The following is a 276,460-nucleotide window of genomic DNA, read 5'->3' as shown; positions in this document are numbered from 1 at the left end:
ACTGAGTGTCTTTTTTTTTTTTTTTTTATGAAAAAGAATAGAAAATGCTAGGACACTGACCAGGGCCTTGGAAGGTGCCTGTGCAGTGAGGAGCCCTGAGATTTAAGGCTCACTGACCTCATAGACAGTACCACCTCTAACTCCTCCCACTAACTAGGCTGGACAAAGGCCAGGTGGAGTGAAGGACAGTGAGAAAGGAGAGTGGTCTTCTGTTTACCAGTGAGTGCTGAGGCTGCTCCCATCCATCCTTTCTACAGGGCCCTGGGCTGCAAGAGGCAGGATGCAGGAAGAAAAGGAGGGAGAAAGCGTTCCAAGCTGTCAACGACAACAGTGCTGGTTAAAAATAGAATCCCAGCTGGTCTGACTTGCTGAAGGCAAGATATTGGGCCTTTCTCTCTCATGCCAACTTTTTCAGAGGGTGGAAATAGGGTTGCTCACAGGCTTTGCCACACTCTCAAGGAGATTGCCTTGATGATGCTGCTCTACTGTCAGCCCCTCCAGCTGGGGCCTGGGCTCCTGATGACCACCAGATGGCAGTGGGAAGCTCCATGGGGTAGGGCTCCAAGTCCAGCCTCAGCCTGGAGTGTGAGCCGAAGCCCCGTGGCCCAGGGCTAGCCTAGAACCTAGCACAAAAGCATGGCCTGAATAACATGATTTCACACACAGTGTGGCCCTTTGGTCTACAGAATACTTACACATCCATCACCTTCCCCGCCCCTCACCCCAGGCCCTGTCTAGTGACCTGATGTGGAATCTCCGGGACTTCCCTTCCATTTTCTATCTCTTGAAATCTGTCAAACATTTCAGATCAATTTAATATCTCTGTCTCTACAAAGTCCTTCTTGGTCATCCTCACAGAGCTGATCTGTTCCTATAGTACTTACTGCTTTCTCTCTTCAATCATTCATTCGTGTTCCTGCCTGGTTTCCGATACTGGGCTGAGAACAGCGTGATGTGGTGGGAAGATGACAGAGCCTGGGCTGGAAGGCGGGGTGACAGAGGGGAGGGTGGGAAATCTAGCGCTTCTCAGGGCCATGTGACAGGCATCTTACATATACCAATTCACTTCATTCTCAGACCTCTCCTACAGAATATTTCTCTTAGACAGAAGAGGAGGGTGAAGCCGAGAAAGCTTAGTGGAGTTACATGAGGTCCTGCACTTGGAATGTGGGCAACACTGAGCTCAGGTGTCTACCTCCAAAACCTTTGCTCTTCCCAGCCATGCTGTGTTGTCTTTGAAGCCTTAAAAGACCTGGGTTCCAATGGGCCTCACCTGCCTTTTAAAAGTTGGGTGAGGGACGCTTGGGTGGCTCAGTTGGTTAAGCGGCTGCCTTCAGCTCAGGTCATGGTCCCGGGGTCCTGGGATCGAGTCCCGCATCGGGCTCCTTGCTTGGCAGGGAGCCTGCTTCTCCCTCTGCCTCTGCCTGCCTCTCTGTCTGCCTGTGCTCACTCTCTCTGACAAATAAATAAATAAAATCTTAAAAAAAAAAAAAAAGTTGGGTGATTTTGTGCAAGTTCTCTCAGTGGCTCAGTCTCAGCTATTAACCAGGGATGATTATATTAACTTCTGTGATATGTGACTTACAGTAAGAAATATACATTCAGTCTTCATCCCCTTTCCTGGCACAGAGCTCCTAAAACCCATGGAATTTCCTAAGTGAGGAGAGCCAAAAAGTGCCTGTTGACAAGTTAATGTGCTGACTTTCCCAAAGGCCCTAGGTCACTTTAAGAATGGGCTGGTTGCAGTGACATATCTGATATAGGGTTAGTCTCCAAAATCTGTAAAGAACTTACCAAACTCAACACCCCAAAAATAAATAATCCAGTTAAGAAATGGGCAGAACATAGTATCCAAAATATATAAAGAACTTATCAAACTCAACACCCAAAGAACAAATAATCCAATCAAGAAATGGGCAGAAGACATGAACAGATATTTCTGCAGAGAAGACATCCAAATGGCCAACAGACACATGAAAAAGTGCTCGGCATCACTCGGCATCAGGGAAATACAAATCAAAACCACAATGAGTTACCACCTCACACCAGTCAGAATGGCTAAAATTAAGAAGTCAGGAAACAACAGGTGTTGGCAAGGATGCGGAGAAAGGGGAATGCTCCTACACTGTTGAAGGGAATGCAAGCTGGTGCGGCCACTCTGGGAAACAGTATGGAGGTTCCCCAAAAAGTTGAAAATAGAGCTACCCTATGACCCAGCAATTGCACTGCTGGGTATTTACCCTAAAGATACAAATATAGTGATCTGAGAGGGTATGTGCACCCCAATGTTTATAGCGGCAATGTCCACAATAACCAAACTATGGAAAGAGTCATGATGTCCATCAACAGATGAATGGATAAAGAAGATATGGTACATATATACAATAGAATATTATGCAGCCATGAAAAAACCCACAAAATCTTTCCATTTGCAATGACATGGATGGAACTAGAGGCTATTATGTTAAGTGAAATACGTCAATCAGAGAAAGATAAATATCATAGGATCTCACTGATATGAGGAATTTGAGAAACAAGACAAAGGATCATAGGGGAAGGGAGGGAAAAATGAAACAAGATGAAACCAGAAAGGGAGACAAACCATAATCCCAGAAAACAAACAGGATTGCTGGAGGGGAGGGCAGTGAGAGGGAGGGGGTGGCTGGGTGATGGACACTGGGATATGGTGAGTGCTGTGAATTGTGTAAGATTGATGAATCACAGACCTGTACCCCTAAAAAAAAAATTCATTATATGTTAATCTAAAAAAATTAAAAATTAAAAATAAAGGGCAGAACACATAAACAGACATTTTTGCAAAGAAGACATACAGATGGCCAACAGACACATGAAAATAAGCTCAATAGCACTCATCATTAGGGAGATACAAAGCAAAACCACAATGAGATAACACCTCACACCTGTCAGAATGGCTAAAATTAACAAGACAGGAAACAACAAATGTTAGTGAAGATATGGAGAAAGGGGAACCCTCTTATGCTGTTGGCGGGAATGCAAGCTGGCACAGCCACTCTGGAAAACAGTATGGAGGCTCCTCAAAAAGTCAAAAATAGAACTACCCTATCACCCAGCAATGCATTACTAGGTATTTATCCAAAGGATACAAAATTCTGATTTGAAGGGGCACACGCACCCTGATGTTTATAACAGTATTATCAACAATAGCTAAATTATGGAAAAAGCCCAAATGTCCATCAACTGATGAATGGATAAAGAAGAGGTATACACACACACACACACACACACACACACTATACACACACACACACATACACGTGTATATACCTATGTGTATATATACATATGTGTATATATGTGTATGTATATATCTGTAACAGAATATTACTCAGCCACCAAAAAGAATAAAATCTTGCCATTTGTAATGATGTAGATAGAACTAGAGGGTATTATGCTAAGTGAAATAAGTCAGTCAGATAAAGACAAACCATATGATCTCATTCATATGTGGAATTTAAGAAACAAAACAGATGAACATAGGGGAAGGAGAAAAAAAGAGAGAGAGAGAGGGAAGCAAACCACAGGAGACTCTTAACTAGAAAACTAATAGAACTGATGGAGGGAGGTGGGTGGGGGATGGGCTAAATGGGTGAGGAGCATTAAGGAGGGCACTTGTGCTGAGCACTGGGTGTATGTAAGTGATGAATATGTAAGTGATGAATCACTAAATTCTATACCTAAAACCAATTTTACCACGTATGTTAACTAACTAGAAGTTAAAACATGGGGGAAAAAAAAAGATTGGACTGGTTATCAAAAGAACCAATCAGGTGATTGGAGGTTCCCTATTCTCTGACCTTCAAGGAGGGGAGGTAGGCTGGAAATTCAGTTCCAGCACCAATGGCCAGTGGATTCATCAATTATGCCTACATAATGAGGTCTCCGTAAAACCACAGGACAAGCTTTGGACAGCTTCCAGGCTGGTGAACACATGGAGATAGGGGAGGGCGGCATGGAAGACTTGGAGAGGACATGGAAACTCTGTGCTCTTTGCCCAGACCTTTCCCTATGCATCTCTTTCATCTGGATGTTCCTGGGTTATATTGTTTTACAATAAACTGGTAATCTAAGAAGTAAAATGTCTCTCTTGAGTTCTGTGAATGCTCTAGCAAATTAATTGAACCCAAGGAAGGGATTTTGGAACCTCCAATCTATAGCCAGTTAGTCAAAAGCACAGGGGATAAGTTGGACTTACAATTGGCATCTGAAGTAAGGGGGCCATTGCATGACTAAGCCCTTAATCTGTGGGATCTGACACTATCTCTAGGTAGATAATGTCAGGATTGAGTTAAGCTGTAAATACATCCAGCTGGTATCAGAGCATTGCTTATTGGTGTGGGGAAAAAAATACAAGTTAATTAGTGTCAGAATCGTAACTCACACTGCCATTTACATAATTACATTTATGCCATTTACATAAAACAATGCTCAAAGTGCTTGTCATTGTAGCAAGCATATAGCATAAGAAGGGATAGACTCAAGATTGCTTTAAGACCAACATGCAGGAGTAGCACCAGGAAATAAGATCCTCTACAGAGGCTACCCCCAACTCAGGGGAGCAGAATGCTGCGTCCAACAGGCTTGGGACCTGCTAAGAGATGGTATTAGAATGTGATAGACTCAGAATTTGAATCCTGATCTGCCTGACCCCAAAGCCCATGCTCTTTTCACTACACATCCTGACTCTGATCTCCCAGAGAGGTCATTCAGGGCTGGGGATCTGGGAGCAATTGGGAGCCACTCTGGACTCTTCTTGGGGTTCAAAGTAGAAAAACAGGTAAGTCTGTAATTCTGCAGACCTGGATCCTCCAGCAAGCCCCACTTCTGGAATTACCATCCCTGGAGGAAAGCCCCTGAAGATTCACTTCCCCAAAACAAGAGGGGCAACTTACCCCCTCAAACCTTCCAAGAAAGCAGGTTTCCTGGCTAAGTCTCAGATATGGGGTCAAACCAGAGAAGAGGAAGCATCACAGTGAACATCAACAAAGGAGGACGTTAGGCCAAAAGCTGACCCCTTTCATAGTCAACTCAAGCCAGGGTCTTGGTTAGTCAGGTATGACTAGTGAGAAGCAAGGGATGTTTTATGGAAATACTTTGTTCCTTCAAATTATTTCTGGGAGAGGACAAGTGAGAGGGGAGGAAAGCAAATATAAAGGTTGAGGAAGAAAGTGGGTTCCAGCTGGGATCAAAACTTTGTTGCTGGGATATAATGCCTAAAAGAGGGACCTCCTGGAAATGGTACCTCTTATTGTAGATTCTAGCAGTGTTCCTTTAGCTGTGTACTGTTCTCTGAGGTTTATTCCCTATTCGTCAACCTAAGGAGGCACTTGGTCAGCCAGATTCTTTGTCCATTGTTAGCACCATACACAAAGATCAACACCTTCCACTTGGTAGGGCCCTGTCTTTTGGAAACAGAATCTAGCCCAGCCACATAGCCACAATTTGAGGGAAGGACATAGTTTACCAATTAGGCCCACTGGAGGAGTACTTTGTCTTAACCAAACAGTTTTGAGCCCCAGAACCCTCCTAGGCATATAAACAATAAGAGATAAGACATGGAAGGGCTCTTGAGAAAGACATTTGAAAGATAAGGCTGGCTTGAGTGATAAGGCTGTCCAATTTCTCAGCATGAAACAAGCTCTAAGCAACATAAGGCAGAAACACAAGATTCTCAGTCAGATACACAATCCCATCTAGGTTTCAAGAAACAGGACCACAACATCATGTGTGGGCAGGGAGAGGCAGGTGCAAAGACCCCACCTGGACAAGGGTAGAGCCTTCAAGGTGGGACTCAGTTGGTGGACAGGGGAAAAACCCCTTTTCTCGAACCAGAAGCAACTCCCTAATCCCTCCAAATTTAGCAGTATTGGTCATCCCTGGAGCAACACTCCCCCAAGCTGCCTAGATGTGTGGACCTCTATCTAGTTCAGCCCAGAAAAGGCAAGAGCAAGAGCAATGGGGGTTGGGGGTTGTGGCAGAAAAGTCTGGCTTTACGCATGGAATGTTTAGTTATGGCAGCTGGAGAGATGGAGGCACCTCCGCACATGTCAGGGAAGAGCTGCACCCATCAACTTGGAATGGTGATGCAGGCCCAACCAGAACTAGACAGCAAAAGTGGGGATCTGGTCAGAGGAGACCAAAAAGCAACTACAGTGTAGGGAGCTAATGCCAGTTTCCTTGTGAAAACTGGTCTCCCTGGAAGGATCTGGTACCCAGTCTACTTCAATGCCCCTTACTAACTACAGAAAGATTAGTGCTGACTGGTTACTTTCCCTTTCTGAGCCTCAGTTTCCCTCATCTGCCAGTATCCTTGACCTGGGGGTATTTCATGTCTTGCTATGTAGTTGTGAGGGTCACATTAGAAGGAGCAGCTATTTACCCTGGAAAATGTACCCAGGAGGATTGTTAGAGGCCCTGAAGCTCTGAGACAACTGTAGCACCCATTTCATCTAACCCAAAGTAAGAATAATACTGAATCATAACATCATGTGATAAAGTCTAATAAACCTCTGCCTTCCCCGTGATAAGAACTTCAGAGACTGTTAAGTGTCAAACCCTGATTTACCTATAATTTTTTATTAGTAATATATGTAACACTAGTTCTACAACATTAAGATAAATAGCAGTCCCCAGCCCCCTGCCCTTGACCGTCTCCATTTTTCCTTCTCCAGAAGGAATCATTCTCAAATCTTTTAGCAGTCTTTTTAGTATTTATCTGTATCTTTTAATAAAATGCTAACATTACTTCTCAGTTCTCCTTTTTGGCAGTATTATCTACTGACTATCCACCAGGGAAGATAAGAGTTTAATTCCCATTTCTACTACCAGCCCACCTGACATACATACTCCCCCAATAAAGTCATAACTGTTGTTATCCTGATAACTAGCCTCCAGAGTGATCTCCAGTGATGCTCACCTCCTTGTGTTCATGTCCCTATGTAGTCCTGTCCCACATAAAGTAGGGTTGACTTGTATAACCAACAAAATATCAAAATGTTTAATAAAGACAGGCCACATACCTGCATTTGTGTGACTTGGCCTCACTCCCCTCATCATAATCCCAGCTCTGTTGGGTCCTATCTTTATTTTATATTCTTGATATTTCATTCATCATGGATTTATTTTTGCATTCATTGTTTTCTTAATATTGCATTAAAATATTCCTTATCCTAATCAGTAAATTTTCTGGTGCCTCTTTAAATTTTGCACCCAAGGCAAAAAAAAGTACTTCACTTACTTTACCTTAGTCCCAGCCATAATATATTGTAATAGCTTCTAGAGAAACAATGCATGGAAGGCAAATTTTTTTTAATTTTTATTTATTTTTTTAATTTCTTTTCAGTGTTCCAGAATTCATTGTTTATGCACCAAACTCAGTGCTCCGTGCAATACGTGCCTTCCACAATAACCACCACCAGGCTCACCCAACCCTCCATTCCCCTCCCCTCCAAAACCCTCAGTTAGTTCCTCAGAGTCCACATTCTCTCATGGTTCGTCTCCCCCTCCGATTTCCCCTAACTCCCTTCTCCTCTCCATCTCCCCATGTCAGAAAGTAAATTCTTGAAAACTTGCTTGTCTATATATGCCTAATTCTACCTCATGCTGGATTCATAGTTTGGTCGGGATTTTTTAAAAGATTTTATTTATTGGGGACGCCTGGGTGGCTCTGTGGGTTAAAGCCTCTGCCTTCTGCTCTGGTCATGATCCCAGGGTCCTGGGATGGAGCCCTGCATTGGGCTCTCTGCTCAGCAGGGAGCCTGCTTCCTCCTCTCTCTCCCTGCCTGCCTCTCTGCCTACTTGTGATCTCTGTCTGTCAAATAAATAAATAAATCTTTAAAAAAAAAAAAAAGATTGTATGTATTTATTTATTTATTTATTTATGTATCAGAGAGAGCACAAGCAGGGGGAGCAGCAGACAGAGGGAGAAGTAGGCTCCTTGCTGAGCAAGGATCCCAGTGTGGGACTCAATCCCAGGACGCTGGCATCATGACCTGAGCCAAAGGCAGAAGTGTAACAGTCTGAGCCACCCAGGCACCCTTAGGTCAGTATATTTTTACCAACATTTTGAAGATGGTGTTCTTTTTTTTTCTAATTATTTTTATTTACATATAATTATTACTTGCCCCAGGGGTACAGGTCTGTGAATCATCAGGCTTACACATTTCACAGCACTCACCATAGCACATAACCTCCCCAATGTCCATCACCCAACCACCCGAAGATGGTGTTTTTATGAAGCTCCAAGTCACTTGACTTCTGATCTTTTGCTTTACATAGTGGCTGTCAGTTTTGGAATTTTGTTGGCTATCCATGTCAGTCCTATTCACAGAAGCACAAGATTTAATTTAATAGTGGAGGACTAATAGCCAATGGTAAGTTATGAGCAGTAGATGGAGCTTGGCAAGCTGGAGCTACATTGTAGAGTGATTTGCTTGGACTGTTGGAGAATCCAGATGCTGGGATCTATAAGTCTTTCTTTTGGTGCTGATCAGATCTCCTAGAGAAAACTTTTCCTATTTCCTGGATAGAGAATAAAGGCATGGATCCCATCACCTAGGGAGCCAGTAGGAGAAGACTGCAGGGTGGAGTGGGGTGGGCTACTAGGCTTTTAGTAAACCTAAGTGTCCCTGTCCTTCAACTGTGCCTGAAGGACCTTCAGTTTTATCCTCTCCAGACAGATCTGCTGCTTCTGTCTGGTAAAAAGAGCAGTGCCATCTTCTCAATAGCTTTCAACCAATCTTCTTTTATTTTCCCTCTATTCCATTTCCAGAGATACCTTGAACATCAGTTCCTAGGCCTTTTGAGAGTTCTATCATTTAGTTGTGGCACTTCTTTGCTTACCCTCCACGGTTACAGGTTCTATTAAGTCATTAGACACCTGTCCACCTATTTTTCAGGTTCCAAAATGTCATCTCCTCTTTTTCTTACCATCTCTGAGGATTTATGCCTTTAAAAATCCCTTTAAAGTCGGTTAAAGGATCAGGACAATGCTCAGCATGGTGCCCGAGGGTAGCAGAGCATAGGAGATGGGGATGTGTTCTACATCTTGGCCGAGGATAGATGAGGGAATCCTGTTTCCTAGCTTGCTCTCACTTTCATTCATATTGCAAATAATGCATTAGGAGAAAAAAAAAATCCCTTTACAGTAGTTTTAGTGGGCTTTAAAAGGAGAGTAAAATTGTATGTCTGTGTTCAAAGTGTAATCTTCTCTGGGAGGTACCGAAGCCTCCGCTTAGTTTGTCTATGGAATTACCCAGCTTGAATGGGCTGCTTCTGGAGGTGAATTTGGGCCTCCAAAGGAGCAAATACTGCTGGTGCTTATAGAGGTACAATTTCATTATCAGCATATTTAGTGTGTTCCTCAAATAATCACTTTAATTTTAACATTTATGATTTAACAGGAAAGCAACGACCAAATCTGTTATTTTATCCGGCCCCCACGGGTGGGTACCGGGTCCCACTGGTCTGGTCTTCGGCTCCCAGTAAGACTATCTCAAGGGCAGGCCCTGAAGGACAGACTGACCCAAGCCAGTTCGGGAGGAACCGCAGAGATACGAGGTGTGTTCAGGGGAAGTGATTCGGTGCCAGGCCCTGCCACACACCTTCGAGTCCCCGTTGGTATCGACCTGCGGGTCACCTGCCCTTGGCCAACGCTATGGATAAGGCTTTACGCGCGTTTCCCGGCCGCGGCCGCCCCGCCCCATGGGCCCCCACCCACCCGCGGGCGCCTGAAAGCGTTGAACTTCCAACGTCTGGTGGTGAGAACCCGAACCACGCGCGGTGAAACGGCTGAGGTCAGGACGGTTGAAACGAGAGGGAGAGAGGCTGGTGCACAGAAGGGTCGCTGGCTGAAATGGGCGTTCGGGACAGGGAAGCTGCAGAGAGGGGAGGAGGGTGAGCTCCGGGGAGGCTCGGAAGCGCTGGGACCCCAGGAGGGGAAGGGAGAGGAACGGGGAGGAAAGGCAGAAGGCAGTTTGAGCGAGTGATCCTTAGGAAGGAGGGACAGATGGGCAAGCCGCAGAGGAATGGAAAGTTCTCCTGCGGGGGGCGGGGGGGGGGCGGGGGGGGCGGTGTTGGGGTAAGAAGGGGGATTTAGGAGAAGAGCCAGCGTGCTCACTTAAGCCGGGAGGGGGGTGGGGGCTCTCACCAGGGACAGGAAAAACACATGTTGCTGTGGAGTCCAGAAGTAGCTGCCTGCGTAAGCCTTGATTCTAACATGTTTTGATGACTGGCAGGCCTCTCACTCAGCAGGACTTGGAAGACACTGGTGTAACTATTGGGTTAGGTTGTGATTGTGAGCTGACAAAATGCAGATAGCTGTGATCATAATCCTACCTCCTTATCACATTATGTCTCATTAACCCTTCCAAAGTGCTTTCCCCTATTCTAATCCCCTCCCTGCAACAATCCTGGTAATATCAGGAGATGGTTTTGCCTTATCCCCCTTTTTACAAAGAAGTTCACAGGTGAAATGATTTGCCCAGAGTCTTAGATCAAGTAAAAGACTGAGTACAAACAACAGATTGGTTGAGATTTTAGTGACGCCAGAATTGGACAGTGTGGAATAAAGATAAGTATGGCAGGATCTGATTCCAAGACAAAAGGTCACAGAGGTGATAGCTTGATGAGCCTACAAAATAAAGTCCCCAGACTCCAAAATTATTCCCTCCTCATTGGTAAAGTCCAGGAAGCAGATGCTCTTCACCCTGGGCCTAAAGTCTCTAGGTCCCTCTACGGCATCCCGGACACCTCTCTGCGGGCCCTACCTTGGCTCAGACTAATAGTCAATTTAGAAATTGGGAGCCTCACTCTGGACTGCTCTACTAGAATATGGTAGACTGGGTGGCTTATATAAATAACAGAAATTTATTTCTTACAGTTCTGGAGGCTGGGAAGTCCAAGACCAAGGTGCTAGCAGGTTTAGTAACTGGTGAGAGCCTGCTTCCTCGATGGCCATCTTTTTCTGTAATGTCACATGCTGGAAGGGGCAATGGAACTTCCTCCGGCTTCTTTTTAGGGGCACTGCCCTTTTATGAGGGGTCTGCCCAAATTATCTAATCACCCCCAAAGACTCCTATCTCCTAATACCATCACCTTGGGGGTTAGGTTTCAGCTTATGAATTTTGGGAAACACAACATTCAGACCACAGCAGGGTTAGAAAGGACTTGCTTTGCTCAGTGGAATTAAATAAGCACAGGCAAAAAAAAACGGTCTCTCCATTGTTTTCAGGAGCGAGGCAGTGCCTTCTAGTGTCTTAGACTGGCTTGCCTGCCCTCCCTGTTGTTTCATAACGTGCTTAACCTTTCTTCTGATCGGTGTGCAGGATCTACATAACTCCGGTGTTCATTTAATCTGTGGATGCTGAACCCAAGAGAGGATTCAGGGACTTTGGGGTGGTGGGTAGGAGTCAGTTACAGGAAGGTCTAGAGAAAGAGCTTTCCAGGCAGACTGAATAGAGAGGGAAAAGCTCTAGGGCAGAATGACTTTGGTGAGTTCAGGAAACAGAGGGCCCAGGAAGCTGGAACACAATAACCAGTGGAGAAAGTGACATGAAATGAAGTCAGGGAGTAAAGTAGGGATCCAACTGCGGGTTTAGGGAAGGGAACTGGGGATCTAGGGTATTAAACCTGGGCAAGGGTGGGCTCCTAGAAGAGACAGGAATGTCCCCCTCAAGGCTGCAAGGGGATGAAACAAGGAAACCCAGGCCAACCTGGCTGAGCCTCCTAAATGAAGGTGATGTGGGATGAATGGAAGGAAACACAAAGACCGGTAGTTTGCGACACAGTGCCAGGGACCTAAAGAACCATATTAAGAACAACACCAACTTCTCAAACCTAGAAAATGAAGGGTGAGAGAATATTTAGGCCACAAACCCAATTCAAAGCAGCAGACTGTCTTAAGTGACTGCTTCCTGGAGAGGACTCTGTGGGACATCCACCTCTGAGGCTGGAGAGCTACCTCCCCACCGTACTCTCTCTAGAAAAATGGAAACCCTTTTATATTGTTGCTGCAAATTATAGATAGACTCTACAGAGAGAGTTTTAAACTGGCTGTCTGATGGTAGGTATGGTTGCAGGGGAGCTGAAGGGTAAACAAATACTGAAACATAACACCACCTGGTAGAGTCCAGAGTCCTAATGAGCTTCTATACAGCCCTCGCCTTAACTGTTACACTTGAAAGAAAATGAAGACATAACCCCCTTAAATGTCTTTAAATGTTTGTGTTATCCTTCTTCCTGTTGCCACCTTATACCAAGACACCATCATCTCATGTGGATTTCTAAAATAACTACTTTATCTTTCTGCTTCCACACTTGCGTCCTTACAGACTATTCCTCAAACGGCAGTCTGAATGGATCTTCTAAACACTAAATCAGGACTTCTTTTTCCCAGTAATGGTGGGTTAGGTTATTTGGATCAACCCTCTGGCTGAAAACAACACGAGAGAGAAAAGCTGGACAAAATATAAGACACATTTTCTTAAGATCAATGAAGAGATGACAAAACAATAAGGAATTATCATCCCCAAAAGTGAAGGGAAGACTTAAGAGCCCTAAGAAGGCATGGGAACTGCTTTTGCCCTAAAGGCACTTGCACATTCCCCAATTTAAAATGTTTTGACTGCATTGTGAGTCCCGGTGTACAAAAAGCCAAAGCAGGGAGCCTAATAATAGACTGTGGTGGACAGGCTCTAAGACTTTCTTCCACGCCACCCCCAAGCATAGGGGAAGGGACTTCCGACTTTAATCTTTACAAGAGAATATGGCAAAGTGAAGCAAAGTCATTTCCATGATTGTTATGAAAGTCTCAGTCTTGTTAGTAGACACATGACAGAGAACTTAGGGCAGTTTCTAGCAAAGAAACTAAAGCCACAGATTAAAAAAACAAAACAAAACAAAAACCTGTGAATCCCGACAAATACAAAGGGAATCAACGAGTGTCATCACACTCAAACTAGGAAACCAAAGAAAAAGAGAAAAGCTTAAAAGACGCTAGGAAAAAGGACAGATTATGTTCAAGAAAGGTGCCTTGAACATGGGATCCTATAAGTAGTTGTTAAATGAATACACAATCACACATAATTTGGGAGCTTTTATGCTTACTAGTTGTGTGATTTTAGTCATTTGACCTCTTTGAAACTCAGTCTCCTAATCAGCAAAACATAGATAAAACCTACTTTATAAGGATAACTGTGAGGATTACATTTCTGGTATAATTAGGTACTCCTGTTCTGCTCAAACTCTCTCCCAGATTGGATTTCTGGTCTAATCTATGCAAATTTACTCTCTAATCTAGGTTTCCAGTCCAGGCTCCTTTCCCAGTTCCAAACATCCATCTTGAAACACTTCTATATCTAAAACATATTTCCTTCCTTCCTTTTTAAAGGGCTGGAGGCTTCAGAAAAACAAGTCCTATTGTGACAACATCTGTTCAGCTACACGGGAGTGGTGGGAGGTGGGAAGGCGAGTGAACAAACATTTAGTTTAGGGTGCACCTGATAATTCTCTGACCTAAATAATACTCAGTAGCATTTTCCCAAATTCTGTCATGACAAGAACAACCTGAGGCAGTTGTTGGTAATACAATTTTTGGTTCTCTTGCCCCTGAACAATATAACTCTTTAGGTTTAGGGTAGAATTCAGAATCTGATTTTTTAACAAGCACCCAGTTGACTCTCACCCTCAGAAAGTAGTAGGAATATATAGCGAGGAGGTGGGGGTTTAAAAATTGGCCAAGCTACTGATTAATCTGAGTGAACAAATACTTCCTGCTGTAGGAAAGGAGAGAAGAAAGCACAAACAAGAGGCTGGGCCTACAAGGTATGGATATAATACGGCTCATGTCTGGACAGGCTCACTACATTTTGGAAGACCTAGGTGTGCATAAAATGTTGTAAGGCAAACAGACTATGCTATCTTGGGACGGGCAGTAATGGACAACATAGGAGCTCTGATTGTAGGGACCTGGGAAAGCTTTGTGAAGGAAGTAGAAGTACACTGTGAACTAGACTACTGCCTAGACTTCCAGAATTTTTTCAGGTGAATATATATATATATATGAAATGGAATTTCAGGAAAGAAAAATAGTTTTCAGTAAAGGAATAGGCAGAAAATGCCCAAGCTGGTTCTAGTAAAGGCAAGAAAACTGAGCTATTTCTTCCAGATGTACATGGGAAATGCCTGGATGGGGAGGCAGAAAAGGGCCAGGTGGGAAATGAACAAATAGTTTGAAAACCTAGTGCAGAAGGTCTGCCAGATTAAGGGTGAGAGAGTGGGTGAGAAGAGGGAGCAGAAACCTGAAGAGGTTTAATGAGACTAGGAGCCTCTGAGACAAGGAAAGCCCAAGATTAGTTCCTACCTCAGGACCTCTGATCATCGCACCTTCAGAGACCACTTTCTGACCCATAACTGACTGGCAAATCCTGAAACTTTAGCCCCCAAATGCCAAAACTCTCACTAATCTACCCCAGTCGTGGGTAGAGACCCTGTGATCCCCTCCTGAGACTTTAAACATGCCCCTACCTATTCCACTCCCTACCCACCTGCCCCGCATCTTTCCTTTGTTGAAAGTTCTTGGAATACTTGATTTCACCAGCAATTTCCTCTGCCCAAAATGTTTTCCCTCACTTCATTTGACTAACTTACTCATGTGTCAGGTGTCTGTTTAGACACTTCTTACTCAGAGAAGCCTTTCCTACTCCTTTGGTCTAAACCGTCCTCCATCCCTTATCTTTTGTAGACACCCTTCAAATTTTTCTTCATAGTTCACACAAATATTGAAGATGACATTGTTATTTGTGTTTGAGGCTCTCTTCCTTCACACAATAGGCTCTGTGCCTACCCACCCCCCACCCCCCGCCGTTTCCCTCAGCCCTCTCTGCTCAGTTGCTACCCTAGGTCAATCTCCCATCTTTAATATTTGTTTTAAAGAGAGGGGGAAAGGGATTGTGGCCTTTTCCAAGATCCTCTGCATTCTCAAGATCCTAATATCTTTCCTGCTTCCTTCTCCAGAGCTTAGTGCCTGGGTTCAGATCCTGATGTCAGTATTCAGCTGGGGTACACTGCACAAGTGGTCTACACTGCTTAAATCTGTTTCCTTTTCCTGTAAATTTGAAATGATGATGGTTTCTACCTCACAGGGTCATAAGGCGCATCCGAGCTTTCATGTAAAATATCTAAAAGGGTATCTGGAAAATAGTGGTTGATAAAGGTTAGTTGCTATCATTATTGTTGATAATAACTAATTGCCTTTAAGATTCAAGCTATCAGGCTTTTTTCCACAAGAAAGTTCTCATTTTATTAATATGCTTAAAGAGATCTTATAAATCAAGAAAATGCAATAGAAAAGTGGGTTCTAAGGATGAAAATTCACAGAAAGCTGTTTAAAATCTTTAAAAATATATATATTAGTAGAGAGGAGGAGAGAAAGGGGCACAGTCTGAGTCTCAGGTATTCCCACATCTTAAAAGTTCTTCCCTCTAGTGTTGGGGAAGAAGGAAAAGCAAACAGGCAAGTGCCTCCTTCTTTGGAGGAGGAGGGAGCTGGGGTTGGGGGAGGTGAGGCTGGGCCCCCTTCTCTGTGGGAGGTTTCTGCTTCTCTGGCCAACACAGTCTGCCCTGCTGCCCTCATGAACACTAGCCCTTACAGAGCACACGTGTGGTTCTTTGGAGGTCACAAATTTCTCTCTCTCTCTCTCTCATTATGCCCCTTGCAAGCCCCCTCACCAGAAATTTATTTCTGGTTTTTGACAGTGATGCCTCATGCAGGCAATCCATGAATTCTTGTGTGGCTCTTGCCATCGTTTCCTCCATTCCTGGAGTACTTCCGCTGTCCTAGGACACTGCTGTCGCTGCTGCTAGGGTTTTGCTACCTGGGAGCCATGAAAATTTCCTTCCAACTGTAGGGGGGACCCCCTACTCCCAACTCCATGTCACACAGATCCAAGATAAGTAAGGTGGTACTGTTCCCACGCAGGGATTCAGCAATGGGGTCCTCCAAGGAGATTTAGCTGCGGAAGAATCTAAAGGGCCTCCCCGCCCCCTCAAAGGGGTCTCAGAGCACGCCCAGAGGTGAGTATTGGGCTTAGGATCCTCTATTCCTCTATTCCTCTATTCTATCTCTTCAATTTATTCCCTTCTTAAGGTGTCGGCATCCCCTGGAAAGTTGTTAGAAATGAAGACTCTCAGACTCATCCCCAGACCTTCTAAATCAGAACCTGCATTTTTAACAAAATCCCCGGTCAATTACTCTACACACTAAAGTTTGAGAAATACTGATACATAGGACACAATGTTTGAATTCTCCCTCTCTAGTTATTCAGATCCAAGTTCCTTTTTAGCCAAAGGAGCTGCATTTCCCCCTTTCTGTGTATGCTATCGTACAGGCATTCCTTGGCTGCTGAACTGGTCAGCCCACAGAATCTGCCACAGTCATTCTACAGGGATTCCACGTAAGCAGCGCCACATCTGTTCTTTAGAGATAAACTAGCAATTAAAAACATCACCCAGCCCAGTACAATAGGTTATCATACGCAGGTAAATGATAGATCCTGAAGGAATGTTGAGATCATCAGCACCTATAACTCCATAATACCTTCTTCTTCACATATGTTTTAACATACTTCAACATATTACGGAGGGGAAAATGACTGTAAGGCACCTATTTTGTTAGTAAATGCACACATTCACTGTGCTTAGAAATAAACAGCACAGCTTACACTGAAATTGTACATGCACATGATCCTTGAAGCTAATGCCCTCCTCAGCCCATAACTTGTATCAGAGATTGGTTTGAGGACATTACTGCTCTCAGGAGGGAGGTTGAAAAGGCTAGCTGGTGTCCCCCTGCCACTCCAAGGTGCAGTGTTTCTAGAATTCACCCAAAGATTCTTTGGCATGCTTCCTAGGATACAAGTCTCACAAAATGCAAAGAACTGCCTCGTGAATGAGTTCTTACAACCTGTTGCATCCTCTGGTTTGAATTCTCCACGGTTCTAACTAACTGAATGAGCCAGCATTGTTGTTGTTTTTCCTCCTCTGATAAACCTAGCTCTAGAGCTTTCTGTCTGAGGAATCTCATAGAGTATTCAAAACAAGAAGACTCCACAAAAGATATGAAATCATGCTATTATTTTCCTGCCTGCCTCCTGTGTCCTATGTGGTTGACCAGTTTCTTACAGCCTACACGTCTTTTTCTGGTTTGGATATGCTGGGGATGGAAACCATTTTGAAGTCCTGTGGGACTGTTTTAGGGCGATAGTGATCGGCTTACTAGAGGTTGGGAAAGAGGCTGTCTTCTTTGGAGCAAACTGGTATAGCCATTATGTTAAGAAGGATAGCCTTGATAGGATGTGATCATAAAGCGACTTCATTTTTATCTCTGCTCCCTCTGCTCAGAGGCTGCTTTCTCAGGAGGGTCCCTGTAGTTTTTCTAGACACACTTAGAAAAAAAGTCCTCCAGTCAATTTTAGTCATAAAGCAGTCTCATTTCAGTCGAAAATGCCCAACCCCATGTCATAGTTAAAACTCTGAATTTCATGTAAGGCAAATATTTCTCCTTTCTCCACTTACCCACTCCAGGCTGATTCAGGCTGGAAGCCTGACGTGAAGGTAAGGGAGGTGGGGCCCAGAGGAGCCGGATGGCACAGCTGGCTTCTTTGCTTTCCCACCTAATGCTTCTCCTGCTCCTCCCTCTCCCTCTAGGGTATGAGTCTTACAGGGCTTGGGGTGGAGGCGGAAGGAGGAAGGAGAGGGAGGAGGAAGGGCCTTCCTTTAGGGGAACTGAAGCACTGGGAGGAGGTGAGGACCTCCGTGGATGTTCACTATGGACTCCTCCTCTTATGTGGCACTGAGCTGGGGTGGGGAGCTTAGGGATGGCTCCACTGAAAACAACGGACAACAGCACATCCTGGGCAGGCCACTTGCTCCACTGGCTTCTGCATTTGATTCCAGCCCCCTGTTGCCTAGCAGCCTCTGGCCGGAAGCCCACTCGTGCAGGCACTCCTTCACAACAACCCTCCCGCTTGTTCTCGCCCTTCCCCCATGTGACCCACAGGGCGCATGCTCTTTTCTGTTCTGCCTTTAGTGGTGTACACGGTGGTCCTCGTACCCCGACTCCAGCCGTGGCCTTCTGCTGTTTTCTCTGGCATGTGTCCAATACCAGTCGCTTTGGGCCTCTCAATTCTAAGGGGCACGGTTTTCCAACTAATCTCTGAAAGCCCCTTCTGAGACTTCTGAGCCGAAGAGGAGCTCAACCTCCCCAAGGGGAAGAGACAGGAGGGGAAAGGCCAGGGTGCTTCAACTATTTCTCCCAAAGTCTCTCTTCAAATTCCTCAAACCTCAGAACTTGGGGGGTTGAGGAATGGTATTAATCTCAGGATCACAAGATTATCTTCAGCTAGGTCCTTAGCAGGCCCTTGTGGGTGGTCTCACAACCCACCTAGAAGTAAAGGGAACTGTCACTGTTTTCTCCTTTTCCTCTGGACCTCCGCTGCATCCAAGACATCTCTCATTTTAACATGTGCTTTCTAGAAAGCTCCATGCTGCGCCCGTGGGATTTCATTTTACAGCCGCTGGAGGAGAAGGAAGCATCTCTTTTTTGAGCATTATTTTAAACACGAATGGCAGGTTGCCTTCTTTTTTGTCTATCTGTCCTTACTAACAGTTTATTACAGTATACTTTTGTGAATATTCCTTTTTTTTTTTTAGTCATTTAGAAATGAGATTGGACAATTTCTTTTTTTTTTTTTTAATTTATTTATTTGTTAGAGAGAGAGAGAGCACGGGAGCGAGCACAGGCAGACAGAGTGGTAGGCAGAGGCAGAGGGAGAAGCAGGCTCCCTGCCGAGCAAGGAGCCCGATGTGGGACTCGATCCCAGGACGCTGGAATCATGACCTGAGCCGAAGGCAGCCGCTTAACCAACTGAGCCACCCAGGCGTCCCAAGATTGGACAATTTCATCATGACTCTGAATTGGGCTTCAGAGAAGTAAGGGAATCCTTCTGTTTAGGTTGAAACATGGGAGAAAAGTTTATTTTTTCCCCCCCATATAGGTGGCCAGGCTGGGGATAATGTGGATGCTAGGTGGGAGGGCCTGGCCTAATTGGATGAAAGCTGTGGGGTATGCTCCTTGGGCTTGGGCGGGGGCTGGTAAACATATTCCTGGAGCCATGAAGCAGGCCATGGGGGTGGCTGAATTATAGGCAGGTCCAGTAGGACCATATCTTTCTATCACAGGGAGTGGCATCAGAATCTCAACCTTAATGACAACCTTACATAGGAAAAATTTTGAACTTCAATATACTATGTATTGTCTATAATACACCCTCCCCATTATCTGATTCTGATTCTATTGGAGCTATTTTACAGCTCAGAGTTGGGAGGTAACATCAGTGCAAAACACCTGACTCTGACACCACTCCTCATTACCCCCCACCCCACACACACACAACAAATCAATTTAGGCTCCATAATGCATGTGCATTTCAGTATACCTAATCCATAAACGTGTCTGTTCTTTGGATTCCCCTTTAAACTGATTATAATACCTCATCTGCTTCCTCATTAGTGAGTTAAATCTTTAATATGTATTTATATGTGCAGGAGAGTCACACTTTTTTCTTATTTTGAAAACGACCTTTTTACAGTTTTGGAGTTCTTTCCCCAAGACTTACCCAGTGGATTCATCTGACAGAGCCAGGTAAATTTTGCCACCAGAAAAGTGTACCCCCTATGGACTGCTTAAGCCTGGGCACAGCTCTTTGCAGCTCCTGGAGGGGAATCCAAAGTGACAAGGCATCTTTGCTATTCTTCTAATTTTAATTTTCCTCTCTGCTAATTTCATGTTTTGGTTTTGGTTCATTTATAGCCAGTACTCATTAGTCGCAGCAATGATGGAGAATTTGGTTTTATGGTCTGACCATTTGGTAGTCTTTAGGAATGAATTAATAGATTATAGAGATCTACTCTCTGTTGGGTGAGAAACAACAGAGAATCTGGATTGTTAGTCCTTTTTCTTTGTCTGTTTTGAGTTCTGTCCCCATTGGGAAGGCAACTTTCATACCAGGACTGGTAGAATTTGGGGTTTCTGGACTTACTCTTGACTGAAATTTCAGAATTGAAGCTATAAGCTCTTTTTATCTCTCTGCATGTCTATGTGCCTGTAGTTTAGAAAGGCTTTCAAATCTTCATTGTGTGACTAGATAATACTTTCCTACTACCAGAGGCTATTAATATATTTGATTACAAAGAATTCTTCTGATTGGCTAATAGAGATAAATAAGTGCTTATATAAGGCAAATATTCCTAAAGTTCCCAGAAAGCAGTGAAATTGAACTTCTAATACTTTAAATGAGCTATATTTTTAAAAAATATTCTTATAGAAATTTCTTATAAGAAAATATTCTTATAGAAACTCAATATTTTTAGACTTCAAGTACACAAATTTCAATACATCTTCAGAAAATATGACTAGTTTAATATTTGGGGTTTAATAATAACAGCTATATTTTCTCTGAGTTACTAGTGTTAAGTATAATTCCTAATAATATTCTACTTGGATATTCCTTTTTTTACAGATTTTTACTGATCAAATTAATTTAGCATTACTCATTATGTTTAAGATAAAACATTAAACATGAAAAAAGTGGAAATTGTGTTTACTAAATTGAAAACTTCTTCTTTCAATGGTAATTGTATTTTATACTATGTCAGCTTAAAAGATAATTTCCAAGAGCTTTAGGTAACTTAAAACTTTTGTGTATGTGTATATTGGAAAAAGCGGGGTGGAGTGGGGGGTCTTAACTATCACATTTACCATATTAGAAACTGAAATTGAGAAATGTTTATGGTTCAATAGATATATTCTATATATTCAATAGATATATATATATATATTCAATAGATAAGCTATTGAATCACTTGAAGATAGCAACAATGAATGCTCTGCAAATTAATAACATCTTAAGAATACTGGACAACTAGTTATGACATTGCAGATGCCCCAAGATGTGTCTTAAAATAACATCTGAGTTCATTCCAGTATATACAATAAAGGACAAAACTTGAAAATAATTTATCATTTGAATGTACACAGTTCAGTAGCATTAAGTATACCCCTGTTGTGGTGCCACCATCACTACCATCCAGCCCCAGAGTGTTTGATCCTCCCAAGCTGAAACTCTGTACCCATTAAACAGTAACTCCCCAATCCTCCCAGCCCCTAAGACCCTAGCAGCCACCATTCCACTTTGTCTGGAAATACATTTTATTTGCCTTGGTTTATAAATAAGCCTGAGTCTGAAAAACTATGAAACGTGTTAAGGTCTTTGCAAAGTTTGCTCAGTTTTGATGGTCTCGTTTCCTTGGCTTACTGTTAATGCTTTTTCCTATAATATGAAGTTCCTTCTTCTGTGTAAACTGCCAAGATTACAAAATATCATTTTGCCAGAATAATTTTCTGTGCTTTATGTTAACTTTATTATGTTCTTATTTTTCAAAAGCAAACAATGTTTCTTATGAAAGAACTAAGGTTCTTTGCACTCATGCCTATTTTTAGAGGTTTTCTTGTCACTTTAAAATTGAGCCAACCATTGTTTCTTAGGTACCCATGATACTATCTTAACCATTCAAATCTCTTGACGACTTTTGGGTTTTGCCTCCCTAAAATCCAAAGATTTGGTCTTTTACCCTATAAAAGAGAGGTGTTAAAACAAATTAGGTTTCATTTATTATGTTACTATTGATGAGTTTCATGGAAAGAGTCATTCAAATCAGAAAAGATACTCAGCCTTCCCTAGGTTAAATTTATATAGGTAAAATATTATAAGTGTGAATATTTTAGAGCCTAAATGCTTTATGGGAAGTCCCTGAAGATTTTTCAGTGTTTCTATCTATCAGTGTCCTGATGTGCTTTGCCTCATGTTAGCAACAAGAATGCAATGTAACCAATCATAATTTCAGTTATTTTTAATGTTTACTTGGTTGGAACCTTACTTCTTTCATTTGGACCATACATCTTCTAAAACACTGGTTTTCATCTGGGGATAAACACCAGACTTATTTGTAGGGTTTTATTAAAAAACTGATGTTTAAGACCTACTCTGAATCTCTTTACTTGATATTGTTGATATATTTTTGGTATATTCTTAGTGTATTGCGTATATGTTATGCCTTGGGAATTTTGTATATCTCAAGAATACTTCCTCTGTAAAAAGGGTGCTCATCCATTATTACAAATCAGATATCATATTCACTATCTTCTTTGAAAATGGGAGAAGAGTTGATCATTATATGTATAGACACGTTGACTAAAGCTTTATTTTTTTTTTGAATCACCTTTGTTTTGCATGACACAGAAATAACCAAAATTCTCTGTCAGTTGCATCAGTCTTGTTATGAACACTCTTCAGTAATTGCCACAGTCATTTTGAGTCTCTGGCATCTACAGACAGTGTTGGTATTACTTGGATGGTTCCCCAAAGGCTCTGCAATCAACCGCGGGCCAGAGTTCACATCTTCAACAAAGAAGCGTGATCTCAGAGCCCATGGGAGAGGACTCCACCAGGTAATTTAAACTTAATAGACTTGGGTACAGGCTTCTAACATCCCTGCCTGAACAACGTTAAGACTGTACAGTGGGCTAAGTCAAGATTTCCAGGACTTTTTTTAATCAAGAAGCCAGTGGGTTCATGATACTGCCAACCTAGGATCCAGCAAACAAGCTCGATTACACAGGACTGAATGCACTGATGAGAGATGACTATAGCTATTTGTTTGGAATGTTGCTGACATTATTTTAATGTTCTATTTTCTGGGTATTAAAAGGAAGCCCTTTCTTGTTCTTATTAAGGTACCTATAACCCGTAACAATTTAGTGGATTCTGATTATGTGAACTGAAATGGAATATTCTTTTTTTTTTTTAAGAGTTTATTCACTTATTTGACAGACAGACAGATCACAATTAAGCAGAGAGGAAGGCAGAGAGAGAGGAAGGGAAGCAGGCTCTCCGCTCAGCAGAGAGCCCGATGCGAGGCTTGATCCCAGGACCCTGGGATCATGACCTGAGCCGAAGGCAGAGGCTTTAACCCACTGAGCCACCCAGGCTCCCCTGAAATGAAATATTCTTAAGTGATATTCTCCCTACTTCTCCCTAGTCCCCATCCCAAATTCAGAAACTTTTATTACATATTTTTACTTCTAAATGGTAATAGAGTTATTTGCATAGGTTCAATAAGAATTTATCTTTTTACTAGATATAATTGGAAAAATTGGTGTGCAACCAAGGCCTTGTTTGGAATGTCGTACTTGAGAATGATGTTTACTTAATTGGGTACTACAGGCCACTATTTTTTCCCCAAGAGACTATTTTAAAACAATGCTTTCAACTGTTCAACCTGAATTATGGGTATGAACTAGCCATTTATACTTTTACCTTTGTAAAATGTCTCTCCCTACAAAATATTTTTCTTAAGAATATTGTCAACAGGTTACTCATTTCTTGTACTTCAGACACAACATTCAAGATGTTTTCCATCTCTTGATTCTTTTGAATTTCCCCAACTTTCCTCCATGCATCTTACATAGGAAGCAAAAAAAAACTGTTACCAAAATACTTTTTTACATTTCAATTAGTCTGTTATTTATGAAGATTAGCTGTTCAAAGCAGTACTATTACTTCTGTCTCCTTTCTTAATATCCTTCATTATAGACACAAAGCCAATTTCTAAATAAAAATTCTTCCCCATCTCTGCAAACTACATCCCAGAATGGACAAGCTGGACCAAGTAGAGTAGCGATTTGTGATACAGTATGAAGATCTAGACTATCAAGTGTATGCCTGGCTTAAGACCATCATAAAACCTGATAATGAAGAAACAGTTTGAAGAGACTGTCCTCAAAGCATACTTTAGATGTTCAATATCTTGCTGTAATCTGCACAGAAAAAGGCCAACTAGCATGGCTTATTCATGAAATTTCCAAATACAGTGAAGGCAACTGTCTCTTCCAAATTGAGAAAGGGCACTGCCTCAGTGAAGGGCATCCCTTGGACATAACCAACATCAGGTCTGTAACATAAATATATTAAGATATTATATAAAACATCATGATTTGGACCATCTTTGTGAAGAGGTAGAGATGGAAATGCATAGGATATGTCTAGCTTAATTCCAGATGGACATTTGGATCATCAAGAGATATACCTTCTGTATCATGTTTGGAGAGAATATGTTTCACCGAAGCCTTTCCACTGTTCCTTTCCTCTGGAGAAAAATATTTCATAAAGTTCAGGGGCAATATCTGGATCACTTCCTCCAGCTAGACTCTGAGTTTTTAACTATGAAGAGTGGGGGCAATTCTCATACCCAAACTCCCAAACTTTTCTGTTACTATGCATTACTTCCCAACTGGTGCAGTATTTCACTGATCCAAATTACCCCTGGATTTGTAATATGTTTTTTCTGCTTAAATTGTTCTTTTTTCTTTTTTCCTAATGTACTACTTTAATTTCTCAATTTTGAGACTCAACCCAATAGTCTAATGTTCTTGTCAGTGAGGTAAACTTACCTCCCTCTACAGATTTGACAAGAAGATTTTCCCCGGAGTATGCAAAAATTTCCTAAACAGGACACAAAAGCAATCCTCAATCACATAATGGCCCGTACTCAAGAATCAGAATGGTGGTAAAAAGTGGCTCAAATTCAAAATTCTCATATCCTAATGACTGAAGTGGCAGTTTACAGGTCCTCTCTGTTCGTGTTTCATACTCCTGCTGAATGGTTTTTGGAAGTTTTTTGAAGATTTTCTTTGGGAGGGACTTTACCTCATAATATCCATGAGGAGCACTATGGACAACTGATCTGAGCTCCTTTTGTCCTTTTTGGAAAAAGTTTCAACCAGGGGCAGATGGAGGGGCGCTCTGTCTGGGGACCCTCCTCAGACCCTGGGGGGCCAAATTTTCACTGCTCCAAGTCTATGTTTTTAGTGTCCATAGCCACCAGGCAGCAGCTCTATGGAGGACAGGCTGCCTACGCCATCAGCCACCCCATTGCCAAGCCTGTCCCTGTGGACATGGCTACATGGACAAAGGATGAGAGATTCCCTGCTGACCTGAGGAAGTTGTTGCCTACTCCTGACCAGTCACTTTTATGGAACTAAGGTTGACTTTATGGAAACTGGTTTACAAGTTCCAGCCTTAGAGCTTGGTAAGGAAAGTCAACTTTCACGGCAGGCAAAGAGCCTGCAGATTCTTTGAGGACTTTAAGAGAAAAGAAGTCACCCAGAATGGATAGCTACTGCAGATGTAATCTGGGGGATAAATTTCTTGGACTTGGCCTCCTAGCTTTAGGATACCAAGTAATGGAGACTTTTAGAAGTCCAACCTGAGATTCCTTATGGAAACCTCCAGCACAACCAAGTGTAAAAAGGCCTTTTGGTTAACATTCTTTCTGCGCCTATGTAAATAATCAGGCCAAGATTAATGAGGCCAGATTCACTCTGTGATCAAGAATCTTTGAGATTCTTTTTGATCAGAAGTAGGGAAACCATAGGGAAAAATTTGAGCTTAGATGGAAAATTGTGTTGTCATTCCAAAGTACACCTGGGTTGTTTGATTCTGAATCTGTAAACTGTAGATAACTAACAGCAATGCTAAAGAATTCTTGTCCATAGACATGAAAACAAATTCTGTTCAGGAAAGAAAGAACTATAAAATTTTGGCTCTGTTTGCACATCCCTTGCAATATTTCTGACCTATACCTATGTCTGTTCTTGGGATTCTCCTTTGACCTGGTTATAACACATCACCAGTTTCTTCATGAATGAGTTGAATAAAATTTTCATGTTTTTTTTCCTTAACAGCTGTATGAGAGTCATAATTTTACCTGCTTTTAAAAATTAACTTTTAATGTGTACTTGAAACTAAATCAACATTTAATTGTTGATCACGTGTGCCTGAGTCTCTGCTTCAGCCACAAAGGGCCTAGAGACTTTCTGGGAAGTGTCAAGAGACTTTTGAGGCAACCCAGTTTGGTGACCTTGCAAGCAACCTAGCACAGTAACTTTCTAAGAAGCTTTATGGTGGCAGTCCTATTCAGAAGCCGCTTGCTGTTTTTTCTGTTCCACTTAAGGTGGTCTGAGACTTCTTAGCAGTTATTGTCCTGGCCATTCAGCTCTTCTTCAAGGGTTGCTCACACTGAAGAGTATACTTCAGGGGGAAAACACAAATTAAAGATCCTCATATTCTAACTCTCAAAGACAAGAGCAAGAGAGTGCTGAAGCAACTGCCACATGGGGATTTGTAAGCTTGTTTAAATCAAAATCGTGTAAAACTTCATTCTTGTGGGTTGCCTGGGTGGCTCAGTTAAGTGTCTGCCTTTGGCTTGAGTCATGATCCCAGAGTCTCAGGATTGAGCCCCACATCAGGCTCCCTGCTCAGCAGGGAGTCCACTTCTCCCTCTGGCCCTCACCCCGCTCATGCACTCTCTCTCTCTCTCTTAAAATCTTTTTAAAAAATAACTCCATTCTCGTGTCCAGATAGCAGATAGAAGTATGGTCATATTTTCCTCAAAGATGACTGACATATTCTTTACTACTATTTGATGACAGAGTGTCTGGTACCACTTCCCTGCACACTTTGTTAGACGCTGGCCAAAACTCTCCTGACCTAGGGCGCAGCAAAACTCAGCAGGGCCCTGGGAAACCCTCACCCATTCAGTTATCTCTTGATCATAAGGACAAATGTCATATTTTCCATTTTACTTTTTTTTTTTTTTTTTTTTTTTAGAGAAAGAGAGTGGGAAGGAGCAGAGGGAGACAGAATCCCAAGCATCTCTACACTTAGCATGGAGCCCCATGCAAGGCTCGATCTCACAACCCTAGGATCATGAGCTGAGCCAAAATCAAGAGTCGGACACTTAACTGAGCCAACCAGGCAATGCTCCATTTTTTTTAAATCAACTCTTGCTCTCTCTAAAACACAAGCCTGGTGTATCGAAAGAGAAATATTTTCCTTCAGCAAGTGAGGACAATCTTTAAGAGCCACAAGTAACACATAGTAAGGATTTTTGTTGTCACAGGGATGGTTTTATAAATAATTCTAGTAGGTCCAAGTTCCTGTACTACAGGGCTTGACAGCAGAGTCCTGGAATCTTATACCCTTCATGCTTCCCTGAGTAGATGAGATGTGTGTAGCTTATAAAGCATTGGTATAAGACTGATTCTCGGGCAATGCCTGACAGGGGAGGAATTTTTAAGCCAACTAAAAGGATACTTTGTAGGGGTTCTTAGTGGTATTACATTTCCAGAAAAAAAAAAAATGACAGAACGGAGGTATATCTATTGAGCCAACATGGTTATCACGGTAATTGTTTACAAGAACTACTGAGAATTCACATTTATGATATGGTTTCTCTTTCCCTGGCAGACACATTTTGAACAATGTTTACAGAATCCTTTAGGATTCTGGAATTCTGGACATTCTGGACATGGAAAGCATTGTTCAATTATACTCTTGTCATAGGCTCTGTCCATTACACACCCACTACTCATATGTTCACAACCCATAGGAATCAGTTCTTCATATAATTTTCCATAGCCATTTTCTAATTTGGACATTAGGTAAACTGCATTGTACTCCCTGAACAATGACTCCCAGAAGTGAACACTTCCAAGTACAGTTTTATAAAGAAACTTTGAAATATTGAGATATTAGAAGGTCCAATAAATGACCTCTCTTTTCCCTGCCTGACTTCTGAATCAGTAAGGCAAATAGAGATGAAAATCCACTTTCACTAACAAAGCTTGGAAGTACATGGCTTATGTGTGGCAAAAGTAGACTTCCCAATCCCAAACTCTGGAATTAGATTTATCTAGTTACAGTCCATCCTGAAAATCATGGGGTTGGGATGTGGGTGAGAGATGAGCTAGATGGGTGATGGGTATTAAAGAGGTCACTTGTGATGAGCACTGGGTGCTGTATGAATTCCTAAATCTTACTCCAGAAACCAATATTGCACTGTTAACTAAAATCAACAACAAAGCCCATGGAGTCAAGTACAATCAGCAGGGCTCCTACTGTCTACCAACAGGCAGGCTAGGAAAAAATTCCTTCTTATGAATACCAGAGGCATGGGAAAGACATCTTCCCTCCACAACAATGTCTTTTCTTAATTCTCTGGAAATTTATTTTTCTACCATGAAACAGCTTTGTCTCAAATTAGATGATCCAGAAACAAAGGACTCAGTCATGATAGGTTGTATGCCAAACTGTTAATGACATTCTTGCAGTACAACTTCTCATTTTTTTCCCCACTTATTTTGACTCACCTATTAGAGAAGCCTTGTACAAAACACAGAAGCTTCAGGGGGTTTCTGCCCTGTGCTATAATTAAAGTCTTCCAAATTGTCAAGATTGTGCCAGCATGCCCTTAGCCTTGACGATGGACTTGCCAACTGCTGACCTGGGGCTTTGTAACGATCCACCTTTACATGTTCCCAAGGTAGCACTCACTTCTGGGTTTGCTTGGTAATACCCTAATACTTAAGGACATATTAGGAGGACCCCAGAGAGTCCAACTCTCTACTGTTAGGAATGCATGTCTTGGTAATGACAATGTTCACACAGGTCCTGAAAATCCAGGAAGGCACATACTGTAGTTAAATCAGTGTGTGAAGGTGCAGGTGGTCTGTACAGGTATTCTTTGCATCCTAACAAAAGCCACTATCACATCATCTATGAACTGACATAAGTCATTACCCATCTTTAAAAGTGGATGCACACATTTCAGGTGTGGCTTGGGTCAGCCTATATTAATTTCTATTTTGCAAATGTGTTTATTAGTGTAATAGAATGTTTTTATAATTTGTAAATATACAGATACTGAGGTCCCATGTCCGGCATTTTTCTTTTTTTTCTTTTAATTTATTTATTTGACAGAGATCCAAGTAGGCAGAGAGGCAGGCAGAAAGAGAGGAGGAAGCAGGCTCCCTGCTGAGCAGAGAGCCCGACGCAGGGCTTGATCGCAGAACACCGGGATCATGACCCAAGCCAAAGGCAGAGGCTTTAACCCACTGAGCCACCCAGGCACCCCCAACATTTTTCTTTTTTTTTTTTTTTTAAGATTTTATTTATTTGACACACAGAGAGATCACAAGTAGGCAGAGAGGCAGGCAGAGAGAGAGGGGGAAGCAGGCTCTCCGCTGAGCAGAGAGCCCGATGGGGAGCTCGATCCCAGGACCCTGAGATCACGACCTGAGCCAAAGGCAGAGGCTTTAACCCACTGAGCCACCCAGGCACCCCCCCAACATTTTTCTTAATAAGATGCACAATCAAGATTAGAAAATAGGGGCACCTGGGTGGCTCTGTGGGTTAAAGCCTCTGCCTTCGGCTCAGGTCTTGATCTCAGGGTCCTGGGATCGAGCTCCGCATCGGGCTCTCTGCTCAGCGGAGAGCCTGCTTCCCCCTGTCTCTCTGCCTGCCTCTCTGCCTACTTGTGATCTCTGTCAAATAAACAAAATCTTAAAAAAAAAAAAAAGATTAGAAAATAGTAGGATATATCATCAAAACATGAAAACATCTTGCTAATGGGTTTCCAGGCATCCTCACCAAATTGGTATTGGGAAGGGTTGGCCATTATGTTCATTTATCCCATAATTCATTCAGAAAATGCATGCCAACGTGCCTCAGATTATATTCCTGAAAATTTGTTCTCTGAAAGGATTTTTTTCTGTTTTTTATTTCTAATACTCAGAAAAGTGCTTGACACATGGTAGGTACTCAATATTTGTTGAATGACTCTCATAGTGGTTTAATTCAATATCCTATTTTAAGCAATCATTGCTCACAAGATAGCCCTGCACAGTTTAGCCCTTCATGGGTTGCTGATGAGCATATTCACCTAGAGTTATATGGAAGTTTCTTTAAAATGCTAGCATACATAATGGAATGCTACTCAGCCATCAAAAAGAATGAAATCTTGGCATTTGCAATAACATGGATGGAGCTAGAGGGTATTATGCTAAGCAAAGTAAATCCAAGAAAGACATATGATTTCACTCATATGTGGAATTTAAGAAACAAAACATGAACATAGGGGAAGGGAAAGAAAAATAAGACGAAAACAGGGAGACAAACCTAAGAGACTCTTAACTGTAGGAAACTGAGGGTTGCTGGAGGAGAGATGGGTGGGAGAATGGGGTAACTGGGTGATGGGCATTAAGGAGGGCACTTGATGGCATGGGCACTGGGTGTTTTTTGCAACTGATGAGTCACTAAATGTTACCTCTGAAACTAATAATACACTATGTGTTAATTAAATTGAATTTAAATTTTGTTTTTTAAAAGATTTTATTTATTTGATAGAGAGCACAAGCAGAGGGAGTGGCAGGCAGAGGTAGAAGCAGACACTCCACTGAGCAGGAAGCCCAATGCAGGACTTGATCCCAGGACCCTGGGAATATGACCTGAACCGAAGGCAGCTGTTTAACCAACTGAGCCATCCAGGCACCCGAATTCAAATTTAAAAAGTTTAAAAAATGCTAGACTTCATAAATCTCGTTAGTCCCATACACTTTGACCAGAGCTGTATTCGGATCTGTTTATTCAGGATGGGTAACTGACTATCCTGATTTGCCTGAGACTGAAGAGTTTCCTGGGTCAAGAATTTTAGTGTTAAAATAAGCACAGTCTTGGGCAGACCAGGATGAATCAGTCACTCCAGTTCCACTGGACACAAAGCCTCTGTAAGGACTGCTACTTTTTCCATACAATGGACAAGACAGAAGCAGGAGCATGTGAATATCAGTTTTCTATGCATCCTAGAAAGCAGGTCAAGGCAAAACAGCCCCAGGGTGGGGGTACACTTACACTTTCCTCAATCCAAAATAATATTGCTTAAAATCAACACCATCAACCAATTTTCACGACCCGCTATCATCTTATTCACAGGGATACAGACTTGTGAAGACATGACTGTTTATCCTCTCCCCAAACTGTGAAACAAAGCATAGATTAAGGACATGTTTACGACAACCCTCCAACAAAAGAGCATCCCAAGGGTTCCTGAGGCAATGGGCAAACAGCATACCCAAAAAAGAACTGAAACTGGCATTGTCCCTTCTTGGTTATTTTTTTGTAACAGGTGACACCCAAATGAACAGTATACTAGAAACCTGAGGCTGTCCACATGGCAGAACTAACTAAAGGTCCATTGCGATGTTGCTCAAAGGTGATTTGTTTCACGAGGTTGTGGTTTCCTATGGCCATAAGGGGCTGGGAGAGAACAACCACCACTGATTCCAAAGGCAACCCAGTTCCTGCGATCATGGCAAAGCCATCCAGGAAGTAGTGCCTAACAAGACCCTTGGCAGGCATGGCATGTTCAATAACTCCTCAACTGTGGGCCAAAAAAGCATAGTCTTTGGTGGAAGAGGAGTGGCAATGAGGGGGATGATAGAAGAGCTATTTTTCTGCTTTAAAAGCTTATATAGATCCATACATATATACATACCTCTACAAGGGTAGAGCAACATGACACAAAAAAAGGGGTCAGTATCTTATGTTTATTCTCATTAGCTCAGGGCCTTCTTATTGAGAGCTGGCTCAGGATGCACATAATACTGACCCCAACTGTGAGCCAAGCCCCCTTATTCACCTAAAAGGCCTTGGCTTCTGCCACCTTCAGGGAAATTAAAGGGTCATATGCTCCAACAGCTTTCCACCCTGGGTCACATGGTAGCCACCCCTAACCCCCTACCTTGAACACAGGAGGCATTTGGTGTTCACCACCTGACCAGAAAAATGGTTTTATTTGTCCTCTGCTCACCCCATTCTTCCTAACAGTCCCCGCTAAGTCTGAGAACACATCTGTAGCAAGCCCTGAGTTACTCTAACATGTCTGCAATCTGTGCTGGATAAGTTCCTACATGTGGCTCAACTGCTATCCCCACCATGAGAACAATGATTTGTTTGACCCTCTCCAATCTACTGGAGCTGAATGTAATGTTCATGACCTACTGACGTGTGGGTTTGGTTTTAGCTCTACCCCTCTTGGCCATCTCCTGAGAAGTTAAACAGAAAAAAATTGTAGAAATATTCAGTAGATCCAATACGATCCATAAGCCTTTCCAGTGCTTAATGCTTCCCAGAAATATATCTACCTCCAGAAATCACTCTTTGGAGCCCCAGGTACCAGCGAGCTTCCCTGAAGCTCTTCAGTCCTCTCCCATCAGTGAAGCCCTCTCTGTTCCCTCCTGTGGGTCTTGGTTGAGCTGGACAATCCAGCAAACCATGCACTATGACGGTAAAGTGGCTGCTTTGACACGACTATGGTTGAGAGATATATGTGAGAGGCACAAATTTCAAGTGAACATGAGGCTCTGTCTTAAAATCCACCTTGTTACAGGGCGCTTGGGTGCCTCAGTCGGTTAAGCATCTGACTCTTGATTTCAGCTCAAGTCAAGATCTTGGGGGGTCATGAAACTAAGCCCCAACTCGGGCTCCACACTCAGCAGGGAATCTGCTTGAGATTCTCTCTCTCTCTCTTTCTCCTTCTGCCCCACCCCCCCAATATATAAATCTTAAAAAAAAAAAAAAATCCTTGTTACATTGAGACACACCGCTGATAAGCCTGGTCACATACACTGGCCTTAATGCTCTTTTCTGCATCATTAAGCCCCTTTTATCTTCCTGCTGTGATGGTGATGTTTATCTGCACTAGATTCACATTACATCTTTTCTTTTTACTACGTAAAACATTTAAAAATAACTCTTAAATACCTCTGAAAATGCATACATATATACATACTCTTGTCCTTTATTTTCCTAAAAAAAAAAAAAATCACTTCTTGCAAATACTCTTACCTACTTTTGCTTGCTTTTATTTCACTTTGCCGATGGCTTTGATACTGTTTATTCATTGGTGCCTTTTGGTTGAGACAGCCCAGAACCCTGCAGCATTATAACAAAGACTCAAATAGGTGTCTTGATAAGGGGTGCTAGCACTTCTGAAAAGAAAAGGAACAAAGTTCCCCAAATTCCTGTGAAAACACTTGCACACGCACCTGAATTTTTTTTTTTTTGTTGTTGTTGTTGTTGCTGTTGTTGTTGTTAATGTAATATCATTGATGGGGCAAAAGTTTACCCTAAATTAACTTTGCATCTTTTTCCATCATGCACCATAGGCAGAGGAATAGAAAATAGAGTCTTCACAACTGAAAGAGCTGGTTCCGTATGATTGGATGCCAGACTGAGTAAGGGATTCATTATGACAGATAGTAAAGACTGTTCAGCTAATGTTTCAATGCAGTCTCCTATATCGAATGCTATGGAGAAAGAGCCGTAAGATAAATAAATAAATAAATAAACAAAACTCTTTTTCTACGAAAGAGTCTATCTGAATTACGACTTATCTCATTATAATGTTTTTGTGAATTCTAGGCAATGTCTTCTCACTGACTCAAGAATAAGTCAAACTTAAAACTCCCACATCTCACCATCACTACCAGGGAAATATTTTTCATCCAACTTTTTAAAAAGATTTTATTTATATCTTGGTGGGGGGAGTGGAAGAGGGAGAAGGAGAGAGAATCTCAAGCAGACTCCCTGCTGAGCAGGGACACCCCCCCCACAACATGGGGCTTAGGGTCACGACCCTGAGATCACAACTGGAGCCAAAACCAAGACAGACACTTAACCAACTGAGCCATTCAGGTGCCCCTCACCCAACTTTTAATGGTACATATCCAGGTGAGGAACAGTTTGGGTAAGGCTCACTCACACAAGGGATTGATCAATTGTGAGGTTTATTGATCTCAGCACTACTTTGGACAGGGTAATTCCTTATTGTAGGGGGTTGTCATGTGCATTGAAAGATGTTTAGCAGCATCCCTGACCTCTCTACTTGCTAGATGCCAGTTGTGACACTCAAAAGTGTCTCTGCTCTTTGCCAAAGGTCCCCTGGGTCAAAATCACATCTAGTTGAGAACCACAGGTCTAGAGAAAGGACTGTGATTGACATAGCTTAGATGTAATACTTAGTCCTAGGGCATTCAGCTATGACCTGGGGACAGAGGATCGGTAAATTAGAACTTAACTCTAGCTGGATCTATGTGGTTGCCCCTTTAAGGGGTGTTGGAAAATGCAATCACTCAGCACCTACCACACTGCAGAGAGTCCCTCTAGGGTTTGGCTTTTGTAGCTTTGCTCTTTGCAGATGGTGTTAAGCTCTTTAATTTATCATTATACTTATGTTTTACTTTTATCTATAGGTATTGAGATTTCTTGTCTTGTTTTGGAAGCTTTTATTCTGTCTTCAGGTATTTCTATTAGAGTTTTAGTATTCTGCCATCTTCAAATAAGCTTTAAGTTGACTTTTTTTAAATCTAGATCAGAGCTCCATTTTTCCTATTCAACTCCCTCTCATCAGTATAACTTGAAAAGTACTAGGCAAACATATGGGTCTTACTGTGTCTGTCCTCCAAGAAGAAAAAAAAAAGTGGGGAGGGGAGAGGGGAGAGAGGAGGGTCATAACTAAATATCCTACACTTACTTGCTTATATACCTTGGAAGTCTAGGACTATATTAATGGCTAAAAGCAAAGGCTTAGAAGAACAGCCCCCCACACACTATGTTAATGTTTAGTATATTTAATGGTCTGAATAATATGCTTGCAAGTCAAAGAGCCATGAGTCTATTTGAGGTCTCTGTTAAGTCCTACAACTCAATGACCTGGAGAAAAGGTCAAGATCCCAGCCCTTCCCTTGAGAGAAAGGTTGCACTGAGTTTTTCATAGGACAGGAAAATCCTATAACACAGGACATTCCTTCTGAAATAAGAATATTTGAGGGGCACCTGGGTGGTCTCTGACTTCGGCTCAGGTCATGATCTTGGGGTCCTGGGCTTGAGCCTTGCATCGGTCTCCCCACTCAGCGGGGAGTCTGCTTGTCCTTCTCCCCACTTGTGTCTGTGAGCGCAAGCGTGCGCTCTCTCAAATAAATGAAGTCTTTATAAAGTGACAGAGTGAGCTTCCAGGAGCATGGTGAGACCACCCCCAACCATGGCTGGAGCAAGGACAGAGAAGCTCAACTCTATGGCAGAACACTGGTGCACTGGCAATGGCAGAGTGGAAGAGAGCATGAGGAAAAGAGATTCCTAGCAACAGAGCAAAGAGCTTCTAGGAAAGTAAGCAGAGCTTCCTTCATGGTGGTGAGTTTATAAGAGCAGTCAGTCCAGAACTACACACAGTTAAGAACTTGGGTCTATCGAAGTGGAGGAGCAGCGTCTACTTCCTAAGCACCAATCCCCAACAGAGATTGAGGTGCTAACATGTACCAGCAAACAGGCAGTTATGGAAAAGGGATGATAACCTCAGTATTTTGGATGGATTGCACATTAATGTACTACCACCACTGATTGAAGATATGAGAAGAAACAGGTGCTCAGGAAATAGGTTTTTGTTTGTTTGTTTGTTTGTTTAGAGAGGAAGCACTGGCCCATTTCTTTTATCTAAGGCATGATTTTAGAAGGAGCTTCTTGGAATTGAGGTAAGAGAATATGGAAGCTAGGTTAATAATTATATACCAAGGGCCTACTACGTATGAGACAAGAACTGTTATGACTTTAAAATACATGTAGCATTGTGAAGGACTGAAAGATAAGTTCAATATATCCTTGCCCTCAAAATGTTTACACTGTAGTGGGGAATGAAACGATTATACAAACAGAATATAAAAAGTATCATACAAGAATGCAACTTTGGCTAAGAGAAAGAGATCACAAGTTTTTGAGAAAATTAAGAATAGTGTTTTGATCAACTGATTATATCACACAGATTTGAGTAAGGGCATTTAAGAGATGATTTCAAGAGCCCATATGAAAAACAATGAGATTCTAAATGAGGATAATGGCAATGTAACAGAAATGTTTTCTGATTTCATGATTTCTGAAATGTTGCATACCTGGCTCCTTCAAGATTTGTTGACTAACTGAATACAGGAGATGACTGCAGAGGAGACAAAATGTTTGAGCATTAGGAATTGGGACAGTGGAGCACATTAGAGCTTTTTAGAGATTTATTTATTGAGGGGCGCCTGGGTGGCTCAGTGGGTTAAGCCTCTGCCTTCAGCTCAGGTCATGATCTCAGGGTCCTGGGATTGAGCCCACATCAGGCTCTCTGCCGAGCAGGGAGCCTGCTTCCCCACCTCTCTCTCTGCCTGCCTCTCTGCCTACTTGTGATGTCTCTCTGTCAAGTAAATAAATAAAATGTTTTTTTAAAAGCATTTATTTATTTGAGAGAGAGAGGGAGAAAGAGTTGGGGAGTGGGGGCAGAGGAAGAGGAAGAGAATCTCCAGCAGAATCTGCACTGAGCTTGGAGCCCTAGGCAGGGCTGTACATGGTGCTCCCTCCGGGGCCTCACTCGGGGCTCAGACCCTGAGATTCCGACCTGAACAGAAACCGAGTCCCGACACCCAACCAACTACACCACCCAGGTGCCCCAAGCATATTAAAGTTTTTAAGTTTACCTAAGCATTTATCCATTCCAACCAGATAGCACCAAATCAAAAGTGGCTAGGAGCACTCCATGACAGGAGCCAGGACAACGACGTATATAGACAGAGTCTAGAAGCAAAATAACAAAATTATTGATTGGTTATTGCTTAAAGCCTAGCTGTCTGTTTGTGACTAGTTGTCCTTAGGTTTCAACTTTAAAACCTTGAGGAATTTATCGGCTTAGAGTTTGGTTTGCTTAGGTGGGCCACCCCAGTATTAGAGCTACCTCAGTCTAGTGGCCTCCTTATTTACTTATTTTTTTAAAGATGTGAATAAGTTCCTTATATGAGAGAGAGAGGGAGTGAGCACAAGCAGGAGGAGCAGCTGAGGCAAAGGCAGAAGCAGGCTCCTTGCCGAGAAGGGAGCCTGATGTGGGGCTCCATCCCAGGACCCCAAAATCGTGCCCTGACCTGAAGGCAGATGCCTGAGCCACCCAGGGGCCCCTAAGGGCCTCTTTCTCTAACAGAAATAAGGGAGAAAAAAGGAAATGGAATGGATGATGACAAGCTTACTTTTTGAGGTGCGGCTTTAAATGCAGCGTATATAAAAGACTGCTGATCATATAGGGTGTGGCCATCTTTTCTTGGTGTTCCCCAGAGAAGACTCCAGTCTTCCCATGCTGTCTGTTGAGTTACATTCCCAGTCTGTAGATACTCTGTGCACCATAAGTATTTATGTCTTGAAAGCCCTGCTTAGGATCCATGCCATCAACACCCACGTCCACCCTGTCGCCTCTTTATTTAGCTTTCGCTCCCTGTGAGTAACTCAGATGCCTGCAGGTTTATTTTCTTCTACGTTCTGACAAGATGGAGATGAGCCTGCTCAGTCCGACTGCCGGAGTAGAGTGTTCCACGACTGAAGCTCTGTCGGGAGAGGAACGGCTGCCTGCAGAGATTCTGGCTCTAATCACAGACCATCTAGCCTCTGCATGTTTTTGGTTTCTCAGCACAATCTGAAAGTCCCTGATTTGGATGCTGGAAAAAGAAATGCACAGGATCCAGACACTCTTCTCTATAAACCAAACGAGGCCGTCTTACTAAATAGAGTGTCTTCAGCTCTTCGTACTCTCCATGTATCCGCACAGAATTGCCTCTCTCTTCCCACCTCTGCCTCACCCTCACAAATTCCATTCTCATTTCTGTCAGCTTTTACTTACCTGAACCTATATTTTACTTTTGTTCAACATTTTAAAAATATTTACTTGTTCCTATTGACAACACTAAGAGGTAGTTATTCAAAAATAACTTGATTTGGAAACTAAGGAAAAAAGTATAAAGAAGAAAATATGTGACCTGTCCTCTCATCACTGTTAACATTTTGCTCCTGTCTTCCTCTGCCTAGGCACATTTTAATTTTAAGATGTAGCTGGGCTCATAAGGCATAAGTAATTTGGTTTTCTCATATTTTAAATCATTGCATTTTGAAATTTTTCTGGTATTATTAAAATTATTTTAAGCCATCATCTCGATAGCTGCATGAAATTTCATTATTGTGAATGTTGTATTTCCCTTCGAGATATTATCTTCTACGCTGATTGCTTAACTCTTCACAGTGGAATTTTCCTGGGCTATGCATATTCTTATAGTTACAAGAGAAAAAGGAAAGAATAAAAGCCAAAATTTATATAAAGAAAAAAGCTACAGAATTCTTAATTCAAGATTTCTGTTCATACTTCTGCTGTGAAAGATATATACAGCTTGCTTAAGAAATACACGATTTTTTGACAGTGATTGTATGAAGTATTTATATATACTTAAAAGTTAGAAAAACAGAGCTATTTTACTGATGGCCTAAGGACTTTTTTTTTTTTTTTTTTTAGAGAGGGGGTGGGCAGAGGGAGAGAGAGAAAATCTTAAGCAGTCTCCACACCCAGCATGAGGCCCAATGCAGGGCTCAACGTGGGGCTGGACCTCACAACACTGAGGTGATGACCTGACCCCAAATCAAGAGTTGGACAGTTAACCAACTAAGCTACTCAGGCACCCTTAGCCTAAGGACTTCTGAATTGGGTAGAATTTTCCATTTTTTATTATCAAAATTCATACATATTCACAAATGCAAATAATTAGGGAAGAATCGAAAATAAAAAATACTAGCATATATTTCCCCATCCCACTGCCAAAAAGTAAATTGTTTTTGTTAAGATTTATTTATTTAAAAGAGAAAGAAAGAGAGAGCAATGCACCTGTGTGAACTGGACCAGGGACAGAGCGAGAGGGGACAAGCAGACTCTGCCCTGAGCACAGAGCCCAATGCAGGGCTGGATCCCACAACCCTGACATCATGACCTGAGCTAAAACCAAGAGGCAAATGCTTAACCAACTGGGCCACCCGGGTGCCCCAAAAAGTAAATCATTTTCAGTGACATATATATATATATTATACACATATATTTTTAATGGACTCACAAAATTCATATTCTACATTTGCTAAGTTAACATTAATAACACCTTTTCACATTTTATACTTTTTTCTTATTACATAGGGTAGAACTCCCAGAATAATACTGAATCATAGTGGACATCTTTGTATAGATATGCAGAGGGTCCTTTCCATTAGTATGCACTACTAGCAGTTCATCTGTTCACTGAACTAACAGTAGGCTTCCTTGGTAGTAGGAAGCAGTTTCCACCCACCCTCTACAAATATATCTCATGCCTGCCACAGTTTTCACCATGGCCTCTGTTGAGTCTACGTCATCATTTAGGGATCAGCAATTTCCTATTACCAAAGCTTGTTCTTGCATGAGATTGCCAGGTCTTTTACGGGCTTCCCTTGATGGATACTATTTGAGTTTCTTCCCTTTTGCCAATGCCTCATATCCTCTGATCCTCTTGCCTATCCCTGGGCACATCAACTACTTGAAATCCACATAATCTTCTGCAAGTTTTAAAAGCAAATTCTACCAAGGAAGTAATAATCCCTACTTTATGTAACATGCCCCCTACATGTCAACTTTAAAATAGAAAGGAACTGTAAAAATGAAAAATTTTAACTTAACAAAAGAAATTTGACAAGTCAAGACTTTAAATATGAGGGGGGATAACAGTGTAGATATGTATAGTCTCCAAATTCATTGACCCTCTCTAAAGGAATGGCAAAGAAAAGACTGGAAACAAGCTAAAACGTTGAAGTTGTACTTATGAAAAGTACTTATGCCTGTGCTGATTGTAAATTGATGCTTTTAATTCTGACTTATTCTATTTGGAACGTGTATATGTAACCTTTCTGTCTATGGGGGAAAGTAACAGGAGTAGGGAGCAAGGGAGGGTATTCTGATCTTGAAATTTATGTGACAACATTTCCAAAATACATTTGCTTGAATAGATGTTTTCCAAACAAATGTTTAAAAATAGTTAATTTGGAACATTAAATTTCCATTCATAAATATGAGAAACTCCTTTCTGAAACTTATTTTTTGAAGAGTGTGTTTTTGACCAGAATGAATGTGTGATTTATATGTGTGAGAAGTTGAGAAATTGTAAGTCTTATCAGTTCTGGTTAAATGTGTGATTTGCCTGTGAAAACAATTTTTAAAACTGTTAGTTTTATGTATTCCAGAATGATCTACGGTTCTCAACTGTACTGAAGTAAGGAGGAGTCCATTTAAGGGGAGTAAAATGCCATCATGAGTTAAATCATTCCTAAAGTCCTAACTTCTTTTTTTTCAGAATTTTTCATGAATTTTTTCTTTCAGAAATAAGTATGATCTTGATAGACTGAATCAACCAACATATCAGGGAGAAAAATACATGTACTTAAAATATATCTAGACAATTATCAGAATGTTACTCTCATAAAGATTCTAGAAGGAGAAACATGGGGGTGGGGGGGGGCGGTCTTTTGAGCCAGTTAACAATTCTACCTTAAGAGCTATTTCAGAATCAAGAAGGGAAGGGAATCTATCACAACTCCTATTTTAGTAAAATTCCTTTGCACAGTTTCTTAAATTAACTTGTACAATTCCAATTTTGGTAACTTTTATTCTAAATGTTTTATCTTAACCCAAAAATACTATGGCAAAAGTATATAATATAAAGAACTGAAAGGTATATTATCATTCAGTTTGGGTATTTATCTGATGTTGCTAATTAAAACAGAAAAATGTTTATTGGTAAGATATCTATGAATCTTAATTCTTAAAGATGGCCACATATGCTTTATCTCTGTCATAATTATGAAAATTACAGACAATGCATTTTGGGGGATATGGAAAGGGCATATTTTAATTCATAGGATGAATCAGTTATTATTTATGACAAACTGAAGGGCCTGAAATTTTTATGACTTAAGTTTTCTAAATGTTCTCTATTTTCTTTTATATCAAAAAATTATAACATCTGGCTTGATACTTGGGAGAAATAAATGGAAATGATATCATGAGATAAAACTGAAATATCCTTTGTGAATTGATTTTGTGAAAATTAGCTGGACTTACAGACACTGTTTTTTGGTTTTTTGTTTTTTGTTTTTTTACTGTGTTCCTTATTTTTTTTATTATTGAGGTAAAAGTCACATAACATAAAATTCACCATTTTAACCATTTTATTTTTTCTCTTTTTTTTCATTATGCTATGTTAGTCACCATACAGTGCATCCTTAGTTTTTGATGTAGTATTCCATGATTCATTGTTTGCATATACCACCCAGTGCTCCATGTAATATGTGCCATCCTTAATACCCATCACCAGGCTCACACATCCCCCCACCCCCCTTCCTTCTGAAACCCTCAGTTTGTTTCCCGTAGTCCATAGTTTCTCATGGTTCATCTCCCCCTCTGATTTCCCACCCTTCATTTTTCCCTCCCTTCTCCTAATGTCCTCCATGCTACACTGTGTATTTACCCCAAAGATACAGATGTAGCTAAAAGAAGGAGCATTGTACCCCAATATTCATAGCAGCAATGTCCACAATAGCCAAACTGTGGAAGGAGCCAAGATGCCCTTCAACTGACGAATGGATAAAGAAGATGTGGTCCATATACACAATGGAATACTACTCAGCCATCAGAAAGGATGAATACCCACCATTTGCACTGACATGGATGGATCTGGAGGGTATTAGGCTAAGTGAAATAAGTCAAGCTGAGAAAGACAATTATCATATGGTTTCACTTACATGTGAAACATAAGAAATAGCATGGAGGACATTTCAACCATTTTAAAGTGTATAATTCAGTGGCTTTTAGGACTTTCATGACATTGTGCCACCATCACAACTAATTCCAGAACATCTCCATCACCCCAAAAAAGTCTAATAGCCATTAAGTAAACACCACTTATTTTCCCCTCCTCCTTGCTCCTGGCAACCACACATCTGCTTTCTGTGGATTTGCCTTTTCTAGACCTTCATACAATGGAATCTCACAATATATGGCCTCTTGTGACTGGCATCTTTCACTTGGCATAATGTCAAGGCTCATTCATGTTGTAGCATGCCTCCACACTTCATTCCTTTTTAAGGCTGAATCCTGTTCCTATGTGGGTAGACCACAATTTGCTTATCCACCCATCTGTCTGGTGGGTATTTGCGTTGTTCTTTACATTCATGTTTTTATTTCTGTCAATGTCCCATGGGTCTACAGACCAACAAGTCAGTGGCACCGAGTCCTACAATAATGAAGGGCTGTCCTCTGCCCTCTGTTAAAGGGGCCACTCTCAGCCCATTTATCAGTTTCTTTTATTTCCCTCCATGTAAAATGGTCATATTGTTATTTCTTGGTTTTAACTTTATTTTTCCTCTCTACTGTGGAAATGAGGATTTAGCTCTTAACACCACCATGCCTATGCCTCTAACACCACCTTCATGACTCAGTTGCAGACACAGTTCCACACAATCATGCTTATTTAAGTTTTCAGGAATGTAATTTTATTTCTCTATTAATTTTCAGTATTGATTTGGTTACATTTTAATGTTATTTAATTTAGTTGTAACTGGCCATTCTTAACTGTTTCAGGGAATTTATGAAATATAATAAAGTTAAAGAAATATTTATGAAATATTTTCTGAGTTGGAAAATATATGCATGTTTGTATATGTGTGTATATATGTATATACATGTGATATGTAAGTGTATTCGTACATACATATATGAGTATATATGTACATGGGTATATAGATAGATTTTCAAATGTCTTCCAAGAAATTGAATTCAACAAAGGCAAACACTGAAATATTTTAAAATCTTTATGTAGGTATGTCTGTATGAGTGTATAAAAAAGTAAGCAGGTTTTGGGGCGCCTGGGTGGCTCAGTGGGTTAAAGCCTCTGCCTTCGGCTCAGGTCATGATCTCAAGGTCCTGGGATCGAGCTCTGCATCCGTCTCTCTGCTCAACAGGGAGCCTGCTTCCTCCTCTCTCTCTCTCTGCTTGCCTCTCTGCCTACTTGTGATCTCTGTCAAATAAATAAATAAAATCTTGAAAAAAAAAAAAAGCAAGCAGGTTCAAGTTATGACTCTAAGGAAAAACTAAGTCTATAATGCAATCCCCCCAAATTGTAAGTATGGGAAAATTTTAGCTAAAACTCCATCAAGTGTTTGTATGTATTATCTATTAATTACTAGTCTATGTATTATCTATTAATTACTAGTCTCTATTAATTGTATGGGAATGCTGTATGAGAAATTAAGTACTCTAGTTTCTGGAGGAAATAGTAACTCTAGCTTTGTGTTCCCCAGTGTTCCCTGGATGAGGTTATAGTTTTCTTTAATTTTCAGAAATATTTGTATTATGTTCAGAAGATGCTAACACCCTCTTGGGACCTACATTCTATAAAATCAATGTTAAGTTTCTCAAACTGTTCGAGGGAAGGAAATGGTATATACTTATTACACCCCCCCCATATTTGCTCTACCTGTATATTTTTCTCATCATCTTATCATCTTGGAAAAAATCTTAAAGTAGGAAAGAGGAATATAAATGCAAACTCCGTCCATCTTTGATAAAACTAAGATACATGGAATAGCCCAAACCACAAATGGGAAGTGCTGCCAAAGGCGGTGAAGATCAAAGCAAGGATGATCCCAACCGCAAATCACAGAAGACGCACATGTGCAGAGCGGGCAGAACCTACTTCTCCAAGGTGAGTGCGGACATCCTTGCGCAGAAGACACAAAATTTAGTGTATATCCATGAGAATAGAGTCTGTAGGCTGCTGGCCCGAGGAGTTTCCTTAGAAAGAAACTCAGAGTTTCCTTCTAACAGGAGTAGAGCTTGCAGAGCTGAACATGGAATCCAACAGACGATCATCTTACAGCAAGTAATTTCAGGAAGCAGAAGAGAAATTTTGCATTAATTGCTAGAGATAAAAAAAAAAAAAACCTAACACCACCAGCTCTGTGTCATGAGATTTCCTGCTAGCCTGGACAACTGCCCTGGCTCATTCACCACATAGTGAACATCCTCCGTATATAGTCCACAAGAATCACTTCTTCCAATGATAAGCAATAGTTCTCAAAAATTGTACAAAACTTAAAGTTACTCTGAGGGGGGGAAAAGAGAGGGAAGGAACTAGCAAAATAAATGGCAGATGATAAATATTTTTTAAATGTTGCTATAGAGGGTCCCTGGGTGGCTCAGTTGGTTAAGCCTCTGCCTTCAGCTCAGGTCATGATCCCAGAGTCCTGGGATCATCGAGTCCCACATCAGGCTCCCAACTCAATGGGAAGTCTGCTTCTCCCTCTGACCTCCCCTCTCATGCTCTCTCACTCTGTCTCTGTCTATCTCAAATAAATAAATAAAATCTTTTAAAAAATAAATAAATGTTGCTATAGAGAGGATGAAAATTATGATCTAATATTTCTTTATGAATTTTAAAGACTTGGCACTTCAAACTACAGCATAGAAACGCAAAATATGGGTGGACCCATGTGCTGTGGTATACAGCAGGTCCTCCATTACTTTATAGGTTATCAATTATAAACATCTAAAGATCCAGAGGTTCTTGAATTCAGAATTACCTGAACCAACAATCAAATGCAATACTTAATTTGTGACATTAAGCCTGAGTTTCTTTTTTTGTAAAAGTAACATGATAATGATCCCTACTTTATAGGGCTGATAGGAGAATCCAATACAAAAGCTTAGGATAGACCTTGGCATAGAGAAGGTAACCTATTTGTGACAAATTCTTGGAGATTGCAATCTCAGGAAAGTAAGAGTCAGGGGAAAGAAAGAACTGAAACCCTGCCAAAAAAGGAAGTAAGGCAAAGAAGGAAGGAAAACAAACACAAGATGTTGGCTACAGCTTCTCAAAAAATGTTGATTGATGGGCCATTTGGAACCACTTCAACCCGGGAAGAATCCCTTTGGGCAGCTGCTTGGTTGGGTGCTAGAAGTGTGCTGAGTGCTAGAAGTGCTGCAGTTTGCTCCCATAGTGCCTGGTGCAATGGAGCTCAAGCCAAAGCCTGGCCCTTGCCCCCAGACAGCCAGGACAACAGTCAGTCTTAGGAGATGAGACAAATGTGGCAACTACCAGGGCTTTGTCTCTTGATCCAGGAAGCAGGGCTGGTGGCTGAGGACGTGAGGCCAGCATGGGTATGGCTACATGGATCGAGAAAGGACATAAAGCAGACAAGTGCTGAACAGGGTGTGGAGAAAAAGCAATGCTTGGTGGGAATGCAAAATGGTGCAGCCACCGTGGAAACCAGTATGGAAGTTCCTCAAAAAGTTAAAAATAGAACTACCCTATGGTCTAGTAATCACACTACTTGATATTTACCCAAAAACACTAATTCAAAGGGATACATGCACCCCTAAATTTATAGTGACATTATTTACAATAGGCAAACCACGGAAGCAGTCCAGTGCCCATCGATTGATGAATGGATAGAGAAGACGTATCTACATACAATGGAATATTAATCAGCCAATAAAGAAGGATGAAGTCTTGCCATTTGCAATGACCTGGAGAGATCTAGAGAATACAATGCTAAATGAAATAAGGCAGTCAGAGAAAGACAAATGTCACATGATTTCACTCATCTGTGGAATTTAAGAAACAAAACAAAGGAAAATAAAAAGAGACAAATCAAAAAACAAACTCTTCACTATAGAGAACGAACTGATGGTTACCAGAAGGTGAGTGGGTGGGGAGATGGGTGAAATAGGTGAAGGGGATTAAGAATATACTTATTATGATGAGCACTGCATAATAAATAGAACTGTGGAATCACTATAGCATACTCCTGAAACTAATACAACATGGTGTGTTCATTATACTGGAATTAAAATTTAATGTATTGATAGATCAATCAATCAATGAATCAATCTCTCCCTTTCAAAAAAAAAAAAAGGAAATAGGGTGCCTGTCTGGCTCAGTCAGTAGAGTCTACACCTCTTGATCTTGGGGTTCTGATTTTGAGCCCCACACTGGGTGTAGAGAACACATACAAATAAAATTTTTTAGAGAGAGGGGAAACAAATGATAAGAGACTCCTAATGATAGAGAACAAAATGAGGGTTGATGGAGGGAGGTGAGCAGGGGATGGGCTAGATGGTGGGTGACGGGTATTAAGGAGGGCACTTGTTGATGGGCACTGGGTGTTATATGTAAGTGATGAATCACTGTATACTCCTAAAACCAATACTGTATTGTATGTTAACTAACTACAATTTAAATAAAAATTTAAAAAATAATAATAGGGGTGCCTGGGTGGCTCATTCAGTTAAGCCTCCAACTCTTGGTTTTGGCTCAGGTAGTGATCTCAGGGTCGTGAGATTGAGCCTCAAGTCAGGCTCCATGATCAGCATGGAGTCTGCCTGAGATATTCTCCCTCTCCCTCAGCAACCCCAAACCCTTCCCCACTCATATGCCCTCTCCCCCTCTCTCTCATAAATAAATAATTTTTTACAAAATAATAAAATCATTTTAAAAATAAATAAGGACATAAAAGTAGGCCTAGAACATTTTTAACAGAAAATACTTGAGGTTAATTCTAAACAATAGCCCAATGTGTCAGATCAAAGAAAAAATTAGACTCAAACTAAGGGACTGAGTATGTGAGAATGAGTGTGAGAGAAAAAAAAAAAATGATGAAAACTCCAAGGAGAAAGAAGACAAAGGACAGACAAAGGAAACGAGACTACATTGTGGCTTCCAGGGGCTCTAGGTACTTTTGCCCTCATGGACTCCTTCACTATTCAAAAAAAAAAAAAAAATTATAGTTTACAATCATGTTTGTATAAAGGCCAATATAATATTAAAACATTTTTTTTTTACCCAGAAGTTCATTTTTTCTTTGATTAAAAAAAAAGTGAAACATTCTTATGGTTCAGAAAGGATTGTGGGCCCCAGCCACTGTCTCTACCATGCCTTAATTGGCCCTGAGAGGAGACAACAGAGCTCCAAAGAACAATAAACAGGGCTCATCCAAGAGCCAACTCCTTCAGGCAGGTTCTTGTTTATCCTTGTGTTCCCAGCACCTCACTGGAATAAATCTGCATATTCTCCAAATACGCAGTAAATGCCTACTCTGCGCCAGACACTCTGCTAGATGCTAGGGACACAAAAAGGAGTAAGATGTTGCCCTTGCCTTCTGTGTTGGTTCCAGTGTCCATGGGGCTATGTCTGTTAGGAATCTTTCATTTGCACGGGAAAACCAAATACACTAAAAAAGCTAAAACCAGGGCTAAACAAAAAGTATGTTTATTAGTTGACATAAATGAAAATGTCTGTGACAAGTGCTGGGTTCTTGCCTGACTGAAATTAGGGATCAAGTGATCATAACAAAACAACCATGAACAGGGGCACCTGGGTGGCTCAGTCGGTTCAGCATCTGCCTTTGGCTTAGGTCATGATTCCAGGGTCCTGGGATCAAGTCCCAGTCAGGCTCCCTACTCAGCAGGGAGCCTGCTTTTCCCTCTGCCTCTGCCACTCGCCTGCTTGCTCTCCTGCACTCTCAGTCAAATAAATAAATAAAATCTTTTAAAAATTTTTTAAAAAAAGCCATGAACATTAAGCTCTCACAGGCCTAGCATCATCCTGAGCAATTTACACATAATCCACTCATTTAACTCAAAACAAACCTACAAAGGAGGTAGTGGGGATTTTTGCTCTGTTTGTTTTGGTTTGGTTTGATATATAGCTGCATAATGGAATATCATTCAGCAGTAAAAAGTAATGAAGTTCTGATATACTCTACAGTGTGCATGAACTTTGACTTTGAGAAGAGTGGCTAAGTGAAAAACACCTATCACAAAATGGCATATATGTATCATCCACTTTATACGAAATGTCCAGAATAGACAAATCTGTAGAAACACAAAGTAGGGATGCCTGGGTGGCTCAGTGGGATAGAACCTCTGCCTTCGGCTCGGGTCATGGTCCTGGGGTCCTGGGATCGAGCCCCACATCAGGCTCTCTGCGAAGCGGGGAGCCTGCTTCCCTTCCTCTCTCTGCCTGCCTCTCTGCCTGCTTGTGATCTCTGTCTGTCAAATAGATAAATAAAATCTTTTTTAAAAAAAGAGAGAGAGAGAAAAACACAAAGTAGATTAGTGATTGCCAGAGACTTGAGGGAGCAGAAATGGGGTACAGGGTTTCTTTATGAGAATGTTCTAAAAATAAGAATGTTGATGCTTGCACAATTCCGTGAATAGACAAAAATCACTGAACTGTATATTTGAAAAAGGTGGACTTTATGGTACATGCATTATATCTCAATAAAGTTGTTAGTAAGAAAGAAAAATGTCATTCCAACACTCTGTCAGGCTGGTGGCTTCCAGATGGTGAGGAGAGCGATAGGACAAGTGGGTCCTGTGTTCATTTGCCCACAGAAGCACCTCTTTTGCTATAAAGTGTGTTCCTTGATCCTTAACAAAGTAGGAGGTTTTATTAACTCTGTTTTGTCCACAAGCGAAGTATGATATTCAATGTCTCTCCATTTCTCAGCTCTGCCTTTCAGTAGGCAGGGTTTCTTCTCAAGTCTTCACATTGACCCAAATTTATTAGTTATTTATGAGAGAAAAATTCACAAGAATTCTTAGTAGAGAATCAACAGGATTTGGTAACTCATTGCATGTAGGGATTGGGGTCGGGCGGGGGCAAAGGGCCAAGTCTTTGGATGTAATACTTTCTACGGTAAATACAGAAGAGAATCTTGACTTTTGGGAAAAGCAGTACATAGTTTGATATATGTTGGATTTAGTGTTTTGATGAGATACTCAGAGGAGTGTACTTTTTTTTTTTTTTTTTTTTAAACAATATCGCAGGTCCTTCTAAAAAGGAAGGGTCGTGAGACCGAGCCCTGCACTGGGCTCTGGCTCAGCTGTGAGTCTGTTTGATATTCTTTCTCCCTCTCCCCATCTCTCCCCTCCCTCAATAAGTAAATAAATTTTTGAAAATAAATAAACAGAAATCATGTTGGAGGAAAGATCATTTCTCCTCAGGAAACTACCTCTGTAATTACTACTACACCTGTTGGGTTAGAAGCACCATTTGTATGCTCCCATAGCACCTTATATTTTTCTCATCATAGCATTTATTTAAAACTTTATTACAACTGCCAGTTTAATATAAGTTCTATGAGGGTTCTATTACAGTCCTATTATAAACCTGTCCATATAATATACCATCCATCTCCATCACGTAGTACAACAAAGATAAAATGAATGACTAAATAAAAAATCTTATTTAATCCTTCTGAGAGAGCTGGGAAAAGGAAATTATCCTTCACCAGCAATGAAGCTCGGATATCTTTGACTATGAAAGCCATGCTTCTTTCCATGTACCTTGACACATCCCTATTCAAAATGGATATTAGCAAACTAAAACAATCCACAAAAGAATGGCCAAGATTTGATAACAAATCACAAGGAATTGTTGAATAAACCAGCAATATTTGGCCTGAGGAGATAGCGTGGAAGACGTTTTAGACGAGTCAGTCTTGTGTGGCCTGCTGGAATTGGACTCCAAAGACATACACAGCATAGAAATAAAGAAATTTTGTTTAACAGACGTTGCTGAAGGGAAGCCAACCACCAATAGGAGAAACCACAAAAACAGATTTTGATCTCAGTGCAAAGTTTCCTATCAGTCAAAGTTGCCCAAAAATAGAGTTGTTTGAGAGGTAGTGAGTTCCTTGTCACTTGGCATTTTCAAGCATTAAGGATTTATCCTTATTCAGCTAAGGATAGGCAGCAAGATGGTAGTGGATGTTGTGTTGGAAATGCAGGTGGGTTGGATGGCTTTTGGGTTCCCTTCAAAGCTGAGGTTATGTGATTCAATTCTCAATAAAGGAAAGGCAAAAGGATAACCAGTACTTAACAAGAAAAGAAATTTCCTACCCAGAATGTATTTTTACCCATGGAGGAGGAACATCACAGCAGAAAATGGTCATACCAGGTTGGATAATCCTATCAATTATCTCCATCCCATTTCCACCATTATATTTTGTAACACTTACAGATCTTCTGCTTCCCGTGTTGCAGAATGGAAAATGTTCTGACTAGCTAGCTAGAGTATGCTAGTTCACTTAGCATTCGGATTTCTCCGGGAAATTAATGAATCCAGCATTTCTGGGGTCAGTTATTGCAATCAGTGTCTCTCAGCCTAACCACACTGGAACCCCTAATAAATTTGTGCTTCTGGTCTGAAGAACTGAGAACCAAACTCTGAATTTTGGTAATCCACCAGTGTGCCTTCCCTTGCTTAGCCACCTAAGTGCCACATATGCAGGAAGACAAGTAGGTACTCTGGGTCAGTCTCCACTCCCTTTAGTTTATAATATTAATAATCATAGCAAGGTAGAGGTAATGATGGAGCTTGTAATGAAACAAAGAACTACTAAGAAACTAAGCTAGTTTTGTTTTAACTTGACTTTTTATTATTTCTCCTGTAGAAGCATCAGCAAGGACAAAAAAATAACACCAGCTCCCAAATGAGGCAAGAATTTAGGTTCCTAGAGGTCATAGTCCAGTCTATGAGCCTTCACGTGCTTCCCAATGAGCTATCAAGACATCTTATGTAAGAAACGTGCAGTTGAGCTCCTAATTTTGTCTATGAGTTGAAAGGAGGAAATTGGAATTGGGTATATTTCCAAGGATTGGGAAAAATAACAAGAATTTGTTTTTCTTTGGGGATAGAGAACTGAGCCTGCTCAGACCAAACCCCTCTATGATGGCACAATCTTGAAAGGAGTGGCTGCCAGGTACCTGATACAGTCTACATCCTAGGCCTTGGAATCCTACAGGGATGAGCCCTGAATTTCTCCAAAGGAAATGGATCCATGAAGAGCCAGCCTCCGTGGAAGGACCCCTGATTTAGGGGCACAGAGCTGGAAAAGGAGACCTCTGGTGTGTTGAGACATCAACTAGGACACTGGTACCCCAACAGTGGCATCGTGTGGTCATAAGAAGCAATAGCAGCAGAGACATCCAAGGTCTGAGAGACAAGGAGATGGTTGGTGTGAACCTCCTGGTAGACCTGTACAATCTAAGGAAGGAGAGGGGGCCCTAAACTGTTTGATGATAGAATTTCCACCAATCACGGCCAGTGGGGGTTTAGACTGTTCTAATTGAATCCTTAAGAAAAAAAAATTAAGTCACTAATGAATTCTCCCATTTTATTCATTTATTTGAGAGAGAGAGTGCTGGAGCGCAAGGTGGGGGAGCAGAGGGGAGGGAGAAGGAGACTCCCTGCTGAGCAGGGAGCCCTACTACAGGCAGCTCCCCGAACCCCAAGATCATGACCTGTCTGGTCCTATTTTAAATCTCCAAGTTGCTCATCTGAAGTACTCCCCTGCCCCATCATCATCTGTATCCTTACTCTTTTTTTTTTCCTTCAGAGACCATAACCAGAAAGCCCTTCTAGTTCATAAGTTTGCATGTTTTTATCTGTCTCGTAAATATAGTTGTTTATGGCCCAGTCTCCCCCTACATAATCCACAAACGCAGGGATCTTGCCTTTCTTATGTCCCACTGTATCCCCAGTTCTTAAAACAGTGCCTGGCAGAAATTCCAAGTTCAGTAAATACCAGTTGAATAACTGGATGAATGAACCAAACTCTGCTCCAGGCACTGTACTAGACACTTACCTAAATGAACCCTCCCAGCAGCCCAATAGGTGCTATCATTATCCTATTTAATAGATGAAGGAACTGAACCCTCTTGCCACTCACCGTTCCTGTTTTCCATCTCACTATTTACCTTTTCCAAGAACACTGCCTTAAACATTCCTCACTTCTCCTCCTTCAGGTTAGGTTGTATCCCTCTGTCTTTCCTCTCAAAATAACATGTGTAACAGTCACTATACTTACATCATTCATGTTTGTATCTCCCTAAACTCTGTCCTTGAAGGCCTCAGGATTGTCATCTTGCTGTTCACAAGACCTAGGATGGGCCCGGAATACATGAGGTACTCAAAAATGTTTTTTATGACAATAACTGAATGAATGGGCTGATGACCAGCTCCCATCCCCAGCTAATCTCCTCGCACTTCTCTCTTCTGTGATGCTCTTGCTTCACGAGGGCCTACTGTGGGCCACGCATGGTATGTGGTGTGGGGAATGCAGAAATTAATAAAACAATCCCCAGTGCAGAGAAGCCGCAGTCTCTGGATCCGGGTGGGGAGAATAATGGCAGACAATCACTGTCGGCAGTTAGTACTGAGGTGGGGGTGGTGCTGGCGGCAAGGAAGAGACGCACCTCGGCCTGAAACTGGGTTTCCTTGCTGGATTTTGCATTAGAATAGAGATGAGAATGATAGCACATAGCTCAGTGTAATTCAGTTGCAGAATGAAAGGGAGTGGCACGCAGTGAGGCTACAAAAATGGGCAGAAGCCAGATATCACAAAAAGTTATGTTAAAGATGTTGAAGGAATATTCAAGAACTCGCTTTATTCTGAAGGTGATGGGGAGCCAGTGAAGGGTCTGAATCAGGAGGATGATGGGATCAGACTGGCAGTTCAGATGATAGGTGAAAGATAAGGCGCTGGGTCTTTAAAAAGAGGTCAGACTGCGGAGGTCAGAACAATAGGATAACTGTTTCCCAGTGGGAGGGGAGTGCGAGAGAGGGGGAGGAATCCGGGAAGACTCCCGGGTGTCTGTGTGGAGGACGGGTATCTGTGTGGAGGACGGTGCCATTCCTTGGCAACGAAAACACAAGGAGGAGCAATTTCGAATGACTCTAGTAAGTGCCCAGTAATTATCTCTAAAATTGAAATTGGACTTAAGAGGTAGATTGCTTGCTTTGGACACAGTGAGTTGAGGTACATTTCAACCACAGCTCAGGACAGTGTGTGTGGCTGGTGGGAAAGGCCGGGGAGAAAATATTCACAGAGGAGTACCCGGAATGAGAAGGGGGCTGAGGATAAAGGAAAACCCAATCTTTAAAAGGAAGATGAGGGAGAAGAAACTGAGGGGGAAACCACTTGTTGACATTTACTGAGCACCAACAGCAAAAGACCATACTGGCTGCTTCTCCGTGAGTGACGTGCTCTAGATGCAGGTGGCCAACAGGGTATTTCTATGTGCCACTCACCAGAGCCCAAGATTCATTGGGAACCTAAGAAACGACTCCGTGAGCTTTCTGAAATTGAAGCCACATTCCAGGGTCTAACATCTGTCTTAGGCCTTTCAGGCTTTTCCTCCCGCCCCTTTACATGGAGTCCGGATTAGGTGAGATTACTTTTATTGACAGTGAGGGCAAGCAGGTTAGAGTGGCTGCTCCTCTCTCAGAGGACACAGTCTAGCCTGAAGGAACTGGGAGAGGCAAGTCAGAGCGGGGCTGTGGATGCAGGATTCACTCCTTATTTGGGCGTGAAGGCTGCATTCTGAAAGGGGAGATTTATTTTGGGACTGGGCATAGGCACGGGAGAGGCAGGCAGCACCGGCCATTAGGCTGCGCTCTCTATTTGAAGCACTGCGGCTTCCGCTGCCCCAGGTCTCCCGGGATCTTCCTCGGTGTCCTGTGGAGGTTCTGACTCCAGCTTGGGCTCCAACGCGGGCAGGGCGTCCGGCTGGCCATCAGCGCTCCGGCCAGGCCCAAGGCGAGGTGGCTTGACCGGCGTGGCCGCTGGTGCTGCAGGGCCTTTCCGGCCGGACAGGGCTCTTCGCAGGCTCTGTACCTTCTGCAACCCGGTGCGCCGCAGCCGCCGGGCCCTGGACTCCACGGGCTCCTCGTCAGAGCTCTCCTCAACTTCAGCCTCGGGCGGCTCTGGGCCGGGCTCGGACTGGTCGGCTGGGCCTAAGGGCTCTGGCGCCTTCTGGAAGGCGCTGGCTGGGATTTCAGCCTCCTCCTGCATGTGATGAACACAGCTCTGACACTAACAGCCCCCTACCCCGCACAGCGGCATAAGTCTCACTCCATAACTACACCGGGGAACCCGCCCCACCCCTGGTCTCCGCAGCCCGAGTGGCAAAGCAAAGGGAGGCGTGGGGAAGTAGGGGGCAGCAGGGAGAGGGAGGAAGAGCTACTGGACGAACTACTAAAGTTTGGAAAGTACGTGGGACCTGCTTAGACAGGATGGTGGTAGCAGGGGCAAGAATCGGAGGCAGAGAACTGTCGAACTGTCGCGGGATGCACTTCCGCCACCGTTCGGGGATGGGCTGGGACTTGGAGCAAATTCGGTGGACGTGGCCTGAGCTCGAGCTGGGCGAACTCTGGTTGGCCAGGCTGGGTTCAGGGGATGGGGCAGCGTGGTGGGAAGTGGGTGCGGCTCTGGAAGTCCGCTCCGCCGGGTGGGGTCAGGAATGCGGGTGTGGTAGCCAGGCGGGGGACGGGAGGGAAGGAGGCCCCAGATGGTGGTCGGGAGGCGGGGGACGCCTAAGGTCACTGACCTTGAAGAGCAGGACGTGGAGCTTCCCGCGCGCCACCAGCAGCCCGTGGTTGGCCTCCAGCCGCTGCACCTGGGCCGCGCGGCGCACCGCGCGCTCCTGCGCGGCATCCGCGTGCGAGCCCACGCGCTCCGCCTTGGCCAGCAGCTGCGCCAGTGTGTTGCTCGTGGTGTCGTGGCTGCGGCTCAGCGCGCCCAGGCCGCTCTGGATGCGGCGCACAGAACCCGCTAGGCCGCCCTGCCTCCGAGCCAGGCCCCCCTGACGCTCCCGCAGCGCCTCCAGCATGGTGGCCAGCTTCTCCAGCAGCGTCACCACCGTCACGGCGTGCACCGGGCCCCCAGCCGTTGCTGCGGACACAGGCCCCGGCTCCAGCGCGCTCTCCCCCATGATCCCCGACCAGCTCTCCCTTCGGCCGCGGGCTGCACTCTGGGCTGGGGCCTCCTTTCCCCGGCTCCTCCCCAGCTCCAGCAGTGACTCAGGCAGGCGGAGCGGGCCCTCCCGGGAGGCGGGAAGGGGAGCGGGGGGCGGGATGGCGGCGGCGGGGTCCTTCGGAAGCGCTCCCCCTTCTGCTGCTCCGCCCCGGGGGCCTCTGCAGGGAAGCTGGTCGGCCTCGTATCCGCCCCCCTTCCCCAAACTCTCTCCAGTTCGAATTCCCCTCCTTCGCCACAGTTCTCTGGTGTGCCTCTTTCTGGAATGTACTCCCACCACCGCAGAGGGTGAGCCATGGAAAATTCTGTTGTGCACATCGAGTGGGTAGAGAAACTATGTAAGCGCGGCACAAGGATAACCTGAGGGGCTTCCGCAGCCACGGCCTTCGGCCTCCCACGCCCCTGAGGACTGTATTCGTGCCCCCGGGGTTGGGCGCGGTAGGCAGGGAGGCTGTGGGATGCTACATACAGGCTCAAGACTGTTTAGGGTGTTGGCCCCGCTTCCTGACCACACAGGCTGCTCCGTGTGCACGGCAGGCGGGGCATCCTCTGGTATTTTCCAAATAGTCATCGCCAGGGTTTAGCCACAGGCCTCCTTTACTGCCTCTCTAGTTCTTACTGTTGGGTAGCATTGCCCTGTTTTCTTTCTTCTAGTTGTCATACCTCCCTTTCTTTGTGCTTCAGTGGTAAAGCCCCAGCCACACCTAGCTCTTACACCCTAAGCCTGGAGGGCAGGCAAGACACCTCTTCCTTTGAACCCTTAAAAGGGTTATTGTAGGTGCTGGTATGTCTTTGTTTCCGTGCAGGTTGGCTATGGCTCCTGCCTGGGGTTTTGTTTGTTTGTTAGTTTAATTTTCTCTAGATATCTTCGGAGGGTGAAGAAAATTTGAAACTGCTGCTGTAGAGGGAGAGAGTGTGTCCCTAGAGGGTCCAGTTACGTTGGCTCATGAATTTGTAATTCCATCGGCTTGGAAAATCCCCTGTCCTGTCTTTAGCAAAACACGGTAAACTGACTGTAGGCTCAGGAGTCCAAGCAATCCATTGATCCTGACCCCTCTCCTCACCCAATCTGTGAGGGCCACTTGATAACTGTGGAAGAAACCATAACTATCACTGGGCATAGTTAATGCAAGGGACCTGCAGTCTGACACAAAAGTACTCCAGAGGATGGCAGCTATTGCCAGATTTCTGGGGATGCTAAGTTGATGACTGCCTTCTACAAATAGGAGGTTATGGAGCCTGAGCCCTGTGCTTAACACCGAGGAAAGACTCCCTTGGGAGCCTGCTGGGAATCACTGTCTGTACCATTGGACCTTCCATCTGCTCAGACAGACCCATCAGGCTCTGCCAGATAAAATGCTTTCAAACCAGGGGAATAGAAAACCCAGTTTAGTTCTTAGAAACAAGAAACCCAATCTGCACCTAATTGGAAAAGCCCATGGTAGAGTGATGATTAAATGTAGGTCAGTCACAGCTTCAAATCTAGTTCTTTACAGTTCTCTCAACTGTGCAGCTTCATTTCAGGAGTCAGCTTTATTCCCAAACTAGGCATAAGGTGGCTACAGCAGTGTCAGGTCTTATATCAGTACACAAGGTCAGAAGAAAAGAAGAGCCCATTTTAAAATTTAGGACATCTAGGGCACCTGGGTGGCTCAGTGGGTTAAGCCTCTGCGTTCAGCTCAGGTTGTAGTCTCAGGGTCCTGGGGTAGAGCCCCTCTCTCTCTGCTTGCCTCTCTGCCTACTTGTGATCTCTCTCTCTCTCTCTGTCAAATAAATAAATAAAATCTTTAAAAAAAAATAAAATTTAGAACATCTATTTCCCAGAAGCCTCCCAGAATCCACTTGCCTTCTACTGGGTTACATGGCCATTCCAGAAGCAAATTATATGGCTAGGAAAGTATCCTGCGTTGGTAAGCTTTAGCCTGGGTTCCTTCACCCAGTGGTGACAAGAGAGCTGAAAATTACATTTTAACAAATTAGGCCTACTTTTTGCCCTTCCCTAGAAACATGGGTGGTATGGGAGGAAAAGTGGATATCTCAGCACTGCTAGGATTAGTCAATCAAAATAATCCTCTAGAGAAAGGCTGTGAAGGAATCATCAGTCTCGAGGAGTAATGCTAAGGGAGTCCAGTGCATTTAGAAGCAAGACTACATGGGTAGGTATTTTTCAAAAACCTGCTAAATCCCTCTCTGCATATGTAGAGCAAGGAGGAGCTTAAAACTTAGCAATAAAGCTACTGATGATTCTATGGGTCTCTCTAAAACCTTAGGTATAAAAGTCATAGGAACTGACTGATGTTGGAAAAGTGAAGCCCTTAAGGTGGGTAAAAATAACTTGGGGCAACCCAGAAGAATGCTCTGAGTTAACAAAGCCCAGACTGATAGAAATTATGGTAGTGTAACCTTGATCATGGAGTATCCAAGAAGAAACCATATTGCAGTTTCCAATTAGGATAAGGAAAAAAGAAAACAAGGATGCAGAATGAAACCCTCTAAGGTAGTGTGACCTGATCTTAAAGATTTCTGGGGTATGGCTGCAACTACTCCCTCAAACTCCTTGGTGTGGGCTTGAAAAGTGGAAACCCACTGGTGTAGGTTTTTTGTGTCTCCTGAAAAAGGTATTTTCAAGTCCTAACCTTTGATGCCCATGAATATGTTCTTATTTGGAAACAGGGTCTTTGCAGATGTAATCAAGTTAAGATGAGATCATACTAAAGAAACAGAGGACCTTAATTCAATAGGAATGGTGTCCTTATAAGAAGACACGAGGAAAAAAAAAGAAAAAAAGAAGACATGAGGCACATAGAAAGAATGCCATGTAATGACGGAGACAGAGAATGGAGTTATGTTGCCAGAGGCCAAGGAATGCCTGGAGAGACCAGAAGCTGCAAGACACATGGAAAGTTCATTCTTCCCTAGAAGCTTTGGAGGGAGCATGGCCCAGCAATACCTTGATTTCAGACTTACAGCCTCCCGGAACTCTGACAGAATATATTTCTGTTGTTTTAAGCCACAGTTTGTGGTAATTTAATAACCCAGGGAAACTAAGATATCCATTAATTAATCACCATCATTATCACAGTATCCCTTTACATAGGTTGCCCCCCTCAATGGCCTCCCCAGTTAATTCTGTGGGAAGTATGAAATTCTCTGCAGGAAAAGTTAATAGAGCCTGAAGACACCTTGTAGATGTAGACAATTAAATTAACAGTTGCCCAAATATAATGGATCTTGCAAACATTTGTGGAATGGTATGGTGGTAGGGCCAACATGCCCTTTAAAAACCTGAAACAAGGGTACTGCCCACTCTATTTGCCAACGGTTCCTTTTATACACTGGCCCATCCCCTTCCTAGAATTTGGCATACTATGAGGAAACACTGGCTCTATTAAAAAAAAAAACAAAAACAAAAAAAAAAAAAACCACTGTACCTTTCACAGGGCCTAGAATATACTGCCTAACAAAGATCTGCTCACAGACGGCTCTCTGTCTCTGCCAGTATCAAGAACAGTTGGATGTTCCCTTCACTTTCAATGAGATGAGGGTAAAACGAAATCTCTGAGAGCTACAGAACAGGTTATGGTGACTCAGGTGGTATCATTCTGCATCCTTGTTTTTTTTCTTCTTTTCTCAGTGGTCAGGTGCCCTACTATATGATGTTGCAAAAATCCCCTGAAACAAAAGTGCCAGAGGCACTGAGGGGAAGAGTAAGCACCATCAGTTCTGGGGACCAGCTACAAGGAATCTGGCAGACAGGTTAAGAAGTAGTGGCACTTAAGCCTGTGACAGGTAGGGAAGCGTATATAATAATTACCTCCCACAATAACAAAGAACAGCTGCTAATGGGGGTGTTTGGGTTTTAGAGTTGGCATATGCTCCACCTTGGAATTCTTACACATTCCATCTCTTGTATTATCCAAGAAGGCCACATACTTTGAATAGAGTTCAGAGGAGCTTCAGTAACTGGCCCTGGCCAGGTCACAAGTCACAGTCTGGCCAGTTCTACCTCGGGTGCCCTGTAAGTCAGAAAAAAAGATAAGACCTGAAGTCTCTGTAATTTCTGCCTCTCTCACAGATGATTTGGGGCAGGGAGGGAAAGGGGCAGACCCAAGCAGGAAAAATAGAGCAGAAATACTTGGAGTTTTAGATTAAGGCAATGCTTCCAGCCTCTGAGAATTATGTTGTTTTTGAAAAACAACTGATTGTGATTCTACCACAAAAGCTAGTGGAAAGATTCACTGGAGCTTGCAGGGTTGTTTTGTAAATGGGAATGCTCTGTCTCACGTTGCAATACAGACTAACAGTCTTTAATTATTAAATGGGTCGGGGGGATCTAAGAAAGAATGAGGGATGGCTATGTTAGTTAATCGTAGAAGAATCATCTGTGACCCTGATCCTCACCTTCAGCTGCCCAGACAAACTGGGGCATCCTCCAGGGACTTAACCCTTGAATCAAAAGTAACAATGTGCAACACAGGCAGAACCATGCATTTAACAGGGAATGACCCTCAGTGGACAGGCGCTACCTTCCACCCTTTGTCATAGACATCCTGTCTACGGAAGGGGTAAGGCCATTCTACACAATGACGGAGCTCTGTGTCACTGGCAATTAAAAGAGCTATAAGTTTGGGGCAACAGGAAGTAAGAATCTGAATTGAATCCAGAAATCAAAATCCCCAAATGGATGGAAGATCCTGGAATGGTATACTATAACCAAGAGGTCTGGGGATGCCTTTTTATAAAAATCAGGCATGCTATTAAATCAAACCACTATTATTTTCTCATATTTTTTGGTGAGTTGAATAGCATCCCCAAAAAAGATATGTCCAAGTTCTAACCTCTGATATCTGTGAATGTGACCTTATCTGGTAGTAGAGTCTTATCAGAGACCATCCTAGTTTTAAAATGGGTCCTAAATCCAGTGAATGGTGCCCATGTAAGAAAAGGAGAAAATAGAGATACAGAAAAAGAAAAAGGTGTTATGCAGATTGAGACAGAGATCGGAAAGCAGTCACAAAAAAATGAACACTGAGGATCCCCAGCAGTCACCAGAAGCTAGGAGAGCGGCATGGAATGGATTCTCCTTCAGAACCTCCAATGGTGTGTAGCCCTACCAACACTGATTTGTACCTCTGCCCTCCAGAACTAGAAGGGAATAAATTTCTATTGTTTTAAGCCACGAAGTTTGTGGACATTTGTTATGGCAGCCCTAGGAAACCATTACACAGAGAGACGCCTACCAAAAGCATTAGGGGCAGAAAAATGTTAACAATGGGGTAAATCAGTATGCCACGGATGGATGTTTTCGCTGAGGCACATCGGAGTACCACACACCTGGGATGAGACTGAGGTTGGCAGAAGCCCACAGTTCTGGAGTATGTGCCAACGGTCAGGATGTGGGAGTTGAGCTTTTCCTGCAAAAATGTCCTGGGACATTCCAAAAGGCAAAAAGCTTAGAGCACTTACTGAATAGACTCTATTGAACCTCCTGTAATTTGAGGAACTCAGTGGGCTCTGACAGGGAGGGCCTTAGCCTCGCCTGGATTTGAGCTTGCATTCTTCACCAAATAACCACGGAGCCACCAACAAACCACTGCAGCCCTCTACCTTGAGTTCTATGGCCTTTCTCAACTACAGCCTCTGATCCATGACCATATTTTGCCACCCACATAATAAAGGACAGGTCAGATCATTAGAGAATGGTGTGCCCTACCTCTCATAGGGCAGCCCTCTAGACAGAGAGATGCAATGGGGCCTGGAAGACAGGCTGGACTATGATGCCATGGGTAGTGATTCAGACCAGTGGCGACTACCAGGAAACTCTGTATAGCTAGGGTCCTATAGCCACATTTGTCTTAGTACAAAGTACCCCCACCCCACCGAACCCCCGTTTATCTCAGGCTGGGCCCAAGGAAGGAGAAGTCATTATGAGCCACCTAGAATCTATCACAGCTTATATGTGGCTTATAAGATTTAGCACTGCATGAGTTGGTGGTGCTTAGTTGTAAGATTTTGTTTGAAAAATAACTCATTTGTTTGGTGTCTAAAAAAGGAGAGAGTTGCTAATCAGTTCAACTAGGGAAGTGAGAGAAGTAAGCTTTACCCTGGCAGGGAACAGCCTTGGCTCTGTCATCCCATCCCACTCGAAGGCAACTGGCATCGTTTAGCAGTACTGTGCAACACAAAGTACCCTATTAAATATTTCTTATCCTATTCGGATTCAGTGGATTCTAGAAGCAGAAGAGAAAGCTCTCAGAACCACACTGTATGAATAATCATTTACCAACCCAGCCAGGTATGGCAGTGGTGAGGCTCTGAAAAGGGTAACCATGTTTTAATAGGTCTGCAAGCTTACCCATTTACTCCAAGAGTGAGAAGGATCCCTAAGACTGATGAGATTGTCCTTGAGGCTGGTACCCCAGCTTTTTGGTATCACACCCTGTCCTGTCAAATGGGATAGTATCACAGTAATGCACTGAATCTCATGGAGGTAATGTACTATACAAAATGAGTCCACTGCCAGCTAGTTAATTTGCCTGTTTGTGGGAGCTGCAGATTAATCATGACTCTTCCTTATTGTGGGGAGTTGGATGAAGGAAATATTAATTGAACAGTCAGGACCTAAGGGTTAAGACATCCCTGTTGTCACCAAGTTACATCTAAGCCACATCTAAGCTCTCTCACCCCACAGGGGTACACAGGGCTGCTTCAGGCCATGGACTAAGGAGTGAGACCAGGGGGAGGAGGTGGGGCTGGTCTTGGAGGCCAAAGTTCAGTTAGCTTGGAAGCTAATGTAGGTGGGGGAATGCAGAAGGGGACAAGAGCGGTCCTATTGATATGGGCTAGAGATTTATGTTAAAAAAGAAAGAGAGAAAGAGGGAAAGGAAAGAAGGATGGCCATAGGTGGGGCATGGGTGGGGGTTACAAAGAGGAAGGCAGGAAGCGTGGGAGAGGGGAGGGGGAGGGGACAGAGAGGGCAGGAAAAGAGAAAGAAAAAGGAAATATTTACTGATACTTCCACGACTGGAAAATTTGTGCAATATATTGAGGAAACCATATACTTACATGGTTCCAGCTAGAATAAGAAAGTTTATAAAGATAGAGAACTGTAACTTCTGGATGCTACTGTACTTATAAAGGTTGTAGAGTTACAATGTAAATCCTCTAACAAAGAATGGAAATTGCTCCTTGCAATTAAGTTAGGGGTTGAAGGACCCTTGGGAAGTCAGATTAGAGTGCCACCTGGTAAAGCCTAATACCAACAATGTGATCCAAAACCCATTTTCCTAAATTTGTGTCAGGATTTCTCTAGCCTGGCACTGTTCAACATGACAGCTACTAGCCACATGTGGCTCTTTAAATTTAAATTACAAGTAAAGGGAGCACCTGGGGTCCTCAGTCAGCTAAGCATCTGATTCTTAATTTCAACTCAGGTCTTGATCTCAGGGTGGTGAATTCAAGTCCCACTCCCAGTGTGGAGCCTATGTAAAAAAAAATAAATAAATAAAACAAATGACAATGAAAATTAAGTCCCCAATCACACAATGCACACTTCAAAAGCTTAACAGCCACATGTGGCAAGTGGCTACCCTACTGACCTACACACCCTAGTTAATACTGCCCCTAGTGAATTAACTACTCTAGTTAATACTACAGGGGTGAATGAGCCACCCCAAATGCTACCAATAACAATAACACAGGTTTCTCTGAAAGATGACACAAAGAAACTTTTCATTTCACTTGAAAGCCAAATCCTGCAGGAGATGATCAGTGTGAATGAAATCACAAAGCATCAGTGGAGAAGTGATTTCCTCCATCAGCGTTTGGGACCATTTAAAACTGGCAGAGAAGGATACAGGAGAGTACTTTCTGAAATGCTTCAGGACCTGGATCAGCACTGTCAAAACTATACACTTTTCAACATGGTTTACCTTGATGGTGGGAATATTCTTGTTTTAAAGATTTATTTATTTATTTTAGAGAGAGCGTGAGTGGCAAGGCAGAGAGGGAGAGAGACCCTCAAGCAGACTCCATGCTGAGTAAGGAGCCCAACTCAGGGCTTGATCTCACAACCCTGAGGTCATGACCTGAGCTGAAATCAAGACTCGGACACTTAGTGACTGCACCCCTCAGGCATCCCTGTTATTGTTGATCTTATCCTTTTGGGGAAAGTATTGTAAGACCTGTTGAAGTTAACAAGATCCCTTCTTGTAAAAATGCTCAGGATGTTCACTACAAGACTGCCTCACCCTGGAAAAGGGATGTGAGGGTTATGAGAAGGATGAACATGTTTAGATTGGAGCATGCAGTTTTGAGTAAAAAAGTAAATGTGACCTTGCACCTACCCACAACTGGTTACCGCAGATATTTGTGTTCTTAGTTTTAGAACAAATGCTAAGCACCCAAGAGCCCAGAATATGAAGGTGCCCAATACAGATTTGTTAATTGAAGAAAACACAAAATTTGCTTTGCTAAGCAAATAAATTGTGCTTGCAATGACAGCCTTAGGAGTAAATGTGTTCATAAGAATTAAGCCCCTGCTTCTGATTGGCAACCTGGGGAGAGAAAGACGAGTGAGAAGCAATGATAGGAATGGGGGAAACACCGTACATGGGCCGAGTTTGGTCACAGGCCAGGACTACAGTGTTTGGAGTAGTGAACCCTCCTGCTGGTGTCATTGATGCTGCCTGGCTTTACCCTGAAGCCAGCTCACCTGTCCAAGAGGAGTCACCACCATATGCATTGCCAGATGTGCCCACCCTGAAGGAGAGCCTGTAGACTATGGTGATATCTCGGCAACAAAATTTGAGAAAGGAAAGGAAGGAATGCACTGCTTTGCTTTGTGTCCATTCCCTCCCCTTAAATAACCCTTTGCTTAGGCTCCTCATAGGACTTGCTTTGTTTTATCTATGCAATGAGTGAAGGGGAGGCAGAGATAAGCTTTCTCTATGGCTGAACAATTTAAGCCCCTCCCCCCATCACAATTCCAGGTTCAGTCTATGACCTGAGCCTCTATAAGATGCCTCAGGAGGCCAACACATAGTGTCTTGGTTGAAACCAAAAGCAATAACTATTGGGAAACCCTGGCTTCCCCATGTAGTGCACAAACCTTGTGGGACCTGGATCTTGGGGAAGGGGTGTATAGAAAGACCTCCTGACACAACTCTCAGAAAGTGGCCTGTACTAACCGAGTCTTTGACTGAAGCTTGTGATCCTCAGGTGAGGGACTCCCTCTCACATCCTTCCATTCAATCAAGGACCATTAGAATGAGAGGGCAAAATAAATTGGAAAGATTTGAAATGTCAAATGTTATGAGGAAGAGGGAAAGAGAGAGAGAAGTTGGTTACGACTAGAATTAAAAACTCAGAAAACAGATTGAGTTAAACATTACAAGGCCACTTGGGTGGCTCAGTTGGTTAAGCATTGGACTCTTGGTTTTGGCTCAGGTCATAATCTCCAGGTCTTGGGATTGAGCCCAGTGTCAGAAGATCATCAAGCCCAGCATCAGGAAATGAGCCATGCCTCGGTCTCCATGTTCAGCAGGGTGTCTGCTTCCCTTCTCCCTCTCTCTCTGCCACTCCCCCGGCACTCTCTCTCTCAAATACATAAAATCTTAAAAAATATATACAAAATAAAATAAAAATAAGCTAAATTTAAATAAAATCCCATGCCAGTTGGATGAGAAATTGATGGGTTGAATTTTAGAAATAAAACTGATCTTTATTTTGTCTATCCTCTATAGTGCATTTCACGTTGCCTAGGCTCTTAACCAGTACCTACACTGGTTACAGTTTCTTTACTAGGTGAACTGACCCAAATCTTCATACCAGAAGAGTTTGAGCCCTTGGTGAATTAGTCTAGAATTGTGCTAATATTTTAAGTAAGCTTTACTATGCTAATATTTTAAGTAAGCTTTACTACCAGACATGGCAGAACAAGAAGTCATGCCAGGGGCTCCTCACATTCTACCCATAAATCTTCAGGCCTGTATTATATTGGGTGCTACTCAGGTGTCACTTTTTTGCAATAAGCAGAAGCGCACTCAAGCTGGCCAGGCTTCACCACACTGCTCTGCCCAGGACGAAAGAATCTTTGCCACTTGACACCATGCAGCAAAGCTAGAGAGTATCCACATCCTTTGAGGCTCTATTCCTTGCAAACCTACTTGTCAAAACCCCTTTCTCTTCTAGACAAGGGTCAGTTGGTTGCAAGGAACAGACCCTATCTTGGTTAATTTAAATGAAGGTGGGTTTATTATAAAAGAATTGGCAGCTACCCCAGCTCCCAAAGAAGACTACTGAAACAATTTATTGAGTCTGGAGCCCTTCCTGAATTACCAAGAGGGAGGAGCCATTAAAGGATAATATAGCTTATTTATTCTTTCAATAGCTTCCCAGGCAGAGCAGGAAAGAAACCAGACCTCTTTTCTGAACAATAATGGGACCCACTAACTCTGGGAAAAAGGCGAGATGTCCTTCTAATTGAGGAAATATATCCTTTTTCAATATGAGTCTAGATTGTACTCTCTAAAAATTAATGTCTGTTCCTGGGAGCAGTAGATGAGCTAATATAACAATTCTATTAATCAAATGAACTGACATGATTGCTGCTCACACATATAGGAATATGGAAAAGGAAATCTGGCCAGGAAGACCTAAATCCACAACTACTACAGACCCAGAAGTTCTTCTTCCCTCCCCCGCCCCACCTCCTCCCCTATACACACAGTTCTGCAAGACTTGGGTGACAACAGGCATCATTTTGAACTAGCTTAATGTCCTTGATGCTCACCTCAGATTGGCACAGTGAGACTAGGAATGTTGGGCTAGGGTAAGGATGGTGAATTTGGAGAGAGAGAAGACCCAAGAAGTGAGATCCCTTCCTATGACTGGTCTGGAAACTGGTGGGGTTTCAAATGGGACAAATTTTAAAAGGAGGCCCAGGAAGAAAAAGTTGTCCAGCTAAAATCCAAGGAGTCTGAAGGATCTGGATCTGTACATAGCATCCCTTTGAGAACTAAAGAAAAAGTCTCAAAAAAAAAAATTAGGAGCACTTTATCCTTCCCTTCTTTGACGCTGACTCTTCCCTCTGAAATTGCTTCAACTCTTTGGTGAAGAAACCTTCACATAATCACTTAGGCTGCTGGTAATTTGGGAGAGACAAGAGGAAGAGACCTGTGAGAGAAGATCTGCCCCAAACACCTCTTCCTTTGAGGTCGTGGAGAGAGACCTAAGTGAACTGTAATGAGGAGCTCCTGGTGGTGACAGGCTACCTGAGGGCAGGGGGAAATAGCCATGATGATAGGATAGCCTGGCAAAGATGACAAATTTGAGGAGCAATATGACCAAAGCTTTGGGGTCTTTGTGTCGATTACAGGACTCTGCCTTCTAAAAGAGGAAGTGAAGGACGTTCACATCCCAAGTGACCAATATCATCAGGTTACAGTTAGTTCTAAACCTCGATTTCAAGCCTTTCAAGTTCTACACACTCTGATCCACATCTATACACACACACACACACACACACACACACACTCACTCTCAGGGCTCCTATACTCCCTTGGGCTGCCTTCATTCCTCCAAATGAATGAATGCCTTCATTCATTCATTCCTCCAAATGAATCTGGGTGTCAAGCACAATCCTTTCATCAATTTTCGCTAAGAACACTGACAATTTCCTGTTTTAAGAGATCAGAACTCTAAAGTTTCAGAGGGTTGGTCATGGGAAATGTCACACCAACATCACAGACTCTACCCCACACACTCTTACTCTCTTTCTTCCTTTTCTCTCCAGACTAAGCAAATGTTTTTCCTTACTCCAGCCAATGTTTTGTCCATACTCAGATTCCTTGGCTTCTCAGCTTCTACCTCAAGTGAGTCTATGATGTAAGTTCTTCCAGAAAACTAAGAGTGCTGTCTCATCAGCAAGTCCAGTGAGTATAATTCCTTCCATATCATCAACCTAGGAAGAAGTGACTATCTCACTGACTCTAAGATCTAAAAAAAAAGCCTGTGGGACTACAATAAGGAGATCAAAGAGCCCATCTTCTGACTCTGATTCTCAAAGATCTTCTGATCATTTATCTCCCCCCTTCCGTGTGCTTGCTGCATACTCCTTTCCTGAAGCTGAGTCTCTGTGCCTACTTATCAGCAAGGCACAGGGCCAGAAAATGGCTCTCCCAATCCAGCTCAAGCACCTACTATCAAATGATTAAAGTCACTGTGTCTTAGGAGAATTCCTTGAAAGATAAAGAGAGTGAGAGAGTGAGCACCTAACTGACAGCTTTGGGTCAGGCCCAATTAGCTATTGCCCAGGAGTGAGGGAATGAGATGAATACAGTAAATATGGCCAACTCTTTTTTCTTTTTAAGATTTTATTTATTTATTTATTTATTTATTTGAGAGAGAGCAGGCGAGCATGAGTGGGGGTGGTAGTAGGGGCAAAGGGAGAGGGAGAAGCAGACTCCCCAGTGAGCAAGGAGTCCAATGTGGGGTTCCATCTGAGGACCCCAGGATCACGACCTGAGCCAAAGGCAGGTGATTAACCAACTGAGCTACCCAGGTGCCCAATATGGCCAACTCTTAATAGGACCTGTGGACAAGGCAGGCACAGAAGCTTATCTAACACAACTAGCTAGTCCATTTATCCTTGGTGGTTGTTGTAGAGTTTAAAGGCTCCAATAAATAATACCCACCCCATTCTCTGCCTGAGTTCTGAATCAACTGAGAAATAATACAAAGGAATAAGGTAAATGAGAGGTCAAAATAACAACACTACTGATAAGTTGATATTGATAGATGTGGCTTTATCATTTAGTAATTGGGCTTCTTGATCCTGAACCCCAGGATTAGGGAAACTAGCCCACCCATTCATAGATTGTGCAAGAAAACTGTAGCTCTCCCTGCTCCCCACTCCATCCTCTACCCCATCCAGGGAAGACCCCTTTAAATTTTACTTCATGGAGGAGAAGAATAGAACATGTATATCCAGGGGGAATCTGGCTAAAAAGAGCCAGAGGAGCTGTGTTGAGCATACCCAACTCATTCTTTTCAAATTTATCAGAGAAATGACCACTTTGCCCCAAGGGGTCAAATCTGAATCTGATCAAATCTCTAGATCTAACTACTAATTCACCAGCAATATATGAGACAAAGAAACATTTTTCAGTATATCTAAGCAATCTATGCCTACTGTGGGACCTTCTGCAGGATAAATAACTCAGGTTCCTCAGCTAATAAATTTTAAAGAAAAATAAAGGTAGAAGGTAAACGTATAGATAAAAAGAGATATACAAAACATAAACTAATATTAATGATTGTATCTTATTTGGACTCTGATTCCAAAAATAGACTAAAAAATTATGACATAATCTGGGAAATTTGAAGGCTAATTGAATTTTTAAATGCTAACTGAACATTAAATAATACTAAGGAAAAAAGTTTGAGTGTCATACTGGCTTTGTGCTTATGTTGGTGTTTTTTTTTTTTTTTAAGTGTTTTGAATTCCCACACAGTTGTGGGTACTGGAGTCAAAACCTGGTAGAGTTGAACTGGAGTGTTCTTGGCTACTGATCTCAGTAGATAAACTGATAAAGTCAATAGAATATGTTTGGCATACAAAAAAGTAAACTACAACTTTATAATTTGCTCACACTATGATCTCTCGTTTTGAGAAGCTGCCTCTTAATGGTTTCCTAAATTTAGTATCCTTTGAAGGAGTCATTCCAGTCAGCTCTGAAATCTGGACTTTTTTTTTTTTTAATCTCTTTCTAGATTTATTTAAGATCTAATCACTGTTTCTGAGCTAATAAAAATTCAGACATCTTACTCTGTTCTTATACCTTCCTTAAGAGCGATGAGACCTAGATGCATCTCCTTTTCCCATCTTTATTCACCCATCCTGGTCTTCTTAACATGTGGTGAGAGGAGGTTAGTCTTTCCATGGTTCCTTTTCTTGGGTAGGGTAATTTCAAAATGGCATTATTTTGGATCAGGTTGGAGCAGTCTGACCAATAATACAACTGGTAAACAATTGTTCTGCACGCCCCATGTCTAAAAGGCTCATATTAAGAAGCACTCTTTCCTCCAGGAATGAAGCAGGAAGGTTTCAGCTACCCCTGTTTATTAGGACACTGCAGCCCACCAGCATCTCTGTGTGGTCCCTATGTGGCCCATGCACAAATGCTAAGTCTAACAGCTGTGTATTTCAAGGATAAATGGCAGCCATTATACCCAAGGCTCTCGTTTTTACTGTGGCTCTGCATTTTCTGAGAGCAGTGTGGCCAGCAGGTGTTTGCTAGATTCTGTGTAAGCAGGCACCTGCTGAGGCCAGTGTCAGCTGAGCCATCCCCACCTGCCCCAGCCCTCGGACCCTGGCCCAGGGTGGTATCTGTCTCAATCCTGCCCTTATAAATGTTGAGGCCACCTACTTGCGCCGAGCAGACACACTTTGGCTGAAGGCAGGAATGGCCTGCCCCTGCATCCTAAAGCCAGCCTACCACCCTGCTTCTATCAAAACAGATCCTTACCTGTGGATAAAGTCCTGAGAGGCATGGGGACCCACCAAGGGGAAGACCCCACACATCTGGCACCAAAAACCTAAAGTTGTCCATCCAGTTACAACTGATAAAAACCAACTCCCTCCATAAACAAGCCAGCCCCATGGCTCCATGCAAGCGACCACAAGCCACACAGTCACAAACACATGCTTACTAAAGTCCGTACCTCAAGCTGTGGATCCTGGCCTTACCAGAAGCCTCTTCACATGTTAGTTGGATCCCCAAATTCTATTCCCTGTTTATTTAATAAGGCTTCCGATCCAGTGAAATTAGATCTTGAAGTTCTGCGGATCTTTAGTAAATAGCCCCCCACTTTTCCTCTCCCCAGTTCAAAACCAATTAAAAGGTAAAGGTCAACATATTACTTTTTTTAATTGATAAAGCTAATACTGGAGAAGGTGATGTATATAATTGGATGAACTTTCTAATAGCCCCAGAAATAAAGAGAGGCTTGCCTACCCAGTTACAGATTATCCTGGAAAACTAAGGTCTCCCCGCTGGGGCAAGTCCCTTGAAAACGTCCTACAGAACACGTGCTTCTGTAGCCAGTCCGACTGCCAAAGAAAGACATGGAGGAGCTGAACCAGTGTGCTCACTTAGTTCTTCTCAAATTTTCTGATAAGTTACTGACTTCTCTTCTGGGAAGAGAGGCCAAGAGTGTTACTCCAGAGGTGCTCCCTCCATATGAAACAAAACCCTGAGAGGGAGGGCAAACCACTTTTCTCCAATAACAGTATTGAAAAGAAACCACTGGCATACACCACGTGCCTGAAGGCCTCCATCCCATTCACCTGCTCCTTCCACACTATCATCAGTGCTGGTACACTGGGGAGCACCCTCTGCTCAGCCTCTAGCTCACCTTTCCTGCTGGCTGACCAGCTGAGAATGTTCTGTATCTTGACAGAAACACAGGTTACATTAAATGTGTGCATTTGTCAAAACACATTGAACTATACACAAAAGATCACTGTTCATGCGTGGATCATGTTCAGTGACCACTGTGTTGATGTTCACACAATTCTATGGATTTGCCAAAACCTATATAATTGTATACCACAAAGAACAAATATTACTGTAAGTTAGAAGGGGGAAATTAATACCCCAAGTAGTGGGGGGAATGCAAAATAAAATACAAACTATAGCAAATGAGCCTACCTGTTTAACAAATAAATAACGTAACTACAATGAAGGAAGTGAGTAGGAAACCAAAATGACTTTGGAAAACTATATTTGGAACAGAAACTAGAAGACAGAATACAAAAGTACTGTCCATAAATTATTTTGTATTTCTTTTTTTTTTTAATTTTTTTTGAGAGAGAGAAAGAGAGAGCACAAGCGCAGGGATGGGGTGGAGGAGAAGGGGGACAGAGGGAGGGGAAGAAGCAGACTCCCCACTGAGCAGGGAGCCCAACCACGACAGGACGATCACGCCGGACTCAATCCCAGGACCCTGGGAACATGAACTGAGCCGAAGGCAGATGCTCAACCAATGAAGCCACCCAGGGACTCTACTCTGTATTTCAAAGATGTGTTCCTCATAATGATACTGATTACCGGTTCTGAAATGATGTGTATATTATGGTTGATCAACTATGTATATATAATGTAGATAATGAGAGTCCGTTTCCCCTGTCAAAGAAATATGTTACAAACAAGGAAAACGAGAAGGGTGTTCTTTAACACTGTGGAGTTAGATTGGAAAAGGAAAAGAAAAGAAAACCACAGGACGAAAATGGAGTCACTTAAGCCAAGTCACCAAACCAGGTCTTCATAGTAACCTAATTATGTTAACCAGCATGCAACGCAAAGTTACTCAAGTAAGAGGGCTGAAAGCTATCAGCATAAGGGAGGAGAGGAACAGAAAAAAGCAGTTCTATTTTGTTTTACAGAACCTACACCTCCAGCCAAGGAGACGCCCAACTAGGTGTTCACCTGATAGCCCGTAGAAGCTAGTGTGTTTTGCCTGGTTTCTCCTTACTGAGCCAGTCTAAGCAGGACTGGAGCCCTCTGAATTGTCCTGAAGTTACCTTTAGTTCATTATAATACTAAGATCTCCTTCTACGGCAGTTTTCTGCTATTTTTTAAACATACGATGTAGGCACTAGCATGTGGACCTGTTAGGCCTGCCCAGTTGAACCAGAAGTGCCTAAGCTCCCTGCCCCGCCCACTAATACACTAAATCAAAGCTCCCTGTGCTAACCCCACAGAGAGACAGTGCCTTGAGAGCTATCTCCCCGTCTCCTTACTTGTACCACGTAATAAAAAGTTCACTGCCTACAAATTTCCTTGCCTTGTGTTCAATTTGATGCACCCCAAGTGACAACAAACCCTTGGAGTTCAGTTACAATTGCAACTTCCGTCTCCCATAGAAATGTAATCTTAACCAGTCAGTCAGAAATGCCCTGGTCTCCAAAGGAAGATGAGCTAATCTGCTGGATAAGACCCCCCTGCCATTGCCCCCAAGGGAAGGGAAGGTGACTCTGCCTGAAACAAACCTTTCTTTTCTTTGCTAAAAATATCTTGCCACACCCTCCTTCCTATAAAAATCTTGTACTTTTGTACCACTTCTCAGAGCATCTCTCCGCTTGCTAGATGGGGTGCTGCTAGATTCATGAATCGCTTAATAAAGCCAATGAGACCTTCAGATTCACTCAGCAGAACTTTTGTTCTTTAATAACTATCAAGATTCATCATCCTAGACAACACTAGGACACCTTTTGTTCCCTTTCTGTTGTGTGTCATGAGAAATATAAAATGACCAGTTTCCAATATAGTGGAATCATTACTACAGTCCCCTAGGGGAAATGCTCCTGACTCCGGTAGTAAAAGAATCTTGGTGTCAGGAAGCCAACATTTTGAGAATGGTTATTAAAGTATAATTATGAGTAAGGACACTCCCATCTTCCAAAGGACATCTGTGTCTTTTGCAGAGCTTCCTGCAAATCAGGCATTTCTGTTGTTACAAAAAGCTGCAATGGATATCCTCTGTTAGGGCCCCTCTGTCAAAAAGCCCAATAGTCTAGTGGAAGAGACCAATATTGTCAATAGTTATGAAAATAATTACTTAATTATCATCATGGTAAATGTTAGGAAATGCTGGGACAGGACATATCATGCAAAGATCTAACCACGTGAGGTTGAGGGTGAATCACGAAAGACTAAGGAAGTCACAAAGGAAGTGACATTCAAGCTGAGACTTGAAAGATGAGTAGGAGGTGGTCAGGCAACAGGGTAGAGGTAGGTGCAGGAGGCAGAAGGGTCAGAATAGGTGAGGGTTTCGGGGCGGGGGGTGCACCACCAGCTCACCACACATACAAGTGCATACCGGAAGAGAGGTGGGCCCTTTCGGGAGTTAGTCACCAGCAACCCTGTCTGCCTAATCCTTAGAATGGGGCAGGGAAAGGTTGAGGGTGGCAGGGACTGGATAGCCAAGGACTCTATTGTCCTTGGCAACTGGGAAGTGGGAAGTGGGAAGAACTTGGCAACTGGGAAGCGCTCTGACTTTATTTTATTCCCTACACGATAGAGGGCTACTGGAGGGTTTTCAGGAAGGATTTTCAGAAGCTCTAGCTTGTGGCAGTGTGGAGGGTGGTCTGGAGAGGGGTAAGGCCGAAGACAGGAAAGCCAGGTTGGGGACAGAACAAGCTGTGTGACCTTTGGCAAGTTACATAGCCTGGCTGAGCCTCCAGTTTCTGCATCTGAAAATGGGGATGATAATGCCTATTTTATAGAGCACTGTTATGATGGCTGACAAAGTGTTACAGATGTTAAATGCTCAGTAAATATTCATGTTTATTATTTGCCTAAATTCCTCATTCTTCCTTTCACATCTACTTTGCCACAAAATCCTATTCATCCTCCCTCCTAAATACCCCTAAATCTGTTTTCTCCTCCCTAACCCTTTCTTTACTTAACTCTCATAAATCCTAATTTGGTTGTCTATCTGGGTTCCTGCATGCAATCTCCCTCCCCTAAGCCACCCCACACCTTGGCTACTAGCAAACAGAACCCTGAATTTCATCTGCCTACTTGAAAACCCTCCTGATTCTTCATGCATTAAACAGCCATAACCAAATCCCTAAGTATGGGCTATAAGGTTCTTAATGATCCCCCACTCCTCCTGTGTATCTGTCATCCCTACTCCTTACCACTCTCCCAGCCCATCCCCACACTGTTCCTTCTACTGTAGACATCTGGGGTACAAAATGATCCCTCAACACCCATGCTCCTTCCCACCCCACATCTTTATTCACACTTTTGCTTCTACTCCGGGAACCTTCCTCCACTGGTGCCTCACAAACGAAAACCCAGATCATACTTTGAGACCCTGGGTCAGTGTCACCTCTTTCTTCCTTTATGTTCACCAACTCCCCAGATCCTAAATTTCTTCCTTCCCTGGACTTCTACAGCATTGGGTACATCCTTATAGTCCTTATCACATGTATTATAATTATTTTGTTTATGTTAATGTTTCACCTCCAAGATTATGGATTTCACAAGAACAGCAACCTTCTTTAGTCACCCTTGTATCTTCCCTCAGAGCCTAGTACAAACTCGATCAGGTACTAGGCCTGCTGAACAACTGAATGGATGAATGAATCAAATGTAAAAAGTCACACTGCATTTAATCAGCCTGGTGATTAAGAGGACTTGGACTCTAAGTGGCCAGTGTTTAGGAGATCTGCTTGGGCCTTGGTAGCCTGGTTCCTCCCTGCCTCCAGGGAATGTGGTCAGAGGAGCAACTAATTCCCTCTCTCTTTCCTCACCTGCTCGCACCTGGACCCCACCTTGGGACGCAAGCCTGCAGACCTGTCCTGTGTGAAGCTGCAGTGCCATCTACTGGTGACTGGAAGACCTGCAGATCAGGCTGAAGGAGGAAGGGGAGGAGGAATTAAGGGCCCCTCTGGCTTTATCTGGCCATAGAATCTCAGTTATTGGACCCCACACTGGACAGTTTTCCCCACCTATATGGAGGCCTTATTTTTATTTCCTTTGACGAAAGACCTTCAACCATATCTCAGAGGTCAGAGCCATTTCTTCAAACCTCTCAAAGACAGGACCCCCAACTCACACAGTCCCCTCAGAAGGTAGAGACCCTAACTCTGTGAACCAAACATCGTCCTTGGTTCTCTCAGGGAGTACAACCTCTCACTTAGGACCTGTTGACTATACTCGAGAATTTGTGACAGTAGCCTCTCCTTTATGTTTTGGTAACGAGATGGCTCCATCAGGAAGCAGCGCTACTGACAGATGACTTAGTGATGAGGTACATTTCCTCAGGTCCTCAAGGACCGGACCCCACCCTCAGCAGTGTCAGTGACTGGGGACCCTCACTCAGACCTGTGATGACTTCCCAGGTGAACCCCCTCAGTGACCAGGACCCTCACCTAGACCCTCACTCGAGTTACCCAAGCTTTTCCCTCCATTCCTCTAGCCCTGCACTCAGCCTCTCAGTGAGCCAGTTCTCACTCAGGTCTCTGTGACAGGGCCTCTACCTCAGGTCCCTCTTCAGGGATGGCACTGCTGAAGTAGAACCACAAAAACTGAAAAAAAGTTTTTAAAACGAATTTGGTATTTGCAGAAAAGCATCAATGAAACTAACCATCACAGGATAAACCTGAATTGTATTACTGAACTAAACTTATTCTATGGTTTAATTGTTTTACTTTGAATGACATATGAAGATCAGCCAGAACCTTTAACATGTTTAGACCTTTCAAAGTTTTGATTCAGCCCCTTTCCCTCAGGGACCTGGTGCCCATCACTTAGGGCTCAGAGATCAAGGGGACTTCATTAAGGTTTAGTGAGCATAACAAGAGCTAGGCTGTCCCTCCAGACTGCCCATCTCCTTTCTGCTTCCCTCTGGTCCCTGAAGAAGCTGCCAAAGCCCCTTGCCTCCAAGACTTCTGCCTCCTGCTTTGTCCCTGGGCCCCATGTCCAGACAGGGGCCACAGCTGAGCCCAGATCTCATGAGGAAGTGTGAGCCTGCTGGGCTAATTGGTAAATCCCATGGACAATCTCCCAAAAGGCCAGCTTTGGCCACCTCTGGCCCAGCCCACATGCATCAGAAGTGATTAGCAATAACGCTCCTTGAGACATTGCTGCCAAACAGTAATCCACGTGAACAGTATAACAGATAAACAAACCAACTTCTACTTTTACCCCAGATCCCCTGGGAACATAGTACAGGGTCCAAAGTAAATATGATCATGGAAGAAACTGGTGGGATGGATGTAGGAAATTGTGACTCACCATCCCCACTCCCATTCCCAGCCCTCCCAGAACCTTTTGTTCCCTCTATTTTGGCCCAAGCAGGTTCCCCTGCACTTGACCAGACTGCCCATGGAGTCCCCTTAAGCATTAACCACTGCTCTAGGTTGCCAACTGCCCCAAGGCTTGTTTTCCCCTTTCATAAGCAGATCCTTCAGCAATAAGACTTCTTTTCAAAAACAAAATCATCCCCTGCTTATGAAAATTACTGTGAGTCAATCATTCAATTCAATTCATTCATTCATTCATTCATTCATTCCTATCACACGACTTTATTGAACTCTATGTGCGGGGGCCTGTGCTAGATGTTGGGGATACAGCAGTGAATAAAACAGTCAGAATACCTATCCTTGTGGAATTTACCTCCAAATGGGAGACACAGATGTTAGATAAACTACACAGTTACTTATTTAATGAACAGTATGATATAAGCTGCAAAGGAGTGGGCCTAGCATATACATCTAGGCCAGGGCTACATGCTCTGGGTGATTAAAAAGAAGTAGATTAGACATAAGTATACTGTCAAGGAGTCAAAATTGAGGTGGAGAGCCAACCTAGAGCTCCTGCTAGGGGAAGGAGAAGGTTGCAGAAGTGTTATACTCTAAAGAAAGTCCTTGAGAATATCTCAAGGACTCCTGATGACTGGAAAAGACAAAAAATGGGTAAAGGAGCCCAGGAAACGGGCCAACAAGTCAGGGCTGGCATGATAAACTAGTGCCAACAGGCCAAACAAGAAAGCAAACTAAGTTTAGAAAATGTAGCCCCAGAGAGCTGCTGGTAGTACCAGCTGGGTAGGGAGGGAGGCATAAAGGGAAGGCAGGGTTTCTTAGAGACGGGGTAGGGGGCATGCAGGTTTCCCTCACCTGTTCAATCAGTCTGCATGGATAAATGTCAGGCATTGTGCTGGGCACTAGGGATACAACAACTAACAGAAAAGTTTAATGGGGGAAATATACAATTCAATACAATAATCGCTATAAAATATATGCATGAGGCTCAGTGGTGACTTATCCTTATGATAATGTCACCCTCACTAATTCAGAAGAAAAAGGGGTGGTGTCACAGCCAGGACTCAGGAATTGCTTCTCCAAACCTACGCCACACACACAGTAGCCAGGAGTGGGCAGACTGCTAACACGCCAGAATTCGTGCCAATTTCAAGTCATCGTATTGCATTGAGATGTAACAGTTATTTTTACCACCGACTTTCATTTCCTGCAAAAATCCTGTCCAGGTTTAGATAAAATTGGGTTTAACCTTTGAGAGCGTGTATGAATATGGATGCCATCCATCACACGTGGTGGGAGGAGAAAAGATTGAGAATGGCTGATTCACATGGCTGAGAATGAGTCTAGTTCCTTAGACCAGGGAGACAGCTGAGTGGGAGGCCGGCGGAAAGGAGCAGCAAAGGATGAATCAGGGTTTCGTGACCTGGAGACCTCTCCCGTGTGAAGGAACGGAGGGCCCCAGACCTCGCAGGTCTGGAGCAGGGAGGAGAGGAAGCAGCCCAGGGGCCTGAAAGGCCTCGTGGCAGAGCAGCGGCTCCTGACTACGGGACGCGCATGCTGCCCTTGGACATCTGACTGGTAGTGAACTATTTCTGTTTTCTATTTTCTCTTGCTCTCTCCTCTTCATAAAAACTCTCAGAAATGCCAGCTATATTTGTACTTTCTCCCATGAATATGTATTGCCTGCATAATTTTTTAAAGATATTTATTAAAAGTCATATAACAAAAAGACTCTAAAATGATATTGCTAGTTGAGCTCTACTTGGAGGAATTAAAGCAAGTTTTGCCCACCTTCCCAGAAGAGTTGTTAAAAAAAGATGAGCAGTTCAACCTCAGGTAAGAGTTGGGGGTAGGAGTGGGCAAGCAGCTGGTTTTTAGGTCTGAAAACCCCAAGCTTGTGGGAAGGGGGGACAGGGGAGTCAGAGTCCTTAGCTGGCTCCCTACCCTCATGGCCAGAGCATTCTTCCAGAACACCCCTCTGCCAGACCTCCCCAAGCTTCCACGTGGTTTGTCCCCATGAAGAAAAGCTGTTTCCATTACAGATGGATGATGGTGGCTGGAAAGACACTAAGGGGACCATCCAGCTCCAGGCTGCAAAAGCCTTGCAAATTTGGAGGGAAGCGAGGAGAGTCTAGAGAGCAGGAAAGGCCACCCAAATGCGTGTCATCTCTTCCCTCCATCTTGGTCAGTCCATATCTGGGAGAACGAGCCCGCACTCCACCTCCCCTGTGGAATTTTCCCTGACTCCTTTGGCTACCATGAACTTCTTCCTTTAATTATCAAGATCAAGCATCCTTCTGTCTTTTCTCTTTTGGAAACTATCTGCTATATACTCTGCCTGTTTATTCATTGGGGTCTCCGTGTATTCTTTTAAAATAAATTTATGGACGTTCTTGTGGCAGCTGACTGCAAATATTTCCCTGGTTTGTTTGCCTTTTTATTTGGGTTGCCTTTTACTTTTTTTTTTTTTTTAACATGCAAAAGTTTAAAATACTTCTACAGTCCAGTCAGTTTTCTCCTTGCTATCTGCTTCTGTTTCTTCTAAGATGGAAACCTACTTCCTTCCAGAGATGCGATTAATAGTTCAGTGTTTCCAAGGTTTTTAAAGCTCCTCAGTTCATCTGGAAAGTTCATGGTATACAATGTGAGGAAAAGATGTCGATTATTTTTTTCTTTGTTGGTAGCTGGTTTCCCCAGACCATCCACAGACTAAATCTTTTCCTTTACCAGTAATTCCTGATTCCACCTTTATCATCTATTTCTTTTCTCCAAGCAAACTTTCCAGTTCCAAGCAACCATTATTTTGACACTCAACGGTACATTTGGTATTTCTGTTAACTATACTTGAAACTGTTTAAGTAAAGAAATCACATATTTTCCTTCCAATTTTTCATTCAGCAAATATTGGTTAGGTGTCGACGATGGTCCATGAACTTGCTGCATGCTGGAAACTGAGTGGAGCATAAGACAGGCACGGTTTCTGCCATCATTGTTCTCATGATCAAATAAGCAATGATGATGAACAGTGGAAAGCGTTCAGCAGCAACCGGTGTATCTTAGAGGTGATGGAGGGAAGGCACAGAGAAGGCCCCCCTGAGGTTTCCTCCTAACACCCAGGAGATGAGCGGCATGAATGCAGAGTAGGAGGCTGGCAGAATCTGGGATACAAGGGGACCCGGGCCAGAACACCCCTACCAGAACCTTGATTCCAGCTCCTAGTGGAAAAGGAAGAGGTGAAGATGGAAATTGATGACTCTAGCTGGCTGTCCTGAGTGGGAGGTGAGGGGCAGGAGGATGGGGAAGAGCTCTAGCTCCCTAGGGGTGTCATGACAACATTTCCATGTGGTTCTCATTTTGTTCTCAGAACCTTCCCAGAGGTTCTATTATTTACTCCACTGCCTACACTCGGAGACAAATGCTCAAGGTGTTTACATTACCCACCTGCTCCCCAACATATTCAGGATGAAGGGAGGCCCTGAAGCACGGGCACAGCCACCTTGTCCTGGTGTCTTCCTTACTGGGGCGGGGGGGGGGGGGGCATTGCCATCCCTGGAGCTTTGTGTTTCCTGTTCCCCTGTCATATGATCCTACACCTAAGTCTTCCTAACACTGTGAAGACTCACCAGAGTCCACAAACTGGCAGGGGCCTGGGTCAGATCCTAGAATCTCTGGGCCCATACCCATGATTGTCTTTTCAAGTCCTACGTTCTCCACCCAGACACATTTAGAGCTCAGTGAGCTCCCACGTAGTCAGTCCTCACCGCCTGCTGCTTGTTGCAGATATTTACACGGAAGCTTCAGTGCACCCCACACACAAATGCAGAACTGCAGCCTTACCGGGAATCTTTTGGAACTTCTTTCCCAAAAGCTTCCTGCTCCCACCATTTCATTCTGAGCAGGCCATGCCCAAGGCCCACCCATATGGCCACCATCTTCCTTCGTACCCTGTGCTCTAACTTCATGCCAGTCGCCTCCTAGCCCTCTCACTCCCCTGCTGTGCCACTGTAAATATAGTCACTGTTCTTCATACCAGTGTTATTCAAGGTGTGGCCTGAGGACCAGAGCCAGGCCACAAATTCTTTGTATCTGTCCATGATGAGATAAGTTCAGAAATTAAGAGTAAGAGCTTAGACACCTGTATAACGATCTGACAGAATGATTACGTGATTTGAATTCAATAATAAGAAGTGCACTAAATGCAGTCGGTAGAGCACTAGCTTGGATCCTGAAACAGAAAAAAGGACATTAGCGGGAAAACCACTAAAATCTGAAGAGTCCGTAGTTCAATTAATTGTTGTACTATACTGATGTTAATTAGTTAATTTTGATAAATGTACCTTGGTTATCTACAATGGAGATGTTAGGGGAAGCTCGGGGCAGGCTATACAGCATCTCCACTCTCTTGGCAACTTTTCTATAAATCTAAAATTATTCCAAAATGAAACTTGTATTTTTTAAAATATGGACTTCTGTTTTGTATGTTTTTTCTTCAAGTTCATTTTTTGAGCAATTTAACTGAATTTTACAAAAGTGTCTGCAATGGATCCAAAACGGAAATTTTAAAAATAAAACTGGTCTTTCCCCACAGACAGCCAGAAGAGAACTGCTTTATCTGTATCTCCCACAGCACTTGTCACCATGATCAGTATGCTGATCACAAACACTTGCTAGGGGCACCTGGGTGGCTCAATCGGCGAAGCGGCTGCCTTCGGCTCAGGTCGTGATCCTGGGGTCCTGGGCTCAAGCCCCGCTTTGGGCTCCCTGCTCAATGGGGAGTCTGCTTCTCTCTCCCTCTCTCTCTGCCCCTCTCCCCCAGCTTGTGCCCTCTCTCTCTTGTTTGCTCTCTTTCTCTCAAGTAAATAGATAAAATCTTTTAAAAATAAATAAATAAATGGATACTTGCTGATAATGCCCAAACTCACAGGTTCAAGTTTGTGGACCAGTTACTGTACACAGACTGTGGCTACAGTCACAGCCCAGCACTGTATCACTCAAATTCTGGCACATTTTAGGGCTCAGTCATATACCCAGCACTGTCACAGCTCAAGCCCAAGCACAGGCTGTGACAGGACCCTAGGAAGTAGTACAGGACAGGCTCTCGGTTGTTGACAGGGTCCTAGGATGTGCCTTTATTCAAAGAATGACAAGTCCCTCTCTGTGACTGTACAGAGTACAACAGTACAGTACAGAGCACAACTTTGTTGAAGTACAACAAAGCCCTGACATGTGACATGGTTCTAGAATGCGACTGGACCCTGCGATGTGCAGTACTGACTGCTGGGCTGTGCCAAGTTCTGGCTGCAGCAAGGAATGGACTCCATTTCTCTCTGGGTTTCACAGGGTGCTGGATGTTCTGCGAAACAATAGCTCTAATGTTCAGGGCGGATCCTAATTTGTCTTGGATCGGTGGACTGGCACAGCTGAACCAACCCACAGGTGAAAGTGCATCTGGGTGTGTTGGGCCAGATTTCAGGTTCTTGCTCTGTGTTCCAGAACTATTGATCGAGCCTGTCCCCGCTCCTGGGGTAAGGAACAGACACAGGACTCCTAACTCAGCACAGAATTCTCTGCTTCCAGGGGATCAGCCTGGGGCCATCACCCCAGGGAGTTTGGCTGGAGTCCACCTAATGCCCCTCACCCCTCCAGGCCTTGCGGCTCCCAAAGCTGGTGGAGGCTCCCTTGAGCCTGCCTAGCTGAGCTTCACCCCAAGGACTGCTCACCAGCTGCCCCTCTCTGAGTCCCGGCTGCATGGGGTCACAGTGCCATCTGCTGGCTGCTGTGAGCCATGCTGGTCAGACCCAGAACATCCAGTGTGCTGGGCCGCCTGCAGGCACTGGGAGGGCTTCTCCAAGCATCTCAGTTCAGGATTAATGGAGTGCCCTCCCTCTCAAGAACCCAGCTACCAAGGCCTTCACTAAGACTGCAATGATCTGCTCATGTCACTACTAGCCATGGCCCCCAGGTCCCTGGGATCAAGCCCCTCACTCAGCCCCTAATTCCTGTCCCCAGTAACCAGGTCTTTCACTCAGACCCCATAATGACCAGAAACCTTCACCTGGGCTTCAGTGACCAGAACACCTCACTCAGGTCCCACATGGACCAGGGCCTCTCACTTAGGCCCCCTGCATGATGTGGCCTTACACTCAGGCCATTCAATGATCAGATCTATAGCTTATGACTCCCAGAGACCCTCATTCAGGACCCTCTGCACCTCAGTAACTAGAGACCCTTACTCAGAGCCCTGTGAACATATGGAGAGGCATTTTGGGGTGCTCTTGTGTCCCTAAAAGCCAGGCAAGTCCCATCTGGTTCCCCCATCTATCTTCCTCCCTCCCCCGATCTCCAAAGCAGAGGATGCTGGTCCCCAGGACTTTCCATCTTTTTTTGCTGTTGCTCCTGGTCCCTGCTTCAGATGTGGCCACAGCTGTGCCCTGGTCTCATGAGGAGACCTGGCTCTGCAGGGTCAATTAATACCATCCCAGGAGCTCTGGCCTGAGAAGACCAGATTCCATAGCAAGGCTGCCTACCCATTACCGCCTGGAGCTCACTTCTGCTAGCTCCCCAACACCAGGCCACACACATATGTGTCACCTCATATGCACACACAGACCTGTCACAGACAAGCCCTCTGTCATATCACAGTCTGGCCATACAAAGGCCGAGCACTCCCCAGACCCAGCATTCCACCAAGCCCTGGTGCTGATTCTTCCATTCTCCCTTTCTTCCAGACCCCAGCATGAGCCAGCCCTGCCCTCCTTGGTCTTTATCCCATTCATCTATTCATTCAAACAAGCATTAAATGAGCCTCTAGTTGTGTTGAGAATCACCTAAATGGCCGCTTGGGAGTTTGCATGCAGGGACAGCAGCACAGAAGGGGCATTTGGGCTGAGATGCAAAGGATGAGTAGGAGTTTGCCAGAGGTATTATGCCAGAGTATGTTATGTAATAATACCAGAGGTATTATGCCAGGAGTATGCCAGAGGTATGTTCACAACAGAAGCGAACCTCTGCCAGAGGGTCAAAGGATAGGAAGGTATTTGAAAAAGGAACTGATATACACAGTGCCCAGAGGGCCCGGCCGTTGAGAGAACTCCATATCCATCCAGCATGGTGCAACATGAAAAGCAGGCAAGGAGGGAGGGAGAAGGCAGACTTGGACAGAGTCAGCTATGGAAAGTAGACTATGGGACTGGGGACAAGGGTGGATGTGGGGAAACCGGTTAGGATTAACTGGAAGCCATCTACGCAACAGATAACACAGTTTTGGCTAAGAGAGTAGCTGCAGAGGTGATCAGCAGCAGGATTTAGGATACATTTTGGAGGAGAAATAGATGTGAGTTTGTGGTGAATAAAATCTGGAGATAAGCGAGATAAATGCCAAAGATGACTTCAAGTCTCCAGTACAAATAATTACGTAGATTGAGACACCTAATCCCTTGCTGGGAAGACTGGAGCAGTATCAAATTCAGGAAAAAAGATCCCAAATTCCATTTCAGAGATAATTAAGTTAGAGATACCTGTGCTCAGAGGTAGGGACTGGAGATATGAGTCTGGAACTCATCAACACACAAGAAGTATGTGAAGCTGTGGGTGTGGACAAGATCACTGGGCTCTCGGGAGATGTAGGGATGCCTGGTTCTGGGTCAGGCTGACCCCAAAACATTCCCAGAATAGCCAGCAGATCTTCCTTATCATTTTATAGGCAGCTGGATTCCCCTTATCTTATTTTTCCCCCTTGGTCAGAAGTGAATCTCTGCATTCCAATAAGGCCTTTAGACTCCTATAAGCAAGGCCCCTGGTCTGACCCCATGACTCAGGGGATCAAAGTTTTCTGTATCCTGTGGCGCCTTCGAATGGCTGGAGGTGGCAGTGCTGCTGGTGGGTCTGGGTCCGGATCCAGCGGCCATGGTCTCTATTTCCTCCCTTCAGAAGAAGCAAGCACAGGACTTTGGTAAAAGATATCTTGGAGGATGGAAGATCTTTCTAGGTATGTCCCAAACTCATAACCTATAAAGGAAAAGATCAAAATTTTAACAATGGAAAAATTGAGATTCTGCATTGAAAAATCTACCATGAAGGAAAAGACAAACTGGAAAAAAACTGATACTCGTATTAGGGACAAATGCTTAATTTCTCTAACATGGAAAAAATTCCTAGAAATCAATCATAATAATACCAACAGAATAATAATCCAACAGAAAAATGGGCAAAGGAATGGGTTCCAATAAAAGAATATATGGATGGCCCTAAATATGAAATGATCAACTTTACTTATAAAAAGAAAAAGCACAAACTAAAACAACTCTGAAATATCATTTTGTATCTGATCTTATTACCAAATATAATGCTTTGCTACGGTGACACTGTTAGGAGACAGGCAATCCAAGTATTTATTTTTATACGCATAGAAGATCTCTGGAAAGACACCAAAGAAACTGGTAATAATGCTTGCCTCTGAGAAGGGGAGCTCATGGGACAGGAGACAGGGATGGGGCACTGATTTGTTTTCATTTTATAACCTTTTGTATCTTTTGAATTTTGAGCCATGCAAATGTGTTATCTTTTAAAAATTTTTAATAAAGTTCTTTTAATCAGTAAAAGGATATAAATTGAAATAAATGAATGTGCTTATTGCCTGAGCCCAAATCTATGTTTTCAAACTTGCTTGAAATGTGCTGGCCCATCCAAATCCTATACAAATTATAGGACCCACTTCAGGCACTCCATTCCTCTGGAGCCTTTTTTGATCACCCCAGCCCACACTGACCTCTCCCTTCCCTGAAGAGTCATCTCCTACAATCCGAGTCCAGTAAATACGGGTGGTAAAAGAACACCAAACTAAAAATTAGAAAGCCTGAATTCTCATCTGAGCTCTAGCACTAAATCGTTCAACAATTCCACACAGTCTCTGGGCTTCTATGGGTGAAGAAAGTGACAGCACTGAGCAGGTGAGAGAACGCAAGGGGGGAATGTCAAGGTAAGTTTAATTAGCCCTGGCACTGAAGGGTTACACACAGCAACAGAGGCCACAGTGCTCTGCAGGATCCCCGTTCTCCTCTCCTTCTTTGGCCCACAGACTCCACAGGCCTCCTCCTTGCCCCACTTCCTGCCAAGGGAATCTGAGCAGTAGCAGCAGGCACTATTCCAGGCCCAGGATTTCATGAAAACTGCTTCCAAGCCTGGATCACCTCTCTCTCTCTCTCTTCCCACCCACACCCACACCCCGACCTGCTGCCTGGATTTCAACATCCAGGCAATTCCAGGAGCCATGAGCTAATGGAAATACAACCTCTGTCTACCTGTGTCCCTCTCACTTCTCTTTCACCACAGACCCACACTGGACAGTGACAAGAGCCAAAGGTAAATCCATATTGGGTTAAGTCACTGATATTTTAGGACTGTTTCTTAAAGCAGCTGATGTTACTTATCCCGACTAAATATGTAAGTATGGAAATAGAATAATGGTCCTATAAATCCACTATTGTCTCACAATATTAACTGTGTTTCCCTAACCAATTGGCTTTTGTGCTGTCCATAGCACAACTTTCTCATTTTCCTCAAGTCACCAACTTCCCATCCACACTCTTCATGTATGCCTTCATACTACAGTGGTACGGATCTGTGCCAAGGACAGAAAACCAAAGCTCCATTTGTAAGCTAAGGAATCAGACCACCTCTTTAGTCATTTATAACAACTTGAGCTATTTTCTTATCCAGCCAAGGACTACAGAAAAGACCCTTTTTGTTTGCTTGTGTTAACGTTACTCATTATGTTCTTGGTAGACACTGGAATGCCACACACATTTCCCACCTTTTCAATGATGTCCAGTCCCTGGGGCACACTCTCTCAAAGGGTTATGCAGCACCCTGATATCTACTACTATTCCCTAAACTGGAGGAAAGCTTGACATTTTATAGGCCTGTCTCTAGCTGGCAAGACTTTCACAATGGAAGGTGGACAGAAAGAGGCATACACTGGAATTTTGACAGCATGGCCTGGAAGCAAGTCCCAAGTCTCGATTCTACTGATCAGTCATTTAATCTCTCTAAGCCTCAGTTTCCTGGAAACTGAGGATGATAACAGTACCTGTCTCAGGGTCATGTTGTCATAATTTGATTAAATGCTCTACTTCCTGGCTTCCTCCTCCCTTTCTTGGCTGCTAAGATACTAAAGCCCAGCTCCAGATTCTGATTTTACTCCCCACTCCCTCCAGAATGTATGCATTAAATTCTGACCACAGTAAATGAAAATAAGAATTTGAATATTTTCAATCCAAAGAAATGGTGAGAGGGACAAACAAGATTTCAACATAAAGGATACAACAGGTCTGGCAAGTTCTAGAAGGTCACCAGCCCTGCCCATACTCACACCTGCACAGGACTTGGAAAGCAGCCAACTCTCCTGTGCAGTGAGGTGGGACCTACAGACCTCAGCTCCAGTGATTTCCATGCATCTTTGAGTAGCTGAAGTGTCTACTTTAGCACATGAAAATTAAAGCAGGAGGTTTGCTTTGGCTGGAGCTTCGCAGCAGATAAAAAGCAAAAGAAAATCCATTATTGGCTACTGGTAACATTGCATACACTGTCACAAGGGAGGAACAGATAAGAGATATTTTTAAGAGAAAAGCACTAAAAAAGAAGAAAACTGTTGCAGAAAATAATATACTTGCCTTGCCTCTTGGCTTAGATTTAAGCAAGACAAGAAAGATAAGAGAAATAACAAGGTTCTGAGCCAGGCGGGCAGGAGGCCCAGTTATGAGATATGTCCTTATGTTAGACAATGACTTCACATACTTTTAGGTGATAAAGGCTGAAATTAACTGTCTTGGCTAAGAGGAAGCTCCCTCTCCCACCCTCACCAAGGGCAAAATGCAAGTATATTGCAGGTTGCTTATGACAGAGTTGAGTGTTCTAAGGGGAAAGAGCATAAAGCGGGAAGGCCGTCCTAACAAGGGGCAATACTGGGAACTGAGTGTCACAAATAGAATCTAGGGTTTTTGATGCTATTTGAAGCTGAGACCAGAACCATGATTTTGCTTTTCAGCCCAGAGTACCTGCCTTGCATCTTGAACCCTCCACTGATGCTAGGCTGAGTTAGCAGGTAGCTTGTAAAACCAAGGTCCTTCCATCCCTCAATAATATCAGATAATGGGTGAAGAGCACACGTCACCTCATCACCTTGTGTTTGCAGCATCTACAGGAAGTCAACGTTGGGAGGGACTGAGAAGGAACAGAAGGGATGGGGGAGGCAGGAAAGAACAGCCAAAATTGAGGTGTCAGAGAAGCAGAGAGAAGGGAGTGCTGGAAGACAGAGTCATCCAACATGTGCAGACCCAGAAGAGAAAGACCGGAGAAGTGCCCACTAGATCTAGTCATGTGGAGGTCATAAGTACCTTAGCTGTTCTGGTAGACTGGGGGCGTAGAGATGAGATGGGAGTGTTTTGAAGGACAAATAGCTGAGGAAGTGGAGACGGCACACGGGGAGAGTCCTTTCGAGATGCTCCCTGTTTCAGAGAGCAAAGAAATGGGGACTGGAGATCAGATTTGGTCTGGAGAGGGGATTGCATACGTTTTGCCTTGCTTATGTTTACTTCATTTTTAAAAGATGGAATGTCAATTGGATTTTCAAGTTGAAGGTGCCAGAGAGGAGGAGTACACTGAGACAGCTGATTTCCTCCATCAGCCCTTCTCCTTTATTCCATGGTAGTTGAATCTATGAATTTCAGCTGGGTAGAGGGCCTCCTGATGGTGGGGGTAAGGCTGCTCAGCCACTTGATGGTGACCCTGGCATAACAGTTCCTCCCTGTCTGACCTTCTCCTCCAGACTCCCAGCCCACCTCTTACCACCAAGTCCTCACTCTCAGAAGTTCCAAAGGACCTTTTCTAGTTTCTCCAGGGCAAGAAGGGGGGAATTAAATTATCTGCTTTGTTGTTCTCATCACCATAATGACATAAAGCCTATGTCTTGATTCCCCTTTCCTTGTCATTCTCAAAAACTTACTTGAAAATAAACATACATACCAGATACCAACACACCACTCTTAACATTCCTACTATTACAACAATCCTAATTTTCCATGAAATAATATGGCTATTTGCACTGTCTACAGCAGGGCTCAGCAAACATTTCCTGTAAAAGGCTGGATGGCAAACACTTTGGGTTTGAGGGTCAGAGGGTTTCTGTGGTGACAGCTCAGCTCTACCATTCAGGTGTAACAGCAGCCACAGAAAAGAGATAAATAAGGCTGGCTGTGTTCCAATAAAACTTTATGGATACTGAAATTTTAATTTCCTGTAATTTTCATATGTCCTAATATGTCATTCTTCTTTTGTTTTTTTTTAATCATTTAAAAATGTAAAAACTATTCTCAGCTCATATACTGTCGCCAAAAAAAGGCAATAGGCCAGAATTTGCCCACCCCAGTCTAGAGCTGGAACATACAGAAAGGAAAAAAATGGCCACACAAAAATATTTCAATATATCTTATGGTAGTGGAATACTATACTGATTTTAAGTTTTAAAGTAGGAGGAGCTGCTTATCACTTCATTCTTTAAGTTTTCATGGAGAGAAAGGATTCTACTCCACTCTCCAAGAGAACACTCTTCTGGAAGAATACTTCTGGTCTCTTTCACCTCTCATTGAATGAGTAACTCAGGTGCTGAGATGAGACAGTGTTTGCCAAACCACAGCCTGGTCTCCTGGCTCTTGCTCTATCGTAGGACTTGAAGGCCCATGTGAACCACACTCTTCCTCCATTTCTGTTCTTGAGTCAGACCTAGATTCTCCTTCTAGGGCAGCAGAGCACGCACATCGCAGGCAGGGCACAAACCAATCCACTGAGGTACAAGAATAAGACTTTAGAAAATTAGAGCTGCTATTTTTATTTTGTTCTTAAATTTGTATTTTAATAAGTTGTTAAAGAAAAACAGCTATGTTACAGTATGACTGTAAATTTATTATGTAATTTGTAAATGAAGGAACATTTGAGGATGAGTGTTCAAAAGTCATTTATTCATAGGGATTTGTAAAGACAAAATTTGGATATTATTATTTTAGAGATAGTAATGAAACTGTGTTGCTCTCCTCTCCCAGGTAGATGGGCCCCGTGCCAGGCTGTGATCCTGGATGAGGACCCATCCCAGAGTCTAAATCTAACTGAAAGGTTTCACTGTGGCCTCCGGCCCAAGAGTCCTTCTCCAGCACAGTACCAGGTTGAAGCAATCCTCACCTGCCTTTGGGCATTTACCCTCCATTCAGATTCCAGTGAGGAACCCACATGATTCACCGGCTCCCTGGAACTCTCCAGAAGTTAGCTCTCTGCCAGTTGATAGGAAAAGATATTTTGCTAAGCAAAAGAAACAATATACTGTTTTCTCCTTTGTGTATTTTGCATGACAGTCTATAAATACAGATGTAATGGATTTACTTAGTGAACTGAATGCAGAGAAGCACAGATATTCCTCAGCTTTCTTTCCGAACACAGCCTTCACACATGCTGTACTGAGACCCCTTCTCACACCACCCGTCCCATGAAGTCTCAAGCTGATCCCACAGATGGACAGTCACTTTCAGATAGAAAAACGGTTTCAAGTCGATAATTACAACTAAGCTCACTCCTGTGTATTAAAATGGTTCAGTCCTGCCTAAATCAAAATAGAGAAACATTTCCAGTTCAAAATGTCCCCCACCAGCCCTGCACTTCCAGCTCAGGCCAGCTCTGTGGCTTGGGAACTTGTAATAATAAAAGGAGGTGTGAAGAGTGCTTTCATCTTCCATCCACCATCTTCACCTGCAGCACCTAACTCTTTTGGAGCCCACATGGGGTGTTTGGGTATGAGTTTATGTGTGTGTCCCTAGCCTGTTGGAACTGAGCTCTGGATAATATAGACGTATAGAGGTGTCTACATTTGGCTCTCTCCTGGGGACAGGTATGGATCTCAGAGGCCTTGTAGGGATGCATCGTTCGCTGACCTGGAGGCTGGGGAAGCAGCAGACAGGAAGGTGTATACACCCTCCAGCTAATCTCCTGAGTCCGCATCTCCTCAGTTCCTCTCCACTGACATATACTCCATAGTCTCTTATTGCCAGTACCAAGTACCCCCTTGGACAAGGTTCCTTCATATTCAGCTCTCTTCTTTGAGCTTCACTTGACTTGGACATATCATCCTCTGAGCACACAGACTACCCCATCGCTGCCTTCTCTCCTTGCTCTAACACTGAGGGCTACTCCAGCCAGCCTCCGCCTGAAACTTATACAGGTACAAAGGAGGCAGCAGAGTCCTTGTCACATACGAAGCTCTTCCAAGAACTCTCTCACCATACTTTGCTCTGATAGCTATACTGGGATTGTGCTGGGCACACATTTCTGCAAATTCCCAAGTCTTTCTCCACAAGAAAGATACCATATTCCCAAGCACTCTTGGTTTTCTTAGCAGCATGCCCCCTGCACCCTCCCAAACATGTACACAAATGTACACACACTTAGAAAAATCATAGCACTGGCCCCAATGCTTTAAATGTCATAGAATTTGGGGGAACCTGGGTGGCTCAGCGGGTTAAGCCTCTGCCTCCGGCTCAGGTCATGATCTCATGATCTCAGGGTCCTGGGATTTAACCCCACATCGGGCTGTCTGCTCAGCAGGGACCCTGTTTCCCTCTCTCTCTTTCTCTGCCTGCCTCTCTGCCTACATGAGATCTCTGTCTGTCAAATAAATAAAATCTTTAAAAATAAATAAATAAATGTCATAGAATTTTTAGACTTCTTTTATATAGACTGAAGGTGGATGTTAGGATGAGTATCAAAGATCTGTTCAGCCAACTTTTTTTTTTTTTAGTAGACTCCACAACCACCATGGAGTACAACGTGGGGTTTGAACCCATGACCGTGAGGTCAAGACATGAACTGTGATCAAGAGCTGGACACTTAACTGACTGAGCCACCCAGATGCCCCTGTTCAGCCAACTTTTAAGTAATCCTTCAGGTATATATATTGTCTAACCTTAAAGCTTTGGTCAAAACATTGAGGCATCAGAAGTCCCATTCAACACTCTATTACACACACACACACACACACACACACACACAAATAGAAATATTCTAAAAACACACAAAAAAAGAAGTTATGTTTCTCTCCAGAGAAAGGCTCCAGAGTTTGGGGTAGGAAGAAGCATTCTCTATTTAAAGCATACCTTTAGGGGCATCTGGGTGGCTAAGTCAGTGGGCATCTGATTTCTGCTGACTTCGACTCAGGTCGTGATCCCTGGGTCCTGGGATTGAGCCTGCACTGGGCTCGCTACTGGGCGGGGAATCTGCTTCTCCCTCTCTCTCTGCCCCTCCCCCTGCTTGTACCCCCCCCCTCAAATAAATAAAATCTTTAAAAAAAAAGAAAACATACCCTTTAAGTACTTGAAAAAAATTCTTAACATATGCATACACTGCTCTTCTGGTTTTAAGAAAACCAGCTTTTAAAATGAAACACTTTATTGGGGTGTGGTCCTCACACCGATGTAACAAAACAGTGTGGGTGTTATTACTCACATAAAGCAAAGCAAGGGCTTTGTTAAAGCAATTTAGACAAGTTGATTTCAAGCAAGGGTTAAAGTTTTATTTCAAACTTCCCCTCAAGGAAGCTAAGCTTCCAAGAAACATAGCTGAAAAGATTTCTTTGGGGGGGAATGACATTTTACTGAGGGGGAGGGGGTATGTATATAAAAATTAGATTAGATCCAAGAAAACCACTCCTTTATCTTTGAACAAATAAACAGTGGCAGGGAGCCTTTACTTTGCCCCAGGCACCATGCCAGGGAGTGGGGATAAAATAGAGACACTGAAGGTCTTGCCCTCCAGCCCCCACCCCCATCACTCGTGGTCTTGTGGAGAAACCACTGAGTAATTGTCTAGTGTTGAGGGCCAGAGGAGTGTGCTGTAGGTGGAGCACGGGGAGGGTGCCCTGTGTGTGCTGGAGTGGCTAAGCTGAAACTTGATGGACAAGAAGATAAGCAGATGGGGGAGGAAGCAAGTCAGTCACCAGGGCCTGCGCGACCTCGATTCCTGACAGATCACCTGACACTGAAATCATGTTTTCTGTCCTCCTCCTACCCATACCGTCAGCCTCAGAGGAAGCTATATCCCTTTTTTTGTGCCAATCCACCTCTTAACATGTGTGCTCCATTTCTATCAACAAAACCAGAAACCTTGGTGTCTTTAATTCAAGTGTTCCCTCTGTTCATCTGTTTACTTAGAGATCTGAGGTGGCCCCTTGGCAGGTACCAAGAGCCCTTAGATGTGGTTCGTGGGTGTTGCTTTCCTTGTATCTCTTTTGCTTCCCCTGCTTAACAACCTTCTTCAATCCCACTTTTCAGAATTCATCTCTAATGTCACCCATTGCCAGCTGATCTCTCTGGCTCTCCTCACTAAAGGTTTACAGGCTATCAGAACAGACTCCAATAAAATCCTTTAATGACTCAATTGCCCAGATTTGCAAACAAACTCTTCAATACCTAGGTCCTGCCTACTTCCCAGCATCTCTTCTCACAACCAGCCTTCACTTGAGCTTTTGGAAATTTCCCCTTTTGCATAGTGTTTCATGCCTTTGGCCCTTTGCTTATACTCTCACTTCTAATTTATTCAAGCAATCAATCTTACGGAGGCACTGGATTGTGGTGTGTACTGGGGACACAATGGGAGCAAAATCAGACATGGTCCCCACCCTCATGAAGTCTAGAGTCTACTGGAAAGGCAGGCATTAATTGAAATAGCACATAAACAAACACAAAATTATAATTGCAATTAGAACTATGGTGGAGGATGAAGAATAAGGAAGAAGAGTAGGACAGGAGGAGAAAAGGAAGACAAGGAGGGAGAAAGGAGGAGGAGGAGGAGAAAGAGGGGAAGGGGAAAGAGGAAGAAAAAGAAAAAACAGATCAGGAAAAGCATCCCCAAGGAAATCACAACTGAGCTAAAGAATGAATAGCAGCTAATTAAGTGAAAGGAAAGGGAGATCTTTTTAAGTAGAAGGAACAGCAGATGCAAAGGCCTGAGAAAGCTGGGAGCATGTTGTGTAGGCTCTGAAAGAACATTAGTGCATCTCAAGCATTGAAAACAAAGGAGGGGTGCCTGCATGGCTCGGTGGGTTAAGTGTCTCCCTTGAGCTCAGGTCATGATCTGGGAGTCCTGGGATGAGCCCCAGGTTGGGCTCCCTGCTCACTGGGGAGTCTGCTTCTCCCTCTGCCACTCTGTCTGTTCATGCTTGTGTGCTCTCTCTACCTCTCTCTCTCTCTGAAATAAATAAAATCTTAAAACAAAAAACAAAGGAGAAACCCCTTCCCAATCTTGTCCTCTAGGTAAATAACTAATTCATATTTCAAGACTGGCCTCCTGGAAAAATTTTTCTCATTCCCATCAACCTTTACTCTTAGGTCATCAGGAATCAGCCACTTCTTCCCTGGACCCGTTACAGTACCAATTAAACATGTCACTGAAAGCCCTTTCTTGTGGGTCTGTGCTTCATGTCTGTTTCTTCCCACAGGTCCACAAGCTGGCTGAGGGAGGAGCTGGTGCATAGTCATCTCTATGTTTCGGGGTCCACAGCACAACACTTGGCACAGAATAGACTTCTAAGTGTGCGTTACCTGACCAATGGCTGGATGGATAAATGAACAAAATTATTAACAAATGCATCCATTCCTTTGGGGATTAAGATGAAGGTCTGAGTAATCCTCCTACTTCAATGCCACTGCCAGTCTGGTGTCAGCCTTGCACACCCTCCAACTCCCTCCCAGGGCTCGAGTGGTCACACTGTCATCTTCCTCAGTTCCCAAATTTGCCAGGCCTTCCCTGCCACAGGACCGTGCATGCAGTTCCCTCCGCGGGGGCATTAGTCTCACCCTGCCTGAGCATTCTTCAGGCCTGGCATAAAAATAACTCATTTCCTGGGGAAACTGTGTGAAGGCCCTTAGCTCCAGGTGACACGCCTCCTCTCTGCTCCCACAACTCCCCACACATCCTCCATGGAAGCTCTTATCGGACTGATTAAATTTGCTCAGTTACTAGCGTAACAATACAGGGAAACTTCTAAATCATATTCCTCTTAGATGCAAAGTTTCTCTCTCTCCCCTCTGAAGGGAATTGTTGTTACTGAAAGAAGCCTTTCATAAGGAATTTCGGGTGGGGAGAGTGAGGCTGCATGAATAACAGCAGATGACTGTAGGGTTCTTCTAGGGATGCTGAATTCTGTGAGGGTTTTGTTTAGACAAATGTGTGTGTATGTGTGTGTTGAGCAAATAAATGTATGACTGCCTGGCAATAAAAGGAGCCAAGTCACTGTTAAGTCAAGGCTCACCACATCTTCCATGGGTGATGAAGGGAGGTGAGTCAGGGAAAGGATTTTTCAAAGTTTCCCACATTCTTTCCTTTGGCCTTCACCTCACCACAGGGAGTTCCTCTTCCCAGGCAACAGACCCTGTGAATGGGGCATGGGGAGCCAGGAGCCCTGGGAGCTGGACCTCATTAAGTCAGCGATGGTCTATACAGATGGGAGATGCATTTTAAAAGGACGGCATCTGCCTTCCACCCTACATATTGTTCTAAGCACTCTGGATTTCACTGAACCTCACCACGACCTTGTACCATTATCTCCATGTCATCTAGGAAGAAATCAAAGCTCAGAAAGTGACGTGTTTTGTCTAGGTCACACAACTAGTGAGCGGCTGACCCAGAACTCTAACCCAGGAGACTGAATCTGAAGATACTGTCCCTACCACTGAGGGTTCTGGACACACTGTTGGAATTGCCTGTGAGAAGACCATTTCTTCAGGGTCCATGCCCTTAAATTCATAGATTCCTAGCTCTCTGGTACTCCCTTAAAAATCCACAAGAGGGGGACCTCTTCCCACCAGTTCCAGGCTGCTGTGGGAATTATGGATTTAATTAGCAGTTTCACAGGCCGCCAGAGAGTTGGCTGGTTACCTGTATAGAATTTGAACAGGTTTCCTAACACAACGGAGCATACCCTAAGTGGGTGCCTGATCCAATTGGCCCAAATTAATTAGGAAGTTCTCTTTCCCAACCAGGCAGCCCATATTATCCCTCTGCCAATCACTCTCCAAGCTTGGCGCCCAATTTGCTATGGAAGCAGGAGCTGTGTGAGCCTTAGATCTTTAAACACCAGGCTCGTCTCCCCTGCCCCAAGTTTCACCTATTGCCTAGTAGCCTGGGAGCCTCCAAAACAGGTTTCAGAGGTTCTAAGATCCAGAGAAAATGAAGAATAAAATTGTTTTTACCATTCTCACTCCTAGCCCCACAAAGCTCTGCTCATAATAACTCTAAGGCCAGAGGATGTCCAAATTGTATCTATGCTTTTCTTAAGGAACCTGAGAACAGGAGTGTGGTGGACACTGCTAGAGGTCACCCAGGTCCCCCCTCAGGAATGAAAGACAGTCTCTCAGCTGCAGAATACGGCCCTCAATGATGAGCCCACCCAGGAGCCTCCACCTAGGAAAACCACCTCACCCCAGGCCACACCCTCTTCCTGAGGCATATAGGATGCCTATGATTGATCAGTTTGGGATGAACAAAGGCCCAGTCCCCTTGATTCAGCCTGGAACACTTCTGAGAGGTTATCTCAGCTTCAGAATTCACTGTAGGGTCAGCTGAGGCCTCTGTAGGGACTACACCAAGGTTCATCCTCTGCCTCTGCCAAATTCTACTTGCTTCTTTTCCTTCACAGGTAGCGATCCTGACAGTACCTAATAAACCTCAGGCAAGTTCGTCTCCATCTTAGGGTCTGCTATTGGGGTCACCCAACCTGTAGAAGTTGGTGCCAGGATGCTTCAAGAAAGCAGATGGTAAGACAGGATTGTGGAGCTGGATCCTTCGCCACCCAGCCGACAAGGACCCCAGCACTGGTTAGGTGGAGTTGGGAGAGTCCCCAGTGAACTGGGATTGTATGCTGGTGGAAGGAAATGCACAGGCCGGGTCATGAGGGAAACTGTAACTGTACAAGAAACAAGAGGGAAATTGTAACTATAAGAATGAGGGAATTGAGTGTAGATAAGCTCAACTGATGCTCTAGAAAAAAGTAATGAAAGGTTTAAAATAATTAATCAGCAGTTAAAAGCATGGAAAAAGTGATGGCCTGCACCAAGGGAGGCAGAAACATCATCACTGACAGGAAGGATAAAAAGGCTCAGAAGGTGGGTATCAAGAATGGATATATTAGATGAGGTTGGAAAACTTATGAAATAACTGTTCCATGTGTTCCATGGGATACACAATTTTCCAAAGTAATAAGGAATGTTTAGTAGGAGGGGCACCAGCATCACTAAGAAATTCCATAATGGCTCTCCTGTACAGGCCCAGGCTGATGGTAGAAAACACCCCTGCTGAGCTGGGCTCACTGACTGCACTAGAAATGACAGGACTTTCCTCCCAAAACAGAGACTAGGGGGCAGCATATCATCATTAGAAACCTATTACCATAGCCCCAATAGTGTGGGCTCTCACTTACCAAAGCTGATACAGGTTTCTGACACATGTCAAACGTCTAACCCACTAGAAGCAAAACAGAAGCCAAGTCTCCAACATGGCATCATACCTTGAAGAGACCAACTAGTCTCTTAATGGCAAGTTGACGACACTGGATTCCTTCCACTCCAAAAGGTAAAGCAATTTATTTTGTCAGGAATAAATACATATCGCAGGCATGGTTTTGTCTTTACTGCCCACTGAAAATCAACTATCACCATGCTCCAAGAGCTTACAGTGTTTGAACAACAGGCATGGGATCCCATCACATCAGACCAAGGACCCAGTCTTTAGCAAAGGAGGTGTAAAGTGAGCACATGACTAGGAGACCCACTAGTCATATTACATATCACATCACCCAGAAACCACCGGCCTGATACAGTGTTGGAATGGGCTGGTGAAGGCACAGCTAAAGCATAAACTTGAAAGTGACACGTACAGAGGATAGGGTGCCATCTTCCAACGTGCAGTGTCCACTTTAAAATAGCAACCTTTATATAGTGCTATGTGCCCAACAGATAGAATTCATGAGTCCAGAAACAAGGAAGGAAGCAGGAATGGCCTTCTTACCATTAATCTTGTGATCCACCTGGGGAATTTGCACTTCCTGCTCCTACAAGTCTAGGCTCCGCAGGTTTAGAGGTCTTGATTCCCAAAGGGAAAATGTGTCCAACAGGGGACAGGGCATGACTGCTGCCCAGGAACTTGGGGATCCTTTTGTGAAGGGACCAGCAGGCAAAACAAGGCATCACTATCCTGGCCACAGAAAGGGTCCTGATTACAAGAACAGAGGAGGCTGGGCAGCTGCTACATAAAGGAGATGTTGGCTGTCCTGATACCAGCTACAGTACCTGTAATTCCTCCCACTAGCTTTCCTTTTCTAAGTTGCCACCATGAAGGGAGACTCACAAGAATGCTGCAAGAGCTGCTCGCAGACCGGATATGATGAAATGGATCCAAGTGGCACACAAGGTGTATGGACGGTGGTGGATGCTGTCACTGTCACCTGGTCTCCATTCAGGAACGAAGGACTTATTATCCTGGATGTTAGGAGTGCTCTCAACAGAAAACCCTCAGCTATCAGCCCCCTACAGGCGTTTCCCCAAATGAAGCAAGCCCACTCATGCCATTTCAGGACAATTCTGAAGGGTCATCCCAGCTTCAGAACTCCCATAAGGTCCATTGAGGTCTCTACCAAGACAGCATCAAAGCTCAACTTGTCCCTCTCCACAATCCTGCTACCTTTCCTTCCTTCCACAGCTGTAGATTCCAAGAGCACTTCCTAAGAAATCTCTTGTATGTTCATCTCTGTCTCAGAATCTAATTCCTGGAGAACAATGTATCAATGTCAGGGGAAGAGGGGCTTTTGATCACCTACCCAGAAGGGAAAGAGTGTGTGACACACAGCAACGATGGTACCACCAAAAGCAACTCTATGAAATACTGTGAGAAAGAGAACTGGGCAAGTGAGCAAGGAGGGAGTGAGCAAGAAAGATGCTGTAAAGGAGATGCGATGTGAGCAAAGGAAAGGACTTCCTGGGATAAGGTCTTGGAGAACAGAAGGAATTTGGGCCCTAAGGGTCATCGATGTCCTCTCACATAGGAAGGACAGATACTGAGAGCAGTAACAGTTAAGGAGAAATGGTGCTATTTGAAGTCCCCTTCTTGATAACCATCTAAAGATACCCATCCTACTGTCCATCAAGATGGACCTTAACTCTCCCCTTTGTGTCTCCCCCTTCTCTTGTTAATCTAATGTTTTTACTGGCATCTATAAAACCCATGAGGGGAAGCTTAGACAACAAATTTGATAAGACCTCTTGGGCTGGGGCGCCTGAGTGGCTCAGTTGGTTAAGTGACTGCCTTCGGCTCAGGTCATGATCCCAGGGTCCAGGGATCAAGTCCCATATTGGGATCCCGGCTCAGCAGGGAGCCTGCTTCTCCCTCTGACCCTTTCCTCTCTCATGCTGTTTCTCTCTCTCTCTCTCTCTTTCTCTCTCTCAAATAAATAAACAAATAAATAAATAAAATCTTTAAAAAAAAAAAAGACTTATTAGACTGTTGCTTGATTTTGCAGCAGAAAATTTACATGGGGGGGTCCATGCAAAAGTGGCCTGCTTAACCACAGTGTTTACCATGACCTAGGTAATGGGCATATTCAGTGGGTGAGTATAAAGCCAAGGTCATCATAAAGCCAGTCCCACATGGCTTGCATACGAAGCAGATCAGCTGCTTGATGTAGGGCATTCCACTTGGAATTTTTTTTTTTTAATATATATTTTATTATGTTATAGGGTTGGGGTGGTAGGAAGTACTCTCATTTCTTTTTTTTTTTTTTTTAAAGATTTTATTTATTTATTTGTCAGAGAGAGAGAGAGAGAGAGAGAGAGCGAGCACAGGCAGACAGAGTGGCAGAGTGAGAAGCAGGCTCCCTGCGGAGCAAGGAGCCCGATGTGGGACTCGATCCCAGGACGCTGGGATCGTGACCTGAGCCGAAGGCAGCCGCTTAACCAACTGAGCCACCCAGGCGTCCCTCCACTTGGAATTTATAGGGATTGTTAACAGTGTCCCTTGTCAGGGTAAAGAGACCTCACAGTGGCTTTTATCCAACCCAGCAGGCTGGCCATTTCCTCAGGAATAACCCTCTGTGTATCTGGATGGTGTATAGCCATCTGGATCGTTCCACAGTAACCAATGGGTCCTGTAACAACCCAAACATGCTCTTCCATTCTGAAGCATGTAAAAACAAAGATATTGCCCCTAAATTAGTCATGCTCACAGTCCATTTCAGTAAAGGTTCTTCAGGAAGTTGATGATCTTAATCTACAAAATAAAACAACTCTCTCACATTGTACCTCCTGGTTTCAGTAGTTTCTTGGTTTTGCCCTCTCCCATGTGACCAATCTTCTTATGACCAGAGTCTTAGAGGTACTCTGTTTTCCCCATATAATTCTTCCCTTTGGGGGCAGATTTGAGACTAGTGGTAAAAACTCAGACTAGCTAAAATCTGAGCTTGGTCCAGCATCAAGGACTCACCAGCATTCTCCCTTCCTTTCATTTTTGCTATTACAGAGAACAATAACCAAAAGATTATATAGTTTGCTTTTTTCATATTAGTTTCCATCACCTTTAGCATCCAATGAATCAATTCCCCAGGAGTTGGATCTACCTCTAAATTCCATTGGTAAATTTTACCTTTAGTAATTGGTTACAGCACAATTGCTGTTCCACACTTTGGGTAACTATGTGGCCATGGCCACCCTGGAATCAAAGGTTCCTCATCTTTTCCTCCACCATTTCATCCTCTTTACCCAAACCACATGTTTCCATGAGCTAGGGTCTGGCTAGCAAATCCTACTTCTGATACCACTTCTAGTGACACCACACTATTCTCCAGTTCTCCAAAACCAACTGGCTGTTCAACAACTCAATTAAATTCTGACACTACCTGAAGTTAATATCAAATCCCACAAATTAAAGGACTCAGTCCCACAAGATTGTCCAGGTTCAGATGCCAGTGGCAAGCTCCAGGTTGCCACCAGCACTTCTGATCAACCAGTTACAAATTCTGGAGTTCTATGTCACTCTCCTCAGGTTTGCTATTTTGCTGGAACGGCTCACAGAACTCAGAAAACACCTTACTTACATTTACCAGTTTATGACAAAAGGTACAGGTCCGGAATAGCCAAATGGAAGAAATGCACAGGACGAAGTATAAAGGGGAGTGACGTCACGGAGCTGCCAGGTGCTCTCCAGCTGTGACCCGTACTAGCAACCGAGTAAATTCACCAACAGGAAACTCTCAGAGATTGAGAGCTCATTCTGCAGTCCTCCTCCCTTCCCCGCAGGTTGAGGGTGGAGCTGAAGTTTCTCACCCTCTAATCACTTCGTCTTTAAGTCACCAGCCCCATCCTGAGGCTATCTGGGGGCCCACCAGAAGTCACCCCTCATTAGCATAAGTTTAGGTGTGATTGAAAAGGGCACGTATAAATAACAAGGAAATTTAAAAGATTTTAGCTCTGTGCCAGGAACAGACACTGGAGACAAAGATCAAATATATATCTTACTATACCACAATTACTCTGAGATGATGAGGAAGAGTCACTTGGAAGAAATTCTCAAAGAATTGCCAGGACTTGGTAGTTCCGGGCCTCTTGGAGAAGAACTCTAGAATTAAAGAGCTCACAGGTTTTAACTGCTGTTCTGCCAATTAACTTCCTCATGCTTCATTTTCCCCATCTGCAAAATGTAAGTAATAACAGCATTATACTTACTTTTTTTTTAAATATGTTATTTATTTATTTGACAGATGGAGAGCACAAGTAGGCAGAGAGGCAGGCAGAGAGAGAGGAGGAAGCAGGCTCCCCGCCGAGCAGAGAGCCTGATGCGGGGCTGGATCCCCCTGAGATCATGACCTGAGCCAAAGGCAGAGGCTTTAACCCACTGAGCCACCCAGGCGCCCCAGCATTATACTTACTTCTTAGAGTCGTTCCAATTGAAGACAGTATTATAAAGTGTCTGGATCCATGCGAGAACGTGTATCGAGCTCAGTAAATGTTAGCTTTCACCAACATGGATACACGGGGACGGGACACACAAGTTCTAGCCCCTGTTCCTGGCTCTCCTGGCTGTACACTCTGTACCCCTCCTTAGTCACTTCACCATCTCGGGGCCAGTTTTCTCATCTGTAAAGTGAATGTGTGGGTGTCCCCACGAGTTCAGGGCCCCTTCCATCAGGAAAAGTCTGCGTCAAATGTGACTCAAAGATTCTCAGTCAGGGTGATTCAAGGGTGCTGGTGCCCGGGGCAGAACATCAAAGATGGAAGGGAGGCGCTCTCTGGCCAGAAGCAACACACTCGGCGACCTGCTTGGTCGTGCTCTCCCCGCGCCTCCCTTCCCGAGTGGGCGGCCGAGTGGAGTGCCAAGTGGGTCTGGAAGTTAGCTGCCCCAGGAATTTAGTCCAGGTTTGGAAAGTCGAGCCTTTCACCAGCCACATCACACCGCACCCACACACAACAGGTGTGTGGGCGGCTGCAGCGCCCTCCCGTGGTTTAGACCGCAGGCAGCTTCCCTCCGCCCAGCGGCCTGCGCAGGCGCAGTCGCAGTTGGAGGCGGGGCGGGGGCGGGGCGGGGGCGGGGCGGGGCGGGGGCGGGTCCCGGGAGCGCTCGGTTCTCTCCACCTCCCGGCTCTGACAGGACTCTTGGCAGCGGCGGCCATCAGCTGCTGGGGAACAGAGGAAGAGGAAGGGGTGGAGCTGCTTTGCGGCTGGACGCGAAGCAGTCCCCCGACTGCAGCGGGGGCTAGTCAGCTGTCTCTGGCGCTGCTCGGCCCCTTGAGAGCCTGCGCCTAGACCGGCGGGACACGGACGGGCGAAGCGGCCTATCTAGGAACTCGGGCAATGCCCCGCCACGGAGTATCTCCCGGCCAGGGCCACCCTAGATCCGGCGGGGAGACGGAATCGGACCGGTCCCGGGGGTCCCCCAGACTGAGGCTGCTGTGGATAGGCCTGGCTCTGGCGCTGGCCCTGCCCGACTCCCTGGTTCTCTGGGCCCCTACCGGGGCCCACCCACTTCCCTCCCAAAGCCATCCCGCCAGGTTCGGTCGCTTAGTGCCCCAGCTCCGCAACGCCTTTGGGTGGTGGAATCTCACCTGCCCAGTCTGCAAAGGCTTGTTCACCGCCATCGACTTTGGGCTGAAGGTGAGCGCTTAAACGGGCTGTGATGGAGCAGCCAAGGGGAGCGCTGGTGGGGGAAAGGGCGAGGGAGGTGCTGGGCCTGGGGTCCTGAAGAGCAAACCTGATGGAGAGGCTGGCATCTATCTACAAGCCTTCACTGGATTTGCTGTCCTTTAGGGACACCCATGATTACACACCAGCACCACCTCCAGTGTGACCTTGTGAAGAAAGGAAAGAGTGCAAATTGTGGGCCGGCCACTGCTAGCCATTTTATATAGGTTAAATCAAACCTGTGAAGTGTTCATTACAGTTGTTATCTTCATTTTACAAATAATTAGAGTCTGGAAGAGGTGAAGTCACTTGCATAAGGGCACACAGCTGGTGGCTAGGGGAAGGGCTGGGACTCCTTTCCCTGTTTATCTGACACTGAATCCTCTGTGCCTTAAACTTGGCACCTCTAATCGAGAGCACCAGGCCTTGTACCAGTTACTCAACAGGGACCTGAATTCAGAAACATCCAGGGGGGTGAGACTAGATAGTGATGTCTTGACCCTGATGGGATTATGATGAGTGCTAGTTGGTCAGTGAGCTTTGCAGTGTTCTCCAGGGCCTGCCTCAAACTATGGACAGACATACTACCCAGCCCAGATTTCAGGGCACTCTACAGACAGTGCCTGAGGAAGCCAGCTGGGTAAGCAAAAGGCCTGAAATGCCACTGCCTCCTGAGGGGAAGAGGCAGTATTGGCCTAGTGTTGCCTGAGTCACAGGGCAGTGTCTGTGGGAGGCAGAGAGTGCACTGAGGTCTCTTCATGGTGGCACTGAGGCCAGCCTGGCCCCAGTTTGGAGATGGAGGTACAAAGGGTGGTAGCCAGGGTTTGGTCTGGTTCCTCTGCTGCCTCTGACCTCTCATCACTGGTTCTTCCCACTACAGAGGGAGCCCAGTATGGCCTGGATGGGCTCCATGGCCACCAAGCTCTGCAAACTGCTGAAGATAGCACCGCCTACTGTGTGCCAGTCAGCTGTCCAGCTCTTTGAAGATGACATGGTGGAAGTGTGGACACGATCAGTGCTGAGCCCATCTGAGGCCTGTGGTCTGCTCCTGGGCAACACCTGTGGGCACTGGGACATCTTCTCATCTTGGAACATCTCTTTGCCAGCTGTACCAAAGCCTTCCCCACAACCACCCAAACCCCCAGCCCCAGGCGCCCCTGTCAGTCGCATCCTCTTCCTCACTGACCTGCACTGGGATCATGACTACCTGGAGGGCACAGACCCTGACTGTGAGAACCCGCTGTGTTGCCGCCAGGATTCTGGACTGCCACCTACCTCCCGCCCAGGTGCTGGATACTGGGGCGAGTACAGCAAGTGTGACCTGCCCCTGCGGACCCTGGAGAGCCTGTTGAGCGGGCTGGGCCCTGCTGGCCCCTTTGATATGGTGTACTGGACAGGAGACATCCCCGCCCACAACGTCTGGCATCAATCACGTCAGGACCAGCTTCGGGCCCTGACCACTGTCACAGCCCTTGTGAAGAAGTTCTTGGGCCCAGTGCCTGTGTACCCTGCTGTGGGCAACCATGAGAGTACACCTGTCAATGGCTTCCCTCCCCCTTTCATAGAGGGCAATTACTCTTCCAGCTGGCTCTATGAGGCAATGGCCAAGGTGTGGGAGTCCTGGCTACCTGCTGAAGCCCTTCACACTCTCAGGTAGCTGAGGTCCATGGAAACCCAGGAAGAGAAAGGTGGACGATAGGGAAGGGAGTAGAAGATCTGGGCATTACCTGTAACTATTCTATCATGAGTCAGCTCTCCTCACTGGCCCTCCCCCACCTCTGACCCTAGCTTCCATCCCTACCCTTATATCCAGACACCCTCCCTCACAGGGCTGACAGCATACCCTCTCCATGTCTTTGCTCATGTTGGCCCTCTCTAAAATGTTGGCACCCCCTATTTTAACATCCCAACTTTCCCAGGCCCAGATCATATTCCTTGTGAAGGGCCTTCCCATTCTAGCTCACTTATCTCTTCCCTGAACTCCTAGAGCCCTTAGCCTTCTGAGCCCCTTCATCTCAGTCACATGGGCCCTACAATCAGTACTGTTTTTTGGTCTTCAGCTGGAATGTGAGCTTCTTGGTGGAAGTCCTGTGTGCCTCTGCCTTCTACCCAAATGCTTAGCACAGGACTGGGTGAGCAGGACCTGGATTATGAATGAGTGTTGATCTTCATATTCACTTTGTTTCAGAATTGGGGGGTTCTATGCCCTCTCCCCACGTCCTGGCCTTCGTCTCATCTCTCTCAATATGAATTTTTGTTCCCATGAGAACTTCTGGCTCTTGATCAACTCCACAGATCCTGCTGGACAGCTCCAGTGGCTAGTGGGGGAGCTTCAGGCTGCTGAGGATCGAGGGGACAAGGTGAGGGAAAGTGGTGAGAACATGGTGGAGTAGTTGCTGGTGGGGGTTGGGAAAGAAGCAGGCCCTTTGTGACTGGACTCCTATCTAGAGCCAGAACACCTGTGAGCAGAGAAGCTTGGTTTTCTGAAGCTCCCAACAAGTGTTCCCTGAGAGTTCGGCTTCTGGTCCCTCTTAGAAGCCCTTTCATCCACTCCCTGTCTCTGGCCAGCAATGCCGGCCGTTGTAGGAAGTGAGTACCAACTTTTCCTGGCCAGGGCTGCCTGAACCCCTCCTTGCTCTGATATTTGTTTGTTTACTTGTTTATCTATTTAAAAGATCTAATTGGCTTTATTGAACAACTAATGAATCAGGCAGCATCCATCTAGCAAATAGAGGGGCATTATCCCTGATAACCTTCCTTAACTCTCCCTGCAGGTACATATAATTGGCCACATTCCCCCGGGGCACTGCCTGAAGAGCTGGAGCTGGAATTATTACCGAATAGTAGCCAGGTAGGAGGGAGGTGGGAAGAGGGGTGGATGAACAGCCTGAAGGTTGGAAATTCCTTTCAGCATCTTATTCCTGCTGCTCCATTGGGGTAGAGAGTCTTCTTAGTTCAATGTGTGAAGAAAGAAGCATCCCATCTCCCCAGATTTCCTCCCCATCCCTAGAACCTTCTGAATATAATTAGTGTCTCCTGGCAGGTATGAGAACACCTTGGCTGGTCAGTTCTTTGGCCACACCCACGTGGATGAGTTTGAAGTCTTCTATGACGAGGAGACCCTGAGCCGGCCGCTATCTGTAGCCTTCCTGGCACCCAGTGCCACCACCTACATTGGCCTTAATCCTGGTGAGTGAGGTGGAAGGGAGCTATTAGGATAGGGGAAGTTGGTGGGATAGAGGAAGCAGAAACAGACTTGGAGCCAAGGCTGGCAAAGGGCAGGTGGGACATGTGACCCCTCCTCGGAGTGGCCTTGGCTCCCTCTCCAGTCAGTTCTCCCTCCTTGCAGGTTACCGGGTCTACCAAATAGATGGCAACTACCCGGGGAGCTCTCATGTGGTCCTGGATCATGAGACCTACATCCTGAACCTGACCCAGGCTAATGAACCAGGAGCCACGCCACACTGGCAGCGTCTCTATAGGGCTCGAGAAACCTACGGGCTGCCCAATGCACTGCCTGCCGCCTGGCATGACTTAGTGTATCGCATGCGGGGTGACACGCAACTGTTCCAGACCTTCTGGTTTCTCTACCATAAGGGCCACCCGCCCTCAGAGCCCTGTGGCATGCCCTGCCGCCTGACGACTCTGTGTGCCCAGCTCTCTGCTCGCTCTGACAGCCCTGCTCTATGTCGCCATCTAGTGCCGGATGGAGGCCTCCCGGATGTCCAGAGCCTGCAGCCAAGGCCACCTTTCTGCTAGCACCCCCAGGGCCCAGAGTTAGGAAAGTGGAAATCTTAGAAAAGGAGCAAAAACCCCACATGATAGCTGTGGTAAGAAGTGCATCTGAGCCCCAAGCACACCAGGGAAACAGGACCTTCTTTCATGGAGCTGGTTTGGCTAGATAGAGGAGAAGGAGCAGCTGCTCTGCCTGGGCCCAGCATCTAAGCTGCCCTGGGACTACTGCCGTTCATGGCTGCGGAGTGAAGGTCTAAGTTGGCGCTGCGCCAGCAGATCAGACAGGAGCTGTGCTGGCCAGCCAGGAACCCTGTACTGCTGCTGTCGCCTGGTTGCCAGGCTGTTAAAATAAAGATAAGAGACATGGACTCCAGATCCCTCTGTGACCGTCCCACTTACTTCTTTTAAAGCTGGGAGGGCAGGGCGGCTGAGTGGCTCAATTGGTTAAGCCTTCGGACTCTTGGTTTCAGCTGGGGTCATGACCTCAGGGTTGTGGGATCAAGCCTTGAGTGGGGCTCTGCTCTCAGAGTCTGCTTGGAATTCTCTCTCTGCCCCTCCCCCTGTGTGTCCTCTCTCTCTTTCTCAAATAAATTAATAAAATCTTTAAAAATAATAATAATAAAAAAATAAAGCAGGGAGGGCACAGTGGCTTTGGGAATATGAGCCTAACTGAGGGGTCAGGGTACTGCAGGTGATGATGTAATGCAGGCACAGGAAGGCACACGGCTTAGCAGGGCAGACAGACTTTATTAGTGATATCAGTACAGCAGAGGTGCTCATGGAACAGGGGGGAGGGGACCCATGCCTGAACCAGTCCCCTCCTGCCCCTGCCGGACCCTACCAAGATGGGGCCTGGCCTAGACCAGTTCCTCCTGCTCCACCTGAAATGTGGGGGTGGAGAGCCCGGGGCTGGCCTTGCTTCTAGCTCCCCTTATCAATCCAGTATTGTCACTTCCTTGCAGGGATTAGGTCTCTCTCTCCCCAGCCCCTAAGTAGGGAACCCCAGCTACTGGGGAGGGGCCACTTTGGTGGGGGGGGGGGTGCTGAGGCCTAACAATAGCCTCCAGGGCCCCTCCCTGCCCCATACCCTTGAGTTCCCTGGGACCCAACGCAAGCAGGTGGAAGGAGAACTGAGGGCTTCAGGGGGTATGGGTCCCCAGGCGTTTGGGCTTGAGGGAACCCCACAATGACTGAACGCCCCTGCGGACAGTCCACCCTACACGCCGGGCAACAGACTCAGCAGGGGGTGCTGGGAGGCAGGAGGTGGAGGCCTGGGAGCGTGCATCCAGACACTTCTGGTAGCGGAGCTGCAAGAGGCAGGTGGGGCAATCACTCTCCAGCCTGCCCCCTGTGAGGTAGGTGTCATCACTCCACCACCCTACCCACTTACCATGCACGCAGCCTGCACGGCCTCTGAGAGGCTGGCAGCATTGGGCTCACACCAGAACATGTGGCAGCAGAAGGAGGCTGGGCCGGCAGCCATGATGAATGCAAATGTGTGGACATCTCTGCCCACAGCCAGGAAGGAGAGGAAACGCACCCGACATTCCCCCAGCACTGCTTCCGTCTGGAGGGATGGAACCCGGTTAGAAAGGAACAGCCCAACCCTCTCTTCCACTGGGCACATCCACCTTACTGGCAGCTCTTCCTCAACCACCCCAGGCTCCCCTCCATGGCAAAGCACAGCCATACCTTCTCCCTCCCCAGTCTATACCTGCTGATGCAAGATGGTAAGGGTAGCAGGAGCCACACTGACGTGACTTGGGGTCCACTGCTCACGGCTACTGGAGGACAGGACTGACTCCAGGGCCCCATTTATCACATCCACCCCTGGAAGATAAGAACACAAACATGACACCACTAGGGGTGAGGAGAGGATACCCCAGGGCCTTTGCTCCATCCCCACTTCACCAGTCCACAGCGCTGTATAATGCTGCACAGGTATCTCTTCCTTGGTGCCCTCCTCCTTGGCTTCAGTGATTTAGCACTTTTCTGGTTTCTTCTATATTGAATCCTAGGCTTGGCTTTCTTCACCCGACTCAGCCTTTTCCTTCAACCTTCAAAATGAACTGACCCCCGCCTAAGCTCTGACCTCCCCTTATCTTGGCTCTCAGTGTTCACCCACGTTCAGACATTTACTGCATCGTACCACAAGAACTCCCAAATCAGCCCCTATAAGCCACTCCTCTCCCAAGACCCAACCTTTGTTTTGTTCTATATCCACTTGAGGTATGTTGACTTGTGTGTGCCGCGGTGCGTGCCAGTCATTACAGTGCACAATCCCACGTACACCTCACAACAATCAACTGATTCTTTTATCACCATTTTACAGATAAGAAAACTGAAGCTTACAGTACCCTGCTCCTTCTCCTTATTTCTATTTTCAGAGCTAGAAGGACTGTCAAATCTTAGTTGGATTCAGTAAATTTCTGTAATTTCTATAATGTGCTAAAAGGACAGTTATGCAAGGTTTGTAGCTTTTAGATTAATCAACATCCCCCTGTAAAAGAGTGGCTTCCTATACTTCAAACTGCTATTAAACACTTCACTCGTGGTTGCACTTGGCCGAGAACTAAGGCAGAAGCAACAAATGGCATGGCAGAGGCATGGGTTCTGGTTCCTGCACTACTCATGAATGTGTGATCTACTGTCTTTACCTTCACAGCTAAGAGGTTAGAGGAAACTGCCAATGTAAAGACATGCAGCTCTGTGGTCCACTCCTGGGCCCTCTCGCCCCTTTCAGGGCCTCTGGGTTCCCACAGGAGCAGACCACATGGACCCTTGTGGGCAGAGGACAAGGAAGAGGACAAATAACTTCCTCGAAAGCCCTCCTTCATCTTGGCCTTGCTCATCTTACCTCTGGCTGGATCAAGGCCCAATTCCCCTCACAAGCATGCAAGTCCTCCAAAAACTGGCCTCGTCTGAGTTGTCAAGCCTCATATTGTATTGCTCCCTGAGCTTCAAATGATTTATGTAGCATTTATTAACACCTAATCTTGGCAAATGCCCTGCTGGCCGATGGGGAATACAAAGTAAGAAGAGGATGCCCTCAAGGGACACAGGCAGTAACTGTGGAAAAGCCTCTGTCTGGAGTGCCCTTTCCCTCTAGACTGTGTGAGAAACTCCTAATTCTCCTCCTTCAGTGTTCATCCAGATCCCACCCAGGAAGCCTTCCCTGCTGCAGGGCAGAGAGGGAATGTTGCTGGGACAACTCTTAGCACATCTCCAGGACAGAAGGCAAGTTCATTTCTTCTCTGTGTCCCCAATCCCAGCACAGGGCTTATCTACTTAAGGAATTCCAGATGCTTGAGCAAGACACCCTAAAGGCAATACTGGCCAATGCATTCCAAACTTGTACAACCAAGTAAGCTAGGAGTCCACAGACAGGTAAAAACACGGGCAGTTCCTGAGTGCGTCTGGTCCAATTGGCAAGGGCTGCGGTGTGTTTGACATTTATGCCTGTCGATGGAAAAATCTCAAAGACAGTAAGTGTGGACAAGGTATCAAAGTCAAACCATTTAATAAGCTCATAGGGCCGTGGGGGTGGCGCTTGGCCTTGGAGCATGGGGAGGATCAGCACAGAGGTGGGGAAAGTAGTAGAACAATGTGGCCTAGAAACAATCTGCCATATTTGGTGACAACTCAAGATTAAAAACTTACCCTGACCCCTAGCCCTACACTCCGAATCCCCCTTACCCTACTGTGCATTTTTTTTCCATATCAATTGTTGCCTTCCAACATACTATATAATTTCATTATTGTCTGTCTCTCCTGGCTAGAATGTCAGCTACCTGAAGGCAAGAATCTGTCAGTTTTGTTCATTAATATGTACCAAGAACCTAGATTAGTGCCTGGCACAGATCAGGCATCCAATAGTCACTAGTTGAATAAATGAATGATTTATGAATGATTTATGAATATTGCAGCCTTATGAGGAGCCAATGTTAAATTCCTGGAGGTTAAAAAGGGAGGATGAGAAAAAGCAGGAAATGAGTTTAGACACTCAATAGAGCAGACCTGTCGAGGTAACGGGCAGTAGAGGGGCAGTCAAGGATCGCAGACAGTTGCTTCATCATAGTGAGAACCTACATGAGGTGGTGGGTTGTCAGGGGAGTAGGGGTAATAACTAGAAGAGGCAACAAGGGTTTGGAAGTTGAGGGTGAAAGGAGAAAGAAATGAAGCAAAGGCGTAGAGGTCAGCCAAGCTTCCTTCCTGCTTCCTGAGCAGGATTTTCTCAGCTCCAGCTCCATGTCTCCGGCACTGCCTTGAACCCAACTGGAGTACCAACTCCCCTCTGCAAATCCAGGCCTCCTTTCTAACCCCAGCTCAATCCCCACCCTTTCTAAGATGGGTTCCCTTATAGGATATAAGATGCTGGTCATTAAAGTCAGTATGGTTTGAGGGGAAGAGCAGACAATTAAAGATGACCGGGTTTGAGTCCTAGGCCTACCATCTCCTAGCCATATCATTTGAGGCAGGTCTCATTCATTGTTTCATTTGTCTGTTCATTTATCCAGCCACCGAACAGTTGAGCTCTTCCTAACTATCTTTTGATATGACACCTGACCACTTCTTGAAGCGGCCTCTTTTTTGCCTCCCCCTCTCTCTCCTTCTGCTCTCACAATCCTTATAATTTCTCTGTCCATTAAGTGCTGGAAGGTCTAAAAGCTAGGCCTAGCCTCACTTCTCTTTTCACTGTGGGCTGCCACACTCATGGCTTTGATTACCTCTATAACCCAATAATGCCACACTTTAATCTGTAACCCAGTCCTCTCCTCTGTGAATCCAACTGCTAACCCAAGTTTGTCACTCAGTTCCCCATCAAACTTGGCATGTCTGAAACTGAATTCCAATCTCCATACCAAAACTGGCCTCTTTCAGAGTCTGCTACCTTTAGAGAATGGTGTCACCATCCGTTAATTCCTAAAGCCAGGAAGTTAGGAGTCAGCCTGAATACCTCCGTCTCTCATCCCACATTCAGTCAATCACCAAGACCTGTTGATTTTAATTATCTAAACACCTCTTGAATCTGCACACTCTTCTTCAGCTCCACCATATTCCATGATACTCTTATCGGCCATGGCTACTCCAAGATCCTCCTAATTGATTCCTCACATCCACCTCCACCTGCTAAACATCTTTCTCCATGGCATAGCCAAAGCCAGCTTTTACAAAATTCAAATCTGATTATGCCAAGTGCTTTCCTGAAAACTCAACTATAGCTCCTTGCTGCTCTCAGGATGAAGAACAAATGGTTAATGTGGCCTCTGACATCCCGTAAGGTCTGAGTCCCACCCAGCTCCCAGCCTCTTCTGGCACCAGTGGCCTTCTCTCAATGTCTTTGAAGCACCAAAGTGCCTTCCACTAGGGTCCTCTTCTACACTGTTCACCCTGCCTGGAGAGTTCTTCCCCTGCTTTATTCTTATCTCCATCTCGTTTACCACATTAGCTCCCATTCATTTTTTTATCTCAGTTCAAATGTCACTTTCTCAAGAAAGTCTTTTCCAACATAGTTTTATAGCACCTTGCTACTTTCTTTCAGTGAATAACTCAGTTAATAATTATACATTTATTATTAATATGATTATTTGACTAACTCCTTTTTTTTTGTTTTTGTTTTTTGTTTTTTGTTTTTTCTGCTGTAACCTTCTGTAACCTCCACAAAAGCTGTGGCCATTGTTCTCCAAGACCCAGCCCAAGGTGGGCTTCATAGGAATTTGTTAAGTGAATGAGCAAATAAATAACAGGTACTGTGAAAGCACTAGAAATATAAGAGACAACCAGACAGTCTCTACTCAGTTTCCTTATCTACAAAATGGGTATTACCATAATCCCAACATGACAGGATTGTCAAGACTTAAATGACATATAAGGAAGTACTTCACAAGCAATAAAGCATATCACGGTTATGCTCACTGCTTCCTCTCTGGATGCTCACAGCCTATCATCCTTAGCACTGCAGTACCAAACCCAGCTCCCAGCTGCTACCTGGTATTTACAGTTATCTAAGACCTGCCTCCCAAACCAATCAAAGCTTCTCCATGGGATGCAATAGTGCATCTCCCGATGTGCCTGGTTCACTGGTTCAAACCCAGTGAAGGCATCCCAACTGCTACTATAGGCAGAACACAGAGTACAGGCAGGACAGAGGTACAACAAGCTGGGATACATTTTAAAGGGCAGAGTGATGTCAAGCAGGAGGAAGGTCTGGTAAAAAAGGCATTAGGGGGCAGAGGGTGGGCATAGCCTTGGGATCAAGGTGGTGGTTCCTGGGTGAAGAAGAACGCACATACCAACAGGTTTAGCAACAGGCACATTCCCCAGGTAATAGACTTGGAACTTTTGTACCAACTCATTCTTAGGTGCTGGAAATTCCACTGTGGGAAAGAAAAGAGGGATCAGTCGTGGTGGCAGACCTTGCTCACTCTCAGTCCCCCCCACCAGGGCATAAGCTGGATATGCACCCAGCCAAGGCCCTACCTCCACCCCTTCCCCATCTCCCTTTTACTTATTTGATCCAAAGAATTTAGTCTCCATGTGCCCATGTCCACATAGTAGCTTGTGCCTCTTCTTGAGTCACCTCACCTTTGCCAACAAAGCTGAGCTGGACCTGGCAGGGTTGTGGCACTGACCTTGGAAAGGGACATCCACCAGTTTAGAGTGGTCCAGGGAGAGTCCATTTACCAAGCAGCGGGCATTACGCCTTTCGGCCATGATCTGAGGAGAGGAGGGGAGGAGCAAGGGAAAGTCTGTTAGGTCTTCATTGCCCTGGAGTCCCCCACCCCCACTCAATGACCCCACCCACATCCTTGTAGAGCAAAGATGGCAGCTAGTCCAGGGAGCAGAGGGGGCCGTGCCTTAGAGCAGATCTCATGCAGGCTGGTGGCGATGTTCTTGGCAGGTGCCTCACAGCGAAACACGTGGCACTTGAGCATCTGGGTCAGCTTATCGCGAGCTACGTAGGCAAAGTCCCTGTTGGGGGAGGGGCACCTCAGTGTCTCCCAGTGCCATCCAGTGTGAGGTGTCATCCCTATCCCACCCAGGCCCTCCCTGTCCATTGCGACTCCTTCAGGGCTTCTGCCCTCGGGCTGGTGTCCTGTGGGTGCCGCCTTCTGGCTGGGGCATAGACAGGCAAGCATGCCGAGGTGGGGGAAGATGGGCGAGCACAGCGGGCAGGAAGGGGCAGGACAGAATAGGGGAACTTGGGTGCTTTGAGGCATCTGGTCCAGGTGTGGGAAGAGGAACGGTCAAGGTAAATTAGACATAAATACCTCTCTCTGGGTCCGGCAGCACAAGAGAGGCAAAGAATAGAGTTAGGAAGGAGGGCCCCCACTCTGACTGCTGGATGCACCCCCACCCGAGGATCCCCAGCCCATCTCCCACCTTCCACTGTCCCGCCCGACGCCCCAGACACGGATGCTGACGATGGGCTGGGCATGCAGTAGGGCCTGACTCTGCGGCTCCACCAGCTTTAGTGTCTCGTCTTCCAGCTGTAGCAGCAGGTCCTTTCCCTGCGGGCCCAGGAAGCAGGCACTCAGTGGAGCCCCAGCTGGGGAGATGGCCGATCTCTGCCACCTCCAGCTCAGGGGAGGTGAGCCACAGCTCTGGGCCCCCGTCCCTGGTGTGAGACCACCCGCCCTGCAGGCCTCACTCTACTCGAGTCACATCTGTCATCTCTTACATGATCTGGTTTTACGTGATCTGGTCACTGCTAGAAACCATTTCCCCAGGCCACCACCTGTGATTGCACACCCATCTCACTGGGCTGTCATTTGCGGGGGCTGTCACCTCCCTCCCCCAGTCATTGCTTGGGCAGCCCAGCTCTCTCACGCTCTCTCTCTCTCTCACAGCTCCCTTCCCTTCTCCACTGAACCACACCCGCCAGCGGAGCCCTCACCTCCCCCCAGCCCCCAGACATGGGGTCGTGCAGATTGTTTTTGTGGTAGGAGAGCTGCCGGATGCAGTTGTTGACAGCCACGCTGCTGCGTCCAGGAGCCAGCTCCTCCTCGGTCATCTCCACCCAGCCTAGGGAGCGCACGGCGAAACACTGCCAGACACAGAAGAGGGGGTGGGAGGTACAACCGGAGGACCCCCCCAACACAGGATGCTCTCTGCTAAGAGCAGAGGAGTTTCTGACTCAGAACATGGCAGCTGGGAGGGTGTTCTGAGCTAAGACTGAAAAGCTCCCCAAACAGGATATGGTTGTGGGAGGGGGATGTCTCAGATGAGACCCCTGCCAGTACAAAAGAGCTTGCCTGAACCAAGCCTGGGTGGACCCCCTGCCAAGGCACTGGATTGGCTGAGTTAGACTCTGACATGCCTCTGGCTCAGACACAGGGATCTGTGCTAAGACTGGAAGAGCTCCTAACTCAGGACCTGGAGAGCTTCCTGAGACCATAGATGCCCCCCAGAACATGACACAGGGGGTCTCCTGCACACAGAGGAGCCCCAGCCTGGGGAACGGGCATTTGTCTTGAACAAACCTTGATCCCTGGGTTGGCATTCCGTGGGGGCAGCTTCTCCTCCTCTTGGGGTAATGGCTCTGGGCTGGAGGAAGATGGTAATACTTGGTACAGATCCCTGAACATGAAGCTGTCCTATGGCCCCTCCCAGAGAGATCCATTCCCCTGCCAACACACTGTATCACGCCTTCCCACTCACCTGAGACTCTGAGCTGGGAAGGGCAATGTCGCCTCCTCAGGGTCCTTCAGTCCCAAATCCATAGGAGCCTCCTCACTGGGTTCATCCTTGGGAAAGGGAGAGAGGAGTCAGGGCCAAAATGATGTCCCTTCTCCAGCTCGCCCATTGTAAAGCAGGTCCCCTCACCTTCCAAAATTCTCCATCCTCAAAGCCTTCTCTGTGGGCAAAGCCTGTCCAAGTGAGCTAGGAAGAGGGATGGGAGTGATAAGTGGGTGGCTTGTCTGGCTCCAGCAGCACCACCCCTCCACCCTTGGACAAAAGACAATAGGCCTGTGAGCTCACCTGAGACTCCTCTTGGGGGCTGCTCCCCTGTGAGGGAGAGGCCCGGCCCGGGGGCTCCCACTGGGTGGTCCCTGTTGGGATGTGCCAGTAGTAGGTCCCTGAGGTATCCTGGACCCTCATCCATCCAGCTGGCAGGTCGGAATCCGTCTCGAAGGCGTTGGGGTTCCAGAAGGAATCTGCTGGGTGGGGGGACTGATGAGGGTCTGCCCACCCAACAAGCAGACAGTAGGTACTTATGCCCAGTCCCCTTGCGGAGACCCCGTGGTGAAGAGGAAGAGATGGGGGAAGGCCCCAACACAAGGTTCCTGCTTCCTCCTAGAGCTTGCATTCTGGAGTCACAACATGGGGGACCACCAGCTGGGGACATGACTCAGGTCTCCTCCTGGACCCTGCTCCTGGCTAATGTGCCCACATAGAGGGAAGGAGGGAGGCAGAGAGAAGGGAAGGAGACTGGGTGACCCTAACTGACCTCCTGTCATACATATCCATCTCTCAAGTACACGGACTTATCAGCAGCTCCTGCACACACGTGTGCATTAGGATACACAACACATACAAGCCCTACTACGATCCTGTGCAGCCATCACACAGAAAATACCAGCAGAGACGGCAGGTATCACAGTCAGATGCACACACATAAGCAAGGGCAAACACACACACACACCCCAACTCCAGCCATAGCCTAAGGCAGACACCACACGCAGAGGTATGCACACACGCAGTTGTATGTATCAGCTCCCATCACACGTGTGCAGAAGCCACACCCACAACAACCCCCCCCACATGTGTGGGTACCACCCAGACAGTGAATGCACACTCAGTCAACCTCTGCCACATGTGTGCAGATACCACAGACACTCATACCCTAACCCTTGGCACACACAGATGCAGGCAAACATTCTCTGCACATGTACACATACCTGTGACATACACCCCTCTTCTTCTAGCAGAGCCACACCACTCCAGCTCCGTAAGCCAGCTTCTGCCTCCTCTGCCTCTCCTCCCCACCCGGCCCCAGCCCACATCAAGCCCAGACTCGGGCTACCCCTCACCTGGGCTGCTGTCCTGCAGGATGATGGCCAGGAAGAAGTCCTGGGAGAACATGGCGCTGGTTCCCAGCCCCTCCTGCCTCCACCCTCCCTCCTCACAGCCCCTCCAGCCCAGCCAGCTGGGCTCACAGCCTGGTGCTGGGCTGCAGAGAAAAGCTCATCCCGCCCCCTTCTCACCAGGGCAGAGCGCCTGCCAGGCAAGATCCTCCCCCACCTGGCGCTCACTAAGGAGGGGCCAGGACCACCATGGGAGGGGACCTCCTTTGGGTGGGGATGGAGGGTCCTCATAAGACCCCAGCCCTTTCTGCTCACATCTCTTCTTTCTAATCCTGGCTCCCCTCCCCCAATCCTGAATCTCCATCCACCCCACAACGGGCACCACAGCACCACAGTCAAACCTAGTCTTAAGGACACCAGGAAGCTCAGCGCCTTGGGAATACCTCAGCCACCTGGGGCTCTGCAAAGCCTGGAGCTCTCAGCACAAAAAGGGTGTGGCTTCAGGGCTCCCAGGGATCCCTCCCCTGCCCAGAACCTGTCCTGCAGTTTGAGCCCCAAAGTGGGCCTTGAGGGCTGGGCCCCAGCAAGCTTGAGGATGGGCTTGGGGCTTCCCAGAACAGCCCCCCTCACCTGCCAGGGCCCAGCTAGGCTGCAGCGTCTCCTCGGCAACCGCAGCACCAGGCCGGCTGGGAGCGCCCAGACTGCTGACGTGCTTCCCGTTACCAGGGAAACAAGGAATCCTGACTGGTCCAAGAGGCAGCACTGAGGATACAGGCAGTCCCCAGACCCAGGCTGCTGGGCAACCAGGCACAGGGGTGCTGGGAGCAGGTGTGGTTACCCAAGGTGGCTGCACACCTGATGGGAGAGTTATTTCAGCAAGATGTCTTACCACCCTGTTTGCAAATGAGGTGGGCCCACAGAGGGCCCACCTTCTTGCCTGTCCAGCCTTCTAGGTAGCCATTACCACCTCGTCTCCCTCCACCCTCCCCTTTCCTCATGCCCCAGGGAATTAGAATGTCCACTCTTTCCCAGGGACCCTCCATCACCTTCAGGGCTCTCCTTCAAATCTTTCGGGAACACGGGCACCGAGGGCAACCGTGCCCTCCACGGCCACACCCTTCTTCATGAAGGATCATACACCTCTTGAATCTGGGGACCAATTCACCATCTTCTGACTGAGTCACGAACACCAATCCATCTGCCATCCCTGTTAGCCTGTACCTTCCTGCTTCAAAGAGCGTCATCCTTCCGATCTGTCCTGGAGGGGCCGCTCTCTCCCCCTCCCCCCAACCATCTGGGAGGCCCTTCTGGAGCCTGGCATATCTCCCTCCAAGCAGAGCCCCACTCAGGCCTTTGCCGCCGCATGCATACATTTATTCCAGAATGGACGTCTCCACTCTTGCATCAACTCATTCAGGCGCTCACACACGGATTTAAAGGTTTGTGGATCATTCTTTCATCCATCCACGCATGTCTTCATGGTGAGACATTTGCTTGGGAGTCAGTGAATCACGTAATGCTCTCTCCTCTTCTCCATCCCCATTTCACTACAGGAGTCCAAGCTACTACCTGCAATTCTTCCCTGGATCGCCGCAATAGCCTCACAGGTGGGCTCCCTCCTCCAGCCTAGTCTCCTCCAATCTGGACTGCACACTACAGCCCACATGACTGTTCTAAAATGCTGAACTATTCTCCACTTTAATACTCTTAATTCTTTTCTCTTGCCCTCAGGATAGAACCCAAACTCCACCCTGGGTTTGTGTGCTGTTCTCAGCCCTTAACCTCTGCCTCTCAGCCTTATCTCTGATCATCCTCCACCCCTTGTCTCTCTCTCCCTGCTTGGCATGCCCCTCATCCTCTCCAAGCCCAGCCTCCCTCCCTCAATCTTCACTGGACTATCACCCACTCCTCCTTCAGGCATACCTGTAAAGGTCATGTCTCAAAACTGACCCACCCCCTCTCCCCCATCACGCACACAGGCAGGGCTGGGTCCCCCTCCTGCACTTTCCCCACCCCAGTGCTCACCATGCTGATCAGAGCCGCCCGTCTATCTCTGTCTCCCCCACTAGACTGTGAGTGCCATGAGGACAGGAACCTCTGTCCCCTACAGTATGCCTTCTCAGCATTTAGGACAAGGCCTGGCACCAAGTATGAACCCAACACAGGTAGTTAAGTTCATTCACTCATTCACTCATTCATTCATTTATTCATTCAGGTACTTATTCAATCAAAAACTTAGTGGAGATCCTAGGCTGGGAAGGGGAAAATAACTTTTGCTCAGTTCTACTCCATTCCTACATGAGCCCAGACTTCCTCCATGGCCTTCAGGATCATGGCACCACAATTACAAAGGAGTAAGCAGTGACTTGACCCCTTCCCCAGGCTGGCGCCACACCACTCCCTCCACTTTCCAGAGTCTCCACCAAAGCTTGATCCTTGGCCATTCCCTCTCACAGAGGTCGATCCCCGTGCCCAGCAGGCCCTTCCCACTTCTTCAGCAGTTCCAGCCTCCTTCTCCCAGAAGGTTCACAGGTGCAGCTACTGCACTGAACATCCCAGCAGCCTCTGAGCAATCACGCCCTCCAGTGTTTGGCCTCTGACTCAAACCCCCAGCCCCCTAAGCTAGGGCAGAGTCTGCAAACTAGCAACCTATAGACCAATACAAGACTCAGACTTTGTATGGTCTACATGGTGCTTTTTTAAAAAACAGAATTGGTTGTTAATATTTAGAAATTGAGATATTTCACATCAATGTCCAGTTTTCAGTTTACCTTGAAAAGTGTCATGAACTGGCTCCATTGCAACTACATTTCCCCCCCAACCCAACCCTATAAATAGAGTGAAGCAGCAGCTGCTCCCTTCAAAGGAGGTCCAAGCAATGACCATGGAAAGTCACTAACATCACAGAAAAGAGAGGAAATCAGACTTTGCCTTTGATAGAAGTACTCAATACCACCTATGAGGTGTTCTTGCAAAAGCAAAACACCAAAAAAACTCTCAAATCGAAATCTGATCAAGTCTCTGGAACACACTACCAAATTTGCAGGAAATCTAGGGGAAGAGAAACCTGCTCAATGCCACCACAGGGAGAGAGTCTGCAAATTCAGACCACAGAAAACCCAGGCCAAATAACCCTGTGTGTCCAATTTAAAACAACAACAACCTGCAAGCAGAAATAAAGAGAGGCAGAGGGATGGAAGTGTAACATACAGCTCAAAGAAACTTTGAGATACACATCCACCATCAAAAGGTCTAGGACTATTTGATTATTGATTCAAATAATCAAAACTTTTTAAATAGTAGAGTGGGGGATCATTTATTAAACAACTGGGAAATCATAAACACTGACTGGATATTTGACAATATTAAGGAATTACTGTTAAATTTTTGTATGCAACATAATGGTACTGGGGATTATTTTAAGAGTTTTGTTTTCTAGAAATGCATGGGTGAACACTTATGGATTTGAATGTTTGCTTCAAAATAACCTAGGCTAGGGCCTGGAGTAGATCAGGCTACAGACGCAGCAAGATTAGTCATGTGCTGATAATTGCTGAAACTGCATCATGGGTAAATTGGGCTCACGATTCTAGTACCTCCACTTTTGTTGATGTTTGAAAATGTCCATAATAAGTTTTTGGAAAAGGAAAGGGGATGATGCACTCCCCTTGGCTCCATGGCTCCACGGCTCCATAGCTCCATGAACTGCATGCTCCCCTGTAAAGGCTCCCCAGTTTGGGGTTTGGTACGGTGCCTGTTGCCAGGTGCACAGCAGAGTCCTTCCGAGGCTCTACTTAGACTCCAATCCACAGAACTTCAGGCTTGTAGCTACAACCCATCATCTCTGTCCTCCGTTCCTCAACTCTGTCTGCATCTCTACGTGACAGAGACTCAATTTATTTAAATGGGATACATTTAATGATCAGTCCTTGGAGTCCTAATACCTACTTTATACTTTCTACTTTCTCCTCCTGCCCAACCCCACAAAGAAGTATCTATTTATTCTTCCTTTATTTCCTAACCTTTAGTCAGTATTCTGTATCTGATACAAAGAATACAAAACGGTATCCTTGCAATGCCTTGAGTGGTGCTCTGCATACAAGCCCCGACCTCAGTCTTTCCAGGTAGACCTGTGTGGGGACGTGCTGTTGCCTCCAAATCTGGCCTGCTAAAAGCTGGCTCACGTGCACATGGCTCACTGTGCCGCATGCACCAGTGCAGGGTAAGCAGGGCTAAGAGCTCGGGTCTAGACAGAGTTCCACTATGAAAGCAGACTGTCTCTGACTATGGGAAAGCTACTTAACCTCTCCAGGCTGACTTTTCACCATCTGTAGCACAGGCCCCATAATAGTATCAGACTCACAACATAATTATGAGGATTCAGTACAATAACGCTGAGCAGAGGGCGGTACCTTGTAAGTGCTCCCTAAATGCAACAAGTCCACCATCCATCAGCGTCCACGATGGATGGACCTATCAGTTTGTGCAAGCACTCTGAATATAGGAATAGTTTTGTTCAGGAAAACCCGGTTATGGCCTGCTGAGGACTGAGGACATGGGCTCTGTGGCTCACGCCCTGGCTGGCCTTGGCCTTGATGTGGAGAGGCCTGACCTCTGCCCTCTTGCCCTCCCATCTTCCCCATGTCAAGCTCCATAAGGTACCTGTGTCCTCCGGGGAGCCGTAGGAGGGGCTGCCCTGGGATAAGGTAGCCCAGCTTGAGTCCTCGTCACTGGCCGCACTGTTCCGCATGCCAAACAGGAGGCTGGCACTCTTGCTGTGATCTCGGGGACCGTCGGCAAGGGCCTGGGGTCTGGGGGGCACCTCCACACTCTCCGGGGGCTCAGGCAGCCCTTGGGGAGAAGACAAGTCCTCCTCCTCCTCCTCCTCGTCCTCTTCCTCATCATCCTCCTCAGCCTCCCCTGCCGCCTTCTCCTCTCCTTCATCCGGCCCCTGCTCTTGGGTGCTGATGATCAGGCCAGATCCTCGGAGCCCTCTGTTGGCCGCATTGTGGGCAGAGAGCTCCAGCTCAGAGTACAGGTGCATCAGGCCTTTGGGGCCCAAGGGTGCCATCTCAGGCTCCTGACTGGCCTCCTCTGCCAGGGTCAAGGTCACGTTGCGGTTCTGGTCACGATGGGCTGTGGCAGCCCGCCGGAGCTGGTTCTGGCCCTCCTTTAGCCACTTGGCATTGGCAGGGCCTGGCTCAGGCCCACCCCCCTCCCCCATGGCACTGCGCAGGTCCTTGGGTCCCACAGCCGTGGCCTGCAGCTTGGAGTTGAGCAGCTGGTTGTGGGCAGCGTGCAGGGGCAGGGGTAGGCTCAGAGCAGGGCCTCCGTGGCTGTTGGCATTAATGGCCGACTGGCTCAGTGATGACGGAACAGACATGGCCTTGGCAGATCCTGCAGGTGAGGAGAGGAGACCGCGTTGAGCCTCCAGGTGGGAATAGCAGCACCCCTACGTCTGCCTGAGGCTGTGCTCTATACCTCCTTGACTCCCTCATGCTCAGCAGACCAGCACCCACCGGTCTGTGTCCTGGGAGCTATTTGCCCATGACAACGACTAGGCTTAACTCCTGTCCCCACTCATCACCACCCACTCAACCACCATCTCCACCAAAGGTTAGAGCCAGGCCTACAGTCTACCCTGGGCCCAAGTCCCCAGTCCTGAGCTTTCTGAGCCAGCACAGCCAGCCCCTGCTCTGCCCTCACTCCCAACGGCAGAGCCTCCACACAATGGCTCTCTGTGCGTCCCCACCCCCAGCTGATCTGACCGGGGCTTACTGTGCCAGGGACCCAGCTGCTGTGGGACTGGCTCATGTGCTCTGGACACTGGACACTGACTGCCCCCTTCCTCTTGCCACGCTGCTATCCACAGTGTCCCAGTGTGAGCTCCCCAGGCAGTATTCCTATCATCATCAATCACTGGGCTCAATCAGCCCTGAAGCCCAGCCTTACTAGGGACTGTGAGAATAGGAGAGAATGAGCTGCAGACCCATCTCTCAAGGGCATGGACCTGGGAAGGAAGGTCACAGAGGAAGGACCATCAGCTACAATTCATGGCTCCTTTGGCTGGATGAAACTACATTTTGATGAGTGTTTCTATTAAGTACCTCACTTTGGGCACCACTCCATCTCCCAGACCCTATAATGTCCCATGCCTGGTGGCTCACTGCAGGGGCTTTTGACCTGTACCCTCCAGGCCTTCAGGTCTTGATCTGAACATCACCTTCTCAGTGAGGCTTTCCCTGACACCCTTTTAAAACTGCATGCCACTATGCCCTCTCTCAGCAACACCCAAACCTTCCCTGGTGCCTAGCACCATCTGTCAAGGTATTTACCAATATTATTATTACTATTTGTTTAATGATTGTCTCCTCATGACTATAATTTCAGTTCCATGGTGGAGGATTTTTTTCTTTTTTTCAATGCCATATGCCTAGAGCTTAACACAGTCCTGGCACAGAACGGGAATTCAGTAAATATTTGTTGAAAGGCCCTCCTATCTCTTCCAGGCCTGATTTTAGCATTCCTCTGCCAGTTTCAGAAAACACACTTGGGCCATGTTACTGTGTCTCAACCACTGTTTGTGGCGGCCCAACCAAATCCCATCTGCCCTTCATGTGAGGGGATCTCCTGTTCCACAGCGACAGCCTCCCCCCACTTCCTGTCTCCTTGGAACCCTCTCACTAGGAGCCTTTGAGGATCACTTCTCTGCCTACCTGTCCTTCCAGCCACATCACCCAGTGATCCCACCATCAAGGTCTCATTGCATCCTCCTCATCTCCCCTACCTTCCATTTCTCTACTCCCCTCCTTCCCTGACCACTACTGTAAAGTGCTTACTCCCTGGACCCTCACTGCCACCACGTCGCCGGTCATTCTCCCCGACCAACCACTACCCAATTCTCCCTCATCCTGGCCCCCTTAGCTCCTGCTGTCCACTTCCCCCATGCCCTCCCTGAGTCCTCCCATAAGGCCTCCTTGACCCTTGTCCGAAGCACACAATTCTCCCTCACTGCCTGCCTGTCACTGCATACCTCTCTCTCTGACTTCCACTGTGTGGTTCTTTGACCCCTATTTCTCACCTGAGAGTTCTCTCCCCACCCCCCAACCCCACTGAGGACTTCTTTCTCCCCCTGACCCCCGGCCCTGGTTCTCTCTGCACCTCACTGTAGCTCTCAGCCCTGAGCAGAGGTTGCCAGTGAGGGGCTTTAAGCTGCCTGTCTCTCAGGTGCAGTACGCGACGCCTTTCCATCCTGCCTCCCTGCCCAGACCCTAGCATAATTCTGTGCGCACATCTGTGACATGCAAGAAAAAATGTTCCTGTCTGTGCGTCTGCTTCATGTGGAACTGCTGGGGCACTTGGTGTGGCTCCACCTGGGCAATAAGCAAACTCATGGTCACTGGCATAAACGAGAAAAATAAACAGCTCTGCCACTACCTAGAACCACAGTAATCTTCCAAAAATGGAAACCAGATTGTGTCACTCCCCATTTGGAAAAATCAGATGGCTCACTGCTGCATTCAGGATAAGGGCTGTGCACACTAGCAGGAGCCTCCTTGAGCAAATCCCTATGACCTCTCAGACCTCCTCCCCCTTCCCTGCCTCTTTCACACCTGACATTCCAGCCTCACAAAGGGTGGCAGATTCGAGAACATGTCACACCCTAACAGCTCTGGCTCTTTGTTTACAGTGCTCTCCACCCCCACTTGGAATCCTGTCTCCCCATGTGAGAACCTCTGCTCATGTTTCAAAACTTGGCTCAGCAGCATGGCTCCGAAGCAGTAAGCCTTTCCTGTTTAGTCCTCCCTCTTCATGCTCAGACGACCGTTCCCTCCTCCATGTCTCACGATACCCAGTGCCCCATTCCAACCAAACACCTGAGACTGTTTCTTACTCAACTTCAGATTCCCATTACCAAGGAGTGTGCATTGTGCATGTGCCACAGTGCGGGCCCTCAGGGTGGACAGAAGGAAGGATGGAGGGGACAGACATAGAGTAAGAGGAATTCGGAGGCTCGGAACTCAGAATTTGGAGGTTGGAGCAGACGCCAAGATAAGCTTGTGTGGCCCTGTGGGCTGAAAGCAGGGAGGGTGATGGAGAATGATGAAGGGTACCCAAGAAAGCAGGGGGTCCCAGAGCAGTGAGGACCAAGATCTGGAGAAAAGGAAGGGAGGGAGTTAGTGTAAGCCGACATGCTGGCCCAAAGGCTGTTCCACGGTGGCATCTCTGTGAGTGTCAGGATGTGGGAGACCTGTGAATGGCAAGCACAGAGGATCATGGAGATGACGAGCCCTTCTCTGAAGCAGCAGTGTATGCAGCCAGGCTTCTAGAAGGTTAGGATAGGACCGACCTCCTTAGCACTTGGAGGTATGACCTGGGAAATGCACATACACTATAAGGCTGGGGCGCTGAAGAGCCAGGTCATCTCCAGGACAACCCTGTCCCCCTGGTCACCAGGGCAGAAGGTACTAGGGGAGAAATGAGGAAGTTCTGTTGTGAATAGCACTGAAGCCTAGGCACCTGGCTCAAGGTACTGTGTGGAGCCATCACCTAACTTATTGTGCTCAAAGGGTGACCAGCAGCCCAGTATCCTCAAAAAGAGGCACATTTTGGGGTTTGGTGTCCCTGAAGCCTCTCAAAGGATGGAAAGAGCCACATGGATTCTGGCTCAAGTCAGGGAACTGGGCGGAGCCCTCATGGAAAGGAGCTAAAAGAGTGACCGCTAAGCCTGAAGGAGCTGCGGTGGGGGGCAGGCACATCCCACTCAAGGTCAAGCCTCCTGTAACCTGACAGCTTACTATTTGCGAGGCACTGTGCTAGGCATGGGGAAGAGTGATGAGTTATAAAGCAACGATCCCTCCCCGGTGGAACACAGAGACTAGCAGGGAAACCACCCCTTACTGTACAGAACAGTGCCAGTGTCTGGCCAGTCCCTGGCACCGATGAGCACTCCCTATTTGTTGAATAAATGATGGAGTATTGTGATGGGGAGGAATAAGGCACTACAGGGGTAAAAGTCTGTCTTCCTCCAGCCCAGACATCAGCAAAGAGCTGCTTAAGGAAAGGACTTTTTTTTTTTTAAGATTTTATTTATTCATTTGACACAGAGAGAGAGATCACAAGTAGACAGAGAGGCAGGCAGAGAGAGAGGGGGGAAGCAAGCTCCCTACTGAGCAGAGAGCCCGATGCAGCCTCAACCGCAGGACCCCGAGACCATGACCTGACCACTCTCCTTGGACCACCCCCTGCACCAGCCCTCCCTCCCAGAGGAAGACTTCCCAATCCTCCTTCACAGAGGAAATGGAAGCCACCAGTTGAGGGATGTCCCCAAACACAAACTTGCTGTCTTCAACACCTATCCTTTTATCCTTCTTCCTAAGACCAACTGCTTCATCTGTTACTTCCCTCTTTCCTTTCATGCCTTTCCAGGAATTTTATACCACTGTTTATCCATTTTCTCTTCTATATAATCAACCTCTCCTTCTCAATGGGACCCACTATCTACCATCTTACATGCAGAATGTTTCTTTACTGACACTCCTCCAGTGTAACTAACTGCTCGCTCTCTCTCGCTCTCTCTCTCTCCCCCGCCAGCTCAAGCAAACTTCTTGAAAAGACTTGTCTCTACTCACTGTTGTCATTTCCTCATCTTGCACTCACTGCTCAACCCTCTCCAATCCTGCTTCTACTCCCAGCATGTCTCAGTAACAGCTCTTGTCAAGGTCAGCAGGACCCTATGTCATCTAATCCAACCCACACATCATCTTGGTTGTATTCTCAGCACCCCTCGACACCCCACTTCTCATCCAACTTTCATCCATGGCATCCTCATGCTACATCTCCCGGTTTTCTGCCTACACTCTAATTCCTGTCCGGTGGCTTCTTAGACCCCTATGCCGGCTCACCTTCCTCTACCAGCTGTTACACACTGGGATTTCTCATGGCTTATTCTTATGCCCTTTTCTCTTTCTCACCAAATATTCCACGTAAGTATTTATTCATGTCCATAGCTTTGGATGCCACCTATATACTGCCCATTTCCAAATTTACATCTCCATTTCAGACCCCTCATCCAAGCTCCAGATATGTACATTCAATTTCCTACTCAACATCTCCACCGGGATGTCTCAAAGGCTTCTCAAACATGCCTGCTTATGTTTCTCTCTCCCACACCCTGACTGGTCCTCTTTCAGGATCCTGGTTCATGGAGGGATATAACCACCTATCCTGTCGTGCAAATCAGAAGCAGGGGTACCATCCTTAACACTATCATCTCCCTCACCCCCCCCCCACATTTAATCAATCCCCAGATACTGATAATGTTCTCTCCGAGGAAAATTTCTGGACTTCACCTACTTTCTACATCCACTATCATCACAATCCACACCAAGGACAAAGAACTTAAGGTCAAAATTATTAACGTGGCCTAAACTGTCCTGCGCGGTCTAAACTGGCCTCAGCCTTCCTCTCCATCTTCAGCACTCTGCTCTCCAGCCTCACTGGCCTTCTTCAAAGGTCTTCTTCCTCGAAGACCTCATGCTCTCTCCTTCCACAAGGTGTTTGCATGTGATTTTTCCCTTCTGCCTGGAACCCCCTTCTGGTAACCCTCAGCCTAACTAACTTCACTCAACCTTTACATCTGAGTTCAAATGTCATGTTCTCAGAGAAGCCTTCCTCAGCCCTCTCTCTCTACCTCCCAGACCAGTTTAGCTTGTGCCCTTATGTATTCTCAAGGCACCATCCAACCATCCACTTCATGGTATTTATTACACTTGTCATTTTATTCTGATTCCCTCCTGGATTGTGGGACAAGACTGCAGTCTATTTTGTTCATAATTATATCTTCAGTGCATAACACTACCTGATATATAAAAGGTGCTCAAAGTTTATTTGCTGAATGAATAAATAATTAGATCGCTGCAATTTTTTTTAAAGGATCACACTGTGTTGAGAACATTTAATGGGAGGTAGACAAGAGAATATATGCTATTAGAGCAATGAGGGGGAAAAAAGAGTGTTGGCCTAGATTAAATCTGGTAGCAGTGAGGATGGAGTGAAATGAATGGATCTGAAAACTATTTAGGTAGCGGATGTGACAGAATTTGGTGACATTAGATGCAGAGGATGAGGGAGAGAGGTTAATCTAAAATGTTGCCCAGGAATCCAGCTTGGATAACTGATTGGAAAGTAGCCATTTCTGGGAGCTGTAGGAAGAACAGATTTGGAAGAAGGGTAGAGAGGGAACACATGGAAGATAATTCAGCTTGGGATCTGTAGGTATGGAATTTCTCTTGATTCAATGGGGATGTCATGAGGGCAGCTGGATATGGAGTTCAGAAAAGAGGTCTGGGGCAGATACATACATCTAATAATCATATATATATGATTATTAGATGTATGTATATATACATATATACATTTCATATATATATATGAAATCTGAAGACTTGGGAGGGAATAAAATACCAGAGGAGAAAGTACAGAATGAAAGAACACAGCTCAGGACAGAACCAAGAGCTTTACCAACATCTAAAGGGAGGGGAAGGAGATGATAGCAAATGAGACCATGAAGGAGCAGACAATGCCGGACAAGAGAAACCAGAAAAATGCTTCCGGGAGAGTTAACACACACCATTGCATATACTAAAAGGTAAAGGGGGAAAACAGGAAAGTGTCCCTTGGAACCGGCCACATGGAGGTCTCCGGTGACCTTGGCTCCAGCAGTTTTGGTGGGTGTCCGCGACAGAGACCAAATGAAGTGGTTTTGAGAATGAATGGGAAGTGAAGACAGGAAGACAGCAAGTGTAGGCAAGGTTTTGGCTTTAAAAGAGTAGAGAGAGATGGGACTATGCTAGAGGGCTGGGAATGCAAGAAATGCACAGGCAGATGCAAAATAGGTTCGGAATAACCTCTGAATTGGCGGTAGGAAAACTACTCTTAATGAGTGCTTCTGCGAGTGCTAGGCCTCCTGACTGAGCTGGGGACACAGCCGGCCCCAGGGCACACCCCTCGGTCGCCGAGGGCATCTGAATGCGGCTTGACAGACTGCAGGCCAGGGACCCTGCAGAAAACCGTGAAGGCTCTGCCCACCTCACCCCACGTCCCATTCCCAGCCCTAGACCTCCCCTCCCCCACCCCTCCCCCATCGACCCCTCGCTTCGTGTACCCCATTCTCACCCCTCTCCAGCCCCGAAGGACACGAGGTAAAGGCTGGGGAGGGGGCCTTGTGATGACCGAGGTGGAGCCTACAAGGGAGGGACAGGACGGCGGTCGGAATGCGCGCGGCGGGAGGACCGTCAGTGGGGATGGGGCCTGACCGGGAGACCCAGACCGAGGGACCAAAGGGAAGGGGCTGCGGGGTCCGCCGACTGCTGGGGCTCGGGATCCGACCTCCAGAGCTGGGCCCGGGCAGGGGCAGCTCTTACCTGCGTGGGGAGGCCCCAGGCCCAGGTGGCGGAGGTGGCTCAGACTGCGGGGCTCCGGCTCCGCGGCGGCTTCTCCATCACAACATCCCCCGCCCTGGAGCGCGCGGGCCGCGGGGCCGCGCCCCGAGCGGCGGAGGCGCGCGCGGGGAGGGAGGGGGTGTAGCGCGGAGAGGCGCCATCTTGGGCCGCGCGCGGGCACGAGCGCGCGAGCCCGTCGCGGGCGACACTTGCCGCAGCTTGCCTGGGGGCCCCACCCTGCGGGACCCTCGGGCCTCAGTGCACCCTACCGCCCAGCTGCCCCGGCCAGCCGCCAGCCCTGGGCCCGAGTCCCCGGGTCCCAGAGCTCTGCCCCTGCCTCCGCCGACCCCTGCCCAGCCGGGCACCGCCCTCCGCAGCGAGGCCCCGGACTCACAGAGAGCGCCCCGCCGGGCCCTGGGTCCGCACCCCCGCGCGCGCCGCACCCACGAGGCTGGAGCGGGAGAGGCTGTGGCGGTAGCCGGGCCGCGGCCAACCGGGGAGGGGCTCCGAGGAGGCAGCTGCTCCACTCTTGCGGCAGCAGTCCCTGACGTCCTGGTGGAGAGGCGATGAGGACACAGCGTCGGTAATAATAATAATAGGTCGTATTTACTGACCAATTACATTATGCCGGGCTCCGTGTTAGAAGTTTTTCAGGCATTCATCCTCACATCAGACGTGTGAAGACGCCACTGTTACCCTTATTTTTCAGAGGCAGATGCTGAGATTCAGAAAGGCAGAGCGACTTGCCTGCAGTCACAAGTTAAGTGCTGAAATCAGACTGAAACCTAGACGTTTCTTAACACTCCAGCCCTGATGCTGAGGGTAAAGCTGCGACACCAAGGTCTCTCACATATGTCTGATATAAAGCCTTCCCTGGTAGAAATTCATAAGGAAAAAGGAAAAAGAGAGAATGTGGGTGAAAAGTGAAGGAAGGAACGGAGGGGCGCCATGCTGCGCAGACTACTCCCTGGATTGTGGGGTAGTACCCAGTGGTCAGTGGCCTAGACGTCATCAAAGATATGAGGGGAAATGTTACCATCCAGAAACCTTCTCTTGGTTCATTCCTCTAAGGCAGAGGTTTCCATTTATTGTAAATGCTAACTGTGGAGCAACTGATTGGAGAAGCCCTCTAGATACCTGAAACTAAAAGTGCCTAGATCTAAATTCATTATCTCATCCCTTTTATTGACCTTCTGAGAAGTTTTGCTGGGGTGTGAAAGAACCCTCCCCAACACACACACACTCACACACACCAGCCTGGATGCGGGTATGCTTTGTCCATCCCAGTGAATGGCACCACCATTTACTGGATTACCCAAGCCAGAAGCCTCAAGCTCATCCTTGACTACACTTCTGCCTAACTTGAGACGAACATAAATGTTTTAAGTTTAAGCTTACTTATTATGGAAAATTTCAAATATATACAAAAGAAAACTTAACAGTATAACAAACCTTTATATACCTGTCATTCAGTTTCAGTAATTATCAACTCCTGGGCAAGAGTTTATTATGATTTGACAAACATGATATAGGAACCATATACCAGGTCCCAACCTAAACCTAAGGATCCAAAAATGAATCAAATTTAATTGTAACCCAACCTGAGGCATATAACATCTGACCTTGGTTCTTGAAAGATAAGTAATTACCCAAAAGAGGAAAGGTGTCCTCATTCACGAATTCATTCTCTTTCAACTACTAGTTATTATGTGTGAGGCACTGTCCTTGGTACTAGGAACATATAAACAAGATTGAGTCCCCATCTTCATGAAGCTTGAATAACAGGGGAAAGAGACATTAAGCATGTGGTTAGAAATGTGATGAGTATTTTAAAGGAGATGTTCAGGATGCTATGAGTGGACTAAATTTGGCCTGGGAGGTTTGGGAAGGTTTTCATAAGGAAGTGGCACTTACATGAGGGGAAGGGGTGAAGGACTTGGAGGTCAGCCAGAAGAAGAGAAAATTATTCCAAGTCCGAAGAGAAGAACAAAAAGGCCAGTGTGGATGTGATGATGGTGAAGTATTCTTATTAGAAGTATTCTTATCTTATTAGATGAACTGGGAAGGGTAGGAACCTACCGAATCAAAAAGGACCTTGTATATTTGGCTGACAGTTTTGGACATTATTTTAAGGGGAATGGAAAATCATCAAAGCATTTAAGGCAGAAGAGTGGCATGTCCCCCCTTGCATTTTAGAAGATCACTTCCGCTGCTAAATGGACAATAGGTAGGAGGAGAGCAAAACTGGCAGTGTGGGGACCAGTTAGGAGGCAATTGATATAGTCTAAGTAGCAGATGATTATAATGGTAGGAGTAGGGATAGAGAAAGTTGCACAGGTTTAATAAATGTACAGTAGGTAGAATTCACAAAAAATAGTGATCCACTGATTGATTGGCTATGGAATTATGAATAAAGAGATGACTTCCAGAGTTCTGCTGAAGCAAATGAAAAAATCCAGAAATATCACCTGTTTACAAATAAGAATACTTGTCTTCCCAACCCCATTGAATAGGGTGGCTCCAATATTCAGGAAAATCTCTTCAGATAACCAGATGGATGCAGATAGTGGGGGAGAGGGTGGGGAAAGGAGTCTAATTAGCTAAGATGTAAAAAGCAAATTGTACAGTTCACATGTAGTACAGTTTGACCCACACACAGTCTTCTTAAATCCCTGATCTCTTCCTCTCTGCAGAGCTTCCTGATCAATGGGGAATCAACCTGTGTCCTTCATCTATCCTCTATTGTATCTCTTCCCACTTCTGATGTTCTCCACTACCTAGGAGCAGCCAATAGCCTACGAACTGCCTCAGATGCTCAGTGTGTTGTTCTGACCAGTTTAGGTCCCTCTGAGGCAGAGATCTTTTAAAATCATTACCTGGACCTATTTATTCCTAAACTTGAATTAGAAGCAGATCTATCCAGAGTCACATAACAAGAGTACTGGCTTTATGCTATTTGGATTAATAGAACCATTTAGCATTACCAGGCAGTTGGCACCATATATGGGAGAATAGATCTTTCATCTCTATTAGCAGCAAAGACACTTAATGAAGTAAAGTCAGCCTTTTCTACAACTACCTGTAAGTATTGCTTTGATAGTGCAATCTTTCTTGTAGTTGATTCAATAAACCCTCTTTCTTGGGTTTATTATTTATTATTATTTATTCTGGGTGTTATTATCATTTGAAAATCTATAAGGAGGGATGCCTGGGTGGCTCAATTGGTTAAGCGACTGCCTTCGGCTCAGGTCATGATCCCAGGGTGCTGGGATTGAGTCCCACGTTGGGCTCGTTGCTCAGTGGGGAGCCTGCTTCTCCCTCTGCCTGCTCTGCCTGCTGCTCCCCCTGCTTGTGCTCTCTTACTCTCTGACAAATAAACAAATAAAAAAATCTATAAGGAGTAAAATCCTTCCAAATATATGGAATGGAATTCATAAATCACATGCTATCCCTGGCATGGACTTGCTCAACCCCTTTCTTCAGCAGAACTATTCTAATACATTCCCAGGAAGAGCATATAGGGTGAGAAGAGAAAAAAGACTTAGGCCTGAATTCTAGGAGTACCAGCATTTGGGGAACCAGCAGAGGAGAAGAAGGCTAGGAAGAAAACTGAGAAGAAACAGTAAGAGAAGAATCAGCAGAGAGTAATGTCATGGAAGAAGTCCAAAGGAGGAGAGACTTTCAAGGAGGAAGAAGTGGTCAACAGCATCAAATGCACCAAAGATTTCCAATAAGTTCAAAGCAAAAAAGTATCCTCTGAATCTGGCAACATTGAAGGACTGGATCCCCATGATAAGATCTGTGTCAGCAGAAAACGAGGGCAGGAACCACAATACAGTGAATTAAACAAATGAAAATAAGGTAGAATAAGTGCCTACCTCCCTTTTGAGAAATTCGGAAGGAGGAATAGACTGTAGCTGAAGAGTGATAGGAAGTTAAAGATTCTGGTTTTGTCCTTTTTAAACATAGGCATCAACTACAAAAAGAAACCAGTAGAGAAGATGAATTAGAAAATAAAGAAAAAAGATGATGCGAGATGGAGGGAGAGCCCAGAGACAACGAGAGGAGGTAGGATCAAGGGCTCATGGAGAAGAACTAGATACCTTAACTTTATAGGCTGATGGGATAGGGGAGAGGGCAAGGATATAGGTAGGGTAATTAATAAAGTGGAGCAGGCAAGAAATTGAGGGATTTTGTGCCCAGTGATATCAACATTGTCAAAGTCTTTAGCTGAGGAGTAGAAGAAGTTTGAATGGAGTACAAGAAAAACCATACAAGGTAAGTATTATCCTGTCAGGGATATGTCGTTGCCTCTGTTGTTATCTGCACAGCAAGCACCACCCCCCTTCTTATTGGTAAAAGCGCATCAGTGTTCTTTAAAGATCCATCCCACCCCACTCTAAGTCTATGTGGTTCAGATGGGAATCACCCAGTCTCATACCCATGTCAGTGACTGAGTTCCTAACCCATAATCAGGTCAAAGTGATCAATTCAGAAATGGGCATATGATGAAATCAGATCCAGGAATTTTCCTGCAAACTGTTGGGCAAGAGTTGCTCATAGAAGGTAGACCTGGTGGACATCTTGCCACCAGGAAGGATGAGCCTGCCTGAGAACAAAGCCAACTCAAAGAAAGCAGAGCTACGGGGTAGAGAGAGACGAATGCCTGCTAACATCAGTTTAACATGTATATTTACCTTGGTCTAAAGTCACATAAGTCTGTAAATTTCCTTTGTACTTAACATTGATTTGAGTTGGGTTTTATTACTTGCAACCAAGAGTTATGCTGAATCTATGTGGCAGATATTGCCTGCTGGAACTCATCCCCACACCCACTCTTCTATACTCTCCCCTGGGAAGGGCTGGAAATCTGAAAACCACATTTCTCAGATGCCTTTGTCACTTCATTCCAGTTAGGTTCCACCAGTGGGAACCCTCACATGAGGAAGGGAGAGGGGAGAGGTCCTCTTGCTCTTGGCAGGTTCTCTGGCCACATCAGCAGCAGTGGTTCCTGCCTAGCACAGTAGCGTCAGCAATACAAACTCCAGGTGCATCAGCAGCTAGTGTAGAACTGTAGGTTCCATCTCCTTGATCTTTGGACTCCTCTTTTCTCCTTTTGCTCCCCTAAACCAAGATTAATGGTAGTTTCCTGATCTCTGGGTAACTCTGCTTTCCTTTTTATGTTTCTCAGACTTCCCTTACAACTTTGTTGTTGTTGTTGTTGTTGTTGTTGTTGTTGTTGTTGTTGTTGAGTAAGCTTTTTGTCCAACGTGGGGCTTGAACTCCCGACCCTGAGGTCAAGAGCTGCTTGCTCTACCAACTGAATCAGCCAGGCACACCGCCTCCCTTACAACTTTGTAACAAATTCTTTGCATTAAATCCTTCTCTACTTGGACTACCTGAAGTGATTTCTATATGCTTACTGAATAGTCAGTTACAATACACATTTCTATTTTGCATACACGCATGTGTGTACACACACATACACCACTCACAAGGCTCAGAGAAGGTATTTCTCAGATATAGAATTAGTAAGTAGCCTAGCTGGGATTGGAATTCAGACATGTCTGATTCTGAAGTTCTCACTCTTTCTCCACCTAACGTTGGCTTTTGTATTTCTTTTCTTTTCCTTCTTTATGGCTTGATTAAATAGAAGTTAAAGGGGACAGAAATAAAAGTATTGTTAGGGGCGCCTGGGGGGCTCAGTGAGTTAAAGCCTCTGCCTTCAGCTCAGGTCATGATCCCGGGGTCCTTGGATCGAGCCCTGGGGTCCTGGGATCGAGCCCCGCATCCGGCTCTCTGCTAGTGGGGAGCCTGCTTCCCCCTCTCCCTCTGCCTGCCTCTCTGCCTACTTGTGGTCTCTGTCTGTCAAATAAATAAATAAAAGAATCTTTTTTTTAAAAAGTGTTGTTAAGAAAGTTGTTCAGGTGATTGACTTTGATGTTCAGTTTGGGTAGGAAATTCAGACAATCGAGGACTGGGAGATAATAAAAGGATTAAAATTCTCTAAAGGCAGGGAGCTGAAGGAGTATGAAGTTGTGCAGGAGGCAGAGGGATAAAGGTAAGAAGTGGTCACAAGTGGGATAGTGGAATTTAAGATTTTTCACAGGTGGAGCAATTGTGAATAATCACTAAGGTTAGAGTTTGGCCATACTAATTGGATGGCTTCATCAACTGAGAGAACATAGGTGGTTGGTAGATGATGGCCATGAGAATGGTATGGCTCACTTGCATGATGCCAAAGAAAGGGAAATTTAGCCTGCATAGAGAGAGGAAGAGAAGTGGTACAGATGTGTATGGGGGTCATGCTAAAGCTAACACTGTTGCCCATCTATTGGGACAGCTATAGGGAAAGGAGGAGGGACCCTAGGGCAGAACCTGATGGAGGTAAAGAGATAGAGAACACTCTGTGGAGTGTGTAAAGAGTATAGAGAAGCTTGTTAGCCATGGAGTGAATTACAAGACGTGCCGTGGGAAGTTTGGGAAGAGGAGGTACAGTTGTGAATGGGGAAAGGACCCATGGAACCTTTTGGATGTGAGATTTCTCACTTTCCCTCACCCCTCTATCCAATCTATCAGCAAGTCCTATAGACTGTCTTCTAAATATCTTTGGTGCAGTTTCTTTATTTTTTTATTTAAATTCAGTTAATTAACATATAGTGTATTATTAGTTTCAGAGGTAGAGTTCAGTGATTCATCCATTGTATATGACACCCAGTGCTCATTATATCACGTGCCCTCCTTAATGCCCATCACCCAGTTACCCCATCCCCACACTCCCCTCCCCTCCAGCAACCCTCAGTTTGTTTCCTATGGTTAAGAGTCTCTTATGGTTTGTCTCCCTCTCTGATTACAACTTCTTAATATTCTTAATCTGCCTTTTTCTCTTCATCTCCTTTGCCACCCACTGCCCAGACCTATGTGGTTTACCACGTGGGCCACAGCGCCCACCTCAGTGGTCTCCTCACATTCACTGTGGGCTCCTTTCACCCAGCATCCTCTCTGCCATAGTCAGAATGGTCTCTCTAAAATGCAAACCTCAGCATGCCACACCCATGTTTAAAATCTCTTAGTAAGTCTTCATTGCCCCAAAGACAGACAAAAGCTGTGCTTCTTAGCCTGACATGAGCTGACAAGCCCCTGCCTCCTTCTCCAACCTCATTTCCCACCAGCCCCTCTTTCAGCCCTCTGAAGTAACTGTGGCTCCCAGTCCTGGCTATTTCCTCTGCTCTGGCTTTTTTTTTTTTTTTTTTTTTGCTCATGTTGCCTCCTCTGCCTATAATGTTCCTGGCATGGTAGTGCATTGTAGGTACTGAATTTATTAAAGGACGTCCATACATTCTACTCATCTTTTAAAATTCAGATTAAGTGTTATGTCTGAGGCCTTTTCTAACCCCTCCATCCCAGGTATTGCTGATTCAATTCTCCTTTATATATAGATAGGCTCTTCCACCTTAATATCTATCTCACTTTATTGCATGTATCTAACGCCTTATCTGGAGTCCCCTCTTGACTCTAATGTACAGTTGGAGATTCTTGAGGCACAGACTGTGTGATTCATTGACTGACACACTGTTCTGCTCCTAGGAGCTGCAGAGTGAATGAAAGAGCATGAGTGGGACCTTTTCTGGGAGTTCCTTGGAGACAAGCTGGAGGCTTCCCTGTGACAGAGCAGGTAGGAAAAGAGAAGAAAGAAAAGACTTAAATTTCTTCCTTTGATAGAGAGGAGGAAGTTAACCTAAGTACCAGAGTTGCTGGATAACTGTTTAGACACCGCAAAGCGCTCTGGCATGACGCAGTGATGGGCCCAGATGTAGCATATCAACTGAATAAGGCCCAGACCTGAGACTCTGGCCTTATCCCCACCTCTCAGACTGAAGGAGGGGCACCCAGCTCTATGAGAATCATCTAGACTCCATCAGGGATGAAGGGGAAAGCTCAAGACACTTCTTCATAGTGGACCCCACAGCTCTGGTGCCTCACCCCAACCTCTGTTTCCAGCCACAGCCAGCCTCAATCTCTGGGTGCATCCTGATCTGAGAAGCCCAGATTCATCTCCTGGGCTTCTGGGAGGGACTCCCAGCCATTGAGGCTGGTGAAGGAACCTTAGGCAGTTCTCCTGGTCCAGTGGTACCTGGTACTTATCAGAAGCCACTCAATGGCCTGGCCTCCCAGTGCAAAGCCCTGTGTGGCAGGTGGAGCTTGTCAGTCTACTCTTCTATCCACCAAATTCACATAAGGCAAGGGGCCACCAGGTCAGGAGGGGTTAGCCTTAAACCAGATGAGGCCATGGTCTAGAGTGTGAGTCTACTTCTGGGAGTTGTTCCCTCAGACCTCTCCTCTGTTGCTTCCCACAGCCTTGTTTGAACTTGACAGTCTCCAAAGAGATATTACTAGCTCCTCAGTTCCAAGAAAGAAATGAGACTCTTCCACAACCAGGGCACCTTGAGTCCAGCAAAGAAGCACTCTGGCTTTATTGTGAGGAAAATAGGGAGAAGAAACTGGGCCAGACTCATCCCAAGAACGCTCCTGTCAGTGACTGCAGCCCAGGAGGTTCTCCACTCTCTGGGGCTGGGGAAGAGTCTTGGCTGTGCTCAGTTTCTCCACATCACTGTAGCAGTACAAATCAGAGCCATGGATGAGGTATAAGCCAGGACCATGGGCAGAACATGAGCTGGGGCCGAGGGACTGTTCAATACACAGGGCCCCGTCAACCTTCTCATGGGGCCAAGGAAGCTCCGTCCACGTGGCTTGAGGTCCTAACTTCAGGTCCAGCCACCACAGCTTCCGTCCTGGGAAGAAGGCGACAGACAAAACATTGCTTTCACATCATGGGATTCTCACCTTACCCTTTCCCATGCCCCAATGGGGATCTATGCAATGGAGAAGTAGCAGAACAAGCTACCCTTCAGTATCCAGATGCCCCTCACCTGCCATAATGTGGAGCCGAGAAGTCCCTGGACAAGTAAAGGCTGCATCCACAGCCTCAAGGTTGATCCCATGAGGGCTCCCAAATTCCTTCTCCAACCTCTTTGGATAACCATCTACTAGAGTATAGCCTCCCTTTGTCAGGAAGATATATACCTGAGTGCCCTGGAAGACAAAGGACATTAATCAGCACAGAGCTGGATATTCTTCCAGTCCCCATTTCAAGCCTCTCTCCCAACACATACCTGGATTAGGTAGACTTTACTGTCCCAGGAAAAGGCTGCATCCACTGCTGAAGGACCCTGGGGCCACTGATGGACAATGGGCCAGCTGTGCCACCCATCCCTGCTAGTGTCCAGACGCCAGTAGTGGGACCCTGTCGGGTATCAGAGGTACCTCTCTAGTACTGATGGTAAAAGGCCAGGCAGGGAATAGGCAAGTAACAGGTGCAGGGATAGGTCCTGAGAAGGGGGAGAGAATACATCCAGAGGCCAAGAGGGAAGAGACTGGGTGAAAGGAGATAGAGCAGGACTTGAGCAGCAAAGTTTGGCATGGTGCCCTGATTGGAGCTGGAGTCACTAGGAGCCTGACAGAAGGGCAAGCATGGAGAACAGTGGCTAAGGTGCCAAGAGAGGCCAACGTCATGGGGTTTGGCAGGGGCTCCCTATGCATCTCAGACATCCATGTACAGAGATACTGTAGACAATGAGGGACAGTGACCAGAAGGTAAAAGAGAATCACCACAGCATAATCCCACCAAGTGTTCTCACTCTGGGTGTGTTCCCTAAACCCCTGATGTAGCAGGAGAGTGAGGGAGTAGCCAGACCAGTGCCCTAATTTTCTTCTCCCCTTCTCATAAAGATTTATTAAGGGAATTATCTAAGTTCCCATTTACCTCTCCTTCCTTAACCACTTCACTTACACTTGTTTCCCTCCTCCACTGAAACTGTACTTTTCAAGGTCGTCAGTGTCCTCCAACTTGCCAAATCTAATTGTCAATTCTCTGTCTCCATCCTGCTCCACCTCTCAGCAGCATTTGACTGCTCACGACTCTCTTCTTGAAATATCTTTTTTTGGATCTTGGCTTCTGTGATACCAGCCTCTTCCAGTGTTCCTTTTTTTTTTTTTTTTTTTTTACTACCCTTCTCTTCAGCCTGATATCTTATATTGGAATCCTCTAGTTTGGGCCTCTTCACTACCTACACTCACTCTCTTGGTAATTTCACCCTGTCTAGGGCTTTAAATACCAGCTACATGCTGATGACTTTGGATCTGTTCTCTTCAGCTTTCATAGACCTCTCCTTTGGGCATCAGGCTCAAACTTAACCGCCTGCCCAATATGTCCACTTGGGGCCATTAGACACCAAAACCCTACAGTGTCCAAGCTGATGTCTGCTCCCTGCCAAAACACACACGCACGCACACACACACACACACACACACACACACACACACACCTACCTCATCTTTCCCCATTTTAGAAAGAGGAAACCACCAGTCACCCAGTTGCCTAGTCCCAGAAAGCTAAGTCATTCTTAAGACCTCTCTTTTTCATTCCCCACTCCAACCAATATTCAGTCCATTGGTTAATGCTGTTACCTCGACCTCCAAAAGATATCAAGATGACTCCTCACCACCTCTGGAGCTATTATCCTAGTCCACACTATCATTGCCTCTAATCCAGACAACTGCAAGAACTACTAGCTGGATTCCCTGCTTACACCATTGTATCTCTAATGACTGTGTGCTCCAGGATGATCTTTAAAAAATAAGTGAGAACATATCATAGCCCTGCTCAAGACCCCCTCCTGGTTTTCTTTCACAGTTGAAAATCCTTACCAGGTATATGTAATTTGTCCCCTGTCTCCCTCTTTTCAAGCCATTCACCTGCTCTTATATTGTTCTCTAGCCACTCTGGCCTCCTTTCCTGATTCCTCATAGTATATGCTATCTATCCTCTCTAAAATGCTTTTCCCCCAGTGCTTTATGTACCTAATGCTTTAAAAAAATTTTTTTTATTTAAATTCAATTTAGTTAAAGTACAGTGTGTTATTAGTTTCAGGGGTAGAATTTAGTGATTTCATCAGTTGCTTAAAACACCCAGTTCTCATTATCTCAAGTGCCCTTCTTAATGCCCACCACCCCGTTATCCTATCCCTCTCACCTCCTTCCCCTTGAGCAACCCTCGGTTTGTTTCCTATAATTAAGAGTCTCTTGGGACACCTGGGTGGCTCAATCAGTTAAGCATCTGCCTTTGGCTCAGGTCATTATCCGAGGGTCCTGAGATCAAGTCCCACATCAGGTTCCCTGCTCAGTGGGGAGCCTGCTTCTCCTTCTTGTGCTTCCCCCTGCTTGTGCTCTCTCGCTCGCTCACTTTCACTCTCTCTGACAAATAAATAAAATAAAATAAGTCTCTTACGGTTTGCCTCACTCTCTGATTTTATCTTATTTTACTTACCTAATGCCTTTTTATTACTGAAATATCAGCTCAAAAAGCATCTCTTCAAAGAAGGTCCGCCTCATTTTCCTCACCTCTATCTCATTATCCTGTCTTAATTTCTTCACAGTTTTCCTTTGATACCTAACATTTTTTATTTTATATTTTTAAACATCAACAATTCTTAAATCCATTTATACCACCTCCAAATGATATTTGAGGATAAGGAACATCCTGATGTTCCCATAACACTTCACAACTACCTGAGAGTATTCTCTTCTTTCCTTTTCTTATGGTCCTTTCTCCCCTTGTCAGGCTGTGTGAGGGCACCCGTCTCATCTGCCATGCTGCCTCCTGTATCCCAGTGCTTAGAACTACATCTGGTGCCTCTCAGGTGCTCAATAAACACTTGTTGCATAAATAGCCGATGTTCTCACGATAGCCACAAGCTCCCTTTACAGCTGTTTACTGGGCATGTCATAGTGACTACATAGCCCCCCTCACCTCCTGCAGAAACTACCCTGCTTATAACCCCTATTTTGAGAATGGGCTGTGGTGCTCTTTGTGCAGAGGAAATACGTGATGAGCCCCTGATGCCTCACCAGGCAATGCACAGACTGGCCAGCAACCACTTCAGTGTGGGCTAGAATAAAAATATGGGCTGGGTCAGTCAGATTTCCTTTCTGGCAACCCAAGCAGGAAAAAAGAGAGCAGCAGAGGCAGTTCCCAGTTGGACCTGAGGCTGAAAGATCATGACTAGGAGAAGGGAGAGGGCATGATGGGCCTTGTGCAAGCCAACATTGTGAAAAAGCAGAAACAATGGGTAAGGAGCTAGGGGGCAGAGAACAGAGAAAGATATGTCAGAGAGGGGAGAGGACCAGCCCTATGTTGAGTAGCTGGGTCACACTAGTGTTGTCACCTCAGCTGGGGATTTTTAACATAACAGTGTTCTCTCATCAGCTAGGAAATATATTTAATACTTTTGATTTAGGAGTTCAGCTGCATTCTATTCATGGCCACATGGCCTGGAGGTTCTGTGATCTCTCCATGGTTGGGTATTCTCTGTACATCTCTATGTGGTCCCTGTGGCCCTGTTTCCTCTATATCTTTACCTACCTACCTCTATCTCTGTCTCCCTTTTTCTGTCTGTCCTCCCAATAGTCCCATGCTCTCACCACAGCTGTATGTTGATAATTATGTGTTCTTACCATGGCATAGATTCTCAGTATAAGTCTATATTTTCACTGCAGGTGTGTGTTTCTTCATGGATGAATGTTCTCACTACACCATGCATTCCTGTTGTGGGGATATACTCTCCTCACAACTGTGTCTTTTTCATTATAGCTTGGTAGTCATATCTGATCAGATTTGTCCAGGAGTTAGGAGCAAAAATGGATTTTCACTGTTCTGTGTTCTCACCACTATTTTACATTTATATATGATCATATGTATATCTTAGGCTGAGTATTTGTTTACTCCTTCTCTTGGAGCTATTCAAGGTGGATCAAGACTCATCACTCTCTGCCTGACTAATGCCAGAACATCCCTAGGTATCACTACATGGCTTTTACTAACTAATGCCACAGGTCTGGAGAGAGATGTCTCTCTGGTCACTAAGAGAAGAAACCTCCTTAGGCCAGCAAATCTATCTCCTAGAGGTCTAAGGGACCCAAAGTTTCTTGGCTGGTTCTCATCAATAGGAACATCTCATCCCCAGGTAATGCTGTGCCCAGAGGCCTGAGCTAAGAACCAAGAGGCACTTGGAAAAAGATTGAGCTCCTGAGGATATGCTTAAGGGGAGCTAGAGGACCTAGCAAGACATGCAAGAGCTAAGGGAATATGAGGAGTCATAGAGACCCAAAGAGGGCACAGGTCTCAGAGTAGATGGTCCTGTGAGGTAGTCAGGTAGATGAAGTTAGAGGCCTGGACAATGAGAGACAAGGTTGAATATGCACCGGACGAGATGAGGGATAAAAAACTGCATGCCGAGGAGGCTAAGGTTGGGGCCCGAGGGGACAAAATAAAGTATGCAGTGATGAAAATGGAGGAAGTAATCAGAAATATATGAAAGAGACAGGAAGTATGGAGGGCAGAGATGGGGGAGTCAGGAAGCATCTCTCACCACTGAAGGCATATGTGGCACCATGGTTGTCGGTCAGCAGTGCAGACAAGACTAGATGTGGGCTACAGCGCATATCCCCATGGCCATGATGGGTACCATTCCCATGGCCCATCCCATTCCTGTGTCCATGGCCTGGGAAGAGAAATAGGTGAGGGGGAACACAGAGGGAGGCGGAGGTCAGAATGAAGTCTGAGGTGGCCGAGATGGCTAGGGTTAGTGGGGATGTAGACTTCTTCTACAGGAGGACAACTGGGAGTGTCCAAAATGGAGATTGGGCTAGGGCAAGGGCCAAGGTGCTATATCACAGGATTAAAGTAGGAGCTAGGGTAGGTGGGGTCTGCAAACTCAGGGAAGGTAGGTGAATTCAGGTGAATTTCAGGGGCTGGGGCTTTCTCACCTCTGCCGGGGCAGGATATGAAGTAGTCTCGGACATCCAGAGGGTACTTTGGAAGCACCTCTCCCGTGACGGGGTGGAAGCGCAGGAATTGGTTACCCCGGAAGCAGAAGTAGCGGCCGAGCCATCGCAGGGCAGAGGAGCATTCCCCAACAGCTGGCCAGGAACGCTCCTTTTTGGTTCCCGTAGCCAAGTCCCAGAACCATGTTTGGTTACCTTTGTCCAATCAGTCAACAAACATTCAGTGAGGCCAGGCTATGCCCTCCCTTAAGCTAGCACTGGGTCCCATGATGGGCCAGATACAGTCTTAGCCCCCTGGAACTCACAGCCCAGCAGGGAAACAGTTGAAGAGAGTGATCATATAATAAACTTCAGCAGCAAAATGCATATGATTGGCTCAGCAAGTGCATTTAGAGGAGACAGGGAAAGGTTTCCAGAGAAGGTGATATTTAAACTCATACCTAAAGCAGGAATTACAGGGCGGAGATGAGGAGGAGATGGAACTCCAGAAGGAGGAAAGTCTGAAGCATGAAGCAAATGAGGTGTACAGGGAACAGTGTAGAGTCTCTGGAACTTCATATTCAAGGTAAAGGCATGATAAGTATCAAGGCTGGAGGGTCAGTAGGAAGTTGGCCATGGAGAATCTTGTATGTAAGACTAAAGAATATAGATTCATCCTAAGGATGATGGGGAACAGTGAAGAATTTTAGCAAAAGTACACCCGGTTATCTCATGCAGGGTGACTTCTTCTCCTTCCCCTATTTGACCTTTAGACCATAACCAGCTTCTCTATTTCTTCCCTTCCTTGGGAAGCCACATGGTGCTCCATCATCACCACCATCCCTGCCACTACCTCAATCACCACCAGCCCACCATTACTCCAGGCCTTCTTATTCCAGCCTGTGCTGACCTTTGAAGAAGAGGACACCCTCCTCTTGGCATTCCCCACGGTGACATTCCACAGCTGCATCCACTGGTGATGGGATTCCAGGAAACTCTTCTTGGAGCAACTTTGGATATCCTTTCTCCTTCTCAGGAGGATACACCCAGACTTTATCTCCCTGCATACAAATCACTCTATTTTAATCTGTGGACCCCAAATACTGCCACCTGCGTTCATATATTACATCTCTGATCTATTGCATTTATACAATATCCCCCTTGCGCCCCTACACACTTTCAATTAAACTGTGGACGACAGTGTGCTGTCCCTTGCACAAATACATACTATGAGCTTCACTGTGCAAATCCCCCCCCGTTGCTATAGCACATGCACGCATCTGACACTTTCATGACACACTTATCTGTAATACCATTAGTCTTGGCAAACACATCCACAAATAGTCATCCTGCAATCATGCATCCATTCATACATTCATTCGTTCACCTATCCATTTGTTTATTCATCTGTTCACTTGAGAAACAGTTGCTGAATGACTACTATATGCCAGATATTGTGAAAGGCACTGGGGATAAAAGGATGACAGGACAGTCTCTGCCTTCAAGGAGTTCACTGTACAAAAGCAGAAAGGTTCCTACAATCCTAGCCATGCAACCACCAAAGTAGAAACAGGTGAAGTGCATGGGGAATATAGAGGGAGTGCTTAAGCCTACCCAGAGAATTCCTGGAAGGCTTCACAGAGGAGGAAGCATGGGGGCCAAGAGTTGAAAACGGAGTAGGAATTCAGTGTGACAATTGTATAAAGGGTGTCACCAGCAGAGGGAGCAGCAGATGCAGAGCATGCTCAGAGAATTATACGTAGTCTCATGGAGCTGGCACACAGTGATTGTGGTGGGGGAGTAGATAAGCCTGAAAAGATAACCAAAGGCCAGATCTCGAGACCCAAGTGTACCTGACTTGCAGGAACTGGCACAAGGTGGTGCCACTTAATCAAATAGAGGACACAGCAGAAAGGGTGAGTTTGTAAGAAAGATACTAAGCTTGATTTGGGGGATACCGAATTTGAGGTATCCACAGAACATCTAAGCCAAAGATATCTGCCAGGAAATTGGAAAGAGATATCTGGAGCTCTAAGAGGAGCCAGATCTGGTGTCCACAACATAGAGAGTCCTCACAGCCATGACAGTAGTTGAGATCACTCAGGGAGGGTGTTTTGAAGGGCTAGGACAGATCTCCAAGGAACATTCAGGGACTGGCTGAAGATGGGAAGGTGGAAAACAGCAAGAAAGAGGCAGGAGGGAACCTAAAGCTGGGAGTGAGGGCTGCCCCAAGCACACGGCACCTTGTACAAATTAGGAGAAGGTGCCCTTCCTCCAAGCAGACACAGCCTGGGCCAGGACATGGGACTTGGTGAGCACAGCAGACTGGATTTCATCTTCCCCTCACCCCTTGGCCAGGTGCCATTGTTATGAACGGCCTGGCCACCATATGAAGAGTACGTGAGGCAGAGTCAGAGACCAAGGGAAGACATTACCAGGAAGGGAAGGATGGCCAACAGCATGAGGAGTAGCAGAGAGGTCTGGACAGAGATTGGGCCTGAAGAAGAGCCACTAACTGCTATGCCTGACAGACCCACGTGCATGTATACTCTCTTAGCTTGAGCTTTTTCAGGGAAGGAAGGCATAGGGGCAGGAAACCAGGAACACACTGTAAGGGGTCCATCTAGGGCCACCAGAGGGAGGGTCTCTAGTGTCCATTCCAGCACCTCCTGGCCCAGCCCTGACCTTGCCCCAGCAGTACCTTGATCAGGAAGACACTGTCGTGACCACGGCGGAATGCAGCATCCACGGGGTTGGTAAAATTCTTCCACCTCTCTGAGATTAACTCCCGGACCCATTTTTTACTGTTCCACACAAACTCCCCTGAAAAACACACACTCATTGAGGGACCCAGAACAAAGTTTTGGCCTCCTGTGATAGTTACCAAGAAGCTGTGGGTGATGCCCTCAGTTAACTTCTAAGATCTCCCACAGACAGATACACCCTCGGAGAATGGGACCAAGTCTGAAGTCCCAAATGCCCCAATCCCAGCCCCTCCTACCTTTAAAAAACTGCATGGCCCCGTGTTCATCCAGGGTGGTAGCGTCAAAGCTCGAGCCATCCAGGCAGAGTTCTGGGTGGGGGTGGGGAGGTGCAAGGAAAAGACCTGTCAGGTAATACGTTGCAGAGACACAGCCAGACAGACAGACTCCAGGGAGGCAGGGCCTTACCAGTCACACCTGGGTTCCCTCTGGTCCCACTCCCACCTTCAGTCCTATTCCCTGGAGTACCGTCCCTAGAGAGAAGACAGTTGTCTGGATCCACTGGGCCCGATTCCTCTCCCTTCGCGCTTCACACCTGTCTTCACAGTTGCCCTGGCCTAAAAACTGGCCCTAACCCAGTCTAGCCCAGTCCCCAGCCCTTCCCCAGCTCAAGCTTTACTCACGGAGGAAGAGGGTGGGCAACAGCCAGAGACCAGCATAGGCCTACCAACCCCAGTGCAATGGGTGTTCCCAGTGCCCGAGCCATGCTGAGGTGCTACAGACAGCTCTGGGCTCCGGCTCAGCTCCCTATATAGAGATGGTGGCAGCACCACCCCCACCATGGCCTGCTGATCCTCCAAGTCCTGTCTCTCACAACTGTGCCAATATTAGCTGATTACATCAGTGCAAATAAGGTCAGGGTCTGGACAGAAATCTGAGTCCAAGACTAACTTTTCCCGGCAAGAGGCCCCATCCCCCTTCAATGACTTTTGAGCAGTAACTAGCCCGTGCCGTTGATACCCGGCTGTGATTTTCATCACCTTGGTGATGGGTCCAGGTGCCCATAAGGTCAAGGAAGGACGTAGAATGATTGACGATCACCTTGCTGGGGTTGGACCTCTGCAATGGGGGGGGGGGCGGGGAGGAAAGAAGTGGAGGAAACTACCATTTTTGTGTACTAAGTGTCAAGCCATGTTCTAAGACAGATAAAGACACTGATACTTATATCTATTTAACAAACACACTTAGAAATACTCTTTTTACAAACTTCATCAAGGCTCTTTTGGGGCATTCCCAAACCCCTTCAGCTTTGCCCTTGATGGGTCAATAATACTTCACTGTCGCCAAATGTACAAGTCCCACCCCTCTCCCTCCGCTCCCCCACTGGCAAAGTGCTTAGAAAAATCACCTGGGAGGGAAGGGCTGAATGGGGCAGAAAGAGGTGTCTCTCTCTTGCAGATTGCATTTTAGTAATTAGTCTTTCCTGGGAATTTCCACCTTAAGGGAAAAGGGCCTTATTTACCCATCACAGAATAAACAGAACTGTAACTGGGGTTTCACAATATTTACTGCTGAGCCTTGCGTAAATGCTATCTTCTGAATGAAGCCTTTCTTGACCACCTTATCTAGCCATTTCAGACACTCACATATTTCTTTTGTGTCACTTATTAAAACATGAAATTTCATCTATCTATTTATTTGTTGCTTTTTTTCCTTTGTTTTGCCCGTCTTACTTACCATTACATTCTCCCCACCTAAAATAGTACCTGGTGCATAATAGGTGCTCAATAACTGTTGAATGAAAAAAATAACGGATTTTGCCTATTAACTAGTGTTGCTAATGTTGCAACTGACTTCCTAACAATTCCTTCTGGGAATTCCTTCTTTGCTTCTGGGGTGAGGGGAATATCGGGAATTGGTGGTGTGTTAATAATGGGAAGCATACTGTGATCCAGGGGTCACAGGTCCCCTTGTCACTGCCCTTTACTTGGTCTTGTTTCTCTCTAGTGTCCCATCCCCACATGCCTCTCTTCTTCCAGCCCTAGGATCTTACCTGCTATCTCTAGTAACTGCTGTCTTCAGTACTCCTTGGGGCCACTCCCAAAGCCTGCCTCATGGCCATCTGAGACTTGGCTGCTGAATCAGAAGACAAACATGGGCAGTCAGCTATGGGCCAGGATGAGGATCCAGGACCCCTGTTCCCCAGTCCAGCCCCAAAGGGCCCTGATCCCTCTCAGATGGCTCCATGCCCCTGACATTCCCCTATATAACCTTAGCAAAGGTCTCAAATTCTTCTTCTACTCTGCAAAGTTTCCTCTCAACAGGAAAACAGAGATCTGTGGGACCTCTGGAACATGCCACTAGGCCTCTGTCATCAGGCCCAATGTTCTCGTTTGACTTACAAATGAAAATGTGCCTTTTTTTTTTTTTTTTTTTTTTAGAGAGAGAGAGAGGGGCAGAGGGGGCCAGGGAGAGGGGCAGAGGGAGAAGCAGACTCTCCACTGAGCAGAGAGCCCAATGATAGGGGGCTCCATCCCAGGACCCTGGGGTCATGATCTGAGTGAAAGGCAGATGCTTAACCTACTGAGCCACCCAGGTGCTCCTGAAAATGTGCCTTTTTAACATCACTCCTCCTTGTTAGTGGACAAAGCTGGACTCCTCAAGCCCTTGGCAACATGGGCAAGTAAATGCCAGAGCTCCTATGGCAGATCCCTGACACCCACTTTCTCCCCACAGCAGGGCATCCCTGGCTGGACCAGCTCCACCCCAGTTTCTGGGCACTAGGCACAGAAGCACCACCCTGACCCGTTCTCACCTGTTTTTTGCCTCTCAGTCTCTAAAACCTCATATAACCTTCCTGGGTTCTTCCTACTGAGCACCCAGAGACCCTTCATCTGCAACCCTCTCAACCACTGTCTCTAGCTCCAGACCCGTGGCTATATGTCCTACAGATTTCCCTGAGTCTGCCAGGGGAGGTGGAGGTTTTCACACTGAGTCACAAACACCCTTCAGGAAATCCACAGTGAGGGTCTTCAGTAGTCATATTAGCAGGACATGGCATGGTCCTGCAGACCCAGGGGAGCAGCCTCCTCTGGCCTAGCAGGACTCTGAGCACATATACGGGATGGCAATTTTTCAGTTTAGCTTCTTTTTCCCCACACAGCACTGGTTCCCTTCACAGCAACCCTGGGTCTACCTATCCTGGAAGAGTGATTTGTGAAACTTTTCCACTACTGTTTCCCAATTCTTTTCTACCCTAAGTGGGCTTAGATAGCATTAGAGGAGACTTCCCCTTCCCTCTCTGCTTCCCAACCTCCCCATCATGCCCTCCCCCAGCCCCTGCCCATCTCCCCCACCCCACCTCCACAGGGACTAGACAGGCCGAGTCTTCTGCATGGCAGGCAATTCTGCTGAAGCTCAAGTTCTGAGCAGGAGCTAAGAGGCAGAGGACTGTGTCCATTCGGAAACCCAGGCTGTGGATATGTTCGCCATCCTGATGTCAGTCACAGGGCACAAGGCAACTCTTCTCAGGGGACCCAAATAGGGCTGGCCTTGCTTCTCTGTTCCCTTGAAGTGGCCATTTCTGCTTCTCCAGAGTTCCTCCCAGCCCTCTGGTCTGGGCTGAGAAAGTGCTTGTCCACGCTTGGTCCTGAGCGCCCCCTGGAGGCCACAGGGTTCAGTGCGCATCCACCCTTAAATCAGAGGCCAGAGCAGTTTTTCTTCCCTGAAATGGGCTCTCTAGCCTTCTTGCCTCACTCCTCTCAGCCCGACTATGGGGGCTTAGTAGTACTCCTTCCTCTGCAAACTTCTGCTGCCCAGAGCAGGTCTGGGGACTCCGTCTCTTGCTTGATATCCTGGGGAGTTCAAGCCCAGAAAAAGCCAACTACCCCTTTTCCTTGTGGTCTTCTCAATCCTATCCAGCAACTTTCTGGCTTCCCCCAAAGGGCATCTGAATGTGGGCCTGCAAATGTCTTCATGGGCAGAGCTTCCTCTTGCATTGCCACAGGCTACATTTAAACTGGACACTGACCCATTGTCCCTTGGAATGACTGTGTCCAGCCTGCCCCACCCCTGGTCTGAGTTCTCTGATCTCAGTCATTTCTCCTGGGGCCCACTAAGTGCTGCCTGTGCTGGGCCTGCAGCCTGTGGCTGTGTACTCCCAGAGCAGAGCCTGGATTCCTTTTACGTGACTTAGAAGCCATGGGATAAAGCTCCACGCACCAGAAAGTGTTAGCTGCTCCCAACTGACTCCTCCAGCCATGCATTTTTGCCCTTGTTCTGCCTATAATGGACCTCCCTGCATATTCCATTCTTGCTTCTCTATGAATAAACATACGAATTTGCTTATATCTGTTGGGCATATGTGCCTGGCACTGCGCTTGACATGGATTATTTCATTCAATCATAAATATTATCTATATAATATACGATACTATCAGTCCCATTATACAAACGAGGAAACTGATACTAGGTATCATAGCCAAATCCCATTGTTAACAAGTGGTAGTGCTATGATGAAGTGCTGGCTGCCTGACCTTTGAGCTGTGCTCATTACCCTATCAAAGGAGATGCTGCAGCATGTGTAACAGCCAGCTCTCAGAAGGGAAAAAGTCCTGATCTGTAGCGTTTGCTAATTTCTGTGGGTAAACCTACTATGGCCATTGTCAAGCTACAAACATCACCAAAGTGGAATTAGAAATAATGTACTACTTACTATGTGGTTTTCCACCATGCAGATACAATAGATGTAAATAACTTCAAGAACACAGGTAAATAGTAAATAATCAGGGAGTGATGAGTTTTGAATATTTATAATATTTAATGTTAATAAAATGTACTTAACTTCAGATTTACATACTTTAATTTTTAATAATGGCTGGGTTATTATTGACAACAATAACCAGCTGTCAAAATTCCTGAAAATTTAACCATGAGCCCCTGTGAGCCAGAATTAACCAGCTCTAGCATCCCACTGCCCACTAGACTGCTTTAGTGAACAGAAGGATGTCATCTACTTTATTCACTACTATATCTTCAGTTCTTAGAGCAGTGCCTGAAACACTGTTTAGCATTGAATTCTATTGTTCCCACTTTCTAGTTAGACCTAAAATTTATCCACTTCTCTCTGCCTCCCTCAAAATGCAAATACCATCATGTCTTACTTGACCACTGAAATAACCCTTCTCTCCCTGCTTCTCCTGCCCCTCTACAATACATTCTTCATAGCAAGCACAAGCTTCAAAGACATGCCTAAAAACATATTAATGCTCCTGCTTAAGAGTTTTTTTTTTCTTGAAGACAAAAATCAACTTTAATTCTATTAACCAGAGAACATCACTACTCACACTTTATCTATTCCAGCCTTTCTCTATTCTTTCAATATCCCTTCTGAAACAAACATATAATTTTATAAAATCTTTTTCTTCCTTAATGTATCAGACATTAGCATTTTAAAAGGATGCATATAATTCCATTATATATTTAAGCAAAACTTTATATAGCTATCCCCTGCTGAGGGACACTTAGGTTTTTCTAGGATTATTTTTTTCCTATTATAAGTATAGCTGTGATAAACATTGGTGCTCACACCTCTTTGTGCCTTTGCCCAATTTTTCTTGAAAAACATCCCCAGAACTGAAAGACTCTAGATGATTTTAAGGTGTCTATGGTCTTCAAGGGGAGCACTTTAGAGAGGTTGAATTTTTTTTTTTTATTCTCACTTTTCTTTCCACCCCATGGAATTGCTGTCCAGCTACCTGTTCATCCCATAGGGCATCCATTCATCTCTAGCACTTAAACCTTTCTGTGGTTTACTAGGATACTCCAGATCGAATCCAAACTCTATCTGACTTAATAATCCAACACATGCCTGACTCTCCAAACTTGTTCCTTTCCTCTCTTCCTCCCCCTTCCTTCCTCCCCATCACCAGGCCTCCTTTCAGGTCCTCCAATACACTGAGATCTTGACCCCAGGACATTTGTACCTGCTCTTCCTTTATCTGGAAATCTCTACCTCCTCTTCGTAAAACAGGTGGTTCCCTACCCACCCCCACCGCAGACCGCAGGTGACTGCAGGCCTTCCTTGCCTACCCGATTTCACACTGTATTCTTCCAGGTACTGCATTCTGTTCATTTCCATCACAGTGTTAACAGACTGCCACTACACATGTACGTTCCTGTGTTTACTTGTTCGCCTGTCTTCCCCAATGAACGGTAAGCTCCACAAGGGCAAAGAACTTTCCTGTGTGTATTCCCACACTCTGGCCAACAGTAAGTGTGCAGAAGTACTTGTTGAATGAATAAATGAACCTGCTGCCCATATATGACCAGAGGGCTGTTCCGATCACCTGATTGCCCTTTTTAAGCCAGGTGTGAGCCCTCATGGGAGCACAATATAACTTTCTGACCTATTCCAGCGGGGGCTTTGATGTCATCCCGGAGTCAGTAAAAATTATTTAAGATGAATGCCAACTAAGCCAAGGCATCACCTCTACTGCCAGGGACCACTTCCAGCTACTTATGGGCCCAAGGCCTAAGTTGGGGGGAGAAAATACGCACTGTGATCAGGTCAAGAGGAAGTGAGTAACCCCACCTTGAGACACCTTCTGATGGCTTAGGCAGACAACTTAAACAGGTATCTATGGAAGCCAGCCCCAGCCGCCTGCTCTCAGTCTGGTAGGAAAGCCATGTGGGGCTTCCCATCCAAGAAGTTCATTTTTATTGCCCTTTTATTCCTCTGCTACTTTTAGATGTCAAGAATGTGAGTGGTGAGACGTTTGGGAACTCCGAGCTTGCATCCTCAGCGCCACCGTTGGTGCTGTGTCACAAAGGATACACCTGAAACTAATGTAACATTCTGTCAGTCATACTTCAATTTAAAAAAATAAATAAAGACGGGAGTGCAGGGAAGGAATAGACTATCCAGCTGTGAACTCCCGGGGAAGCCCGCACTGGTGCTGAGGGACCTATAAGTGAGCACACCATCTCTGCTGGCCAGGGCATGGGTTCAGGCAATCCTACTCTTAACTGGACCCAGAAGTGCAGGCCCTATAAAGACCACCTGCCCCAATACTGCAGGGAGCTCATATGTCCCTACACCTGCCTACCAGGTCCCAGCCAGCAAAGACAAAGAGGATCAGGGAAGTGAAGATAACCAAGACTTCCATGTGGTTCATGTGGTGCCCCTTTAATCTCTGCAAAGCCCCCATGGTCTTCCACAGGTCCATGGACAGGCCCTGCCATCTTAGCTCTGGGAATCACCCTACAGAAGGACAATGTCTTGAGCTTTCCCAAGACCTCTTATAACTAACCTTCCCAGATCCATCATTCCCCAAATCTCGGGTGCCTTCTCTGCCAGTTACCATGCCAGATGCAAGGGGCATAATGAGTGAGGAGCGATTTTCAGGTTAGGAGTATGACAGCTGTAGATTCAAGTCCAGGCTCCGTTCTTCATCAGTCCTATGCCCTATTCCTCTGAGCCTCAGCCTTGTATAGAGGGAGAAGTCATAGTCCCTCATAGGCCCTGCCTCCCAAGTCACTGAGTGCTGGTTGTACTTATCTCCGGAATTGGCAGCCAAACCCTGGCCCACGACAACTCAGGATTCTAGGATCCCCATTCCACCATGGAGAATGGGCAACAACCGTAGAATGGAGAACAAGCAGGGTTCCAGGGCTTCATCAGTGAGCTCTAAGATTGGCTCTGCAGTCTCTCACACGCGGCTTCCACCTGGGATTAGCCCCAAGGTCCCTTACCTGGTCCTGGGCTTCCAGGATTACCAGCACACCTTCAAACTGTTCTCCCTGCAGCTGCTGGCTGTGTTCTGGGCAAGGATCATTTTCCCAGGTTCCTTCTCAGCTGCAGGGCAGGCAGCCAAAGGACTCACTGTGTCTGCAGGAGATGCGGGCCTAGGGACAGGGATTTGGCAGGTGCCTAAGAGCCCCAGGGTTCACCCTCCCTTGTGCTCCATTCCCGAAACTTTAAAATGTCAGGGCTCTTTGGGAATCTGGATCCTCTGCCCACCTGCTTGCCTGTCTTTTAGTTCAGAACGAGTCCCAACCTCCTGTACCCTCACGGCCCCACCCCACAAGAAAGCAACAAAACCATCTTGGTGAACACATTTACTTAATATGGGGGGTGGGGTATTGCTGTCTCTGTCAGTGTGTACGGGGTGGTAGGGAGACAACCAGAGGGACTTCTGCCCTGGAGTAAGAGGCTGTTCTGGACCCAGGCTGGGGGTGGGTGGGGAGCAGACTGATGGGACAGGGCAAGTATGTAAAGGGTGGAGGGTAGGGTGAAGCTCTGCACACATCCTTGGGACCACAGTCCAGGCCCACCCAGTCACCAAAGCAAGAACCGAATAAATAAAGTGCAACCGTGGGGTTGGGAGAGAGGGAGAGGGAGGGCACCGGGCGCACCCACGCCCACAGCCCACATTCAGTGCTGCCACGTCCAGCCCACCTCCTGGCCAGACCCTCTTGTCCAATCCCCCCATGTCTGTCCCTCCATGAGCCAGGCAGAGCCCCTGTGCAGCTACTGGAGGTAGCGATAAGCTTTAAAGCAGTGGTTGCCAGCATCGGCCACCACCACGTGTCCATCTGAGGTCAGTGCCAGGCCCTGGGGGCCATACAGTGGCTCTGCAGACGTGTTGATGTAGGACAGGAAGGAACCAGAGCTGTCGAATACCTGGAGAGTGAGTGGACAATGGAAGGAGAGGTGAGATCAGGCAGGTGGGAGGCATTTCCAAGGAGAGGGGGAGGGGTGCACAGAGCACAGCAGGAAGTCTCACCACCCTGCTATCCCGAAGCCTCACCTGGATGCGACTGTTGCCCCAGTCAGCCACGATGATGTTCCCGTTGGAGTCCACTGCTACTCCTGTGGGGGCGTTGAACTGCCCATTGCCCTCGCCATGGGAGCCAAACTTGAAGAGGAACTCACCGTCGGCACTGTACACCTGGCAGGGGAAAGGGCTGGGGGCTGCGGAAGTGGCCTCAGGCAGAGGGCAGGGCCTTAGAGGGGGCAGGGTGAAGCCCCAGGGCTGAGGACCCCCAGATCTGCAGCACCAGCCCAGTTCTTCCCAGGCTTCACAGCCATGCTTACCACTGCCTACTGACTATCTCCAGGTAGTGTTCCTCGGACAGATCAAATCCAACAGCTCAACTTCCCCCGTGCTCTCTTTCTCAGTGAATGCTCTCTTTCTCAGTCATTCTCAACTCCACCTTCTCCCCTGCTTGATAACCAGGGAATTCACACAACCTGCTGATTCTATCTCAAATCTGCACCCCACTGTATATATTGCCACTGCAGTGGTCCTCAACATTTCCCATCTCGATTACTACAGAAGACGGCTCTCCCTGACACTAGTCTCACCACAGCCAGAGTGATCTTTCTAAGACACAGGACTGTGTTGCCCTGCAGCCTGCAAGACTTCAGTGACTCCCCACAGCTCCCGGGAAGAGAACAAGCCCCTTCACAGGGCACATGAGACTCATTGGCACTTGAACCACTCCCCTCTTCAAACTCAGTCTGAACTACTTGTGGTTTCTTAAACACACTAAAGTGTTCCCACCGCCAGTTCTTGGCTCCTCCTGTCCCCTTTGCCTGAAGTCCTCTCCTCCTCCTCTCCCTTCTGGCTAATTCCCCTGCTGCTTTAGTGGGTTCTCCATCACACCTGAATCAAATGCTTCTGCTATGCCCTCACACAGTTCCCTGCACTTCCCTACCACACAACTGTAACAAAATAATACACTGTGATATGCTCCTTCACTTCTTCCCTGCTAGACCATTACCAAGAAGATAGACAGCATATTTGCCTTGTTCATCACTGTATCCCCAGCTTCCAGCATAGTGCCTGGGACAAAGTAGCCATGCCATAAATGTTTATTGTTCAAATGAATGATCTCAAGGTGGTGGCGGGGGAGGTGAGGCAGAGAGGGGTCTTGTAAAAGAGGAAAGGATGTTGGGACAGCGGTCATAGAAGGCAGGAGGACACTGACCTTCACTGAATGGTTATGGAAATCCGTCACTACAATTTCATTCTTGTTGTTCACAGCCACAAAATGGGGCCCTAAAAATACAAAGTGGTTTCTAAGGCAGTGAGCTGGGATACGGAGTGGGTTGGAGAAGAGTATCCGGGATGACAAACCTAGGCTGTTAGAAGAGGGGTGGGGCCTCAGAGGCTGACAGGTGCCTCTGGGATGATGGTAGTAGGGTACAGTAAAGGGACGGGGGTCCTCTAAGGCCAAAGTATAGGAGGAGGGGTGGTTAAATCTGGGGTAACCAGGATAGCTCTCTGGGGCTGGGATATCAGAATAGATCTCTGAATTATTCCCCAATACCTGCAAAGTGACGGTCGGTGGCCCCGCGGCCCCCAAAACGGCCGACCAGCTTCCCATTGGGCTGGAAGGTAAAGACGCAGCAAGACTTGTTGTCGACCACAATGATATGTCCGTTCCGGTCTACAGCCACGCCTTTGGGGCCCATGAGGCGGCCAGCTCCAATCTTGGTCTGGAGGAAGGGAATACCATTAGGTGCTGTATCCTGCCTTGTGGGGAGAGTAGTCCCAGCCTGACAATAAAGGAGAAGCTTGGGCTGGAGTTGGACCATCCCAGGCCCTAACCACCATGGTCACCTCAGCTGGCCACCACTAGTGCAGAACACCAAGACCATAGGCCTCTTACCTTGAATTTACCCTCAGGGGAGAAGATGCTGACCCAACGGTTGTCATAGTCTGCCACAATAATGTCTCCATTGGTGTCCACTGCCACACCTGTGGGGCGCTGCAGCTGCCCAGGTGAGCGCCCTCGGACCCCAAAGCGGAATTTGAACTGGCCTTCATTGGAGAAAACCTGGAGCAGAGGAGCAAGGGAAGGAGCGGGGAGGAGGGGAGAGACTGTGGGCACAGAGGGAAGGGAGCAAGATCCTGAGGGAGGAGACCCCCCCTAATCATTCAGCCATTCAACAAGCACTTACTGACACCATGCTGAGGGGTACAGAGAAGAATCAGACATAGCTGCAGACCTGAGGTGACATGCAGCACAGGCATGATGAGAGAGACTCTAGGAACATGACGTGAGGGGCGAGGGTAGATGGCCAGGAAAGGCCCTGAGAAAGGACTATCTGGGTTCATAACCTAATAAGGATGCCAAGAGACAAACCATGCTGGCCAGGAAAGGAAGAGGAAAGGCATTTTAAGCAGAGTGAACAGTATGTAAAAGGCACAGTGTCCAGGATGGGCACTGGTCGCCCAGGGATGGCTGGACTGCAGGGAGCACTCCCATGAATAGCAGGAGAAGCAGGGTTTTATCCTGGGTATAGTGAGGATTTACTGAAAATTTCTGGGCAGGGGAGTGACAAGATGAGATTCACTTCTGTGGTATAACAAAAAATATACTTGGTCTTTGTCCCCAGTGCCTGGTGCAGAGCTCCTCAAACCCCTGGAATTTTCTGATTAATAGGAGTGTCTTTTGTCATTCACAAGGAGCCCCTTTTGAGCTTATGCTAATGGTGTGACTTGGGATGGGGCCCCTACACAGCTTCAGGATGGGGCTGGTCACCAGAAAGACCAAATCATTAAAGGGTTGGAACTTTCAGCCCTATCCACCAACCTCTGGGAAGAAGAGGGGAAGGCAGAGATTTGATGTGCTCCCAGGTTGGTGCTGGGAGGGTGGCACACCCCAGTTCTACAGGGACCAGAGTGCCCACCTAGAGACTCTACTAGACCTCACCCTATGTACTTCTCCATCTGGCTGTTCATCTGTATCCTTTACAGTAAACTGGTAGACATAATTAAATGTTCCTCTGAATTCTATGAGGCACTATAGCAAATTAGTTGAACCTGAAGAGGGGGTCGTATGACCCTCCAATTTATAGCTGGTCAGTCAGAAGCATAAGTAACAACTTGGACCTGAGACTGCCATCTGACATGGAGACTGTCTTATGGGAAGTGATACTATCTCTAGGTAGACAGAGTCAAAATCAGTTAAATTTGCAGGACACCTGGTCAGTGTCCACTGAGAGCTGCTTGCTGGTGTTGGAAAAAACACATGGGAGCTTTTAAGAAACAGTACTCTGGCTGCAGGGAGGAGTCCAAACTGGGCACTAGTTGGGCAGTCAGAGGTGTTGCACTGGTCCAGGTGAAAAGGGATGATAGCTTGTTGCAGGGCACTTGCTGGAGCAAAGATGGATTCAAGAGACATGGGAGGAAGACAGTAAGACTTGGTAGCAGACAAGAAAGGGTGGGGTGGTGAACAAGGATGAGCATATCCAGGCTAAGAGGCTGGCAAGGTAACCTTCTCCTGGACAGAGTGAACCTTCCAACCTTTTCCCCACTCCTACCTCCTCCCTTAGCCGCCCAACATGCTCAGGTCTCCCCATCCTAAGAGCACCTCCTTTAAAGTTCCTTTAAAGCTCCTTCCCTCCACAGCCAAGCCTTCTTGTTTCTCCTTCACAGCCAAAACCACTCACTATACAAGCCTCACATGCTTTGCTCTGTTACATGCTCTAGGGACACAAGATGAGTCAGAGCCCGGAGCAGCCTTGGGGAACTCAAGTTCTGGGTCTTGCCCTGCTCTTCCATTGACCTGTTCCTTCCTTAGTGGACTAGGCCCCTGCCCCATCCCCACCTCTTAGACCTGAAGGGATGTTTGAACTGGTCCCACCAGCAGACATCAACTCCTCCTGATGTGGACTTCCAGCATGCCCTCAGCTGGCTGGTCAGCCCAATGGCTGGAGTCTGCCCTGGTCCCCTGTGGCAGGCCAGCCCTAGCCAGCATGAGGGGCAGGCACCCTGAGCAGAAAAGCTGATGTCAGAGGGACTAAAAGGACCTGAGAGATTAGCAGTGAGGCTGTGTGACTGCCCCCCGTCCACCTTCCCCACCAGTCTGAGCAGCTCACTTTCCAGCTCAACACTGAGGCTTCATGGGGTTGGGGGTGGGGAGGGGTCTAGCTCCTCTCTTCTGCTCTTATCCCACCTCTGACACATGGTCAACTCCTATTCATCTTGTGGTTCTCAGAAATTTCCAGGTCACTTCCTCAGAGAAGTGTTTCAGGACCAACTCCAGGCCCTGAATCAATACACACAGGTAAAGGCAGGCCTCCACGACCTACACTTTATAGTTTTCCTGTGAATGACAGTCACTCCTGCAACTAACTGCTGAGTACCCTTATCTCCTAAGGAGGTAAGCCTCAGGTGAGACAGGGACTGACCACCTTTGCCGCTGCATTTGCACTCCTGGCACAGCAACGGGCACATGGAAGGCAGTCAGCAAATGCATGAACTCCTTAGCTCGAGCTCACACAGAGCTGGGCATCTCCTCTCAGCTGCCGCACAGCCATCTCACGCTCAACATGTGCAGAAGGGAACGCACCAACTGATAGCCCGGCCTCCTCCTGAATGGCAGCACCCTCGACCCAGTGCCCCAGGTCCTGCCATTCTTGATCCCCTCTTCTCCCTTGACGTCTGAAAGCTCACCAAAACCTGCCATATTTGCTTTCTTAACATCCTTAATCTGCTGGTGCCTTAGTTTGGTCCTTGAGCTATACCATGGTTGCCCTTAGTAACTTCAGAATCTGAGTCTAGTGGGGTGGGGGGAGCAGAGAGACTAAAAAAATAACACAACTAACCAGTGATTCTGATAAAGAATGAAAAGTGCTACAGCAAAGGCTGAGGGAACTCAGAGAAGAATGGGATTAATATTCTGCCTGAAGGAAATGAGGAAGTTTCCAGAGAAGAGCTGATAAAATTTTTTTATAAAGACTATTTTTAAAAAGACTAAGACTATTACACAAGGATATAATATATACAAATCAAATTTTTCATTCAAAATCACAAAATGTTTTTTGTCTCCTGTCAGCTGATGCTGATTCGGCAAAACAAAGGGATCTGCCTCAGCTGTCACCATAGACAGTCCAAAGGAGGAAAAGTTCACAAGGTCACCAAACCTCATGAATGGGGAGGGGAGGCAACATCTATCTGGGAGCCTGAAAGACCCCAAAATAAGAGAAGCAGAAACTCAGCTCTGGAATCCAAGAGCCCACCTCCTAGCAGTTATGAAATTAGGAGGCAGGTGGAGTAGGAGCGAGAAGGAGGGCCACTGTAGGAGCAGCAGGTATCTGGAGAGGAGAGGGAGCTCCCCAAGGCCCTCCCTCTCAGTTCCCCAGTCCCTCTTCAGGGAGACAAAGCAGCATACATCTTTGCGTGCATGTGAGCACCTGTGTGTGCACACCAGGGACACTTTCCCAAATCTCAGCTTTTGGACCAAAAGCAATCCCTGGCATAAGGAGGAGAAAAGGAGTTGGAAGGTGGAGGGTGGGACTGAGTAGGGCCTTGGCACCACCCCCTCCCACCTGATCCCTCCCTCACTGTCTAGGCTGGACTGAAATGTTTCCATGTGCTGCCCTGCACCTCTCCATTCCTCTGCCCTTAGGAATAGGGTAGGAGTAAAAGCAGGCTGGACAGGACCAGGAATATGGCCATGGAAGAGTTCCTGGCACCTTCAGCCTGCTAACATGGAAAGCAGGGGGTGGGAGCAGCTGACATTGAGGTGACAGACCTGTGGCAGGGGTACTCAGATAGGGTCAGGAAGAATTTTAAATTTATAGATGTTGTGAAGTAAGGATCTTCAAGACAAGTTTTGCCACCTGATAAAATGTTTTCAAGAACTGAAGTGCATGGTAGTTAGAAACAATCCAGAACATGTTAAAATCAAAATTCCACAGCATCCTCTCCAAAACTGTTTACAATGTGACCTCAGCTACTCAGCTCCTAATAGTAATCTACATCCAGTTGGCTGGGATACTTCCAGTTCCCTTAACAACCCCCTCCAGCACTTTCCTACCTCCTGGCTTTTGTTTACAGTCTCTACCTGGACAATGATATTTTTAACAATAACTAACATTAGAAGGTTCACCAGGTGTCAGACACTGTGCATTATGTCATTTTAATGCTCCCAGCAACTCCATGAGGTATTCTTTTCCTAATTTTACACATGAGTTAACTGAAGCTCAGAGAGGTCACGTGACTTGTCAGTAAGTGGTAGAGCTGGGATTCAAGCCCAGGTGTCCAGTTTCAGAGCCTGAGCTTTGAACTGCGGCTGTACCGTCTCCAAAGCTGGTGCCTGTCACTAGGCTCTGGGCTCAGTACAAGGAAAAGAGAGAGAAAAGCATGCTTCCTGGCTTTAAGAAGCTCAAAGTGCAGTGAGGCCATGTCCATTTGTGCTGTGCAGCAGATGCTTTCATCAGGTATGTGAGGGACTGGGAGCACCAGGGACAGGACTACCTGTGAGGCTGCACTATAGTTTAGCCTCTAGAAGATACCTATTTTCACAAGTTACCCCCATCTGATTGTCTAGCCAACCAGATGTATGCAGAGACCTGCAGAGACAAGATACACTCTGGAGCCAGGCTGCTATGATAAAAGGAAAGCAGGGAGCCTGCATCCAGACCACGTGGGGACAGGGCAGACAGGAAGCTCCTCAGGTGAAAGATCAAACAGAGAGAAGTGTATGAAGAATGAACCAGATCTTTGGGGTCCAGGAGCTCGTGTGGCCTGAGGCCCAGCCTGGGAGGTAGAGGCTGCAAGCATAGTAAAACCCCGTGCCTAACCATGAAGGGGCAGGATAGTGTTGCGACCAGTGGGAGTGGATGGCAAGTGTGTGTGTGGGGGGGGTGGGGGGGGTGCTGGTGATATGATTCACTGCTCTTAAAGTACTGGTACTATCTTCAAGGGCTGGTTCATCTTTCAAGAGGTGACCTGTACACTGTTTTTTCAGGAGGCTGTAGTTTCAGGACCTTTACTGGCATCACAGGAGAAGAGGAAAGGCGCTTACCTGGATACATTGGTTGTTACTGTCTGCTACCACTATCCGGCCGCTGCTAGCTGCCGACACTCCCTGTAAATTGGTGAATTCGCCCTTCTCTCTTCCTCGGCTGCCTGTGGGGAAGGCAGGGAGGGAAAACAAAACAGTTCACTGAGGTCATTTAGAGTCGCCCTCCCAGTACCCCCTGCCCAATAGCCTGAGCCCGCCCCATCTGGCTCCGCCCTCAGCCTTCTGTACCAACACGGAAGACAAGCTCGTCCTCAATGGGGTTGTCCTTCCGCTTGCCGCCCGTGCTGTACATGGAGCTGGGCCGACGCACGGCCTTCTGGCGCACGTGGCTGCCTGGGCCGCCGGGGGACTTGACGCGGCGCTTGACGTCATCTGGGGAAGGTGGCAGGTCCCCAGGACGCAGGGCACGCACGCGGAAAGGGCTGCCGCGCACTGGCTGTCCGTAGAGCAGCACTGAGAGGAGCAGCTCGCCTTCGGCGCGTGCCGTGTACACTAGCTCGTATGTGCCGTTCTTGTGGTCCACCACCGGCACAGGAAGGCGCGTGCCGTCGGGGCCGGTGATCTCGGCACGCAGCTCGGCGCTGCCTGTGCGCACCAGCCTCCCATCCTTGTCTTTGGTAGTGACGGTGAGCGAGGCAGGCTGGCCCACCAGCGCCTGGCGCAGGCCCTCGCCCGTGGCCACCGTCTCGTGTGCAGTAGCGCTCGTGGTGAGCAGCGCGCCAAGATTGAGCACCGACCGCCGCAGCCCGTCGACCTCGAGGACCAGTTCCAGCTGCGCGTTCTCGTGTGGCCGCTCTGGGAAGGCCTGGGCCGCCAACGCCGCCAGCCGCTCTCGCATGTGCTTGCGCACTAGCAACACCTCTGGGGCCGAGCCCAGGCGCAGTGCCTGCTCAGCGAAGCTGCAGCTGCTGCCGATGTGTTCTTGACCCTGGCGCAGTGTGTCTAACTGGGTCTGCAACACCTGAGGAGGGGTTGGGGGAGGGTTGGGTGCGCACACTGGCACCGAAAGGGTCTCTGTGATTCCTCATGACCTTACAGTACTATAGTATGAAAGAAATGCAAGAGGGTGAGTATGGACAAAGAACACAGATACCGCGGTACCTATGGGGCCAGGTCAGGGGGCAGAAAGTACAGTCTGGGGGATGGGGTGCCCAGGTATGGAAAGCATGGTGGCAGTAAGGCCATCTCACAACGGATGGTGGTAGGGAAGGGTGAACAGACGCACCTTCTGCTTGGCCCCACAGATGGCCTCCAGGTCGCTGACCAGAGCCTGCTTGCGCTGCTGCAGTGCTTGCTCCAGGTCCTCGAAGGCTGCGCTGATCTGGGCCAGGGCCTCTGCTTTGCGCTCCTGCAGCTGCTGGCTGATGCCCCCCACTAAGGCGATAGCTGCCGACAGCTGCGGCAGTCTAGGGAGGGGAAACATCTCTTAACCGGGGTTGCCTGAGGATGGCTTCACCAAACCATTCCTTCTCAGGGCATAATCTACTGTGTCATCCAGGAGATCCCCTCCCCAAGACCTCCCTGCCCTCCGGAACAGTTTTATTTCTAGCATCCCCAGGGTCCCGCAGCCCAGATTCCCCCCCCTCCCCCGCTCCTACCGGCCGCGCACCGCCTCGAGCTGGCGCTGCAGGGCCGCCTTGTGCTGCTCCACCACGTCTCGCAGCAGCACGGTGCCATGCTCCCGGTGCTCCCCAGCGCGGCACTCGCCACACATGGCAGTTTCGCAGGCCTCACAGTAAAACTCCATCGTCTGGCGGCAAAAGCGCTCCAGTCAGGCAATGTCTAGACACCAAACTGCTTTGCCTCCTCCCCTCCCACTCTGCCCTCCTTCCCCTCCCCTTCCAGGTGCGTTCCCTACCTGGACCACTTATCCAGAGAGACACCCTCTCACCCACAGCCACTTGGCCCCTCCCGCAACCGCTCCTCGCCCTCCACCCCAAGTCCTGGCCTCACTGGGCCTGCTTGGGCCCACCTTGCCTTCATGGTTGGGGCAGGAGAGGGGGCGGCCAGCCACTGCGCTGAGGGGGTGGGGGTCCTCTGGGTCGTGGGCCCCATCAGGTGCCTGTTGCATCGCCTCCATGAGGCTGCTGATGAAGAAGTTGTTCTGCAGTGCTGAGACGCCCTGCTCAGGGAGGATGGACGTCTGCCGACACACCGGACATGACAGCGTCAGGCTCTGGGCAGGTATGTAGTTCTGGAGGCATCTGGCCAGGGAGGAGGGGGAGTCAAAGGAAGGAGGAGTGGGCAAAATCAGTGCATCCCTCCTCGTGCCTTCCAGGAATGCCAATTCTCCTCACAGATGTATACTTCATTCTGTGATCTCTCTGGTTAGCACACACGTCTTGTTCTGCCAACAGGTGTGAAAGGCCTCACCTTTCACTACTGAGTAAAACACATCCCTGATCTCTCTCAGGAGAGCAGACAGATCAGCATTCCTCACACTGCACAAACACAGGCTCACCTTTCACAGGTGTTTACAAATGGTTCTCATAGAAAATGTGCAACTAGCCCCTCCTCCCATTAACTCATTAAACATTTACTGACTGCCTACTCTTGCCAAATCTGGGCCAAGCTCTGGCGATAAATAGATAAACCACAGTGCCCATCTCTAAAATATTTCCAAGTCGATAGAGAAAAAAAGTCATAAGAAGAGTTTATAGAAGTAAATAGTATAATGGTAAGGGCATGGCAACTCACAACTCACATGCCAACTCACAGCCTGGAATTAGGCTGCTGGGTTCAACTCCTAGGTCGGTCATCTATGAGACACCTACTAAATGACATACCTTTTATGAGCCAAGGATCCTTCCTTTGTAAAATGGAGACAGCACAGACTTCACAGGGTATTGGAGGGAGGATTAAATGTGAAGTGCTCACATGCCAACTCACAGCACTATATATTGTAGGGTATTAGTATTATTTATTATTAGCATAAAGAATACTGTACATGCAATAATAAGGAAATGTGTAAAAGGGGCATTTGGCCCTGGGAGGGGGTGCTGTGGACAAAAAGGCTTCAGAGGACTTAAGCTAAATCGTCCTGGATAAGTCAATGTTAGCCTAACGAAAGAAAAGTGCAGGGAGAAGAGGAAGGGTGTTCCAGACCCAGAAGGTGGCCAGAAACTGCATCATGTAAGTAAGGAAGCAGTATGAGGTGGCTGGAGATCGAGTTCGAGGCAAGAAATGGTAAAAGAAGTCTGGAGAGAGAAGCATAGAAGGTCACATGGGCCACATTAGGAGGTGAGAAATTATTCTGGGGACACCTGGGTGGTTCAGTTGGTTAAGCATCTGCCTTCAGCTCAGGTCATGATCCCAGCATCCTGGTATTCTGGGATTGAGCCCTGCTTTGGGCTACCTGCTCAGAGGGGAGTCTGCTTCTCCCCTTCCCTCTGCCTCTGCCCCTTCCCTTGCTCATGCATACTCTCTATCTCTCGCTCTAATAAATAAAATATTTTAAAAAAAGAAAAGAAAAAAGAAAAAAAGAAAATATCCCAGTAGCAACAGGGAACACCAGGAGCATGGTACAGTCAGGTTTATGTTCTATCATCTTCACTGCCTCTGTGAGGAGGATGAATTTGAATGTGATGAGACAGCACACAGCATCATCATCATCATCGTCATTGTCATCCAGTTACTGTTTATTAAGTACTATGTGACAGGTCCTGTGCTTTGTGCTTTATGTTTATGTTAATGGACTCAAAAAGGGAAAGCTGTCCAAGGTAACAAAGCCAGTGAGCACTGGAGTCTGGATTCAAATCCAAGGCAAAACATGTGCTCAGCCAAGATACTCTCGCAATAGTCTTGTAAGAGATCTTGCAATAGATGAGAAAAACCCGGAATTAGGCAGTAGCAATGTAGACTATGAGCTGGAACAAATTTGAGAAGTATTTAAGAAGTACAGAAGTAGGAGGTGTTAGGTCTGAGTAGATATAGGGAGTGAAAGATGAGTCTTGGTTGACTCCCAGATTCCTAGCTTAGATGACTGAGTGGATGGTGCTGACAGTCACTAAGATGAAAAACACAGAAAGAGGAGTGGTTTATAAAGGCATTCAGCTTTGACCTGGCTAAGTTTATTGGAACAGTGGGACATCCAAGTAATAGGGGCCCAGGAGACAGCTGGGGAAAAGGCAAGGAGAAATGGGGATGCCATTGACATCGAGGTAGCTTCTGTAGCCACGGGAGAGGATGAGATCAGCCCAAAAGGCGTGTTCAGTGAGAAGAGCAGGATAGAGCAAATATGGAATGAGAGCAAAGAGGAACCAGCAGAGAGGTAGGAGGAGAGACACTGACAAGGCAGTAAAGTGGGTAGTGCGTTTCCAGAAGGAGGGAAGGATCAGTGATCAGTGTCAAAAGTGGCTGAGGAGTAAGGGAAGGGAAGGGAAGGACTGGAAAGAGTCCCCCTGAATTTGGCCAACGTGCGAGTACTTTCATTGGTAAGGAAAACTGGGGGGCAGGGGGTAGGGAGTACCAGGGACAGGAAAGCTTGACCGCTGCTGGTTGAAAAGTGAGTGGGAGGATGGGAGTTTGAGACAGAAGGGGCTTGAGGGACTGCGTGGCAGCTATCGAGGAATGAGGAGCCTTGAGCATGTTTACCAGTTGCAGAGCCAGGAGAGAAGGAGACGTAGAAGAGACAAGAAGAAGCATGGACGGGGCTCTGGGAGGGGGTAATGGCTCTGGATGGCTTGAGGAGGAGGAGTGGACCCCATTTTCTGAGTGGGGGAAGGGGGAAAGAGAGAGCACAGGGGTGAAGTTACAGAGGATCCCTCAGTTGCCTCAGGCAAGATCAGCTGCTAAGAGTGAAGGAGGGGTTCAGGAGACTGGTGAGGGCTGGGATTAGTCACTGAAGGGAGGAGGAAAGGAAACTTTCTAGAAACACACAGCCCCTGGCTGTGTTTGGAGACCACGAACCTATGGAGGGAAGATCTGCATGGTGTACACTTTCCCATATCCCCAGTCTCTTAATCTTCTCTACAACTCTGGATCTGCATTAATTAATTTTTATTTATTTAACAAACACTATGTGCCAGGCACAATTCTAAGTGCTTCACAAATATTAACTTATTTGTGACCTAGTTTTCCCAGCAGTTGTTTCAAGTAGAAAGTGGTTTCGTCTCATACTCCACATTCCTTAGGGCCAGAAGGTGGGGTTGAGTCCTCCCCACCCACCCTGCAGCTGGAACATTTCTGTTCTTCTTCAGCTCTTTGGAAGCTCATGCCTTCTGTCTATACCACCCTCCTGTTACTATCTTCAGTTGCTATCATGGTTGCTTCCCCAATGGCTGAAGACTTTCTTCTGGCTCACTCTCTTCTGTTACTGCTGACCCCCAACACCGTCCCTCCCCCACGTATACACACACTCCTGCCATCACTCTCAGGGACTCTGACATCCATGAGGTGATCCATCCAGCATCAGGATCTCAATTCCTTGACCTCCTCAAACCCAGTGATCTCTTCCTCCACTTCACCTCAGCTGTCCGTTCTCATGCTCTCCAGACCTCCCATTTCTCATCGCCAGTCACTGCATCAAACCTGAAATCTGAATTTCAGCCATTAAAATCTGTCCCCCTGCAGCTCTGCCCAGCTCACTGAATCTGGGGTTTCCCCAGCAAAAACCTGCGAACTCATCAAGACCTCATTCCTACGTGTTCAGCACACCTGGCTTCCACTATCTTCCTAACTGGTTTCCTCTTTCCATTCTTGCTCCTCTGTAATCCATTCTCCAACACAGCAGCCAGAGGGAGCTTTAAAATCTAATTTATGTCATGTTAATCCCCTGCCCAAAACAAAAACAGAAACCCTCCTCCAATGGTTTCCCATTGCATTTAGAATAAAATCTAAACAGTTTTCTAAAACCGCCAAGTTCCTTCATGAACTGTCCTGGCTTTTAGACTTTGCTTCATCCTTCTCAGTCAGCCACACTCATTTCTTCTGATCTCTGAACATGCCCAGACTACCCCTTCCTGAAGGCCTTGGCATGGGTTTTTCCCATTGCCTGGAACAATCTGCAAGTCTGTCTCCTCATCCTCAGGCCTCAGCTCAAATGTCATCTCCTCAGGGAAGCCTTCCCTGATGACTCTATGCAGAATAGCCCCTGGCCCAACCACCCCCACTCCATCCTTGCTTATTTCCTACAAAGTACTTAGCACAGGCTACAACTCTCCTGTTCAGTTATTTGATTGCTTACTGTCAGTCACCCCCTACTAGAGCATAAGCTCTTAGAGAGCAGGGACCAAGAGATAAATGAGTAGTAGTTAACAGGGAAGGCCCTGCAGTCAAAACTGGATTCAGACCTCAGCTGTCTACTTACTGTGGAGCCTCAGAAACAGTTCTTACTCACTGACTCTGAAGTGTAGTTTACTCCCCTCTAAAATGGGGATAAAAAAGTATCTATTGTGAGGATTAAGGGATTCAGCACATGTCTATCACTTAGCCAGACCCCGGCAAATAGTAAGCAATCGATACACTGTTGCTACTGGTATCATCATTTCTCAGGCACTGATTTTTTCCAGGACTGCTCAGTGATCTGGGCCTGAGGAGGAGGAGGTGCAGAGATGTCCAGTTACAGTTGTGATCCGGGGTTGAGCATCTGCTGCAGGGGTTCGGAAAAGAACAAAGACCCAAGGGAACTGTGGCATGGTCACACAGGTCACACAGATGGTCAGCCATAGGGCCTGGCACGGGTAGGAAAGGATGGAGCTGGCAGCGGGGAGAAGGAGCGGTCGAGGTGGCGGGACGTCTCTAACTAGTCAAAGCTGTTATAGTGGGACTGGGGTAATGGGAGCCAAGAGTGGGATACCAGAGTTTATGACCACAGAAGCGATATTGTTCTGGATGACGGCAAGATCCAGGCGTCCGGAAGTGGCATGGAGGATGCTCCTGGAGAAACAGTTGAGAACCAAGAGGCCTAAATGAGTAGTGAAATCACCCAGGTCGATGGAAGAGCCTGGAAGAAGCCAGAAGGCTGGAACTGCTTCCAGTCGATGATGGGGGGAGAGCAGCAGAGCTGACATTTTAAAGAGCAGTGGGGCTGGAAAGGAAGTGTGTCCCTGTGGCAGAGGCAGCTTTCCGTGAAGGCAGAAGGCAGAGGGAAGGCTTGGGTGGAGGAAATGGTGAGAAGACCCTGGGACCAGAGGCTTCCTGGGGCCCTAAGAGTAAAGGCAAAATTCTCTGACAGGTCTACAAAGCCCCCTGTGGTGTGGGCCTCACCTGCCGCTCTAGCTTCACCCCCACCATGTCAACCACACTGCTCTGCTCCCACCTCACCAGGTTTCCTCCAGGCCCCCTTATCTGACACATTCCCTCAGGCCACATGCCTGTCCCATGTTCTTCCTTCTGCATAGAATGCTCCTACCACTCCCTTCACTAGTTAAGTCACCAACTTCATTTAGTGCATACTCTGGGTCGCCCCTCAGGGAAGCCTTTCCTCCTTCTCTGAACTGTGACAGATCCTAGCTAAACTCTCATAGCTTAGCACTTTATTTGCAGCCTTATGAAGGGGGTAATATTTATCTATAGTCTGGCTATATGATCATTTGATTACTATCTTTCCCTTTAATTACACTGAAAGCTCTTTAAGAGCAAGTATTACATCTGTCTGCTTATCATACCCCATGCCTGGGATAGTCTGGCACATAGTAGATGCTCAATAGATAAATACTGGCTAAAAGCCTAAAGGTGGGAAGTGGCTGCCTTTCACTCAGTGCCTCAGGACAACCATGAAGACAAGCAGGGAAGGACAGACTGTCAACCATCCTCCCACTGGTGACAAACTCTTCAGCTGCTGCCACTCATGGATGATGTCTCTGTCTGATGTCTCTGGCAGTGTTGAAAGATGCTTGAGGTTTGGGAAGGGGCAGGGACCGTGGCCCAGTGTTAGCAGCTTCTGGTCCTCTCGTACATTCTTGCACCAAAAGTTCATCTCCAGCAGGTTGGGGTACATCTGCTGCCCTATATGTGCCGACATTTCCCTCCCCTCCTACACTTTTACACGTGCCACCCCCATCTCAGGCGGGCCTGCAAGGACTTCATACCTCCCCCATATACACACCCCCTCACCTCTCACAAAAGGTATGCAGGCAAGGCAGAACCTTGGGGCATCGGTAGCGATCCAGGCAGATGCTGCACACCAGGAACTGCTTGTCCATCGGCTGGACCTCTGGGCCAGGGCTGTCCTCCCTCTTCGCCATGGTGCCCACGGATGGTTCCTGCCACTCACACCAGCCTGTGTACAGAGAGATGGTCAGCCCCAGGGAGGCCCACACTTCCTCTCCCCACCTGAGCCCCACCACTCAAATCCCCTGCAGAGAACCAACTCCATTTCTTTCCTGCCAGAGGCAGGATGGGCAGTGACCAGAAAGTGACAGGGTGAAGTAGATGGCCTGAGGGACCTCTGAGCATGGTGCTCTGGTTAAAACCACAGACGTAGGCTTAGATTGGGTTTCAAACCCAGCTCAGCCTCTAACAAGGTATGTGACCTCAGACAATCCATATAACCTCTCTGAGCCTCATTTGCAATTTCAAACGGATGTTTTGAGAATTTGCAATAGTGTATGTTGAGTGCACAGTACAGGGATGCCCACTTTCAGTGACACACCCATCCTTCATTTCCTCTGTCCTCCCCAATTCCTCCTCCAGGAGACCCTCTTCCTGGAGGGTCTCTCCTAACTACCTGTGGCTCTTCTACTTATGCTCCGACCCACCTTTCAGCACACCTGTCTGGGATCATATTCAATCAGAATTCACATCTAGTCAGTATCAGGTCTGGCGGAGTCTGCCTCCGGAATATCTTCTCCCCTTTTCTCCAAGCACATAGCTACTGCCCTCAGTTCAGGTTGCCACCAAGTCTCTCCTGAGATACAGCAGCAGCCTCCTAATTGGTATCCTTGTCTCCTTGCTTGTGCCTCTCATCCAACCCCCTGGCAGCTGGACTGATGCTCCTAAAACACAGGTTCCACCTTGTTGCCTACCCCCTGTTAAAACCTTCAGTGGTTCTCCACTGTCCAGAAGACAAAGTCCAAACTCCTCAGAGTGGCCAACAAGGCTTAGCTTTGTCTGGCCCATACCTCCCTCTACTACCTCATCTTTCATTGTTCTGTGATCAGTCACATTGGTTTCTCTTCAGTTCCTGGAAAACTTGTTCTCTTTTGCTTCTTGGAAGTCACATATTCTGTTCTCTTTGCCTGAGATCTTCTTCCAAGTCCCCATTTACCTGGCTGGCTCCCACTCATCTTTCAGGTGCCCACATAAATGTCACTTCCTCCAGAAGGTCCTCCCTGATTTCCTGAAGTCTGGGTTAGGTATTCTACTTTTAGGTCCCTCCATACTCTGTATTTCCTCTATTCTAGCCTGGATATGCTATACTGTAATTTTCTCATTACTTCTCTTCTTCCTTCACTGCAGGCAGAGTTCTTTTTTTTTTTTTTTTTAAGGATTTTTTCTTTCTTTTTTTTTTTTTTTTGACAGAGAGAGAGATAACAAGCAGGCAGAGAGGCAGGAAGAGGGAGAGGGGAAGCAGGCTCCCCACCGAGCAGAGAGCCAGATGCAGGGCTCGATCCCAGGACCCTGGGATCATGACCTGAGCCAAAGGCAGAGGCTTAACTCACTGAGCCCCGAAGAGTTCTTAAAGGCAGGCATTATATCTTATTTTTTAATTCCTAACACTTAGCATGGAGCCTGACATAAGGATTGATCCTTATTTATTGAATTGATTCCATAATTCAACAAATATTTAATTAAGCATCTACTTTGTGCAGGTGATGGGGATAGAGTGATAAACAAAACAGATATGGTTACTGTCCCTGTGGTGGGGAGTGGTAACATATATTTTATTTTATTGTTTATTTATTTTTTTAAAGATTTATTTATCTTAGAGAGAGAGCATGTGCACCAGCAGCAGGGACAGAGGCAGAGGGAGAGAGAGAATCCCAAGCAGACTCCATTCTGAGTAGGGAGCCAGATGTGGGGCTCGATCCCACAACCATGAGATCAGGACCTGAGCTGAAACCAAGTGTCAGACACTTAACTGACTATGCCACACCTGACATATATTTTAAAAGCAAATAAACAAATACGTACTTATACATTGTGGGGGAGGAGAGTGCTAAATAGAAGAAAGGCTCCTATGAGAAACAACACTTTTTTGTTTGGGTGATCAGAGAGGGCCTCTCCAACCAGGTAACTTTTAAGTTGAGCTCTGAAGAATGGAAGGAAAATGGTAGAGATGAGGGTGAGGGCATCAAGGAGTGAGGTGGGGGAAATCATTCTGGGCTGAAGGAACAGCAGGAATGGAAGTTCTTGGGCAGAAGGCTCACTGAGAACCTGAAAGGACCATGCGGTCAGTGCAAAGTGAATAAAAGGCAAGAGGTGAGTCTGGGAAGGTAGGATGAAATGAGGTCACCAAGAACCTTGATGTTAAGAATTGGGACTTTATACTAATTGGGGGTGGGGGGATGGCATGGTGTAATTTACAAAAAAATAAAAATAAATTAAAAAGCTCCTCTGGTAGCTATGGGGATTAGGAGGAACCAGAGTGGAGGCAGGGAGACCAGTTAGGAAGCTGCCTCAGTTCTTCCTGTCTGATGATGTTGGGTATTAGCAGAGATAGAGGCAAAAGGGTAGACTTATTGGAAAAATATTCATGAGGCTGAATCAAAAAGACATCATGATGGATTGGGTGTGAAAAGAAAAAGGGAATGCTGATCATGACTCCCAGGTTCCTCACTTGAGCACGTGGTGGGCCATGCCCAGAGACCGTGAAAGCTGAGGAACTGACGTGGGGCATTCTGTTTTCAGCAAGCAAAGTTTGAGGCACTGTATGATATCCAGGTAGAGATGTCAAGTAAGGAATAGAATACAAGCTGGGTAGAATAGAATCTGGCTGTTTACTGATTTGGAAGCATTGGCACATTAATGGCATTAAAGCAATGAGAATGGATGAGTCTGCCTAGGGACAGAGAGTGCAGGGCAAAGGAGAACCCAAAGGGGTGGAAGAAAACCAAGAGGCCATGGACCCAAATCCAAGGAAGAGAGTGATTCAAGAAAGAAGGGATGATGAAGGCAAATGAAGACAGGAATGCCCACCAGGTCTGGCTGTGGTGGCCCAGCAGGGGCAGCAACAGGACTGGAGGGGCTGAAGGGGCTGAGTGATGAATGGAGACAAAGACATTAACAAAAGTAGCTGTAAACAGTTCATGAGAGAAATGTGGCCATGAAGGGAGGCAGAAAGACAGCTGGACTCCTTTAAAACAGGCCATGGCTAGAATCTGGTAACCACTATCTGTGCCCAGCTAGATGCACCATAGGCTCTGTAAAGACAATGAGTGAATGAACGAACAAACATGTGGGGGCCAGTCCAGAGCCCTCTCCAGGTTTGGACAGGAGCAGAAGAGCTGAACTGCCTATGTCTTATGTTTGTGTAAGGGTGGGCATGAGTAGAAATAGGATAGGAAGGGCATCCCTGAGAGCATCCTCTCCTGATGCAGGCACTGGCATTCTGAGATTCTCCAGGTAGACCTAACACCAGAACAACACAGCAGGAGGAGGACAGGCTGAGGGTTGGTGGAAGGAACAGGAGGCGGGAGCTAAGCGGAAGCTCCTATCTGGTGAAGGGGAGGGCTTGGGAGGAAGAGTAGGAGTGGTCTACCAGGCCCTGCTGGGGCAGCTGGATACCAGGCTCCGCCTCACTCCAAACCCAAGGGGCTCTCCCAGCTTGTCACACGGGGGCGGGGACTGGGCTACATCCAAGGACGGACAGCTCCTCCCTCCCTTCCCCTTCCTGCTTCAGTTCCCCACCCAGACTTGCTGGGCATGCAACCGCGGAGGCCATCCCCCAAGCCTGAATCACTAAGATTCCCTTCTTCTCTTGGGCTCCTATTCCCACCTCTCCCATCCCATCGTGTCCTGGAGATCTAGCCCCAAGGTCCTATAGGTGATGGTTTAGGTGGACTGATTTTCACAGAGCAAATCTGGAGGATCTTGAACTCAGAGCTGAGAGTTCACCCTCCTTCCTCAGGCTGCCCACTGCCATCCCTACATCCCTTATCCCACCCATCTTTTATGGCTCAGTTCTAAAGGCATCTCATTTCCTCATACAGCATTCACTCAACACCTCTGCTAGAATGGAGACTACAAGGATAAAAAGTCTTATGTGCAGCCTTCATGGGCTCTACAATCTAATAGATTACTACAAGGCAATGTGGAAGGGTCTGTGGGGAAGTACAGGTTGCTACAGGAGCAGAGAGGTCACCTAACCTAGAGCTGGGGCAGGGGAGAGGGGTTACTGATGGTTGGGGGGTCAAGAGAGTTCTCCTGAAGAAAGTGTCATTTACACTGAGAGCTCCAGGATGAGTAAGAGTTACAGAGCATGGTACTTTCTACTTCAGGAGCCTGAATCACATACTGACAGAAGAGGGCTAAAAAATGAAATGGAATGATAGGCAGGAGCTAGATCATACAATGCTTTGTTGGCCTTATTAAGGAGTTTAGACTTACTCTTCCCTGTTTGGGAATTAAGGCTTTATCCAAAGAGCAAGGGAAACTTTGGGGTGGGGGGTGGGAGGGTTGCGGGGGTAGAGAGGGTTAAAGTATGAAGTGATAGAGCCACAAGAGTCACTTTTTGACTGCTGTGTGAAAAATAGTTTAGAAGGGTCACCAGGGGAAAGGTGAGACTGCATGATATTCCACAAGAGGGGTGATGGTGGCCTTGACTAGGGGAGTAGCAAAGGGGAGGTAGAGAGAAGTAGATTTCATAGAGCAGAATCAACAGAACTTGATGACTGGTTGGTGGGATGTGAAGAATAGAGAAGAAAGAATTGGAGATGATTCCTTGTGTTCTGGCTTGGAAGAGGAGCCAGCTGGATGAAAGGATGCAAAGTTCAGTGTTTTCGTAAGATAAATCTGAGGTGCCTATGGGGCATGTGAATGGAGAGGTCTGGCTGCCAACGGGAAAGGTAGGCCGGAGCCTGGGAAAGAGGTCAGCCTGGAGACAGGGATTTGGGAGTCACTGGTGTAGAGATGGTGCCTAGAGCCATGGAATTGGCTGACATGACCCAGGCAGTGTAAGGAGAGAAAGGAGAGCCTGTGACTGTGCCCTGAGGAACCTCAAAATTTAAGGGATAGGCCCAGGAAACAAAGCTTGCTTGCAAATAAATTGAAAAGGTGTGGCCTGAGAGGCAGGAGAAACCAGGAAGGAGAAATATTGTCAAGACCAAGGGAGAAAAAGCTTCATGAATAAGGGAATAATCTTCATTGTGAAATGCTGCAGAGACGCCCTAGGATCTAAAGCAGAAGAAAGCTGTCTTTAACTTTAGGGAGTATGGTTTCCAGAGGCTGGAGGAGAGGAAGCCAGATCCAGAGGGCTGAGAAGGAAGTTGATTGTGAGCAAATGAAGAAAGTCAGTGCTGACTCCATTAGATCCTTGCCATCTGCAAAGGATATGTTTCAAGGCTTTTCAGTTTCTCCAAATTCTCACACAGCATCCAGTTTCCCCCAAGACTTCTTCATACAACCTCATGAGAGTCCCAGAACACATGATTTACACAGCTGTGGCTAGAGGTAGGTGACCAAGGCATTGTTAGAAAATGATGCAAGAGGTCAGTATGGCTCACTTGCTTCTTAAAATGACTCAGTCCTGTACACTAACCCCCAAGTGTATTTGATCATTTGAGACCTCAGCAAAATGACAATGACTGCAGGTTACAGTTTCAGGGGTTTCTCTGGAACAGAAAAATCCCTGGAGGAGGTAAAGTCCTGAATGCCAAGGAATCCTTTCAGTCAGATTGACAAGGAAGGAAAGTGATGAAATTCACAGTGCTTTCTCCCCCACCACTGCCAGAGTGAGCAAGTGGATGAACCATCCAATCAGCTGATTAGCCTAGCAAACAATCAGACTGCCCTGGGCATACTCTGGACCAGGCTCTTAACCTGGGAACTGGAGACACAAAGCGGAAACAGATGTACACCCTGCCCCTCACAAGTTCTCAGACTAGTGTGGTAAAGAGACATGGAAATATACAACCGTAATGTGGTGTCATGATACTGACATATTCAAACTGTTGTGGCTGAAAAAAGGAGGAAATCTCTAACTCTGAAGGTGGTGGAGGAGAATAAAGAGGGCTTCCAGAGGAAGGGATATATGAGCTGAGTCTTACAGGAGCTTGACAGGTACATTGGGAAAACAGTGAGTAAAGGAACAGAAGCATGAAAAATTAAGAAACATGGACCAGTTGGGGCAAGAGAGCAAGACTCAAAAGGGCAGAGGTTGTACTAGGTGTGTTCATGATTCACTTGATAGGGGTTCTCCACCTGCCTCTCTGGCTGTGCCTTCACTGCCCATTCCTTAAATGTCTAATTCCCCAGGGCTTTGATCCAGGGCCTCTTCTCTGAGTTTCACACTCTGCCTGGGAAATCTCATCATCTCCCATGGTTTCAGTTACCATCCACTTGACTTGCAAAGCCTTATCTCCTTTGCAGAAAACTTCTTGAACACCAGACCCATATATCCAACCGTATCTTGGACATCTCTACACGGATGATGCACAGAGATTAGTCTAAAACTGAATTCATCTTCCCTTAACCTACTCTTCCTGCTGGTATTTCTCCTCTCAATAAAACATACCACAACCTACCTGGCCATGTGAGCCAGAACCCTGGGAATCTTCTCAATTCTTCCTGTTCTTTTACCTTTCAGATACTAGCTATGACTATATCCTTGATTCTGCCTCTAAAATGTAACCAAGTTAAAAGGTCACGAGATTTAGGAGTTAGTCTTGACTCTGTCACTAATCTCACTACTGCAAGGTAAGACTCTGGGCAAGTTTCTACTCCATCCCTTACTTATATATTGGGATCGGAGGGGGGGTCTTTTTGTTCCCCAAATCTGTGATCCCCAAGGTTCTCTTTCCAGCCAAAGGTCCCTACAGACTGTATTATGTGCCATGATTAAATCCCACCTTGGGGATTTGATTGCTGGTTTCCACAGTAAGACTAGGTGTGTTAAGAGGATGGTTGTAGTTGCCCCCCACCTCCCTTCCAAAACAAATGTTTGCTAAGTTTAGGGCACCCATGACACTCCCTTTGGGCACCCTTTACTCTAGCCATATGGTTTTGCTCTGTTTTTCTGAACACGGACTGTACTATCACAACTGTGGGCCTTTGCTCAAGCTCTTCTCTCAGCAAGAATGTCATTGTCCCCTAAGTGGCTGAGGCAGCACCTGGCACACAGAGGGTGCTCAGTATATGTTGGTGACAGGAGAGCCATGTTTCAATCACTGCAGTTCCCTCTCACCAGACAGAGAGGCAAAAGCACAGGCAATAACAAGACAAGTAAACAAAGTTCCAAGGAAAAAGACATCTACTTAACATAAAAAAGCTCTTCCACAGCAGAAGGTAGTAAGTGCTCTGTCACTGGAAGCATGCAAGCCAAGAGAGGCAGGGCACCTGTCAGGCCTGCAGCTCTGATTCCAATTCTGCAGCAAATCAGAGCCCTACTTAGGGGATGAATGGGCACTGGTGAGCTGGACAGACAAACAGGGAAAGACCTGTGAAAAAGACCTCTGCACCCACTCCAACCTCGCAGATCTCATCTTCCTACTGGAGCTAGTTGTGGGTTTATGCTGTCCACATCAGAGACCCCCCCACACCAGGAACAAGCCCAGAACCTGCCTTCAGTCAGACCGACCTCCCCGGGGTGCAGCCTGCCCCTCCTGCAACCATCTGTCCCTGCAGGTTTGCAGCCCAGGATCTGAAGCCAAGTCCAGAAGGGAGGAGGCTAGAACCAGGGAGGGGCCTGGGGTCCTCCAGGCGGGGCCCAGGCTGAAGGGGAATCAGAGGGGTCCTTTCCTACAACAAGCAGCCTCCGGATGAGGCTTCCTGTCCAGGGAGCAGCGCTAGAGGAGGAAAAGAGTGTCCTCCACCCGGGCTGGTGGGCTTCTGGGTGCCTAAGGAGGATGAAGGGGGTGGGGGAGCCAGGGGTGGAAGTGTCTGCACCAGGGAGAAAGGAACCCTCAGACGAGCTGGGCCACAAGATCGCAGAGTCCCATTCAGCAACCCCACCCGCCACACCACCACGACCCTCGGCCGAAGCGTTCGACACCCTCCGCCAACATACACAAGCTCCCAAACCTCGAGCTCCTCCAAGGAACCATCACCCATCCACCCGCGCCTCCCCCCTCAAACATGGACCTCACGTGAGCAGCCACAGCCCGAAGAATCCCCCCACTGCTCTCACGGACACGGACACGCCTCACGTGGACAGAGACAGACACAGCTTTCGAAAAGCATCTGTGCCCCCACCCACAGACACTCGGACAGACACACCGCCGTTCGGACTTGGACCCGGAGCCCGGCAGACAGGGACACAAACGCACCCCTGGGGGCCGCCTGTCGCACTCACCGCGGCGGAGCAGGATGGGAGGACCAAGGCCCAGACTGCGGCCACTCGGAGCGGCCCGCGGCGCTGCCCCCGCTGCCAGCGCCCGTCCGCCCGGCCCTGCCCGCGGCACCGCCCCACGTCCCGCGCCTCCGCCTGTCCCCGCGCCGGCGCCGCCGCCGGACCCGCCGCACAGGCCGGAGGGAGGGGCCGGGGCGGGGCTGCGGACCAGCCGGGGGAGGGGGTGGCTCGGGTGCTGAAGACCCACCCACGCCCCGCCCGCCGCGGCGGAGGCCCCGCCCGCCTCCACCCCACCCTCCCGGCTCCCCCAACCCCCTCGAGGCTCCTGCGGGAGCTGCCTCCGCCGGCGGGCTGGGAAGCCGCGTGAACCGGATCCCGGATCCTAATCCCTGCCAGCGGCTTCTGGCTCCCGACCGCTCTGGGGCAGGGCTGCGTAGTAGGTTTCAGGGACTGGGCTGAGGCTCCGTCACGATAACGCAACTGGGCAGCAGAGATTTCGGACTCTGGAAGCCTGTCCGGGCCCTCCAGGAGGTGCACTTCCCGTCTTTATTGGGGGGCACCTTTGGAATATGCTAGTGTGCTCTCTACTGTGCAGGGGGACACAGGGATAGTTGTACCTCGGCACGGATCCCTGGGCGGCGGAAGGGTAGTACCCAGAGCGCTAGAAGGGGCGGACGGCGTGAAAGGTGGGGGGACTGGATTTGGCTGTGTGTGCCTGACTCTCCCTCAGGAGCCCCCTCGCCAGATTATGGTTCAGACCATCCAGCGATTCCCTTCCACACTCCAAAAACCAGAGCAATTCCGAATCATCGCATTGTGGAAAAGCAGCCCCAGTGGAAAATTATAATAACAGTTAACAGGGACTGAGTGCTTATTATGTGCCAGAAACATAACGAATCACTTTACATATATTGTCTCCTTCAGTACTCATAATCTTAATAGGTATCTTCTTTTATTAGCTGTGTTTTACAGGGGAAGAAACTGAGGGCCCTTGGCTCCTCAGACATTAACCTCCATCAGCTAACTCAGCCAGAAAGTGGTGTGTAACCAGGGTTTGAGCTCTGCTTTAGAGCCTAACTCCAGTTACCTGCAGATTCAGTACCTTTCATGTTGGAAGTCTCCAGTGGCCCACAAAGTGGGGGTTTGTATGTGAAGCACCCAACCTGGTAATCAAGCTCTGGTCAGATGGCTGCAGGCTGACCAAAACAGAGAAAGGCTGCCTGGGAGCTGTAGAATCGGTGGCAAAGAGCAAAATCAGGCTGCACGGATCTCAGTGCTATAAGAACCTGGTGAGTGGGCTGTCCTCTTCCTCCAGCCCTCCAAAGGTAGTGGAGAATGCTGAAAAATTCTGGAGCTCTCCTTGGTTGAGGAGCAAAGAAGTGGTGGTACCTGGGCACTGACTGAAGTGCTGCCGGGGGAGATTTCTTGCCTCAAACAAGGTTGATATGGGCTCAACACCTGGGTGCACCCTCACCCTTTCATCCACCTGATGAGTTCTGTGGCCAGTGCTGGTAAACGAGCCTCAGGGTTCATGCTTGCTTTCAGGTTTGGGGCCAGGTTTACTAGACTACCCAATGTGAGGGGCCCAGGGTCTGTATAAACTGTCTCAAGCCTCATGAGGACTACCTCCCTCAATTTTAGATTTCTCTCATGTCATCAAATATGTGCTTGAAAAAGCTTTACAGCTCCCTTTCTCCTAAAAGCAAAAGTCCTTAATCATAAGCCTGAATAGGCCCAGTGTGACCCCCTCACTGCCTCACCTCTGTAGTCCATCTCTGGCCTTTCCCCTTCCACTTTTCATTCCAAACTGAATTCCTCCCAAGTCCTATCAGGGCCTTCTCATATGCTGGCCTCTTTGCTTGGACTACTCTCTCCCTGTTCTTTGCCTGTGTCTACTTGCCCTTCAGGTCTTAGTTTTCAAGGTGACAGCCCATCTGCACTCCAGTCTCTGCTAGATGCCCCTCCTCTGCACTCCCACAGCTCCCTGAACTTCTGTATCCTAATACTCATCACTGCATTGTAGTTGCCTGGTTACTTGTCTCTATCCCCCACTAGGCCATAAGCAATGTGGGAAGGGACTATGTTTTATTCTCTGATGTATCCCCAGGGTCTAGAGCAGTGCCTGGCAAATAAAAGCACTCAGTAAATATTTGCTGAATGAATGAATGGCTGATGAAGGTCACCGGGCCCAACCCCCTCTAGGCCCTGTGCTCTTAAGACCATAGCTATCTCAGTGCTGGCCTAAAGAGCAAATAAAGCTTTGGCTCCAGCTGGGGCTGGGGGAGGAGTGGGCTCTCGACTGTTCCTAAAACCTGTGACTTCCAGCTATCTGGCCTCTGCTCCTCTGGCTTAATAGGATTTTGGTGTACGATTAGACTGAGCATTTCTCCACCCAGCCCACCCTCCTAGAGTCCCCCCACAAATTGACCTCACTGGCCTGCTTTTATGAAAGGTTTATTCCTAGTGCTAGGTCCCAATCTTCCAGGGCTCTAAGCACAATTAAACTGGGTGGGAAGGTGAGGGGAAGCCCATTCAGATGCAGGGCCAGAAATGGGGCTCCCCATTATCCCCACCCCTTTGGTCCCAGTCCCCTTCTCTGCAATGGGGACACATAGAGGAGGGACAAAGGGTACTGGAGGCAACATCATTGGCCCAGGGGAGCCCAAGAAGAGCTGCCATTGGCTGACAGGGCCTTTTGAGGCCCTGCCATTGGTCAGGGGGCACACCCCAGGAGCTGGGGACAGGCCTGAGGAGTAATGCCGTCGGCCAGGGAGTGGTTCTGTCATAGCCTTTGGCTGTGGAGTGAAGGAAAAGATCTGGGAATGAAGCCCAGTGGCCAGGAAGATAAAGGACAGGGCAGCAGCTGCTGGGCCTGCAAGCCCCCTCCCTACCCACAGCAGTGTGGGTAAAACTGGTGTCAGGCCCCAGCCAGGGAAAGGGAACCCAAGCCAGAGGGCAGGTGGCAAGGGATGTCCCATGTCCAATCTCCCCCACCCTGGGACTGCCTCTCCCAATGTCCTTCTTGATAGCCAGGTTTGATTAGGAGCTGCTCACTGCTCCTCTAGCCAGGAGGGCTTCTCAGCTCCTGGAGGCCGCAGCTTGATGTTGAACTGCTGCAGGGTCTGCTCCAGTTGTTTCTGGTTCCCAGCAAAGTAGGCTGACACGGCATTGTGGAAGAGCAGCAGCTGCTTGTGCATCACCTTGATCTGGGGGTCCAGCAGGGTCAGCTGAGACTGGACTCAGATGCCCTTCTTGAGCCTGAGCCCAGACCAGGGGTACATGGATTCTGCTCTGATGGTGCTTTTAGGGTGGGGGCTGACCTCTACTAAGGGAGTCAAAGGATAAGGGTCAGTCTGATGGGAGAAACCTGACTTGATTTGCTGGGCCTGGGGTTCTGGTACCCCAGCTCAGGGAATGATTTTTCCCAGTTATGTTCCTGGAATCAGGAGCCAAATCCTCCAACAGAAAAGGGCCAGGGATTGGAGGGCGGGTGACTAGAAAGGTCCAGGAGTTGAAGGGGCTGGGGGAAGATCCCACCCCTTAGCCAGGCTGTATTTCCCCCATCCAGTTACAGGGAGGGTCTTGGGGGTAGAAGGTCAGTGTTACAGATGGGAAGTGGGCTGGGGTCAAAGGGGTGGGGTTGGCACCTTGTTTTCTTCCAGGAACTTGAGCTTGATGGCCACATCTCCCCGCAGCTTCTCATATTTGTCCCGATGGGCCTGGAAAGTGGCCTGGGCACTCTCGAGTCGACCGCGCGTCCCTGCATCCCGGGGGCCTAGGCTCAGCTCCTCTAAGTCTGTTCGGTAGGCATCATATTCCAGCCTGGGGAAGGGGTGATACAGGCTGGTCTCCACCCCTGTGTCCTCCACACATATTCTCCTTTCCTTCCTCAATTCTTATGACCCCAAAGCTCAAACTTCCACCCAGGCCAGTCACTTCCCAAAACCCTGGGCCCTGCTGGTGCCCACACCTGGCAGCCTCATACTGCTTGACAGTCATGAGCGTGTCTTCCATGGTCTTGGTGACCAATGTGTTGATGCTAGAGACAAAGAAGTTCACAGCCCCTAGCAGGGTCTCTCCGTTCTTGCACAGCAGCTTCTGTGTCTCTGCATTGTAGCCAAATTCCTCCTGAGGGCAGAAGGGAGGACAGGCCTTGAGCAACAGTTCCTACCTGACTAAAGCTACAGGGCCCTCATTCCCCTCCTCCCCATGGAGAAACAGCCATGGAAACTGGAACAACCAAGGACTGCCTCCGGCAAGGCTCTCTTAGCCAGAAAGTTAGTGGGGCCACCCCAGGGATGGCTGGGGTAGGAATGTGGGAGTGGGGTTCTCATATAAGTTCACAGGACGAGAACAGGGAAAGCTAGTGCAGCAGGCAAGGGAGGGGCTCTGATTAGGCCGAGCGAGCACTGATGCAGAGAAGGGTTACTTGTGAGGCATCTAGTGTGCCGCCTCCCCCACCCCTCCAACTTCTGAACCTCTGTACAAACCCTTAGGCTGCCTCCACAGGTGAGTGCTGCTGGGGGTAGGGCTGGGCCTACCCTGGAGGGGTTCTCCCTCTGGGCTGCAGGAGGGAGGGAGGGAGGGAGGCTGAGGGCTGACTGCCTGGGAGGGCCCGGGCCCAGTCCCCCCACCCTCTTTGGCCTGGCCAAGGCACCTGAAGCTCTGGGGACTTCTGGCTGAGGTCAGCAAAGGCGTCACCTAGTGCATGCTGAGTCTGCAGCAGGCTGTAGAGGTGGGCTGTCAGTGCCCGGCCCAGCTGCAGGACACTTTCATACTTGCGCTTCGTCTCACGCAGCAACTCAATCTGTAGCTCTAGCTCCAGGTCCACAGTCCGGGAGCCTCGGCCAAATCGCTCTGATAACAGCTGCTTTGTGCACTGATTGGGAAGTGGGGGAATAGGTCAGAGACCCTAGCACTCTGCCCCCACCCCCAACAGGTATTGACCCTAGCATCCCCACACTCCTAGTCTCAGCCATAGATGGGATAGTGGAATCTGGAATATGGGGTAAAGGTACCCAAGGAAAGTGTGGGAGAAGGGAAAAGTGCTTAAATCCCACCTTGTATGTGTTGATGCCCCATTTCTTGACGATGTCAAACTTCTCTCCAGCGATGCCCCGAGCCACCTCATCTCCAGGGCCAGCGGGAGTGGTACTGTGAGATGGATGGCGGCCAGACCCTAAAGAACCAAGTTCTCTGACACCAGCCTCTCTCAGATATAACCAGACATTTCTGTGGGTCCACCCATACCTCCCAGCCAGCATTTGAAAATGACTTCACTGAAGTAGCAGAAACTAGAGACAATGAGATTCTCCTACGCACTAGGAACAGAACTCATACCTTGTGCCCTGAGACCCAAATCCCAATATACATCTGGCCTCCTTCTGAGGTGGTGATGGGGACTGGGGTGGGGGAAGGGAGTTGCTGGTGTACAGGGGCAGAGAAGATGGAAGAAAATATGCTAAGAATGGGGTGGCAGGTCAAGGATGGTGGGTCCTGATAATAAGAAACCTCACTGACATTCTCATGTGGAATCCTAGTCAGTGTGAGATTCAAGAATATTTGCTTCTCTAAACTTTAGAGTCTAAACCAAAACTCTGAGAAGCTTCAGAGTTCCAAATCAGTCTCAAGCTCCAGAGCAGGGAGAATGTCTGTGAAACAGAGCTCTTAACGTGATTCGGATAGTTGCAGCAGAGAAAGGAAAAATGGTCACATCTTAGGGGCTAAATGGCAAGTGGGAGCAGCTGGAAAACCCTGGGCTCTAGCCTTGGGCTCTAGCTAAGGACAGTCCATAGGTCTCATACTAGCAGAAGTTCCCAGTATCTCCAGAAATACTTCAAGCTATCTTAGACATACACTATACTCCCCAAAACCATTCCTCTACCCTCTCTCCAAACAAGCTTCCTGTCCTGTTCTGATCATTCATACCTGTGGGGATGAGTCCATCACCAGAGCCCCCATAGCCACCAGACACAATGCTGGTTTCATTGAGGTTGGGTCCTGACACCATCACCTGCTGGAGGTCCTATAGGCCAGAGAAGAGGGGGGCTTCAGGAACATTGGGGCAGCTGAAGCATTTGGGGGGTGAGAACAAGCTTGGATTGAAGCATCACAGAGAGAGCACACAAGGGAAGTCTGCATAGAATCAGAATGAAGATTTGTAAAAAGATTGGAGGGAATTAGGTAAGTTAGGGGAAAACTAATGGAATGGGGTAAGAGCCCAGGGCTTATGATTTGGGATTCCTAAATTGAAACAATATGGAGAAGAATCAAACAGAAGCACCTGCTCCAGCCCATCATCCTCAGGAAGCTGCCCAGCTTCACCGTTCCCGTGGATGGGGATCTCCATTGTGGCTGCCTTCCCTAGGATCCCGTCCGTCATGGCTAGGGAAGGGACTGGAGTCAAAGTCTCCACCCCAGTGCCCTGCAAAGCCCAACACAGACAGTTCTGGAAACTGGCCAGTACTCCAGAAAGAAAGGTCTCCCCCACCATTTCAAAGATTTTAGAGGTTGTCCCAAGACTGGAGTATTCTAGGATTGGGCCCCCGCTCCTTTCTTCTCATGGATATGTATTTCTTCCCTCCAAGGTGTGTTATCTTTCCACATGCACACCCAGGCCCCAGGTGTCTTATGAACCCTCAACCCCACCAGGACTCAGGTGATCATTCATGCATTCATTCATTCAACAGACATTTGATAAGTGCCCACTATGTGTCATGCATTATTTGAGGTCACAGCAGTGACCAAGAGAGATAAGGTCTGTGCTGTCTTGGAACCTACCCCATGCAGCTGTTTCCCCCCCACCAGGTTAACCCCTTTCCAAGGCTCAGGAGCTTACTCCTCCCATTCGGGTATGTTCTCCATTGCCTGACTTTTCACACTCCCTTAGTGTTTCTTCCCCTTTCCCTCAGGTGGTCTCCCCCTCTTCCATCCCATGCACCTCCTCTTCCTCGGGCCCTCCCCCCCAGGCCTTAGTTGAATCAGTTGATGTATGTTCTCGGTCTCTGGGAAAAGTCTTTTTTTCCCAGAACACAGTGATCCCTTCCAAAGTCAGTTATGTCCCCCAGGTGTGTTAGTCCCCCCCCCCCATACACCTGGGCATCAGGTGTGTCCTCATCCTTCCCCAGGGCTCAGTGGCATCTTCCCTTAGGGCAGGTTCGTGCGTTCAACTTCCCCTCGCCCAAGTATGTCCTTCTCACCTCCGGCCGGGCCGCTCTTCCCCTCAGGGCGCCAGGCCCGGGCCGCGCGGGGACCTCGGGCTCCAGTTCCCGTCGCGATCCTAGCAGCAGGTCAGGAACTCGGCGGAAGTGACGTGCCCTCCCGGGCAGAAGAAGCCGGCCACGTCGCAGATTATAAGGGCGGAAATGACGTTTAGCCGGGGGGCATGGCGATCCTTGAGCCAACCCCCTCAGTCCCTGGGGAGCAGGGAGAGATCACTTCCGGGGCGTTACCAAGAGGCTGTAAGGAAGTGACATATGAGGGCTGGTGGCGCGATGGAGCCACAGCAGCAGCAGCAGCAGCAACTGAGGAACGTGAGTGGGTGCTAAGTCGCTGCAGGGCCGTAGGTTCAACTAGGATCCTTGCCCATTTGGCTGGACATCGGAGGGCTGGGAACGTCGGGCTGTGGCGCGCGGTCCCGAGAAACTCGAGCGACGAGGCCTCGAGGTGCCCCCTCATCACTGAGTTCTTTGTCCCCTTTTCTCCTAGTTGCGGGACTTCCTGTTGGTCTACAATCGGATGACCGAACTCTGCTTCCAGCGCTGCGTGCCCAGCCTGCACCACCGAGCTTTGGATGCTGAGGAGGTTAGGTGGGGAACTCTGTAGGGAGGTTCGCGGTAGACTGTTCCCAACCCCGACTTCCCCTGCCTCTGGCTCTGGCCTTTCCACGACCCTTGCCCCTAGGCTAGGGATGGGAAGGAAGGAGACGGACCCGACAGGACACCTTTGGCCTCTGCTTCACCCTGTCTTCCATCCAGGAAGCCTGTTTGCACAGCTGTGCTGGGAAGCTGATCCATTCCAACCACCGCCTCATGGCCGCTTATGTGCAGCTCATGCCTGCTCTGGTACAGCGCCGCATCGCAGACTACGAGGCTGCCTCAGCTGGGCCAGGTGTTGCTGCTGAACAGTCCGGAACCTCACCATCAGGCAGCTAGCCCTCTCAACCCCAGGAAGGGAGGCACTGGATGGACCCTCAAGTTGAAGGAGCCAGTGGACCTTGGGCTGGATGCAGCCTGTATATAGAGTGAGGGGTTACCTGAGAGCTGGGTACTATTGCTCCTTTTCCTGGAGCCAATAAACCCGCTTTTACTCTCTCTGGTTTATGTCCTGGTCGGGGAAGATTTGCCCACTTTATTGGCATCATCTTTATTCTGTTAGCTAGCACATACCGGTTGGCTTCAGCCCTGGCAGTGGAGAAATTGCTGTCTGTGTGTAGAAGGAAAACCTCAACATTCCCAGGCACCTGGTTATAGCAAGGTCTGTGGGTAAAATTTTAATGTTAGTGACATCAACAGGAATTTGGTTTCTGCCCAGATGGCAGAGAAAATGAGACCTCTTTCTAGCTGTCCTTCACTTAAACCTGTCTGACTTAAATGGCTCATTTGTGAGCCAGTGTGCATTCATTCATAAGTCTTTTTGTGGACTCAGGAATTCTGCTAGATGTAGGGAATGGAGGAGATAACTAAGGACAACAGATAAGAAATCACAGCCAGGGTTTCTAGGCAGTGCTTCCCAGAAAGTCAGTAGCTCCAGGACAGAGATAAAACCTCTAAGAATTTTGGGGTGTTCTAGAACTTCAGCCATCTTCCCAAGTTGTTACTTTCTTACTATTTTCTGTCTACCCCAGGATGAGTGGTAAAGCCTTTACACAAAGAAGATCTGTGTACTTGTCTTCAGGAGAGTCAGAAAGGGGAAACTTGGAGGACCATATTCTGCAATATAGCCAGACCTGAGGGACAGAAGCCCAAGGGAGAAGTAGATGATGGTGGTTATGGGGAAATAGGGGATAAAGCAAATCCTTGGGACTGCTTTATCGTTACCTGTGTGTCTGTAATTTCAACTCTTCCATCCTCTACCCTATGTTCCTGCTATCTCTTTTCTGTTATTTCCATGTTGAGCCTCTTCATTCTTCTCTCATTTATTGTCCTCCTTTTGAAATTTACTTCTGTATTTAGCAGTCTCAATGGCCTATCCTCCATCACTTAATTTTCTTGCATCTCTTGTGTCCTTTTTATATCATTCCAGCTGTTTTATCTTTTCTTTTCCTCCATTGAGACTGCTAGAGAAAAACACAGCTGTGTAACAAGTGGCACTAAATATTCAAGGTCTCCCACTTCAACCAAGCCCTCACTACCAACAAGCAACCCTTTGTGGCGTATTTCATCTCCTAATCACTATGGTGATTATTTTACACCTTCACTGTTCTTCTTATCTCCCACTTCACGTTCAGCTATTCCCCACCAGGTGACCATGTTTCATTTTTTACAGAGGAAATGGATGTTCTTAGACATTGGCTCCCACAATAATAACAAAAACTCCATACAACCACCCACAGAGCAGACATTTCCCCCCCCATATGGATCAGGAAGTTGAGATTCTCTAGTAGCAGACCCTTATAGCTACAGATCTGACTTTAAAATCCGTGTACTTTTTACTACACCAGGCTGCCACTCAAAATATCCGTTGAGCCACCCGGTTTGTATGGGTTCTGATACTGATACGGTCCTGCTGTATCTTCATCTTTATAGCAAAACTACAAGTAAGAGATATTATCTCCACTTAAAGGATGAGGAAGCAAGAATCCAGAATGTACCAGAACCCTGTCTTATACATAGTTAACTCTTGAGAAAAGTGGCTCCAAACAGCTTTTTGCCTCTTTAGCTCCTATATCTTGAACAGAAGGTTTTGCTAGGAACATATTAGTTGCTGACCAGGAACTTCCCTACTGAGTGGCTTTGTGCATACCAGTAAAGTTCTCTCCTTGGTAACTACAACTAAAACAGCTTGTGAACTTAGCAATTCCAAGATGGGAATGGGGACCTGGAATACTATGATGCTGGTGGGAGGACTCTTCCACATGGACATTCGTGTGTATCCTAGTAAATTTCCGTTGTAAATTGTCTCTGTTTCCATGTCACTTAACTACTACTTGCTGGAGAAGGGCTAAGAACAAGATCTGTCTTGACTCTAGAGGCTATGTTCTCTGAATTTCCAGAGTTTATCTTGCTTGCTTATCTGCACCCAGCCTGTCCCTAGGCTTGGAAAAACAAGTATCCCTCAGTATAATCCATTAGTTAATCCCTTAAGTTTTTAACCTCTTCTTTTCTGTTTCTATGTTCAGTACTTAGAAGAACCCTACTGTTGTTATCCATTTCCTGTAGTCACTGATGGCCCGCCCCTTCAGGTCTTGCCATAAAATGATATCCATTGGTGTAATGAAAGCAGTGTGACATTTTAAGCACAACACAAGAATAAATGTTAACAAAGCTCTCTTATCACAAATACATATTGGAGCCAGAGTTGGTGTTCCTGCCATTGTGGCTTCAGAACTTAACTGCCTACTCCTTTGCAAAGTCTGATTCCTTTGAGTATATTGAACTGTACCACCTTCTCCCATTACTTGTTCTTAGTAACTAATGCTTTCCTGCTTTCCTTGAAATAGGTAGCCCTTGGTCTTCCTATAACTTCTTGATGCTTTAATGTTACTGGACAGTCCATTCAGTTTTTCAGTTTCTTAGTTCCTTGACTCAGTCTCAGTCTTCCTTGTCTTAGCTAACCACACCCTTAGTTATGTCCTGGCCATTGTCATTACCCCAAACTGCTCCATCTTTAAAACACTTAACAGCAGGGAGCCCAATGTGGAGCTCTATCCCAGGACGCAGGGATCATGACCTGAGCCGAAGGCAGCCACTTAACCAACTGAGCCACTCAGGCAGCCTGCATTAATGCCTTTTGTCTTATTCCAGTCATTCTCTTGGAACAGGCTAAATTTCTTTGTCATCTCTTTATTGGACTCAGATAAAATGAGACATTTGACTGTCTTTGAATTTGGACAGCTAAAAGCCCAAGGAAATCACTACAGAGCAGATTTATAAGACTGAATTCATGGTTACCTGGGTCAAATGAAAACTCAACTCCTATAATCCCACTAGATTTTTCCAGTTTCTGCTGGTTGCTGCAATGACCATTCCAAATGAATATTTTTTTTTCAAAGATTTTATTTATTTATTTGACAGACAGATCACAAGTAGGCAGAGAGGCAGGCAGAGAGAGAGGAGGAAGCAGGCTCCCCGCTGAGCAGAGAGCCCAATGCGACCCTGGGATCATGATCCGAGCTGAAGGCGGAGGCTTTAACCCACTGAGCCACCCAGGCACCCCCAGATCAATATTCTTAAGCCTCTTATTACCCTCACTATTCCCTTTAGTTTTCTGCAGGTAACTTTTTACTTTTTTTTACTTTTTACTTTTTAATTCGTAGGTAAAAGTAGAAGCTCTCAGGAGTTCCCACAAAATCTCACAACAAAACTTTGTCACCCGCTTATATCTGCATCATTCTCTTTCCCTCCATCTAAATAGGACAAGCATGTCTCTTAAAGCCAATGCCTATTCCTGCTCTGAATCCTAGTCCTTCTTTGGGAATCTCTGACTTTTTCCTATTTCACTATATTCTCACCATTGTTCAAACATGCTAAAGAATGCCCTCTTACAACAAACAAACCACTACCTTATTTCCCTTCCAACTACCATCCTATTGTTTTCCACTTTACAGCTTAACTTCCTGAAACAGTAGGATACTGTGGCTGTCTCCATTCCCATTCCTCTACCCTGTCTGTTTTGACTTCTACAGTCTTTACTGTGTTGAAATTCTTGATGAGGTCACCTTGGCCCACCAAATGACTCATATCCCTGAATTCAGTGATGATTTCCCAGTCCTCATTTTACTTCACTTCTCAGTAGCATCTGGTACTATTGACTAGTGTTTGGTGATTCCATTCGTGGTTCTACTACTACTTTCACCACAGCTTTATAGCCCTCTTTGAGGTTCACCTGCTTCCAGCCTTTACATCTAAAGGTTTCTCTAGGACCTCTTCTTTCTCAGACATTTTTCTAGGATTGTGTCGCCACTCAGCTTCAGTTACTGGTGCCTTCCAGATCTCTCTTCCGAGCTACTTGATAGACATTCCGTCTTAGGTGTCTCAAAAACACCCCAACTCAGCATGTTTTCCTCATCAGCTTTCCTTCTATACCTAGTACTCCACCAGTTGCAGGAGGTCGAAACCACTCAGTTGCCAAATCCCATCTGTTTAAGTTTTACACTTGTAAATATCCCTTGATTCTGTCTGTTTCTCCCCATTTTTATAGCCTTCCAACAGGGTTACTGCAATTGCTACTTTACCTCATACCCACTTCTGCATCCCTCCACCCTTCTCTATTCATAGTCCAGAAAACACAAACTTAGGCTTAAAAATCTCACAATAGCTTCCCATTCTTAGGATAAAAATGTATTCTACATGTGACCTCTGAGACCCTGCATGATCCAGTCCCTTGCCCACCTCAGCTTTATCTTATCATCGTCTGTCAAACACTGGACTGTCAATACTGTTTGTTCAACTGAATTGAGCTGCACCTCACTTGCTCCCTCTCTGTGCTCTCACCACATTGACAACTTCATTCAAACCTGTCAGGCAGGTCCCCTTCCAAGTCAGGGCCTTTGCGCCTGTTTCCTGCTTTCCCTTCACTTTACCTACTTAACTTCTACTCATTCGAATGAGTACTTAATTTGAATGCTATTTCCTCAAATAACTCTTCCCAGACTCCAGCTCCCATAATTCCTCATGTTTGCGGCTTAACAGTTGGTAATTACATACCTCATGAGGGCACAGTCCATGGCTATATTGCTCACCTTTGTACCCTTATCACAGTGCCTAGCATCTAATATATGCTTGGTAAATATTTTTTGAATGAACATCTTTCAGTTTCCTCCCAGCTCAGTCCACTATTTACATAGGAAGAGAAAGGCTTAATATCAGAAGAGACAGAAATGAGTCTGCATTTAACTTTGACATTTTGCTGATGATTTAGAGGTGTTTTTTTCATGCCTAATCTCACTGGTTGGTACCTTCTGCCCTTAATATTCACAGATCAGTCAATACCGGAAAACTTCCATCTGGAGCAAATCAGTCATTCTAGTTTCCACTCAATTTCTAAGCATTATAATTCTGCTTAAATATTTCTTGAACCCTTTCTTTTCTGTCCATGTCCTTTGTCACTACTTTGATCTAGCCTTCAATCAGCTCTTGTATAGATTATCGCAGCAGTCACCTAATAGCTTCTTCCTTGAGCCTGTACCCCTTTGATTAGTTAGCATTTAGCTAAGGTATATGTAACAGAGACTAAGAATGACAGTGACTCACAAACTTCTCTTTCAAGTAAAAATCTAATCCAAGACTGGTGTGACATCACAGTCATCTAAGAACCAAGCTACTCTTGAGCTTTCTGCTTGTATCAAAAGTATGATCCTCAATCATGTGACCCAGGATGGAGCTTTACTTTGGATACAAACATTCCAAGGGCCAGAATGGAGCAGGGAGTGGGTGAGCAGGTATATCCTCCCTTTAAGACACATCCGAAAAGTTGCACATGAGGAATTTGTCATGTGGTCAGACCTTGTTACAAGGGAGGCTGGGAAATATCACTTTATTCTCACCAGTCATTTTTTATGCAGTTAAAAATTGGAAGTTCTGTTACTAAGGAAGAGGAGGAGAATGGCTAGTAGGAGACACCTAGTAATCCATTTTCCATACTGGTCGAGAGTGATTCTTGCAGAATACCAAAATAATAGTACTTATCTACCCAACGCCTTCCGTCACCTTCAGACTTTTTAGTATCACAACTGAGGTTTTCTGTGATCAGGTTCCAGAAGATGTCTCTGGCCTCATTTTCAATCTCCCTTCCTCAGTTTTTGATTCTCTTGCCCTTGCTTGTAAAAGGATCAATTTATTTGTGGTACTGAGACACATGCTAATTCCAGACTCTGTTTTTCCTTTTCTGTGTATGCCCCCACTTTCGTCCATATATTCAGTGCTTCGCAAATACCCAAGTGAGTGTATTTACCAACATTGTTAAGCCCTGCAGATGCAGAGGTGAATAAAAGAGATGCAATCCTTTTTTCTGTTGGAACTTGACACAGGTATGGTGAAGGTGAATATAGAACAAATAATCACAACTATGGTGAATGTTACAAAGAAGAAATATGCGTTGTAATGGAACATGTAGTAGTACTAACTTACCTGTGTGGGGAATGAAGGAGAGCTTTCCAGAGGAGTGATTTGGAACCTGAGAGCTGAAGGATGAAATAGAATTAACCAAGCAAAAGACAGGAGGAGGGGCTACGCTCCTTCATGTCTTTGCTTAGATGTCTCCTTTTTATTAAGGCTTAGTCCAATTATGCTATTTAAAATTGCAACCTATCCTCCCCTCAGACACTCCTGATCCTCTTTATTCTGCTCTATTTTCCATATCACTGTCATTTTTCACATACTATATATATAGTTTACTCATTTTTTTTCTTTTTGTTTCTGGATCAAGATTCTAATAAAATCTGTTCTGTATACTACCATGATTATACAAAACTATTTATATTGGCATTGTCCCCTGCAGTGTTTTACACACATTACTGTATTTTTTTTCCTACAAGACTATATTTTAGACTGTTAACCAACCATAAACACTAAATAGTGTGAACTTTTGGAATAGGCTTGTTTTACCATCTAATCTAAACAGGAACTACGTTAGGGTGGAAACCATTGTAGGGCTTTTGCAGGTAATTTCCCTTCCTTCAGATTCAAAGTATTATTTTCTTTCCCAAGACTAGTGATATAAATTCTCTAAATGTGATTCTCCTGAAGAGGGTGAAGATTAAGACCAGTAATATATCTATGGAAATTGAGACTTTTAAATCATATCCTATGTGTTGGCCAGTCCTGTGATTCATAATTATATTCTGACTAGGTTCTATTTAGTTTTATTTACCTTTTGGTCCCCTTCATCCATTGGTGAAATGGGTAAAGGGGCTTATTTTGTTTATTATTATTACTTGTACCTCCCACTAGAATTTACATTCTCTAAGTCATAAATCAGGAATTTTGTCAATGTTACCTCTTTGTACACTGATGTAATGAAACACCTAAAATAGTACCCAGCACAGTTGATGCTCAATAAATATTTGTTAAGTAAGTAAAGGCAGGAGAGAGAGTTTCAGAGCAAAGGTCTAGAGCTTGGTTTTAGAGGAGGAACATCTCTGATTGGTAACAGGAAGCATAGAGGAATGGGTAAAGCAGATCTAAGTTGTTTTTTTTTTTATTGGTACTAAGAGATTTGAGTTTCTTTTAAATATCATATGTGATGGTTAGTGTTATGTGTCAAATTGGCTAGGTTACTATACTGTTATTTAATCAAACACTAATCTAGATGTTGCTGTGAAGGTTATTTGATAGATGTGGTTAACATCTACAATTATTTAAGTAACAAAACTATTCTTAATAGTGAGGGTCGGCTTCATTCAATCAGTTGGAGACCATAAGAGCAGAAAGTGAGATTTCTTAAAGAAGAAATTCTGCCTCAAGACAGCATTGATTCCTGCCTGAGTTTCCAGCATGCTGACCTATCCTACAGAGTTTGGACTTGCTAATCCCCACAATCATGTGAGCCAGTTTTTTAAAATAAATCTATCTACCTACCTACTTACCTACCTCTCTGTATATAAATGTGTGTATCCTCTTGTTTCTGTTTCATCTAATTTTTTTTTAAATAGCTAGTGAAGTTATCATTGGAGAGTAAAACAAAAAAGGAAGATGAGAATACAGGTTTGAAATAGTATTTGCACAGAATGGAAGAGTGGACTGATGCAAAAAAAAAAAATATTTGATTTTTGGGTGATGTTGAGGATTCAGTAGAGGCTACTGAACAGGATTCCCTTCTGTCCTTGTCTGTCTGGAGAACTGTTATTTTAGGGCCATAAACGTCTAGACCTGCTGTGACTCTGCCCTTTCCAGGAAGGGCTGCTCTTACTCCTGCCCTTACTGAACACTACTATGTCTTGTTCACCTTTATGTAAACAGCACTTGGTAGGGTGCCACAAGCAGCAGAAACACATAGCTTACACAAATCAACTATATCAAATGTATTATTATCAGGCTCTATTGTAAGCATTTTATATGCATTAACTCATTTAATATTTACAGCAACCCTGCAAGGTAGATACCATTGCTTTCATTTTACTAAAAGAAAAAGTGAAAGAAAGAAAAGGAAGGGAAGGGAAGAAGGAAGGAAGGAAAGGAGAAAGAAAGGAAGGGAGGGAGGGAGGGAAACTGAGGCAAAATACCCTACAACTAGTGAGTGGTGGAGTCAGGTGCCAAGTGATGTGGAGCACTTTTTCATGTGTCTGTTGGCCATTTGGATGTCTTTGCAGAAATGTCTGTTCATGTCTTTTGCCCATTTCTTGATTGGATTATTTATTCTTTGGGTGTTGAGTTTGATAAGTTCTTTATAGATATTGGATATTAGCCCTTTATCTGATATGTCGTTTGCAAATATCTTCTCCCATTCTGTCAGTTGTCTTTTGGTTTTGTTAACTGTTTCCTTTGCTGTGCAAAAGCTTTTTATCTTGATGAAGTCCCAATAGTTCATTTTTGCCCTTGCTTCCCTTGCCTTTATCAGCTCAGCCAACATCTTGATTTCAGGTTTATGATACCCTGAGCAGAGAAGCCAACCAAGCCATGCTGGAGATCGACCTACAGAACAGTGACATACTAAATGGGTGTTTGTCTTTAAGCTGCTTAGTTTATGGTAATTTGTTACACGGGCACAGAAGACTTGTACGTGTCCTAATTGGTACACAGTGGAGATGTACATAGGCTCTGGGGTGGGAGCATGCTTGATGTGATCCAAGCACAGCTACAGTGGCATGAATAATGAGAGAGTAGAAGAGAAGGTCCCAAAGGTAACCAGCAGCTCATCACAGAAATGTGGAGACCATGGAGGGCTTTGGCTTTCACCTCAGGGAATGCAATGGTAAGGCATTAGAGGAATGACAAGAGCTGCCTGTATTTGAAAAGAGTCACTGGCTGCTCTGGAAAAAACAAACAAACAAAACAAAACAAAACAAAAAAACCAGATAGTAGGGGTAAGGGTGGAAGGAGGGAGGCCAGCTAAGAAGGCTATGGAATAAGCCAAGTGAGAAGAGATAGTGACATAGGCTAAGGTTGTAGCACTTAAGGTGGTGAGAAATAGTTGGATTCTGGATAGATTTTGAAGCTATAGCCAATAGAATTTGCTAGAGGATTCAACAAGGGATGTAGAGTGAAGGGGGAAGGGAGGGAGGGAGAGAGAAAATCAAAGGTGACTCCAAGGCTTTGACCCAAGTAACTGGAAAAAATGGGCTTATCATTTTGGGGAAGGCAATGAAAGCAGATTTCTTTTGCCCTGGGGAGAGGGGTGATAGCTGGGAGGCTGGTTTGGACATTTTAAGATTTTAGGTTTGAGATATTTATCGGGTTTCCAAGTAGAGTGAATAACGGCAGATGGATGTACAAATCTGGATTGCAAGGCAGAGGTGGGGCTCTATCACACACTGAATTTCATTCTTTTCCTTTCGTTCTTCCTTCCTTCTTTTCCTTCTTTCTTTCTCTTCCTTTCATCATTCAGACCTTCCCACCCTCGATTTTGGACTTCCTATGATCAAAGGTTTTGTCTTATAATGGGTTTTCTTGAGGGGGTCGGTGAGGTGAGGTTGGTGGATATGTGGATGGTGTTCCGGTAGGGTCCCAACGACACAGCTTCTTGGTACCTAGCGCTAGCTTAGACGCTCAGTGAATAGATAGATAGGCACATGGATTACACCTTCCCACGATGCCCTCGGGGTTGCTACTTCCCCAAATCAACCGTGTCATTCCTTTTCATATCCAGCCAGACTGATCGGCTATCCCCAAGTTATTTGGGCAGCCGGCAGGTTAGACCTGGGCTGAAGGAAGCCTTTCCCTGCTTTCCTCCTAGCCCATCGCCCCGCCCTGTGCCACCCTGGCGCAAAGCGGATGCTGACTCCTCCCCTTTCCGGCTCCTCGGCTGTTCCACGGGTGTTCTGGGGTGGTGGCTCGGGCCTCTTGGGACCGTGTAACCGTTCTAACAGCTGGAAAGGGATGAGCTGCGGGTGAGTCCACAGCTTGCAAACCACTTCCCTTTGCCCTCAGACCATCCTCGACACTGCCTCCAGAAAGGTCCCTTCTTCTCACACTCCCATGGGCCTTCTCTATACCTCCCCCCACCCCCCCCTCTTCCTCCCCTTCCCTTTCTCCCTCCTCTTTTTCCTCCTCCCATTCCTCCCACTCTTTCTCCTCCTCCTCCTTCTCCTCCTCCTCCTCCTCCCAGCTTGGTCCTTTGCCACTTTTCCCTCTCCACACTACCCCAACTTCATCCCGACCAAGTGGTTCTCTGTGCTTTCTGCCCTCAACAGCCCCCACAGCCCGTGGGCAGATAGGACTGGGGCTTTGCTGCCTCTGAGTGACGACCTCTCTCTCCCCTTTAGGCCATTGCCAGATTCCACTTCCAGTGGCAGTTCCTTGCTCTTACTAAGGTTCTCTGAGTGAGGCCTCTACAGGTGTGTGTCAGCTTGTCTCTGCAAGTGATCACTCCTATGGGTGCGAGTCTCTCTGTGTGGGCAGCTGTGAGTAGTGTGAGCCTGTGCTTGGGACCCAAGTCCCAGTTCACCAATTTCTCCAACAGGCAGTTGGAATGGAACCTCACCAGCACATCAGTTTCTCTTCCCTTCCATTGCCTCCTGTACCCCTTAGGCCAGGTAAGGGGGACTGTATCCTGGGTGCTGGGAAGGAACTCTTGTGCAAAGAGGGCCCCTGCCTATGTCTTGGGCCTGTTTCTTACCAGAGGTTTTGGGGAAGCTGTAGGGAGAGTTGTCTTCTGCTGTTCTGGCTCTGCCTGAAGCTCCATTCATTTCCCTGTCCTCACTCCCTCCCATCCCCCTTCCCCCAGCCCCTTTAGACCCTGACCATCCGTGGCCCAGAGCCTAAGCCCTTTCTCTTGCTCCTCTCCTGGGCTGGGCCGAGCAGGTGAGATCCAGCAGCCAGGAGCCTGGAACTGGCAATCAGAGCCTGATCAGTGGGCGAGATCAGTCCGACAGCTGTTGAATGCCCAGCTCCTCTTGGCCTCAGAGCAGAAGGCAGGTCCATCTCCTGAAGACTCATCATCTGAGGACCTTGAATCCCAGCACTCCGTCTGTGTTCCAGAGGCAGAAGAGCAGCCCCAGGACCATCACAGGAAGCAGAGGCAGTTCCTGAAGGCAGTGACCCAGTCAGAGCACCCCACAGCGCTGGAGCTCTTGGTGGCAGAGCTCCAAGCTCTGTTCTCAGCTGTGCTGCAGGATGGCAGCCCTGCAGCTTGGCACTACCTGCATGCTGTGCTGCGTCTGCTGCCCCCATATCGTGCACTATTTGTTGGTCGCCTTGATTTACTGCCCTTCCTGGAGCAGCTGTCCAACTGGGCCCCCTGGGTCCAATCCCAGTTCCAGCTGGACCTGCTAGATGCCATAGAGCAGGCCTTCCCCCCAGATACCTCTTTGTTAGAGGGTGCCTCCCATGTTGAGTGCTGTCCCCAGAAGCAGAAGTTCCACCATGGGCCGCCACGCCCAGCCTGCCCTTTTGTGCAGGCCCGGTGGGGTGGGCAGCAGGTAGGGGAGGAGTTGGCTACATGGCTGCGACCACTGACACTTCCTGAGCTGCAGCACAGCCTGGGCATTGTTGGTGCTCAGGTGGCCCTGAAAGAGGCCTGGTGGCTAGATGGCTTTAGCCTCCTGCCCTTGGCACTGGCGACAGACATCCCCATACAATATGAAAGCAGGGGCACTGACGATGCAGCGGAGGAACCTGTTGGAAGAAAAGAGACTAAGTAAGTGAGGGGCCCAGACTGGGGCTTTGAGCAGAGGAAAGAAGCCAGTTTACAGGTGCCTCTAGGGTCACTTGGATGTCTAGAGCCAGATCACTATTGATTATAGGCATTAGCCAGACCCCAAGCCATGCTGGTCGAAGCTGCTTCTCTCTTCCTTTTTGTCTGCAAATAAACTGAGTGGTCTTAGTGTTCATCCACATTGGGCAATGCAGAAATCCACGAAAATCAAAAGTCAGCTATAAGGAAGCCAAAGCTTCAGAAAAGAGCTTGAGTTTCCAGAGCGTCCATTCTATCTCAGATGGTGCTAGAAGTTTCCTTAGTTCTTTTTCTTACTCATTGGCAATCTCTGAGCCTTGCCTCTGGGCCTCCCCAGAACTGGGTGCCAGATGTCAGGTACAGGTCCTTCCCTCAGGGTGCTCCTAGGGGGCAGTGTGTGTGAGGAGCCTTCCCACTCCTGTCTATGTGAGCTAAGCCAGCCCCAGAGCAGATTAGAATTGGCAGCACTGCCAAGTGGGACTTTCATTCTTCCATAGTCTCTTCCTGCCCTGCCAGTTTGGATATCCTGGCCCCTTGAGTGCTGATTGCTTCCCCAGTCTGGCTCTCACTGCTCCTTTCAGGGGGTTGGTGAGAGGGGTTTATTTCAAGGGAGTTTTGTGAGGAGGAAGCCAGATTTTAGCGCATTTAAGAGCAAATAGGAGATAAGAAAGTAGAAATCACATTTTACTATTCTTTCATGAAATCTTGGTTTGATAGGACTGGATAGGACTCTTAAGAAGATGGAGAGATCTTGAGAAGTGGGCATTTAATAAGTATCTGTACAGTGAATGACTAAATATGGGCTAATGGTAAGAAAAGGAAGAGACTGAAACTACAACACAAAAAGGCAGTCAAGGGTCCACAGCACAAATGAAGAAACTAGTCTTGCAGGGAAGAAAGAACATTGCTTCCTCTCAGGTTGATTAGGATGGGACTAGGATGGGAGTCTGTGCAGATAAACGTGTGGGAAGGAAGCTGAACTAGAGGAAGTTACTCCATGGCCAAGAGCTCCAGTTTTCTCTGGGCAGAGAAAAAGGCCAAGAAGGGGATGGGACAGGGATCTGGCAGGGCTAGGCATGGGGGTAGGTGGAGGCCTGTGGAATAGCAGCTGAGGAGTCTGAAAGAGGGAGCTGCCTGAGAACTTAATGTGAAGATATCAGAGCAGAGTGAGTCCAAAGTTGAGATCAGATACCAGGAATCCATAGAGGAGCTAATATTTCTGGTTCTACAATCTTCTGAACCAATTTAGATCATATAGGACTTTAATTATTGAGGAAATGAAGCTTTAATAGCTGTTATAGCATTAAGATGTTCTGATCCAACATCAACGTTACAAACCCTATTCTTTTTTTTTTTTTTTTTAAGATTTTGTTTATTTATTTGAGAGAGAGTAAGAGAGAGCATGAGAGGGGAGAAGGTCAGAGGGCAAAGCAGACTCCTCATGGAGCTGGGAGTCCAATGCAGGACTTGATCTGGGACTCCAGGATCATGACCTGAGCCGAAGGCAGTCACTTAACCAACTGAGTCACCCAGGTGCCCACAAACCCTATTCTTGATATAAAACTTTAGAATAGGATTGCACTGTTATCCCTAGGGTAACTTATGATGTTGATCTAGGTTTGGGTAAGTTAATGAGGTTAGTATACTTGGCAGATTAAGTCTAAGTTTCATTTTTCAGATTTTTTGTGTTAGTCTCATGTTCTGAGGTCACTCCAGCCAAAATTATTAGTCCAGGTGATCAGTTTTTGGTGTCTTGGATAATTAATTTTCATATCAGTTTTGTTGGCTGGTGTTCTGGAAATGTGAGAAGATTGAGAACACGGGTGCAGGCTTGAAGGGGTTGAAGGATGCACTATTGGATCCTGGCTGGAAATGAAAGGCTGTGAAACTAGAAGTTGGGTGGTGATGGGGGAAGAGCAAGAGTCACAGGCAAGGAGATCATGCCAAGTTGGAAACAGGCATAATGTGGGCAAAGATAGCTCTAGAAGCTTAGGAAGGTTGCCATGGAGGAGAAATCCAGGACTGTGGGCTTACAAGTTGATGAGTTGGGAAAACAAAGTATTCCCGTTACTTTTATTATGTAATACTGACTTCATAGTAATCACAGTATGTCCAGAATGATTATTCATGCATCAAAAGGGGAGGGGTTGTTCATACATAAGCCTGTGTGAATATAGCTGTTTGACTATATTTGCTCAGTCTGTGAACACCTTTGGGTATAGCTGGTAGAAAGGCTCCGGCAGTACCACCTCACGTCCTCCTAGGCACCTGATCTAGCGCCTTCTTTCACTGCCTAACAGGGGCAACCTGACCTCCTGCTCTGTCCCTTTTCTTCTGTTGTTTTTTTGTTTTTTTGTTTTTTTTTTTTTGTATAGGCCTCAGCTTGGTTCAGAAGTTCCTGGTAAGAAGACTAGATTCTCACCTCAGACTTCCCTCCTGGGTAGCCAGGTGATGAACATTCTGAAGACAGAGAGATACCTGAAGAAGATCCACTTCCTCTACCTAAATGTAGCTCCCAGCCGGTACTTCAGGTAAGAGCCTGTATGCTGACCCCTTCTACTCTCTCCACTCCCTGGTTTCTGCCCATGCCGTCTTCCCCCAGCTCCTCTCCATACCCACTCTTCTTCTGTCCTTCCTCCTCTCTCACTGCTTCTACTCCGTCTTCCAGTTTCCCTCCCTCTCTGCTTCTCAGCCTCCTCCTTTCCATTCCGCACCTCTCCTTTTTTCCCCATTGCTCTCACAGCCATTGGTCTTAGTTGTCCTCTTCTACTTTTGGTTCTATCTTCTTTATTCTGTCCTAAGATAATAGAAACATTTAGTCACAGCCTCAGAAGGGAATTTAATGGTCATCCCTTTCAACTCCAGTGCAGGAATCAGGCGTTTGAATCTTTACAGTGAGTGGAAGCTTTGAGTTTGCCAAGGTATCCCGTTCCATAGACTGAAGCAAAATCTGCTTTTTAAAAAAATTCTACCTTCTGGTCCTAATTTTATCCCTGGGGCTATAAAAACAAGTCTCCTCCTTCCACATGACTCAGGACGTGTTCATTTTTCTCTATTACCTCTAAAATTTACATATTTTTAAAAGCCTGATTCAAGTCCCATCTCTTCCCAGAAATAATAATTACAATTAATTAAGTTTTTCCAGGCATTGTGCTAATAAACACATGATGTATGTTATTTATTCTTCACCTACCAGGTGGGTGCTATTATTGTTTCCATATATGAGATAAGTGCCCTGATGTGTAAAGAGGTTAAGTAACTTGTCACATAGTAAGTGGTAGAAACAGACAGACCTAGGACTGTCTTAACTCAAAAGTCCATGCTCTTCAGTCATATGTCACATATCCTCCCAGAAAGCCTTATTTCCTGCATACACTGCTGTCCTTCTCCTGAGCTTATGTAGCACTAATGATCTGTTATCATCCATACATTCATTGATAAGTTCATTAACATGTTTCACTGAGAGCATTGTGCCAGTTTCTAAGCAATTGTCTTTTGGCTCTAAATCTCCTCTCCTCTCTCTGCTTTGAGATACTGGGGCTGAGACTCTGCAAACTCCTCCTTTTTCAGCTGGCCACCTGTTAGGTTTGATTAATAGGGGTTCTAGAAGGAGACTGGATAGCAAGGTACGGGTATTTCTCTTTCCCTCACTTGCTCTTTCTGTCAGTATTGGTCCTTCACCCTGGCAGCAGCAGGAACATTCTAGAATGGCTTCTTCATGATTCTCAGCTGGGGGGCACCTTCCCATCAGAGTTCTGCATCTTGACTGCATGGCGCCTCCTCCAGACTCCTTCGGTACCACCCTCCCTTTGTTCCTCTAGTTCTAGGGCTGGTATCCATTCCTGTGGTTATTGTATCTGTGCTATCTTAGTGTCCCCTTTCTGCTTTTCATTTCTTTGGCACTTAAAAAAAAAACACATGCTCTCTATTAAATTCACTTTGTTGAAATGTCCAGTATGGTTCTGTTTCCCTGGTTGGACCCTTACTGATCTCATGAAAGGAAATGAGCCTCATATATGGGATTCTGGGATTGGTTTCTTAATGTCCTTGGCCTTGAACAGTACTGAGCTCCGTGCTAATGGGATATAGGATACTAGTAATCCATGACATGTAGTGGCATCATGATTAACTAAATTATCACTTGTGGCTGTGATGAACTATCTACTGATACCCAGCGGCCACCACACTTGACAGACTGGAGGTAATGGTAGTAACGACGACAGTGTGGGATGGGGTGCTTACTGGCTGTGGTGGAGAGCTTACACAAAAGAAAATTATAGGCTTAGAACGTTAAACTATCAGCTCCATCATAATCAGAGAAGCAGCACAATCAAAGATAATTAGACACAGAGAGAGACAAGAAACCATGAGCAAGAGAACTAAAGAGAACTAAAAAGGCAATGGATAATTATAGGACCAACATCTGCCAAAGAAGGAATCCCAGTGAATTGACTTTATCATTTGGTGATGCTTTTCCCTAATGAGAGATGCCTGTCAATTCCAGTATCAGCAATTTTCTGTCAGCTTTACTATCTGTTCCTGAAAGACTGAAAATGGGAGCTGAGCTTTGGACAGGCGCAGACAGCCAAAGATCAGAGATTGCAGCTTGGGGCCCACATGCAGGAGGGACGTGTTTTCTGCTTCAACCTATAATGTCACCAGGGTCCCAACCCAGAGCCCAGGGCCTTTAGCGTCGAGTTCTCTGTTGTGTTCACACAGATGATTTTATATTTTATCCACGTATTTTGCCTTTTTCTAGTTGTTCTCAAGTGAGAGTGTTAGTTCCAAATTTCTAGTTGCACCATCAGTAAAGTAGAACCTTGGCATTCATTGTTTCATTTTATTTGTCACATAACAGGGTTTTTTTCAATGTGTTTGAATTTGTCCAATTTTTCTTGTATTTGTCCTAGATTTTTATTACATTTTAAAATTTTAATTCTTATATATATACATACATACATTTATTATATACATACATATGTACATGTATGTATATATAGTAAATAAAATCTTAAAAAATATATATATATACACACATATATATATATTTGACAGACGGAGAGAGAGTACAAATGGAGGAACAGAGGGAGAGGGAGAAGCAGGCTGCCTGCTGAGCAGGGAGCCCGATCCAGGGCTCCATCCCAGGACCCTGAGATCATGACCTGAGCTGAAGGCATACACTTAACTGAGTGAGCTACCCACGGCCTCCTAATTCCCATATATTTAAGATACAATGTTATGTTAGTATTTGTCCTAGATGTTAATTCATACTCAGAAAGGAATTTATTCCTTTACTTTCTTAGAGCCTTCACTCAACTGTCACATCTTTACCCTCCGCCCTCCCCTGGCACTGCCAACTTCCTTTGCCTGTGCTTTTTTTGCCCTCTCATTTATTATATTTATCATTTTTCCTCTCCAGTATAATGAGAGCTCTTTCAGGGCAGGGATTTTTGTTTGTTGTGTTTAACAATGTATCCTGAGGGTTTAGAACAGTTTGGCATAGAGACTCAGTAACATTTGTTGAATGAATGAATGAATGAATGAGTGATCCATATTTAGAGGCAGTAAATGATGAGTTCAGTATAGAACTTGCTGTGTTTCATTAAGGCATAGAGTTTGAGATTTTTTGGAAGCAGATGAATACTTTCTAGCATCACTTAATACTCTAACTGATCTGAGCCCTTTGATCTGAGCCCTTTGAAGACAAGGACTATGTAGTAGTTATTTCTATGTCCTCAGCTCCAATCACAGTACTTAGACAGAAGGGAAACGTGATAAATGGTTTAACTAAACTCTGTAAAATCATAAATAAAAAGAAGAGGAAAAAACTTTAAAAGGGGAAAAAAGAAAGAGTAGTGTTCATTAAGAAGGTCACAGACGGGGGAGCCTGGATGGCTCAGTGGGTTGAGCCTCTGTCTTTGGCTCAGGACATGATCTCAGGGTCCTGGATTGAGCCCAGCAACAGGCTCTCTGCTCAGTGGGGAGCCTGCTTCCCCTCTTTCTCTGTCTGCTGCTCTGCCTGCTTGTGATCTCTTTCTCTGTCAGATAAATAAATAAAATCTTTAAAAAGAAGAAGAAGAAGAAGAAGAGATCTTTACAGTTAAAAAAAAAAAAAAAAAGAAGGTCATAGGGGAAGGATCTCTTGGGAAAGCCTGGGGTCAGTTGTGCTAGGAGGCTATACTGTGGGAAGCTAAGCAGCCCAGTGGTTAAGAGGGGTGGCTTGAGTCAGGTAGATTTGGTTTTAAGTCCTGTATTTTTCCCTGAACTACCTTGGACAAAGTTATAACTCCTCTTTGCTTCAGAAGAAATAGTTTGGGGGAAAGAGTACTTGGGAAAATCTAGTCACTTTGTCAGAAAGGAAACAAAGCTTTTATATGACTTGATTAGGTGAGTTTATTCTGGTAACTAAATGCTCTCTCTTTTTTTTTTTAAGATTATATTTATTTATTTTGAGAGAGAGAGCACACAAGAGAGCATGAGCTTGAGGAGGGGCAAGGGAGGGGGAGAGAATCCTCAGGTGGACTCCATGCTAAGCTGGGAGCCTGACGCAGGGCTCAAGCTCACGGCTCGAGATCATGACCTGAGCCAAAATCAAGAGCTGGACACTTAACTGACTGAGCCACCTGGGCTCCTCTGTATCTAAATTCTCTTAAGTCATTTACTTAATAATGTATTCTAAAAGGCTAAGAGAAGACATAGAGGAGGGCCATTTTATCTCCTAGGCATGATAGGCATAAGACTTGAGACATAATAGCTTTTAAAGGACTCTAAAATACACTTAATGCTTAAAAATATTATTGGTTCCAAGTTATGAAGATAAAAACCACAAAATAAAAATTGATAAATGCTTTATTGAATGTGTGCAAACATAGCAGTATGCTAAGGAGTCTCCTGCAACTAGATACAACTATTGTATAGCTGCATATAAATGCCACTTAGTGTGGGATGTAGGTGCATTACGCTGAAGTAAGAGAACTGAGTAGGATGTTAAGATGGCTCTGGAGGTACTTGTCTGGGTCTCTAGGGTGAAATTGTTCTCTTGATTTGTGTGTGTCTAGTCTTCTAGTTGCCCCCTGCTTTTCCCCATTCTCAGTTACTTCAAACAGCACCCCCTAGTGATCTCTGCATGTTATCTCAGTATCTAGAGACACATATTTTAGCATTTCTAATATGTACTTTTTGTCACATTTTAACATATCTGAAATTGTGATGCATCTTACAGATTGGTGGAGTATCATGCTGGCAGCATTTTAAATTTCAGTGTTTCATTAAAAAAGAATGCTGCATCTTACAACTGATGGCATCTTAGATTTGATAAGATGTAAAGTATCTGGATCTGGAGATACGAACTCCTTAGAACTGGCTAGGTGCCCTTTTCTTTTTTCTCCTCTATCTTTGGCTTCCATTTATTCTTTTTTTTTTTTAAGATTTATTTATTCATTTGAGAGAGAGATAAAGAGAAACGTGCACACATGTGTGAGTGCCCAGGGGGTGAGGCAGAGGGAGGGAGAGAGAAACTCAAGCAGACCACACTGAGCAAGAAGCCCACACTAGGGCTCAACGCTGGGGCTCAACACTGGGACTCAGCATTGGGGTTCAGTGTCATGACCCAGAGATCATGACCTGAGCTAAAACCAAGAATAGGGCACTTAACCAACTGTGCCATCCAGTTGCCCCTAATATTTGTTTCCTTAAGTGGCTCAGTCAGTCAGTTAAGTGGCTCAGTCAGTCAGTTAAGTGTCTGCTTTTGGTTCAGGTCATGACCGCAGGACCGAGCCCCGTGTTGGGGTCCTTGCTCAATGGGGAGTCTGCTGCTCCCTCTGCCTCTCTGCCTGCTCATGCTCTCTCTCTTGTGTACTCTCTCTCTCTCTCAAATACATAAATAAAATCTTTTAAAAATATGTTTCCTGGGACGCCTGGGTGGCTCAGTTGGTTAAGCGGCTGCCTTCGGCTCAGGTCATGATCCCAGCGTCCTGGGATCGAGTCCCACGTCGGGCTCCTTGCTCGGCGGGGAGCCTGCTTCTCCCTCTGCCTCTGCCTACCACTCTGTCTGCCTGTGCTCTCTCGCTCTCTCTCCAACAAATAAATAGATTAAAAAAAAATATATATATATATATATGTTTCCTTTTTTTAGTTTGAACGTCATTCTACTCCCTTTCCCCTCTTCTGACTCTCCTCTGTCTTTATCCCTGCCTCCATGCTTCCCCTCTCCATCCTTCTTTGTCCCTTCCTGAAACCTGCACAAGTTCCCAGGGCTCTTGCTGATCAGAGCTCTTTTTTAAAAGGCCCTATAACCTGATAGTGGTGCCACCAAAGAAGGTGAACCCTGAGCACTACATCTTCTCTCCCTTTGGGATCCTGCATGTACATCCGGTGGAGGGCAGTGAGACAATGACACTGGGGACCTGGCACCGCCACTCTGTCCTCTGGCAGCAGCTCCAGTTCATTCCATTCTTCAAATATTGCCTCTTATACAAGGCCTTGGCCCGGTAGGTGATGCTGGTATGGGATGTGGGGACAAGGGTTGCAGGGAGCTATGGCACGTCACTGCCCTCTGATCTGTAGTTGGAAGAGGAGTGTGACATTACAGCGGCTGCACCGGTGCCGTACTTTCCTCGGGAAGCATCTACTCTTGGCTGTGCCCCACTTTGGAGCTGGGCTTCTGCATATTAGCAGGTACGGTCTTCAAAATGCACTGTCAATGGATGTCTTAAAATTATTTTCACAAAAAGTATTAACATGTCCCTTGTAGAAATTTTGGAAAACACAAAAAAGCATGAAGTAAAAAAAAGCCTTTGATCTTAATCACATAACTAAACACATAACTAACCACAACAGACATTTTGTTGCAAATCCTGCTAATCTTTTTTTCTATCACCTATAAAAATGTGGTCATACTTGACATATTGTTAAGTAACCAGGTTTTTTTCTGAGTAATGTATTCTGAGCATATCTTCGTGTAATTGTGTATTCCTACATCACGTTGCCCAGATCACACAAGTATTAACTACTGGATCTGGGGATATACCTTGGGTGTTTGAACGCAAATTCTCTGCTCTTTCCATGGTATCTTTTGGATTCTTTTTTTTTGAGGGGGTTATCTTTTGGATTTTTTTTTTGGGGGCGGAGACTTAGTTATTCCCATTTTCAATACTGTTGTTTTGTTGTTGTTTTTTTTTTTTTTCACTTTTCCTGCACTCCTTGGCCACTTCTAATTATCTTCTGTGATAGAAGTTGCGAGCTCAAATGTCTACACGGGCTAAGCAGGAGCTATGGAAGAAATACAGTGGATTAGGTGCAAGACATTAGGGAGTGTGGGGAATGCAATCTAGAGACTACATCTAAATAGGACAGTCACTACTCAATTCCAGCTGACTGTTAACACTGAGAAGATGGGTACAGCATGCCAACTGCCTTTTTTTTTTCCCCAGGATTTCCTGGAAATATACATTTTGTTTTAAAATGTTGTAATTTTACCTATTTAACTCGAATTTTTATTTAAACAGTGGGCTGGCGAACTCCTAGTGGAACATATGAAAACATTTTCAGTCTGAATTTGACCCACAGCCTACCAGTTTGCAACCTTTGCTCTGGGGATCCTCTAATCTGGCCTAATCATTGTGGTATAATTAAAAACATAAGGGCTTGGAGGCTGGACAGATCTGAATTTAAATCCTGAATACTAGCAAGGAACTGACTTTCCTCTTTGAGCTTCATTTCCTAATATGAAAACTAGGGATGAAGATTTCTATTACACAGCTATAGTGAGAATTAAGTGAGATTGCAAATATAAAATACCATGTTCAATGCCTCTTAATAGGTACCTAATAAAATGACACCCATTATGATCATCCTCTGCTTGTTGGGGGTCTTTCTTCTTCTTCAGGTATTTTTAGAGATGTAGAGTTCTCGGGGGGTGGGGGAGGGTAGTGGATAGTGGAGGCAAATTTTCTTAGGGATAGTCAGCCCATGAAGAAGTTGAAAGTTTGTCACCTTTAATCCTAAAACTCATCTGTTCATCTAGACATTTAGGGCCCTTAACTTTCCCTATTCCAAGGAAGAAGCCTCTGTAGTCTCTCCTCCTAAGTCAGACCTTGGGATCATTTGACAATCTCCTAGCAGAAAGGTCACTTTGTATAAACATTTGCACACACCCCAGGCCTTTCCCAAAGAATTCCCCAGCCAGTAACTTCCTCAGCTTGAATTCTTCCAAAGAGCTCTCTAGAGGAAGCTGTCCCTGGAGGTCACCAGGAATAGTATAATCTTTCTAGACCTTTGCTTATTCTGAGGTGAGCTGGGCTAGAAAGAGGTCAAAGGTGTTCAAGGAAAGAGAGCTGAGATGCCGGCTCTGACCAGTTTAGCCCTTGATCCCAGGCTTCTGCAGGAGCTGCGCTCTGTACCCTGGCTCCCCCAAGAGCGAGATCGATGCTACGAGCTGCTGGACCTGCAGCAGGCTCTAGCCAAGGAGAACCACAAGGCTCTGCGGCTGCTTCGTCGCTGCCTGCACCTCTGCACATCCATCCTGCAACTGGTAAGAGGCTCCAGCTTATCATGAGCCTTTTTTCGAAGGCAGCTTGCCAGAGTTCCAGTGTCCTCCTGGCTTAAGCTTCTCCTGGGATCCCCCATATGGCCTGGATGCTGCAGTTGGCTCACAGCCAGGGTCCTGTGCAGCAACAGCAGTCTCTGTGCAGCAACAGCAGTCTCTGTTGTGGGGCAGGTGGATTGATTATAGATGGGCAGAGGCTTGGACTCAACCTTTTCCCTAAGGGTTGGTCATAGCCTTGAGCAGGGAGGAGAAGGAACTTAACAATAATTTTTCTTCAGTTGTTTGTGTCAGGGTCATTAGGGAACTTGAAAGTTGGATCTGGATCTTTTTTGCGGCTGGTCTTATCTTAGAACCTATCTTGAACCTTTGGCAGGCCCCTGAGGCTGGTAGAAGCATCTAGTGTCCTTCCTGATTATGCCTACTCTGCATCTGTGGTACATGCCCCCTGCTTGGGTTCCTGGAGGCCCTGCTGTGTGATTCTGTCATTATAGTTTGTTGTCTGTCGCGTGGGGCTGGATATTTACACAGTTCTCTGGCTGGTCATCATCTGCAGGTTGTCTAGTTCTGAGAGAAGGGACCCACCCAAATTTTGTGAACTTGAGAAATAATGTAGAAGAGGCCCCTTGGGACTTCCCACAGGGAAATGGCCTTCAGCCTCCAGATAGTAACAGTTGGACCTGCCATTGCACTGAGCTAAACAGGGCAGAAGGTGGGGGCGAGCTCTTCCACAGCCTTCCTCTACTTCCTAGTTCCTAAATCCCACCTTTGTTTTAATGTTACAAAACTCGTTATAATTTTTTAATAGTTAGTAGTTTATTTTGTTAATTAAAGTATAATTTACATGCAGTAAGCAAATTTTAAGTGTGTGGTTTGTTGAAATATTTGCATATATATACATCAATGTAACTGCCATCACTCAGATCAAGATATAGAACATTTCCAATATCTCAGCAAGCTCCCTGGTACCTCTACTGTCAGTTCCCCACAAAGGTAACCACTACTCTGATCTCTGTCACCATAGATTAATTTAGCCTGATTTTGAATTTCATATAAATGGAATCAGCATGTCTGGCTTTTTTTTTTTTCCCCACTCAACATAATCTTAGTGAGATTTATACATAATCTTCTAAGTAGCGGTGGTTCACTTTCTTGTATGTTTTGTAGTATTTCCCTCTATGGATGTACCACAATTTATTTATTCTCCTATTGATGGACATTTGAGTTTGTTACAGTTTTTCTATGATGATTAATGCTGATTCTTGTACATATCTTTTGGTGGACATAATTACTCATTTGTTTGGAGTATGTGTTCAAGAAGGGAAATTGCTGGAATAGGGTATATGTATGTTTTGCAGTGTGAAACAGTTTTCCAGAGTGGTTGTACCAGGTTTATATTCTCCCAGCAATGTAGGAGATTTCCAGTTGCCCTATGTTCTCACTAACACTTGGTATTGTCAGGGTTTTTCATTTTAGCCAAACTGATATACAGTGCTATCTCATTATCATTTTAATTTGTGTTTCTATGATCACATATGTTTCTATGTTTCCATGATCTCCATCTCCCACATAGTGGGAGAGGGAGAAGCAGGCTTCCCACCGAGCAGGGAGCCTGATGCTGCCCAGGACCCTGGGATCATGACCTGACCCGACCCCAGCAGCAGACGCTTAACGACCTAGCCACCTAGGCACTTCCTCCCTCTCTGTTTTCATCTTATTTTATTTTTCCTTCCCTTCCCCTATGTTTATCTATTTTGTTTCTTAAAGTCCACATATAAGTGAAGTCAAATGGTATTTGTCTTTCTCTGACTGACTTATTTTGCATAGCATAATACATTCTAGTTCCATCCATATTGTTGCAAATATATTTTTGTCAGTGTTACACTATCTTAATTATTGCAGCTTTATGGTATGTCTTGGTATATGGTACTATAAGCCCTATAACTTTTTATTATACAAATTTTTATTATACATTTATTATACAACCTATGCTAGGTTCTTTGCATTTCCATATAAGATTTAGAATCAGCTTATTAATTTCCACAAAATAATGTTACTGGGATTTTTTTTATTGGCTTGTTTTAAATTTGTAGATCAACTTGAAGGAGATTTATATCTTAATAATATTTCACTTTCTTATTCATAAACATGGATCTCTTCATTTATTTTGATTTCTTTAATTTCTCCTACTAAGGTTTTATAGGTTTCCTATAGAGGTCTTGAATATATTTCATTAGATTTATTACTAGATATTTGAAATTTTTGTTGCTATCATAAATGGTATTTTTAAATGTTATTGTTTTCTAATAGTTGCTATACCCTATACAAAAATTAGTTCATGATGGATAAAAGATGTAAAAGAAGATGGATAAAAGATGTGAAAAGAAAATCCAAAAAGCTTCCAGAAGGCAGTGTAACATTTTTATTATCTCGGGGTTTCTTAAACAAAATAAAAAAAAAATGTAAACCATAAAAAAAACACAAGACATTTATTTATATTACAATCAACTTTTTAAAAAGCACCACAGAGTGAAAAGACAAGCAAAGGCAACATGTAGAGCCACTTTCTGTGCTGTTGTGTGGGCTCGAATGGAACTTGTCCCTGTCAGCAGTCACCCCAGAAGTGGGGGTTGATGTAGGGGAAGGCGAGGATGGGTCATCATCCCACCAGTGACTGAACTGTTACAGAACCAAGCTTGTCTCTGTGCTCAATAAAAGTATGCTACTCCCCATTAAATTGTAGCATTATTAAACAACTAAAATAGATTTGAAACATTAAATAAATAATGATATAAAATGTGAGAGTTTGGTAGGTAACCTTTATCAATTTTTAAGGATGTTTCCATCAATTCTTAATTTGCTAAGAGGTTTTATCATGAATGAAAGTTGAAATTTGTCCAGTGATTTTTTTTCTGCTTCAATTTAAATGATTACGGGAATTTTTCTTTTACTCTAATATGGTGAACTGTCGGTGTTAGACCACTTTTTCATTACTGGGATAAACCCATTTTGTTTCTTTCTTGTATGACTTTTTATTTTGATATAAGTTCAGATTTATTAGGAGAGTTGCAAGGATAGTATAATAAACTCTCATCTACCTTTTACTAAGTAGTTTGTTTTTCTCACTTATCATTCATGCTTATTCTTTCTCTATGTATGTGTACATTATTTTCCTGAACCATTTGAGAGTTTTAAGTTGCAGATGTTAAGTTCCTTTACCCTTAAATATGCCAGTGTGTTTCTCCTAAGAACAGAGACATTTTCTTCCATAACTCTAGTATAATTATCAAAAATTAGAAAATTTCATTTTGATACAATTCTGCTATCTTAACTCACAGTCCTAATTAAAAATTTGCAAGTTATTCTAAGAATGTCCTTTATTTCTATGCTTTTTTCTTGTTTCAGGATCCAGCCCAGAATCCTGCATTGCATTTAGTGGTCACTTCTCCTTATTCTCTTTCCTATGTCACAGTTCCCCTGCCTTTTTTTGGTTCCTTGTCTCATCGCGGGACAGCTCTACAGTAGGGTCTTCATTCCAAGGCCACCTCTCTCACCACATCAGACCAAGAACAGCCTTAGCTGTGCTCTTGGTCGGCAATTTCCCCTTTCCTGTTTTGCTTCCTGCTCTCCCTTTGAAGCTTGCTTCCTGAAGACCATTCCTTCAATAAATCACATTTCCCCAAATTTGTGGGGAACCCAGTCTAAGAAAATTATATTAGACCAAGTTCATTCATTGTTTTATGCAAATATTCTACAGCCACAATAACTTTTAAAAAAATTTTTTTATCTGTTTTTTTTTTAATTTAAATTCAATTAACATATAATGTATTATTTGTTTCAGGGGTACAGGTCTATGATTCATCAGTCTTACACAGTTCACAGCACTCACCATAGCACATACCCTCCCCAGTGTCCATCACCCAGCCACCCCATCCCTCCCACCCCCTCCACTCCAGCAACCCTCAGTTTGTCTCCTGAGATTAAGAGTCTTTTATGGTTTGTTTCCCTCTCTGGTTTCGTCTTGTTTTATTTTTTTCCTCTCTTCCCCTTTGATAACTTTTCTTATCCACTATATCTTTCAGTTTCTGAGAGATATATGTTAAAAAGCCCCTCTTTTAACTATAGATTTATTAATTCTCCTTGATGTTCTTTCATTTTTGCAACATGTATTTAAAAATTGTGTGTGCGTACAGGTTCATAACAGTGTTTCTTGGTGACTTTATTGCTGTGAAAAGGTCTTCATTCTCGTTACTACTTTTCTACTAGAGTTCTACTTTGTTTGATGTTAACAGCATCAAGCATTTTCTCCATCTCTTTTCCTGTTTGTTGTCAACTTTCCTTTGTTATTTTGTTTCCTGAAAAACATTAAGTCTGAGAGTCTATGTCTTGCAATAGGTTTATCTCATTTATTATGATTACTGATAGGTTTGGATTTGTTTTTCCCATCTCACATTGGTGTTATCTACTTCCTATGATTTCTGATTGATTCTTCCTTGGGTTCCTTGTCTTTTGTTGGATTGTTTACATTTTGGTTGCCATTGTTGTCCTCTAATGGTTTGGATGTTAGACATTTTATTGCTCTCATGGTTGCCCAGGAAACCCTCAGTGCCTATTCATCCTTCTTAGTTTTAGAATCTTGACTTTATTTCTTTTCATAGACTTGCAGCTGGAGGAAGCCATGTAATTCAGTTCTGGGCAATGAAACATAAGTGAAAGTCACTGTGAAAAGTTTTTAAAAGAGGCAGATCCAACTGGAATGTATTTTGGGCATTTACTCTTATCTTACTGCTTGACCCTTGGATGAAATTCTGGTGATAGAGAAGCTATTGCACCATGAAAGGGTGAAAGTCATATTAAAGATGAGGAGGACCGTAAAAAGAGCTTTCTTCTGATTGATACTGTTGGGCCAATATGCCATCCAGGGATTTCTTATTTAATTAGTAAATAAACCTTTTACTTGCTTGAACCACACTTTTTCTAGTTTTCTCTCACTTGCAGCTGAGTGCATATGTAAGACATTTATACACCTGCTCAACAGGTATAGCTGTTCCACTTACACTTTTATAACAATGTCTCTTTCATCTCTTTTTCTAAGAGCCCTTAATTGCAAACCCACACTATCACCAGCATCCTCGAGCTCTTTCCCTACTCTGTTATTGGTTTTTTTTGCATAGCCCTTATCACCTTTTTACACATAATATAAATTACTTATTTATTATGTTTATTGTATTTCTCCCTCGCCTTCAAAAGGGTAGGGATTATTATTTGTTTCCATCACCGCTATACCTCTAGTGCTCATTATAGGTTATGCCACAGAGGAGCAGGTGCTCAATGAGTGTTCTGAGTGAATGAATGTCAAGTTTGGATTTGTATCCATGTCTTTCTCCCAAGCACAGTAAGAACCTCAATGCTCTTCAGGTTTCCTTTCTCACCTCTCTTCCTCTCCTCACCCTCCACTCTTCCTGGTATGCTTATGTTGAGATTTCCTGGAATTTAATTCTGGATTGTGGTGAGTATTCTTGCTTTGCAGCCTACTCATTAAGACTTGACAATATGTTTTACAAATGTCTTTGCTCATCAAAGCTTCTTTTTTTTTTTTAAGATTTTATTTATTTATTTGACAGACAGAGATCACAAGTAGGCAGAGAGGCAGGCAGAGAGAGAGGAGGAAGCAGGCTCCCCGCCGAGCAGAGAGCTGGATGTGGGGCTTGATCCCAGGACCCTGGGATCATGACCCGAGCCGAAGGCAGAGGCTTAACCCACTGAACCACCCAGGCGCCCCTCATCAAAGCTTCTTATAGCTCTTGTATTCATTTTCGTCTCTCAGAAATATACTGTTGTTTATGTTTTTCAGAGAGAATGTGTGGATGGTACATTTCTGGACTCTTTGTATATCTAAAAATGTCTTTACTCCTTCCCAAACTTTCAGTGATACTGTGGCTAGTTACAGAATTCCAGGCTTAAAAATATTGCCTCAGAACTTTGAAGTTATTGAAGATCTTGCCCCTTAGTGGTGAGGTTTTAAAAATGAATACTGATTATGATCTGGTGTAGCAATTATTGTTGTTGTTGTTTGTGTGGTTTTATCCTAATTGACACTCAATAGGCCCTTTCAGTGTGAGTGATACATTTTTTTTATAAACAGTTACTTTGGAAGTAGCTGTGCCAGGCACTGTGTTAAACAAAGAGACATGAAATAAGATGTGACCGAGGCCTCTTCCTCGGAGAATTTACAGTGAAGCGGATGAATCACCTGAGGAACTAGATAGTGATGACGCACTGGACTAAGGGCTGCGCAGTGGGAAGCACTCAGTATGGAGGGTATTTCTAGAGCCTGGAAGAGAACATCTCGCCGAGTCAGAGGGCGTGTTTGTGCATGATGTGTAGCTTAGGCCTCAAGTGCCTTATGTCTGGGTCTCCGAAGACTGGGATCTGAACTCAGGGTGAGTAGAATACAATCCACACACACCAGTTAGTTCTAATCGCAGGCTCTACCAAACATCAAAAAGGACAGGAGAGCATCAGGGACAGTAGGTCCAACTGGCCAGGCGTATCTTGCTGGTGTCTCCCCTCTGTCCAGAGAGGTGGCAACTGTCAGCAGCCTGTGTAGGCCAAGGAAACTCCCAGATGTGAGAAGGACCCACAAAGAGGCTCTTCGACTTTTATCCCACATTCCCCATCCCCAGGGGAAAGTCTCAGTAGCCTTCTACTACTAGGTAGACAGTTTCCACTGTCATATAAGGAGAATTATGCTACTCAGGAGGCCACACCTCCCAGGCCTAGTGATTGAAATCCATGTCCTGGAATTATTGCTGAGCCTTACTTATCCAGTATTTCTCCTTCTCTGTGTCATCTGTATGCTGTGAAACTCTCTGTTTACACGTGCACAAATTTTCTATTTGAGGTCTACCCGGGGGGCTTTTAGTAGACCTGCCTGGTCTATCAAATTAGCAATGTGACCTCTTAATGAATGTTCTCCATTTTGCATCTTTCTGGTCACTGAAAGAATTCAGGGGCTAATCTCTACTAAGAAGCAGCCTCCCTGTGTATATGTAGATGCTCGGTTTCAGACTCTGAGACCTGAGAGTTTTGCAGAGGCCAGTGTGTGGCCAGTTTGTCTTCCCCCCTCCTTCAGTTAGTTGTCCACTCTCTATGCTGACAGGTTCACGAGGATACATATCACATGCAACAAGGCCTGCAGGAGCGAGTGAAAAACTGCAAGAGGATCAGGACGGACCAACGCTCCCTCTACCTTCAGAGTGTACAGTGCCAACAGCTGGAGCAGAAGCTGAAGCAGGCAGAGGCCTGGTTGCTGCGGCTGGGACAGTTGGCCCGCCTCATACACTACATGATTTGCCAGAGCCTTGTGTCTATCGTAGAGGAGGAGATAACCTCCTTTGTGGCCAACATCCTACAAGTGAGGTGGTGGGTGGCATGTGTGGAGGTGGGCAGGCAGTCAAGGCCAGATGGCAGGCAGCAGATACTGACATGTAGCCCCCAACCTCTCCTGACCCTTCTCTACAGCCGCCAAGGAAGAAACCCTTTCTCTCAGCCCAGCTGGTCTTTGACAGTTGTGGCCAGCTGTCTCCTGAGCCATGTATTGAAACTATGATCCAGATGCTAAATGTGGGCTTGGAGTCTGTCAAGGCCTCTGTCCTGAAGGTATTCTGGATTGGGCAGGGGGCTGGCTGTAGGAATCCCCAATTCCTATCCTCTGTGTATTTAGAAGCTCTCAGCCTGGTCTGAACACTCACTGGTTTCCATTTCTGCCCTCTCTACATGCTTTGCTATGAAGGTAATGCAGTCTACAGACCTGAAGACCCCCTGCCACTCCTTGTATTCTGAAGGTATTTAAGTAAGGGGTTAGCGAGGGTGAAAGGAGGTATTTAGGCAGGGAAGGTATTTAGGCAGGGGTTAGCGAGGGTGAAAGGAGGGAGAGGGGCACATGCACAGTGTCAAGGGCATGACCATAAAATCAGGCCTTGGGTGTGGATGGAGCAGCTGTAACCTGGGTAGTGCACACAGGTGTTGGGGATGGGGGTTAGAGGGTAGGGGTGTGTCTTTGCTCACTCATGGATGTGCTTGTGTGTATGTGCGTGCATGCAGTTGAGTGGAATGAGAGGTGTATGAAAGAATGTGAGTGAATATATTGTCCTTCCTCTGGTTCACCTAATTTAGTGATGGCATTTTGTTTCCTGTTAAATTTGATTGCTAAGTTAATTTGTACTTGCTTGAACAACTCTGCTTGTTCAATATTAGCTTTATTTCGTACAGCTCTTTTTCATTTCATATAGGATAATCTGTTAACATTATTGAGCCATTATGTTTACCAGTTATTACTGGTTATCAGTCCTCACCTTTGTTAACCACCAGGGAGGAAATACATCTTCACACTGCCTTTATTTGGGATAGTAACCCAGTTACAAGTAAAATCATTATGTGCATTCAGTCACATCTGACATGTAGGTGCTTCCCCCATCTCCTTGATTCAACTAATATGTTTTCATTAAGATGATTTAAAGACATGAAGTTAAATTGAAGAAATAGGTGACAAGGGAGGAAAAGGTTCATTGAAAGGAGCCCATGTCTTTTACAGATGGCACCAATCAGGGCACATTATTTTCTCAAGTGAATCTAGGTTAACTGGTAGAGACTACTGATAATTTGTTTTACATGGTCCAGTGGAACCAAACATGTTAGTTTACTAACCTGTAACATGGGAATAACAAAAATACCTAACTCGCAGGATTAAAAGAGGTAATATGTCTAGTATAGTGCTCAGCACATAGTGATACATATTACAGATAGTAACTTCTTACTGTTAATAATATTAACGACAGAAGTAAAGAAGATATTTCACCCTATTCTCTCATTTTATACTAATTCATATTTTGGTATACTAGAGTAATTTCCTTTGAAAGGTGAAACAAATACAAACCTTAAAACTTTTATTCTAAGTTCTAATGAAAGTGAAAATGTTTACTTGTAGTGTTTTGTGTTACCCCTTCTACTTTTTTTTTCCCTTGGTGGGCAGCAAAGCAAAGTTTATTGGGTGATAGTACAGAGCTCCCAAAGAGGGAGGAGACCTGAGAGGGTTGCTCACCCCTTCTACTTTTAAAAGAGCACCATGGAGTGATGTATTTACGGGTGAAATGTCCTCATGCTTGTTATCTTTCAAATGTTTTAGGGGAAAAAGAGGAGGAAAAACAAACAAAGCAGTGTGACAAAATGTTAGTAATTATTGAATCAAAGTGGATCGATAAAGCAATTTGTAGTACCTTTAAACTTTTCTACATATTTGAGATTTTTCAGAATCAAAATTTGAAGGAAAAAAAAGGTCAGCATGGAAAATCAAAGTAATACCATGGAGGAACAAGAACCAAAGTTCCGATTTGGGGTTTTTCTTAAGTTCTCTATGAAAATTGGAGTAGTACTTAATAAAAGTTAATACCTAGCAGTTAAAAACACAACTAGTAGTCTTTTTTTTTTTTTTTTTTACAACTAGTAGTCTTTAAGAAATGTAATCTATCTCAGAAATCTTTTACTTAAACGAGGCAAAATTTGCATGGCTTTTTAACCAAATTACAAAATGATTTCAGTGCCTCTGTGTATATTTTCAAAAAATGTGAAAAGTCAACCCCTTATGATAGAAACTTACACACTGACTAGATTCTGGTCCCTAGAAAAAGACCTGGTGTATTACTGATAAAACAGGTGCAGCATATCCTGCAGTCTTAAGGTCCATTCTCCAACATTTTCCAGAGAACAGTCTTAATTCCGAAACATTTTGCAGCCAAAAAGAGATGATCAGTATTGTTATCTGATGTCCTTACAATCTTATCAGGAATTTTCTGCACTTTAAAACAAGGAAATTATGATTTTTCTCATCTGGCAGGTGTCAAGTTCAGGAACTTAAAGTTTTTACATTAACTTTACCAAGATCAGTGCATCTTTTTGATATTTTATCATAAACACTTTGATATATATTTTGGTTGGGATGGTGTTGAAGTTAGCTGAGAGACATAATGCAAAGAATGAAACGGTCACTATTGGTGGTTGTTGTTGTTTTTTGTTTGTTTGTTTTGGGTTTTTTTGCCTGGGAACTGCATGTGGCAGAGGGGGTGTCTTAGAGTGTGAGGATGAACAGTATGACCAGCAAGAGGGAGAATAGAGGTAAGCAGTGTTGCAGTGAGTGGATTCATCATTGAAAGAGAAGAGACTTTTTTTCTTGCCACCCTATAAATAAGAAATTTTAAAAAGATGAAAAGTTGTATAAATATGTTTGACAAGCAGCTTTGCTGCTCTGTGTAACATGTCTGAGTGACTCATTCAAAGAAACCTACAGTAAACGTCTCTATTATTTGGTTTTTCGCAGTTGAATTGATATTTAAAAATGCAGCTCCATGTTAACTTTTATGTTCTTTGGTTTAGTTGCTACCAGACTTCTTATCATAAACAAGCTTTATTTTGTTCTTACGTTGGCTATGAAGTAAGTTATTAGTGATTTCCGCTTTTGTTTTGTTGGGATATTGCAGTCACCAAGCTGCGTTAAAAACATACTTTGTCTTTCCTTTGCTCAGACTTACACATGAATCAACTGTATCGTACCATATTGCTTGAGTACTCTCATGGGTCTTGGCAGCTTGAATCACAGTTCTTCAATCTCATCTTGTGTTTTGGAGCTCACAAAACAGCAAGTGACCAAATTCGAAGACAGAAAATCTGTAGCAACACCACGCTTCACAGAAGTGGAAACTAGAGTGTCAGGAAGGGAGCCTTCTCTCTCGGATTGCTGCTTGTCCTTTTCTCTCTACTTTTCTCTGTGCTTCTTCCCAGTTTCTCTGACTCTCCCCTAAAACTAGCTGTCTCTGCCTCCTTTGAACTTTCTGCTCCCTTATACCTTGCTTCCAAATGACTTGGGCTTTCTGTGGTACCAACCCCATCCTTAACTCTATATGGTCTTTCAGTTAAGTTTTCCTATATGTGTGACTGAGTTATTTCAAATTTTCAAGACCAGAAATATGATTGATTCAGCCTGTTCCATAGAGGGAACCACATATCCATAAGCTCTGGCAAGGGAATTGGGTCATGGTACAAATTAATTAGTTTTAGCAGATCCTCTTAGAAGGGTATGTATGGTGGAGGCTCCAATCTTCAGCTATGATTGTATTGGCCATAAACATTCGTTATGTAGGCCTAAATGTGCATGTTGCTTTGGGATAATGTATTTCTAACTCAAAACTAGGTAAGCAAAAAGGGGAATTTATTGACCCCCATAACTAAGAAATACCTGGATGCAGCTGAATTCAGGCTTGTCTGGACTCAAGGCCCAGGCAGTGTCATCAAGGCTTTATTTCTATTTCTTAGTCTTTTGACTTGGCTTGTGTGTTTGAATTCTGAGTCACTGAGAATGCTTTCAGTGGACATAACAGAAGACCTAAGAGTAGCCTAACAATGAAAACAATTATCTCACATAACAAGAAGTCTCTCCAGGTAGTTATTCCCAAGGTTGGTTCAATGGCTCAAAGATGTCACCAAGTATCAGGCTTCTTATAGCCTTCCCCTACTACTTTCTGAGTTTAGTTATAAGTAAGGGCAGATTCTCTTAGAGGGGTGTGTGTGGTAGGGGAGGCTGAATCAGAAATGTTGTTTTCATCCCAAGGCTTATTGCCTCATAGTTGCAAGACAAGCTCCAGCTCCAAGCAGCCCATTCTTACACAAGATCAGGGGGAAAGGGGAGGAGCATTGGAGGGAAACCTCTTCATGCCTGACTCTCACATTTTATCAGGAAAGGAAATCTTCCAGAAACTCCCCAGCAGACTGACTCTTAAACATCTCATTGTAAAAATCTAGGTCATGTGGCTACCTTGAGCAGCAAGAAGGGCTGGGGAATCAAATGGCAGACATTTCTAATTTCTCACAGAAGATGGGCTCTTCTACCACAGAAGGGAGAAGGGCATAGCTTACCATGATGCCTTCCAAGATTCCATTCTTCCATTCTCAAAATCTGGCAAGCAAGAGAATGACCAGCATTCTCTATAGCATAATTTCATACTGTATTATTTCCCTTCTACTAATTTATATTTAATAAAGCCTTTAAATTTAGTTCTATAAGTAACAATATATTTAAGCTAACCAACAATCTTTATGTTGATCGATCTCTCAGTTATTATTATTATTTTTTTTTGTCAGAAGCTCATTCTCAGGGTGCCTGGGTGGCTCAGTGGGTTAAAGCCTCTGCCTTTGGCTCAGGTCATGATCCCAGGGTCCTGGGATTGAGCCCCACATCGGGCTCTCTGCTCAGTGAGGAGCCTGCTTCCCCCTCTCTCTGCCTGCCTCTCTGCCTACTTGAGATCCCTCCCTCTGTGTCAAATAAATAAATAAAATCTTAAAAAAAAAAAAAAAAGAAGCTCATTCTCTATTTAGATTCCTTAGGAAGGGCTTTCCTTCCTTAGGAAGGAAATTTTATTTCCCTTTTTTCCTGGGTGCCTGAAACATTTTTTTTCTTTTTTTCTTGAAATTCAGTAATTTTAGTAGATATGTCTTGTTATTGAACATTCTGAGGCATATTCTCAGGTATGCTCTTTCAAAATGTAGTTTTTGCTTTTGTTTTTTAAAGATTTATTTATTTGAAAGAGAGAGAGTCCTGTGCATCTAATTTCTGAACATTTCGATGTTTTTCCCCCTTTATGCACAAAGTTTTAACACAAATACTGAAATTGGCAATTAACTTTCTAAGAAGTTAAAGGGGAAGCCAGGCTCAAGAATATTCCTTAAGACAGATACTAAGGACGGCCAAGTTCAACCTCCTCCTCTGTTCTACAGAGGGTGGAGTTCTATGAACTATGTTTCCTAGACCTCCTTGCAGAGAGGTGTTGTACATGATTTAGATGTGCATGGACTTAGAACTGAGGTAAGAATGGGAGAGAGGCAGTGCCTATGCCATCCATTTTGCTGGAGGAGATCATAACAGAGGTAGTGTGCTTCAGTAGCTGGCGGGATGGCTCTGACCTCCCAATTTGCCAGGCAGTGCAGAGCTATAGATGCTCAGTCTAGAGTGTTTTTCAGTTCTTCCAACTGTTTGCAAACCACTTAATGTTCTATAATAATTCCCTTATTGTTTATACTAACTAAATTCTGTTTTCTGAACCTGAACCCTAAATAAAAATTCCCTCAGTGGGTCTGTGTTTGTGATATAGATGCATGTGTGTGAACTCATTCAGGAGCAAGGAGTGTGTGTGTGTGTGTGTAAGTGTGTAATGTATACACTCAGGTGGAGAGAGAGGTTCCGTGGGGGCCCTGCAGGGCACTCAATGGACAATTATGGTTTGTTCCCCATTAGAAGAAGATGAAGAGGAAGATTCGAACACAGAATTCGTGATGCCCAAGCTCCAGGGCCAGCCCAGTGATGCTGTGCACATCTTCTGTGGGCCGAATATAGGATTGGTGTGGCCCTGGAAGTCTCACACGATTACTGAAGCTCTAGAGGTCCGTGGGTACCGGCTGCGGGGCCAGTACTTGCCCCCTAGTTATAAGCAGCTGCAAGAGGACCTGGACAACAATCCTCGGATCCAGCAGGCACTGACTATGCAACAGGCCTTGCTGGAGGTGAGAAGAGAGTTTAAGGAGGGGGAAGATGCTCACTAATTCCCGTCATAGCCATCCACCTCTGCCCTAAGCACCTTGTCTGTGCCTAGGGCATGCTGCATGAGGTGAAGGAATTCTGCAGGGAACATCACTGGATGACAAGCATTCACCAGTTCCTGCAGGCCTGGGGGCCCCAGAAGCTGGAGTCCATGAGAGGTTGTCCTATCAAGAACTATGTGATGCTGGTGAGCTGCCTGAACCTTTGGCAGATGCGTGTCTCCAACATACCTAACAAGCTGGTTACAAAAGGCAGACTGATGCTGCTGGGCTGCCATCACATACAGTCAGAGATGGGTGAGTGCTGCTTATCCTCTTTCCTTTCCTTCCGCCTTTCTTACCTGATCCACGTGGCTCTCCTTGGACCTGGACTGTCCTCCGAGGACTTTTGGTGAAGGCCCCTCATTGGACTTGTAGAGCCTCCCAAAGGCCCAGGTCCCAGGCCCTTTCCTTTGCAGTTAAAGGTGTGGTCATTACAGAGGATAGCCTCCCCGTATGTTTTGGCTCTGTTCATTCTCCATACTCTTTGGGAGTCAAGTTTCTATCACCTGACACTTTCTATTTTCCTGAGATGGAAGTAGTTCAAACCAAATGTGACTGAGAAAAGTCTTAATCCACTCCTTAGGCTCATGAGCTCAGTTTCTTTGCAGATATTCTCAGTAATCAAGAGTGCCTGTCCCCACATGCAACAGAGTCAAAATTGACACTATAATTTGCATGTATAAAAAGTTATTCTCTTTAACTGTTATGGCCTTACTTGTAGTTATAACTTCTGCAGGTGGTGAAAGAATGTATTCATTGAAAGTGAAAGCACTTTTCATTTAAAACAGTGCTTGGGTCTAATTCAGACCATTTTGGGTATTTGATCAATTCAAAATTCATTCTACAGTTCCGGGTTGTTTTTATTCTCAAGTGCCCTCTGCTTCTCTTTCCCTGCAAGGTGGTGTCTGGCATTGGAGAGGGCTGCTGGGCTCTGTGCTCTTCTTTGCTGGCTTCTGTCAACCCTCACCAAGGTGTAATAAATCCCTGCCTGGTCTCTGGCCTCCTTCTAACATTGCTGTTTCTGGGGGAACCTGTGGCCCGAGTTGGTGTAACTATGTGTGTTCCCTTGGCTAATAGGAACCCAGAGTGTCTACTTTTGCCGACTTGGCCCTGCATTGGCTCCTGCTGGCTTTGTAGGCCCTTGGGATGTTAGTGAACCCTTCATCTAGCCTTCATCTTAGGCTGGATAGCCCTATAGCTTCTGCTTCAGTGTCCCTCACCCCTCTACAAAGGAACCCATCCAGGCCCACTGGTTATTAACTCTCCATTATCTTCTGTATCCCCTGCCATTTGGGAGTTGTGGGGGACTTGGGAGCATTGTATTTGGCCCTTCTTTTGCCTCAATGCATCACACTGTGATTTCTACCCTGATGTGACTATCTCGTGTTAGCACATGGGCACTCTGCAGTGGCATCTTCCCAAAGTTCCACATAGAAAGTGGAGCTTGGGCCCACTCTGTCATCTGTTTCCTCTTGAACCCATTTGGGTTTCCTTCTTGTCTCGGTTTTCCTCTGGTCCCCCTACTAGGTCAAGGCCCAACAGCTGTTGGTCTCCCTGGGTCTCTGAGAAATCTGGTTTAAGACCTCATTTTGTTCCTGTTTTTTCCCTCTCTTCCCATGAGAAGGGTGTCTCATGCTATTGTTTACAAGCTAAAGTGTCTCTGCCTAGAAGCTGGTCTTCGAAAGGCTCACAGTGGGGTAGATTGGGAAGCCATTGATTTGTTCTTCTAGAAAACAGAAGGTGGTTCTGTTTTCTTACCTAGCTCCCAATAACCAATAGTGTCTGCTTCCTGCAAAGAGCAGATACTGTCAGACTCATGGCCTCCAGGCCTGCTTTCTTTATGGAAGTGGGTGGCCTGAGAGATCTTGCTTAAAAATGCTTGCCTGCCTTGCCCTCCTTGTCTTTGCTCTTCAACAGATGAAAACATGCCTAATTATGCATCTTTTGGGCCACAGAAATTCCCCACTCTTCCCTCTCTCCATCCCACCTAAATGTACTAGGGTTTCGGGCTGCATGGCAGGAACAGGGAGGGCCTGTGGCTGGCCTACTTTGTTTCTGACCCTATTTTGGGCAGGCTTTGCTCCACTGTTGTTCAGGAAGTTTCTGTTCTTTCTAGTTTGTTAGATTGTTGGTCCTTAGTCCAGATCAACTGGTCTCTTCAAGAAGAACAGATAGAGAAAAACATGGCGTTCAGAATCCCGGGTTTGCTTTTCAGTGGTTTGTGTGACCTCAGATCACTGAGCTTCATTCAGTGTTTATTTGTAACATGGACATAATAATTTAGTCACTCACGGGGTTATGACAAGGAAGAGTAAATGAAATATTTTTTGCAATGTTTCTAGCATTGAGATAGCCATGCAGTAGGTGCTTAATTTTTTCACTTAACCTTATCCTTCCTGTGATCTAGTTTTGCTTACTTATCCTCCAACTCTGTTCCTCTTCTACCTGGTCTTCCTTGAATTGTGAATGACACCATTATTCATTCTTGTGAGTTAGTGTCCATCCTTTACTCTGCCCTCTCCCTAACTCCACCACTTCCAACTGTCACCAAATCCCTTCCATTTTCCTGCCTCCTAAATATCTCTCAAATCTGTTTTCCGTCATCCATCTCCAATTTCTAACCCCCAGCAGCCCTGGTATTTTTCAGTCTCTGATTTTTACCATACGATGTCGCTGTTGAGCTCCTCTCTGCCATCACTTGCCTGCCCACTGCGGCTCTCAAAAGCGGCACATTTGCAACAACCCAGCTAGTGTGATGGGCCCCAGGGGTAGTTTGCAAAAGGATACATTCTCTCCTGGTGTTTTTCTTCAACCTCAGGTCTCCTTCCACCCATTCCTTCTCTCTCTTGATTTTCTCAGTCTCAGTTCTTGGTATTAAATCCCATTGATTACTTCCTTCTAGGCTCCAGAAGGTTCATACCCAGTGTGTTTTAATTCTCTGTGCCTGGAACTCACTATCTCACTTTCCCGTGGCTGAGATGCTCCTAGAGAAGTCAGTTTATTTTCACCCCTCAAAACATAAAACAGAGCAGAGTGGAGCTAGGCTGCCTGAGTTTGAATCTTTGTTCTACCACTATGTGATTTTTAAAAAAGTTTTTATTTGAATTTTAGTCAGTGAACATACAGTGTAATACTAATTTCAGGTGTACAATATAGTGACTCAAGACTTCCATACAACACCCGGAGCTCATCACACCAAGTGCACTCCTTAATCTCCATCACCTGTTTTACCCATCCCTCCACTCTGCTCCCCTCTGTGACCATAAGTTTGTCCTCTACAGTTAATAGTCTGGTTTTTTTTGTTTGTTTGTTTGTTTGCCTCTCTCTTTTTCCCTTTTGCTCAGTTGGTTTTTTTTTTCTTAAATTCTATATATGAATGAAAGTATATTGTATTTGTTTTTCTCAAACTGACTTATTTTGCTTAACATAATACTCTCTAGCTCCATCCATGTTATTGAAAATGACAAGATTTTATTCTTTTTATGGCTGAATAATATTCCAGTGTGCATATATACCACACTGTCTTTATCCATTTGTCAGTCGATGGATACCTGGGCTGTTTCCGTAATTTGGCTATTGTAGATAATGCTGCTATAAACATCTAGGTGCATGTATCCATTGAATTAGTATTTTTGTATTGTATGGTTAAATACCTAGTAGTACAATTGCTAGATCATAGGGTAGTTCTATTTTTAACTTTTTGAGGAATCTATACTGTTTTCCAGAGTGGCTGTACCCAGGCTACATTCCTACCAACAATGCAAGAGGTTCCTCTTTCACCACATCCTTGCCAAGACTTGTTTCTTGGTGACTGGGTGGCTCAGTCATTTAAGTGTCTGCCTTCGGCTCAGGTCATGATCCCAGGGTTCTGGGATTTTTATGGTTTCAGTTCTTACATTTAGGTCTTTAATCCATTTTGAATTTATTTTTGTGTATGGTATAAGAAAGTGGTCCAGTTTCATTCTTTTGCATGTAGCTGTCCAGTTTTCCCAGCACCACCTTTTGAAGAGACAGTCTTTTCCCCATTGGATATTCTTTCCTGCTTTGTTGAAGATTAATTGACCATGTAATTGTGAGTTTGTATCTATTTTTGTGCCAGTTCCATACTGTTTTGATCACTACAGCTTTGTAATATAACCTCAGGTCCAGAATTGTGATGCCTCCAGCTTTTTGTTTCTTTTTCAAGATTGTTTTGGCTATTCAGGACCTTTTGTGGTTCCACACACATTTTACGATTGTTTGTTTTAACTCTGTGGAAAAATGCTACTGGTATTTTGATAGGAATTGCATTAAGTGTGTAGATTGCTTTGGGTAGTATAGACATTTTAACAATATTTGTTCTTCCAATCCATGAGCATGGAATGTCTTTCCATTTCTTTGTGTCCTTTTCAATTTCTTTCATCAGTGTTTTGTAGTTTTCAGAGTATAGGTCTTTCACATTTTAGGTTAAATCTATTCCTGGGTGTCTTTTTATTCTCAGTGCAGTTGTAAATGGGATTCATTCCTTAATTTCTCTTTCTGCTGTTTCATTATTGGTGTAGAGAAATGCAACAGATTTCTGCACATTTATTTTGTATCCTGCAACTTTACTGAATTTGTTTATTAGTTCTAGCAGTTTTTTGGTGGTCTTTCAGGTTTTCTATATACAGTATCATGTCATCTGCAAATAATGAACATTTAACTTCTTCCTTGCTGATCCAGATGCCTTATATTTCTTTTTGTCATCTGATTGCTGTGGCTAGGACTTCCAGTATACTATCTTCTTCTTTTTTTAAGATTTTATTTATTTATTTGAGAGAGAAAACGTGAGAAGGGGGAGGGGAGGGGCAAAGGGAGAAGCAGACTCCTGATTGAGAGCCCAACACAGGGCTCGATCCCAGGACCCTGGGATCATGTCCTGAGCCAAAGGCAGGTGCTTAACCAACTGAGCCACCCAGGCACCTCTCCAATACTATCTTGAATAATGATGGTGAGAGTGGATATCCCTGTCTATTCCTGACTGTAGTGGAAAGCTCTCAGTTTTTCCCCATTTAGGATAACATTAGTGGTAGGTTTTTGTATCTGGCCCTTATTATGCTGAAGTATGTTCCCTCTAAACCTACTTTGTTGAGGGTTTTTATCATGAATGGTTGTTGTACTTTGTCAAATGCTTTTTCTGCATCTACTGAAAGGATCATGATTCTTATCCTTTATTAATGTGATACATCACATTGATTGATTTGCAAATATTGAACCATCCTTGCAGCCCAGTAATAAATCCCACTTGAATCTGGTGAATGATTATTTTAATGTATTGTTGGATTCTGTTTGCTAGAATGTTATTGAGAATTTTTACATCTGTGTTCATCAGGAATATTGCCTGAAGTTCCCTTTTTTAGTGGTGTCTTTATATGGCTTTCGTGTCAAAGTAATGCTGGCTGCATAGAATGAATGCAGTTTTCCTTCCTTTTCTATTTTTTAGAATACTTTTGAAGAGAATAGGTATTAACTCTTCTTTAAATTTTTGGTAGAATTTGCCTGGGAAGCCATCTGGTCCTGGACTTTTGTTGCCATTGTGTCATATTGATAATGTTGTTGAACCCCTCTAACGCTCAGTTTGCTTATCCGTAAAACAGGGACAATAATATTATCTACCTCAAAGCGTTTTTGTGAGGATTAAAAGGATTAATACAGGCAAAGTAGTTGATAATGTATATGGTTTGTAGTAAACAAGCATTCTAAGCTGCATTTTATGGTATACTGCTTTTTGTATTTCTTTTTTTTTTTTTAAGATTTTATTTATTTATTTGACAGAGACAGAGATCACCAGTAGACAGAGAGGCAGGCAGAAAGAGAGGGAAAAGCAGGCTCCCTGCTGAGCAGAGAGTCCAATGTGGGGCTCGATCCCAGGACCCTGAGATCATGACCTGAGCTGAAGGCAGAGGCTTAACACACTGAGCCACCCAGGCGCCCATCTTTTCATATTTCTTTATTCTTTTTCTTTTTTTGTAAGTAGGCTCCATGCCCAGCATGGGGCTTGAACTCATGATCCTGAGTTCAAGACCTGAGATGAGATCAAGAATCAGACGCTTAACTGACTGAGCCACCCAGGCACCCAATAATGGTGTTTCTTATAATCAGTGGTATCTTGGTGGTGTCAATGATTTGGTGAGACCTCATGCTGGTGTTATTCCTGCTCTTGGAAACAGTGGAGTTGTCCCTATCACCAAAGGCAGCCTCTAAGATTACCTTCTAGCCCCATATCCACCAGAGAACTCCTTTCTTTTAATCCTTAAAAACAAAGGGCAGATTCCACATTCTTCTTGGTACCTCTTCTACTAGAGCAAAACCACTAAGGCCCCCCCAAACAGAAAACTTTCATCCCAAACTTTCATCCCAGTAGGGCATTCTGCTCTTCATGAACATGTCATTTCTGTGCCTTTGCATGTACTATTTCATCTGCTTGGCGTGGCTTTGCTCTTTGGAGCATTAGCTAATGCTAATGTGCTTGACACATTCCCTCCGGTGTTTCCTCCCAGAGGAGGCCTTTCCTAGCCTCCTCAGGCCTCCTCTCCTTTCACTATGTCAGGCTCAGGGCTCCCGGGCACTTGCAGAGCATTTATCAAACTGGTCTGTGATTGTGTGTTCGTCTGTCTCTGCAAGCATATTGTGAACTTCTGGGAGTGGGAACAGATTCTGTCTCACTCACTCACTCTGGTCTCCTGGTGCCCAGCACAGCCTTTAGTAGCTGCAGATAGCTGTGGATCACACCAGTGAATAGCAGCTGACTGGACACTGGGCATGGGTCCAGTAAGTGCTCACTGAGTAAGGGAATGAGTTCATGGTCTGGCTTCCCCTTTACTCCTTCCCCACTCTGGATCCACAGCAATTCCCCAGCACCTTCTCTTTCATATACCCCTCACACCTAACCCTCTCCTGTCTTCAGAATCCAAGTTGGAGAGCATCAGGAAGGACGTTCTTACCCATGTGCAGAGTGAGTGCTGGACCCGCAGTCAGCAACTCATAACAGAGCTCATGGATTTCACGGAGGTCTTCCAAACCATCAACTCAGACATTCATACCATTGCACAGTGCTCCCAGAAGGTAGGCTCTTCCCATCTTTCCTTCCTAGCTTATCCAGGGGCCCATCTTGCTAACATGCTCAGCACACTCTTCTTCAGCTCTCTGGTGAGCTCTCAGTGGGGCTTGATGCCTTTAAACTATGCTCACATATGTGATCTGCCCTTACTAATTCTCACCCTGTTCTCATGGCCCTCAGTCAGGGAGAGGCTGTGGCATGATGAGAGCCATGGTCCTGCTTTCAGAGAGAGTTCTGCTCTCTGCGACAGTCAGATCTAGGGATCTCTTGCCCTGTCAACAGGGTCGTAATTTGGTGAGGAGCTGTGCTGTCTTCACAGAGACCTGGGTCAGATGGGATCTGATCCCAATGTGCCCCTCATCCCAGTTGGGTAAAATGTGGCTGCTGGGGTCTGGAGCCTCTAGCAGGTGGGATTGCCCCACAGGGATGAGCCAGAGCTGGTACACAGGGGTGTGGGGGTGCTGGTCTCATGCTGTGGGCCCTGCAGTTGAACGAGGCCAGTGAGCAGTACAACATGCTGGAGGAGCGAATGGAATACATCCGGTCACTCCATGAACTCATCCGGAACCACTTTAGCATCTTTAGCGCTGAGAACGAGGCACTGGATATCTCGGTGAGAAGGCAATTCCAGAGGTCACCCATGCCTCCCAGCCCCCCGCCCCCATGCCTGCTTCGCTTGACTGTGCTCTGCTTGTCCCACAGCTCCTGGATGTGTGGGAGGCATTTCAATTTGAGAAAAGCCAGGCCTCAGAGTTCTTGCTCAGCAAGCGACACGCCATTGTGCCCAAGCTGAAGCAGCTGATAGGAGCAGCCCTGGTGGAGCTGGAAGGCCTGATTGACAAGGCCCTATCTGGCCCCTTCATGGACCCCACACAAGAGCAGAGGAGTACTGAGCGCCAGCTCATCTCCCTGGAGCGTCAGTTCCAGAACACAGCCAGCCACCTTAGTGAGCTGCACCACGCCTATGCCACCTTCACTGGTACTGAGGATCCCCTGCCACTCCCCCCATCCTGTGATAGACCCTCCAGCAGAGATAAGGGTCCTGTGTCCTGAGTGTCCCTAAGCAAGTCTCAGGAATCACATAGCTTCCTTTTCATCTCTTATAAATGAAAACTGTAGGATAAAATCGTCTTACACTGGCTATGTCAAGGGTCATGCTTAGGGTGGGGAGACAGGGGCCTCACAGTCTGGTAGGGAAGGCAAATAGGTGAATGTTCCATTAGAATGTGATGGGGTTAGAGGGCTGAAAGCCTGTGCAGGAGAAATGTAAAGGTGCCCACCTTGTAGTTCTTAGCCTACTCAACCCAGTTCCAGGCTGCAGGCCCTAGATAAAATAGGTCTTGATAAGCCATAGGCACAGCTCCAGCCAATGTTGTGTAGAGGGGCAGCTGCTGCGGGTCTCCCTGACCCGTAGGAGGAGACCAGGGCAGAACTATTGGTCTCAGCCCTCTGTACAATGGTGCAGCTAGGCTGGTTCCCTCCTTTTTTTTTTTTTTTTTAAAGATTTTATTCATTTATTTGACAGACAGAGGTCACAAGTAGGCAGAGAGGCAGGCACAGAGAGAGAGGGGGGGTGGAAGCAGGCTCCCTGCTGAGCAGAGAGCCTGATGCGGGGCTCGATCCCAGGACCCTGAGATCATGACCTGAGCCGAAGGCAGAGGCTTAACCCACTGAGCCACCCAGCTGCCCCCCCTCCTTCTTTATAGAGAACTTCGTGGGCTCAAGTTTCTTTTCTCAGGTGCAGTCAGTTCTATCATTACTTTTATCCCCTGGAAGGTCACATTACTTCCGAGTTGCCTCTTGGCCAACTACCAACCACCAACTATTACCAGCTGTGCCTGTGGGCATCCTCAGTCCCAGGGCCGTTGGGCCAGATGTAAGGTGGAGGACACCCTGGACCTTCCTCAAGCAAGGAACTTTTTCTTTGGCCAAGTATGGAGAGACCCTTGTCCCATACCATAACTGACATAGACCACAGAGCTTGAACTTTCCTCTAGGGATTGGGGATGTTTGTGGAAAAGGAGAGTGGGGACTCAGGCCTTGTGATGCTCGGCCCAGGAAACCCCACAGCACTGCTTTTAGCTCCTTCCATCCCCGGCTCTCTCTAATTAATACTACTCTTTATTTTTCATTATATACCTTTTATTTTACTCAATACATTTGACATTTGCTTGGTTTTATAACCACATTAACAACTATTTTGACATCTAAGGTATACTGGTTTTGTTTACCCACTACCATTTTTTTAAGTCAACAACAAATGTTACAGTAGTTTCAGGTATATAACATTGTGATTTAACAATTGATTCTATACATTATGGTGTGTGGACCACAAGTGTAGCTACCATCTGTCCTCATACAATTCTGTTACAGTACCACTAACTATATCCCTATGCAGTCTCTTTCATCCCCATGACTTCTTCATTCCATAATGAGAGCTGTATCTCCCCCTCTCCTTCACCCATTGTGCCCAACCTCCCACCCCCTTCCCTCTGGCAACTCTGTTTGTTCTCTGTATTTAGGGATCTGTTTCTGCTTTTTGTTTGTTTATTCATTGTGGGTTTTTTTGTTTGTTTCATATATAAGTGAGATTGTATGGTATTTGTCTTTCTCTGAGTTATTTCACTTAGCATTATACCCTCTATGTCCATCCATGTTGTCACACTACTACCATTTTTAGAAATGCCACATCTTTTCATTCTTTCCTTAAATGGCTGTAATATTTTTTTGAGTATTTATTTTTTCTAAGAAGGGAGTTAAAGGGGTTAAAATTTCTAAGCTCTTTTCGTTTCTTTTTTTTAAAGATTTTATTTATTTATTTGACAGACAGAGATCTCAAGTAGGCAGAGAGAGGAGGAAGCAGGCTCCCTACTGAACAGAGAGTCCGATGTGGGACTTGATTCCAGGACCCTGGAATCCTGACCTGAGCAGAAGGCAGAGGCCTTAACCCACTGAGCCGCCCAGGTGCCCCAATTTCTAAGCTCTTTATGCCTAGAATGATTTCATAATGTCCATACATCACAGCTTGGCTAAATACTGAATTTTGAAGTCACAAAATTTTTTCTCCAAACTTAGGCTATTGCATCATTGCCTTCTGATAGTTGGCATTGTGGGCAAATTTGATACCAATTTAACTTTTTTTCCGGATAGGTAATCTGTTTGTCGGATATTTGGTTATGGCTCTTAATATATTTGCTTGGTCTCCTTTCAGAATTCATACTTACATATTGGATTTTCTGGATCTCTTCTCCACTTCTTTTATCTTCATCATCAGTCATTCCTTTACTCTGAATTCTGGAGAAATATCATGAGCTTGTCTTATCAATTTCCCTTCTCTGTAATTTCCACTGCATTTTAAAATATGCACATATATTGTGTGTGTATGCGTGCTTATGTGCACGTGTATAGGTATGTAAGTGTATGTGTAGATACTGGTTGCTAAGATCATTCCCAACAAGGGCTCCTCAGAGAGTGGATGTTTCTAGGGCTATCTCAGGGTAGGTACAAGATGAGCCTAGAATATTTTTTTAAATCCAGAAAGTAAGAGAGTAATAAATTCCTTTAATAAGTGAGGGAGGAACATGTCACAGTGACACAGAAGGGATGCCACTGATCAAATCTGAGACAATGTGAGCACCAAAGTACAAAGTGAACTATTGGAAAAATAGGAATTGATTATCCACAGTAATAATAAATAGATAAATAAGTCAGTGAGGGAGAAATGAGGACTTGCACTTATAGCAGAATGCCAGGAGTCAACTAGAGAAAATCTGGAGGGAAAAAAATCATTTTGCAAACATTCTGATAAATATTGGGTCAGGTAAGAATCATCAGGGGATGTCAAATCTGGGGGCAAATTTGATGAGGAGTAGAATGTTTGCATTGTCTTAGAGATTCTTCTCCAGAGACTACTTATCAGTTGCAAGGGAGGGGGGGAAAAAACCTTAGCAATTATTTAGTGGAAAAACTGGGCAACATTTTGACCAGGTGTTCAAAGATTAACATCACCAGTGAGGGACAGATAGACATCATGTACCTCCAGACTTGGTACCCAGAGGACACAATAGATATTCAGTAGTCCAGCTGAAAATAACTAACTTCAGTCATGAAAACCATACAAAGACAACATGAACGTTTTGTTAACAAAAAGGGGAGAAGGGGATCAATGTACTTCAAAGATGTCTGTTAGGAAAGATTAAGCCTGTGAGGAATGTTAAGATTAAGAGAAGTTAAAGAGACATGATAAGTAAATGAGGTACTTGATCCTGGGCTGGATGCTGTACTTGACGGGGGAAAAGGGCTATATAGAACATTTTAGGTCAACTGACAAAATGGGAACACAGACTGTAGACTAAAGAATTCTGTCAATGTAAAATATGAAGTTGATCACTGTACTACAGTTATATAAGAGAATATCCCTGTTCTTAGGAAATACACATTTGAGTTTGGGGATAATAGGGCCATGAAATATGTAACTTACCCTTAAATAGTTCAGAAAAGAATTATGTATTTTTGTATACATATGTCCATACACACACAGAGCATGTAAACACAAATGATAAAGAAAACGGGTCAAATGTTAACAAAAGGTGAATCTTAAGAAATGGTATATTGATACTCTTGTTACTGCTTTTGCCTGCAACTTTAAAAGATGAAATCACAGGGCGTCTGGGTAGCTCAGTCTGTTAAGTGTTCCACTCTTGATTTTGGCTTGGGTTGTGATCTCAGGGTTGTTGAGATTGACCCCCTCATCGGCCTCTGCCCTCAGAGTAGAGTCTACTTAAGATTCTCTCCCTCTTCCTCCCCATCTCCGCTTGGGTGTGTGCTCTCTTAAAAAATAAAAAAAGCGAAATCACTTCCAGATTTTTTTTTTTAAGATTTTATTTATTTATTTGACAGAGAGAGAGATCACAAGTAGGCAGAGAGGCAGGCAGAGAGAGAAGAGGAAGCAGGCTCCCCGCGGAGCAGAGAGCCCAATGCGGGGCTCGATCCCAGGACCCTGGGATCATGACCTGAGCCGAAGGCAGAGGCTTTAACCCACTGAGCCACCCAGGCGCCCCCAGATAAAGTTTTAAAATGCAGTGGAATTCACTGAGTAGATACCACGGCACATGTCTGTTAGAGGATATTTGCTGTTAATACTCAAGTTTGTCCTTCTCTTCTCACGTGTCTGGAAATATAATGCCTGTTCTTTCTTACAGAGGAAGTTCCTCATTTGTCCAACATTTGATGTTGATATTGCTACCAAAGATTATATGAGTCTGTAGCCAGATCTTTTGAGTTCAGACAAAGAATGATTGGAAGAGTTTAAATTTACTACCTTTTTTTTTGGTCAGATGAGAGCTTTGATAGCCTGATAGTGATTCTAAGCCTTTCAATATTCTGATCTCCATGACGGATGATGCTGACACATGAAAGATGCATGATTCCCAGCATCTGAGCTTTATTTTATCACTTTTTCTCTCACTCAAGAAAGTAAACTGGAATTCAAATGAATGAGAATGACAATTTTACTGCAATATTCTTAAACCTGGTCTGATGTCTTTTAATTGCAATCCCAGTACTATAATGATAATTATTATTATTTTTAAAGATTTATTTGAGAGACAGCATGTGCATACACATGCATAGCGGGGACGGGCTGGGGAGAGAAACCCCAAGCAGACTCCCCACTGAGCATGGAGCTGATGTGGGGTTCTGTCTCAGTACCCATGAGATCATGACCTGAGCCGAAACCATGATATTATGAGATATGAAGGGAGGGAAGGATGACCAGAAGTACACAAAATAGGAAGCATCATCATTTACCCTTCACAGTCCTCTCTGTGGGCTAGATCTTTACCATATGCATCTCACTGGATTTGTCCCTCTGTCTAACAGCTGCTTGTTGTGTGCCTATACAGTGCACAGGGCTTGCAGTATATCCGTGGACAAAGAACAAACCTCCTGCCCTCACAGGCCCATCACTGTAGCTGGGAGAAAAAGACAACAAATAATAAACATAAAATATAACCAAATCATGGAGTATTTTAGAAACTGAGAAGTTGCACAGAAAAAAGAAGAGAGCAAGTAAGAGGTGTCAGGAATGGCAGAGAGGGTAGGTAGCAGTTCATAACAGCTTGGGCTACCCAGGCCACATGCAGAAGGACTTGAATTGGTGAGGGACTGAGGTATATGGTCCTTTGAGGGGAGAGTGTTCCAGAAGAATGAACTGCCCATCAGAAGCCCTCAGCAGGAAGGAGCATGCCTGGTGCATCCCAGCAACAGGAAGCACTGTCCCTTGGATGGACCCCACCTGCATTGTACTGAACAACTTTGGCCACCCCAGCCCTGGCACTTTTAGATGCTTGTGTCTGCCATTACAGGCTCCTGACTCACCATTCCCCACCATGGCCCCCTGGCCCCAGCCCAGGCCTCAGCCTGCCCTATCCCACAGGGGACGAGAGTCCTGTGCCCTTGCCAGTCTGTGGAACCCGTCCGATTGTGCAGCAACAGCGCATCTGGCACCTGTACCGAGTCATCTCCGAGAACATCAGCGAATGGAAGTGCATGGCTTTTGCCAAGGTGCCAATGCTCTCAGAGCTCCTGTCTGAGTGGAGAGGCTGCAGGGGGAAGGTGGGGAGGGGTCTCCAGATGACAGTGAACCTTCCTCCCTCTAGTTCAGCATGACTATGGCCCAGGAGAAGACAGAAGGCTGGCTGATGGAGGCAGCCCGCATGAGTACAAGCCTGGGGCTGCACAGCCCAGTCCTGCAGTGCTGCATACACATGGTGGAGGAGTTTCGTAGCTACCTGCCATTACTGACCAAGCTGGGCAGCCTCCAGCTCCAGAACTTCCAAGCCCTTCTACGAGGTGTGTTTTGGGTAGAGTCGGGGCTGGGGGAGGTGGGGTGGGGTGGTGGTGGGGGAGGAAAGGACTTGGGGATTAGAACAAGTAACAACTTTGTTCCCTGCTGTTCCTGTGGGCAACACCTTTCCTCCCTGGGTTGCTCCCTGCCTTGCTCCCACAGAGACCAATATTTCTAGCCTCCTGCACCATCATGTGGGTCCTCTCTGCTGCCTTGGGCTAGACTCAGGCTCGGATCTTAGCTCTGTCCTCTGTGTTGTGCTCTGGACCCTATATTCCAAGTTCTCGGCTCTATGTTGTACTTTCAGATCTGCTGTTGGGGAGCTGGTCTGGGCTGGGCTCAGGGTTGCAGATCTGAGACTCTGGGATATGGGCCAGACTCTGCCATATACTGGGTATTGCTCTGACTTGTCTCCTCTACCTCCAGCCTTAGGGCTAGACAGTCTCTGCAACATGGAACTCCTAACACTGGGCCAGCTGCTCACTTGTCCGCTGCTGGATTTTGCAGATCGAATCAATCAGGTGGGGCCCTCCAGAGAGAGGGAGTTGGTCCAAACCCAGGAGCTATTTGCTAAGCTGTAATAGATCCAGTTAAGTTCCAGCAACCCCTTGCAACAGGGGGCCGTAGATTTTGGTTTGTGGTTGGGAAGGTGGGAAGCTGAGTTTGCTAGCCTGCCTGGAGGGTGTGGGATCTGATGGGTGGTTTCAGACTCTGACTGAGAGATGCCCCACTCCCAAAGTTGTGGGCACACAGAATAGCAGATGTCCTCCAACACCTGCCCTTTTCCAGCATGAACTGATTAAGGTACTGTCCTCCGCTGAAATCTTGGAAAAGAGTGGGTTTCAAGGCAGCAGCTTTAGGTCAAACTATGCTGCAGATGGCCTATCTGAAGCCGAATGGTCCTACTGTCCATCTCTGACACTTCCACTCCCCTGAGCCCTGGCCCTTGAATCCCAGCTTCAAGGCTATCCCCTAAGGCATCACCCAGTGCTGGTTCCTGAGACCCAGCTGTTTCAGATCTGGCAGTGTGAAAACGAACGAATCCATGCCCAAGATACCCTACGGCGGCTACAGCGGGTCTGGGAGTCACGCCAGCTGCGACTCATCAACTTCATTCTGCATGTGCCCTATGAGCCCCCAGCCGTGGAGCGCTCCAAGAAGCAAATGATCCGCAGCCCCCAGTGGGAGGTGGTGGGCAAGGACAGTGGCACCTTCATCCTTTCAGGTGAGACCAGGCCTTGCTGCCGGGTGATAGCCCACTGCCAGGGGCCATTTTCGTCCACCAGGTCCACCAAGCCCTGTGGGATCTAGGTTCTCCAGCCAGGGCCCCATCCTTACTGGACAGCAGGATACACCAGTCTGTCCTGAGACAGTGTCTTTCATGTCACTCCTATTAAGTCTTAATCTTGGGAGCTCCCTCCTCCTGCCCATGCTGCTTCTTTAGCAAAGGTCCTTCCCTTTCTGGGTGTACTAAGAAATCCCTCACAGTGATGATATCTCTCCACTTCCCAGTGCTCTTTCCTCTATATGGCATCCTGCTGTCTGATCTTTTGCCCCACTCATTTACTCTTTCGTCATTTTTACATCAAACTTATCTGCTTTCTCTGAGCCAAACATAGGAGACATGGAAGTTCACAGACAGAAGTGCTGTCCCTCAGGAGCTCCCAGTCCAGTGAGAGAGGATAATAGAATAGAGATGACTGCATGGTGGAGAATCTAACTGAGGGCAGCTGAATCTCAGAAAGAGGACCAGTTTTAAAGGACTGAAGAGAGTCAGAGGAATCTTCTATTCCCATAGGCAAAGGCCTCATGCTGACTCCTGAAGGATTAGGAGTTTGCCAAACTTGCAGGAAGAAAAGGGCATCCTAGGCAGAGGGAACGACATACATACAGGCACCGAGATGGCATAGTTAGGGAATTGCCAGTAGAAGAGAAATTATCTTATCCAACCCACTTGAAACCCAACTGGCAAATTCAGTCAGTTAAATAGGAAGATCATGAAAAATGATATATATATGGCTTAAGATTTTTACTTTAGCTTAAAACATATAAATATACATTTATTTTTTAACCTTTTGGCCGAAGGACAAGAGCTTTACTTTGATTTGCAGTCAACTGATAGAAGTTCCTCACTGCCTTTCCCACATTAATGCACTGTCCACCATTTCTACTCCCAACTTCTGTAAAGTTGAGCAGTGCGAAGACACTTATGAAGTTGCTGGAGTACAGAATTTTTCTAGATTTTTATTAAATTTCTAATTTTTAAAAATTGGCCTATACCTAATTTAATATGCTTTTATCAACTCACCTTTACTGAAGGCTTTCCATAGTTTCCATGGAACCAGGAACTCTTTCCCCACCCATATTTAAGTGGTTAACATAATATTAGATCAAACTCTGTAATTAGGATTATAACTCACATGAACAGGCTTGCAAACACACTCTGACTCTAGGTGAACATAATTCTCAACTAGTGGAAGAAAACATGTTTGGGTCTTCTAGAGAATAGCCTGAGAACTGTTGAGTATCAGTGTAATTTGGGTAATAGTCATCTCTGCCCTTGCCCCATCAACTGCCAGCTCAGCTCAGCTGGAACCCACTCTTCCTTAGATTACGGCAGCCTGCAGGATTCTATCCAGGAAAGTCTTCAGGTGTTGTTCAAGATCCTGGCCATCCAAAAGTCAGGAGACTTAAACAAAGCAGCTTTGGAGTGGGTGACCATCATGCATAGCCTGAGTGAGTGCAGGCCTCTAGCTGGATGAATGGGTGGGACCTGAGGTGGACTGGCCTGGAGGGAGGGATGGGGTTAAGAGGTGGGGGTTGGGTGAGGGCAAGATCAGAAGGACAAAGTGAGGATCCCCTTCAGAGCCATTTCTTGGGCTGAGGTGACCAGGAGAAATCTTATTCACGGTGGAAGTTTGCTGTCTTCCAAACAAGATCCCTGGGTCCTGCTGAGTATTTTGGGGTGGGGCACCCTGAGAGGTCAGGACCAGCTGGACCCCCTAAGCAGAAGCTAAAACCCCAGTCTCCCTCCAGTGTTCCTCTCATTGCTCACACAGGTGCCCTGCTGGAGGTGTGGGTGACTTTCCAGCAGCAGTGGATTTTTCTGAATAAAGTTCTGCATGAGATGAAGATCGAGTTTCCTAATCCTGACCTGGTAGGGAAGAAGGGTGAGGCAGGTGGACAAGGGCTACTGTGTTGTTGTGGGGCTCAGGTCGGGAGGGAGAGCTTCCCTCACTTTTATCCCCTCTCACCGCAGAACTCCCGGTTCAAGGCCACAGACGATCAGTATCGGACCCTGATGCAGATCTCTGTAGATGACCCCTGGGTTCTTTCACTTATCGTGCCCAGTGTCAAGCGGAGCCCTCATTTCCAAGGCCAGCAGCTGCAACAGCTGCTGCAGGCAGGCTCCGTGGAGCTGGAGGGCATCATTATAGCCCTGAAGAGTGTGCTCTATCGGGTGTGTGCTCATTTCCCCCGCCTCTTCTTCCTCAGTGATAGCGAGCTGGTGGCCCTGCTGGCTGCCCCCCTGGAGTCCTGTGAGGCCCAGCTATGGGTACGGCGCTGCTTTCCTCATGTGCATGCTGTGAGCTTCACGTCCAGCCCACTTGACGAAAAGGTGGATGACCGGGAGGCAAGCCCAAATGCATCGACTTGGGTGGAGGCGCTGGCAGTGCTAGGGGCAGGCGGCGAGGAGATGAAGCTGCCGAGGTCCATTCCTCTGCATTCAGATCTCCCCAAGTGGCTGGCCTCTCTGGAGAAGTGCCTCCGTCTGGCCCTGGTGCACAAGTTGCAGGGTTGTGTGGCTTCCCGCCTCACTCTGGGCCCATCGCTAGATGAGGCCTCCAAGCAGCTGCCCCAGGAAGGCCAGCTGGCCCCACAGCTGTTTGCCCACCACTGGCTGCAGGTAGTCCAGGCCTTCCCATGGCAGTGTGTGCTGGTGGCAGAGGAGGTGGTATGGCGGGCGGAGATGGAGGAGGCTCTGCTAGAAGGGAAGACCGTTGCCATGGTCCCCGTGCATGTGTGCAAGCTCGAGGCACTGGTGAATTTTATACGGTCCCAGAGGGCCTCCCAGGGTGAGCAGCCCCTGGGCTCTGTCCGCCAGGCCAGCCTTCTCAGTGCCCTGCTGGCCATGGCAGTGACTCACCGGGATATAGCACAGCTGCTGCAGGAGCACCAGGTCAGTGATCTGACAGATTTCCACTGGGCTCGCCAACTCAAATATCACCTGGGTTCACCTCATGTCATCCCCCAGAGTCCCCTGGAGAGTCTCAAGACTATCACATCTGCTGTGACTTCTCCATCACCAGCTGCATGCTGGATAGACGTGCTCGGCCGGTCCTTCCTGTACAATTATGAGTACCTGGGTCCCAGACTGGGGTCTCTGCCCAGCCTGCTGCCTGAGCGGCCAGCCCTGGTACTGTTGCTGGCCTTGGAGGAGGTGGCCTGTGGGACTCTACTGGGCCCTGATGGAGTAGGCAAGGCAACCACAGTGAAGAGCCTAGCACGGGCCCTGGGGCGCCAGCTGGTGACAATGCCTTGCCTGCCTCAGATGGAGGCCCAGAGCCTAAGCAACTACCTGAATGGTGCCTTGCAGGGTGGAGCCTGGCTGCTGTTGGAAGCGGCTCAGCGCCTGCCCCTTGGCTTGCTCTCTGCCCTGGGCCAGCGCCTGGCTGAACTGCACCACCTCTATGCCCCACTGTACCAGGCGGCCTCCCGAAGCCCCAGCACTGTTGACCCCACACAACCCCAGCTCCTCGGCAGTGGCTTCTTTGAGAAACACCACGTATACATACGCCTTGGCTACGGCTCCCTCCTGACGCTGCGTTCCCTGAGCCCTGCTATGCCTGCCAACCTGCACTTGCTTCTGCGGCCTGTGGCCTTGACACTGCCTGACCTTCAGCGAGTGGCAGAGCTGACCCTGCTAGGTGCAGGGATGCGGGACGCCTCCCGAATGGCTTCCCGCCTATCTAAATTCTTCTCCCTAGAGCTTGAGCTGGCGTCGGCGCCCCTGCCCTGCCGTTTGCCCCTGCTCCAGCACATACTGGAAGACATGATACAGGATTTAAATGTGACCAAGGAGGAGCCCAAGTCCCAGCAGCCCCACAGCCTGGCTGTGACCGAAGAGGCTGCCCTACTGCGTGCTGTGCTACGCTCGCCACTATTCAGCACCCTCAGTGGTCTCCACCTGCACAACCTCCAAGAGCTGCTCTGTGGGCTTTTTCCTAATGCCAGGCAGGTGCTGGCAGAGCCTGAGGCACACACGCCGAGGAAGCCACTGCTGGTGGAGGAATTGCCGCAGATAGGCATTCATCCCAGTCCTGATATTTTGGGATCCCTGGAGCAGCTGAGCCAGGCTCTGGGCCGGGCTTTGGGTATTATACTCCTGGGCCCCGCAGGCAGTGGCAAGACCACTTGTTGGCACAGCTTATTTAAGATCCAGAATCAGCTGGCGGCCAGGGAGGATGCCTCGACCCAGGGCTGCCAGCCGGTGGAGATCACGCACCTATATCCCAATGTCCTCAGCCCCCAGGAGTTCCTGGGATGGCTAGAGGGCCCCTGCTGGCACCACGGCGTCTTCCCTAGGCTGCTGCGTGCAGCCAGTCCATGTAAGACTGTGGGCCTGAGGGGGCCACCACAGGAATCAGTGGGGATCCAGCACTGGATAATATGCGATGGGGTAGCCAATGCCTCTTGGCTGGACCCCATCACTTGCCTCCTGAAAGATGCCCCCCAGCTCAGCCTCCCCAGTGGTCAGCAGATAGCACGACCCCCAGGTACTTTTCTCCTGATGGAGGTGGGAGATGCAACAGGCATATCCCCCACAGTGGTGAGCCAATGTGCCCTGGTCTGGTGTGGTGGGGAGCAGACGTGGCAGGGGATGCTTAGCGTCCTGATGGCAGCCCTGCCACATGAGTACCACCTGCAGCTCCACACGGTCGCTGAGCTCAACCACCTGGCTGAAGTGCTGGTGCCAGCAACGTTCCAATTCCTCACCTGCCAGGGCGCCAGCTCTCTGCTGCATGTTCATGGGCAGCGGGCTGTTTGCCCAGGTGTGGCTGAAATCACCAGTCTGGCCCGTATCTTGCGTTGTCTGCTTGACCCCCACCTGAGGATAGATGAGGGGGAGAAAGCACACATTTCAGGTGAAGGGAAGGGAAAGGGAAGGGATGGCTCGGAGATAAGGGGCCTTGAGGACAGCTGGCATATAGCTGGTGCCTGGCACATGGGTTCTTTGGTGGGCTTGGGTCAGGGGACCAAAGGTGGACAGTGACAGAGATAGTCTCTACTCTCCCCCCGGCTTTTTCCTGCCCGGGCTCCTATTCTGGCCATGGTGACCTTTGCAGAAGACCTCAGCTTTAGCGATCCTGTGGCCCAAAGCTTCAAGTCCTCAAAAAGCAGCTCTCTGAACCCGTCCCAGGTTGACAGTGATGATGTACCTAATCAGCGCAAGGAACATTTGCTGGCTGTCAGCAGCTTTCTTTTTGCATTGATCTGGGGCTTTGGAGCCCACCTGCCCTCCAGGTATCTTCAGGGGCGGGGTTGGGAGTGGGTGATGCAGAGGGCTGAGATGGACTGGCGCATGGAAGTTAAAAACTCAGGTGACATCACTGTCGGGGGCGGAGGGGGGAGTGGAATGTGTGAGTGTGTCACAAATGGAACTGTTGTAACTATCTGACACTTTTGCCCATACATCCATCTGAACAGGCTCTGGCCCCTGTTTGATACCTTCTTGAGGGGTTCTATTAGCTGCCTCTCCAACTATCCTGAGCCACCGCCTTCAGCCTTGGTGTTTGATCTACATGTGTGTCCTGATAATGGGACACTGGTCCCCTTCACTGGCCATTACCTGGGTAGCCGCATCAGGGGAACTCTCGGCACCTTCAACCCTTCTCCACAGGTGTGAAGACAGTGGGGCAGCAGTTGGGGTTGGGATTCAAGGAGATATCCTGGGGGAGTCCATGTTCTAGGCCCAGCTCCTGTTCTTCGATATGTTTTCACAATCACAAGAATATGTGAAGTGTTCTGCAAGTGCAGCTCTAAGACGAGACCCCTAGACTTTGCTTTCAGCTAAATTACTATCCTAAACTGGCGCTGCCCCAGCTGGCGCTGCCCCAGTAAGCCCTGCTCCTGTGCCACAGACTGAACGGCTCTTGTATATGGTGGACCTGCTTCTGTCAGAGGGACACCCAGTGCTGCTGGCTGGAGAGGCGGCGACCGGGAAGTCCACCTTTGTGGAGGTGCTCGTGGAGCCGCATCATCCCTATGTGTGCAGCCCCATCCACCCTGCCTTCACTCCCATCCACCTACGCCTGTTGCTGGGTCGAGGGGTCCAGGGCCAAGCACAGGCTGCCCCGTGGCCTGGGCACCACCTGGATTCTAAAGGCTCCCTCCTCTTCCTGCTGGAGGATCTGCACCTGGCAGCTTCTGGTAAGGAGCTGGGTAGAGGGAAGGAAGGAGTCCTTGTGCTCTCTTGAGGCTGTAAAATCCCTAATAATATTTACTGACTCCCAGTTAGACACCTACAGACCAAATCTCAGCAATCCATTCTTAGTATCGTCTCATTGTACGTATGCTTCCTGAACAATCATAACCCTCCCACGACCTTATCCACCATCTCTGTGTTTGGCTGCTAAATCCTTATCCCCAGGCCAGGATATTCTTCTAAGCACTAGACCTGTTTATCCAACTACTTACTGTGTACCTCTACCTTGTTGTCCCATTGGCACTTCAGATTCAACTCATCATCTTACCCCTAAAACCTGTTTCTGTCCTCTATTAACTAGTACAACCATCCATCCAGTCACTCAAGCCAGGAATCTCGTTGACATCTTCCCCTTTCTTACCAAAATCCATTCACAGTGTCTCTCAATTTGGCATTCTATATATCTCTCAAATCTTTCCATTTATTTCCATTCCATCTTCCCTGGTTCAGATAGTCATTACCTGAAACGTTGGTGAATGCTTTTGCAAGGCTCCTTGCAATGAGGCTTTCTTCTCTAGGCTCTTACACGCTGTACTCCAACTAGAGTCAGCTGTGTACAGGCATTCAATAAATCAAGCTTCCGCTAGCCTCCGGGATTGCTGTCCTCTCTGCCTTCCCTGTATTTATCTGGCTAAGTCCTTGTTCTTTACAGATAATCTCAGTCAGTGTGTTCTCTAGGAAACCCGAGCCTCCAGGCTAGGTTAGACACTCATCTCGTGTTCCGTAAAAAAATCTGTGACAACCATGGTTTTATGATTATATGTTTACTTGTCTATGCTTATTCTGAGCTTCATGAGAAGAGAGATTCAGATTTGTCTTACTCATTTTGATAGACTCAATAGGAAGTAAGTGCTCAGTAAGAGTTGGTACAAGCAAAGATTAGAAAGGGGAAATTGTGATAAAAGTTAGCAATAGTGAAGTTTAAAGTTTCTAAAGTGGTGTGCCCCTAGATGATGACAGGTTTGAATATGGCCATGGGAATGGGCAGAATTGGAGTCAGGGAAGTCAGTGGTCTAAAGCATTAGCTGGATTGTCCAGTTAGACGTGAGTATGGGACGTAGAAAACTTGAATCAGGTGGTGTATAATTTATTGAGGACTATGTGTTGCATGTTTTATCTATGTCATCTTTAGTGTCTATAAAGGCCTATTAAGATGGAGATTTTGAGGGGAACCTGGGTGGCTCAAATGGTTAAGTGTTGGCCTTCGGGGCAGGTCCTGATCTCTAGGTCCTGGGATCCAGGCCCCATGGAGCTCCCTGATCAGTGAGGAGTCTGCTTCTCCCTCTCCATCTGCCTCTCCCCCTTCTTTTGCTCTCTCTGTCTCTGTCTCTCTCTCAAATGAACAGATACATTCTTAAAAAAAAAAAAAGAAAGAGATGTGTTATGGGCATTTTAAAGATGATGAAACTGAAAGATTTTATAATTTGCCTAAGACACTCAAGCCAGTTAAGTGTCAGAACCAAGATTAAAATTTAAGTCTGTGTAACACTAAGACCTGTAATTTTCTACAACTATATTATTTGGGCCTTTCAGTGAATTTGCACAAATAATCAAGTTGTCAGTGGAAAATAGAAAGAGTAAATTCAGATCTGTGAATAGCAACTGAGAAGAGATTTCAATGGGAAGGTTGAAAACATTGCAAACAATGTTGTGAAGTATATTATAGTTGGCAGTGTAAAAGATATCCCAGGGTGACAGCCACCGAAACATCTAGTATAATATAAAAAATTAATAAATGTACAATAAAACAAAAAACTGTGACCCATCATCTAGAAAAAAACAGTCAATAAACACTGAACTTAAAATGGCCTAGAAGTTAAATCTACTATTACAGCTATTATAAGAATCCTCAGGTAGGTAAAGGAAAATGTGACCTGAATGGATGAACACATAAGTAATCTCTGCAAAGAAATGGAAACTACTAAAAATAACTAACCAGAAACTTTAGAAGTAGAAAATACAGTAACTGAAATGAAAAATTCACTGCATGGTTTAATAGCAGATTGGAGATAGCAAAAGAAAGAGTCAGTGAATTCTGACTGTTCTGAGGAACAGAAATATATTGAATATGAATAGAGCTTCAGGCAGGGGCATCTGGGTGACCAGTCATTAAGCATCTGCCTTCAGCTTAGGTCATGATCCCAGGGTCATGGGATCGAGCCCTACATTGGGCTCCCTGCTTGGCGGGAAGCCTGCTTCTCCCTCTCCCACTCCCCCTGCTTCTGCTCCTGCTCTGGCTGTCTCTCTCTGTCAAATAAATAAACAAATAAAATCTTAAAAAAAAATAGCCCTTCACACACACACACACACACACACACACACACACACACATAACTGGAGGTCCAGAAGGAGAGAGAATAGGGCAGAAAAAAAACCTATGAGGAAATAATGACCAAAATTCCCCCAAATTTCTTGGAAAATATTAACTTTTCAAATATAGAAAGCTCAGTTACCACCCAAGTAAAATAATAAGAAAACCACACCTAGGCACATCATAGTCAAATAGCAGAAAATCAAAGAAAGAAAAACCTTGAAAGTGGTCAGAAAAAAGATAAAAACATGTTATGTATAGATAAATAGTATTAAGAGTGATGGTTAACTTCCCATCAGAAACAACAGAATCCAGAGGATGGTGGAACAACACATTTCAAGGACTAAAAGGTGGGGGCAGGGGAACCTGTCATCTTCGAATTCTCTATACAGTAAAGATACCCTTCATGAAAGCAGATGAAATGAAAGTACTGAAGATGCATGAAAGATGGGAAGATTTACTGTTGCTATAACTGCTCTGTAAGAAATGTTAAAAGGGACACCTGGGTGGCTCAGTCGGTTAAGCAGCCAACCCTTGATTTCAGCTCAGGTCATAATTTCAGGGTCGTGTAAGATCAAAGCCTGCGACAGCCTCCGTGTTGGGTGGGGATCCTGCTTAAGATTCTTTCTCTATCCCTCTCCCTCTGCCTGCCCACCCCCTACCCCAGCTCCCTGCCCTGTGCTCTCTCAAAAAAAAAAAAAAAAAAAAGCCTAATAGATGTTCTTCAGGCAGAAGGGAAATAGTGTCATATGGAAACTCAGGTCTACAGAAAAGAATGAAGAGTGCAAGAAATGGTAAATATGTGGGTGCATATAAATAACTATCTTTTTCATCTTTTAATTTCCTTAAAATACAGTTAAGAATTTAAAAAGAAAAGTAATAACATTTGTATTTTTTTTCAAATTTTTAAATTGTAATTAGTTAACATACAGTGCAATATTGGCTTCGGGAGTAGAATTCATTATTCATCACTTACATACAACACCTAGTGCTCAACACAAGTGCCCTCAATACCCATCACCCATCTAGCCCATCCCCCACCCTCCTCTCTCCATCAACTCTCAGTTTGTTCTCTGTCTTAAAGAGTCTCTTACGGTTTGCTTCCTTCTCTCCCCCCCACCTTCCCATATGTTCATCTCTCATTTGCAATGATGTAGATGGAGCTAGAATGTTTTATGCTAAGTGAAATACATCAGAGAAAGACAATAGCATATGATTTTACTCATATGTGAAATTTAAGTAATAACAGTTTTAGATGGAGTTGGTAATGTATGGAGATGTAGAAAATAAATTGGAACACTAGTAAAAGGATAGGGTATGGAGCAATGAGTAAAAATTATACTACTCTAAGGGTCTTACATTTGTTCAATATGAAATAGGAAGTGGGAAAGGTCAGGTATGAAGTATTAAGTGGCATGATATTACTTAAAAGTATCAACACATTAAGGAGGCATAATATTACCATAGAAAAATCACTAAATAATAATAGCAAAGAGTATAATTTAAAATATGTAATATTTTAAATATAAAAATTCTTAAGTTACGTAAGAGGAAGCAGAAAATGAGCAATAGAGAAATTAAAAATAAAAGAGACAATTAGAAGAACAATGACAGTATGATGGAATTTAAACCAAACATATGGGGCGCCTGGGTGGCTCAGTGGGTTAAGCCTCTGCCTTCGGCTCAGGTCATGATCTCAGGGTCCTGGGATCGAGTCCCGCATCGGACTCTCTGCTCGGCGGAGAGCCTGCTTCCCCCTCTCTCTGCCTGCCTCTTTGCCTACTTGTGATCTCTCTCTCTCTGTGTCAAATAAATAAAATCTTAAAAAAAAACCCACCAAACATATGAATAGTAACATTAAATGTAAAGTCCTAAGCACTCCAAAAAGTCCTTCAAGATGAAGGATATTACCAGAGATAGAGAACTGGACATCTCCTATTAAAAGATTTAATTAATCAAAAAGACATCAAAGTCCTAAATGCATATGCACCTGAAACAGCTTCAAAATATATTAAAGAAAAAAAAATGGATTGAAATGAGAGAAATAGCAGGTACAAAAATCATAGTAGGAGATTTAACACTCCTTTCAATAATTTATAGAGCAGGAGAGAGGAAATAAGGATGTAGATCTACATAACACTATCAACTATACGTACATTTATAGAACGTCATACCCACCAAATGCAAAATGCATTTTCTTTTCAAGTGTACATGTAACATTCTCTAAGACAGATGATATGCTGGGCTACAAAATAAGTCTCAACAAATTTCAAAGGATTAAAAATTTATAGAATATTTTCTCAAACTACAACAATAAAACATTAATAACAATATACCTAGAAAATTCCCAAATTCTTTGAAATTAACACACTTCTAGGGGTGCCTATGTGTGATAGTCAGCTAAGTGTCTGGTTCTGGATTTCAGCTCAGCTCATGATCTCATGGTCATGAGATCGAGCGCCACGTCAGGCTCTGTGCCCGGCGTGGAGCCTGCTTATGATTCTCTGTACCTCTCCCTCTGCCCCTCCCCACCCTCTGCTCTCACGCTTTAAGATAAATAAAATAAAATAACACTTCTAAATAACTCATGCATCCAAGAAACCACAAGATAAATTAGGAAATATTTTGAACTGAATAATGAAAGCAAAATGTTATCAAAATCTGTGGGAGGTAGCTTACACGGTATATCCCCAGAATGCAAAGTTGACTCAACTTTCAAAAGTCAGTGTAATTCATGACATTAACAGAATGATGAAAAGTGTAAGATCATCACAGTAGATAAGGAGAAGGCACTTGATAAAATTCAACACTATTCATGGTAACACTCAGCAAACTAGGACTAGAAGGGAACTTTCACAGTTTGATTAAGAGCATCTATTAAAACCTATAGGTAAGTATGTAATTAACAGGTGAAATATCAAATACTTTCAAAGATCAATCACAAGGCAACAATGTCCACTTTCACTGCTTCTATTCAATATTGCACCAGAGACCCACACCAGTGCAATAAGAAATAAAAGCCTTAAAATTGGAAAGACAAAGTAATACTGTCTCTACTGATGTACAACACAATTTTCTACCTAGAGAATCATAAGGAATCTACAACAACAACAACAAAAGTGAACCCTACAAAACTGCAAGAATAAATAAGTGAATTTAATTTGGTGGGTCGGGGCACCTGGGTGGCTCAGTCTGTTAGGTTAAGTATCTGCCTTTGGCTCAGGTCATGATCCTAGTGTCCTGGATCCCAGCCCCCACATCAGGCTCCCTGCTCAGTGGGGAGTCTGCTTCTCCCTCTCCCTCTGCCCTTCCACTCCACTGTGTGCTCTCTCTCTTGCTCGCTCACTCTCTCTCTCAAATAAATAAAATCTTAAAAAAATAATTTAGCAGGGTCATAGGATACAATCTATTGATACCATTAGTATTTCTATATCCTAATAAACAAAAATTTTAAGTATAGTTAAAATATCATCTGGAAGCTTAAAATATTTAGGAATAAACTTAGAGATATACACTAAAAATTACTAAATATTGCTGAGATAAATGAGACAAATTAATGGAGAGATATACCATGTTCATGGGTCAGAGGAGTCAGTATCATTAAGGTGCTCATTCTCCCCAGATTGATCTATGTCTGAGCAGGCTTTTTTTTTTTCTTAAGAAAGTGACAGGATTGATAAGCTCATTCTGAGACTAATGGAAATGCAAAAGGCCTAGAAGAGCCAAAATGACTTTGGAAAAGAAGAATAAAGTGGAAGGGCTTATACTAGTTTTTTCATGGCTTACTATACAGCTATAGTAATCAAGAGAGTAGGGTATTGGTATAAGGACATGGATACAGATAAACTAATGGAATAAAACAGAGAATCTGATATATGATCATATGTGATCAGTTGGTTTTCAGCAATTGTGCCAAGATAATTCAACAGGGGAAAGTGTAGTCCTTTCAATGGATAGAGTTGAAACAACTACATATCTGTGTGCAGATAAAAGGGTACCTTAAATCCTACTCCATGACATACACAAAAGTTAATTATAAATCAATTAAAGATCTAAATGTAAAAGCTAAAACTACAAGACTTTACAAAAAAATGTTAAGAGAAAAATCTGTGTGACCTTGGTTAGATGCAATGATTTTGTAAATAGGACACAAAAATTAGATCTTAGGAAAATTAAAAACCTATGTCCTTCAAAAGACATTCTTAAGAAAATGAAAAAATGAGCCATAGACAGAAATATAATACACATATCTGAAAAAGGACTTATGCTCAGAATACATAAAAATGCTCTCATAACCCAGTAAGAAAACAAACTCCATTTTTAAAAAATGGATTAAAAAAATAAATACTTCATAAAGGAAAGATTTGTGAGTGGCCAATAGCACATGTAGCAGTATTAATTTGTATCGTCAAAATCTGGAAACAACCTAAATGCCCATCAGTATGTCAGCGGACCTACAATTCTGGTATTTTTATAATGGAATGCTACCACTCCAGTAAAATGAAACACACTGATGCACACAAAACATGGGTGAAGCCCAGAATCATGCTGAGTGAGAGAAGCCAGACCTGGCAAACTACATATCATATGAGTCCCTGTATTTGAAGCTCTAGAACAGACAAAGCTGTGGGGCGCCTGGGTGACTCAGCATCCAGCTCTTGGTTTCAGCCCAGGTCATGGTCTCGGGGGTCATGGGATCGAGCCCTGCATCAGGCTCTGGGCTCGGCTAGGCACAGAGTAGGCTTGGGATTCTCCCTCTCCCTCTACCCCAACCTCGCTCTCTAAAATAAATAAAATAAAATCTTAAAAAAAAAAAAAAAAAGAAGAGGCAAAGCTAATTGATAGTGATAGAAATCTGATCAGATAGAAGTTCCTGGGACAATGTGGTAGGGGGATTGACTGCAAAGGGTCATGAGGGAACTTTCTGAGATGATGAAGCATTCTAAGTATTACTGGGGCAGCAGTTACATGGATGGATACATTCATCAAAACTCACTGAACTATGGGGTACCTGGGTGGCTCAGTGGGTTAAAGCCTCTGCCTTCGGCTCAGGTCATGATCCCAGGATCCTGGGATCGAGCCCCGCATAGGGTTCTCTGCTCAGCAGGGAGCCTGCTTCCCTTCCTCCCTCTGCCTGTCTCTCTGTCTACTTGTAATCTGTCAAATAAATAAATAAGATCTTAAAAAAAAAAAAGACTCACTGAACTATGTATTTAAAATGCATACATTTTATTTTATATAAACCATATCTTAATATTGACTTTACAGAAATGCACATGTGCTAATTCCTCCTTCTGATTGTGATGGCTACACTTATCTCCTCTTGTGGTCAGATCAGGTTTCTATCCACCTCAGCTTCCAAACCTTCCTACTGTTAGTGAATAATTGGTCACAGAGGTAGGATTTGTGGGGAGAAGAAAGAAGAAATTACTCACTTTTAGGGAGAGTACGGGGGGGAGACATCAATTTACTCAGACATGACCGAGTCCTAATGCATCAGGTGTACAAAATTCCTTTAGAGCCCTGTGTGCGCCAGAAGTAAAGCCAGTGAAGCAGGAATGGGAAGAATGGAGTGACACGGTCATGCGCACCCCTGCCTGTCCTCACTGTTGGTCTTTGTGTCCCACAGACCCCGGGAAGAGCTGCCAGCCAGTGTTGGAGACTCTGCGCCAGGCCATAGATGGCACGGTGTATGGCCACAGCACCTTGGAATTGCAGACGCTGCAGCCTGTAGTCAACTTCCTTGCCACCGCCACAGTGCCAGGCTTCTGTGAGCGCCCACTGTGCCCACGCCTCTTTCGACTCTTCACAGTGCTGGCTCTGGGGAGTGTGACCCAGGCCATGCTGCTGAGCAGGCACACACCAAGCATCCAGGCCTGGCTTGAGCGTTTTCCCTCTGTGGAGCGGGAGGTGGTTCTAGCAAAAGCCCTGGTCCAGGCCTCCCTGGAGGCCTGGGAGGCCGTGGGAAGCTGCTTTCTGCCCTCCCCCCTCCACCCACATTACCGCTTCTCCCTGCACTCTGTGAGCCAACTCCTGGGCAGCTTGCAGCTGCTGCCCACCAGGATGGGCTCCCGGGGCTTTCTGGACTGTCCCAGCCATCAGGAGCACTTGCGCCGGGTGTCGGGCCTGCGTGGCACCCGCCTGATGATTATGATGGCCATGCGCAACATGGTGCGCCTCTGGTTGCACGAGGCCCAGAGAACCTTCTGTGACCGGCTGGACAGCCCCAGAGAACGCTCCTACTGTGCCAAACTGCTCCTAGGAGTAGCTCAGAGTGTCTTCTGCTGTGGGCCAGCACCCCAGAACGGGGGCAAGGGCTCTGAGGAGGAGGAGGAGGAAGAGGAGGAGGAGAGGGTGCCTGAAGTGGAATCCGAAGGAGAGCTAGCCCAGTGGGAGGACTTAAGCAACACTGGCAGTGAGACAGAGGAGGAGGAGGACCCTTACAGCCTGGATGTCACCACCGGCTCACCCTCCAGTAATTCATGTCTAGCACCTTCCATAGTACCAGTAAAGAGGGAGACCATAGAAACCCTAAGTTCAAAGATGAGCCAGGAGGAGGGCAAAAAGGCTACTGGCTACAAACTCCAGTTAAACAGAAGCAAGATTTGGTGGCAGAAAACAGCGCAGATGGACCTGGCCTCACCCCTTCTGCTACCAGTGCTACTCCTCCGCCCCCAGGAAAAGCCCTCAGACCTGGTCTTCAGTCAGGAGCTAACACTAGGGTCCAATTCTGAGAGCCCCAGCTTGTACCTGGAACGGCAGTGGGAGAGCCTGGAGGAGCAGCTGTCCACTTCAGCTGCTCAGTTGAAGCTGAGCGCCCACCTTGCCCGTTGCCACTCCATGGCCAAGCACGTGGCCCGCCTGGTCCGGGTGCTGGCCAGGCCCCGGCAGCATGGCCTATTGCTCTCCAGGGCTCTGGGTACAGGGCGCAGAACGGCGATCTCTCTGGCAGCTGGCATTTACCAGGCCCGCCTCTTCCATCTGCCATCTGGCTCCGAGGAGGCTGTTCTCCAGTGCCTACGGGATGCCAGCTGGCATGCTGGCGTGTTAGGCCAGCCGGTGGCCCTGCTGGTGCCCAAGGGTGTGGATCTCATTACCCTTCATCGTCTGTTGGCCCTGGCAACCTGGGGAAGTTTCCCTGACCAGTATACAGAGGCAGATCTGGACAGCATTGAAGAACATCTCCCCAGAGAAAACCTTAGTGTCAAGCAGAACATCAAAAAGGAAACGCTGTTGCAGAGGTGAGACCAAGAACCCCTGTGAGGTGCTGCTCTGCTCTTGCTCTATGCTGGCCAAAAGGCCAAAAATAAATCTAAGAGCTGCTGTGAGGGCTCAGAAGATCAGGGTTAAGGGTTCAGGTTTGGCACTGAGTTTAAATGGGAAAACAGGGATAAAGGGGAGCATGGCATCTGAGCCCCTGGCCCACAGGTTCTATCAGCAAGTCTGCAACCACCTGCACATGTTCATCCTGATTGGAGATGACCAGACCCACAGGGAGCTGCCCTCCACCCTTTTCCTGAGGCTTCTTCAACTGGCCATTGCTAGCATTGACCGCTATGAACCGTGGGACCAAGATTCCCTGATCAGTGTGGTCCGGTACTACCTGGAAGGTGCTCAGAATCTATCCACTGATGATGGTAAGCCCTTTCTACCTCTTCTCACTACTACTTTCAACCAGGTTTTAGTGAGGATTCAGGTCAGTCTCCCTGTCTCTCTCTTCCTAGAACCTAGTGATCCCCTTCACATTTTCTGCCTTCCTTCCTGAATCAGAAGAGGGTCCCTTTTCTTACCCATTCTCCTATAAGCTCACAGGCTAAAGTCATGCCCATTTCAGACTCTCTGAAGTGCCCAGACCTCCAGGCGTCAATTCCCAGGGTGGCTAAAGCCATGGCTCTCATTCACCTTTCGGCTGTCAGCTACTATGGACACCTATGCCCTGAGTTGCCACTCGTCACCCCCAAGACTTTCCTAGACTTTCTGGACACGTTCACACTGCTGCAGCAACAGATGACACTGCAGATTAAGAACAAGTTCCAGCGGTGAGTCGTCCCATTTCCTGCCCTGTACCTCCTTCTGCTTCCTTGGGCCCACTTATTGGTACATTGTATCTCCAGGATCCAGAATGCCTTGGGTCATCTGAGAATGATGATCGAGAAGCACAATACCTACACCAACTTTGTCTTCAACTTAGAACAGCTGCTGAAAACCTCCCGCAAGGTAAAGGGGGAGAAGATTATGAGGTATGCACAGTAAGGTCAAAGCAGGAGCCCACAGAGGGCTTTGGAGGAACCAACCCTGAGTGAACCTTCGTTCTTATCTCCCGAGAGTACCCTTTCCCCAGGGGATCTCTTTAATCCCTGCTGCCTCCTCCTCTAAACTTTTGAGTTTAGGCTCAAAGTTCCCCATGGCACAGCTGAGACCAGGCTGATTCTTCTAAACACAGGAAACCCCAGTGTCTGCTTCTGCTGTCCTTACTATGTACTTTGACTATGGGAAGTCCAATTTACTTCCCAAATAAATAGTATACATTCCCATCAGGGTCGAGGCAGAGATTACATTCTCACAGTTGCCTCTACTCTTACCCTTTCTTCTCTTGGGTTCTCTATCATGGGTCATTGGCACACCTCTTATGTCCCTCCTTTTTCCCATACCGCTTTGTCCCTGTACCTCTTCCTTCCACAAAAGCACCAACTATACAAGGCTCACACATACACTGGGGAAATGTGGATGGTAAATTTACATTTTTAGGCAAGAACCAGAAAGAGATTGGAATGGTACACTAGACCTTGCTGTCCTGAACTTCTTTAGTCACCCTCCTCTACAGGACATCTCCCAGTAACCAATTCTCTTCTCACCTCTCCCTGTGCTCACTCCCTTAGAGCTCCTCCAATAGAATTCTCATATAATGAGAGAGAATTTTTCTAGTCCAAATCTAAATCCCATCGTTTTTAATAAGAGGAATTCTGAAACAGCTTTCTTTTTCTTCCTGCTACACAAGGCTTTGGTGAAGGTTCAGGGATTACCTCAGAGAAATAATCTAGTGGTCAACCCACACACAGACAAATGCTTTCCCCCTACTAGGCTTTTAGGCCATAAGCTCCCAATGCCTCTTTTGATGGGTGCCCCAGGGCTCTCACCCAGTGCTGCACAACTGTAGAAGTCTGGCTTCCATTGTATCCACATGCATGGTTGTCATCGTGTTCTCTGTAAATGATGCTCCCTAGAGTTCTCCTAGTACTGGTGCTCTCCTACCATCTGCCACCAAGGATCACTAGCTTAGATGAAATCTCAAGACTCACTGAGATAAAAAAAAAAAAAGAAAGAAAGAAAGAAAGAAAGAAAGAAAGAAAGAAAGAAAGAAAGAAAAGAAAAAAAAGTTCACAGAGAGACAGGAATGGCCTCTCCCATGTTTTCCAAGTTCCAGTTTCTTGTCTTGGGTCCTACCATTTCCCAAGATGATTAATACCAGGAATTGTTGATCTGGCTTAAAGGCGCTATTATTCTCTGATCCCTGGGTCAGTTATATTAAAGGACACCATAAGAAGCCCCAAATCCGAACAAGAGATGTTCATAGTGGGGGTACCTGGTTGGCTCAGTCAGAAGAGCATGCAACTCTTAATCTCAGGGTTGTGTGGGTATAAAGATTACTTAAAAATAAAGCTTTAAAGAGAGAGAGAGAGAGAGATGTTCAGTGTCAGAGGCATTCAGTGTCAGATCCTTTGGCCATTCACTCAATAATCATAATAGTGTGTACTTATTTCAGAGTTCCCTAGGAAACAGCATTACCATCCATTTAGTTAAGCCAAATCCCAGGAGTCATTCTGGAGTCCTTCATCTCTCTTCTCTCTCATATTCAGCTGGTTCATTTATTCATTACTGTACTCTATAAAAATTAATTGAACTCCACTCTTTTTGTCCACCCACTCATTAATGTGTATGCCTGTGTCTACATAGAGCTATGTCTACATCTAAATCTAGGTCAATAGAATCCTTGATACAACTTTCTGAGGTGGCTATCCTTTTTCCCATTTTACAGATGAGAAAACTAAGATCCAGAGAGGTTAGGATGAGGATTAAATGAGATCTCACATGGACAGCATTTGAAAGTGCTGGCACACAGTAAGAGCTCAGTAAATGATAGCTCCTCCTAATAAGAAAGATGAGGTACTGTACTGACCTTGTCTTCATGGTGCCTAGTTTACTGGAACATATAGACTCATCCAGGCAATTACAAGACAGTGTGTTATGACAGAGGAAGTCCACTGATACTTGATACTCTGAAGTATCAAGACTTTCTAGAGAAAGCAAAGTGCCACAATGAGTTACGTGTAGAACATGGCAAACACTAAAAAACATTCCTTAAATATGGAAACGAGTGAAGTGCATTCATTTCGCTAAGGGGTTAGTTAAGATTTAGCATAAAAGGGAGTGGGGGTGGGGAGGATGTCACAGGCTGAAATAAAAGCATGGGCAAAGGCCCAGAGGTGAGAGAATGTGTGCCATGTTGGAGGAGCTGAAAGTCAGGAATGGCTGGAGAGTGGGGTGCTGGGGGAGGAGAGATATGAGGTTGGAAAGTGGAGTTGAGGCCTCCTGGGCATGGAGGCCTCATAAACCAACTGGGAGAGTGATGAGTGTTCAGGAACATGATAATGATGGTATTTGGCTGCAGCATGGAGAGTGGAGTAGAAGAGAAGCTGAATAGGTAGTAAGGGAGCACGCGCACGGGAAAGGGAGCAGACAGGACAGACTGGTAGGACGCAGACCTGAAAGGACTTGAAGATGGGCTGGGCTTGGGGAATAGAAGAGATGGAGTCAGGGTAATAATGAAGTTTTCTTCCTTGGGAAACTTGGGTGTATTTTGCCATAGTTCTCTGAGAAAAAGAACATGTGAGGAGGCAAATAAGGTTGTAAGAGATCTGGTGGGGCATAGCCAAGACGTTCATTTGTGGACATGTGGAGTCCGAAGGGCCTGTGAGGCATCAGAGAGGAGATTGCCACTAAGCAGATGGATACATGGATGTGGGGCTCAGGAAAGAAATCTGGTTTGAGATAGTTATTTGAGAGTTGTTAAAACAGAAGTGGTCATCAAAGCCATGAAATTAGGCAGGATACATAGAAGTGTCGAATGAGAAGATAGGGAGGCCCTGAAACGTTGCCAAGGGATATTTAAGGAATGGTAGAGGGAGAGATGAAGAAAAAGCAGCCACAGAAGTTGGACAAAGCCAAAGGATAACACAGAGTCATGAAAGTCAAAGGAAGACAGTGCTTCAAGAGGTTGGGAACTATCTTCTGTAACAAATGCCACTAATGGGTCAAGTAAGATGAAGAGTGTAGCAAAATGGTTAAGCACACAGGCTTTGGAGTCAAACTGCCTAGGTCTGTGTGGCAGATAGGAGAAGCAAGCACCCACTTGGAGCTGCTCATACACCGGTAAGTGACAGTTCCAGGACTCAGTCTTTATCTGGGGCCTATACAGACTTCAACTTGGTCATCCTGACTGTCAAGTGAGGACTGCTGGAGTCCCAAGCTCACGGGGCTCCCTTTGGGGTATTCCCACCTGGCCCAGGATGTTGAGCTGCAGAGCCTGGATCTCTGTTTACAGAACGTGACCACACTTCAGCAGCAGCTACAGAAAGGCCGGCTGCTCATCAAGCAGCAGCTGGCAGAGTGTCAGCATCAGGAGAACCTCATTGAGACCCTGACCAAGCAGCGGGATGCCCTGAGGGCTCAGCACGAGGCTTTCCTGGAGCAGGTGGGCTCTTCCTGCTGCCTGCCCTTTCACAGAAGAGATGCGAGAGGAGAGAATGGGGTGGCTTGTCATGGAGTCTTCTAGGGGAGGGGAAAATGTAATAGGATGACTTGAGGAACTACCCTCATGGGAACCCCAAGGAAGAAGTGATCCCTCCTGGCAACAGCTTGAAGGAAGAGGACACTCTGGGAACTCACTTCGAGAGTGCATCTCTCCTACATTTAGATGGGCAAGGCCTTCCTGGGACCCCTGAGCCAGCTGCAGGTGGCTGACTTTGAGGAGATACGGAGCTATCGAGCACCACCAGAATCAGTGGTCCAGGTGACTGATGCACTGTGCGACCTGTTCCACTGTGAGACAGGCTGGGCCAGCGCCAAGCAACTCTTATGCACCGAGGATTTTTACCAGGTAGGGAATGTGGAGCTCATGGGGGAGGAGAGTGGAGGCCTAAGGGGGGGACCTGGCAGAGTGAGGTGATTGAGGCAAGGTTCCAAGCAGAGCACCTATGTCTGCCTTTACCCCTCTTAACACTTTCCCAGGAGCTGGTGTTCTTCCCTAAGGAGAAGATGACAGACTCAGAGATGATAAAGCTAACCCAAGCTCTGAATGCTCCAGGTATGAGTGATGCAGCTCTGCGGGCAGTAAGCATACCCGCAGCAAACCTGGCCGCCTGGCTCTGGGCTGTTCTGCGCTACGGGCTGGCCCAGCGCCGCGGACTGCCCACAGGCCTGCTTCTGCGGCAGATAGAGGCCACGCTGGCTCGGGAGCAGGCCCACCTGGGCCGCTGCCAGTTCCAGGCCCAGGAGACCCTAGAGCACAATTTGGATCTGGCCAAGACACTGGAAGAGGCCCGGGCTTCAAGCAACCAGATGATAGAGAACCTCAGTCAGGCTCAGTGTGGCCAATATCACAAGTGGCCCATCAAGGCTGCACTGCTCACACCCATGCACTCCTGGACTACAGAGCTCCAGGTAACCAGCCCCTCCCGGATTTCCCCCTCAAGTTCATTTCTGGACTACTGCCCCCAACTCCTTGGCTCCTCCCTGGGCCCTCCCTGCCACACTTTCCTGCACCCCCTGCCTCACTCCTTCTCTGCCTGTACCTTCCTCGCTGGCCCACAAGCCCTCCCCTCTCCCTTCTCGTGCCAGAAGTTGAAGGGGCACTGCCTGACTGTGTTCGGAGACGCCCTCCTGTGTTCAGCTGCTATCATCTACCTGGGTCCTTTTCCACCAGTGCGGCGCCAGGAGCTACTAGACAAGTGGCTGGCTCTGTGTAGGGGCTTTCAGGAGCCCCTGGGTCCAGATGATGTGGCACAGGCATGGAAGCAGATGCAGAAATCTGTCGTCATGCCACCAAAGAACCCCCTGCTCTCCATACGCTCTCCCTTCAGCCTTCTGTCCTTGCTGAGCTCTGAATCTGAACAGCTCCAGTGGGACCGAGACCTGAAGCCCCAGGCAAAGTCAGCCCGCCTGGCAGGCCTGCTTCTGAGAAGCAACACCCACTACTCCAGTTGCCGTTGGCCTCTAGTGCTTGACCCCGAAAACCAGGCCCTCATCTGGCTGAACCCGCCACCTCAGCAAGAGACTAGATCCTTGGCCCCAGGCCCCACTGAGCACAGAGGTAAAGCCAGGGATGATGAACACAATGCTTCTTGGGTATCTGAACTGCCAACACTCTCGGTCACATGTGGTCTTCCCTTTCATAATGAAGACACTAAATTTTTGTCTAGGGTATCCTAGACTTCATCAGCCCATATGATATTAATCAATTAGGTCACATTTGCATCTTGGGGCCTATTTTGCAATGATTCTGAATCTACATGGCTGGCCAGTCTAGGATCTTCCACTTCCCTGGTCTACCCAGCACTCTTAGAAACTTGGCCTACAACTCAGAACCTTCCTTACTATCCAAATTTACCCCATGTTCAGGAATGCTGGGGAAATATTTCTATTAGCTCTGCTTGGAGCAGAGACCCATCTGGGTAGAGTATCAGAAGGATGCAATTCCTAGGGGAAGGAAATAAGGGTGTTGTGTAGGGGAAGGAAAAAGGGTGTTTATTTTCCAGAAGAAGAGGTTGGGAATGGCACTGGGGAGAATAATAGACATCTATAATGGACTAGGTATGTAATAAAGTGGTCTGTAATATGGGCTCTATAATCAGACTGTCTGGGTCAAATATCTGTTCTTTCCTAACTGTGTAAATAGGGCAAGGTACTTAATCGCTCTAAGCCTAAATTTATTTGCAATAAAATGAGCATCTTAATTATACCCATCTCATAAAACATAGTAAGATAATTCATGTAAAAGGGATTTACACAGTGCCTAAAAATAATAAGTTCCCCAAAATGTTAGTGTCACTACTAATGTATTACTGCTAGCATTATTCCACTCCATCCCTTGGCTGTCCAGCACAACCTTCCATTGTGCCCATACCCCATTACACAAATGCCCATGACACAACTATTCCATGTAAGTGAATTCACTCCCTCTCTAATAAGAGACATCCTGAAGAAACCTCCAGCTGCAGCGTCCAATTCTGAGTCCATGTGAACATCATTCACAGTTCTTGATCAGACCCAGATGTGGCTCTTTGTGATTCTGTAACCTATGATAGAGTGAGTACGTGCTAAATCTCACCCTAGTAATACACCTCATGCGCAGAGTGAAGCAAAATCAAACAGAGATAACGACAGTAAAAGTCCTGTTTAGAAACTGGGTAAGGGTAAGAAACACACACTTGTCTATTAGTCTTCAGCATGTGCTATGTGACACCAGACAGTGACAGTAAAGAGAATGATTAGCATCACTTCACTGGCTATAGCGGGAGTTCTTGGATAGCCACTTTGGCTGTCCTGGGTTCTGGTGAACAGTATACTTTTCTTAGTTCACTGTCCCCAGGGCTATCTGTGAAAGGAACATTGGGCAAGAGTCTCCTGTTTGTAGCTGTTCTGCCTTACATACACACTTCCTATTGGAATGGGATGGGGCCTTAGGATTTGCCTTAAAATGAAGCAAACATGGACCAGACAGGGGATTTTCTAGCTAATTTCTTTAACTCCCTCACCTTTTTCCTTCAGATTGCATGTGTAAGGACTCTATTAACTATTAACCAATGCCAGAAATCTTAGCACATTCTCATTCGTGAATTTAAACCCCACTTTTTGTCTTCTCTCTTAATACTGGTTCTAGGGACTCTAGCAATCCCACTAAGCCTTAATGTAAATGTCACCCATATAAACCTTGGCCTTCACCTCAGAGCTATAGTAATGAAACAGTCTGAGCAGTGAGCTTAGGCTAATTGGCTATGGAATGTAACCCCTATTACTTGGGGCTGTATCCAAATCAAAAGGGGGAGGTAGACTATTATGTTTGTCAAGCAGGGAATGCTTAAAAGAGAAGTGCTTGGGATGGACCTGGAGAATTAGACTTCCCTGATTTTCCAGGCTCTTCCAATAGCCAATAATTTCCTATTCCATGCAACATAAGATAGAAAATCATTTTTACAAATCAGCAAGACGCATGAGTATCTGATCATCTGTGGTCTGAAATTGCTTGACATGAGCAGAAAGGAAATTTCTTTAAGTTTTTTTCTGGAGGTTGTTCCTCTTATCTAAGTAGAGAAGTAGCCAGCATGCCTTCTACTAAATCCACTGAAGTTCAGTGAGCATATGGTCCAAGTCCCATGAGATAAACCAACTTCTTACCCACCATATAACCTAGCAGGGAGAAGAAAAATCCTCATTGCCCCTCCCCACTACTAATTCACTGTATCAGCTGGGAATGCTATCATGATCAGTAACAAAAGCTCAACTTACCATGGCTTAAGAAATAAGAATTTAGGGGCGCCTGGGTGACTCGGTGGGTTAAGCCTCGCCTTTGGCTCAGGTCATGATCTCAGGGTTCTGGGATCAAGCCCCGCATCAGGCTCTCTGCTCAGCAGGGAACCTGCTTCCCCCTCTTTCTCTGCCTGCCTCTCTGCCCACTTGTGATCTATCTCTCTGTCAAATAAATAAATAAAATCTTTAAAAAAAAAAAAAAGAAATAAGAACTTACTGGGGCACCTGGGTGGCTCAGTTGGTTAAGCGATCGACTCTTGCTTGATCTCAGCTCAGGCTTGGATCTCAAGGTCATGAGTTCAAGCCCCACATTGGGTTCCATGCTGGGTGTGGAGCCTACTTTAAAAAGAGAGAAAGAGAATAGAAAGAAGGATTTATTTATCTTACATTATAATAAGTACTGAGATAAGCAGGTACAGGGCTCCAGTACCGACTTCAAGTACCCAGATTTTTCTTTCTGCTCAATGATCGTTAGCATGTTGGCTTATCACATTATAGTGGGTTGAATGTAGTGGGTTGAATCCTAACCCACAGAACCTATTAATATGAATTTATTTGGAAAAAGAGTCTTGTAGGTATAACTAAGTTAAGAACCTTGAAATGAGATCACCTTAGATTATCTGGGTTGGTTCTAAATACAATGACAATTGTCCTTATAAGAGAAAAAAGAGAAGGCATAGGTACACAGAGGGAAGTCCTCATGAAAATGGAGACAGATAGTGTAGTTATGTGGCCACAAGCCAAGGAACCCCTGGAACCAACAGAAGCTGGAGCCTTCAGAGGGAGTGCAGCTTTTCCAACACCTTGATTTTGGACTTCTGGCCTCCAGAAATATGAAGAAATAAGTTTCGGGGTTTTTTTTTTTTTTTTTCCAGCTACCATATTTGTAGTAGTTTGTTACCATGTTGGCTGCTATTCCGCCAAGCATCATGTCAGAGTTGCTGCTAGCCATCTCTGTCCCTTCTCTTAGGGAAACAAGAGATCTTCCAGAAGTCTGGATAGTCGAATGCGGTAGGCAGAGTTTTGGCCCCGTTCACTTTTGTCCTCCGTTCTTACTCCTGTAACTAAGTTCCATAGCAGGAAATACAGTAATCTTAATTACTAACCAGTTGACCTTAAAATAGAGATATCCTGGATTATCTGGGTGTGCCTAGTGTAATCACATGTGCCCCTCAAAGAAGCAAGGAAGAAAGAAGAGACAGGGAGATCTGAAACATGAGGAAGATTCAAGAAACTGTTGCTGGCTTGAAGATGGAGCGGGCTACTGAGAAAGCGTGAGATAGAAATGAATTCCGTCAAAAACCAGCAAGCCTGAAAGAGCACCCAAGACCCAGATGAGAACTATAGCCCCAGTTGATGCCTGATTAGACCCGTGTAACCCCAAGTGGAGCATCCAGTCATGCTGTGTGGGGCTTCTAACCTTCTGAACTCACACATAATAAATGGGTGTGGTTTTAAGCTGCTAAGTGATAATTTGTGGTAATTTGTTAAGCGATAAGAAATGAATCCACTAAACTGCACCTGGCAACCCCCACTTGCCTATTTCTTTTTTTTTTAAGATTTTATTTATTTATTTGACAGAGATCACAAGTAGGCAGAGAGGCAGACAGAGAGAGAGGAGGAAGCAGGCACCCGGCTGAGCAGAGAGCCCAATGCGGGACTTGATCCCAGGACCCTGGGATCATGCCCTGAGCCAAAGGCAGAGGCTTTAACCCACTGAGCCACCCAGGCGCCCCTACTTGCCTATTTCTTAATGCTTAATACTTTTTTTTTTAAGATTTTATTTATTTGACACACAGAGATCACAAGTAGGCAGAGAGGCAGGCAGAGACACTGAGCCATCCAGGCGCCCCTGCTTAATATTAAAAAAAAAAAAAGATTTTATTTATTTATTTGAAAGAGAGAAAGCACAAGCCAGGGGAGGGGCAGAGGGAGAGGGAGGAGTAGACTCCTTACTGAGCAGGGAACCCGATGTGGGGGTTAATCCCAGGACCCTAGAATCATGACCAGGGCCGAAGGCAGACGTTTAACTAACTGAGCCAGCCAGGTGCCCCTAAGCTTGATACTTTAAAAAAAATTCCTAAAATTCTTAAATTTCTTAATACTTAAAAAATATATTATTTATCTTTTCCAGTTCCTGCAATAGGGGAGGCAAAGGAGAAGGGGACTGGGAAGGGAGCCATCTGTGTCCACTGTACACCCCATGACTTGGCTAATTCCAGTTTATGGCCTTTCACTTACAAGTTGCTACTTCCGGGCACTGATTTCTATATTAGCAACAATTCTTTTCATTTTGATAGCATTAGCTTAGGCAAAAAGAAATACATAGACTCTGTTAAACAATCTGGTGAAAGGTCAAAATGGAGCTGATTCAGGGATACTTAGAACCTCTCCCTGGAGTTTTAGAGAATAATGACAGCTAACATTTGTTTAGTGCTTACTAAGTCCAGTGCAGAGCTATGTATCATTTCATGACATCTTCGCAGTAACCCTGTGAGGTACCCACCAATATCAACCCTATGTTGCAGACGTGTTGCAGATAAGGAAATTGAGTCAGAAGGAGCTTAAGTGACTTTCCTAAGGTGTCTTCCTGCAGGCCTTACCTCATGAGATGGAGCCCTTGGGTGAATGGTGCTCCCTAGGAGGCTGGTTCATCCTCTGAGAGGAGTTCCTCTGCATCTTTCTACCACAGAGAAGGGCTTTGTGAGAAATCAAGAAGAGGAGGCCACGGAAGAGGAAGATGACAGTAGTGAAGGGTGTGATAAGGCTAAGAACAAGACAGAAGAGCAGAAGACAAAGGACAGGGAAAATGAGGAAGAGAGAGAAAAGGAAGAGGAGCAGGAGCACGAGGAGGATGAGACAGAGAGGCAGGAGTCAAGGCCAGCCTCTGAGACTGGGTCTCTGCCCCTTCCCAACCTTCGTGTGCTCTCAGGTGCTGACCCAGAGCTGGGTCCTCAGCTCCAGGAGGCAGCTGCCAATGGTGAGAACAGGTCCCCATCCACCATGTCCCCCTTCCGTGGCCCCACAACGCTCTCACCCCCAGACTGACCTCAGCTACCATCCTTAAGCCAGGCACTAACATGTGGAAGAGCCCTGAGGGGATCCTCCTATTAGCCAGCGGGGAGCTGGTCAGAGCCAGATTTTGTGCGGTGGGAGGGGCGGGGTGCTGGCATGGTGGGTAGGGTGTCCTTGTCTCCCCCTCGTAGGCCTGCCCGTGCTACTGACCAACATGGAGCTGGGCCTAGGGTGCCAAGAACTGCAATGGCTACTGCAGCGGGAGGACCTGAGCCCTCCCCAGGTGCAGCCTGGCTTCTGTCTCTATCTGAGCACTAGTGTCCCCCTCAGTGCCTTGGAAAAAGGTGAGCCCTGGTGGGTAAGTTGCCACCACAGCTTTGTGGACACAATGGGCCTCCCACCTCCCTCAGTCTGGCCCCAGACAGGATCAAGACTGTGGTCCAGAGCCGTACACCCAGTACACCCCACCCACTGGCTTTGCCAAGGGGAAAGCTTAAGCATCTCCCATGTGACCCCAAGTGCTAGGTTATGAACTGCTGAAGCGGATGAATGTGCTGGATCTGAGCCTCAATATGGATATCCTAGAAGACCAGATGCTACATGAAATCTTGTGCGCAGAGTGTCCCGAGCTCAAGAACCGCTGGGAGGACCTAAAGACCAGAGCCCTGGACAGCTGTGAAGCTGTGAAGGCTGCTGAGGTGCCCGGGGTTCCCGGTTATGGGTGGGTGTGAGCTTTGCAGGGGCCCAGGTATGGGCGCAGAGATGAGTGTGGATGGTTGCGGACTGTGTGGGAAAGGGTCAGACCCATGGAACAGGTGGCTGTTTGCAGGAGCGGCTGCTGCTGATGCTGCTTCTCCAGAATCCAAAACATCAGAAACCAGCTAAATTCCTGCGGGACATGGTGAGGGCCCAGGCAGAGCTATGTCAGCTGCGTGCCCACTGCGAGGATCTAGAAGACCTGAGACTGCAGGAGGTGGCCTTGTGGGCACCCTATCGGCGTGTGGTCTGGCACGGAATGGCCATAATAAAGACCCTTAGCCCACTGCAGAACCTGCTGCCCCTTTTCCGCATGAGCTCCGACAACTGGCTAGCAGCCACCAAGCGGGCTCTGAACAGCATGAAGCAGTGTGAGACTCATCAGGGGGAGGACCTGCCCAGCCATCTGCTGCATTTGAGAGCACAGCTGACCCGCCAGCTCCTGGGCAGCACTGTGGCTGCACTGAGCCTGACCCAAGTACCACTGGTGGGGGCCTTGGGTGCTTTGGCACTGCTGCGAATGGCAAGCAAAGCACCAGAGCTGGAGAGGCTGGCATTCTGGCCTGGCCTGGCAGCCTCTCCTAGCACAAGCTACAGCAATCCAGGTGTGGCTCGGCCGGCCTGGCTGGGGGTGAGAGCCTGGCATGAATGTAGCATGTTGGAGCGGCTGCCCCCATTTGCAGGGCTGTGTGCGTCCCTGGCAGGCCACTCCAGTGTTTGGCAGGCTTACCTGTCACTGTCATCCACGGTGCTGGGTCCAGCACCTGGGCCTGATCCACTCAGCCTCCTCCAGAAGCTGATTCTGTGGCGCGTGCTGCGACCTGAGTGCCTGGCAGGAGCCCTGGCGGACTTTACCACTTGCCTTCTGGGCCGGCCCCTGGATGAAAACCTGGGTGCCCCCACCATACCCTTTGAACACAGTCAGGCTACTCGGCCCATGCTGATCTTGTTGCCACCACCTGGTCACCCCACAGCCACCATGCATCCCGTGACTATCATCCAGAAACTGGCTGCCAGGCATGAGCAGGTTTGAGCCTAGTCTCTTGGCCACAGAGACACCAGACCCCTGTGGGCCGAGATGGGGTGTGGTGGCCCCCTCCTAGCATTCTTACAGATCTTTCTGGCTTACTCAGGGATTTCTGGGGTCATTTGTGGCATTACGTTGGGTCCCTTGAGTAATCCTACAATCACTTTAAATTCTCTGCCACTTCTCTGTTGGTCTTCAGGGGCAGGTGCATCTGGAGGTGATCGCTGTAGGCTCTGAAGCCTGGGACCCAGTCTCAGTAGTGGTCAGCACGCTATGCCAGGCTATGCATAGAGGGCACTGGCTGGTGTTGGAGAACTGTCATCTGATGCCCCACTGGCCAAAGGAGCTGCTGCAGCCCTTGCTGGGGCTGTTGGATGGAGCCAGGGGTGGGTCTGCTACCTAATCCAGTTCCAGGCCTGAGCTTGATGCCCTCGCTCCTGTATCTCACTCCTGACCCCAGAGCCCCAAGTCTGTGTCCCTAAACTTGTGTCTGACCCTTTTACCCAGTGATTGATCTCAGCCCCATATCTGACCCCTAGTGGTCTCCGACCTGGAGTTAGAACTGCCTCTAGTCCAACCCACAAGCAAGAGTGTGACGACTGTCCACAGAGATTTCCGCCTTTGGCTTATTTTGTCTGCAGAAGCTATTGCTTCCTTACCAGGTGAGAAGTCCCCACTCTGGCTCTCAGATTGAAGGAGGAGGGCAACTGTGCTATTCTGACCCAGCACTCTCCTTCTGCCCCAGCGGTGCTGATTCAGCACTCCATGCCTGTTTTCTGGGACCAGTCTCTGGAGCTGGGCCACATCTTGACTGACAGCTTGGAGCTAGCCCAGCAAGGACTCTCTGTGCAATCCCCAGCAAGGATGCTACCTCTCCTCCTCTTACATGGCCTCTTGCTACACCGGCAGCTCTATGGAATGAAGCTGCAGGCACACAGGGGGCGCTGGTGAGGGACCTGTTTCCATCTTGCTCAGTTAGTCGTTCAGCAAACACTGAGCATTTTCCATATCCCTGAGGAGTATTACTAATTCCTGCCGGGGCAGCACCCAAGTGTGAGGGCAAGGGGAAGTCAAGAAAGTCCCCTCCAAGGACTTTGTGCTCTCTCTTTGAATGAGTCTAGGAAGCAGAGGCAGATCAGGTGGAGATGGGGCTTTTCTGAGTAAAGGGAACTAAGCTTGGCAGGAGGAAGAAGATTTCAATGTGGCTAAGGTGGACATATTGGGGGTTGAGCAGGGAGAGGTGAGGCTTTGGAGGCGAGGCCCTCCAAAAGGGCCTTTAAGACCATGGTAAGGGGACTGATTTTATCCTGAGGACAGTGGGAAGCCACTGGAGAGTTTTAAATAGAAGAAACGTGATCCTAATTATCTGTTGGAACGATCACTCTGGCTACAGTATGGAGGATGGACAGGATGGGACAGGGCTGGAGGCAAGCAGAGCTGGGTTTTTTTTTGTTTGTTTTTTAAAAGATTTTATTTATTTACTTGACAGAGAGAGAGATCACAAGTAGGCAGAGAGACAGATAGAGAGAGGGGGGGAAGCAAGATCCCTGCTGAGCAGATACAGGGCTCGATCCCAAGACCCTGAGATCATGACCTGAGCCGAAGGCAGAGGCTTAACCTACTGAGCCACCCAGGTGTCCCAAGCAGAGCCATTTTAGGAGGCTCTGACAGTCTGAAGGAATAAGACCATAGTATGGTAGTACCCATAGGGATAGAAAGTAAATAATGGAGTGAGGAAGAAAGGAGTCAGGGATGGCTCCCAGATTTCTGCCTAGGACAGCGGGGGGCTGGTATAGGAGGAAATGATGATTTCAGTGAAATCAAGTTGAATTTGAAGTGCTAAGTAACAATCACTTGTGAACCCTTGAGGGTTTGGAGCTTGGGAGCTTGGGCTAGAAAGACCAGAGTCCTCAGCAAAGGGATGGTTCTGACACCCTATTCCTCCTCCCCTCCCCCAGGAGTCAAGTGACCCTGATACAGGTCCTTCAGATCCAAGACCAGCTGTGGACTAGCCTTAGCAATCCCAGTGCTGCCATGCAGGAGCTGGCAGGTGAGACTCTTCCTGTCCCCATGTAGTCATCAGCCCTCAAGAGAGCCCTGAAAGGAATGGGAGTGGGAGTACTGGGACAGGGACATAATTCCCAGCTTTGGTTTGGGTTTGGGAGGTGGTGGAAACTGGAGGGGCTACAACTAAGGGGTTCTGACCTTATTCTCAGCTTCAGTTTTCTATGGGGGTCCTGTGGGAGACAAGAAGGACAGGGAGGCCCTGATTAGCCTAACACAAGCCTGCCTGAGCCCCAGCAACGGGAGCTGGGCTCAACCACACACACCCCAGTATCTGCTGTCTACTCTGCTGCCCAGCCCAGGTAAGCTGCAGCCATTACCTGTGTTGGGGTGGGGAACAGTCTGTGTAATGCCCCCCCTCTCAAGAATGTGAACCGCGGTACCAACAAAGGTGTAGGAGGGGGCAATAGTCACACAGTTATGGGATGGTGGCTTAAAGTGTCACCGCTCCCCTTCACCTCCAAGAGCTAGGGGGGCCGGATGCTTTGGCAGAGTGCAGGGCCCAGATGCACCTCTTGCCCACACCACCGGAACCCCAGAGCTGCGGACTGAGTGTTGGCTCCCAGGCCTGGCTGTTACGACGCCAGAGTCGCGTGCTCTTCAGCGCACTGCAGCGGACTTTACCCACTTGGGTTCCTGCGTCTTGTGGGAGCTCCCGACGCGCTGAAAAGCGGCTGCGGCAGCGCCTAGTGCAGGCCAAGCGGAGGCTGGAGTCGCTGCAGGCTCTGCTGACGGAGACCACCGGCCAGGAAGAGTCTGGCGCTGAGTGGGTGGTGCTGAGACTGAGCTCGCAGCGGCCTCTGCAGGCCTTCCTCCAGACAGAGGTGCTGGAGCTGAGCCAGCTGGCGGGAGCAGTGCTCCGGGACCTGGATTGCCTGTTGCAGCAGCTGCAGGGTTCGCCCCCATGTGCCTCCCCGCGCTGTGTCGAGGTGGCTCAAGCTCTCTGGACTGGCCGCCTACCTCCTCCTTGGCGTCCCCATGCGCCTGCCGGCCCACAGCCACCCTGGCACTGGCTGCGACAGCTGTCACGCCGTGGGCAGCTGTTGGTTCGCTACCTAGGCGTGAACACCAACGTACCAGAGCGCATCTTTCACCTATCAGCCTTTTGCCACCCACGCCGCCTCCTGCTGTCACTGCGTTGGGAGGCTACCTTTGCTATGGCTGCCCTGAACCAGCCTGTGCCTAGCTCGAATTTCCCTGGTTTCCGAGGCTCCAGCTCCAGTGGGCTCCCCCATAAACATCAGGAGCTGAACAGCAACCCTTTGAATCTCCAGGTATCTTCATGCCCTCCCTCCATTTACACTTTCGCCCCCTCAAACCCCTGATTGCACCTTACAATTATCCCACCTTGCCTCTTGGTGATCTTGCCTCCTCAGTAGCCCCATATGCTCTCATACCCCTCCACTAGGACCCCTCAACTTTCTAGCCTTGCCTGATCAGCTTCTGGCACCTCTAGGTGGTGAACGGTCCAAATCCTACCGTTCCAGAGATGGGGCTGCTGCTGATTGGGCTCCAGCTCCGGAATGCTGAGTGGGACCCACTAGCAGGGGCCCTGCAGGACAGCACCTGCAGCCAGCCCAGCCCTCTGCCTCCAGTCAGCGTCAGTGCCCAGGCCCGGCGCCCCAGTGACTTGCCACCCCCAGGCAGCCTGGCTGTGTATTCCTGTCCTGTGTACATGGAAGGGCCCCTAGGCATCACTAGGCTACACAGCAGGCACACACTGATGCACCTGCCCCTGCCCACGAAGCTCAGCCCTGCCACCTGTGACCAACGGAGGGTGTACGTGTGCAGCCCACCCTTGCTGTGAGCCCTGAAACAAAATAAAGTTGGGATGATTCAATGAAAGATTTCTGAGATTTAGCAGTGCAGGGTGTCTGCACATGGAGAAATGACCTGCTGAGGGGAAGATCCAGTGTGCACAACTGAGAAGGGAATGTTGGTATCCTGTTGGGAGATGGGCCTGGTGTTGGTCACATATCCCAGACGTTTGGCAGATGGGGATGATTAATCCACAGGATCTTGAATCTTTGCCCGGCTTTCTACTGTGGTCTGAGTACTTGTGATAAATCCATGAGATATATATATTTTTTTTTCCACAAGGGATATTTTTGAAGAGAGAACATTAGAACTGAAAATGATTTTTTAAAGCTTTTATTGTACTATCAAGAATCCCTCAATCTTTCCCTTCCAGTCATCCCCTCCGCTGTAATGGATTCTCCAAGTGAGTCATATACATTAAAAAAAAAAAAAAAAAAGGCCAAATAAGATATAAAGTTTTATGTGCATTCAACAATTATTTTCTTTTAAAGATTTATTTATTTTTTTGAGAGAGCATGTGCACAAGAGCATGCAGGCTGGTGGGGCGAGGGGCAGAGGGAGAGAGAAGCTCAGACTCCCCACTGAGCAGGGAGCCCCATGCTGGGCTTGATCTCACGACCCTGAGCCAAAAACAAGGGTTGGACTGAGCCCCTCAGCAATTATTTATTGAGCACTCCTCTGAACCAGGTGCTCTTCCTGGCACTGATGAGATCGTCCCAGAGCAGGGAGACAGACAAGAAAAGGTCAACATCTGTGTAAGTTAAATTTAATTTGTATGTGCTATAAAGAAAATAAAGGAGGCTGAAGAGTTTGAGCATGACTAGAATGGAACAGTTAGTATCATTTGGGTGGTCAGGAGACACTTCCTGAATATAAGAAAGAGCTATTTGAAGATCTAGGAGGAGTGTTTCTAGGTAGAGCCCTCAGTAGGCACAAAGGTCTTGAGGCAGGACAGAACATGTAGCTGGAGAACGGTGAATCAGAGGTAGGGTGATAAAAAATGACAGAAAGGAATAGACAGGGGTCAATCATAGAGTCTTTTCATAATGACCTTGTATTTTATTTTTATAATTTTTTAAAAAGATTTTATTTATTTATTTGACAGACAGAGATCACAGGTAGGCAGAGAGGCCGGCAGAGAGGGGGAAGGGAAGCAGGCTCCCTGCCGAGCAGAGAGCCCGATGTGGGGCTCGAACCCAGGACCCTGGGATCATGACCTGAGCCAAAAGCAGAGGCTTTAACCCACTGAGCCACCCAGGTGCCCCTATTTTCATAATTTTTTAAAAAGATTTTATTTGTCAGAGAGAGCAAGAGAGAGCACACAAGCGGGCAGAGTGGCAGGCAGAGGCAGAGAGAGAAGCAGGCTCCATGCGGAGCAAGGAGCCCGATGTGGGACTCTATCCCAGGACCCCAGGATCATGACCTGAGCCGAAAGGCAGCGGCTCAACCGACTGAGCCACCCAGGCCTCCCTGTATTTTATTTTTAAAAGCATCAGGAGAATCTAGTGCAGAGTATTAGGTATGAGAAGACATGATGCAAAGCTTACTCTGGCTGTTATATGGCGGATGGGTGGAAGAAAACCCAGAGTAACAAGGAACATTTGTTTGGAGGCTTGAAGTAATTCTAGTGGGAGATGATGGAGTTTGCACTAGGGTTCCAATAGCAGGGATGGAGAATTGATGGGTTTTGGAAATATTTTGGAGGCCATGCCTGCAGGACTTGCTGATGGACTGGATGTGAATAGTGAAGGAAGAAGACAAACCTGGGATGGCTCTGAGATTTTAGGCTTGAGCAACTGAGTGGATCATGGTGTCATTAACTGAGATGAGAAATTTGAGGGAGAGACAGGCTGGGTTAGGGAATCAAGAGTTCTGCCTTGATATGTTCAGTTATTATTAGTTGATTACATGCTATCCCAGGACAAACCTCTCTGATAAAAGTTGGGTTAGTGTATAACTGAGCTAAAGGCCTACAGGGGCTCCTCTTTTTACCCTTAAGCACCAAAACTTACGAGGTACAACCTACTTCCCTCGCTATATGGCTAAGTATGAGCTATGTGGCAGGATGTAATGCAAACGGCAGTGTATACTGAGCACTGGCACACAACCTCTTCAGTCATCCCCTCACCAGTTTCTGTGGTGTAACCAATGTCCTTTAACAAAAGGCTGAGCAGAGAGGCAAAAGATTCCACTTTCCTCCGAAAACTTTTTTTCCCCTGTGGTCAATCAGGACATGGCTGTTCCTTTAGGAGAGGAGATTAGCAGAGTACTGAAGTCCTTTTGGATAAACGAACCCTATCCTCTATCTACATAATGCCGTCGCTACTACTTATCCTCCAGTGGGAGCAGGGAGCGAACAGTGCCGTACCTGTAAAACCACCTAAAATTGGTTAGAACAAACATTTAATACAAATCCACACCATTTTCTAGACCAAAATTCATTCTTTTCTTTTATGTAGGATTTTCTTTTTTTAAATTTTTAAAATTTCAGCTTTATTGGGGTATTAAACTTTTAATCAAATACAGATTACAAAATAAGTACCATTGACTGCCTAGCTCAAATACAGTGATCCCCATGTAAAAATGTTCCAGACCAGACAATTTCACTATTGTCTATAAGACAAATTAAAATCCCATTAGGAAATCAAAGTGCCAAATAATGAAAGGAAGGAAGAAGTAAGACACATGACAAAGGGAGAAACAGGCCCCATCCTATCCTGATGGATGGGGGTAAATGAAGTAGAGACAACAGGGTCGAGTATGACAAACTCAACTTCATCTGGGACTTTGGCATGCAAAGGACACTGAGTACTGTGGACAAAGAAGCTTTTGCCCTTTCCCCTACTAAGACTTAAAAAGGAAACTACTCTGCAGCATGGACCTACTGTGGCCCCATAAGCATTAAGAGGGCAGAGTGGCATGCCAGGAAGAAGTGTCCTTTGACCCCTTTATGGTATGGATACTGAGCAGAGACCCTTTTGGCCCAATGGAGTATGAGGCAGAGAATCACTGAAGTCTGCGGCATCAAACAGTGTTGTTGAGGAGGCCAAACTGACAGGGAAGGGCACAAGGGCCTGATAGCAGAGAGAGACAGGACCACCAATTCATCAGTTTTAGAAGCAAATGTTGGCAGAATGCCCACCATTCCTCTGGCCAGCGATGCCCAGAAGATTCCAGCTTGTGCACACCCAAGGACCAGTATTAAGCCAAGGAACCCCTTCCTTCTGATATGAAAATGTCACATAAGTCCTCCCGTCTATACCCAGAAGCCACTTTGCAGAGGAGCAAAGGTAGAATGCTCAGAATTTTCTGAGCATTTATTTTAAAAAGAATACATGAAACCTGAAAAGACTGAACCGAATTTATCTCTAGACTCTACTACTATCCAGTGGAGTGGAGGAGGGAGTAAAACTTCTGAGGAAAATCAGAGCAGTAATTGAGAAAGGAGCTGAATTGTATTTGCATATCCAAATTCGTAAGGAAAATTTGTGATCCTGCCCTGTATACTGCATGCACTAACAATCCAAAGACCAAAAATCTTATTGACGTCTGCTCTATAACTCACCTGAAACTCATTTATTTTTGTGGCTTCTCAGTCTAATTTGAAATCTTCATTCAGAAATAGGATAAATAGGGGGAAATGTCTGAAACAGAAAAAGAAAAGTGCCAGTTTCACTCACTAATGCCTAAGAAGCTCCAATATCTAAAAGATAGGTCCTGTTACTATTCCATTTTACAGACTCAATAAATTATCCAAGGTCACAAAGTTAGAAAATGGTACAGCCAGTTTTTGAATCCAGACATTTGTCCCCAGAATCCATTCTTTTTTTTTTTTTTTTAAAGATTTTATTTATTTATTTGACAGACAGAGGTCACAAGTAGGCAGAGAGGCAGGCCGAGAGAGAGAGGAGGAAGCAGGCTCCCTGCCGAGCAGAGAGCCCGATTCGGGACTCGATCCCAGGACCCTGGGATCATGACCTGAGGCGAAAGCAGAGGCTTTAACCCACTGAGCCACCCAGGTTCCCATTCTTTTTTTTTTTTTTTTTTTAAGATTTTAACTTTATTTATTTGACAGAGAGAGAGAGATCACAAATAGGCAGAGAAGCAGACAGATCGGGGAGGGGGAAGCAGGCCCCCCACTGAGTAGAGAGCCTGATGCGGGGTGATCCCAGGACCCTGAGATCATGACCTGAGCCAAAGGCAGTGGCTAAACCCACTGAGCCACCTAGGTGCCCCCAGGATCCATTCTCTTTCTGGCTTTCTATTGCCTCTTCCATACCAAATGTTGAGGATATAGTGGAAAACAAGCCTTCTCATGCACTGTTGGTAGGTGGTTATCCTGGCTTAGTTACTCTGGGGAACAATCGGCAGCACCTGGTGAAATTAATTAAATATACTATGTTCTATGGGAAACAAAAGCAAAAATTAAACTATTAGGACTATATCAAAATAAAAATCTTCTGTACAGTGAAGGAATTAATCAACAAAACTAAAAGGTAACCTATGGAATGGGAGAAGATAAATGCAAATGACATATCTGATAAAGGGTTAGTATCCAAAATATATAAAGAATTTATAAGACTCAGTGTGCCTGGGTGGCTCAGTGTGTTGGGCCTCTGCCTTTGGCTCGGGTCATGGTTCAGGGTCTTGGGATCGAGCCCCACGTCGGTCTCTCTGCTCAGGGGGGAGCCTGCTTCCCCCTCTCTCTCTGCCTACCTCTCTGCCTACTTGTGATCTCTCTCTCTGTCAAATAAATAAAATCTTAAAAAAAAAACAAACTTAAAAAAAAATTTGTAAGACTCAACACCCTTCAAAATAATCCAGTTCAAAATGGGCAAAAGACATGCACAAACATTTCTCCACAAAGAAGATATCCAGATGGCCAACAGATATATGAAAAGATGCTCATCAACACTTATCATCAGGGAAATGCAAATCAAAACTACAATGAGGTATCACCTCATATCTGTCAGAATGGCTAAAATCAACAACACAAGTAACAAGACTTGGCAAGGATGTGGAGAAAAAGGAACCCTCCTGCACTGTTGGTGAGAATGCAAACTGGTGCAGCCACTGTGGAAAATAGCATGGAGGTTCTTCAAAAAGTTAAAAATAAGAACTACCCTATGACCCAGCAATTGCATTATGAGGTATTCACTCAAAGAATATAAAAACACTAATTCAATGGGATACAAGCATCCTGATGTTTATAACAGCATTATCTACAACAGCCAAATTATGGAAGCAGCCCAAGTGTCCATCAATTCTTGAATGGATAAAGAAAAGATTGGATAGATATATATATCTGCTGTGGAATATTATTCAGCCATAAAAAGAATGAACTCTTGCCATTTCCAACAACATGGATGGAGCTAGAGGGTATAATGCTAAGCAAAACAAGTCACAGAAAGACAAATACCATATCATTTCAGTCATATGTGAAATTTAAGAAACAAACAAGCAAAGGGGGAAAAAATAGAGAAAGACAAACCAAAAAACAGACTCTTAACTACAGAGAACAAGCTGATGGTTACCAGAGGGGAGGTGGCTGGAAGGATGGGTTAAATAGGTGATGAGGTTGATTTTCTGTCTTAGTTGTTTTACCAATTTTTAAAGATTTTATTTATTTATTTGACAGAGATCACAAGTAGGCAGAGCTGCAGAGAGAGAGAAGAAGGGAAGCAAGCGCCCCACTGAGCAGAGAGCCCAACTCGGGGCTCAATCCCAGGACCCCGAGATCATGATCTGAGCCGAAGGCAGAGGCTTTAACCTACTGAGCCACCCAGGTGCCCCGGTTTTACCAATTTAAAAAAAAAAAAAGATTATTTATTTATTTTTTTGACAGAGATCCACAAGTAGGCAGAGAGGCAGGCAGAGAGAGAGGAAGGGAAGCAGGCTCCCCGCTGAGCAGAGAGCCCGATGTAGGGCTTGATTCCAGGACCCTGGGTCGATGACCTGAGCCAAAGGCAGAGACTTTAACCCACTGAGCCACCCAGGCGCCCCTGTTTTACCAGTTTTTGAGAGGGGTGTTGAAGTCCCCAGCTGCAACTGTGGTTTGGTTTTATTTCTCCTATCAGTTTTACTTCAGATATTTTGCACAATATTGTTTGGTATATACACATTTATGATTATTGTCATCTTGATGCACCAATACATTCATCATTATATAATGTCTCTCCCTGTCTTTGTCAAATTCTCCTTCTCTCCCTTACCTGATATTAATATAGCCACTCCTGCTTTAATTAGTTTTTGCATGATAAATCGTTTTCACCCTTTTACTTTCAATTTGCCTATACTGTTACATTTAAAGTGAGTTTCTCGTAGACAAAGTAAGCTGAGTCATGTTTTCTACCACTCTGCCCATCTCTTGTTTAACTTGTGTGTTCAGTTCATTAACATATAATGTAATTGTTGATGACAGGTAGTCAAGTTGCCATTTTTTCTTTTCTGATTGCTCTCCCTGATTTTTGCCTGTTTTCTTTTTTATCCCTTCTATGGGTTAACTGGGTACTTTTTAGAATTCCATTTTGAGTTCTCTGTAGTGATTTTGAGTTTATATTTTTGTATTGCTTCTCAGTTGCTGCTGTATGTACTGCATTATAAATGCATTACTTAACATGGTCCACTCGTGTTGTGATTTTACCAGTTCTAGTGAAGTATAGAAACCTCACCTTCCTTTATCCTTCCTTGTTTATAATTATCTTAAATATTTCTCTCACATATGCTTAGAACACCAGATAGCATAATTCTTGTTTCAACCACTAAACACAATTTAGAGAACTAAAGAGAAGGAAAGCTACTTCAGTTGGCACTATTTTTGTTTACCATGTTCTTTCATCTTTCTGGATATTCTAAGGTTTCTCCTTTCAGCATTTCTTGTGCTCAAGTAACTTCTTTTAACTATTCTTTTAGGGTAGGTCTGCTGGTGATAAATTCACCTAGTCTTCCTTCATCTGAGAATGTCCAAATTTCCCCTTCATTCCTGAAGAATATTTTCACTGGGTATAATATTCTGAATTAATAGTTCTTTTCTTTCAAAACTTGAAAAATATACTACTCCCTATAGCTTCCATGGTTCATGAGAAATCTGTTGCCATCCAAATTCTTTTTTTAGGTAAGGTATGGTTTTTTTAAAGCCACTCTCAAAATTTTTATTTTTTTATTTAGTTTTCAGTGGTTTAATTCTATGTATGATATTGACTTTTTTTTTCATGTTTATCCTGTTTGGGGTTCACTCTGCTTGTCTCTTGCCAAAATTTGGGGAATTTTCAGCTACTTTTCATCAAGTGCTTTCTCAGCTCCTTCTGGGATTTTGATAACAATGTTAGATCTTTTGTTATGATCCCACAGGTTCCTGAGGCCCTGCCCATTGCTTCAGTCTATTTTCT

General features: G+C 46.1%; 8 protein-coding genes and 1 long non-coding RNA gene across 12 annotated transcripts; 3 read left to right on the top strand and 6 right to left on the bottom strand.

Annotated features, from left to right (window-relative positions):
- Positions 1-52,388: 52,388 nt before the first annotated feature.
- CAVIN3 (caveolae associated protein 3) lies at positions 52,389-54,950 on the bottom strand. The gene is made up of 2 exons (XM_080817641.1): positions 54,354-54,950; positions 52,389-53,812 (listed from the first exon to the last, which is right to left on the bottom strand). The coding sequence occupies exons 1-2, from the start codon at positions 54,735-54,737 to the stop codon at positions 53,411-53,413; spliced, it is 786 nt and encodes a 261-aa protein (XP_080673767.1). The 5' UTR covers positions 54,738-54,950; the 3' UTR covers positions 52,389-53,410.
- Positions 54,951-76,525: 21,575 nt separating this feature from the next.
- LOC308351359 lies at positions 76,526-101,211 on the bottom strand. The gene is made up of 3 exons (XR_013967577.1): positions 100,618-101,211; positions 83,132-83,621; positions 76,526-78,829 (listed from the first exon to the last, which is right to left on the bottom strand). It is a non-coding gene; the product is annotated as an uncharacterized lncRNA (long non-coding RNA).
- A 163-nt stretch (positions 101,212-101,374) lies between these two features.
- On the top strand, positions 101,375-106,206 carry SMPD1 (sphingomyelin phosphodiesterase 1). Its single transcript, XM_080816441.1, has 6 exons — positions 101,375-101,839; positions 102,747-103,519; positions 104,055-104,226; positions 104,641-104,717; positions 104,910-105,055; positions 105,216-106,206. Exons 1-6 carry the CDS (start codon positions 101,540-101,542, stop codon positions 105,623-105,625), a joined length of 1,878 nt encoding a protein of 625 aa, XP_080672567.1. The 5' UTR covers positions 101,375-101,539; the 3' UTR covers positions 105,626-106,206.
- A 124-nt stretch (positions 106,207-106,330) lies between these two features.
- Positions 106,331-128,237, bottom strand: APBB1 (amyloid beta precursor protein binding family B member 1). Of its 3 annotated transcripts, none has more exons than XM_080816162.1 (14): positions 128,055-128,237; positions 120,292-121,026; positions 114,584-114,759; positions 114,428-114,484; positions 114,263-114,348; positions 114,085-114,148; positions 113,499-113,648; positions 112,985-113,112; positions 112,459-112,573; positions 112,234-112,318; positions 111,895-111,978; positions 107,316-107,431; positions 106,992-107,168; positions 106,331-106,908 (listed from the first exon to the last, which is right to left on the bottom strand). In XM_080816162.1, the coding sequence occupies exons 2-14, from the start codon at positions 121,010-121,012 to the stop codon at positions 106,741-106,743; spliced, it is 2,127 nt and encodes a 708-aa protein (XP_080672288.1). In that variant the 5' UTR covers positions 121,013-121,026; positions 128,055-128,237; the 3' UTR covers positions 106,331-106,740. The 3 variants fall into 3 exon arrangements, with proteins under 3 accessions (XP_080672288.1, XP_080672287.1, XP_080672289.1); XM_080816161.1 differs by having other exon boundaries at positions 114,584-114,762; positions 128,055-128,144; XM_080816163.1 differs by lacking the exon at positions 120,292-121,026 and having other exon boundaries at positions 128,055-128,144.
- An 8,280-nt stretch (positions 128,238-136,517) lies between these two features.
- Positions 136,518-145,519, bottom strand: HPX (hemopexin). Its single transcript, XM_080816823.1, has 10 exons — positions 145,339-145,519; positions 145,124-145,188; positions 144,955-145,026; positions 144,655-144,776; positions 142,864-143,014; positions 141,957-142,169; positions 141,560-141,691; positions 137,246-137,376; positions 137,003-137,165; positions 136,518-136,864 (listed from the first exon to the last, which is right to left on the bottom strand). Exons 1-10 carry the CDS (start codon positions 145,419-145,421, stop codon positions 136,605-136,607), a joined length of 1,392 nt encoding a protein of 463 aa, XP_080672949.1. The 5' UTR covers positions 145,422-145,519; the 3' UTR covers positions 136,518-136,604.
- Positions 145,520-152,758: 7,239 nt separating this feature from the next.
- On the bottom strand, positions 152,759-176,979 carry TRIM3 (tripartite motif containing 3). 2 transcript variants are annotated; one of them, XM_080817717.1, is made up of 12 exons: positions 176,871-176,979; positions 168,536-168,701; positions 162,453-162,684; positions 162,079-162,230; positions 161,706-161,886; positions 160,709-161,441; positions 160,481-160,584; positions 155,333-155,500; positions 154,991-155,159; positions 154,649-154,719; positions 153,466-153,606; positions 152,759-153,338 (listed from the first exon to the last, which is right to left on the bottom strand). In XM_080817717.1, the coding sequence occupies exons 2-12, from the start codon at positions 168,664-168,666 to the stop codon at positions 153,186-153,188; spliced, it is 2,235 nt and encodes a 744-aa protein (XP_080673843.1). In that variant the 5' UTR covers positions 168,667-168,701; positions 176,871-176,979; the 3' UTR covers positions 152,759-153,185. The 2 variants fall into 2 exon arrangements, with proteins under 2 accessions (XP_080673843.1, XP_080673844.1); XM_080817718.1 differs by lacking the exons at positions 152,759-153,338; positions 153,466-153,606 and adding an exon at positions 153,788-153,882 and having other exon boundaries at positions 176,871-176,959.
- Positions 176,980-179,304: 2,325 nt separating this feature from the next.
- Positions 179,305-184,185, bottom strand: ARFIP2 (ARF interacting protein 2). The gene is made up of 8 exons (XM_080817124.1): positions 184,067-184,185; positions 183,151-183,291; positions 182,796-182,892; positions 181,928-182,046; positions 181,525-181,746; positions 180,838-180,995; positions 180,515-180,689; positions 179,305-180,073 (listed from the first exon to the last, which is right to left on the bottom strand). The coding sequence occupies exons 2-8, from the start codon at positions 183,247-183,249 to the stop codon at positions 179,918-179,920; spliced, it is 1,026 nt and encodes a 341-aa protein (XP_080673250.1). The 5' UTR covers positions 183,250-183,291; positions 184,067-184,185; the 3' UTR covers positions 179,305-179,917.
- A 117-nt stretch (positions 184,186-184,302) lies between these two features.
- On the top strand, positions 184,303-185,179 carry TIMM10B (translocase of inner mitochondrial membrane 10B). Its single transcript, XM_080817074.1, has 3 exons — positions 184,303-184,399; positions 184,575-184,670; positions 184,844-185,179. Exons 1-3 carry the CDS (start codon positions 184,343-184,345, stop codon positions 185,018-185,020), a joined length of 330 nt encoding a protein of 109 aa, XP_080673200.1. The 5' UTR covers positions 184,303-184,342; the 3' UTR covers positions 185,021-185,179.
- An 8,721-nt stretch (positions 185,180-193,900) lies between these two features.
- On the top strand, positions 193,901-269,061 carry DNHD1 (dynein heavy chain domain 1; the record flags this gene model as incomplete). The annotated part of the gene is given in 43 exon segments (XM_080816304.1): positions 193,901-193,937; positions 196,163-196,820; positions 199,232-199,387; positions 205,142-205,345; positions 205,422-205,532; positions 207,231-207,387; positions 214,562-214,816; positions 214,924-215,061; positions 215,195-215,246; positions 220,742-221,007; positions 221,097-221,340; positions 228,011-228,168; positions 228,651-228,825; positions 228,828-229,142; positions 234,600-234,727; positions 234,823-235,015; positions 235,437-235,531; positions 236,028-236,235; positions 237,621-237,746; positions 238,070-238,167; positions 238,270-241,156; positions 241,358-241,535; positions 241,719-241,911; positions 242,153-242,441; positions 250,437-252,048; positions 252,236-252,444; positions 252,642-252,846; positions 252,922-253,024; positions 256,410-256,559; positions 256,782-256,964; positions 257,096-257,527; positions 257,705-258,176; positions 263,085-263,372; positions 263,599-263,751; positions 263,927-264,105; positions 264,237-265,190; positions 265,390-265,576; positions 265,730-265,852; positions 265,936-266,137; positions 267,149-267,240; positions 267,407-267,556; positions 267,720-268,528; positions 268,711-269,061. Coding segments are annotated over 43 exon segments (14,175 nt in total).
- Positions 269,062-276,460: the final 7,399 nt, after the last annotated feature.

The sequence above is a fragment of the Martes martes genome (genome assembly GCF_963455335.1).
Source record: "Martes martes genome assembly, chromosome: 10".
Taxonomy (NCBI): Eukaryota; Metazoa; Chordata; class Mammalia; order Carnivora; family Mustelidae; genus Martes; species Martes martes.
Note: the sequence above shows the minus strand (reverse complement) of the source record. Positions and strands in the feature narration are given on the sequence as shown.

Bases quoted from the DNA above. Each gene is read 5' to 3' on its own strand.
- CAVIN3 (XM_080817641.1), bottom strand. From the start codon at position 54,737: ATGGGGGAGAGCGCGCTGGAGCCGGGGCCTGTGTCCGCAGCAACGGCT. The intron at 53,813-54,353 runs GTCAGTGACCTT...CATCACATGCAG, and splicing joins TCCACGTCCTGCTCTTCAAG to GAGGAGGCTGAAATCCCAGC.
- ARFIP2 (XM_080817124.1), bottom strand. From the start codon at position 183,249: ATGACGGACGGGATCCTAGGGAAGGCAGCCACAATGGAGATCCCCATC. The intron at 181,747-181,927 runs GTGGGATTTAAG...CTTCCCAATCAG, and splicing joins GGGGCATCAACACATACAAG to TGCACAAAGCAGCTGTTATC. The intron at 180,996-181,524 runs GTGCCTTGGCCA...TTCTGCCCTCAG, and splicing joins AGAAGTCCCCAGAGCTTCAG to GAGGAATTTGGCTACAATGC.
- HPX (XM_080816823.1), bottom strand. From the start codon at position 145,421: ATGGCTCGGGCACTGGGAACACCCATTGCACTGGGGTTGGTAGGCCTA. The intron at 144,777-144,954 runs GTAGGAGGGGCT...TGTGTTTTTCAG, and splicing joins GGCCATGCAGTTTTTTAAAG to GGGAGTTTGTGTGGAACAGT. The intron at 142,170-142,863 runs GTCAGCACAGGC...GATTGGACAAAG, and splicing joins GGGTGTCCTCTTCTTCAAAG to GTAACCAAACATGGTTCTGG.
- TRIM3 (XM_080817717.1), bottom strand. From the start codon at position 168,666: ATGGCGAAGAGGGAGGACAGCCCTGGCCCAGAGGTCCAGCCGATGGAC. The intron at 162,685-168,535 runs GTGAGGGGGTGT...CTCCCTGGCCAG, and splicing joins CTGCATACCTTTTGTGAGAG to ATGCCTCCAGAACTACATAC. The intron at 161,887-162,078 runs GTAGGAGCGGGG...TCCCCTCCCTAG, and splicing joins CTCGAGGCGGTGCGCGGCCG to ACTGCCGCAGCTGTCGGCAG.
- SMPD1 (XM_080816441.1), top strand. From the start codon at position 101,540: ATGCCCCGCCACGGAGTATCTCCCGGCCAGGGCCACCCTAGATCCGGC. The intron at 101,840-102,746 runs GTGAGCGCTTAA...TTCCCACTACAG, and splicing joins CCATCGACTTTGGGCTGAAG to AGGGAGCCCAGTATGGCCTG. The intron at 104,718-104,909 runs GTAGGAGGGAGG...GTCTCCTGGCAG, and splicing joins TATTACCGAATAGTAGCCAG to GTATGAGAACACCTTGGCTG.
- APBB1 (XM_080816161.1), bottom strand. From the start codon at position 121,012: ATGTCTGTTCCGTCATCACTGAGCCAGTCGGCCATTAATGCCAACAGC. The intron at 114,349-114,427 runs GTGAGGGGACCT...CCCTTTCCCAAG, and splicing joins AGGATGGAGAATTTTGGAAG to GATGAACCCAGTGAGGAGGC. The intron at 107,169-107,315 runs GTATAGACTGGG...CCATCCCTCCAG, and splicing joins TTACCATCTTGCATCAGCAG to ACGGAAGCAGTGCTGGGGGA.
- TIMM10B (XM_080817074.1), top strand. From the start codon at position 184,343: ATGAGGGCTGGTGGCGCGATGGAGCCACAGCAGCAGCAGCAGCAGCAA. The intron at 184,400-184,574 runs GTGAGTGGGTGC...CTTTTCTCCTAG, and splicing joins AGCAGCAGCAACTGAGGAAC to TTGCGGGACTTCCTGTTGGT. The intron at 184,671-184,843 runs GTTAGGTGGGGA...TCTTCCATCCAG, and splicing joins GAGCTTTGGATGCTGAGGAG to GAAGCCTGTTTGCACAGCTG.